Genomic DNA, 288,358 nt, shown 5'->3' with positions numbered 1-288,358 from the left:
AGACGGGATGCTTGGTGTTCGAGTCGGATCCCCCAACGGCAGGCACGACTGGAGCCGAGCGGTTCGGCTCGGTGCACTGCTAGACGTCCTGAAGATGTACAGCATCTCGGAACGTAGAGAAACTGGCAAAGGCAGATGGAACCTAAACCCTCAGCTCGACAGACTGCCGCTGTAATATTTCTCCACCGGCTTCCTCACAACTAATGGCGCAGTGGTGCGGCATAAGACACAGGCTGGCACAGTGCGCCAACTCGAATACTTGCCCGAGAAGCTCTGGCCCCCGACCGCTCGAATCTCTTCTGATACCAGCGTCCGACAGATGGCGTTACGACTAAGAGTGCAGGTTCACCAGGAAATGATCTAATAATCATGTTTCAGCCAATAAATAAATAAATAAATAAATAAATAAATAAATAAATAAATAAATAAATAAATAAATAAATAAATAAATAAATTCTCTACATCTGAGAACAGCAGCCACCACCTTTATTTGGTAGCGGTGTTAAAGCCCCGCTAATAGCGAATGCGCAGGAGTTGTCACGCTCCATCGGCGAAAGCTGTTCCTTTACACATTTTAGACAAACTGTACTGTAGCCATCACGCAACTACCGGACGCTTAGCGCTAGAGAATGCTTTTTCGCAATTCCGGTTTGTCTTCTGTGGTCAAGGTTACGAGGAAATGCTCTCAATCAGTAGAAAGAAGGCTAGAGGGCAATGGACAGAGCACACGCTTCTTTCGGTCCTTCCAGAGCGAGTTTACCTGGAACATTATAGTGTCCCATTCGTGCACCCCGATCACGATACGCTGCAACTAAACGTCATTCTTGCGTGCTTTTCTGTCGTGTGCAGAGCCGACTGGGTCTCTGGCGCAAAGCAAGGCGTCGTTTCGAGTTGAAGAGAGATGATATGGCACTTTGTGGTGCCTCGAGCGATAAAAGGATTCCCCGCAACTTGTCTTGTTGCGTCTTGAACGTGTATACCTTTTCACTTCACAATGGTGAGTCTGCATGGCCGCTGTACCCGTGAAATGAAAGATGCGTCTGTTCGCTCGACAGACAAACGTCGCTCCCGGGAACCTCGCATCAGTTTTCTTTATCGCTCGTAATAACTCTAAAAAGAAATGAAAAAAAAAAGAAGGTAGGAGGAAAACAAGATGGGGCATACCGTGTAGGACGCAGCTGTAAACGTACGCAGGACCTTACGCGCCTTTACGACTAAGTCGAACAAGTTTGTGCCCCCTAACCGCGTCTCGGCAGAGAAGATAAATAATAATAGGAAACAAAATCGCGGAGACGGCTGCACGGGAGCTTTGTGCCACCGCCACGCACGGTTCTTCTCATCCACTATCTTTACAAGCAACGGACACGAGAACAAGGCCGTTCCGGCACGCAAGGAGACATGAATTCGGGCTGCGTGTTCCGCGACCCGATGGGACGGCGACGACGACGACGCTCGGCGGCGCGGATCGGAGAGGAGGCCGCGAGTGCGACAAAACGACGACCGAGCCTCTCGAGCTTTGTGCGTGTAGCGCTGTGGCGGCCGGCAATCGTAAATAGCGGGAAAGGCAAATAAACCCCCCGCGCAACAAACGCCTCGACAGAGAAAGCGAGGAGGAGCAAGAGGAGTGGCGAGGTTGTGGTATAGCAAAAGAAAGGCGATGTCGCCCGAGCGTATACGTGTATGGGACGCGCCGTGTATTTTGTGAGCAGCGCGTCTCGGGCACGTATCGCAATACAGATGTAACAGCCCGGGTGTGCAGTACGTGTATAGCCGGCCGGGCTCTCGCAACATTCTTCGTCAAGCTAGCGGAGGTCGTGGAGGCCCGGTGGGGGTATGCATTCATACATACGCCATGCGCGGATGAATGGGAAACCCAGTTAGGGCACAGTTTACACCTCCTGTCTCGTGGCTCCTTTCTTTCTTCCCTTCCCTCTCGCCCACCCACCCGCCTGTTCCGGGCGTCTGCGGTGATGCCGACGTGCTGCTGTCGCTGCTGCTCCTGCTGCGCTGTTTATATAGTCCGCCGTCGGCAGCAACAACAGCCAACTGATCGGACAGGTTGGTTATGCGGTGAGAGCGGAGACACACTCTTCGTTCTTTATTAACCCGAGCGCTTTTTGTCCCCCTTTTAGGCCTGTCCCGCTGCGTTTCTTTTTTTTTTCCATCGGGTTTGCGGGGCTGCGTCGGTGCCCCGCCATAAATAGTCTATTATCAAGTTTGACGTCCCGGCCGTGTGTTTGGAGTTTACAGCGCTTGGGCTGCCGCCTTTTCCGCCATTCAGCTGCTACCGTTTGCACAGATTAGAAGGCGACGGGTTGCTCTAAACCGCATTCTACTGCTACATGGAAAGGTAAGGGAAGGATACATAGCACGGCTGCCTATACGAAGGTAGAAGTGAAAGACAAGTGCGAGTATTCAAGGGAGGTTCTGACTGGTATTACTAGTATATTGAGTATTCATTGGAACTGTCGCTGAATGGGGAAGCTAGTCGTAAAGGGATGTCTGTAACATACACTGCAAGCGTTTCTGAAACATCCCTAGTATAGAGTAGTATCCAAGGCGAGTCAGAAGGTGAGATAAAGCCTCAACAAATACACACACAGACACGCAGTTAGACAGCAAGCGTTCATTACCGGTTAAAACACGGTAGAAAAACTTAACAGAGAACTGGTAACCTTGCGTTAGCTAACAAGACTAGTGACTAATACTGAAACCAAATCTGCGGTTTTTACATTGAGTGACTCTAGCATTTCTCTAACATTCTAGCATTCACTTCTAATTGTAAATATTATTGCAACATTTGTTGCTGAAGAAAGCTACTCAGAAGCAGGCCTCCATGAACTGACAATACGATACTTTGTCTTTGCCCGTCTCTACTTAGGACTCGCCGCTCGGTAATTACAAGTGACGGCTATCGCGTGGTTCACGACGTCGCTGGGCTCATTCAGCCCAAATATTTAGCTAATATTTTCCTCCCAGATGTCAGGCATGGCGCTCCTCTTTGCGTATTTCGATCAATAAAATGAAACATGAACAGGCATTTCATGTCAATAAGCGTTTCAATTCACGCGCACCAAAGTTATTGGAACAGGCGTCCCTGCAGTGAATGACCCACCGGAAGCTTGCGATAAACCTGAAATGATTTCTTGTCGATGTCTGGCGCGTATTAAGCGGTGAGCAGCGCGCGGTACGCTGCTCGTCCCCACCAATGGATCGCCGCTGATCCGCAGTTTTAGCGCGCAGGAGTAACCGGGCAAATAAAGGACACCTCCACGGTAGTCGAGAGACGCGAAACTGTTGCTCTCGCGCAGGTAAACGTAGTATAGAGGACGCTGCAACACCGACGCGCTCGACGCTACACCTATACCTTGTACGCGGAGCCAGCGCGCGCGCGCGCTCTGGCGGTGGCGTCGGCGCGCGATTTACTGCCGTGTCGCAGCTGTGGTGCTCGTAACTCAGCCGCTGTCTTGTTAATTAGCCCGGTGTCAGCGTCTCAGCAGAGTCCGCGCCAAACGGGTTTGCTCGCGACCCAAATCGCGTTCCCCTCGCCCCCCCTTCCCCCCCGTTCCTCCCCAGCGCGTATACTCGGTCGAAGCAACAGCCGCGCGTATTGCTGCAGCCATCCGGGCATCCAGCATCCAGCCGGGCAGACGGGCCTGTTGTACGCACGTTGACGCGTCGCGACGCCGCGAGAAACCGAAACGATGCCTTTCTATCCGGCCAGATTTACGGTGTCCACACAAAAGGAGCAGGGTGTCTCTCCGCTCCCTCCCTTTTCTTTCCCGACTTTCTCCTCTTACTTCGCCTCCTCCTCCTCCTCCTCCTCGTATTCGCTCACCCATTCTGCCCGCCTCCGATCTCAGACTCGCGCGAGAGCTACTCTCCTTTTGTTGGCACGACGTTTCGCTATGGAAGTGTGTGTGTGTCTATGTGTGCGCGCGTACACGCGTGCCTGAGCCTGCTTAACTGCAAGCGATAACATTGATGCAGCAGAAGTTGTGACGTATGTGTATGCGTTTTTTCCCCTATATCTATTGTTACTCTTCTACAGGGATGGTTGGGGCACGCTTAAGAGAAGTTGAAGCGTCTGGCGGCCGCATGCCGCCAACTTTCCGTCAGGCGGGTGTCCGCACAAGCGTCTGGAGCTGCCGTAGTTAAAATTAAATTATGGGATTTTCCGTGCAAGAACCACGATCTAATTATGAGGCACGCCTTAAGGGGGAACTCTGGAAATTTGGGCCACCTGTGGTTGGTTAACGTTCAACTAAATCTAAGTACACGGGTGTATTCGCATTTCGCCTCTATCGAAATGCGGCCGCCGTCGCCGGGATTCGATCCCGTGACCTCGTGCTTAGCAGCCCAACACCATAGGCACTAAACAACCGCGGCGGGTGCTCCCATAGTTGCCGTACAACGGACCGGGAGCGCCGCTTGTACATATTTTACCGATAGGTACCCACTGGCAGCGCTCTTCTGCCTCTAATAGCAGCGGTGGATGCTCGACTATCTCACCGAAGCTACACATGGTGAGACGAAGGGCACCCCGACAACTTCTCAAATCTCTATAGGGCTCCCTTACGAGGTGAGAACACTCATGAGTAACCGAGCGTCGGGTCGTGGTACATCTCCATACCAATTAGAAAGACCGTTGGGTTTTTGGAAGCACTGCTTATCGCTGTCCAAAGCTGGCGGGCTGTAATAGTTCACAGCGCCAGGCGGCTAATTTTTGTTAACGTCAGTTATGTGAAGCCTTGTCACTTCGACGACGCTGCCAACTCCGTCATTTAGGCCACAGAGTTTCCTACAAAATTATCAGACAGAACTCTGTCGCGTGAGTTCGTTCACCTCCTACCGCGGGAATTATGATTATTACACATGGATTTGGCTGGTCTCCGTGCTTGTGATTTCAAACGATCTTGTGACTTTGTTCATTACGATTTGCCTTTCTAAATTTGCAAGCAGTCATAGATTTCTATATACAGAAAAACACAGGAAGACAATTACACACGACCCACTCACCTCATCATTGCGAATTGCAGCATTTATAACGCATGTTTAGTTGAAAATGATCGATATTCAAAGTCACAAATCCGTATGAAATCAAAAGGACAAAGTTTTGGACAACATGTGTACTGGCCATCATTCTCGTGCTCTCTGAACAGCCTTGCTTGCAGCTTCCGTAGACGCTGGCGCCAGAGTTTCCTCTGGTAATTCTTGTAACAAGCGTTGATTCAGAAAAATCAGTTTTTTGAAGCCCCCTTTGAGAGCGCTGCAAACGATCCGTGACTTTCATTTTGTTTTCTTTCGACGTGAAACGCATTTAAAATCGGTTAGAGTTAAAACCGCACGTTAATATATTTGCAACCGCACTGTATACCCACGCACATAACATTGGTATCATTGTGTAGAGGAAAGGATCCATTAATCGATCATGCATATGTCTCGTGTACAGATGGCACCATTGCCGGATAAGGCCTGACGCAACTGGAGCTAAATTTGGAGGGAAGCTTGAATTACAGCGAAGCGCAAAATGAAACAAGTGTTTTCAAAGCGGTGCCAAAACATCCTAGACCAATTATAGTCTTGGAATTTATTTTGCGATTTTTAGCAGGTTCGGTGGGTCACTTGAATTTTCTCGAACCAGCGGTAGATATTCTTATACTAAGCTAGTCCGGTCAGTGATGAGTGCACGGTATCTCGAGAATATAAAATTGCCAAGATTGTTTCCCACGTCTTAGAGAATAGATAGATAGATAGATAGATAGATAGATAGATAGATAGATAGATAGATAGATAGATAGATAGATAGATAGATAGATAGATAGATAGATAGATAGATAGATAGAGAGAGAGAGAGATAGAGAGAGAGATAGATAGATAGATAGATAGATAGATAGATAGATAGATAGATAGATAGATAGATAGATAGATAGATAGATAGATAGATAGATAGATAGATAGATAGATAGATAGATAGATAGATAGATAGATAGATAGATAGATAGATAGATAGATAGATAGATAGATAGATAGATAGATAGATAGATAGATAGATAGATAGATAGATAGATTTATGAGATAATATAGGAAACAACTGTAGAAATTGCCCTCTCCAGACATACCGATATGCCTACATAGTCTCGCACGAACGTCTCATTCTTCGGTCGTTATGGTCACGAGGAGGCGCAGCAAGCCTCCGCGTTTAAACGTTTCCGCATCGAGGATGGATTGATACGATGCCGCGCTCAATAGTGCGATGACCGTGCACCTCGGATGTACAATGTGGATGCATTATAAATAACGCTGCCCGCCCCCATGTTTTCATAGATTACGATAGAAGATCACCGGCTCTGAACACCGTCTTGGGGCACCACCCATCTCCTTTGTGAGGACCGCGTTTGAACGCGGAATCATGCGCCCAGCTGGAGAGAGAGAAAGAGACAGAGAGGTCAAAAGCTCTCACGTAGGCTATATGGTTAGCCTGGTGGAGTGGCAGCACCAGGATACGGCAGCCAAGTCGTTAACATACATGCTTTCGTGCCATAGCAAAGAATTGCTTTCAACCTACCTTATAATTATACATACATACGTACGAGTTTCCGTATCACGGACGATATATCCGGTAGTATCATATACTATTAATAAAATATAGGTTGTTTTTATGCGATACCACGCGATCATATATATGCGGTGTCACTGAGTGCAGAGCATCTGATACATCTGAATTTTTATTTTACTTTAACTTTTCAGCTATTTCAGTTATTCAAATTTCTGCTCCACCACGCCGCGTGAGATAGGTCGGTTACAGAGTTACAACGGGTTTTGAGGATGGTTATGGCAGTAATGTGATGGGAAGGCCTTTGCGGTCCTGGGAAGCTCGCCAGCAGACTGAAGCTGCAAAAGTTACCTGGCTGGTAAGTCGACGAGCGACTTGAAGGGGATGTCAATGCCTTAGTGGTATGTTCACAGACGGGCTCTGATTAAGTATAGGGTGGGCTGAATGGGTGAAAAAAAAATAACAGGTCGGCCAGCTTGATTTTGCTCATCGCTGCTCTTGGCACGCATTCATATTTCCAATTCGCGACATGAATCGCTTTAGTTTCTGTCAGGACGTCATAACGCAATCTGTTTTCTTAGCTCGTGGTTTTCTTGTTCTAGTGTGTTTTCTTTTTGAATGTTTGCCAGGCGCAGCAATTATAACTCGCGCCTTCAACATGACGATATCATAGAATTATTGCCACACTTAAAAAAAATGCGGTGCATTCATTCTTTAGGAGTGATTCGTGACCTTAATGCTGTTCGCCATCTATCTTATAGCTGGTGGATTGATGATGCGTGTTATCTAGTGATTATTTTGAAACGCGCCACATACCCAGTGGCACACATCCAGTGATCCATGTTTGCGTGAAAGAGTTTCACTGAAAAGGACCACGTACCCACTGCAGTTACACATACAGTGGCCCATAGTTGGACCGACAGTTGGCATTGAACATGGCTTTCTCAGCAACACAGCCCGATGCTCTACCCATTTGACCATGGACTACCCAGTGACTCAAGTCGGCGGTAATGAGGTTAGGCGCCGAAAAACATGCATAGAAAGATAAACAAATTGATACATAGGTATACAGAAACACAGATAGGTACTGCAAACGGGGTGAAGTTCTTAAAAAATGCTAATAGCGTTAAAATTGTATTGATCTGATAAGGGCGCTTGTTTGGGCTAGTTGGTTAGAATTCATGATCAATGTTGTTTGCACACCACTTGAAAGGAGGACTCATGTCTGTCGTTCCCCAGTCCTCGTTTCAAGTGGTGCGCAAATAACATTGATCGTGTATTGATGTGACGTCTGCGATGTATACACCCTAAGATGGTGAAGCACTCACAAGAGGAACGCGGAAAGCCAGATATACGTCACGTTGACTAATGTGTGCCGTGCACGAAAACGGAGTTGCCTGTGTTGCAGACGGCGATGTGTGATTTAACACTTCGATCACAAAGATGTGAGGGGAACGGCGGCATTAGCTAGATCGCAACCTTAAGAGTAACGTGTTACAAGGTAGTTAAACATGTAAACTGATAAGAGTACTTCGCGGACAAGTGTAATGGTAAGTAAACATCGCCTTGAGACTAGCTCACTTTCATGTTTAGTCGCTTCATTTTATTACGCGTATTTGTCATGTCATCGGCCTTCCGAAATGCATACATACATACATACATACATACATACATACATACATACATACATACATACATACATACATACATACATACATACATACATACATACATACATACATACATACATACATAGTACATACATACATACATACATACATACATACATACATACATACATACATACATACATACATACATACATACATACATACATACATACATACATACATACATACATACATACATACATACATACATACATACATACATATGCACGTAGGATCAGGGGAAGAAAAGTGCTCATTCTATATCGCGCCATGCTGTGCGAGATAATTCGTAAATTACACGAATGGATGCTGCGAATTGTACAACTATGTTTGCTAAAACACTACTGCCATTCCATTATGGGCTTGTAAACCTTTAGTGCCCCGAAGTTCAATATGGACTTCGAAATGACCTATTTCTCTCTTTCGTCTCAGCACTCAATCCTCTACTACGAAACGTAGTACGATGATTTGGATATCGCTTGTTACTATTTGGATCCCTTTCGTCTTGCTGAGCCCCACGCGCTCTTTGCGGCAATGCCGCCGGAGGTGGAAGCCGTGTTTGCGCTGCGGCGAACCGGTCAACCCGAGTATCATCTTTGCCCATCTGCACGTTTGATCGTGAGTTTGACTCCCCGCCGTCTAATAACGACCACATGCTTGACGTGTCCGCTTTAAAGAACAAACCGCGAGAGCTGTGACGGCGCTCGAGCCGGTTACCTGCTGTGCAAAGCAACGAGACTCCGCGGCACCGAACCTGCGCCGCTTACTGTACCTGCTATTATTTTAGACTTGAAATATTGCAATGTGCCAAAGTTCGCGCGAGGAGCACTATTATCTCTGAGACGAACTGCAACAAAGTGTTTACGGTGTAAGCAGCGCACCACGGTTCGAAACGCTGGGCGTTCGCGATTCCTGCTGTTCGACGATCATAGCGCAGATTCAGTCTCAGCAGTGTCGCGGAAAATTCGAGAAATATTTAGAGCGAAGCATTCATACCACCTGAGTATGAGTGAATGAGTGAAAGAACTTTATTAGGGGTGCGGCGAGGACGCGAACTCGTCGCGCACCCGGCTAGTCTCACGTCGGGACAGGCATGGTCTAGCCCACTGGCCCGGTAGCGGGCACGCCATACAGCCAGGATTTGCTTGCCTAGAGCGGGGCTACGCAGAAGCGAGTCCCACTACTCCTTGCTGAACTTGGTGTACCTCGACCCGCACTCCCAGAGCATGTGTGCTAGAGTGGATGTCTGCTCGCGGGACGGGCAGGCGTCTTCGCGATATACGTCGAGGTAAACGTCGTGTAGAACGGCCAGACACAGATATGTGATGGTCCGTAAGAATCTAAAAGAAACGGTTTGCACCCTATTAGACGCGAGGTGAGGTGGTGGAAAGACCCTTCTAGACATGTAGGAGAATTTCCAACCTCGTTGTGAGTAGCGGGAGCGTCCCCCTGACCGTAGGGGTGGAGGGGAGTCGGCGAATGGTGAAACATGCGGGTCGACGTCGAATGGATGATCGACGCGCAGCATCTTCTGCGCCGTTTCAAGTTCCTTGTATTACCACGGGGGCTGTTATGTTACCGGATAGTACGCACCTTAACTGCATTTGATAAGCGGTGCTCGGGCGAAGAAGCTGTCGGCAGTATTTGAAAGGCTAGGTTTGCCTGCAGTAAGTAACAGTCCTCCTCCTCCTCCCCCTTTGTGTCTTCTGTACCGACGCGACTTGAAGAAGCTAGCGTATTTAGCTTTACGCTGCGTTGCATTCAGGCAACATTATATATATAATCGTGAATGTGGGTGATTAGGTTCGACATCTTCGGTGGTTCGCACAGCCGCTCACACTTTACACACGCATTACGTGATACCACACGTGATACCACAAAACAAAACTATACTTGACCTTTTTGAAAGATTAAATGTAGATTAAGATAAGTTTTGCCTCATCGAGGGGGGTTGAAAACTACATCGGACGTCGATGCAGCCCTGAGACTTCAAAGGCAAACGGGTTAAGTGGGTGGACAAATTTCTAAACCTGTTCCTACTTCAGCGATACTGCTCTTTCAACACTCATTAGATTTGTTGGACTGTGTGCACTTTGCGTTAAAGTTGGATGGACGGTCACAGACTGCAGTGGTGACGTTCCTACTGTCTGTACTGAACATATGTGGAGGAATATCCGGACAGAATCATTCCCGCGACGACCGTGTTGGGAAGCCGTGATTTTCTCTCGTCGCCAGAATAGAGCGAACCACATGCCCACGTGTTTCATTTTTTTTTCTTTTCTCCATTCTTTCATTTTCTTTTTTCGGACAGCGTCGAAGACCAGCAAGGGTTTGGTCAAGCTTGCGGGAAATACGGCGGCCTAATAGCCGCTTCGTATGTGCGCCCGCATCAGCGGCAAGCAGGCAACGCAAGGGACTCACGTGTGCGCGCAGCGAGAAAAAAAAGAAAGAAAGAAAGAAACGAGGCAGGGCTGGCGCGCTCTGCTCACCGCCGCGCGGCGTTCCGAGGCTCAAAATCATGCCTGGGAGCAGCGTCAATAAATAATTTTCCTCATTAACACCTCCTACAAGGCTGCTGCGCCTTGCAGCCTTTTTGCCTGTTGCCTTGTTTCGGCGCTGCTCGCCTCCTTGCCTTGCCTGTTCGCTCGTCTCGTCGAGGGACCCCCCCCCCCCCCCCCCCTCTCTTGTCGAGCGGCGGCGTTCGTTGTTTTCACCTCCAAGCCGAGGGCGTCGGAGATCGCGCGCCCGCGCGCGCGAACGAGCGTTCGAAGGCTGCGCGCTTGCACGCGTGTGCGACGTCAGTGCGAAAGCTGCAGCAGACGGGAAGGCGGGTCTCGCTAATGCGTTGCGCAGACAGCGTGGTCCGCTTTCTTGTGCTGCCCAGCTCTCTCTCTCTCTTTGTGTTGCTATCTCTTCTGCTTCTTCCGTACTATCTCTATATCACCTACGCCCCCTCCCCCCCGGCTTTTTAGTTTGTTTGTTACCACCGGCATCTTTAGTGCATGCCCGCTGGATCTGGCGGCCGAGATCGCGCCTCCTCGCTCTCCTCCATGCCGGCGGCCTCCGAACGCGCGTACTATTCGACGCAGTGCTGCAGGCTGCCAGAAGGCCTTCCCGCCGCTGCGCGGACGCCGTTTCTCAACACATCGAACGGCACGAAGTGTACAGTTCGTTAAAAAAATGTAAGCATAAAAGAGAAAGAAGAAAACAAAAAAGCGACGATCTTTATCTGCCGCTAAAGGCTCTAATAAGATGAATAGCCTTGCGGCGGCGTCGATTCTCTTTTGTTCTTTTCCACAGCCTATACCCTTCTCTCTCTCTCTCTCTGCAAATGTACGGTTTGGTCACAGTGTTTAAGACTTTTGCGCCGTGCCCACCATGCAGTGTGCTTATAACTCATGCATCCAGAAAGAGTTGAACTGAGATTCGGGAGAAAAAAAAATTGACGTTTCTGGCGACTGACGCATAACTTGCGCCGCGGATGGGAGCCGAAAGCGAAGAGATATATAAGCTGTTGCTAAGAATCCCCAGGTGCAGCTCAACCCGGGCCGCCGTGCACGACTCACGGAACTTGCAAATGAAACACGAACGAAGATAACGCGCGCGCGAAATGGAAGAGGGGAACCCCGCGTGTTGATGATATCCTCGTCAGGCCCTTGAGATCGCCATTTTTTTTTCTTTCTCTTATCCGGCTAATTACTGTCGGCGCCGCTGTTGGCACGCGGTTCGCTTACCTAGCGCGTATATACACGACGTATCAGCCGAAGGCAGCCTCGGACGCTGTTAATTCGATGGTGTCGGCCCTCGAAGTGTTGAACTTCGCCGCGTATAGTTGATTGCGTCGTCATTAGCACTCATTTGTCGACGGGGGAATCGAGAGAAGCTTGCAACCTTAATTGCGTTTGCGCCCACCTTTCTTCTTTCTTTTAGCGTCCAGAGCCGATGTCGGCGCCTGCAGATTCCTTGAGCGGGATTCGCAACGAACGGTCACGCGCGAGCGTGGGATTTCGCGCCAATATCATTTAACGAATGTGTTTAGGTACCCACGGCTCGTTACCGCGCGGTCTCCAAAGACCTGTTACGCTCACGCATAGCGAATTAAATTGCTGCGCTCTTGTATAGAGGCTGTTGCGACTACGATACTGCGTGTGTTTTTGTGCGCGTGCATCAGCACCACTCGTGCCGAGAAATGTTTTCGTGAGTGCTATATATAGATATTGAGTCGAAGCATATATACGCATGTTGCGAACGCCAAATAAACAATTTAGCGACCTACGCCAGAAACTGATTAGTCCATCTGTTCCATCGCTGCCGGTGCTGTAGCTGAGATAGTCACAGCGCAAGCGACATGCAATGCCAACAGCGAAGTGCCCAACTAACGGCCTTTGTCGGGATTTCGAAACGACGAGGGAGGACTTGCTCACGTGATACCTACCGCCTGCGGCTGTACACGATCCACACCGCTACGGAAGCTGCTTGCTCGTTTCAGTATTTAGACCGACTCTTCACGACTGCCTCGTAGCTCTTCGCCAACGACCAGCAAATGTTTTCTATACGCTCCACTTCTCGAAAGGACCGAAAAATCTCTGTACAGATCTTCTTTTCCCTTTTCCCATTCGCACACAATTACTCACGCGCGCAAAGCCTCGCGCCGGTTCGTTAACGATCATGAATATACGACGGCGTGCTACGACGCTCGCGGAAACGGCATCACTTTAGCTCGCCGAGCGCGGCGCTCTCAACGCGCAACAGCGGCTGTTGCGGCGGCGGCGTTTTTTCATCGCGCGTATCCACCTTGCTCTCCTCGTTCCGGCGCGCTGCGTGAAGTCCACTTGCCCCGCCTAACTTCTCCAATGGCACACAGAACTCGGCGGTGCTGTTTCGGCCGTTCCCACAAGCGCATCCGAATGGACGCCTTCATTTCGCTGCCGGCACCGCGACTGTTGTGTGTGCGCGCGCGCACAAGCGCGTTATGTGCGCCCACTATGTACTACACACGCATGCTCTGTCGGTCCCCCGCAGCGAGCGTGCGGGCAGCCCCGTGCTCGGGGCCCGCATGACGCTAGGGGGGCGCCTCTGCTGCTCTTCGCGGGGCGCTAATAGCCCTCACACCTACGAGGAGCGTTCCTGACACCTCAAACTGAGTTATTACGTGCAGACTCGCGCTGCATGCGAATCTCGATTCTCTCCGTTCCCCCCGCCCGATTATTTGTTTCCTTTCTTTTCTTTTTTTTTTTCGCAGGTGCCGCTTCTGGCCTCCGCAGATGAAAACGTCGCTGCCATATAAGAGCTGGCGCGCGCGCTCGCACGCGCGCTTGCTTGTCACTTTTTTTGTTTTTTTATTGTTGCTCCTCCTTGGTTTCTGTGGCTGTATTAGGTGCGTTTACTGGCGCTGTGCTGCCGCTCCTCATAAACACGTTTTGCTGTTCTTTTCGCTTTTTTAAAATTTTCTTCGTTCTTATTTTTGCGCTGGTCGTTCATGCAGCTTCGGACTTCTTCTTCCTTTTGTGCTTCTTTTGGCGTTATTGTTGATGTTCTCTCTTTAAATCTTCATTCGAGCACGCTGTGTCCCATAGCAGCCCGCGCTCAAACCACAGCAGGCTGTTGCGCAAGGTCTGTGCGCACTTAGAGATGTGAAAGGTATACGACGGCCACGGAGTGGTCTTTGCAGATGGCGTAGCTGTGCTGCGGTAACGGTGTGGTTTGCCCAAACGGTGAAACTCCCTTAGGTGACTGTTTGGGATGTTCAACACGCGTTGTGAAAGTGCAAGCAGGCTGGCTTTATTTCTTCCTTCTCATTTTTTGTTTATTTCATCGCGGCGCTACTTGTACAATTACGTTTTAAACGTCAGGCCTACATATTTTTTTTCGTGCCTCTGTCTGCGTGCGAATGCCGCCGCATGTTAAAATGATGCGGCTCAAGGTCGCCGACCTTGCCAGCTGGTTTTGATCTGACCTTGATCTGGCTGACCTTTTCGTCGCACATATTTATGCTGGTGGTATTCATAATAAGAAGCTGTAATTACACTCATTGCAGATTTGTAGAGCGCTGCAGACGGTGTAATATGGTACAGTTCAGGATTTGGAAGCAATGGGGAGCAACGGTGCGAGCCGTTTTTGACTCTGACTATACTAGTGTAGCATCACCTGGAACATGGTAGTTGCGCGAAAAAATCCCACCGGACGTTGAAAATAAAAAGGATTATTGCGTACTTCTACCTGGCACTACCATATTCTTGTCGATAAAGAGAGCCTGCATTCCTGTGCGTCAAAGGAAAAATGACTCCCGCAGTGTCACTCACGGAGAAAGCCACCTCGCCACCTCCCGCCTCATCTGTAGCAGATCAATTCGTATTCGCTTGCGTCAGCAGCAACCAGAGGAAAAATTTTTAACAATTAGCGAAATTTTGTAAATGCGAATCATTCGAGCAGTAGTGCGGAACAACTTCTTGGGGCAATAGTAAGCAATAAAAATAGTAGCCCGGTTACAAAGCAAGGATTCCTGTAGGTCGATTTCTTTCTTTATCGTCCACCTGTCAAGGCCGCGACTGCTGCCAAGTGATACGTAGGCGGAGCGCCATCTCGGCCACTGACGAAACGCGAGAAGGAAAAAAAAAATAAACTGGGATAGACTGGGTAAATAATCTCGGCCAACGAGTCTCATTACGAATTGGGAAACATTATCGCAGCCTAATTCCCCGAGCTGTTCCGTAGAAGGGCGAACGCCCACTTTCTCACAACGTTAAGGCGAAGAGAGGAAAAAGGCAACGCCGCTCCCCCGCGACGATGACCGAGCAGTCATTAACTGAACGTTTAAAATTAATCCTTTACATGTTTTCCTTTTAACTTTGACTGTGAGAAATTAGAGGAGACAAGGTTCCAGTGTTGCCACAAATCAATGTCTGAAAGAGTGAGAAAGACCCGAGGTCTCCACTCGTTAGATCGTATACGCGCCAATAACGAGACACGGCCACGTCCACTCCGTGTTCGCAAATAGCTCGCACGTTCGACGCACCCAGTGACCAAGGCGGCCGTTCCGACTGCCGCCCTTTTAAATTGGATTTCCCATTTGCCGCCTTCCCTTTGGCGCTCACCGCCGCGCACCGAGCGCATTGCGCACGTCCGGTAGAGACACCGCCGGCTCTCGAGCGCACGCGGAGAAGGGGCCAGTGACAAATGAACATTTTTTTTGCCTCTCTTCTGGCTACGGGGTAGGGCACGCACGCACGTGTGAATGCCAATTTGGGAGAAGGAATTATGCCGTTCGGTTTTAGCGGCATAGGCGCATATGTGCGCGCGCGTTTCCTTCGTTTGAAGATTCGATCGGGCCGAGAGACGAAGTCATATACGCGTACCGCCCTGCCTGCCTCACGCAGGTGAGCCGCTCACACTGGGAGGCTATAACCTTGTGCGATGTCACGGGGACCAATGAATCACCCGAGCGTGGAATACCACATTGCGCGAGAGCGGAGGCTGGCAGCGCGGTGCGGCGGCGATTGCGTGCACGCGCGCGAAACCGCAAACGCGCATGCACGAGTCTCGCACCGACCCATTACGGCGTTGTCTTTTTTTCGCCTTCGATACGGCACCCCAATGTGGAACCGCAGGAGGCGACCTCGCGTGCGCACCTGGCAAACTTGGGGCGCGTATCTTGTCGAGTCCGCGGAAACCGCGAGCTAATTTACGCAACCGCGGCAGCTGTGTACAGCCAAGGGTTCCGGTTGGATCCCACGCGCGCCCTTCCGCGCTTGTGTCCGCGCGGTCAGCGCCGCTTCGTCGATACGTCCAGTCAGGAGAGGAAGTCCGATTCGCTGACAACGCATGCTGGTCGACGACGGCGCGTGATGTATACGCACGTCGATTGAAAGATTGCGCCCGCTGCTTCGCCCTGCATGTTGTGTAAAGTTCGCACCCGCGCGCCAGAGGCACAGGCTTTGTCGGCGCTGCCGTGCATAATGGTACCAGCATGGAACATCTGCCCGCTCGCAAGCCAATGGCTCGCGCGGAGTACCATTATACCTCCGCGATCCCAACACGCGACGAGGCGTCACGATGCGATCGGACAAGCTGCGCGATTCGAGGCGTCTGTGTAGACAAGTAACGAAGTGAGCCGTGCCGCCTCGATACCTCCGAGGCGCCGAGGCGGTGCGAAGCGCGGCGCCAACACGTCACGATGTCGCTCTCATTTGCGACTAATTGCCTGCTGCTCGAGAGAGAACGCACATGCGTATAATGCGAACATTCAAGGATAGCACGCCGCGCATCGATCGAGCTCAACTCGACCTTCGCGCGCCTTCGCTCGCTGTGTACCGCTTCGTGCCGTAATTCAGTTTCGATCATGGTGTGCGATGTGTCGCTTGTAAAACGAGAGTTATGCCGGCTCACGTTTAATGCAGTAGAAATATTTGCAACGGTGATAAGATGCCTTAGCATCCGTTTGTGTCCCGGATGCCGGAGATGAACAAAATATACTACGCGTAAACGTTTAAACATTCCTAGATGTGATGTGTGGCAAACACAACACACGTGAACATAGAAGAACCATCCACTGTACAGAATGTCCGAAAGAAACACTGGTAACTTTTTTATGCTTGAACTGTTTGTTTGGCCTTATGTACAGTCGTTTAACATGCTCAAATGCACAAATTTACATATGAAGCCTGTGCGCACCAACCGTAACTCAGCGCACTGGCAGTTGTAAAGTTTTCAGGGTTGACGTGTCTAAGCGCCAGGGTTCTTGTCGCAACGGAGCAGGGCTGTTCAATAAAGCAAGGTCTGCAACACGAGGAACCCGCACCAGTGACCAAGCTGCGCAAAACCAAGGTTCGGGATGAAGCACACCACGACATAGGGACGTCGTCGATTTGCCAGTCCCGAGTTGAGATTTCTCCTTCACACAATTCCGGAAGCACATTTTGCTTGCATGTTCAGGGGACCACGTTGTTGCTCAACACTAGAAGGCACGTACTCCTTATCGGCGACCGGCGATAGCATTGGCCAGCGTGCACCTCCATAGACTTGGTACTGCTTCCGTGAAAGATCCGGCACGGGCCCATAAACGAGGAATGGCCAAATTTTGATTCAAATACAACAAATGCCGTCGTTGCAGCCTAACAACGTCAACAATAAACAGCAACATGCATTAGAGGAGACCGTAAATGAAACAGAATGATGGAATAGATTCGCAAATAAGGCGTGGAATTTGCAAACCTGCGTACGATGATTACGGCGATGACGACGGTGACAATGGTAAAGCCTTTATTTAGTAATTATGGTGGTGGCTATCCCACCGCGATTTGTAAGCTTTGCATGTGTCAGCTTCAATTCTCCGACTGTCTCTGCGCCAAATTTTGTCTCTGTCAACTGTATATACAAATCAAATTGTGGGCTTGAAGAGGACGCTTTAGCTCAAGGTCAACTCCAATTTCCCTATTAGAAAATGGGTAAAATGCGAAAATGGTTTTATGAGATAAGCGATATACCAATTTGGATGAAGTTTGACACATTCGACACAGAAAGTTTTTGACTTGGGGGCCTGGAAGTATTTCACAAAAATTGCCCAAAATTGGTAAGTTAAAAAACAAAACAAAGAAACGAAGTACGCGAAGTTTACCGCTACGTTAGTCGGCACCGAAAAACAACATCGCAGTTGTGTAAACTGCGTCGGTTAGAGCATCTAGAGCGCACGAATTTGATATATCAATTTTCGGCTTACGTATACGTGAATTTGTTACAAGATTTAAAAGGTACTGAAAGAAAAAAAAGGTCTACTCACGTATTAGTGGCATAATTTAGAGCAGTGAACAATACATAAGTTTTGTCCACTTTGGGTGCATTATTAAGTGCAGTTTACAAAAACTGCGATATCGTTTTTCATTTTTTCATTTCAGCGTTACAGGGTAGTAAAACTCATTATTTAGTTTCTTGAAATGTTGCAATTGTCCAAAATTTTTGTAAGCAATGTACGTACGCGTAATATCTAAATAAAAAAAAGAAATCTGCTTGCTGTAGTCACCAAGTTGCAATCGCGTCTTTTCACTGCAGCAAACACAATGAAATATAGTGCAGGGGTTGCCGATATAAACGACTTCTCCATTTCCACATGTTTAGAGAGGAGCCGCCGAGCTAAAGCTTCGTCGCAACGTTCCGAAGCCACTCACGGGTTGTATGGAGGGACAGTTTGGGGATCCGGGTCAAGTGAAACCTACTGGCGTTTCTTCAATGCGCACCTAGGTATACGATCGTTCTTGCATTGCACCCCCATAGGAATACGGCCGGGCGCGGCCGGTAATGCATGGCGCGACCACGCACTCAGCAGAGCGTCATCTATTGAGCCACGATAGAGAGCATAATCTTATCCTCGTATCTCTCTGAGCCTACCCTCTTGTGCGATTTAAAGTTACATGGCAACGGGCCTCGACGGACTGTTTTTGTGCGGTTGGGTAAGCAGGAGGGACTTCCCGATTAAGCCTATCTAACGCGCCAGTAGGTTAATGCTGGTCTATATGTTCGTGGGATGCTTTCGCTGGTAAACTATATGCTGAACATTTGTAAGGATATTAAAGTAAAAGCTGAAAGAAAAAAAATGAAAATAATAATAGCGTATCCACCAAAACATTAGAAACAGGAAAATGAAAGAGACAGCAATCTTCCTTTTCGTCGTTTACTGATCGTGTCCGATTAATTGGTCACGGTCTCCTTTTTCCCAAGTCGTTTAAGCTTCTCCACCGCAGACTTGTACACGTTACACCAAAAACTGACTCATTACAATTACAATTACTTCAGTGAGAAATGTGATTGATTACAGTTGCCAATTATTGCCTCGCGAAAATAATTCAAGAATCACTAAAAGGTAGCCGGTTCCTTTTATTTTGCTTTCCTCCAAACATTTATTAACCTTTCACAGATACAATAAACGGAACAAGCTGCCCTGGTACTTTCGTTGGCCCTCGGGGGTCCTCCACGCATTGTTTATTTTCATTAACGATTGCTTTTCAAAATTTTCGTCGGTCATCTCCTGTCGTTTCCTTGTGAAGACATCAGGCAACGACATTGAAAATCTACTCGATAGAGTAGAGAGAAGGACGGTGTTGTAATGCACAAACACAACGCGCACAAGGTTGTGGCTACTGAATGCCGGAAATGCTCGTGTCTGGTTTCTTTGTGAATCACAGAGCTTCATTTTGCTGGAGCTCGAATAAGACGCTTCCCGGTAGTGCCAGTGAAAAGTTGAAAAAGTTATCCGCATTTAATGTCTGCAGTGGCCGTCGCTATTGAGGCATAGCAGCACATGTTAATTAGCCGGCCAACACCTGGTGGAGCGTTAAAAGGTGAGGAACCAAATACTGAGCGCGCGGGTTTGTGTGTCTGACCGTGCATAGCCGCGAGGGTACTGCGTGGCACGACTTCAGGCGTTCTACGGTAGCTCCCAACAAATTCGAATGCTCAAAGCTGCTTCGCCTGCTACAGCATGTCTTGCCAATAAAGTAACTGCTTACATGTAATTGGTCACTGAAAAAAAAAAGTAATTGGCTTACAGCGAGCGTTACCAAGTTAAAGAAACGCAATCGGTCAATTAAACAACTACCAAGAAAGTAGTAATTATTTAAAGTTAATAATTACATGTCATTTGTTACTTACAAGTCTGGTCCACAGTCAACCGAAAAGTTTGGCACGTGCCTGCTCCGTATTTTCGAGCAACGGCCAGACGGAGGGAAGGCGTGGGCAAACTTGCACATGGGTCTGCGCCTTTGCTAGTACGCGGGCTGCTAGTTAAACCGGTTAAACCTCGTAGAACAAAAATTACCTCGGCTGCACTCGGAATCACGGATCTCTTTTTTTTCAGAGTGGCCAGACGCTCATGGCCCAGGAGATAAAGAGGCAGCAATCCGTATTGTCAAAGTCAATTTCTCCGGAGCGCACCACCCTGGTCAAGGGAATTCAGCTGATGGTTCGCTGCATTTGGAATCATGTGCTCTGCCCCATTGGTCGCAATCCCAACAGGGTGTCCAGACTAGAGGCGCGATAACGTAAAACTATTCCAGACTTTTCTATTCCAGTTCTGCAATCAGCCCTCCGGGATTGGTCAAAAACTTTTTTGGACCACCCCCACTTCGCCTGGCTGTGAGGCGACGTCACGAAAACCGCGATAGCTCCCCATCTGATATGACGTGTACACGTTGAATATGCATGATTTGACCGAACAAAAGCAAAATTGTTATTTCTGATTCGACGCATTTTCGCCATTAGTCCTCGGTTATTGGTCAAAAGCTTTCGGGCTGCACTCACATCCCCTGCCTGTCACGAAATAGCTCATTTCGCATTGGAGTGGCCGACAACGCTCTACGCAATGCCTGTCTTTGCGAGGAGGGGCTGGAACACATGTTGTGCGACTGTCCTGAATACAATGTTCAGCGACAGTACCTCGCATCCGTTCTAGCGCCCCTTGACACTAGACCACTGTCCCTCGAAACGATTTTCGCATGCCGCCGACAGAAGATATCGCAGCTAAAGGCTATGAAGGGACTACTTCGGTTTTTGAAAGAGACGGGATCGGACAAGCGGCTGTGACAGTGATATCACGTACCACGCAAAAGTGATGGACTCGAACGGACGATGTGTTTACTGTGCTATGTGCTCTCTCTCTCCTTTCCCCATGTTTCATCCCCCATCCCACTCCCATGTGTGGGGTAGCAAACCGGTTAAGCTAAACTGGTTAACCTACCTGCCTTTCCTTCTCCACTTTTACCTTCCTTGCTTGTCACGCGACGTCACAAAACCGCAAGAACTCACTGCGTCAAAGTGACGTGTACGCGTTAAAGATGCATTAATATGCCGAACAAAACGGAGATTTCTTGTGAATAGACGCAGGCTGCCCCGTTCCGAAAGGAATAAAAGATGGCTGCCGCCGATCGCTCAGGCACTGGCTACTCATACCTATCGGAAAGCATGGGTTTATCTGCGCATAATAAACCTTTTTGCGCGACCCCGTAATGTTTTCGAGTACTTTCGGCACGTTTACGACCTCATGCTGCCAAGTTTTTTTTTTGCTTAGGATTCATTTTAGCGTCATTCTTAAGCTTCCGTTGCATGCCGCCGTGATTTTTCGACCAGCCACCGCAAGTTAAATAAGGGAAAGTGGACCAATCACAGACGCCGGCGCCACCTTCTTCATCCGGTTATCGATATTCAGTGCAGTGGCTCTGCCCCATTAAATCCCTCTCCACTTGAGCGTGCTCCTCGCCTTTTGTCAGCCAATGAGATAAGACAAGCCGCTCAGCGTAGGCAATGTTGTTCGTTTTTCAAGCAAAAAAAAAAGCGACCTCCTATTAACGACGACAGCGTTTCATTGGTCTGTTCAGACAACCCTGCGGGTGCCCGCCCGATGCTTACGCGTTGGTTACGCAAATTTGACGTCAGGAGAATGGAATAAAAACATATTGGAATAGTTTTACGTTATAGGGCACTATAGGTTTCCAAGGAGAGTGCTTCTGTGAGCAGCTATAGAGAAGCATAAGCAAACTGAAAGCTAAAACTGGAATAGAAACGTAATCTGCAAATCTTCGAGTGGCTGTAGTCGTGGTGGCAAAAGCATATCTCTTTCTTCAAGCGTGACCGTTCATCGAATAATAATAATACAGATTATGATAATAATATTAATAATTTTTATTGCCATCTTGACTCTGTCAAAGCCACAGAGAGGCCCGCGCGACAGGACCTCGCAACATTGGCAGCAACAAAAAGTTGTAAAAGAGATTGAACAAGTTTGAAATCACTCGTCACTGCCTGGTGAATGAGATAACAGAAACAAAAGCTACGTGATAATAAAGCAGAGAAATGAAGTATAGCAGTCGAAAATAAAAAAGACAGCCTTACACGAGTCCAAGATGATTTAACACATTCCGTAGGGTGCGCTTTAAAGTCGCAGTGAGTATATCGCCTAGTAATTCATTGAAAACTTGGGGAACACAAACACGCATTCTAGCTTTGCCATATCTTGTAGCGGAATGGGGAAAAATTAAACGAGAAACTTTGCGGAGTGATCGAGGCGCAGTGTAGGCATGACTGAAATCGGAGTTCCAAAAGGGGCGCAAGACAGTTGTTTGCACAAACAGCTGAACAGAAAAAAATGTAAACACGGTCAAACCGTACCGCAAGCTAGTGCATTATCGTTATCTTAACCGAGATCAGAAAAAAATATATTATATTAAATAATAAGCAAGCAGCACCTGAGTCTACTACATATGTAAGTTAAACGACTGTGTCAGGAGAGGTCGTTATCAGTAAATAATCGGAGATATTTTATCGGACCCACGTATACTCTATTGGAAAGTAGTTACATAAATGTTTGTTGTGTGAGTGCAAGAAAAGCTTAATGTAAAAGCGAAAATTAGACAGCAAGTGGGAGCAGCAAATTTTTCCATGTAATAATTTGTAGAGAGAAAGAACACCCGATTTGTTGCGTCTACAGGTGACGGCAGGTAATGCGAGGGTCTGTGTTAGGTCTATGGAGATGAAAAGCTTTTGGCAGAATCGATGCTTAAATATAGATTTGAAGTGCTTTTGCACATTTTCGAGAAGTTCACAATTTGATCTGCAAGTGCCGCCCCAAACGGCGGAGGCACACTCAAGAACTGGAAGACATACGCTCTTATATAAAGTTGCAAATGGCCCATGCAGGTTGGTTGAAGTCTCTCATGACCCGAAATACTGTCCCGAGCGTTCGAAATACACGCTGGCTCGTCTGTTGAGCATGGAGCGCGAAAATCGGAAAGCTATCGAAGTACACTCCAAGGTCCTTTGTTTCTCGAGTTCTTGGGAGGTGAACATATTTGACGCTATAGGGAAATAAGATCCTGTTAGTCTGTGAAGCTTACAACTTTTTAGTTTTTGATGCATGTATGACCAGCCTGTTTCCAGCGCTACATGACGCTAAATTCACAATGTCCTTCTAAAGAGCGGCGCAATCATGAACATTTGTTACCGCTTTGAATAATAATAATAATAATAATAATAATAATAATAATAATAATAATAATAATAATAATAATAATAATAATAATATTGGCGGTGCATTTATTCCGTGGAGATGATTTGCGATGGTTATGCGATTAGCATTCTTTCTTAAGATAGGTGTTCGATTAGTGATTATAGGTGATGAATTCTTGTGATGGTGAAGATAACGAGATAGAGGCACGATTGTATGACATGTTCAAGTGCAGAGTGTTTATTATTGCATGTTCAGGTTGCTTTAGATATGCGTATTTATTCGCAGTGATGTACACTTACCCATATACACATAAAATTCAGTTTCTATGCATGTATCCAATCTACGATGAAATATCCACCGGTTCGGCAAGGCTAGCGGATGACACTGCATCGCCTTGTCGTCTTTCGCAAATGGCGACGAGCAGGGGGAGATGGATGGAAAAGTATGATGTATACGTGAGAAACCCAAAGTGTCCGATACCGCGGACATAACCAGGGACCTAAATTTACTTCAAGGAGGCTCATTGAAGTGTGACACATACCTAGTTTCACATGCTCAGTGATCCAAATTCGGGTAACAGAGGTCCATTGACGAGCGACACGTAACTAGAGGCACATATTCGGTAGCACCAGTTGGCGTGAAACGGTGTAAACTGGTGAACGGCACATGAGCACTGTCTTATACCCGCGACCCAAGTTGGCCCGACAATTGGTTTCAAAGTCGGTTCCCTCATAACAGCAGCCCGATGCTGTAACCATTAGGCCATGGACTCCCCAGCGACCCAAGTTCGCGGGAAAACAGTTGGAAGTATCGACAGACAGACAGGCTGTCCCCAGAAAGTGCGTGAGGTATACTCTATTTAGTGTGGCTTTACTCAAAAGAAATGTGGCCCGATCCCCAGGTAGAACAGTCTAAAACGAAAGAAAGAAAAGGAAGTAACGGTTAATGAAATGGCTCTATGTTCGAGTAAGATTGTACTGAAAGCAGGGTAAAATGGCGTAGGTGAAGTAAGGCGATTCTGCAGCGGTCGACCTCGAAGAAAGACAAGGTCTTCGGGGGGTGCCTTTCTTCCCGAATAACAAACACTGAAAAACATGGAACAAACTACCTGGTACACTGATGTGCTGCGGAAGACATTGTCGTTCTTGGACGTCAACCGCTGTTCTGTTGTCTTTCATATATGTGTAATCGGCACATTATAGATAATTTTGGTGTCAATTACGAGTGCAGAGTCGAATAATGATATTTTAGGTATATATTATCTTGCGCTCGGAGATGTTTGCCTAAAGGATATAAAGCAAGCTTAAGGAATTTTATATATCCATCTTCATGTTCTGGTTCCACGAATGCTAATTAGAAATGCAGAGGAAATTGATTGCCTGATCATTGCAAGCAGAGAGGCTTTTCAAGATGAGATATTATTATTGCCTCCCCCGCGTTTAATTGGCTCCATCGAATGGCATTTCGAGTAGTGGCACTACCTCTAGTATAATGTGCTGACGAAAAAAACAATAAGTGACTATATATGAGTTATAATGTTGTCTGCAATTGTGGTAATTCTGTTTTGTCGATGTAACGTCCAAACGATTAAGAGCGCGTTAGTTGTAATTATGTTAAGGGATTCAATAAACTTCCCACTTGAACAGAGTGTCTGGGAACTATGATCCGAATGTGCCGTCGCACTTTGGAGCGGCGTTCTTTACAGATATAATTACGGCTGCTAGTTTCATGTCTATACCTTTTTCATTTATTGATTTCTTGTAGTTTTTTTTTCTCACCCTCTCGTAACTTATGTGCTGAGTAGACACTGCAGCGACTGTCGTGCCCTGCCCACAAGCGATTTACGCTTCCGCGAGCCCGAATACTACTTTGTATTCTATGGAATACAATGTGTGTGTGTGTATGTATGTATGTATGTATGTATGTATGTATGTATGTATGTATGTATGTATGTATGTATGTATGTATGTATGTATGTATGTATGTATGTATGTATGTATGTATGTATGTATGTATGTATGTATGTATGTATGTATGTATGTACGTACGTACGTACGTACGTACGTACGTACGTATGTATGTATGTATGTATGTATGTATGTATGTATGTATGTATGTATGTATGTATGTATGTATGTATGTATGTATGTATGTATGTATGTATGTATGTATGTATGTATGTATGTATGTATGTATGTATGTATGTATGTGGTGGTCGTGTAGTGAGCCTATACGTGTAACGCGAGAAAACGCCGTACAAAAGAGGTGCTGTTTTAGTGCTTTGCGTGTTAAGTGCTCTTTTAACGCAAACAGAAGGAAACCGTAAGCGGTCAAAACGCGTTCTGATGCTTAATAAATGGTTTAAACGCACCAACAGAGCCATAGTAAGCAACTGAAATTGCTTAGGGTGGCCCGGAGCTGCACTGGTTCCGGGGTTTGACTAGTGGGTGAGAGGCCCACCACTGGAAATGCAGGCGCGGTAATTATTTGACGTGCAAAGTTGGATAACATGATCCCACCTTGCTACGACGAAGGGAAGCGGACGGTTGGAATGAGTTTTATAACCGCGATTTCCTAGCATTTTACCCTTGGAACAGCGTTGTTTTTCGCTCACTTCACGTGCGCGCACGCCTACAGACTACACAAGCTGGAAAAGTGCGCTTGAAATTATCGGCGTCATGGTACTTTAGTGATCCGCGCCGCAGTGCCTTATGTACACAAAGGAGCAGGTCGGGTGCGAGCTTCCACTTCTACCCCAAAGATCAGAAACGGTGCTACGCATGGCTGATAAAGCTTGGAATGGGTAAAGAACTGCGCTCATATATGCACGTGTTTGCAGGAAGCACTTCCGCGAAAAAGACTTTGTGTACGGAGTGGGAGCGCAAGTGTTCGGTGAGTAGCAGACGACGTGAGACGATCGCTCACGTACGGCGAGCGTTCAGCGATAGAGTGATACGCAATAATTTGACCGCATGGCGACCGGTGCCTTTTGCGCCGCTGGTGGGCAGTCGGTGATCGACGAGGGGCCGAATGCAGTCACAATGCACCATAAAGACGCTCGCTTTCATGCGATACAGAAATCCATCATCCCGGTGTCCCCAGCATCCACCGGTGGCGCAAGAAGGGCCGGCAACCACGCGCTCCTATAGTGTCGCGTTTCAGTCACTGAGCACAGTTCGTTGACTGCAAACTGCCAGCTACACCTTGCAGCATGCTATAGTGAATTCAAATGCGCAAACTGATACTGCCGGGTGTCACAAGGTACATTTTCGATCGTGAGCGAGCCTCACCGGGCCCAAATTTCTCGATCGCGATTGGCCCCTTTGTGCATCTGCAGAAGGGAGTCAATCAGTGGCGTAGCTAGGTCGTCTGGCACCCGGGGCCCGTAGGTCTTCTGTCAACGCCCCCCCCCCCCCCCCCCCGGGGTGTAGCCGGCGGAAAGAGGGGTGTCTTCAGACGTATATGACCCCGCCCCCCCCACCCGCACTGGCCCCTTGCACCCGGAGCCCACGGCCCCCCGGCCCCCCCTGTTGCTACGCCACTGGAGTCAATCGACGAAAAAATTGATCCTGATCTGGCTTGATCGCGATCGAAAATGCACTGTGTGAAAACCGTGTAAGATTCGCAAAATAAGAAGCTACAGATCAATATTAATATAGTTCCGCAGATAAACATGTGCTCGTCGTCACACTGGAGAAAATGTAAAATGTTCTCTAGTTACAACGTCACAAAGGGAACCCCTGTAAGAAAAATAACAAAGCTAAATTCGCTGAATGACGCGCGCACGTGCATATAGCTCTCGTGTGTATGCCTCAAATGATGTGGGAAAGGTCGCGGCTGCATGCAGCTCAAAGCATGTTGAGTTGCTTCCCACAAAACGGAGAACTCGCTTGCGCCGTGCTTCAAACAAGAATATAAATTTGCGAATGGCATTTGTGTGCCGTGCCAACCGCGGTCCATTTCTGGATGCAAACCTACGATGAACGCAATTGTACGGTGGGCACGTGGCACGCCTTTCTTGCAGCAAAAGTATGTTTCTTTACCGCAAGCATACGATAAAGCCCATTTGATGCTTAGTTTTAGTTCCACACAGTGGTTTCTTCTCAATGACAATATCAGCGGACTCGACCTCCGTGGTTTCCATGTCGGTGGCCATAGCAGACGAGGCCTGCAGTTGGCGCGATGTGTAAGGTTTTATAAGGAAGTTAACTTTTTGGAGCAGTTATTTAGCATACCGTATAGTCAGTGATGAAGCCACAGCAGTATTTTACCGATTTCGTCGAAATGAAATACAATATTACAAAAAAAAAGAGAGAAAAGAACACGACGCGAAAACGCCTGCGGGTTGAGCTCGTGGAGCAATCCAACTTTGCAAGTCACATGGATGACTCCGCATGGAGGCGCCATGGTATGTCCTCGCCCCCGATGCTGCGGGTGGTTGTTCTCCATAGAATAAAGAACCAACTTGCTTCAGCGTGCGTTATGTAACCTGGACCACGCTCTGTTGTGCGAGTGTAGAGGGTGTAGGATGTAGGGTAGACAGCAGAAGAGAATAAAGCTAGAGCATTTGCTGGGCTTGCTACCCCACTCCAAGTAACTCATATGCCGTTAGCTGTCATTCTTAGCATGCCGATGACTGTAGAGCGTTGTATAAACATGCGTGAGCTTGCACGTAGTTGCTAAAACCTGCACTAGTTGCAGAGGATTCATTAACTGCGCCAATATACAAGTCGGTCTGAAGTATAGCGTGAATATGGTGTAGGTTTTATATTTCTTCGTAAATTGATGGCCGAAAACTCCAATCATCAAACTGAAATCGACCTTCCCTTTTATTACCAGCGAATCTTATTCAATTCAGTTCAGCTGTATGAGTGAATTTCTGCGTGTCTAGTGTATTTGAACTGAGATGGGCCAGCCCCAAACTTACCCCTTAATGTAACCATCCTAACCAGTACGAGCAGCCAAAACCATCGATAACGCGAGGGTTCTCGTGATAGTACATTGACAGGGAAACATTCTGCTCGGGCTACCGTGCACTTAAATGCGCTACATAAGATTGTCATTCGGGATACTCGATCTCTTACCACCACTCTGGGGCTTAAGCTTTCGTTGCTCTTAGGCAGCGGTCGGAAAGTCCGGTGGCTTCACCTGTCGTCCTAAACTGAACGCGAGTGAAACATTCGCGGGCTTGCGGCCGGGCAACGCTTGCGTAAACCAGCAGTCTGCGGAAGCACCGCCACCACCACAACAACCAAGCAGCCACGGCCTCCGCGCAAAAAAAGGCAACGCGCGCCAGCTTCAGGAACGGAAGGCCTTTCGCCTCGCGGGCTCGGCCTCGCTGGATCGCGGCGAAACGCTGGGTCCCGGAGAGCAGCCACGCGGTTCACGGTTCGCCCCTCAAAGAGCCAGAAAAGGCGGCGGCGGCAGCAGCCTCGGCGTTCATGCACGGTGCCCCCGCGCGAAACACCGACGGCAAACAGTGCAGCGAGAAATGGGTGCGCGCCCAGCTCCGCGCGACCGAGCTCATCATCGACGTGGCTTCGCCCTAAACTCGTTAATTACAGCTCAGCGGCCACCAAACGTGTTATTTGGGCCAATCAACCTGTCCGCCTTATCGCAACTTGTTGTAGGCTCCTTTCTCACTCTCCTTCTCTCTCTCTCTTGGAGTTGCTCGCCTGCCGGTCGCCCGCCTTCTCCGGCTGCTAACGCCGCGGCTAGGCTAGGCAACAGAACGGGGGAGCGAGGGATGGGGGGTAGTAGGCAGGCTTCGCGAGAAGCCTTCGTTGTTGTCTCTTCTTTTACCCCGCGCGCGCCTACATATATCGCCGGCTGGTTATTATGCGCGTGCCGTTTCGTGCGTAATCGATGATAAGCCGCTTCAACGCGTCCCGCGGGCCGCTTCGTATACTCGCGAAGTTCACCTACTGCAAACACCCCCACGACGCCTTTGCAACAACAATGAAACCGCGGCTTCGCATGTCTGCGCGCAAGGCTTCCTCTATTTTTTTTTTTTCGGCAGTCAAGCCGTGCGTGGAGAATAATAACGAGGCGTACGAGAGTAGGCAGATCCTTGGCAGCCATTTCTCCAGATTCACGGGGCGCTCCCGAAATCTCTGCGGCGCTTCTTGGCGCACCGGTAACGTCCCGAAGGCGCCGTATAAGACCGCGCGAAGGTGTGTCGGCTGACCCCGGAAAGGTCGAAGCCACGTCCCTGGCTCGCTGATGCCTCTTTTTGCTCTTCTACGTACGCGCTCGGTCAGCTGTCAGGGAACATTCTCGCCCACTGTTCGCCGCGCGCCTGCCACGGCAGCGCTCGCATTTTTCCCGCAATTAAAAGCGTCGGAACATTCTTCCATCACCATTTATTGGTAAAGAAGAGAGCGAAATCGTGGCGTGACGGGACGTGAAGACATGCAGGTGCAGAGCGACGAAAAACGTTGCGCATCGTACAAGCACGATCGAAGTACCAGTATATTACGATAGCTTATGGTACACTTTCAACTTTCAAGCTGCTTTCAACGGCTTTCCTGAAGTATTCCTCCTCCTCCTCCTCCTCCTCCTCCTCCTCCTCCTCCTCCTCCTCCTCCTCCTCCTCCTCCTCCTCAGTAATACCGTAATGTTATCGCAGAGCGATGACGCTGCGCAAACGGCGGCAATATAGTAGGATATAGAAGCCGTCGAATAAAACAGACTGGAATACCAATTCAAAAAATCGCAGTTCGACTAATGTCCTTCTAAATTCTAGCTTCATGGAGCAACAAGGTGGAGGAGTTAAAATTTAGCTCTCTCGCAAAAACCACGCAGTGTGCTACCAGTGCCCCTTCCGAACTTCAGCAACTTCGTTTGCTCCCATGTACGGCAATGGGCTTGTCGAAGCCTTGTGTCGCTGCTGAATATTGCGCCCGTTGTTTCGCTGCTGAGTTCCAATAGTTCGATGTTATTTATCGGTTCGCGGTGCCTTTCCCAAAAGCTGCTGTATACCCCCATGTACAGGCTAACTGCGCTTGTTTGGGTGTCTGCATTTGTTAAAAGGGCAAGTGGAAGGTGTAGGAATTCTGAGTGCGGACCTTGTTAGTGCCAGCCTACAAAAGGTAAACATGTTTTGATTGGCACGTTTGTCCATATTTCAGAAGCATGTCGTTCCGATGTTAACTATAGGGAACATTTCAGTAATGTCATGCATTTCCGCATACCTTGAGCTTGACCGCCGCGGTGGCTTTGTGCACAACTATGGCGCCCATCATGGTGACGACGATGTCTTTACAGGAAGTGGCGGACAGGTTGCAACGGAGGCGGTATGCGAAAGTGTCTGCTTATACTACGCATTCGATGCGAGTACACAATTTCCCAGCACTGGGTAGCCAGCCGGTAGTTGATGATGATGGCCTCATATCATAACTCATACCCGCACTGGGGGATAGGCCAATAATTGTGTGCTGAAACATTTACTTATTCTTTTGAAGTGTTACATATTCGACTAAAACAAGAAAAGAAAGCATATGAAAACAAACAAATAACGAACGAACATTAAAAAAGTTATTCGTTTAGTTTATTGTATATAACCGCAAACTGCATCAAACACGTCCCTGTGGCTGAAACCTATAACTGACGCACCGGAAGATAGTATTATTTCTGATGATGAGATTAACCTTAATTTAGTAAGAGGAATTTCTTGAAGTCTTTTTCTTCACAATAACATAACAGACATAACAAAAATAGTGATCTAGGGATTCGGTTTCTTGGAAGTATGGATACAGAGGCATTAACGTCAGACCAGTCCTGTGTAAACATAGGTTTAATGGAGGGACACGGCAGCGTAGTCTGGTGATCACTACTTCTGATTGTCTTGATGGACACCACTGAATTTCATACGGAAATCTTAGGTGCTCAAATTCTATGTTATTATTGATTCAATGACATCTCTATGAATTGAATAATTTCGATATCTAATTGCTAGTTATGCGCGCCACTACGGGAAGAACTGGAGTTATAGGTCCACTCAGGGATGCTCGCGCTAATGAGTCTGCCATTTCCTTTAAATGTAATCCACTGTTACCTGGTACCCATAATAGTCTTAGAAAATTCAACTGTGGAGGAACTAAAATTGCAAACGTCTATAGAGCCGGCGAATTGGATGAATCTGTAGCTGAAGTACAGACAAAAAGGGAATCTGTTATAATAACCACACTTTTAGCGTTAGAAGGGAGTTTCCGAAGCGCTGAAATCATTGCTGAAAGCTCGGCTTGAAAAGCGGGAGTGAATCTGGCAGTCTAAAAAAGAATGACCAGACAAGCGAAAGTGAGAAAATGCCTACGCCTGCGTTTTCGTTGTTCACTGAAGCGTGTGTTGCTATTACATTATTTGTTTGTACGCGTGCAAGGTAATCTTGCAACAAGTTATTTAGGAACATGACTAATTGAAACTTAAGGTCTCGGGGGAAAATGTCACCAAGTTCTGTCTTAAGATTCTGATTTGATTCATTTGATGGAATTACCTCTCTAATGTTCACATTTACACTTATACTGACTAACTTCCTTGTCTTCCTCTCATCCTTTTTTCTGCTGTTTACCCTGCTGACACGTAGATTTGAACCCCTGTTCCTAGCCCATGGATGGAATTTCTTCGTTTTCACATACCGAATGACAACACAGCAGCAAATAAGGGCGCACGGGCATGAATGCCTCATTGGTACACTTTGCTAGAGCGTGAAGAAACTGTAAACTAAGAATATGGAGCAGACCAATTCTTATCCTTCGTGGGCTGTTTCATGAGTGTTCCTAAGCCACTCAACCGAAAGGCCGTTATGTTTACACGACAAGCGGACTAATACAACCCATACCGCATGGTGTAGTGCTCGCTGTGAACAGCTGTTCACGCTCGGGCATTGAATTCAGAGAAAGATACTGATCACAGCCTTCGGAAATTTCCTCTCTGGTGTTGCTCTTCTAACACAACCGCTGCGAGAAAATGTGTCCCCCTTTTTTTCTCGTCTCTTCGTTGCTTGCCTATACCCGAAAAGCATCGAAACGAACGAGCGGAGCATGATATCCCCCGAGCTGACGATTGCGAAATTGTTTCAGCTAGGCCCATTTTGCCTGTTGGGGAGGTAAAGAACTGAGCTGTTTCAACTAGAATGAGCCTCGAAGGCAATTAAAATAACGCGTCCGAGGTAATCGAAACGTGGTATCGTGGTCATTTTCTCGTATACATTTCGCGAGGCCTTGCAGTTCTCTTCGGATGAGAAGTGAACCGCCCCTCTAACGAGGCTCGGCCACGTGTGTGTGCACAGAGGAATCAGCGCGCGTGCTCTCGGGTTAAACGCTGCGTGCGCTCGCCGCACGCCTCGCGCGCCGTCTCGACTGACGCCAAGTCCTATTACAGAGTTGTTGGCGTATACCGCGCGCGCACTCGCCACGTTCATCGCCATCGGCAATCTTGCCCAATTTTCCGGAGCTGCGTACGGTAATTGCAGATTAATTGCATTTTCCTCTCCGGCCGCGTACATCTGTGCGCGCCAGGTTTCCACGGCAGCGAGCCGAGATCGCCAACGATGCCCACACTTCGCGGACGGGAATGGAAAGGGCTCCAGCTCGCACCGGAGGAGCAGTCGCCTCATGTACGGTGAAATCAATTGACGTGCCATTTTCCGCGATTTCGTCCTGCGAACGAAACAAAGAGGTTAATACAAGATGAATGTAGAACGCGTCATATCCTTTTCTCTATTTCTAAACTCCTAAGCTGGCTTTCCGTCAAGGCGGCAGTCCAGCGTAAGCGTGGCGAAGCAGCGAACGCCGTTAATATGTTTTGTGGTGAGGGGGTTGTCGTTGTGGGCTGCGTGATTACTGGCGAATGGCATGTTTATTGGTGGGTTTGTTTTCCCTTTACTGATGGTAATAGAGCCCCTCCCCCCCTCCGGCACACACGCACACACACACACACACGCACAGACACACACGCGCACACGCACACACGCACACACGCACGCACACAAACAAAAGCAGACGCGCGCGCACATGTACACACACGCACACGCATATTCACACGCACACGCACACACAAACACATGCACGCACACGCACACGCACGCACACGCACACATTGTCCGCCCCTCGTCTTCGTTTGAGCCAGTGACCAGTCACCAAGTCTAGCAAAATCTGGAAGCCGTGCAGTGAACTTTTAAAAAATCCGAATTATGTTGAGTTAGGTAAAAAAAAAACAATATTGCTTGACAAGAACCCTTGTATCATGTAGTCTTACTCTGCACAAAGAAAAAGAACGACGTGTGATATTAACTGATTTAACTGACTTCTTCAACTGTGCCTTTCAAGCTCGAATCAGTGCGGGTCATAGGGACATAGAATTGTCACGGGGTACTGGGTTTATCACTGCACCCAGCGCAGCTTCAGACATACTCTTCCAGCTTCGACCGTGTATCTAAAAGATTGCTACGGTGATGTGGCTTTCTTTTCCGGCAGCCCTCTGGTGGTTGCATGTAAAGATCCCCATACGAAGTTCCAAAAACCTTGCCTGTCTCAGTGAGGATTATACGAGCTGCACTTATAAGTGGGACACACAGTAGCGATCTCGTGACTCCAGCGAGATATTCGAACACTCCGAAAATGTTTTCCTTCTTGTTCCTCCAGGTAAGGTCTTTAATAGAACGCGCATTGTAACGAAATATTTTGCCAAGATACTTCGCGTTCAGGCCTACACTCTTAGAAATATTTACACCCCTTGGGGCGTATCTTGTCCCACAACAATAATCGTCATCTGTCTTGCCCGCGTTTCCTTTCTTCAGCGCAGCTAGCCCGGTACTTCCCAGTCACGAACGGCATGCGCGTTATCAGTGTGACGCAGCTTCTTGAAAGGAAAGTAGCGAGCGGCGAGCTTTCAAGAAAGGAAACTCGGGCAAGACAGATGACGATTATTGTTGTGGGACAAGATAAGCCCCAAAGGGTGTAAATATTTCTAAGAGTGTACGCGTTAAAGATGTAAGAAAAATGTTCCTGCAATTCTCGGTCCGCGAAACATGTAGAGGCGTGGGCGCGACAAAGCAAAGTGTTGTCTCCTACGCAACCTCTCAATTAAATAACATGTTCGCGCGGTCGTTTCAGAAGCCCAGTCCCATTAAGATAATTGGATAGGTGGGCGTAGGAAAATGTGCTTACATAATGTGAAATAGGAATACGAATGCCACGATAAATAGGACCACAATATATATTAGGATTGCAGCGATAAAAATGCTCTCAGCGACTACGCTTTCTTGCCTTCGCTATCATGCATTGAGAACACGCAAAATAAAATATTGCCGCTGGGAGTGTTGGCATTATGACTCCCGATTATCGGCGCGCATGTATAAAAATGCGCAGTCTTGGCCCTGCTCTCAGTACAGCCATTTATAATTTCCCCACACTCTCCATGTTTCGTCATGAGAGTTTTGTGCGTAATGTTCTTGCTATTCTGGCGCGAACGCTCTTGACGGGTTACTTGATCTGCATTTTGAACGAGTTGTGTTCGATTATTGCTGGGCAAACGCAGCGGTACAATCGACCAACGCAGCAAGGCGGCCAATGTCGAGCCAGACAGCAAGTGATTGAAATTCCGCAAGAAGCTTTTAAATAGACACCCCTGCTTTATCCTGCGAACTTCATCGAAATCAATGAACACGGCAGCGCTAGCTGTAGTGTTGAGTCTACGTGACCGAAAGGTGGCACTAAAAATGGCCGACGGCGCAAAGAGTAAAAACGCGCCAAAAAAAGTGTTCGGATTGACGTCAAAGTTCTCAGGGAGGTTCCTGCAAACAAAGGAAATTAATGGCGCTTAAAGGGAAATTTTGTACATTGCTGTCTGGTTGACAATCGCAACAGGGCCTCCGCGGAGCGAGACGAGCAGGCTTCCTCTACGCCACTGCGGCTCCATGGTTCTGGCTAACTCAAGGTGTGGCCTAGTGCGTGCGTCACTGGGCACGTGACAGCGCAACCAATGGGGAGGAAGTGGCGCCACGTCACCAGTATATAAATTACCAGCGTTCACGATGTTTCGAGGTCTACAAACGTATAATGCTTTTGCATTCCGACACGTAAGCAATCTTTTGTGTCTCTGCCGGTCTTTAAAAAAACCTTGAGCCGAAACCACAGCGCCTGTATACGTTATTATGACATCGTGGATTTCGAGATATTTTCCCGCATTAGGACAGTTTTTGCCTATAAAAATTTCTCAAAATTTATTGAGTTGAGCCTTTGTGTACTTTAAGTGCAGTGTCACCTTTGTTTATTGATAAACGTTTAACCATAATCCCGTGCAGACGCTGTACAATTCTCGTGACGTCACGAGCAGCTACTGCGGGAACATTAAGCTCGTCTCTTTTGCGTATTTTTCTGGGTTACCAATATTCTGTTCAAGGTAAGTTTCACATACCAAAGAATTTTGAGACGTTGCCCCTTCGGCCATCTGTCGAGCTTCGCCGTTATGCACCAATGTTATTCAATGGGCAAGATTTTCAAAGAAATTATATTTCAAGAGACCAGGCGAACTTCAACAACTTTCGATTACCAACGTTGAGAGGGTACTGACTTCTAATAACATATGCATTTACCGGACTTCGTCGTAACTTCCCTGCGACGTAACGCCACAGGGTAAGTAAAAAAAAAGCAAATTTTTTTTTATGTGGGCCGATTTCGCTAGTGCAACGCGGCGAAGTTCGACAAAGGTCTAGAATTCCTAGACATGCTTTTCCGTTATTACTTGTACATTCATCATTAGTTTTTTTACCACCGAAGCAATTTTTCTCGAAGTCTACCACAGACTTCCGTTTCACGAAAATTTATGTCAGCGCACGACATGGCTCAATGCAGGACAGCCCACACATATATCGAGTTGGCGCATATAGCCATCGGTAATACCCCTGCAGGTTTTCCTGGTTCCTCCCTGTCCTTTCCTCTCTTTCATTTTCCTCCTGCATGTGTTTAGGTTGTGGGCTCTGTTCCCCATGGTAAGCTTTCGAAACAACATACACTGCCTAAATATCTTCACCGCAACGAATTAGGCCTGCAAGCGTCTCGTTCCTTTAATAAAAATAATGTATTTATTCTGGTCTTCCTGCAGTTTTAAAGCGAATAACTTCCTTCGTTTCTTCCACCCGTTTTTTTTTTTTTTTTGGTCTAAGGGGTGCGCTCGTCACGGAATGCACAGTCGCGTGATAACTTTGTGGAGTCTAGTGTTCAGCTGTTTGTGGTCGGTGATGTCGCAGTGTCATGTTTCTTCACCGAAAGATTTTCTTGCTTTCTGGATGCTTTCGAAATCTACTCTTCTTCCACCGGTCTTAGAAACTTTGGTGCCATATATTTAATTTTGCGACTACTTTCACTGTTCCTATGCGTGGCACTCTGCGGCAACCTAGCTTGGTTCAGAAATGAAATAGCACTCATTCTTATCCCCCTTTTTAAAAAATATATTATAACCAGCCCAGTTAATAAATAACACAGTACCATTGTGACACGCTGCGTCACAGGCTTATCACACGCGTCGCGTCGCAGAAGAGCAAATGACACCAGACGAAAGAGGTTGACGAAATCACGTAACACCGTGTACACTAACGCGAAACTAAATAAGGGATGGCACTACAGAGAAACTTAGCTAAAGCGGTGCACGCGTTTATTAGTCAGTCGTTTTTTTCCTAATTTGCTCCGTAACTATGGACCAGGATAACATCAGCACGTCCGACAGATGGTAGAATAAATATAAACTGAATTAATGACATCACGGCCAGTACACTGACGCTTTCACAGCAAACCCTTCAGTGACGGCATCGAAACAATAAGCGCTCCTTTATCGGAGCTCTCTATACAGAGTAGCGTCACGAATTATAGTATTTTAAGGCTCTGCGCTTCCATGGAGCAATCGTAAAAATGCCGTGACTTATCGAGAGCAAGAGCTTTCTCGCGCTTACAGTATAATTAGCATGATGATAGCGAAAAGTAAGGGAAGGTGGCTGGCGACCAGGAACCTTGTGTCGAGAAGACGACAACAACGACGACGACGACGACGACGACGACGACGACGACGACGACGACGACAACGACGACGACGACGACGACGACGACAACAACAACAACAACAACTACGACGACGACGACGGCGGACGCAGCAGCAGAAGCAGCAGCAGCTATATTATGTGGTGCAAATATCGAGCACCTTGATTCAGGGGTGGTCTTACAATATTTTTCGCTGTTATACCTGGGACGGTATTTGTTTGTGTGAAACAGCGAATGTGAACATGCGCGGACCAACAGCACTGCGAACACACAAGGGTCACTCCAGTCAGAGCCCTCGTAAACTTAGATTTGGGTGCACGTTAAAGAACCCCACGTCATCAAATTTAATCCAGAATCCCAGCACGGTATACCTCGCAATCGTATCGTAGTTTTGACACGTAGCTCCCCTTTTTTCACACAACAGTCTAGATTTATGCACATACAAATGTAAACGGTAGAGTCATGGTAGATACACTTGTGGGCTATCAAAGTGGGGTGCGCTGATGTCGCTTCGTACGGGAACTGACACGTTGAACGAGGTGGCGGCAGAGGATGTTAACGCAGTTGTGGAAGAACGCGTTGCAATGAAGTTTCGCAGCAACGAAGGCCTAAAACCAACTGAAATCCATGCTGGTCCGCGTGATGATGAGACGGCAAGTCGCTGTACATTTTAGGAGATGCAAAAGGTTTCGACGTGGCCTGACGTGAGTAAAAGACGATGCCGGACGAAGTGGCTCGTCGGCAGTGAAACTTGTGCTGACAATATTCTTTGTAGGGGGGGGAGGGGGGTGCGGCACGAATGCAGCATCATTTGTGTTGATTTCCTGCCCACCGTTGAGAACATCCACAGCGAATACAACTATGAGGTTCTCTAACGCCTTCACAGCGTATGCAAGAAGAAACGGCCTGGTTTAATTACCGCGGGCGTTCTCTGCGAACGGCCGCGGAGGAGAAGGGAAGAGAAGGGAAGAAGAAAAGGAAGGGAGGTTAACCAGACTGAGTCCAGTTTGCTACCCTACACGTGGAGAGGGGAACGACACGCACAGAACGCCCGTGGTACAATGCGGGCCAGAATATAACAATTCACGGTATCGTGGCAAATTTTACTTGCTAACCACACTTGAAATAAGCAAAGCGGAATGGTTCGTGATACACTATTCTTAAGAAAATTCATGAAAAGAGTCCACTGTTGGCGGTCCCATGGCGCTTAGGATAAATACCATGCAATCTATAGCTTTCGTCAGTCAATGGCGCTCGTTCTTACGAAGCGGTCTTAAGCACAGCTTTTGCTCTTCGTACATATAAGCACCGTCTGCCATCGGCCAGAACCTTTGATGGTTCATTTTATCTCTAGCCATCATAATTAGCGGACGCCTGTTCTCGCGAATCGTCCTTGGGGCTAACGACTTCGCGAATTAGGCCCGTGAATCTCAAGAAATTTCTCACGTGCGGTCGTCCATTAGTGGCCGGCATCTTGGCTATTGTGTCGCAATTACTTACTGTACGATATCAAAATTGACGGGCGGGAGGTCGTACTGCAGCCAATCACGACGCGCATGCCTAAAACGAGCGGTGGCAATTTGGCTTTGCTCCTTGATTCTTAACGCCGCTTTCGTTTCCTCTTTTTGCTTTAGCCCTGACGCAATAAATCAAGCCTGCGGTTAAGGCCGCCTCTCAGCACTTGTCATTAATATGCCGCAGTGTAACCCCGCTCCCCTTCCCTTTTCAACCTCCCTTCTTCGTTTTTGACTAAGTGGCGCCAGTGGCTAAAGTCAACTAGCACCGCGAAATCCTTTCGTCTCCTTTCGCATCGGTATATCGACTAACGAAGCAACAAGCGCGGATTATGCGGGAGGCCAGTCCTTGGACTTGCTCGCAGCCGGCGTGCGGCCTTTCTCTACGCCCTTTTTTCTCGGTCTCGCCTCCCCGCGGAGCAGGGAAGCGCGCATGCCTGTGCGTGCCTCCATGCGCGCGAGCCCGAACACACGCACGGACTCGAGAAACAGCGAGCGCCGCCATGCTCGGCTGGCCGCGCGCCGACAGCAGCCATAATGAAAAGAATCGCAGCAGGCAGCTACAAACAAAAGGGGCGGCCGGTCACGAAAGATCGTGACGGCGCACGCATTACAATAACGACGTGCTGAATCCTGTTTCACGGCCGTGTCTCGCAGCGATTCATTACGTAAACCCAATAAAGTAAAGAAACGCGCCTTGATTAGGGCCGATGAGCGCTCGGCGGCCTGTCACCGGAGTGCCACATTCTGTCGCCCCGTCGTCGGCGCTGCGGCGCCGCGCGAGCTTTCTGGCAGCTGCTGGCTGCCGCGCGAGGGTTGGGAGAGAAGGAGGAGGCGAAGGAAAGGGGGAAAGTAGGAACGGCGCGAGTTTAACGGCACGCCTGCGATTTCCGAGAGTGATGCGTGCACCGAGTTGGCTCATTTGCGCCGCTGCGCACGGAGCGAACGCGTGCACGATGCAAGAACTGGAAATAACGTTGAAACCGGAGGAGAAGCTCGCGCACACGCTGTAGCCCTTGTCCCGTATTTTCCCATGCGTAACGTAATCGATGGCAAACCATTATAGCTTCACGAAAAGACTAGAGTGGTTACAGCGCGCATTTGAGAGATCTCAGGCGAACTGTCCTTCCCCTATAGGTGTATTCGTATGTTCGTGTTGTAGAACGCCGGACACGTTCTTCACGTGCACTGTAAGATTTACTCGCATGGATTCTTGTAAACAAATTTTCTGTGGTCATAAAGAGAACACACGCACGCAGACAAAAAAGAAAGAAAAAGAACAAAAAACGAACACTCATGCTCTGCCCTTGTAGTCTTTGGGCGGTCACTTGTTCCTAGGTTAAAAAAAAAGGAAATAAAATGCGAGTCATAAAGAATTCTCTTGCGAATCTATTTGGAACGAAAAAGAAAAATAGCAATAGATTTTAGCGGAGGGTTAAAAATAAAGGCGCCGTATTCTGTACTCGACTTTGGTGCGGCCCTGTCTGACAGTTCCCGAAAAGGTTTGTATTGCTCAGGCAATTTTTGTGCGTCTTTCGGAAAAGAAACATTTCTGACGCAAGGCGAATGACACACTCACTTCGATTTCGTATGCTTACTCCTGCTTTGTTGTGTAGCTTGCACTCTTGAGGCCTGGCATATATTCAACTAGAATGAGCGATATAAAAAAGTATTGTCCTGGGTCGTACATTTCGTCAGAGCTTGTGCGCATGTTGCGTTAGGCCGTTAAAGCCTAAGGCATGTTGCGTTAGTCTTTGCAAAGACCTAGTGACCAGTGCGGCTGCTTCAGAACACTCCTAACTCCGAAGAAATAGTTCTCAACTCGGCATCTCATTTGAGAGAGCGGGCGAAATGCCTTTTTTCAATGGTTGCTTCTATTGTGAACGCTCCTGGCAAGGCAACCACTACGAGGCCGATTGACATCTCTGAAATAGATTTCATACTTTCTGCCGATCCCAGCATAGTGAGGGATGGAGAAGTGTTAGGTAAAGTGCAGTGATCATAAGTTGGTGAGGTCTAGGACTCACCTCGATTTGAAGAGAGAAGGAGTAAGAGTAAAAAGCAGACCAATTCAGGCTGCTACTTGCAAACTAATATGCAGCCTTAGAACAGAGAGATGAAGATGTCATAGAGGCGATGAATGAAACCGTAACTAGGCTGGCTTCAGAGGCAGCACTTGAAGTGGGAGGTAAGGCACCAAGGCAGCCATTAGGCAAGCTCTCCGAAGTAACAAAGGACCTAATAAAGAAACGACATCAAGAGATATGATAGAATTCGAGGAAGCTTCACAATTGATCAGCAAGAAGGAAATAAGGGATATTCGAAAATATAACGTGAGAAAGACTGAAGAAGGCGTAAAAAACTGGATGCAGCATGAAATCAGTGAAAAAGAAACTTGCCATAGTAAAAAACCAAGATGTATGCACTTAAAGATAAGCAGGGTAATATCATCAGTAATCTCGAAGATATAGTAAGAGTGGCGGAAGTATTCTATACTTACCTGTACAGTATATCCAAAGAAGCCACGATACCTCCATTGAAAGAAGTAATGAAGAGGTTACAGAGGCTCCTTCTATAACTAGCGATGAAGTTAGAAGGGCCTCAATTCCAAGACATGAAACGGGGGAAAGTGGCAGGAGAAGATGGAGTAACAGTCGGTTTAATCTGAGATGGAGCAGACATAATGCGTGAAAAACTGGCGGCTCTCTATACGAAGTGTCTATCGGCTTCAAGGGTCCCAGAGAACTAGAGGAATGCAAACATTGTACTAATCCACAACAAGGGAGACGTTAAAGAATTGAAAAATTATAGGCCCATTACATTACTCCCAGTATTATAGGAAATATTCACCAAGATAATTTTCAGTTGAATAAGGGCTACGTTGGACTTTAGTCAACCAAGGGAACAAGCTGGCTTCAGGAAGGGACATTCTAGAATGGATTACATTTATGTCATTATTCAGGCAATCAAGAAATCCGCAGAGTACAATGAGCCCTTCTATATGGCTTTCATAGATTACGAAAAGGCATTTGATTCAGTAGAGATACCAGCAGTCATAGAGGCATTACGTAATCAAGCAGTACAGGCCGCTTACGTAAATATCTTGGAAATATCTTGAGAGATTCCACAGCCACCTTAATTCTACACAAGAAAAGCAGGAAGATACCATAAAGAAAGGAGTCAACCAAGGAGGCACAATCTCTCCAATGCTATTCACTGCGTGCTTGGACGTATTCACGCTATTAAATGGGAAGGCTTAGTAGTAGGGATCAGCGGCCAATGTCTCGGCAACTTCCGTTGTGCAGATGACATTGTCCTCTTCAGCAACACCGGAGACGAGTTACAATAAATGATTGAGGACCTTAAAAGAGAGAATGTAAGAGTGTGGTTGAAGATTAATATGCAGAAGACAAAGATAATGATGACTAGCCGGGCAAAGAAACAGGAGTTCAAGATCGCCAGTCAGCCTTTAGAATCTGTGATACGTTTACCTAAGTCAATTACTCACAGGGAACCCTGATCATGAGAAGGAAATTCATAGAAGAATAAAAATGGCTTGGAACGCATGCGGCATACATTTTCAGCTGCCGACGGGAAGTTTACCATTATCATTGAAAAGGAAGGTGTACAATCAGTGCATTTTACAGGTGCTGATATAGGGGCAGAAACTTGGAGACTTCCCAAAAAGCGGGAGAACAAGTTAAGGACCGCGCAAAAAGCGATGGAACAAAGAATGCTAAGTATTAAGGCACAGAAAGAGAGTAGTTTGGATCAGGGAGCAAACGGGTATAGCCAATATTCTAATTGACAACAAGAGGGAAAAAAATGTAGCTGGGCAGATCATGGAATGCATAGGCTAGATAACCGGTGGACCATTAGGGTTACAGAGTGGGGCCAAGAGAAGGGAAGCGTGGTCGAGGACGGCAGAAGTCTAGGTGGGGTGATGAAATTAGGAAATTCGCGGGTGCTAGTTGGAATCGGTTGGCGCAGTAGAGGGATAATTGGAGATTGCAGGGAGAGGCCTTCGTCCTGAAGTGGACATAAACTATGATGATGATGATGATTCACTTATTTTTTTCATTTAGTAATTAGGCACCGACCTGGAACTGACGAAAGGAAGAAAAGGCTACCTGTCACGGAAACGCTTATTTTTGTAAGCTAGTTCGATGCCTAACACTTTTCTACGCTCTGCTTCCTTGCTTCGTGCAAATAAACAACTTCACATTTTTTGTGCACTGGTTTTGACTGAAAACGCCCGTTCATAAATGTTTATGCTTGAACGTGTGATCGCACTAAAAAAATAAAGTAATTACAAAATACAAATTGGATCTTCAGCCTATCAGGCTGAAGCAGAAGACAGATAAACCAAATGACGTGCTTGAGCTGCACTTCGTTTTCAGTGTTATGCGCCGTTATGCAGATTACCACCTTCAAGAAAATCAGGAGCCGAATTCAGAAAATTGCCATTCCTAATTGCTTTTTCGCCATTGGCTAGTCGCCTCCGCTAATAATATATCGAGCGTCGCGATTGGGTGGAATTTTCTCTTAGGAACAATTTTTGCACAATGGCTTTTTTGTGAATAAGGACCCAGAAGTTTTCTGTTCAACTAATTGATAAGTGCTTACCAGGTAAATTCACAATATTTTACTTACCTATGGGTAAGTAAAAAAGAAAACCTTGAGTGCTTAGATATTGTAAATAGCAGTATGAATGGCATAACATAAACTCGCTGTTCACGCATTGCTTTGCAGCTTTTTCACAAATCTGCAACAATGTCACTCTATGTAAGCAGTCCAAACGTCAGTTTAAAAACGCATACTTAATGCTCGCACCGGAGATACTTTGTCATAGTCAATATTTGCCTTCTCTAATGTTGACACATCAGTTCACTACACAATATATAGGGAGGTAATGTCTCTATGGTGCTTTCGGCCTTTGTAAATAATGTTAAAGACGGCAGTCAATGCTCTGGAAATTTGCAAGTAGAATTTAAGTGTGGTAAACAATCTGCAGCAAACATAAGAAAAAATAAAGAACAAAAAATTATGTTCCTTTTCATGCTTATGCATAAATTGTAATTTACCCAATTCTTTAGTATGTGAAAAACGAAAACCTATGTTTAAAAAAAACGCATCAACACAAAAATAAATGGCCTGCCGGGCCAGTATCAGAAAAAAATTTGCGGTGTGTTTCTGGCGTAACCAAAGGGACATGTCATGAATGATATCACTGCTCGATTATTATATAAGGTTTAAAACATCTAGCCAATGATCACATTGCTGGTGAGGCGCCGAGGGCCAATAGAAATATTTTCGCGAAAACGGTACCTGTTGTAAACGCTGTTGTAAAGGCTTTACTCTCTTGTGTTCGAGACCACTACCATAGTCTCGAACACAAGAGAGTAAAGCATAGAGGACCTATGTCAATACGCTATAAATTCGGAAAACGTAACCTTAACTTGCCAACTTTATGCCCGCATGCCTATTTTACAGTTCCTATATATGTGGGCCTGTGCTTACGGCTATGCCGCACTCGTCAGAAACCTTAAACAAACTCATTTCGGTTTTTTGGCGCGATTCGTGGGTGCTAGAGTGCCCCCTTTTCTGGCAATCTCTGAGGCAATGCTTTAGAGAATAACTTGTAGTCTTGGCTACAATGCCTGCTAAGTACATGGTTTGCAGAATTTGAATATATGTAATGGTTTTTCTATATTTTTTGTTCACTGTGTTCTATCCCTTCCTAAAATTAGACAAAAATAAATCTTGCATGTAAAGATATCCTCACGGTAACGTATTCTGCGCGTATACTACCTAAACACAATAAAAGAAGCTGTATTCAAGAGGTGCCTCCACTAAAGGATCCCTTTGTGCATCTGAACACAACGTGAAGCCTCCATCTTTACACGCCCCAATTCCTCCTATTACTTTCCTTGGCAGGCATTTTATGTCTCCTAGTCGTGAGTTGTTACACCAATAAATAAAACAGCAGAGAGCCTTGTTGCTCACTTCAAGAGAAACGAATGAATTTAGACAAGAGCGAGTGTTTTTGTAAAAGCGTGCGACAATGAAACCACGGCGCAGCGAATGCAAGTAGTTGCGTAACATAACGCCAAAAAATAAACAAACATATATAGTAATATAAAGAAAGTGAAATATGAAAAAATAAAAACCAGAGGGAACAGGGGAAGTAACTGGCTTCCTGTCAAAACAGGCGACCGACGATAAAAATAGCACTCCCAGTTAAGGTCGGTTAGTTAAATGAATGCCATACGGCTTCAAGGCTGTCATTCATGCACATTCAACGTGCGCTCAGAGTGTATGAATAAGCTTAAGTTTCCCTTGCTCTGTGCGCAAGGAAGACTAAGTGGTTCTTGGGTTACGTGCGATCTTGTAAAAAACGGTTGGGTAAAATTACTGCGTTACATTTCCTTGTCGCACAGTTACTAGGGCCGATTGTTCGGAGGTATGTTTAAATTATTTGGCTTGACATCGTTCGCATTCGAACTAGAGAAGGTACAGTTATGCCGCAGCTACGATCAGTTCTGTCCAACTTGCTTTGCCTTGTGTTGTGTTGGCTGGCTACCTTGACGGTCTCTCACTTAGAGGACACTGCAGCGTCACAGCCAGAACTAGTTCGAAGTATTCGAAGTTGAATCGAAAGGTGTGACGTAATCGTAAACATCGATGCATTTCGACGTTTTTTCATGCGAGTAGCATTCGTGGCATTGCCAGACCAATTTTTTTTTCCAGCTACCTAACCTAACCAAGAATACGGGCTGATCACAAAGATAGTGCAGTCCGTTCCAGTCTAAAAATGTGGGCCGATCGCGAGGGTCATTCAGTCTAAAAAATGTTCGCCGTTCCCGCGGTTGTGTTCCGTGGGTCTTTTCGAATGAACCTCATCCGATGCCAACTTGAGTATGTGCCACTCGAGTCACAACGTATGCGCAGACTTCCCGGCGGCGATGCTAGATGGCGCAGCGTGTCCAGAGAGAAGCGCGACAGAAGAACCTGGCTGCAGTACAAGCCTCATACATCACGCGCTTCGGATTTTTGCATACTTCCATAATCATCGCAGCTGATTGCTGCTCGTTTTTTTCTATATTGTAGATATGTCGCTATTTTGGCCTCTCTACTCGACGTCGCAAGTACGTGATAGTGCTTAAAGACTGGTTTGGAAATCACGGTCAATTTTACATCCCCTCCATATTTTAAAAGACAAAGTGGACTTCGCACTTCAGCTGACGCACTGCACCGACGCTGCTGTTAGTCTGGTTGGTTGATTTGTTGGCTTGCTTTTGTGATCACGATGATTCCTTATTTAATATCACAAATCCAATGTGGAAGTTAGGCCATGAACCAGGTGGTAATATGATAAAAAAGCAAAAGAGAGAAAAAAGCAATCAACGAGATGTGAAAGAAACCGATAACTAATGAAATAAAATTGCGTATAATAAGGTAGTCAGCCTTACAGAAACAGGCAGGGTAACAAGAACTTAATGCTGATACCTGAAGTAAAATATCGATGTAAAGAATAAGTAAGCTAAATTTTGAATAGTAATACTATCAATACTATTATTGTCAAATTGTATTTTTGCAAGCTGATTTTATCACTTTTTGATTTATTGAAGGAGAAAGCAATCAATCATGGAAAATAGAAACTATTAATAAGATAATCTTTTTTACCGCAGAGGTAAATATAAACGGCTCGGCAAAGGCTCCTATGGCTGTAGCTTAATACCGTTGCTCCAACTAAGAGTATACAGTACTGCATAGAGGCAGCCGTATATTACGAAGCGGAATTTCCAAACTTCGTTTTCATTGAGTTGAAGACCGCCGGTAGTTTAGAAAAAAGTTATCGATGGATTCCTGCTCATTGCAGAGGTATAGGGGAAAGGGGATACCGCCCGACCACATTTGTCCAATAAAAGTTAAGCTGTGGAATATGGCAAAACAGCCTTGTAAATGGCACTTGAAAACATCGGGTTGGTTACAAAAGTAATTTAGATGCAAAAAGTCCGTAGATTGTGTTAAAGAAAGGCTTTTTTGTGCCTTCGCTCAAAGAAAACTGCCTGTATCTAGCATCAGTGATATGTGCAGTTGCCGGCAGCACAGGGACCACCGGACCATTTAAAGAGGCTCCTGCTAGAGAATGAGCTAGTTAATTAAAATGGATGTCTCTGTGGCCTGGGATCCGTACTAAGTCTACTAAACTTAAGTGAGGTGGAGTTAATGCATAATGTGTGCTCAAAGCTGCCGAATTTCTAGAAGCTTGAAGTGCGCTGCATACAGAAAGAGAATCTGTAACAATAACTACTCTTGTAACATAAAGGGGCGACTTTCGCAAAGCAAGCACTAATAATTCAGCCTGAAAAAAAAATTGTGTAAAACATGACACGGGAAGTGAAAAATACTAGTCCAGGGATGGTGAGTAGATTCCCATGCCTGTATTCTCTTCACATGAGGAAGCATCAGTCTGCATGGGTCGTTGGTCGGTTGGTCTTCTTCTAAATATGACTCATGCGGTCTATGCGGAATTGACAAAGAAATTGATATTATTAGAAATATAACTAGTCAAGTCTGAAAAAAAAGAAGCCCTTCGAGCTTCTTTGTCGACATCGTCCTCCGGGAGCGCTACCTATATTATGTGGTGCGGGATAATTTGGGCACTGTTCATAGATCAGTGCTTCGGGCAAGTGTGAGCGTCAGTATCCATGCAGTTTTTCCCGTTCACGTTTCCGAGAGCCGCCTTCATTTTGTCTTGCGCTAATCCAGCCTGGCCTTCTCTTCCACGTCGACATTCCACGCCCGGTAGTATGACATTGATCTTTTAAAAGCGAAGTTTTTCTTCGTCAACACCACCGAGCTTCATGACCATGGCTGTGGCCTGGCTGTTCGCTTGATGAATTGGCCAACCAATCAAAGCAGAGAACGCGCGCCGAGCACACTGCTGGTTTTCTTGCACCACCACCACCAGACGGCGCTTGCGTCCGCGGAAGTGGCGGCGCAGGCCGTGCGGGGGAAGTAAAAGAAGAGAACCAGAATGTTCGCCTTCGCGCATCCGCTGCTGCACGGTAATGAGGACGTAAACTCTTCTTGCGCATGGAATGGATTCGAATTGCGTTGCCTCGTATGCGCGTGCTGCCTCTGCAACCACGATGCATTCAAGGCGTCCGTCGTACTCGCTTGCAGTCATCAACTGCGATTAATAAAAGGCTCGATATAGTTTGTGCGAGCCTGCGCGCGCGTGTGTGTGTGTAAGCGCATACGTTCAAGGAGCAGCCCACTTGATATATCCACGCCGAAAAAAAAAGGAAGAAAGATCGCCTTTAACGTTTGCTGTAAATGACGCAAGACTCGGTATGTTTAGAATCAGTGCGCGTCCTCGGCATGACCTCCGAGATAGACAGCATTAGCGGTGAGCTGATCCCCTGTGAGCTGATCAACGGCCATGATCTGGAACTTGCGGCATAAACCACCCGGTGCGCGCGTCGTCTGCTTAGTGTTTTTCAAAAGACGTTAATAAATGATTAGATAATTAACAGTCCTCTGCAGTTTCTCCAAGATTGCTTAGTAGCTTATACTACGACTTCCACTCTACCCAAAGTGAAATTCTGAATGGTGAAAAGGTCCCATTTTGGCATACTATACCAGCAAGGGGAAGTATAGGTGCTGTTATGCACGGGATAATATATATATATATATATATATATATATATATATATATATATATATATATATATATATATATATACAATTGAGGTAGGAAGCTTGCTTTAAAAGAATATATTTGTCTTTTGCAGTCAGTTTCAGTAGCACTTTCTTCAATCCTACAAAAACGAAGAAAACACTTAGTTACCAGCAAGAGTGCCGACGAAACATTTGTTCTTTCTCTCACGTGAATGTGCACGTCTCCTGAAAATAACATCCTGCGACTGTTTTTTACTGAACGTATGCCTTTGATAAAAGCGAGCCATACTTTCATCTTCTCTCATCTTCGCACTACGGCGGTCGCCGATAGAACCGCTCAAATACTGCGCCGTATGCTATATCGAGCGTATTTCGGGAGGTCGCAGTCCCGATGGGTGACACGACGTTTGCCACGTATGCGTGATCTTATTACGATCGGCATTGACTGGCCAAATAACGAGCCAGCTTGACACGCCCCGTGCACGGCGATGACGACAAAAAGACTAAACTAATGCTGACGGAAAAGGCGAGGGAGCACGTTTAGGACGACAGCGATGCAACATAGCAGAAGGCGATACGAGAAAGGAGAGAAGGGGGTGGATAGCCGTCTCCTCCTCTCCCATTTGTCGTCGTAAGCGCGGCAGGTGCCTTGTGGCTAAACGGCCCTGCTGGATGGCCGCTAACGAACCATTTACAAGAACACACGCCGAACAATAGCGCGTAACAAAGAGCGTCACGCGGCAGGAGTGGAAGCTCGTACAAGGAAATGGTCCGGGCAGCAGCGCGAAACCGTACGGTTCGCCATAAAATAGCCGCCCTTTGCGCCTCGGCCATTGTGCGCAAAATGCGCCCGATCGACGAGGGTGGGTGCTCTCGTAAAGAAAGTCATTTGCACACGTCGCTGGCTCGCCAAGCACGTGGCAGAAACCGGGCCTTCCGGTCGGGGCTGCTGTCACTCGGAGTAGCACGTTTCTTTCGCATAGGCGCGCGGCGATGAGGGTCCTGTAATTACGACGAGTCGCTGGCAGCGACTGCGCGAATACAATTTATTTGCGGCACGGGCACAAAGCACGCGAAGCTTCCACACGCTCGGCTTTCTCCACTATTTCACTGTGTCTCGGCGATCAGGCTTTCGCCGCGGGCGAGGCTATACGATGCCGTCGTTCCTGCTTTTGTGTGCGCCTTGCTTCATCAACTCGTTTTCCTCGAAAAAAAAAAAGAAAGTTGTCGATGAAAATCGAAGAAGAATGTGGTTTGGAAAACGACGCGCTGTGCGATCGTGTACTCAGTGTGGAAGGTTTAATAATACAGAGTGTGCGCGAGCTGTGTGGTGTATGGGGTCGATTCTATTGCTACATCCCTTAAAAAAGACAGTTGGTGCTCCTCTACAAATGGTGTACTCGAATTGGAGAGACGGGCTGATGGTGCATTTTTCATGCAACTTCGAGGGACAAGTCAAGTTTATTGCAACAGTCATGTTGGAGTTACATGGGAGTAATATTACAGCAGGACGTCCCAGAGTTTTGGAAAAACTCCCAGTTGGACCTCCTATGATTACATATATAGGGTTATTGTACAAAAACAGCAAAGAAGTATGGTCGTGTGAACAATAAGACTAATAATTAGGCAAGTGAATTATCTTTAACAGGAAATCGGATACATAAGTTAATGGCAATGTTAATTATCTAAAAAAACTTGAAAAAATAATCGGAAGCGTGTGAAGAAGCAGAATAACGACAAATATTAACGAAAATAATCAACCCGACATGAGAGAGCAAACTCGTTTCATTATCAATAATATTAACTGCTTATACAAAAACAAAATGTATACAGCAAGATGACATATATATATATATATTGATAGTTAATTAAGAAGTTAAGATGAGTAGATTAATTCCTGAATAAAATATTTCTTGGTGCGCGCGAGTAATGTATGAAGGTTGTGCGATGATGCTATTTCGAAAGGTCATGAATTCCATGTTGCTATGCCAGAGAAGAGGGCTGTGAACATGCCGTAATTCGTCCTTATGACAGGCAAAAGAAGATTATTGCGCAGGCAAAACCGGGTACTGTTGTTGTTAATAATGTGTTCAGCATAAATACACTCAATGAAGATGTCGTGTGTACTTAGCCTACATATATGTCGTTATGGATATGTGCAATTACAACATAATGCAATGTGCAATTATATTATGCAATTATGCAAATATGCAATTCTGACGGAATAATTGTAACGGGAGAATGTTAAGTTTAGGAAACAGTGACCTGCAGGACGAATCAAATGGGCTGAAAGTTATCAGTCTCATAGCTTGGTTCTGAAGTCGCTGCAGACGTTCAATAAGCGTAGAATATGTATTGGCCCACGACAATACACAATACGCAAGATGGCTTTGAATATAAGCAAAATACAAGGATCGCACGATGTGAGGCCGAAAATAAGTTCTTGTCTTGACGGTAATGTGGATGCCAAATGCAATCTTTTTCACAAGTGATCGGGCGTGTCCACGAAATTTTATTCAGTATCTAAGATGGCACTGGGGAACCGCGCTTCGTTCGAAACCTGTATGACGTAATCACCAATGTGAACAGAAAGTGGGACGTCGATTGAATTTCGTTGGGAATGGAGTAGCATAAATATGGTTTTAGTGGGATTAATGTGCAGATGATTATTTTGGTACTATAAGGTAATATTGTTTAGGTCAGTGTTAAGGTTGGACTGGAGTGTGGCAATTGATTTACTAAAGATGGTCGTGTAATCAGCCTAAAGTATGTACTTGATTTTAGCAAGAATAGTGGGTAAGTCATTAATAAACATCGAAAATAAAAGTGAGCCTAAAATTGTTCCCTGTAAGACACCTACGTTAATTATCTTGGATGATGAGAGATGGCCGTTAACCTGTACCATTTGAGACCGGTTACTCAAGTAGCCTCTAATAAAGTTTAGTGGATGACCAGATATACCAAATGATTCGAGTTTACCAAGTATTATGCGATGGTTTAGCGTGTCGAATGCCTTCGTCAGATCGATTAATACAGAACCCACAATTAGACCTCTGTCGATAGCGTGCTTGATTTCATCAGTTAAAGTAATAAGTGCCACTTCGTTTGAATATCGTTGGCGAAATCTGAATTGCTGAGGAAGCCAAAGGTTAAATTTCTTTAAGCAGCGCATTAATCGACTGTGGGAAAGCTTTTCAATCACTTTACCAGAAAATAATGATAAAGGAAGAGCACAAATTGCCCTGTATTTCCTTATTGAAGTCCAATCACCTTTCTTGAAAACAGCAACTATTATACCAGCTTTAAGACAGTTCGGAAACACCCCTGCAGAGAACAGTTTTTTAATGATTAGTGCCAAAACTGACAATATTTCATGCGAAATTACTTTTACTTTCAAGGATCAGTGTGGTCTAAGCCAGCGCGTGTAGTCTTCAATGGTGTGATGACCTGGTGAACTTCATCTGCAGTCGTCGAATGCAGATAAAAGGAATGAGTACTTCGAGGACGCGCCGGCTGCTGCGTATCCGTAGATGCGCAGAAATGCTCACTGCATGGGCTAGTATCAGAATCAGAATCGCTTTTTATTGAGATGATTAGAAAGGTTACAAGATGTTAACATACGGAAGGAGGCCCCGAAGTGAAATACTGCAATAGGACCTCCTTTACAAAGTAAACGTAATAAAACACAAATTACAAAATTACAGCAGTTTCAACAAATCGTTAACATGGAAGTATTACAGGTTTTAGTACGAGTAGCATGACTGAAGAATTAGATGTGCATAAATGTCATGAAAAAAGAAATCTCAGTGCTCTTCAACTCTGGGAAGAAGGATTACCAGTGAAGCTGCGTATGTGGGCCTCTCCTTAATGGCGAACTACACCTCCACCGCGGGTCAGCCCGGAATTACACTATATTCAGTATCGGCCAAAGTAAGGGTAGTGCTTAACGCCTGTTTCAACTCCACCGCGGGTCGGCCCGGTATATCACTATCTTCGGGATCGGCCAAAATAAAGGGAGTGCTTAACACCTTCTTCACCTCAGCCCCCGGTCGGCCCGGCATTGCAGTATGTTCGGGATCGGCCCAAGTAAGGGGAGTGCTTAACGCCTGCTTCACCTCCGCCGCGGGTCGGCCCGGCATTGCACTACCGTCGGGATCGGCACACGCATGGGGAGTGCTTAACGCCTGCTTCACCTCCACCGCGGATCGGGATGGTATTGCACTATCTTCGGGAATGGCCCACGTATGGGGAGTGCTTAACACCTGCTTCACCTCCACCGCGGGTCAGCCCGGCATAGCAGAATATTCGGGATCGGCCCAAGTGAGGGGCGTGCTTAACGCCTGCTTCCCCTCCGCCGCGGGTCGGCCCGGTATTGCACTAACTTCGGGATCGGCCAAAGTAAGGGGAGTGCTTAACACCTTCTTCACGTGCGCCGTGGGTCGGGCCGGTACTGCACTATCTTCGGGATCGGTCCACGAATGGGGAGTGCTTAACGCCCGCTTCACCTCCACCGCGGGTCGGGCCGGTACTGCACTATGTTCGGGATGGGCCCACGTATCGGGATTTTTCGCTTACGACACGAAAATTTCCTTGGAAGTAGAGGTATACAGCTTAGCTGTAAGAAGCCCTGTAACATAATTTAGGTGGCAACTAATAAAGTAACTGTGTAAGTGACGTGACGGACACAATATATATTTGCTAACTCGAATGTATATGTAAGGCAAGGACATGAAACAGAAACCTAATGCAATGACAATGAAAATCAATTGAAGGCACCCTGAAAGAATGGTTGTAACTATGAACTAGGCATGAGTATTCGGCAGAAGGTAATATTTTAGTCGTTTCTTGAATTCGTGAATTGTAAGTGTTTTTATAAGGGTAGTTTGTTCCAGAATGCGACAGATGAAAATTGGACGCTCTGCTTGCCATAATTAGTATGTATTTTGGGTAAAATGAAGTTCCTATTTAATGCAAACCTGGTAATATTAGTATTTATTAGAGAAAGTTGTTTTTATTAAGCTATCGCATCGTGTGTAATTTATTTGATGGAACAATAAGGTACTAAGTTCTACTGAACGGTTTGTGTGACTGAAAGAACGGCATTAGTTCGTAAATGATATGAGGCGTTGTGGTTATATGGGCTAAATGGTAAATATCCTAATGGCCTGATTCTGTAGGATTTTCAGTGAGTTTAAGTGGGTTACGTAAGTGTTTCCCCAGCAAGTAACGCAGTAGTTAATGTGGGAATGAATAAATGAAAAGTATAACGATAGTAATATTTGATGGTTAAATATGTTTCGTGCTTTTAGAGGTACCCTCATCGTCTAGGTAATCTTCTGTTTCACTTTGGTTATTTGTTCAATAAATTTAGGGTTTCTGTCTACTTCTATACCAAGATAATTACATGGAAAACTTGCAGAGATAAGACTGGCGCCAATAAAAATTGCAAGATGACCAGTGTACATTTTGTCGTCTTGCTTTATCTTAATTGTAGTCTCTGAGCAATCACTTTTGTTCGGAAACTCTTAAATAATTTCGCAGCAGCGCGTCGTGTTGCTTGTGTTTTTTACAATAAGATCCTGGCGATAATTGCGCTTAGCGCGCCTTAAGCAGATAACATCGCAGAATATTCCTGAAAGCGGTATCTTAATGTAAGGTTAAAAGGCTGTGACTAATATCTTATGAAGGTTATTGTTTTTATTAATGGACTTTAACAGTGAGTCAGTAATCCATGGATTTCTGGGTGCACGAATCCACTTCGTCACAGTAGTGTAAGTGGTGCAGTTTCCTATGCACGCAGCTGTTGTTTCCGGGAACGAAACAAAAGCTATTTCCACGCAATTCTCCTTAATCACCGATGTCCAGTCTACTGCACGAATAAACTGCACAAATTTGACGCAGTCAAATCGCCGCTTTGTCAATGTATTATTACTTTGCATATTTTTAAAGCCTAGGGTGAAAAATAGAGGATTATGGTGTGTAGGGCAATCATCCAGCGCTCCTGCAAAGTGATCAGATGAAAGGTTGGAGATAATATGATCTATTAGTGTACTGGAGCTCAGTACACCATTCCTAGTTGGAGCTGAAATATGCGAAGAAAAGCCAAGGCTCTATAAACAGTGCATGTACTCTAAACATGATGCACTATCGGGATTGATGATGTTGATCTTGATATCATCAGATAAAAGAATGTTCTTATTTTCTATTACCAAGTTATCAAAAATATTGCTTAACTGAATGCAAAATTCTGGATAAGAAGATGAAGGTGATCGATAAATGGAAGCTACGATGGTATTAGCACTGTTAATTGGTATAACACTACGGTTAAATTCAAGCCGAACAGATTCACAGGGAATATTTTTAAATCTGATATCAAAACGACGCGTGTATGTTAAGGACGAGTTTACAAGTATGGCACTTCCACCACCACGACACAATTCGCGATTACAATATTTACAATGGTAACCTGGTAATCCATACAGGTTGCCTTCATTGGCAGATAACCATGCTTCAGACAAACATGATACAGAATGAATGATAAAATAAAGAAAGGGACGCAACAAGATCATCATGGTGTTTTCTGAGACTGCGGATGTTTAGCTGTAGAAGTGGTAATGCTGATGACATTTCGCGTCTGTCATTTGTTGGCACGTGTAGATAGCCACGGTGATTTAAGGTCGGTGTAAAATCATAAACAACAGCTTATCTGGCGGAAGATACCAAGGTCTCCTGCACATGGAATTCGAGACAAAGGTTTCTAGCTTAATGCAGAAGGATACGCCTGCGATCAGAGGGTGGATTTGAAAAGGTGTCACACTGTAGCATGTCGCCGACACGCCTTGCAGCTGAGGAAAACTTGTGGGGTCTTCGGGTCTCACAGGAGTACCGACCACCGCGGGTTCGAGCTTAGCGAGCCACAGGGCCGCGTCAGCCGTCAGCCTCTAGCGCCGCTGCGCGCGAGCTCAGGCCACAAGGGGCTACCGAGCGACGCACGCAAAAACACAGTATTGCCCTAAAATGAAGGAAACCGTTTATTGTTTCCAACGGCACCCAACACTGCACAAACGCCCGGTCCCGGGACGGCGGGGAACCAAAGGGGTCCCGCACCAAGGGCGAAAAATACAGCTAGGGGCGCCTGTAGCACGTCGCTGCGAGAGCACAGGCTCAAGCTGGGACGTGCCGCTAGGAAAAGTCCCGGCGGCTATGCTACTTGCTCTGGCGATAACCAATGGGCCAACTCGCGAGAGCTCGGGCAATCTCCTTCGGCTTGGGCCTTCGATGAGTGCGGCTCGGCGTGGTACGACCTCGCGCGAGCACTAGGCACCCGTTCTTAGGCTTAGCGTCGGGATAGGAAACAACACGAGGTACGCGCTCCCCGCACGGGCAAAGGCGCCGTGCGTGAGCTCAATCCTAGTCACAAAGGTGTCGGCGGATGAGAGAGAGCATCGTACGTACAGGGTGCTGTCCCAAGGAGCAAGAGAGCCCGTACCGTCACGGCAGTAGCCACCAGGGGCCACTCCCGTGACGTCACTAGCTCCGCCCTCACCCACGAACCATGGCGAGTGGAGCGCCACCGCTAAAACTGGTTCGGAGCAAGAACGGCATGGCTTTTTGGATTGCAGACATGGGTGAAATGGCGCAATGGCGCGTCGAATCCCCCAAATCCCCACATCCTCCTCTCCTTAATTGCCCCCCTACCAGTCTGGCGAAGAAGCTGGTAGGGGCTAATACACCAAAGACAACTGAGCCTTTCATGCACTAGCTAATTGCCACCTCAGCCCAGCAAGCACTATGCGTACAAAAAAACATACATACAATGATAATGGAAAAATAAAAAAATAATACACTCTAAAATACAAGAAAATGACGCCGCGAAGGGGGAAAGAAATATTAACAAAAAAATGGCTGTGGCTTAGGTAAGGTTAAGCCCAGGATGCGAAGCATACTAGCCTTTATTTTAGTTGTTGAACCATTGTTTAGCCTGGTGAACTGCTGTTGCTTGGCTATATTTGGTTCGGCTAGACGAAGAAACAACTCATGCATTACTGCTTCGCCTTCAAGAGTGGAACGCGACAGCGTTCCCGTCGACCCGCCAAGGGGTGTAAGACAATGGGCTACAGGGCAGCGACTACGCGCCCCGCATTGGACGCGGTGAGCGTCGAGCAAAGCAGCGTTCGGCGCGGCAACGAAATGTGCGCCTGAGCAAGAGACGCACGCCTTAGAAACAGCTCGTTTCTAAGGCAACACCGCATTCACTAGAGGCGCTTTTGTACCGCTTTGAAGCATCGTACTCGTGGCTCAGTGGTAGCGTCTCCGTCCCACACTCCGGAGACCCTGGTTCGATTCCCACCCAGCCCGTCTTGCAAGAGTTGAGCCAAAGCCACTTCTCCTCTGTCGTGACGTCACGGTGTCACGTGGTTTCAAGGCGACACCGCCGCGCCTGAGGAGCTGGGTTGAGCTCTCGTAATATGCTTCGCATAAAAAAAGTCTGCTGCTAGCGCGGGACAATGTCCGGAGGTGCGAAGAGAACGCGGCGCGTATAGTTCTGTGGCTAGGGCGGTGGCCGAAGTCGCGGGAGTTGCGAGCATAGGCTTGACTGCAGGCCAGGTAACGCAGGAACGGGCTCACCGTTGTTCCGTCGGAGTTGCCGGCGAGACCCGAACGAGTGTCGCTTTCGTGGTGGTGGTGGTCCCGAACTCCAGGTGGACGGGGCAGGACACTGCCAGGTCAGCTGGCCACGCCGCCGTACGCAGGATGGATGGGCAGCCACAGCGGCGGCTGCAGGGCGTTCGCACGGCGTCGGCGACTGCAGAGCCGAGCTCCTGGCGTGATGTCATAGGGTCCCGTCCACCAACGGTATCCGCGGCGATCCGATGGAGTTGGCGCGGCTGCTTCAGCTTGCTTCAACGAGCAACAGCCCCCACGCACGCACGCACACACACACGCGCACACTCCTCGTGGCACCGCGCTCCTCGCCGTCCGCCATGCCGCCCGTCGGCCACAACGTGCCGCGCCGATCCAGGCGCGAAGCGTCCCTCTCTCCCGCACCAACCAGTCAAGGGGACCACTGTCACCCCCCGCGCTGCACGACACGCCAGTCACCAACCCCCCTCTTGGCAAAAAAAAAGCAAGGCAAAAAGAACGAAAACGAGAAGAAAAAAACACTCAAAGAAGAAAACAAGAACGGTCAAAATCTATGTACAAGTAACAAAAAAATGAACTATACAACTGTACACTTAAAACATTAAAACAATAATTACACTCAACATGCGTACGCAAAAATAAAAAAAAAATGCACATTGCTACTACACACTGCTAACAACTGTAGCAGAAAGCTGGGCTGGGGCCAGCTTCTTTTCGTGCACTGGCCGCAAAGAAGCTAACCCACTGAGGCTAAGCAATATTACTGAGGGCCTTCGGTGGCGGAAAGAGTCCGCCGTGAGGCGCGATATCACACAGGTGACCGTCTCCTCAGGTTGTACCGGTGCGTGGTCCGAATGCGGTCCTTCACCCCGGGTGTGCCCTGTTGCTTGCGTGTGGTGCCACTGGGCACCGGCGCGAGCTCGTCGGACCGCGACGCAAAGGCTTTCAGGTCGGCGATATGGGCACGGCTGAGTTTTCCCGAAGGGGAATCCTTCAGCAAGTACGCGAGCGGAGACCAAGCTTTCTCTACTCGGTACGGACCAAGCCACTTAGGAGCGAGCGAGGCTGAGAAGCCCTTGCTCGCGTCGCTAAGAGCGTGGTTGCGCTTCAGGACTAAATCACCTACCTTAAATGAAAGATAGCGATGTTTCCGGTCGTATTGAGCCTTCTGCTGGGCCCTGGCCGAAGTCAAACTCTGCCTTGCTCTACAGAGAGCCCGACAAAGTCTGTCCCGAAGTGCTGAAGCGTACGCAGAACAGTCTGCCGGCGCCTCCTCATCCCCGAGCTGACATTGAATGACACTGGTCACCGGATTTGCCAGCTCCCTTCCAAAATTGAGGAAAGCGGGAGAGAAACCAGTCGAGCGATTCTCGGCGGTTCGGATTGCGAACGCGAGCTCACTCAAGTGGTCTGCCCAATCCTTTTGACTCACGGCAAAGGCCGCCAACATTGGTTTGAGGGTTCTATTGACCCTCTCCGTCAAATTGGACTGGGGATGGTAGGGTGACGTGGTGGAGTGATTAATTCCCAGGGAACGGCACGTAGCACCAAACACCCGAGCGGTGAAATAAGACGCGTTGTCCGTAATTAGTCTTTTCGGAAAGCCGAACCGACAAAAAACTTCCTGTAGCCTCTCCATCACCGCTCGCGCGGTCACTTTTCGAAGCGGAAACAACTCCACCAACTTCGAAAAATGATCGACGACTACCATCAGGTGTGTGAACCCCTGCTTACTCCTGGGGAAAGGCCCCATAAGATCGCAGGTGGCCACTTGCCACGGACGCTCACTGTCAATTGGTTTCATCAATCCGGGCGGCTTGCCACCCCTTGATTTCACCGTTTGACAGACATGGCAGGAACGGCAATAGCGAAAAATGTCACGCTTTATGCCAGGCCAGGTCACAGTTTGGCTTAGTTTTGCAAAAACTTTGGAGCCACTCAAATGACCGGCCAAGGGTTCGTCATGAGATGATCGCAACAGTGCGCTTCTCAGACTCTTGGGGATAACCACCTTAAACGGGTCCACAGCCTCGTCATCGGTAGCTATGTATTTCAGCAGGAGCCCATCGTGATCCAGCAAATATGAATCCGCGGGGGACCCAGCGACACACGCCGGTTCCGGCCCCCCTGCGCCCGCCGCACTACCAGCAGCGTCTCGGCGCTCCGTCTCCCTGAGACCGTCGCTCACTCCGCGACAAAACGAATCAATTTGCTGGGCCTTCAGTAACTCTTGCCTGCTGAATGCGATTCCAATTCTCCCAAAGGGGAGTCTGGCCTCGTCCCCACTCAGGACTGCAGCCAACGGCGTCGTGGGTTCGCTTTCGAGAAGCTCCCCCGCTCGCTCGTTTTGCGGCGCGCTGCTTGCCTGGAGAGCGGAATGACAGGTTTGCCCGCTTGCGGACTCGCCTCTCTCTGCGCTCGTTTCGCCCCCGACGCTTGCTGGCGCAAAGGCACCGGCAGTGGCTGTAACACCTGGAGGAATGCTCTTGGTGCACAATGGGGCACGGGATAGCGCGTCAGCTACCACGTTGGTGCAACCGGGTGTGCGCACAGCTCGAGGGCTTGCCCCCGAACTCTGCGCACGACGCGGTTCATGCCGTGCCTCTCGTTCCCAAAGGGGAGTCGTAGCAGGCGAGCGCACAGCTCGAGGGCTTGCCCCCGAACTCGGCGCGCGGCACGTTTCCGACGCCCCATCTGCACAGGCAAGATCGGACGCCGGCGGGCTGATGAACGGCTTTAGCAACGTGAACGGTCCGTCGCGATAGCCGCCATTCGCAATGTCCACAACGATTCCTGTTTTAAGGAGAAAGTCCCTTCCGAGGATCACAGGAACACTGAGCCTGGGGAGATGAACGAAACGCGTGCGTCTTATTCGCTCTCCCCACCTGACAGTCAGCCTTGCGGCGCCCGCCGAATGGGCCACGCCTTTCGCAAGATTGAATGTCGTTCGGCAATCCCGCAAGCGCACTGAGTGCTTCTGCAAGTGGGATAACACCTGTTCGCCGAACAACGAAGCGCTTGCGCCCGTGTCCAGCAGCGCAGGAAATTCGCGGCCGACAATGGTGACCGGAATGAAGGGCGCGTGCGCCCCAGCAACACAACCTGCTCGATACGCCGAGGGGACAAGCAAGGTTTCGGTCACTCGTGCCTTCACGCGCGACCCGCGCTCCCGTTTCCCGACCTCGCAGGAGGCCTGGGCGCGGTGCAGTCCTTTGCTATGTGCCCTCGTTGTTGGCAGCGAAAACAGAGCACTCCTTCTCGGTACCTTTCCCGAGGCGGAGTGGCCTCAGCTCCCTGCCGGGGTCGACTCGCTGCATGACCAAAGGGCCTGCTGTGACGAGCGTCCGCCTCTGCGATGCGTTGGGTCGAAGTGCGTCCCTGCGCATGCATTTCGGGCGGTGGTGCAGCACAGGCTGCCCGCCTCCCGTACGTGTAGGGATCTAGAGCGCGCGCGCTCAGCTCCCAAACACACCCGCTTGTAGCCGCAAAGGCAGCTTGGCCGGGTTGTTGCCGTTGGGGGAGGGGCACAGGCCCTCCCCACGCGCAGCGTGGCTCAAGGGCCTCGCTGGCGGGCGGCGGTGGGCGATAGGCTCGCGCGGCGAGAATGTCGCCTTGAATGCGCTTTGCCTCGGCGGCCAATTCTTCTAAATCTCGGAAGCGGCCGCCGCGCAGGTACGCCGAAAAGGTCGGATGTGCCTGCCTGATCACCCGTTCGACGCGTTCCTCGTTCGAAGCATTGGGCTCGGCGATTAAGAAAAGGTCTTGCATCGCGCGTACGTACTCCTGAAGCGACTCGTCAGGAGCTTGTGTACGTAGCTCAAGCTCTCGCCGCATCCTACTCTGCTAGTCAGCGGGTAGGAATTCGCGCAGGAATGCCACGCGGAACTCCTCGAGGGTTGTTGCACGGTATCCGGAAAGCCGGTACCACCTAGCCGCCGTGTCAGTAAGTGCTACGGGAACGACGCGTTCCAGCACCTCTTGATCCTCCAAACGATTTGCCATCTGGTAGCGTACCAGGGAGTCACAATAATCCCTGGCACTGAGCAAGTCACCGTATCCGCTGTAAGTCGGGACTGCCAACCGTACAGCGGGGTGCGCGCATTTCGGGACAGCCGAAAGCGCCTTAACTGCCCCCGAGAGTGACTGAATCATTTCAGCGGCGTTTTGCAACAGCGTCTGTGCGCCTGCTCCAAAGGGAACCGTTGGCGCGTTAGCGGCGTGGTCGAGCAAGGGTGAACAGTCCTCCAGCTCGATCAGCGGCGCGGTTTCCACAGGGATACCGGCCGCGGTGCCACCAGCCCCAGAGCAAAACGGGCTCCTAGCGGGGTGCGCCTGCTGTCGTTCACAGCCGCCACTTGAGGCAGCTACACGTGAATTGCTTAGGCCGCTTGCAGCCAGCGTCGACAAAACAGGTGCGCGCTCGAAGGTTGCGCCACTGGGCACAACCGAATGTACTCCAAAGGGAGACGAATGAGCGAAATTCGTGGCTGCAGCATTGTAATCCCCACAGGGGGCCGTGGCAGACCACTGGTTTTGGCTGCTCATTTGAGTAGCAGCCATCGGGCAAACGTCGGAGAGGGCTAAGGCCCCGTTTCCGTGCCGCGCTCCGCAAACTCCACAGGGAGCCGATCGAGAGCGCTGCGACATCGCACTGCCTTGCATTCCGAAGGGAGTCCTGGCAGACGAATGCGCTGGTGTGCACTGTTCGGGGAGGGCTCTGGCCCCGTTCCCAAACAACGCTACTGCTCCACTGGGAGCTGGTACGTAGCGCCTCGTGTTGTCGTCCCCACAGGGGGCTGCGACAGGTGAGGGTGCATAAGTTCGCTGCTCAAGGGGAGCACTGGCCCCGTTATCGAGCAACGCGGCGTCTGCTCGCGGTAACAAAGGGCAAATGTCCCCTAACAAATGACAAAGGTCACTCGGCCTAGCAGACATAACGCGGCAAGTATAATATGCAAAGGCGTACTAACTCGGCTAAGCACAGACAAAGGCTTAATGAGCCTTTGAATCCGCGTTGGGCGCCAGTGTGGGGTCTTCGGGTCTCACAGGAGTACCGACCACCACGGGTTCGAGCTTAGCGAGCCACAGGGCCGCGTCAGCCGTCAGCCTCTAGCGCCGCTGCGCGCGAGCTCAGGCCACAAGGGGCTACCGAGCGACGCACGCAAAAACACAGTATTGCCCTAAAATGAAGGAAACCGTTTATTGTTTCCAACGGCACCCAACACTGCACAAACGCCCGGTCCCGGGACGGCGGGGAACCAAAGGGGTCCCGCACCAAGGGCGAAAAATACAGCTAGGGGCGCCTGTAGCACGTCGCTGCGAGAGCACAGGCTCAAGCTGGGACGCGCCGCTAGGAAAAGTCCCGGCGGCTATGCTACTTGCTCTGGCGATAACCAATGGGCCAACTCGCGAGAGCTCGGGCAATCTCCTTCGGCTTGGGCCTTCGATGAGTGCGGCTCGGCGTGGTACGACCTCGCGCGAGCACTAGGCACCCGTTCTTAGGCTTAGTGTCGGGATAGGAAACAACACGAGGTACGCGCTCCCCGCACGGGCAAAGGCGCCGTGCGTGAGCTCAATCCTAGTCACAAAGGTGTCGGCGGATGAGAGAGAGCATCGTACGTACAGGGTGCTGTCCCAAGGAGCAAGAGAGCCCGTACCGTCACGGCAGTAGCCACCAGGGGCCACTCCCGTGACGTCACTAGCTCCGCCCTCACCCACGAACCATGGCGAGTGGAGCGCCACCGCTAAAACTGGTTCGGAGCAAGAACGGCATGGCTTTTTGGATTGCAGACATGGGTGAAATGGCGCAATGGCGCGTCGAATCCCCCAAATCCCCACAAACTGTATCGTGTGAATTCGGACTGTCAACCCCGTAAATGCAGCTGTAAGATGGGTTAAAAAAACAAGCCCGTATACGATGCGTGTATTTTGGACCATTGAACCTTGTCCCGCTCCTTCAGCTCATGATGGCTTCGCGCAAAATGAGACTACATTATCAAACTTGGCAGCGCACAGTTCCAACCACATGAACCTAACAGAGAATGAAACGGGGGAACGCGTAAGGAAATGCATTTTTTTATTGAAATGTAAAAGTAATAAGGAAAACGAAAATGAGAGTGATCAAAACGACAACTTGCCACAGGGTAGAGCCAAGTCAAACCAGCATGTCCCGCATGACGCGCGCGATGCTGCATACCATCGACAGACCGCAGCAGTCGTCCTCCCGTCCACTTAATTGGATATTCATGTGTGTGTTTTATAACGGGTGCTTTTCTTTTAACATAAAAGTATTTTTTTTAAAAATCGCCTGTGGCACTTAGCACAAATTTACTCATTAAGCTGGTTTACTCGAAGAGATTGCTTGGAATGGAAATCAAAATGCATAATTGACGAATTAATAAAATTTCGCTAATCAGGTTGTTAAGAGGAAGCTTTAGCTCGGGTGCCTTATATAAATACATGTAAAAGGAGAATTCATTTTTCTCGGCAACCACTGCACCAAATTTGACGAGGTTTGTCGCATTTAAAAGAAAAACTTAAAATCTAGTGACTGTTGGTTTCTAATTTTTGATTTAGGTTGTCAAGATGTTATAAAAATTGACAAAAGTAAAAAAATTTCAGAAAACGAAACTATCAAGTTTACAACTTGATAGTTTACAACGAAACGCGAGAGTAAAAATTCAAATAAAAGCACAGATATATAAAGGTTGCGGTTGAGGGAAGGAGAGGTATGCAGGTAAACCGAATCGCGCCCTTATGTGAAATCAACGAAGAAAATTACTGCATTTATTTTCATCACATTTTGGACTACTCCGCTGACGTTTCTCTTGTCGACGATAGTACTGCTGGGAACACCAGTGGTACGTGGTGTTCCCAGCAGTACTTGGTACTGGCTCAGTACTAACTTCCTATTCTTATTATTATTTCTATTAACATTATTATGTCTGAAAACATATATGGAAGTAAAAGAGAGAGAGAGAAAGAAAGCGAGGAAGCAGACTGGCAACTGCTACATTTGTTCCCATCTTCCATTTCTTGTTTCTGTCCCGTCCTTCCTGAAGGGTACGCAGGCTGATTTCACACGTTCTGCAAAACCACATGCAATTGACTGCCGCTGCCGGTACGGCGGTCTGATGGGGACCACGTGATTTGCGCGGCACAGTCAACCTTCCCGTGCCGATGGAGAGTGATGGCGGATGTCGGTCACTCTGCGGGAGCATCCATCACGCGGACGGCCGGTCGACCCGCACAGACCGCGAATCGTTTCCGTTGCAGCCGGCTCACGTGGGACCACCGCGGCACCTGCACGGAGGCATGCCCCCTGCCGTCTCCCACCGCAACATCTCACCGTGATCGCCCTGCACCAGTCGTCAGACGCAATTACACGGCTAACAAATGATGCATGCGACGGTCGGTTCACGCAGCACGCCGACGGGTCCCCATCCTGCGCCGTCCTTGATCTTGCATAGATCAAGTGGGCAGCTGCCGTTTCATCTTTCATCGTAGCATGCCTGTCAGCATGCGTGTGCCCCGAATGGCTCGGTGGTTCGTGCTGAAACAAGAAACGCCAGCGTGCGAGGACAGAAACGGAAGAGCATTACTTAAGAACTTGCAGCAGATGACATAGAAAATCACAGAATAAACCTGATTTCTCCTTCATTTGCTGCAGTGCAAGAGAAGGGACACATGTAGGATAAAAAGCTACTGAAGGCAGCTCGAAGACAACCTTACGTGAGATCGTCAACGTCGTTATCCGAAAATGAAACTTGCGGCGCACATATTGTTTGCATTAAAAGACACGTTGCATCTAAAACAGAGGAGAGGACTGCTAGAGACAGTATAGCATAGTATATAGTATAGTATAGTATAGTATAGTATAGTATAGTATAGTATAGTATAGTATAGTATAGTATAGTATAGTATAGTATAGTAAATCATGTATAGCGTACCTGATTAGCTCAAGCAGGCTAGATAACTATTTGTCAGCGCATCGTTTCAAAGAAGTGGCCAATAAATCATTATTATTGTCTTCATAGTTCTTACGCGTCCCGTCACCTTTCTTATGCACAGAAAACAAGATGTATTTACCACATAACAAGAAAAAAATTTGGGCCACATTGTGGTATACTCAGCAACAGAGAAAACACAGTCGTACACTATTCAATTAATTGAAGCAAAAAAATAAGAAATAAGAAAGAACACGCATGCTGACGAAAGGAACGTAAAGACCTTGTGTATTCCTTTGGTTAACAGGGCGAAAGATGGGACAAGGCGGGTGGCTGTTTGATTTTGACACTCGCCTCGTTCCATCTTTCGCGTGTTTCCGTTCAAGGATATTGCCTTGCCAACTAGCTCGGACTCAGCCCTTAGTGATATACACAAAGACCGCACAATAAAATCTGTACATTGGTAGCGATGGTGACGTACCGCATACTCATTCAGGTAATACCACTGCGTCTTGGTGGCGCCGTGAGTACAGTTTATGTCCATCGCTCCCAATTTAGCGTTCTGTCCAATGTCTTTTAAGCATTACTACTTTGGATGCTTAATCATAAGTCGCTATTTCTTCCTCTTGGAAAGAGGTTTATGCGTAGGTGACCTTGTGTAAGGATACCTGCTTTCGCCGCAGTCATCTGCGAGGAAACTACCCTCTTTTTGTCTCATATTTTGGTACCAAGGTACGCGCGCAGCGCTCAAACTTTCAGCGAGTTCCTCTGATAGAAGACTTGCAGCGAATGGGGCTCAAAAGAGGCCCGAATTTCCGCCGCGAGATCTCCGCTCGAGGGACGCTTACACGAAGTGGAGCTACGCAGCATTCGAGCACCAGGGGAGGCCGTGCCATCAACCGGGCAGCCGTGAACCGGGCGATTAAACTGTCGACAAGGTTCGTCGGAGGTGCAGACATGCACGCACACCGGATTGAAGCGATCGCGCCATCGAGGAGCGGTTGTGAAGAGAGGGGTGGCGAGCTGGGGTTAACTTGAAGGAGCGTTCGTCCGCCTTCGACGCGGAAAATCCAATTGGGCGTCAGGGAGGCGTCGAAAAAGAAAAAGCCTCAAAACTTGCGCCTCACAGGCCACCGTTACCGGCGGGACCCGAAAGCAATAAACTGGACATCAATAAATGGACAGATAACGAAGTAAAAGCCGTACATCTCGTGGGATGGCCCCATACTTTACGGCGGCATCTTAACGAACCGATGAAACAATGCAAAGCGCCCGACGTGGCTGTTTAAAGAAACAAAGCAAACAAACTATAAAGAAACGATGCAGGAATTGTTCTAGAGGTCGGCTACGCGCGGATGTAGCCGAGAGCGAGGATGGGAGAAGAAATAATAATAAAAAAGTGCATTAACGAGCGAAGAAAAGCCGGCGGGTGGTTGTGACGCCCAGTTTGCGATACACGTGGAAGCGAAAGAGGGGCGGGCTACGCCACGAGGTGGCGCGCGGCGGTGATGGCGATGGCGATAGGCGATCCGAAGGCGGGACCAAGGCTCGTTATTCCCCTCCGCCGCGGGGCCGCGATGAAAATGGGCGATGCGAAAGACGGCGCGTCGAAAAGCTCACCTTTTTAATTGACCTTTCGCGCAGAGGAAAACGTGCTAAATAATTGCCGCCATTTCTAAACGTTACTCGCCGGGTCAGGGGCCAGCGACGAAAGCCGGCTGGTTCCGTTCTTGTTCTTCAGCGGCCGCAGGAGGTTGGCGAGGGAAGAAAAAAAAAAGAAATCAGCCTTTTCCCCTCGAGCCAAGCTCATTTGAGCTCGACCAACGCTATTTGTATTGGAAGTTGTTCGTTCTTATGGGCTTTCATCGACTATGTTTAGACAAGGCTTGTGCGCGTTTGCGCAGAACACCGCGGGAATTGAAGTTAATTGAGGATAGCCGCCGCATTATCGCTGCATGACAATGAATGTACTCTACTTGGTATCAATTTTTCTTTGGTGGGTGCAAACTGGCAGATTAAGGAAAGTAGAAACCTGGCGAATGATAGCTCTTGATCAGATACATAAATGTAACCCCGCGTTTAAGGAAACGCCGGGCTCCGTACCCCTGTCTGCTTCATTTGCATGTTTATGGCGTGGAACAGTTTATTGGCGCGAAAACAAGCTTTCTGGCAGTCACCTCGAGTAAATGGTGTCTTATTTGCTGTGCTCATAAACTTGCGAAATGTGTAGTAAACGGGAAAAATGTTGGAATATAAAGTGAAATATAAAAAGTACGACCCACCAAATGCAGGGCGCTTCCTTGACCGACATAAAGCATTAAAAAACAAACAAACAAAGAACAGTGCTATCCAATCTTGTGTCAGTCAAGGCAGGCCAAAAAATTCTTACTCTAGCTATGCCTCAAGGAAGTCGACCTAACTATTCCGATGTGAGAAAGAAAGATACATAAATAAATAAATAAATAAATATATATATATATATATATATATATATATATATATATATATATATATATATATATATATATATATATATATATATATATATATATATATATATATATATCCGAGGAATCAGACACGGCTAACTGGGCTCCTGCGCACGTTGACAGTTATTACATACACGTACGTTGTGCGGTGCATTCAAGGTCGATCTAGATAGGTCGCGAAGCTTCGGGCGAAAAGCGGTACAGAACAAATTGTCACCGACATCAGCAAGGGTGGTTATGGGAGCAGCGATTGAAGCGCGACTACGTTTGGAGGGAACAAACGTCGGGCTAAGAAAAAAGCGTTTTTTAATTAAAGCGAGACACAGTTAGATTCATTCAACGAAAATAAAATTTCTAATCAATTTTATATATGCTTGACGAGTAAAGAAAAGACAACTCTATTTTATTTCATCATTATCAATAAATACCCTTTTCAGCGCCCATCGTAAGAGGGGGCGTTGTCGCCCTTATCACTTGCAATGCAATGCAGCTCTTAAAGTTTGTAAACAGGCGCGCTCGTAAAGTTCGCCTGTTATCAACGCCCCTTACACGTTATCCTGTTTTCCTTGTTGACGTTTGTCTGAATTTTGTGACGCGGGTAGCTTCATCGTTTCTTAATGTGTACAGTAAAAAGTTGTGAGTTACGACCGCAAGATAATTGCTTAGTGCTTTTCGTGTGACTGCGCTGGCCGACGGGTTTGGCGTCCGTCGATAGGACCAGCACTCTACACCGAAAGCTTTCGTCGGCCTGTAAAGAAAGTATGTTCTGTTCAGGGGTGCGATTTCGGCCCCCGTACGGCTGACCTTTTCTTGCATCGCTTTTCACCCTGAAAGTTCGAAACGCCCATCAAGTCGAATGGCGGGGCATTTGAACATACAGCTCTAATGGCAGGCCACCAAAACAAATTTCGCGCCTTTGAGAACAAAATGACGTCGCTTCTGTTTTTAACGGATATGGCGTCACATTGTTTGTTCTTCCACCGGAAGTGCCCCATGAACCGTCGATGAATCGCCACGTTTTGAACGAATGGGCTTCTATGGAAACTTCGCTACCAGGTATATTCACCTTGGTGCGTGCGTCAGTGCCGGATCGAACTATATATTACAGCGTGTGGCACCTTTATGGCTTGTTTTGCAGCTTTCTAGTGCATAAGTGTAATAATACCGATTGCTTAAGATGGCGAGAAAGTGAGGCTTCGATCATAATCAAGGAGGCGTACACAGCACACAAGTAATATTTGCATTTCTTCTGCGCCATTACCCCAATCCTTCCACGCGATCCTTACTAAAGCCACATCATTGGCACGAAACTCACCGCTCATTATCGCAGGTGCCTTCAACGCCACCCACCCGTCGTGGTGTTACCACACAATCAAGCCTAGCGGCAACAAGCTCTCGCGCGCGAAAGACGACTTGTCCCTCACCCTGGTGACGGACCACAGTTTCCCCACAAGATTGGGTACGTCGACGAGAAGTGATACTACGCCGGACCTCACGTTACTCCGAAATGTTGCAAACTACACATGGGCGAACACGCAAGAAAACCTGGGCAGCGATCACTTCGTCATATGCACAGAAATACCAAGCACGACGGCCCCACCCCGATCTTTCACCCTCGCAGACTGGGATACCTTCCGTAAGTTACGGAAGGAAGATACGAACACGTTTGACTCCTTCGCGGAACTCCTCTCTGCGATAAAGGGCGACGTAACCAGAGCCACGAAAACCATACAAACGGAACTGGAGATCCCAAAGGTTGACCCTCACCTCGCACACTTACTCGATACCAAGGCTTCGATACTTGCGTGATGGAGAAATCAACATCTCAACGGACGCCAGCGCAAACGCATCGCGATCCTCAACCGAAACATAGACCAATACTGTACGGAGCTCACAAGACTCCAATGGCACGAACTCTATTCGGCAGTCGATGGCCGCATGCGGACAGGAGGTAAGTGGAACCTCCTGAAACGCATGTTAGACGACAGCCAAACGAGGGATAATCAAAGCCACGTGCTAGACCGACTTCTACACTCACATAAAAAGAAAGGGAAACGGAAGTGTCCTTCTTGGACGAAATTGCCAAACGATACCTTCCGCTAGGTGACGCTCACCCCAACAATTACCCAAGCATAAAGTGCGAAACCACTCCCGAACTAGACTCTGCCTTCACAGAAGCAGACGTCCGAGAGGCGCTACACCCCCTAAACAGCAGGTCGGCTTCAGGACCCGACGGGGTAACCAACCGACTGTTACGTAACTTAGACGACTAAGCCATTACATAGCTCCCGAAAGACATCAACCACGTGTGGGAAACAGGAGAGGTACCAACGCAATGGTGCACTGCCACGGTGGTCCTCATTCAAACACCTGGCAAACCACTTAACCTCGACAATTTACTCTCCACCTCCATTACTTCATGCGTGGTTAGAGTAGCCGAGCATGTTATTCAAAACCGAGTGTCACGCTACATTGAGGAACGCGAACTTCTCCCACACAACATGGTAGGGTTTCGAGCCCACCTATCCGCCCAAGATGTCATGTTACTCCTAAAGAGACAGATCTTCGGCGTTAAAACAAGAGAAGTTCGAGGCATCCTCGGCCTGGATCTCTCGAAAGCATTCGACACCGTCTCGCACCGCTTCGTACTGGAGTCTGTGGCAGGCCTCGTCCTCGGCCAGAGATTTCAGGAGTACGTACGCTCCTTCCTAAAAGACAGAGAAGCCCGACTTGCGAGTGTCACAGCTTAAGTCCGACCCCTACACGCTGGGCTCCGTCAGAACACCGCAAGGCTCAGTCATCTCTCCATTGCTATATAATTTAGTGATGAAGGGAATCGCAGACAAACTACGAAACATCCAAAACGTAAACTGCGCTCTATACGCAGATGACATTACCATCTGGAGTCGGGAAGGCTCCATGGCAGATATTAGCAGGCATTAGTCTGCCCTAGACGCCACGGAAGAGTGCCTACTAGACACAGGAATGAAGCTATCCTCCAAGAAATCGGAACTCTTACTATTTCGCAAGTCTTGCCAAGGAGTACGCTACCTAACTTCCGATCACACTACACACAAGAGAGGGACAACGGATTCCGCGAGTCAACCACATACGCATTCTTGGGCTCCTAATCGAAGCCACTGGATGCCACGATCAAATAATTAACCCCCAAAACCGAAAACATGATCAGACTCATCCACAGAGTCTCGGGGCGCAGGAAGGGTCTCTGCGAAGATAACCTTTTGCGCGTATACCACGCATTCCTTATGAGCCACATTAATTACGTCGCCTCTGCCCACAACTGGACGAAAATAGAAAAGACGAAACTAAACACACTCATGCGCAAGAGCATCAAACAGGTCTTGGGCATTCCACAAAGAGCAAGTACAGCAAAGGTTGATCAGCTAGGCATGCACAACATCGACGAAGTGATCGAGGCTCAGACTATGGCCCAAATACTTCGCCTATCCTCGTCCAATACCGGTAGATTAATCCTAAACGAAGCCAATGTCTCCCCTTCTCCCTATCTCGAGCACGCGGTTACCCTACCGAGCGAAATTAGAGACAACTACAGTATCACCGTTTCCCAGAAACGTCCACCCACAACAACGTGGGTAGGCGCAGGGCCCGCGCCTGCGTGATTCTCGACCGCATCTACGCGGATCGTGAAGCCACCGCATTTGTGGACGCGGCCCAGTACGGCAACACATCCACTTTCGTGATAGCAGTCGTTGACGGCAACGGAATGCTACCATCATCCGCATCGGTTAAAACGAGCACCAGCGCTAAAACAGAACAAATAGGCGTAGCCATCTCCATGGCAGACCCTACATTTACTCATGTCTTCACGGACTCGCGTGCCGCAATTCGGGACTACGAATGCGGCAACGTATCTGAAGAAGTAGCGCATATACTACTAGCGAGCTCAAAAGAGAGCAAACGGTGCCTCTCCTGGTTCCCCGATCACATGGGGAAAGACATTCACCCGCAAAAAGCTAACCTCAATGAAACGGCCCACGACCGTGTGCGAGAACTTGCTCGCCGCGACGGTCCCACGACCTCCGAGGGGCTGGACATTGTTTAATGACCCGGTACTCACATACCCAGAAATCTCCTCACACTATCGAAAAGGCAGAACCAAATACCCGCTCCCACACGCCAAACTCAAACGCGCGCAGGCGGCCGCGTTTCGAATGCTAGAAACGGACTCGTGTCCGTCACGAGGCCTACTAAGTCACTACAACTCGGACATTGCGGCAGATTGCCCAGACTGCGCAGAACTTTATTGCTCACTGTCGCACATGCTAAGGCGATGTACCGCGTTACCAAAGGGCCCTCTCTCCAGTGAGGCCGAATGGGAAGAAGCCCTCAAAAGCCCGGACCTCAAACTCCAACTCAAGGCCGTCCAGAGGGCCCAAGAACTGGCGGAGTGTCACCACGTTCCCGTCCTGACTTGGGCGTCGCCTATGGTTTCGACCAGAGTAGTTCCCCGCGTGGTATCTCCAGCGGCTTGATACTCCTCAGGACCTCAGTAAAGTTCCCGACCGATGGACCGACCGACCGACCGACCGACCGACCGACCGACCGACCGACCGACCGACCGACCGACCGACCGACCGACCGTGCTATTACCGCGATAGGCTTTATTCCTGTATGAATAAAGGAGCTCGCGGTACGCCCGTTACTCGTGAGGTATATTTCTGCGCTGCTGGCTACGTCCGTGTTTCGGGGTAATATGGCGCAATACACCAATATCCTTGCTTTCCCAGTCTTCTTCCCTCCCTTAGAAGACTTCTGTTATGCCTGTTCTTAAGGCTTTCTGCTACCATTAGTGTGGTATCGTTTCAGAAGCCGCTGCGCTTGATAACTTTGGCTGTCAGGATCGAGATACACAAGCACCCCGATGTGCACGTTGATTTCTTTCCGAACTAACGAGGTGAGAAAAGCGGGTAATATGGTGCATGACGCATATTAAATAACACGGTGTCATTCATACCCCACTCCTCCCTCCTAAAAAAAAAAATCATGTTTCACTTTCTCACAGACCACAGCCTAGAGACTGTCCGCTAGAAAGAGAAGCAGTCGCCAAACCATTTTCTTTGCTCACTCCACTCAGTAGAGAGAGCATTTATGCGTGGGGTTGAGAATCGCGTCCTTGTCAACGTCAGTGTGGTTACACCGGAACGCTTTACCAAACTCTGGCATGTTCATGACGGCACCGTTGCAGCGTTTAAGCGCACTCTCTGGGAGCATCAGCTTTCCTTCAAAGTCGACACTGGCGCACATTACGTGGCAGTAAGTGATGAAGAAAAGCTGTTCATCACTCAGCCCGATGCCCCCTATGGTGAGGCGAGTCTTACGGCCAGCCATGGCGTAAAGTAGGGCGTCCAGCGCTACGCGTGCGCCAAGGTAGTCGGCCAGGAAGTCAGCTTCCTCCCCCAAAGGAGCGTTAGGATTGGCTTGCTGGGCGAAACACATGGCCCTCTTTTTGTACTCTTGGTACACACCTCCAGTCCACCAGTGGGCGGTCGAGCCAAGAACGTCTTTCTTTACACTCTTTCCGGTGAACAGCAGGGCCAACAACCGACCAGTAGCACTTCCTAAACCACCGTACTTGATCGCGAGTGGGACTTCGGCGGAGTAAAATGGTAAGCGTCGCAGTCCTGCGTAAACGTGAACCATGTTCGTGATTGGGTTGGCATCTCCGCCGGCCAGGGCAACATTGCGCTCTCCCAAGGATCGTTTGATGCCGCGTACGTTGTACTGCGCGTTGTTGGCGCGTATCTTAAGCTGGTTGCCGTAGTAGTCTGTTGGGGAAAGTGCGTCCAAATTGGCGTACCTCTCTGAAAGGTTGAAAGTTTTGAGATACGAACCAATCTCTGGTGCAACAACTTTTGTCCTTTTCAGTTTTTCCAGCGTTCTGGATTTTGACAGCTCGTCCATCCATAGCGAGCTGCGTATTCTACGAGTCATGGAGCTCTTTATGGAGTCAACGAGTTGGCGCACGTCTTTTGAGGACTCTCTGTTCGTGCTCGCCACTGAGAGAACGTACAGGTTCCAAGATTCCATGAAATGGGTGAAGATAAAAGACACGCACGTTTCAATTTGAACTGGACTGTGCGCTACAGGATGGTTGAAACTGAAGTACTTGTCCATAACCTTTCGAAGCTCCTCTTGATGTCCTGCCATTTGTGTGAGTATTGAGAAGCCAAAGAATCTCATCGCACTTTCAGGAGGCAAGTCCTTTATCAGACTTCTAACAGCTTCTCCCACGTAGTACAACTTGGCTTGGAAGCGCGTCGTTGATGTTATGGCTCCCATAGGCTCCAGGGCCTCGCTCCAGTCTTTTTCAGACAAGCCCATGTCTCTCGTGACGGCAGCAATTTCTTGGAGCGTGTGCGACTTTTGCACGCCTTGCATGGCTTTGGAGGCACGACAAATGCTGAGATGAATGCCAGCTAGTTCTTGAGCAGCGGCATCGTCATAGTAGGAAAACAGTGCAAATACTTCTTTGACATACTCTTCATAGTAATTTTCGAGGCTCTTGTTCGAGTCAGGCGAAAAGGGGCATGCAAAGGGAGTCGCTCGGATGGACAGTCGACGTCGCAATGTGCCTTCGCCGAACAAGGCGTTTTCGAAGACAAACACAACCTTCATTCCCCACTTCATGTCCAGACGGATGAGCTCCCGGAAGACGTCGTATGACTCGGAGTCCGATAAGGTGAAGTGTGGCCAGTTACCGAGGTGAAACTTTTCGAAAACTGGCTTGATTTCGGTGGCTAGAGCTCCTGTTACCGACAGAAGGCAGGATCGGTAGGTGATAAGTACCATGTCGAGGACAGTCTGGTAGGTGTTGTTGGGCTCACGCTTCTTCATGTCCGCTTGCAAGTCGTCGACGTACTTCTGGCTGCCCAGCCAGGAGACGTTGACGCCCTTGATGTTTGCGGAAGCCCAGGGGCTGCACACGTACGAGTAGAAGTCCCGACACGGCAGGTCGCCGCTCACTGGTCCTAGGTGCATCATCTTTTTGACGTACTCGCAGTCTGCAGCCTCGCAGCGCCTGTGCTTCTCGGACTTGCGAATGGACATCTGGATATGCTCTCCATAGATAAGGAGGAATATGAGGACTCCTATTAACACTAAGCCCAAGACCACTATGAGGTAGCTGCCGATGCTGCTGCCGCTTTGCATCTCGGTCTTGACGGCTGGTGATGGGGCGTCGCCGCCGGCCATGTTCCCGCTCTGTTCTGCCAGGAAAAACAGCAGCACAAAAGTTATTTTAATAGTGTATGCTACCGATATACTAGTAGCACTAACGTCACAGCACAAAGATAGCGTGATGGCATAGCAGATGGTATAATAAATGAACGACAGAAGGAACTCTATATATAGTGCAGGAATCACCCTTCTCTTCGCGGCATGTGTTGGCCCGTGAGTTGCTAGAAGCATAATTCATTAAAAATAATAATAAGATGGCCCCTGCATTGTGTTTCTCTTCACAAGAGTGAGTTTCGTTTTGTGGATACTGTACTTTGATAGCTCGTCTGTGCATGCCGTCGTTGCTCAGTGGCCATGGTGTTGGGCTACTAAGCACGAGATCGCAGGATCGAATCCCGGCCATGGCGGCCGCAGTTCGATGCGGGCGAAATTCAACAACACCTGTGTACTTAGATTTAGGTGCTCGTTAATTATTCAGGAGCCCCCTCTATAGTGTGCCTCATAACCGGATTGTGGTTATGGCAGGTAAAACCTCATAACAAGTATTTAGCTTGTGTGTACGTCCCGCACTTTTATTTTGATTCTTCGCATCTTCACTGAGCTCATATATTGGTCGTTGCCTCCTCAAATAAATTTAGTTCCAAGTTGGGCGCTCTTTCTGTCTCCTTCTTTTTCCTTGTGTTCATTACTCTACACCGCAGTACGTTAGGTTAGCTATACAGTAAATCGCCCAGCATAGTACTCTGATAACCTAGATAACAACTGCGAGCCGAGTGAGTGAGGCGTCCACTAGGCGGCGCCTTACAACCGGCTCGTGTAGAGCTCCTCTATATGCTCACTGTATATGATTCCGTCGAGGGATTCATATACAGCAACTTTAGGCTGGTGTTACGGAGCGTTCATATGCACACATGCTCAAAAGCGTAGATGTGCGTTGAAGGATCGCTATAGGCTGGCAAGTCTACGCTTCGCAATGCCAAAATGTGCGAATAATTGTTTCCGCCTTTCCCGGGTGCCCAATATTGCTTTTCTCAGACCACTACGTGACAAACCTGTTCGCTAGTTGACACGCATCTAAATGGCCGCGTTTCATTTTGAGGTGAAAGTAAACAAGTTAGTCATGCTCAGTTATCTCGCTTCCAAGTAGCGCGCTTATGCTACCAGTATGGCTCAGTTTATTGCAGTTATTACCCGCAGTTTCCCGCTATATCTCCAACGCTCTGAGCGTTGATGATTGTATGCTACGCTATCCGACTTGTTTCTGCTTGTTATGTTCCACCTGCAGCAACGGCTGCAGCATGGGACTAAGTACACCTCGTCAGCCTTGCCGTCGCTGTGTCCGCAAGAAGCATAATGTTAACTTTCGAGCGTAAATGATCTTGGGTTACTTAAAAGGGTCGGGCACTATAGTGTAGCTTTCGTTGTGCAACCGAAATCAAGTACCTGGTCATCAAAAGGCACATGACAATATAAGACGACGCCTGCGCTTCTTGAGGACTTCAATTGCTTTGCGATTCTTGCGATACGAGCCATTGAATAAACAAAATACATGCGGATAGAATTACCGTGCAAGGCACAACGCGCATGTGCTCGTATATGACGCGAGAATGTGGTGAACCGAATGAACGAATTCTATAAAAAATTTCATCTTCTGCAACGCTTTGTGCAGCACAACGATTACGTACCTGCCTGGGGAAGACAGCGAGTCGCATAAGCCCTCACAAAGGGGCCACGGGATGGAGGTGACCAGGGGATCGAGGCGACCCTATTATCCGCGGTACTACGGATTGTACTGTCTAAGGCATAGAGCTTCCTTTTAAAATCACTAGAGAGAACTGCGACGTTGCGATCCCTCAGCTACGACGGGAACGATAGTCAGTACATATATTTGTCTCGTATTCGTGTTTGTGGCTTCAAGCATTCTTGTGGCTTTCTTCGTATACAGCGCTTTATCTGCCTTTGTTGCCATGCATTTCGAGGCTAACATATTTCTTTAAGCGCAGAAGGCAACTAAACTCTGCTCACACGCATAATTAGTGCGAATAGTGGCATCTATAACGTTGTAAATTATCACATTGACAAGTCACAAAGCTGTTTTAAGCCGAAAGGATGACGTGTGCAGGCAAATTTATGGCTGTCATTTCCGCGCTGGCTGAACTGCATGGCATGCAGGTATTGCATACACACTATAACGCTCGAGCTCCTTTTAGTAATTTTTGTACAAAACCAGGCTCTCCGGAGTCTCGTTTTCAACACGCCATCTCCGGAGTGAGCCTGCAGTCTACTATAGCGTTACCAACAGGACCGGTCAACCTTACTCGCCAAGAAGTCGATCGAGATTAGTTGCTAAACCCAGAGGACAAATAGCGTAGAAAGCTTTGCTTTAATAAAGGAATTGTGCGATCGAATGAAAATAGGAGTTGCACAGAAAATATTTAAGTTCCGCTTGTTGTTTCACTGCGTAATTACACCAAGAACAGAGCCGACACATCTGCAGGTGTAGCACAGACTGAGCTACATATAAGCCGATTCTTTATACTACGAATAGTGCAGTCCTGTGTACGAGCTATTCCTAAAGACAGCAGAATGCATCAGCAATGCAAACCACAATCAGCAAAGCCGGGGAGGGTTCCCCTAGAAAGCGTCGCTTGAAAAGGTCGATTTTAACCAGCCATGCGTGATGCCCGAACAATGTAATAGGTGCTCACAAAAACTTGGTGATACGCCACAGTTTAACACAATGCGTGGTATCTGCTCAATAACGCGTTTGAATATACGACACACGCGCGAGTGCCGAAGCAAGCGATAAGACAAAGGGCCTTCTGGCGACTGCCAGTGCAGGGAACCAGCTGCCAAGGTGCGAGTAACGGAAAGTTGATGCACCGCAACCCAACCACAGGTTCGCCGCGCTGTTGCAGATTGTGGACGAATGCACAAGAGGGCATTCGGGCACCAGGTGGTCTGACGTACGCTTGTCGCTCTGCGCTTTGCTGTACCGCCACCGTATTGCATGCAATAAAATAGCTGCTTTTTTTTACCTACTTGGGTGGCGTTTCCTGAAGCTGGTCTTTCTCCCCGGGAGTGTTCTTCTTCCTCTTCTGCTATCCTGTAAGCGAGCCTGCGTTTTCACGAGCAGGCATGATGCAACAGCGATGATGGCAGGAAAAATAAAGGGAGCATTGATCTCTCAAGCGAGTGCTATATGTCCGTTTTTACTGTAGTAACATTATGTCATATTATTTCGAAAATTAACAAACTTTTTCTGTATTTGGAGTCGTTGAAGCCCATTGAAGAAGTTGAGGTAGAGCGCGATGGCGTTTAGTCGAGTTATACATAGCGCAATTAAATTCCTTCCTGAGGTCGCTCTGGTCTGCTGTATCATTGAACTTGCGCGTGTTAAAACGAAGACGACTCTCGATGACTTAAAGCTAGATAGTTAATTAAAAAGTCTTGAGGGACTAGTTGGGTTCATTGTAATGAGTCAAATAACATAAAGTGAGCAATCAGGCAATGCTATATACTGTTACGATTTGGATTGGACAAACTTAAATAAAGGTCTTGCACGACGCACGTTAGCGCGCAGTGGGCATCTCCCAAGCAGGGACCGACAGGGAGTTACGATCCCCCTTTTCAAGAAATGACCACAAATACCATCTCAGGTTTTATTGGAAAATAAAAAAGAAAGAAAAGCAAAAAAAAATAAACAAGGGGGGTGCTTTTAGGCTGCCATCTAAAATTTAATGCAGCAGTGTCATTCTTATGCATCGGCTTAAGATAGGAGTGGCGTTCAGGCATGGTTACGGGCTGTGCATGCTTGTATGCACTGCATCTCTGTACTCTGAGCTGTGCCATTTGCAAAACTTTATACATACTGCACTGTGCGATTGCCCGCAATACATGGAAGGTCAGCAGAGGTTAGCCGCTGCTCTTGTCCGTCTCGAACGCGAACCGTTGTCAGAGAACTCCCTATCGGGACTTTGGTGTGCCTATAACGCTTGTTCTCAAGCCATTCAAACCGTACTTCATAAGGTAAATGTACCGCTTCGGACTCTATAGGCTATGTGTAGGCCGTTATGTGTTTTGCCTCTTGTGCCCGCCGCGATCGTCACTCATTTTTGACCATCTTCCCTTTCCTGCTCCACTAAACCAGCACCGAGTAGCTGGATGGGAGAATGTGCAGCAGGCCGCTTGACCTCTCTGCGTAGCTTATAATTATTTTTGTTTCTTTTTATGTATTCGCGCGAAGGTACGAAAGCGAATTATTTTCTACCTCACGTATACTGTAACTGGTTTCCGTGGCTAATAAATGCAATGTGTTGCAATAAAAGGCTGCGATGACTCCACCGGAGCGCCACCATATGCTGTAGGGTGATCTAGTCTCCCACCTACAACGCACGAGCCCCGCAGCAAGCAGCCCTTCGGACTTTAATTGTACCGCGTCCCAGCCAACACGCACTGTAGAGATTAAGAAAGACATGCAAATTAACAAGGGTAAATTCAGCTTGCCCACGCTGTCTGGGAGAAAGGGATTGCAGTATCTCCACAGAAAAGGAGATGAAGGCGGCCTATACCTACGGGAGCGGAACGTGTAAGAAAAAAATGCGAAAAAAGCGCATGGGGCAGCCCGGCCACCCGTTCAAACAAGCCCGCGACCACGCAGAACACAGCGTAGATGCATCCCTGGAAGTCCTCGATGAAAGAAAGTTCACTAAGTATTATGCCCAGTGCGGACAGCTCGTGCACCTTAAGTTGACAGTGCGGCAAGCGAGTGAAATTTATAACGCGGCCAGTAGAGCAGACCGCGCTCTGTTGGGGCGGACGACGCGACCGAGGAGGCCTGCAGTTAATCACGCTCAGACTTGAGATTGCAATCATTTTCGCTGATTGACTCGTAAACGCGGCGGTACGAGGACCGAAACGGACGGAAACAGGGCTCAGGGAGAGATGTCCCGGCAGCGGGCAGGTCATTGAGCAATGGGTGTGCGTGCCCTTCGGCTGAATGAGACTTCGGCGCAGTCACCCTGTCGTGCGCACAAGGTGCACTCGCACCAACGGAGTGGCAGTGTGACCGTTTTGTTTTTTCTCGTTGTTGCTTTCGCAAGCAGACCATGGTCTCAACGGAACCACAATAGCCTGACAAATTTGAAGAGACGTGTACCTTAACGTCTACGGTTACACGCAAATGGGCTAAGATAGGTGCGGTCAATGACGAACATAGAAGTATTGTTGCTCGGTGACAGCTCATCTTAATGCGAGTGTTACGTTGTATTACCGAGGGCGACAAAAAAAAAAATAAGAGCGCTTGAAGAACAATGTGCCAAGAAAGAAAAATAATGGAGGAGTTGAGATTGTAGTCATAATATCGCTCAGGAATTGTCTCTTTGTATGTCTTAGTCTTGAACCGCAGTTAATGACTTGTTAGAGAAAGGAGCAGGGTGTCTGCTCACCAAACTCGTAGTAAAATTAAGCATTGGCCGAGGTTACAGTGGAAAGTTCTTGACTCGCAAAGCAACTTGCAGTGCAGACCACTTTGGTGCCAAGTGCTTCGTGGGTTCAAAATTCTGCGTCGGAGAAATAATAACCTGAGGTTGCTAACAGAATGCATAAAATTTCAGCATACAATAAAATAAAGAAAATAAAGAAAGTATGCAGATCCCACTTACTGAGGGGGGGGGGGGGGGCGGGGAATCGAAATTATGCGAAGCATTTTGCAGGTATAGCTGGCTATATGGCATCGAGCCTGCGGCGACGCTCCTAGACCGGCTGTTTGACTCTCTCTCGATGATTTCGAGCAGGCGCTCATTGTGGAGTTCGGCCATGCTGAGGGTCAGAATAGAAAGAAAAGAAAAGACAACACGCGGGCTTACCTATAAGTGGTCAATCATTGCGAACACGTTTCCCTTCCTCTGCGCCAAGTAGCACCCCAGTAGTACGCCATCCTCGAGATGCTCAAGCGAACCTCTGAGGAACGCGATGTCCGAGTTGACGCATTGCTCGACGAAGCTGCGCTCTTCCAATAGCTTTTTGTCGTGAGCGTCAGGAACCGGTGTGTGTGTGCACGTGGTGGGAAACTTGCTTTTCAATCGCTGTTCGTGTTCGTGTGGAGGTAAGCACCACCTGGTGTTCGGTAGCCGACATACCCAGATCTTCTTGTGCGCGCCATCTGGCTCGGCGCAGACAGGCGAGAATCAGAGTTGAGGGTAGGATGACAGAGCGCGAATGATGACGATGCTGAGACCACGCCGGCAGCGCGAACATGAGCATAGCAAGTTCGTATCGAATTCGCAGGGCACCGCGATCCCCGACGGTGTAGGGGTCTATAGCTAGACAGACACACTTAAAACGCCTGAAGTTCGCAAAGAATGCTGCGCATTAAAATAATTAAAAAACACACATAATAAAGGAAAACAAACGGCGGCATACTCGAAGAAGAGGAGGTCCAGTTTCCTTTCATAATCTCGCAGAAAGGTTATGATTTCTGGCACGCCCTGTATTTTATGCCTGTGAGCGTGTACTGTGCATGTTTAATACCCCTTGAAATGCGGAGAAAATATCGTGATTGCTTGTTCTTGTATAAACTAATTTACAACCGATTCTCTTATACGCGGTTTTACTGCCGGCTGTAACTTTCTGCTTGCCTCGCCATAACTTGCGTAATCCCATCATTTTCTACTTGAAGTCAACCGACACCTCTAACGCTGTACCATGTTTTGGGACCCAACAAAATGCTTTGGGTTATGATCTCGATATTTTCAGCTCGTACATTTGCTTTTTATCTGACTTCTAACTTTGACTTAATCCATTTCTTTTTCATATTGTACCGCTGTTCTTTCAGGTTTTCTATTTTGTTTTCTGATTTCCGTTCTTTGTGTAACAAGTGCATCAATACCAACGGGTAGAGCTGTTCTTGGGCATCATAAGAAATAAATGAAATGAAATGAAATATAACAACAAACGCTATTCAGCTAGGTTAACTTGAGGCTCACAAACGTATTTAATGTTGACAAGAATCGAAACCCCAACCTCGGTATTTCTTTCATTTCTAATATTCTGCAGGCGACTACATGAAGTTGTTTCTCTCTCTCTCTCTCTCTCATTTCTAATATGCACCACTACAAATGAGATGAGTCCATAACCGGCTCTCGCAGAGATAAGAGTGCAGTCACTTGCAAGTGCGAAGGCGTTAGTTCAATTCGAGTTGAGGTTCTCCAGCACTGACCTAACTTCCGTGCGAGCACGTTTAGGATATGAAAGCAATGTCTCGAACTATTCTGAGCATTTAGGACCACTTTCCTCAGCACTTTCAGTGATACGCTGAATGCGTGCTATAGGGAATATACGTTTTTGTCTTCTTTTATATGTGTGCGTGTGTATGGAGTTGACCGGCTCCATGGTTCCTCCGTGCGTGTTAATCCGCTCGGCTTACGCGGATGGGATTCCGGATGTTGCTTATCAGGGTCCGCAAGCGTTGCTGGGTAAAACAACTCAATCTTCTCCGTCTTAAACTTGTCACGCACAGAGCGCATCACAACGTTCTTTGCGTCCGATTGCAGGAGTTCGCCGAGCATTTGTTATCGTGTCGAAAAAAAGAGAGGAAGGAAATAAGGGATGTTAGCTAGCTAACGTGCATACCGACCGGCGGAGCTGTGCCGATCTAACGCAATAAAGGGGATAGAGATTGATAGAAGATACAAACGAATTTCTTTTTTCAATTTTTTTGTTTATTTATTTATTTATTTTTTTTTTGTGAGGATGACATATCACAGTGTTCACGCTGTTTTTCGTCTGGTGGCAACTGCTATACATAGTAGTGCAATAACGCCGTGCCGCCGCTCCATTCAGTCGGCGCAAAAGTGTACTACACGCTCGCACACGTACTCGCAGTACACGCGAGTGCGTGCGCATACCGCGGGGGTCCACCGCCGGTACCACGCAGAGCGACTCGGCGGCGGCGGCGTGCGCGCTCCTTCCTCGTCGACGACGTCTGCGGTGCCCGCGCGCGGACGTCCCGTGGCGGCGGGGGGTGCACGCCTGCGCCGCTGGAGCGAGCGGTGGCCGGGCGAGCCGTAGGTATATAAATGGCCCCGCTAAGGTGGGACGAGTCCGCCGGCTGCGGCGGCCGCACCAGCATCGAGACAGCCCCCCCCCCCCCCCCCCCCCCCGCCCTGAGTAATGGAGAGGGAGCGCGGCCCGGGGAAATGGACGGCGTCCGCGGCAAATGGAATGGGCCCCGACAACGACCACCCACTTTCTAAGAGCATCGTTTGCGGACCTCTTAGGCCTAACGTCCCGACTCGCAACGACGGTCGGCCGTTTTAATTTGGCAGCGACTCCGAGAAAGTCGCCTCTCGCCCCCACCCCTCCCTGTATGCCACCCTTGCACACGCGCTCCCTGGCTCATCCGTAAAGGAATAGAGCGAAGAAGAAAACTCTGAGCATCGGTCGAGGGGCGAGGAGGAGGAGCAGTAGACCGCCGTCCGCGGTGTCTTGGTCTCTCTCTTTTGTTTTCTTTCACCATTTCTCTACCGTGCTCGATGCTGCCTTGGCAGTCCAGGGACGCCCGGGCGCTCGCGCGCGTGCGTATAGTTTGTTAATTGCGTTACTTCAATGGGGGGGGGGGGGGGCGACCTTTTACGATTACTGCCCCTCCCCCCCTCCTCCGGAGAGTTGTTTCAGCTCGTCCGTCGTTTTTATTCCAGTTTATTTTGCTCATCTGCGGCCTCCGCCCTTACGAAGCCGAGCACCTCCTCCCCTTCGTGCGGCATGAACCAGCACGTATACTATACGCACGCTTGGAACGTATTCGCGAGGTCGCTCCTTCGCTCGAGGATTGTGTGAAGGCTTTGCGAGCGGGCGGCGAGGATCTCATTCTGTTTCTGCGCTCGGAATTAACCGCCTTGCCCGCGCTTGACCGAGTTAAGCGCGGGGTCTGATTTAAGACACGCTATAGTCACCGCCAAGTAGACTTTGCGTGGTGCTTGAGCCGGTTGTTTGTCCAACCGTTGGCCTAGAAATCTTACAAATTAGGCAGGCAAACAAGGAAAGCCGGAAATTTCCTTGTATATTCCTGTTCTTACTACGGCGGATGGCACCTCTGTTCTGTCCCTCTTTTGTCCTTCTTCCAGAAAGTTCCAGGATCGGCACGGGGCATAGTCAAGGCGCGGTGCGCTCTTTCGATTTCTCAAGGCGTATGTACAGTTTGCACGTGGGCTTTCGCAGCATGCGTGCGGCACAGCTATAACAGAGGGCGTGGGGCCGGCAACGCCTACGTGGGAGAAGCGTGGAAACAGGTGCTCATGCAGGAGGGAAAAAATGAAGTGGACAGCGTCCTCCGAGGCTGTAACCGCCTTACAATAGCGTGTGTTACAACAAATAAGAACTTCAAATTGCCCAGCCGCCATAGGAAAGGAAGAAAACAAGTTGAAAAAAAAAGAAGAGAGAGAGAGAGAGAGAGAGAGAGAGCTCTAAGAGAGTATTAGTTACCAAAACGAAACAAAAAAAATATGCGAGTGTATAGTCTCCGACGGAGATTTTAGTTTAACGGCACCGTTTATTCCTAAGCAGGTATATACACTGTGCGATATAGTCAAGAGCCGACGGTTTACCTCGATTTGGTATCGTTCTAGCACGAAGTTGAGGGATCGCTGTTTACATTCATTGTTTTCCACTATAACCGCGTTTGAAGCGTGTATTCACTAAATCGAAGACCTGCACGATACTCTGAAGTTGTTATGTGTTGCGCAGAGCGTACTCTCTGCTTCTTTTCCTATGTTCCATACCACCTTTTCTCTACCCCCAGTGCAGGATAGCAAACTAGACGCTGGTATGGTTGACATCCCTGCCTTTCCTATCCTTGCTTTCTAGCTCTCAACAGCACAGCCCTTTCATTTGCGAAATACATAATTAGCATCTATAGCTTTATCATACAGTCGAAGCTCCCGAATGGAAACTGCCAGGAGGACGTCCTAACATAGATGAAGTGGTCGTATAAGAAGCAAACCGGGATAACACTAGCTGAATACCTCGCATTATAGTAAAGGAAGTAAATCAGTATTGATACAATACCAGCGTGAAAATTTAAAGACGCGAAAGGAAAAGAAAATGTAAAGAATAGCAGTATCTAGGTAGTAGCAACCCGTTATAATATTAATTACTGCTTTTTTCTTTTACCCTACATTGACTGAAATTTGTGTAGTATGTCTAATATGAAAGGTTTTCCAAAATGATTTGTCAGCAAAATTAATGAGTTAGTGAATTTCTCATTGCTATTCAGGCTTTAGGAAGGAGCTGATTGAGGCGTTCTGAGAGTCTTTTGTAATGAATACTAAAGTAGCTATTACGTCCTGATTCATAGCAGTTGCAGAAGTTTGAGTTTGTGCAAGATTTCCCAATAAAATCATTTATTAAAAAAGTTCTTGCTAACTGAATATCCACAGCGTGCGTATTGCAACCGCTGCACAGAATCCAGTTGATGCTCAACACGTGTTTATTTAGTAGGAATTCTGATATCATTAGCTTGGAGATATTTTTACCCAAAATCAGTAGCTAGTGTTCCATCCTGCTGCACTAAAGGTACTCGCAACAAATTTTCATGGCACCCGTTTTTATGCGAAGCATATACGAGGGCTCAACCCAGCTCCTCAGGCGCGGCGGTGACCATGAAATCACGTGACACCGTGACGTCACGACAGAGGAGAAGTGGCTTTGGCTCAACTCTTGCAAGACGGGCTGGGTGGGAATCGAACCAGGGTCTCCGGAGTGTGGGACGGAGACGCTACCACTGAGCCACGAGTACAACGCTTCAAAGCGGTACAAAAGCGCCTCTAGTGAATGCGGTGTTGCCTTAGAAACGCGCTGTTTCTAAGGCGTGCGTCTCTTGCTCAGGCGCACATTTCGTTGCCGCGCCGAACGCTGCTTTGCTCGACGCTCACCGCGTCCAATGCGGGGCGCGTAGTCGCTGCCCTGTAGCCCATTGTCTTACACCCCTTGGCGGGTCGACGGGAACGCTGTCGCGTTCCACTCTTGAAGGCGAAGAAGTAATGCATGAGTTGTTTCTTCGTCTAGCCGAACCAAATATAGCCAAGCAACAGCAGTTCACCAGGCTAAACAGTGGTTCAACAACTAAAATAAAGGCTAGTATGCTTCGCATCCTGGGCTTAACCTTACCTAAGCCACAGCCATTTTTTTTTAGTACAATGGAAAGCTTACCGGTCAGAGTGCCTAATTATGAAGTGGTAACGCGGAAAACGCCGTGGAACATTATTTTATCCCAATTTTTCGATCTGCAGTGAGGATGTAGTCGCTCACTGGAAGCATGATGAGAATGGTGATGGGCGAGTGCGATAGCGTTTACTCGCCAGCATTATAGTGGGAGGCTGCCCACAACTGCAGCTGTAGTGTGAGCAAGAATTATATTGTTGATCAAGTCTATGTTCCTGCGATTCATGTTTTCCGTAGTGTTAAAGTATTTCTGCGATAATAGAAATGTTTTCCTGGCTTCCTGTTCAACTACTTTGGCATTCAAACACTCGAAAATGAAATCAATTGGATCGAAAACGAAATGACGTTTTTACACGTGATGCGCCGTTCGGCGTGCTGTCGTGGCAATGCATGCGCTTTTCACTTCTGAAGCGTAATGTTAACTGTAACTTTAACTGTAACTTAACTGTAACTTAACTGCAATGTTAAGCAACAATTATGCTGTACTTAATAAAAGTGGACTTACGCACAGTAATCTCATAGACTACATCCAAAGTACCAAGATTTCACCGCCAGGACTCACCAATTACTGATTTTTGAAACTTTCTTTAGCAATTTAAAATTATAATTGCTACTTGAATCGCGAACAGCGCGCTGGATTCTAACACAACCAAACATAATCATTTCACTTCCATCAACGTCTCACAACACATTCTGGCCAGTCGTCAGTCCCTTTAATTTGTGACCATCCCGTACAGCTATGCACCTGTCCCCGTGTTAGCCGAAGCGCGGTTTCGAGTGAACTAAGAATGAAAGGCAAACAAAAATTTACACGATACGGGCAAACAATTCCGATGCACTCTGCTGCAACTTCAGAGTAGAATATTTCGCAGCAATGGAATGATGACACCAGTCGGGCAGGTGAAATGGGAATGGAATGAGGTCCCGAGATTCTGAAATGAAGTTGGAATTCAATGGGCACGTAGTCCTGGAGCACTAGGCGTTCATTTTAAACGAGACTACAAAGGTGCTGTATTTGCCGGTTGCTCTAAACTAGACTAGACCAATTTTTCGTACATTTCTCTTTTTTTTCTGAATACCGGCTCTCTCAGTATCTACCTATAGGTGACTGCCTCGGCCGCGATAATCACAAACAAAATGGTATTCTAAATATTCTACGCTTATGAATACGCGGAATCTTGCCGGTGCTACACGGCTTAATTGTATTTAAAAGCAGTAACATTTAGTAGCTAAGAAATATTCAATTTAACAAGAGCATGCATTGTTTACGACACAAGGATGGAAGTGAAAACAATGTCGCAAACGGCTGCATCTTGCGCTTAGTCTGCTTAGTACCCGGATGGCGCGATAACAGGTTGTCACAGAGGTGTGCCTGAAAAAAATCATGCCTATTAAAATATGCCAGCAAATACGAAGCAAAATATCCTCTTGTAAAACATACGTATGCGTTTCGCTTATTAATGTGACTGAATAATAATAAGCACCGGAAAGAATAGTAGTATGTAACATTTATTTCTAACATCGTTAATGATTCAAAGTTTTTGTTACGAGGCATGCATGCGCAAGTAGTAAACAATTATACAGAAAGCGTTTTAATTACTAGGACTAGAGGAACGGAATTAATGAGCTGAGTCACAGCTGGAGAGCCAGCCAAAGTCTCACCATTCGGAGGAGTTCAAAGGAGTGTAATTAATGAGAGCTTCCACTCTCTGGAATGGAATGTGAATGGAATGGGAGGGCCCGCTCCTCAACTCTGCTCATAATATGGCAACAATATACGTACATGGCCTAAAAAATTGCCTTCCGTTCCACAACTTCAGAATTGCATCAAACTGCTTAGAAAGGTATTAGTTAATTGTATAAAATAAGAATTTAACATTACAAAAACTATTATTGCAAGGGCTAAAATGATATCACAATAAGAGCTTTATCGCAATGGCCGTTGCGTACTTTCTGGTATTGGCCGGATGAAATACTATGCTATAAAAATTACCTTTCATGTCTAGGCACACATATCACAAAATTATTAGGTGAAACATACGATATGCAATGTTATATGCAGGTGCACGGCATCAACGTACCACATTGCACTATGCAGGGGAAGTCGGAGAAAACGCGACGCTTCTCTCGCTAGCACCAGCTGCATCTCCGCAATTATAAAAGCGAAATTCTCCAAACCAAATCAATACAATTAACCCTATGTGTGCTGCCTACGTGAACTAAAGGTGATTGCGATCGGTCCAGTCATACTGAAGAAATAAAGTTTCGCTGCCTCTTGCAAAATAGAAGGGAGCTAAAAATAAAACGTTAAATTTCGCGCCATACATCGCTCGGAATTGCACAGTACGAAGATCGCAGGTGCTTCAATCTTTGTTCGCCATCATCAGGTTACTCGGCGGCCCATGTAGAGATTTCGGAAGACTACCTTATCTCGTTTACCCAAGAGAACGATATTATGATATGACAGCGCAGTCATAACATAATATCGTTTTCTTGGGTAAATGAGATAAGGCAGCCTTTCGAAATCTCTACATGGGCCACAATCTTTCGTTAGCTCACCGAACTCGGATCCGCAAGGTGTAAAGCGATTAACTGCGTTTGTACTTAGTCAAGGTCCTGTGCCACTATATCAGACCTTCATGAACTGAAACTTCTTATGACTGTTAAAAACACTTTGTGCGAGGTTGAAGAAGGCTGAAAAAGGCTCTGACATTCGCTGAAAACATATCGTTTGGAATGTTCCGGCATGTTTATAAACTATTCAGTCACTGGGGCATACACGAGAATTTTTTCGAAATTCACATTGATGATTGCAGGTGTCGTTCCGGGCCAGATTGAAAACAACTATGTTCGGCAAAGCGTCACACTTTGCTCGAGGCTCCATCTCTCCTCGTCCTTGTTCAATTGCGCACTGGAACTATGTTTCACAATGCTAATCATAACCAGCTAGCCCAGCTGTCCATACTTAGCTCCATCTCGCGCGGGCCCCACGAGAGAAGAGCGACATTTGTGACTTTAATCTTTAACATCTCTTCATAGTTCGGCTTCATGCAGGTATACTTCGGGCTTTGCATGCTGTAAGTGGCAAGGATGGCAAAGAACACTTCTATAGTATGTTTGCTTAATTAGGCAGCCATATATCGGCGTTAATTTGCAAATATGTGTTGTCCTTTGCTTCACATTTCCCTTATTGCCTTGTTACACAAAAACCCGTAAATGCACAGTCACGCTAGGAGAGCACGACACCGACGCGGTGCCAACAATCGCTATACGGTCGGAGGATTCGTCGGCAGAGAGCGTTCGCAAACGTTTGGCAAGATCAGACCAACAGTGACGCAACACTACAGACGACTCGATGTTTTTGAGACAGTGGCAGTGTGCGGACGACAAGTACCCTAAAAATCGGCTGCTGATGGTTAAAGCATATATACTGTAATTTTAAGTAGCGCTAAAAGGACACGGACAGACATGACAGCGCACGGCACTGTGGCTTAATTTTCATGTTTGCCCTTGTCTTCTGAACGCTGTCTACGGTATACCATTATGACAGTCCAAGCAGGGCGAATCAACACATGTATACGTATCACATTTATACATCTATAGCACATCTGCGCAGGTATTGGTAGGTTATTCATCGCAAACGAGTGATAGCGTTTGAATTTTTCATTTATTCTTATATTATATTTCCTTTTTTTTTTCGGGAGGATGTAAGCATGGCCAAACAGCACCAATCACCGAGCTCAAGACGCTGGCTTCCTCCACGAAGTGACAGTGTTCAATGCTTCGGGGCAGGCTGGCCAGCTCGGGCAAAATATCCAACACAAAAAAACGTTTTCGAGGACGGTAAGAGGTTGATTAGTGAGGTGCTAAACTGCCCGGAGGTTAGCGAAGTGGTCCGCTGACGCACTGTATCCAGGAAGAAAAAACGCGACGTATTAGGTCAACAATTAAGAAACCGCGGGTGCACCGCGTGTACCTTCTCTCGTGACAGTCGATCGGTGGAAAGCGGCTCGCCGGAGAAAGGAGACCTCCGAGAAAAGCAGCCATACCCAAACCCACATGCGTCGGCGGCGTCGGCGGGAAGTCACGGCCGCGAACGGACCTTTTTTTTTCCGACGCCGGGATAACCAGGTGGCCTCGATCGGCCCTCGCGGTGCGCGCAGACAACGCGTATATACGCTCACAATCGGCGGTTGTCCAAGGTCCGCATTACCGGCGTCGTGTTTCGGCCGAGCCGAGGTTATTAAGACGCTATCCCGGGCGATCTGGGAGAAGGCGGGCGTCGGCTCTGCCGGGCCCGGCCGACCTTGCTGCGGTAGAAAAGAAGCTCGGGCAATTACGGCCCGATGATCCATCTTTGCCACCGCACGAGGCCCGGTCAAAGCTCCGAGAAACGCAAGTCCCCTATGCGCGCGCGCGTTGCTGCCGCCGCTGTCCCAGGAACGCCGCGCGGTTGCACGGAGCGCCACTGGACCGGAAGTCGCGCGACCTGCGGATAGATGTGTGCGATGCCGGTGTGGCTAGTCCTGCAAACTTCAGTTTAGCGTGCACTGTTCTTTTATTTCTTTTTATTTCTGCTTGAGACACTGTCAATGGGGAGGCACAGAACGTAGATCCTTAGCCGCAGTATCATTAAACGGTGACAGTATACGAGTACAGCAGGTTAGGAACATTTTCGTAGCAAGAATTGTTCTTTGAAGTAACCGGAAGTTACGGTTAATGCTCAGAAGAGAATGTATAATGGTTCGCTCCAATTTATGCCACCACATGTGCGTCGGCGTTTGCCACGAAGCCGCAGAGCCTCTGAATTAAATTCCGAGACTTCAAGTTGCCAATATTCGTTCCTTTAAGAGAACAAGAATCGCGACAGATGAATGGAATTAATGGCAAGGTCAATGTCGCGATAAGGAGCAGGTTACAAAGATGCATGGGCACGACACTGATAAAACAGGTAGATTTTCTATAACCGCCGAATTAATTTTACGCGGATATCGTTTCACGCTGTGTAGTTGTGCAGTGCCGCCCTTGAAAATGCTGATGGGCTCGAATATTACGTCGTGCTAGAAGTTACAGGAAATTACGGCTGTGCAGTTTTGCCCCTTGTAAGGGACATTATGCCCTTCATGAGATATTGCACTAAAAAAAAAAAAACCCGCACTTTTCGCTGTCGTTCGGAATGTCTCGATGGGGGCCGTGAAAACCGGTGCACTTCCGCTCCGCTTCACCTGCAGGCACATCGCGCCTCGGCCCGGGTGCCCACTCGAGCGCACTGATACGCGGATTCGCGTGCTCGTATGCCTAATAGGTCCGCTTGTGAGGCCGCGCATACCCGCGCTCCACCAAGTAGGCTTCTAACTAGATTAAAACGTATCCCACCAAGACCGCGCCACGATGTCCCTTGTCTGACCTCTAGAAGCGCTGGCAATTACGAGACGCTGGGGCATGCCAGGTGGTGCGCCTTATTCGCGGAAGGCTGCCTACTCGAACACGATGAGCGACGAGCCACGCTGGCCAAGTAAAGAAAACGACAGCGGCAACGAGTTTTAAGAAACAGCGCGGGCTCGAAATCCTGGTTTGTCACCTAATATATATATATATACACATACACACCAAACCATGCACATGCTTCCGGCACTTAGATGAATGTTTTCGCTGCAAGAGGAGAGGTGGTGAGAGGTAAGTGGCGTTGCTCAAGGCTTTTCACTTTCGTGAAACGTGGGGCGTGTATGACCATAGAGGTTCCTTAAGATTGGAGGACACACACACGCACACACACGCACACGCACGCACACGCACACGCACACATACACACACGCACACACACACCACACACACACACACACACACACACACACACACACACACACACACACACACACACACACACACACACACACACACACACACACACACACACACACAACACACACACACGCAAAAAACACGCGCGCGCGCTAAGAAACAAAAAGAAAAATAAGCTTGCTTTATTCAGAAGCCATGAATGGAATAACTTATCTTTCTGAATAAGCATGTCGCACTTATCTTACCCAACTATTTTAACTGCACTAAATGGTTGTGTTTCTTTCTCTTTTTTCTGGCAGGTAGTTTTGGTCATAAAATATGTTAAAAGTGCTAGTCGTGCCAGCAACGATAAGTAGCTAATGAATTGCTCAACTGAATAAAGCTGTGGCATTTATGTAGCTAAGTGTGAGATTACGCAATGAACTAGGATAAATGTGATTTGATAAATATAAGGAAGTAATGTTCGAAAAACTAAGCAAAGCGAAAATAATTGCCCGTTCGGTCCAAATTTGTTTGCAAGATTATCTCTAAATTCAAAAATATTGCATCAGTGTCTTTTGTCTTAGTTGAGTGTGCGAAGTTCCATTTCAATATATTCGTTCAGAAACAAATTATCAAAGTTTGCGTAACATAACGCGGACCAAAGTCTTGTTTTGATAAAAACGTAAGCATACGTTTCAAACCACGTGAAAGATGGCAAAAACAACACATCATCATCATCATCACCACCATCATCATCATCATCATCATCATCATCATCATCATCATCATAATCATCAGCCTAGTTACGCCCACTGCAGGGCAAAGGCCTCTCCCATACTTCTCCAACTACCCCGGTCATGTACAAAACAACACACAGAGGCCTAAATTGCACCAGGTTCACTGCTGGGGCCCCCATTAGGTGCACTAGAGTCTCCTTTTGTTCGTGCGGCTGCGCGTCGACAGCACAAAATAAAAAAAGGTATTTTGAATAATATTCATGTAAAGGAAATAGTGCTTATTTTCGGAACCAATTGATGTAACTTGGTTTCGGTTACGCAATACGAGGGTGTGGGTTGGAAAACTCGCTGTAAATCCCAAACTAATGACCACAGGAAAATAATTTCTTTTGCAACGTGTCTCTGAATGTTTGGGCATACATAAAATGTAACAAAAAGGACAAGAACAGAAAATCTTGAGCTATAAAATTTGCTCTTGATTACGATCTCTCACTTTAAATTACCCATGCAAAAAGACCGAGTCCTGCATTAACAAAGCCTACGCCATAAACATGAAAACTAGTCCCCATTGGCGGTCTTGTCGGCGGTCTTGTCGGCGGTCTTGTCGGCGGTCTCTCATTCATGATTACCATCGGCTTGATAGCGAGTGCCTCGTAAGGTGGTTTGTGAGAGCTGGCAGCACATATATAAGGGAAATAACATCCGTGAATATCAACCGCTATCATTCTCAGGTCGTTTGCAAGCAAGCGCTCAGCGTGCTTACACAATTAAACGCTCCCACATACCCCACACTGTAAGAATGTTTGCACACTTAAGGGTGTTTTCCTGTCGCACATGTGTGGCAAGAAAACACCCTTAAACAGCCTTGTGCGCAAAAAACTATCCGACAGGAGAGTTTTATACCTCGCCCTGTCAAATTCACTTGTCGGATATTTCTGCGCGCACGAGGTTGTCAGAATGTTTACGTAGTTTTCAAATACGTTTTTTTGCCATCGCACGTGTAGTTACAGCTACGTTGTCCTCCTCTACAAATTTTTGTAAGGCCCTAGCGTTAAGGGTGTTACCACTGGGACAAGAAAACATCCCTAGGGGCGTAAATATTCTTATATTGCATAGGTGACCGCGGATGAGTTCGGTCAAGATCACGTCGCAGCTTATGATTCGAGGCATCGCTTTTGGTGTAGGTACTGCGAACCCATGGTCCTTCACTTTCTTCTCGAGAAAGCCAGTGCATACTTTCTGACCAAAGTGGCACAGAGTATGCCCTCGCCCATACTATGCTCAAGTATTCCTTTAAGCGCAGCCCTCCGTATAGGTGCTTGCGTGTGTGCTTGTTTTTGTGTATGTGCGTGGCATGCATGCATGCGCCTTGACACGAAGATATTCATTTCTAATATCACTGCCCTGTTAGAGCAAACTTCAACGCGACGTCTTCAGCGATTCCGTATTGTACATGACACCCAAGTAACGGAAATTGTGAAATTATACCATGCCCTTAATGGAGACTATAAATACGAAATCGGAACAAGAATGCCTTATCCGCGTATAATCCGCGAGCAACGCTGTTGCATTGTTCTGCACTTGACTCAATACTCTACGTTCAGAAAAACCAGACAATCTCGTCATTTACTTACTTGCCTGCCTTTCTGTTAAACATAACGTTTTTTTTCTTCATAGGTGCTATTTTCTATTTAGTTTTCATGCAGCCGCAGTCACTATATGCGCCCCCCCCCCCCCCCCCCCATGGGTTTAGTAAAACGAGCCAAACCCAGGCTATTAGTAATAAGATATATTGGCTTCGATCACACAAAAGAAAAAAATATTTAAGCATTTTTATTAATTTGAGTGTGTATACGACCGCTTCAGAGAGAGAGAAGAAAAATAAACAAAGAGAAAATTTACCCGGCAAGAATATTAATTCACACATTCTGATCAGTTCGGCATCCTTTTTCACCTGCTTCCTCGTTCACATTCAGGAGGCTTGAAACCAAGGTACTCCCACAAGGGTCCGCATCAAGACGTCCCGTCTCCCTCAAGAACACGCCCGGATGAGGCTGCAGATTTAATCTCCAAGGCTTGGGTCGGCGCAGCGTGGGGCCTGCACGCACTCCCGCGGACAACAAAAGCGGCTCAAATGACGGACAAGGACGCGCCAATTAATCAAGCCGAGCGAGCGGAGCATTTTCACCGCATTGGGCAATGCGCCTGCGAGAGGCCGTCCACGCACTGTGAGGCACCAGTAGTGAAAGGGCGCAGGAGAGCCTCGTTCGGTTTGGCATGCCTCCAGTAGAACGCGCACGACCGCAGGTGGTTTCCTCTTGTTGCCCCGATGCGAGGAATGGTATCGCTTTCTCTCGATGGCAACCGATGATGAACGACGGAAATGTTTTTTGCTTCGGGAATGCGTCTCCGCACCGGGGAAATTAAATTCCGCAGGAGTTGCATTGCCGGTCATTCTCTAGCCCCATTATATACCGGAGAAAGGAAAACTTGCGCAGCTATAGCTGGAAGACAAAGACAGAGACAATGGAAGGGGCTGAACTCGATTAGACGACCGAGTCATTATTCACTGTCTCCAACAAACCAATTACCTTTCTTACTGTCTTCTTCATGCGTGGTGACGGTTCGCGACTGGGTAGATCGATGAAAAGCGAATTACCATAGCTATTGCAACATTTCTAGCCTCCCCCGCCAGAAACCAATATCGACGACAATGTTATGCATAGACAAAAAATTGGAATGTGATGGACAGAGATCTAAAGACGTAGATTGAAAATCGGCAAGGGTATCGCAAAAGCAACACTCTAGTTAATTCCTCAGAGCATCTTTCCAGCAGCACAGCGAGACACGATAATCTCGCTTCAAGTTATGTGAAGGCACGCCGTTTGCATTGTTGTAAGATGACAAAGAAGCGTTTGAAGGGCACGCCCAAAACGTTACTTCAGAGAGGGCTCTTCGCACGCGTACGCCACTGAACTCTAGCGCTGCTCCAATCGTGCTGTCGCCAGTATCACTCGATGCGACGGTGAGTGCGAACAAATGAATCAAACGAAAACCAGCGCTATTGTTGGCATGCGATCGCTCAGTCCTGAAGAACGGATCAGAGGGTGTTATACAGGGAGGCCTAAAGCGGTGCCCAGTTTTAGGGAACGCCACACTTTACTTCTTTCCAGTAGCTTAGCGGTGACATATGGGAGTGCATACTGCAAGGCAGCGGCATTTTTTTCTTTAATGAGACTCCACATTCTGCGACTGCAAGAGCGTCGGCGGGAAGACGCCAATCGTGTGATTATTTCTACTTCATATTAACCAAGGGAGAGAAGTGCTATGTTTACCGACCACTTGCTACGAGAGCCCGATTAGCTATAGAGGTGTCACGTTGCGCCAGATCAACTTAATAATTCGGTGCACCTGACGCGATGCTGTTGCAAGTGACGATGCCCCGTATCCACAAAAAGTCATCTTACGTGGCTCCTGCCGCTTATGACAGCTGTCGACGTCAGAACTGGACGATGGCAGCAAATGATGGCCGATCACGGATGACAAAAATTAGTTTAGTGAACGAGGACCCAGAATTAGAGCTCTACTGACCATGTGCAAAACTTCAACCCGAACCCTCTATTCACTTGTCTATGGTAGTTTTTACAGCGAAGCTGTATATGGTTCAGATCCGGGGTTTCGTGGCGTCTGCGAGCAGAAATTATCATCATCAGCGACGGCTCGAGCATCGTCGCCTTCTTCGTTGGCGCCCTTCGGCGCAAGCACGTGAACGCGCTCGTGCCACTGCTCGCGCGTTCGTCGTAGCGTTCTTCTTCCACAGTTGGCTCCATTGTGCAAAACTATCATCATCCCGAATAGCTCTTTCGAGTGCGGCTGACGTCACGGCTCTGTATAGGGGAACGACGTTATTGATCTCAGTTTCGTTCCGTCGGTGCAACGGGTAGTCCGTGCTTCGTCAGGACTGCTGAAGAACAGTGCGCGCATGAACGGCGACGAAGGGAGCACGGACGTGAGTGTGACCGTCGACGGCGTACGGACGCCAATGGGGCGGTCGACGAGCGTGCCCACGAGACGGCACGTAAGCGACTAGCGAGAAGCGACGAAGCAAACAGTGAGTCAGTGAAGGGCGCGAAGCACCTTCACCTTTCTCTATGTCTTCGCCGTCAAGGAGTCAGCGTGGATGAGTTGAACGATGCGAATGCGAGGTTCCAAAGAGACTTCCTTGATCTTCATTTCGGCTCCACCTGCAACGTCTGCGACAGGCTATGGTTCGATAACGACCGTCGTCGTAATGGGGAGGCCGCGTTTACGGGGGTATGAGCCATTCGTTGTCTTACGTGACGGACACATTTAATAGGTGATACGCGAATGTGTGTGCGTACAGTATATATCGTCACGATGGCCACAGATTAGGAAAATTAATATGTTTGTACCTTTGTTCAAAATTCTGTGTCACCTCTGTGTCGTGCGCTAAACAGCTTCGCTGGTCGTACACCTTCACAAAGCGAAATCTTTTGAACGAGGCACGTGGGCGCCATCACTCGACAAAAGAGAAAGAAGAGCGAACTGGGCTCGCGCAGTGAATCTAACCGGTCAGCGCTGCAACCGCTTTTGTAAATAACCTGTAAATAGTTGCTCGTCTTACTGACTCGTCCTTCACGTAACAATATCCTGCAAATTTATGGCCTGGCTGTAGCCCGTATCAGGGACAGCAGCAGTCTCTCGGTAGCTTCCCGGGCTTGCTGGACGGCTCAAAGTTGGTCCTGAAGATCTGAGCTAGTCAGTGCGGCTCTCCACCGCGCCTCTAGTTCATCGAGGGGGACTGCAATTCTTCTCTTAACTATTTCACAATCCCAGAGTATATCCTCTAGGGTGGCTCCTTCATCATTACATATTTTACATTTTGGATCAGGGTAACATTCCTGAAACATGCAGTTAAGATGTGCCGGGTTCGTGTAAGTTCTGGTTTGTAAGCGCCTCCAATCAACCTCCTGAGACCTGTCCAGTTTTGCTCTAGGAGGTGGATATATACACCTAGACTTTCTATAGAATCTGGTAATGTCACTGAATGAGAAAAGTCTATCCCTATCCTTCCTCGGTGTCAAAAAGCAAGCAAAAAAAAACAGGGCAGGGGGGAAAAAGAAAAAAAAGGATTACATTATTATACAAACATGGCACGCAATCTAATTGATGAAATCGTGAATATGTCGTTATTTGTTTCCATAAAAATGTGATTTAGAACCATCGACAATGAATATCTTAACATTTGTTTCCCGCAGTTTGTTCAGCATTTGGTGACGTACCAGGGTTCCAAATAACGTACGTTATAGGTGGTGGTGTTTTTCTGCAATCGGGCAAGGTTAGTTAATGCATCATTATTTTTTAATATTCCTAGTTGATAAAGGTGGCACAGTTTATAATTTTACAATGATGTAATAGGAACGGTACTGTGTGTTTTTTTTAATAGGTCTGGAGTATGGGAATGATACGGGACGTTACAGACCAGGCGTAAGACCTTTTTCTGCAATATTAACAGTTTGATAATGTATGCAGCCGTTGTTGTGGGCCATACTAAAAAGGCGTAGTTTAGTGTTAGAAGAAAATAAAGAATTATATAAAAGTAAATTGACTGAGGTAGAGAAATAACAGTGGCGGCGAATGATGCCAGTAGTCCTTGATAACTTGTTAACCATATACTTCACGTGTTCATCCCATGTCACATCTTCTGAAAAGTATATACCTAGTGATTTAAAGTTAGTTACTATTTCGATATTGGTGCTGTTTAACACAATGTGCGGCATTTGGGTTTGTCTGTGGTGGGGGTGAAATAGGACGGCTTTTGTTTTGTGATGGTCTAGTGCTAAACAACTACGGTGCACGTTAAAGATGCCCAGGTGGTCGAAATTTCCGGAGTCCTCCACTACGGCGTGCCTCATTATCAGAAAGTGGTTTTGGCACGTAAAACCCCATAATTAAATTTTTTTTGCTAGACAACTACTTTGAACCCATGTATTCATTTTAGACAACGCACTATTGGCTTCACTAGCTAAATTTTTGTATGAATTGTCTGAAAAAAATAAAAATAAACTGGTCTCATCCGCATAGACTATATAGTGGGCAATTTCATCAAGGTGTATACACCTTGATAATACTGCCCACTATATAATCTGTGCGGATCGATGCGTTTATGTTTACCCTGTATGTAAATGAAGTAGTATACTATTTCATTTACATACAGGGTAAACAGAAACGGACCCAGAATACTACCCAGTGGTGCAACTGTTTTTATTGATCTTACTGAAGAATTTTGTCTTTCAATTACTACAAACTGAGATCAATGGTGTGAATAGGATGTGATTAATTCTTGTGCTGTCCCCCTAATGCCGTGATGTTAAAGTATTTTAATGAGAATTATGTGATTTATAAGTTAAATAGCTTCTGGAAAGTTCAAAAATGTCCAAGCTCCATAATTTTGCGATCGAAATTCTACAGAATAAATTCTTTTTGAGCCAAAAGTGCCAGCTCTGTCGACTTGTTCCTTGGAAACCCATATTGGGATGAACGTGTAAGGTTATGACGGTCAGTAAGTGAAGATAGGCGCTTTAGAATTATTTTCTCCAGACCTTTCGAAAGACAGGTAGAAACAATATAGGACGATAATTTGACTTATCGTTCCTATCAACTTTCTTAATTATAACTCTGCCCTTTGCTGTTTGCATGAACGCAAACAGCTGCCGCATGAAAGATATCAGGATGCATCTACGCGTTCAAATACGTTATGTAGCATGTACGCTCAAGGATAACTTAGGACTGAGTGTCCAATACGCCATCGATATGTGGTATTGACTCAATAGCCGGCGCTGTTATTGCTTTTAACTTGCAGTATTCAGTCGATAGGGCCAGATGCGGCCTTCCTATTTATCTTCAGATAGAATTACAAGTACAACGTGGGGTGACGAAGAGGGTCTTGCGCCACTTTGATTAAAAAATACATTGTGGCTAAACCGTGTAAGGAAACACGCACACGGGGTGTTTTCTTTTCTCGACAGCGACTTGTCTTGCCCTCTTTTCTTCGTCTATGTGTTCCCTTGCGCTTTCTAGACTCAATAAATCCATGCCGACTAGCTCTACTTTAAAAGCATCTTAAAGGGACGCTGAAAGGATCTTGACGATATTGTACAAACGTACTGATTTCTTAGGGTAGGTCCTTCTGATCATTAAGTTACACATGAAAGCGCTCCACGTAAAGCGTGTAATTTATTATAAGGATTTGAATATGTGCATCACTACCGATCGCGGCGGCTCCGCTCACCTGAGTTTCCAGAGTTTCCAGCCACCCAGTCGCCATCTACGAAGCGTGCGTGCGTGACGTGTCACGTGAGTCGGGCGAGCTGTCCGACTGCTTACCCACGTTGCGTCACCGGCAGCTTTTACAACTTTATGGTGAAGAAATGTTCTTCGTAATAGTGTGAATGCACAACGATAAGTTATGACTATACATTGGAGTATTTCCGGCACACAGCGAATGTCCTCTGCATGGTTGGAGTTACAACCGGCTTCGGTATTGACTCGAGCTGCGCGGTCAGTGTTAGCCTCGAAGTTTCTTTTCACGAGGACCATGAATCACTCGTGTTGTATTGTAGGCTGCATATGTAGCGATTGGCGACATGTAAAGCTGCGAAGTCGCGTCCATCCGCAAGGCAACAGGCGAGCGGAGTGGCTGCCGCGCATCAGGCGGTCGCAGTATCCGGTCGGCGCCAGCATCTACGTGTTTTCAGCCGTTCTTTCACGCCGTATACAGTTACTTCCAGAATACCGCGTGTCGAACAGAGAAGGTCATTTTCCGTATTTACGCTTACCGGTGATCGTTGTCGTCGCCAGGGGAATGCGGTAAGTCTGGCGGTGCCGAATCGCTGCTTCTGTCGTGAGCGTAGAGCTCAGGATTGCGAAAAAGCATATCGCTATATGCATCAAAACCCATCTCTTCGGTCAACCGGCACAACCACTTATCAAGCTCTGGGTTCATTACGCGAACGACGATTGAAACTGGAATCGAAACAAAACGCTCGCAACGTACGCTGCTCGGATAGCTCTCACTGGGAATCGATGGCTAGGTGGTTAGCGGAGAGGTCGCAGAGGGTTCGTTCGCTGGATCCATGACACCGGTAGTCGACAAGACGTCACATCATCACGCAGAGCCAGGGAAGGTGGAGATTAGCCCCGATTGCTCGGCGAACGAGTCGAGGAGAAATATCAAGGGTAAGGAGGAGGGTAACTTTTAATCGCATGTAGCTCTCTTATAATGAGAACCTTCACGTCTACGCTCCCGGCCAGCATCACACATGGGACGGCTGTGTGGCCTCTATAAGGAGGTCACAGGGGATACGCCTGCAAACGCTGTACAGCCTCGCCCACCACATCGACCACCAATCCGTATCTCGACGGAGCTGCCAGGTGTCACGAAGTACCATTCCCCAACATGTGCCCTACAGCAGACGGCAGCCTCTCTCCTCCAAGAGAGACTTGAGGGCCACCTTCACATCTTCGTCGATGGATCCGTGATACAGGAGACGGGCTCATCCACAGCAGCCTGCGTTGCACCGGCCCTACAAAAGAGCAAACTGTGCCGTCTCCCGGAACATGCAAGCTCTACCGCATCAGAGCTAGCAGGACTCCGCCTTACCTACTGGCAGAGGAGCTACCAGCGACCCCCGCAGCCATCTTCTGCGACTCCAAGGCGGCGCTGCTCTGCCTGCAGAGCCCTGACAGGGCTAGCCTTGGGATTGCGCTGCTCTCTTCAAGACTGACGGCCCTTCAGGACGCAGGATGCTCACTATCCCTGCATTGGCTACCGGCACATGTGGCGGAATGAAGAGGCGGACACTCTTGCAAAGAGTGCCCACCACTCAAACGTCCCCCTCAGCCCTGCTGTAACGGCCGCAGGCTTCTCGAGACACAGGCTGCGCCGGCACATCATCGCCTGCCACCCGGACAAACGGGTATCCCTGGGCCGACCTCCACGGCCTTTTCCACAGCTCAGCCTCCCACGAAGGGATGCCTCGTTGCTGCTCCGAGTGCGAGTTGGCTGCTACTGGGCGGCAGCCCGCCGGCACCGCCTTGGGGAAGCCACGTCGCCAGCCTGTGCCTCCTGCGGTGAACCAGAGACTCTGGAGCACCTCCTGCTGGCCTGACCTGCTCACCTGCAGCACCGCGGCCGACTTCTGCAGGAGTTCCACCGCTTGGGGCTCGCATGTTCACGACAGGAAGATATCCTCTTCCCCTGTCGTAATCAGCTAACAGCCTTCCTAAGTGTCGTCGAGTACCTCGACTCGTCGGGGCTCTCGGCGAGACTATAGGAAATTTCTACGAAGCCTAACGGCTATCCCACCACCTCGGGTTTCCTGATCCGTCACTACTTCGTTTCTGCTGGGCCACCTCCTATACAGTCTACCTCCAGCCTACTCCTCCGGTCGAACCCACTGGGCCCTCCCGGCCGGGCTGCTCTGTTGCTGCTAGGACGACCCTCTACCTTTTTCCCGCCTACCCTCTCTCTCCTTTGCTCCCATCTCCTCCACCCTGCTGGCGCTGAGCCTTGCTCCCGCATGGGTTGCAGAAGATAGTGCTAGTCTTTCCTCCTTTCCCTACAAGAACCACTTCTCTTTCTCTCACGTAAATTGTGGTGCGAATGCTTTACTGTAGCATTACCTTACGCACGTACAAAATTTGTCCAAACCATTTCATGGACTTCTCAAGAAGGGTATTTATTGACTTGCCTGTCGTTTTCATTCTTGTCAGCTTGCAAACACCTGTATACGGCACCCGATGGACTGGAACATTACTGGTGATGGGGTGTAATGAGGCTATTCTCGCTGGCTGTGCTACCAATGTCTCTTGTGATCTGAGAAAATGAGGTTGCACTAAGTGTAGCTTGTCGATGTAGCAACAAATTATCAGTGCCGATAGCCCTAACTCCGCACGAGCGCTGTTCGTCCAATGAGCTTTGTTGCAGAGCAATGACCCTCCTCTTTTAAAAAAGAATTTTGGGCTTCAATTCAAGAAAAATACTTATTTGTGGTAAGTTATTCAGGTGAAGGAGTAACTGAGTTTTCATGCCTAAGTGAACATAAACATCTACTTAATTGTTAATCTTGGCCATCTGAATCTGTAGAAGCATGCTACACAATGTTCTTGCAGCTGGCATGAATTGACGAACCCAGTTCCACGAAACCTTGATTAACCAAAATTTGGCGCTTTTCCAGACCTCATCACTGCTGCAGGTCATAGTTTGTCCTCTATTAAGAGCTGTAATTAACCTCCAGTAGGTAAATGCGTGGGTCTGTGTCACTTAGTCTTCAGGTGCCTCTCTCAGTTTTCAAAATTGTTGGAAAGCACACATGCAAGAAGTGGTATACCATTACTCGTTGCAGCACAGTGGAAACTTCTCAAACGCGTTTCTTCTGGCCAGAAACATCCGGTCGGAAGACATCTGTGCGCGTGCGTGAGAGGTCGATGAAATTCTTCTCACCCGTTCCAGTGACGGCGCTTTGTGCTGCGGGCAAGCATTTCGAAGCACTGGCGAATGACAAAGCAGAGAGGAAGAACTGGAGCGGAGGCGAAACACAGTGATTAAGCTCATATATGATTTGGGGCTCCTTCAGGCTGGTCAGGCTTCCGAGTCACCGCTTCTCATAGTAGTAGCCCCTGATGGATTGCTGTTTCTTGACTCGGCAGTACATGAAGAGGCGAGAGAAATCGTTCTAGCGGCAAAGAAGATTTCTGCTATTTTAATGCTTTGGCATACATTAATTGTGTGAACTATTTTATTTATATACCATGGGAATGCATGTCCGCTAACGTACTCATTACGTACGTGCTTGATTCAAGCCGATTCAGCCTCTCTACCCCTTCAAAGAGACAAGGCCACTTCTTGGATGGGACGTCATCGGATGACTCCGCGCACTTGTTTGCTCCGAGATGTTTTTTCGACTTGCCCATACACTTAGAAATTGAGGCAATCCTGCTGATCTGTGTGATGAACGGAAAGACGCGCCGACTAAATTATAATAAAGATGGTGACGACATCAGAGCTAATGGCACTTACTATTTAAGGGAATCGGACAAGAGTCTGGCGGCTTTCATGAATATATAAGAGAGATTAACCGTTTATTATTACTATAATAATAAAAAATGAACACTACCTTTTAACTAATGGCCACCTCATATGGAAATATCGCGTTGCGTTTCCGCTAGACCCCATTCATTTTCTAAAATCAGTGCCCCCGTTAGACTTTCATAGACATCCGTTTTACGGGACTTCTCCCAAAAACCCGCTTTCCCCCAAAACGCTGTCGATTTATATGACGGAGCAAAGAAGAGGCTCACGTCTCCAGTCAAGATTTTCACGAGGATTGTTTTTCACACGCATTTCGAAGCGCAGACGACACTTCACTGCGGTAGACTACTGCTATCGCACTCTAATCACCTTGGCGTCGTTAAGCGGCAGAAAGCTAGCGACAAGCAGCTAACGATAACTGGATAGAGGCGATCACGTCGAGGCAGCCTTGTCAATCCTACGCTGCGACTGTATTCAGCTCCGCGACATCACTACAATCTTTGCTACTGGGCTAACACATTGTCGAAGTTTCTTCTTTGTATTCCTTGCCCACGTTCTACATCGCAGTCACTGCTAGTTGCGCAGACGACACAACAACTCCGTAAGCGCGTAGTCGAGAACCCGAAGTCAATTTTGTTTCTTTTATTATGCCGGCGCAAATGCGAGGCGACAACTCAAGCGAAACTTGACAGCCTTCTTTCAGACGCCTCACTCTCTACGCGCCGCGCTTTCTTTTGTTTGCTCCTCCTTTTTCTCGCGTGACAAAAATGCCTTCCGAATTCGCGGGCGTACGCACGCGCCGAGCGACAAAGGGGGATAAGCCGGACAAAGGCTCGCACGCCCGGCCTTTTGTGTAGCCACGCGCGCAAGTGCACCTGCGCCTCGAAACAGACTTTACGCGGAGCGAAGATGATCCGCGCCGAAGTGATCCGTCAAGTGAAATGACGGCGCCAGTCGTCTTCGTTTAATGCTTCCCTTCGAATGTCTTCGAGGCGAGGCGAGCGGCAGCGAGCGCGGCTAATGAAATTCAATCAAAATGGCTCGCGACCATCATTGAAGGTGCCAAGCCGCATTATGGATAGGGACCCCCACGAAGAGCCCCATTTAAGAGGGCCGACTGACAAGAGCGTCTCGCAGGGAGGGGTGGGATTAGGGAATTCCGATCGAGTTTTGCCGCTTGACCGACCACAGAAGGACAAACGCGGCACAGATTCTTCTTCTTCTTTCTTTCTTTTTTGTGTCTGAAGAGGCTGTCTGCCACGTTGCTTTGTGCTGCTGCCTTAGCACAGCTCTTTGTGAGCCAGTTTCGAAAGGCTCGCTTTGCGTGCTATGCGCAGAAGCAACCGATGCGCGTCAGATATATGCCGAAAGCAACGCTTGTGAGCGCTCTTACACCCGTTCAAGTTTCCCATAACAATATGCGGCTCAACACGATCTCGTGATTCGTACACTCTGCTGTAAGCTAAAACGGCACAAGCGCGGTATTTTCGCAAGAGCAGCAAATTTGCGTGCAGTGAACGAAGTTTCGGAAGGGTGGTTTAGTGAGTTGGCAACGCATCTTGACGTGGGCAGCGCGAAAAATAAAATAAAAACAGAGACGAAAGGAAAGGAAACACAGTACAGAATATCAACCGAGGATTTTACTGAAAAACGGACAGATATAGAAGCCCTGAAAAATTCGTGGTCCCCAAAACTAAAACGCTGGAAAGAAACATTTAAGTCCAAACGTTACTGAATGGCGCGCTTCCAAGTAATTAACCAACTCTGCTGCATACAGGGTAACGGATGGCTTCGCGACGTATGTTTCACCTGATTTACTCATTAAAAATAATTCCCCTTCGATTTCTTGTGCCATCTTGTCTTTGTATCTCGAAATTACCCTGGTTTCAGAAAACATTGGTTAGCAATTATAATTTCATTATTTTTTATTATGATCTATTCCTTAGTTTATCCCTATGTGAACAGGAGTAGCCGGCACCACTTCAAGGCGAAAACTTCTTTTAACATATAATAATTATCAAAATATTGGTGAGCAGCCGCATTTATTTATTTATTTAATTAAAAAAGCAAAGATACGTTCGAACACGGCTATCCCCTCAAAGAAGCTCTGTGGTCCATTGGTACGTTATTCAGACAACGCCTGTTTGTCTGACATAACACTCCCTGCAAAATAACGTACCGTGATATACAACGCCTGTGCCGCACTCGACCAATATTTCGCGATGCTTGAGCGTGAACCCATGAATGGTTTGCCCTTCACCTTCTCGCTTCTTGTCCACAACCTTACATAGCTTGCCAAGCTTGTTTGCACCGCGTTGCACCCGTACTTGGCCCCCATCCTTTTAACAAGTTGAGTGCGGTAAACACCGCTATAGTTTCGACACAACATCACGTCCCGTATTCACAAAAACCGTTTACGCTAGAATTGTTCGCAAGAAAAATTCCCAGCTGATCGCATAGCGAAGCTGACTGGTTAAAGGCGAAGAACACTTAAGAAAGAACTTTGTGAATCCAGCCCCATAAAACGGCATAACAAAGACTTCTTAGCGCCATGCTCTTAGTTTCTAGCCCTTTTATTTCTTTTCCTCACATTTCTACTTTACACATATACGTCCCATCTCGTCTATCACTTAGGCCTAGTAGCTTCACCCGCGTCTGTTCTTTCTTCCGAGGCTCGTCGTCTGCCTACTTCAACTTTATATTCCTTGAGTTCATTTCACTTGTGCCGATTCCCTTCTTTTATTGTTTTTTTTTTCTTGCGCATGTTTCCTTTTACTTATTCGCCGCGCCCGCCCCGTTAGGTTCGTTGAATACTTCGTCATGGCGCATCTTAGCAAGACCTCCGGTGAGTCAGGAGCCAAGCACTTTTCGCTAAGTGCGGCCGCACGAAGACCGGGGCGCATAGGAGAGAGCGCTGAAATTTAATCAACGCTTTCTTCAAGAGGCGTCGCTTCGTTTTCACGATAATGCGACCTTCCCTTTGACCAAGATCAGAGATTGTGTTAGGTTCGTCGTCGTAATGCTACTCATAATTTAGGCTATAGCAGCTACCTCCATTGATGCCACGAAAGAAACACACGTTGAGCGCCCGCCCTCTTGCCACGAGTCACCATTCGAGGGTGAGGGTACGGACTCCGAAGAAATACGAGACGTTGTTCCTGGCCGTGTCTATGGACACGTAGCGCGGTGGCTTCATCTTTTTTTTTTTTTTTTGCCGTGTTCCACAGCGGGAATAGCGAAAGCAACGTGGGTCAGCCGTCGGATTGATGGGATCAGATCCGCCCGAATCGCGCGATTCAATCCCCATCAAATTCCGTCTTCTCTTTTTATCGCGCGTACAAGCGGGATAAATCGAGGTCCGGCGTGCCGACAAGCGCGAACAGGCCGCGTACGGAGGAAGACCGCCCTTTGTGTACCGAGCATGACGCTTTCGCCTTCGCTTACCCCAAGTTCGTGATTGCGCCCTTGGGCGGCGTACACACGCAATCCTGATCTGATCACTTTATTTATTGTATTTGTATACACGGCGCTCCTTTCGCAAGGCTACCGAGTGCTGTGCCCATAACCAACTACACTCTACCGCAGCGTATAAATGAAAGTCTGGTCAGCTATGTGGTTCCAGTTTCCACCACAGAGGCCGCTGGTCGACATTAGTGCTTAGGAAGCTTATACATGCGCAAGTAAAACTCTTGCTTGGGCTAGTTGGTTCATGCTTGAATGTGTGAAGAGCAGGATGCAAAGATCAGGACAGAAGAAGAACATAGGCGCCGGTCCTGTCGTTTGTGTTCTTGCTCTTGTGTTCTTGTGATTGCGCCTTGCTCTTCACACTTTACATGCAAGCGCTGTCTTTGCGTGTCGGCACCCTATCAGTGCCTTCCTGCATGAGTATCACGACGAAGAGAGGGATTTAATCACTCAGTAGTGCAGAGTGTAGTCTTTTTATGTGCATTAGTTTCACTTCGTTCCCAGCCTGTGTTTTTTTCTTTCCCTCTTGTTATCTGATTACAAGCGTTAAGCATACTCTATGGCGCTTTATAATTGTACCTTTCCCTTCCCGCATCAGGCAATAGACGAGTATTGTGCGTCAAAACAAACAAACAAACAAACAAATAAATAAACCTCTCAAAGTATTTTGCCTCAAAATCCGATTCTCGACGGCATTGTGCCCATACGCAGGCAAATTCTCTTGCGGCCCAAATGCCCCCGAAACCTCTCCCTGCGTGTTAAATTCTGAGCATTCGTTGACACCACGTAACAGTGCGACTATACCGACCACTTGCTGGAAGTTTTCTTTTCTTTCAAAATGCAGGCAATGAGACTGACTGTATACCAGGACGATGTAAAGTTGTTGCTTATTTTGTGGAAAATATGTTCTTTTTTTCCCTTTTTTTGGTGGAGCTCTTACATACTCAACCGATCGACGTTTCTCCCACAAGTATTCAATTCCTACCATCGGATATTTTGTTTTCATAAGCCATAATATGGCCAGTTTATCTTTATCTGTACATTTAATTTCCGGTGGCAGTTACACGATATGCCGTCCTGTATCAGACGGAGTTCATGATTGGTTGATCACTGCGCAAAAAACTTTCGTTTTTTTTAGGGGCGCGCTTTCGGCAATTGAAAAGCGGCTAGCTAAACATACGGAAGGTAAATTACAGTTTCTGTGTCGTTACACTAAAAGAGGGCGCACGGGACGCCGGGTAACGTTCGTGCCAAATTTGCACAGTCACATGAACAAAGAGGAGGAAAGAAAGAGTGAAGGGAGGGACGACTATTTTCGAATATAAGAGAAAGAAAATTCTGGCGTATGACGTGCCAAAACCAACATATGATCACGAGGCACGCCGTAGTGGGGGGCTCCGTTTGAATTTCTACTACCTAGGGTTGCTTAACGCTCGCCTAAATCTAAGTACACACGAGCGTCCTTGCACCTCGACAGCATCGAAATGACCTCAGCAACGGAACGCCATACATCCAGCATAGCTGCCGCGGCGGGCGAATGCGAACCAGAGACACACCACAAGCGCTAATTGAAATTTTCGGTCGTTTCTTGTTTCCTGCATGGCCATGTATTGCTTTCTTGGCTTTGAATTTGTCGCGCTGCAACAGCGAATCCCAGAATCTGTCGTGGTGTAACTTACACGAGCCCCACAAGCTACCAAAAAGAGATAGTTAGGCGCTTTGTGTTTTAAAAGCGTTGCTATCGATTGCCGCGCATGTCAAGATTACGTGCTTCGTTGCCTAATTCCTACAAAATCGCTTACTTACACGGAGGAAGGAAAACGCAGCAGAGCCCCCGGCCAGCACGGACGTGTTGGAGAAAGTGTGGCGGAAGTCATGTGCTGTTTTTCGCAAAGGAGCACTCGGACTGGTACCCAAAACGTCAACGTTGCCATAGCAACTGCGCTCCTGAAGTTCTCGCTACCACTCTAGGCCTCTGAAAAGTGAGATTTGTCCCGGCCCATGTCTTTCTAGCAGCACATTCTGTTCGCGAGACAAGCTGATTTTGTAGCAGGGTGTGTGAGCTTGATAGCTGTGTTTTGGGTCTGTGAGTGCGAGTGTCAGTCAGCAACAGCCACTCTCAAGTAATCACGACGCGTTGTCTTCGTCGTGTTCTTCAACGTGCCACAGAAAAGCACACGAGCGCGTCTTCTTCACTAAAACGGTTACAAAGGTTTCGTAGGCTTTGCTCTGACGCGCGTCAGCAGCACACACTTATGGCGTCTCGTAGCAATGCAAATTCAAAGCTCGCGCCTATCAACAAAGCTCGCGCACACCAACATGACTGTCCTTTCGGCTTCAAAAATGTGACGTCATTGCCTCTCTTATTTTGTTTCCTTCCTCCATGCGGACTTATGAAAACCACACTGTAGGGTGTAGCGTGGCATATTTTTTTTTTTCGCTCCAACATGCGATATTATGGAAGACTGGCATTGCAAGTAAACTGCCTGCCGACGTTATTTTCATTTCTTCCGCACATCTCTCTAATCGACTTCAACAAAGAAGAAACAACTGAAAACTTCGCCATCACTTTGCGATAAAACAAGGCGAGTATCCAACTGAAAACACGGGTTGATGCTGCTATATACAACCACTTTTTAGAACAGGAATCGGTTACGAACACCGCAGCCTCGACATCTGCCAATATCTATGCTTCCCCCCCCCCCAAAAAAAAAGAAAGAAGGAAAAAACATCCTCACTTTAACGGAACAAGCAAACAAGCGTCACGTCACAACGTTCGTGTACGGCGTATACGCCGCGCAAACTGATATATGGGCGCCCATTGAATGGCCCAGGAGCGTGCATTCTTCCGTTGAGTATAAAGCATGTGCGGTGAGAACGGTAACCGGCTCAAACCGGGGTAATTCTCCGGCGGCGATAATGGGCACGCATGCAAGAAATGCGCTCGCGTCAATTGTCTGCTACGCTTGTCACGCAGGGGACGCATCTTCTCGGGAAAACACGCTCCGCGTCCCGAAATCGCCTGCGCCCCCCTCCCCCCCACAGTTCTCTCCACGTATGCATGCCAGTTAGCGCATCTACTTCCACTCCAACTTCGGCGTGTATACTAACGGAGCGCGTGTCGCGCGAGAATGTCTTCATCGTCCGTGCCCCTCTCTTCTGTATATACGGCACACCTTTCGTGTAATTGTAATCGCGCGTTCCAGATACGTGCGCTTCATTGTACAAATGACATGAACACTCCCGTTCTATGCCATTCACTCGGGCTTTTTCTTTCACTCTTCCTTTTTTATTTCTTGTTATTGTTGTTCTTCTTCAAGCCTTAATTTACACGCATCCATAGCGTCAGTCGTGATTGAAACTTTCCTTCCGAGGTGTCGCGCGCCATTATCCACAATTTATTCCCGGATAAAAAAGAAGCGTCACGCGTTTGTCGATGTGCTTTGGAGTGTCAGCCTGAATCTCGCACTCATTAGTTGTTTTTTTTTCCTCGTCTCCGAACATTCATAATTTTTTTTTTTTTTTTTGTGCCGGGGGCATGGTGTGTAAGCGCTGTGGTCGGGACGTCAATTCGTCGCTGCACCGAGAACCTCTCTCTCTCTCCGGTGTGCCATATGTTCCGGATTGTACGCCGTAGGGGCAAATTCTGGTTTAAAATAAAGAATAAAAAAAGATCAGCGCCCCTTCCAGTCCGTGAACATGGTCGAACAGCGAAGCTGTGTTAGCTACACCAAGTGTTACACTATGCAAGTCAAACTTCACAACCAGTCTATATTGTAAATCTTTTGTTTCACCCTTTTTTCGCGTCGTTTTCGCTTTTGCGGTAGGCAGCTTCTTCCTCAGGAGTACGCACTACTCGTGGTCTTCCCGTAGTTGTAGCTGGGATGGAATGTGCGGAACCACGTATCCAAAACTCCGTATATTGGGCGCAGGGCCCACCACTGCAGACGCGGGTGATGCAATCGTTTTGACGATTGTTTGTATTGGTTTGATGAGTGACGCGGCTGCCGGCAGCCACGCGCACCTACTATCGCGTTTATATCGCTGGGCACTGTTCGTTGGCCGCAAAGTGCCAGCATAAGATTTGTGTCCTTTGCAGCAGGGTGGAATCAATCATCGATAAATTGGATGCCGATCTGGCTCGATCGGCGAAAATTCGCCGTGTGATTTGCGTATAAGATCGCATTCTCACAGGGGGAAAGGGGTCACTACTACCCCTTCCCCCTGTTGAACTCCTCCTCTCCCACTAGGTCGCATGGCTCTTCTTCAGAGAAGTCCGACAACGACGGCACAAAGTCCGCATAAACAGCTTCACTGTAAAGAAGTTTTCCGTGGTAATCCGCACACACTGCATAGTTCGCCTGGTACAAATTTCGGCTGCAGAGTACTCTTCGCTATGTTGGCATCGATGTGACTGTGTGGTTTTAGCCTAGCGAAAGGTTGCGCGCGCATTCAAGCCTATAGCCTTCTTCTTCTTTATTTTTTTTTACGTTTTCAGGCATCCCTATATAACATCCAAAAGTAGATCATATATTATAGCAAGAATCCATCGACATTTCACATCATGTGAAACTTCAACTTTTGAGCATGTACAGTCGCGGACAGAATATTACGGACCATGAAATCTAAGAAAAAGCTGAATATCTCCGCAACCTCACAACGCAATCTGGTATTTGCATTTTGGACCTGGACTAGAATATGCTAACAACGTTGTCGTGGGCAGTTTTACTGGTTACTGCTACAGGCTGCTCGGGAATTGAACGTTTTCGGAGATGCCGTGGTCCATTTTATTCTGTCCGCGACTGTACATATTCGAAATTCCAGCAGAATACATTTCACGATTAACGCCGACGACAAAGCGATTACCATAGCAGCAATATTGTGACACGTTGTACTGCCAATGACGAAACGCGCAATGGATGAAACGCGTATGCAGCCGGGCTCCTCCGTCGGGCTTCCTACGGGTATGCTGCGCTGCCTAATAGCGCCGCCGTGTGGCTGCATTGCTTCACTGCATATCGCATTAAGGTTGACATGAGTCGTTAGAACGTCCCTCGCGGATTTTCTTTAAATGCTTAAGATTAACTTACAATATAATTTATTGACACAAAAGACAGAGAGGTCGACCTGAGCTGGTGCGCTCTAGTCTGCTACTTTGCACTGGGGAAGAGGGAAGGGGAGTGAAAGTACTGGGATGGGTGATGATGATGAGAGAAGTGGTGAGTGCTTATGTATATGATACGGTTGCCTTGCTAGAGCCGCTCGTCGATCTTGGTGTCCTGCAGAAACTTCAACAACACTTTAGTTGCACGCATTGAAGTTGCAGTGTTAGGTCATGGGCCAAATGCGTAACCATTTCTATGCCTACCCCAACGAAGAAACCTTTCCGTCCGTCACGTAAGACGATTGCTTTCAAGCTAGGGCCCGCAGCAGCGAGCGAATTCACCTCCATGCTGTCTCTCACTTCAATGCGAACTGAGCGGCGAGAACACGGCGCACAAGAAGTTATCAGCACTCGGCGCACACTGTCTCCATCGCAGATCGCTTACAAGATAGGGCCAGCGCGTCTCCCTTCAACGAGAACTAAGCGGCGAACGCAGCCGCCGCTGGAGTACGGGTAATCACGGCACATAATGGTTCTAGGCGGATGGATAAGGTGCTAAAGAGCGATAACGGCTTATAATAATCGGAACGTCATCGGCACACCTGGCGCCGCCACATGCAGTTGTTTTATCGCGTCGTCAATTCACCTTGCGCCGCCATCCGCAACAGATCGCTTCACTGCAGTACTGTCGTTTACACTGGTGGGATCGGGTTTCACAACACTGACAATGACACCGGGTTGCGTGGAAATGAGCAAGTGGCACAATGCTCCCGCATACCCAAACAACTCCCAGAGGAGTTGCTGCCTGAATTTTCTTTTTGTCTTTCTTGCATTTCCCCTCCATCCAAATGCGGCCGTGTTGGTCAGGAATCCAACCGACGACATTACCCCTTTCGGTATATCGCGCTACTGAGCACGAAGTAGGGGGTGCGGTCCCGGCCGGTACACCGGCATTCCCGTTGGAGCGAAATGCAAAAACGCTGGTGTACCGTGGTTTTTGTGCACGTTAAGGAACACGAGGGGCCACAAATTAATCCGCCACCTGCGGCTACAGCTTCCCTCGTAACCCACTGTGCAGCTAAGCGCCACAGTTTCAATCCGCCACCTCGTGCTCGCCAGCAGAATAACATGGCAATGCTGAGACATCACGGCGTAGTCCGCATTCTATAGTCCTAAAAATACGGTACATGTGCAGCGCTCGTCCGATTCACGTCGCCGCACGCAAGCCATGCAGAGAGCGAGCGCATCCTTTTTCAGATTGTGTTCGATGGCGAGCACCTGTATTGGCCGCGTCTTGTTCGCGGAAAAACGCGGGCAGGCTCTCGCGCCTGCGAATGCGCGCAGTTGCTCGCGGTAGAGAGATATATCACGGGCGCCCCTTTCAATGGCTCGCAATTCGAGCGACGTTATTGGTTTCACTTCATTTGAGCGCTGCTGCGCTACTGACGTGCCTCCGTGTTTAATAAACGGCCCTAAGTGTGCGAAATGTACCGCGTGTGTACTTCGAATTGCTCTAAGCGTACGCCGGCACTTATAGTTAGTATTAGCTCTTGCTTCGCCTCGTTAGCAATATGTACATTGAGCTAGGTGGAATTAATGTCGCGATATTAGGTAGAAGATAAGTAAGTGAAATATCGCGATATGTCATGAATATCACGAATATTACGATGGATATGAAATGGAAAAAATTGGCATCCACATTGTCTCGCGAGATCGCAAAGGAAACCCATACAGTTTTCTCAGAAAGAGAGCTTCGCATTTGAAGAAAAGTTCGTCCTGCTCCGGGACACAGTTCGGGTGGATGCCAATTTTTCCTTTCATGTACTTTCCTCGACCTCGCGGGCTTTCTCAGAGCTCATTTCCCATCACATAGATATTTACGATATGTAAGTATCTCGCACAAGGTAGGTGTCTATCTGTTGCCATTTCGATTCACAGGGGGATGCCATTTGCGATCGTCACCATCTGCCGTCGACGGCTCTGGTGTTCCGGTTTTGCGTAAACTATATAACACCTTCTAATCTAACATGATAACGTGGTCAACCTTCGCTACATACGCAATGCGCTTTTCAGGTTAAAGCAACGCTAAGTCTCAGGTTAGCAATAACATTACGGCACATCACTCGCGCGTGCAAACCGGTGCGGGCGTGCACCGAACAAAGTTGCGAGTGACGATCGGGCGCAAAGAGAGCAGGACGCAGCGGGGGCATCCCCCCCTCCCCCCCCCCCCCCCCGCATGCCCCCTTGTCCACTTAATTTGACGCGACCCGGCGACCCGGCGCTGTCTACAAGTTGTTTACGTCCGCAGGACGACAGGCCGGTCGCCGATGTGTCACCGGGGGGTCCCTACGTGAACTGGAAAGCTGCCCCGGTGGTTGTAGTATGGAAGAGAGCGTGCTGGCTCGTCTCTCTCTCTTCGTTCCTCGCAAGCAGCTAGTGCGGCTTCGTGGTTTCTGTGTCGAGGCAGGCCGCGTTGTATTTCCGCGCAGCATTCGATTTCCTGCAACCTCGACGCTTACATCTGTCTCTCTGGCGTAGTTAAAGGTCTCAAACGGACGCTTTACCGTCGGCCTGGCGGGTAAAACATGAAAACATACGGCTAAAACTGCGTAGCTGAAGATTTCGCTATGGATAACAACTTTTCCACATGTAGGAACCCGCCAGATTCACCTGTAATAAGTACAGCCACCTGCAATAACTTCCCAAGCGAAGAATGAGAGGCTCCCGCAGCAACGTTGTACTGTAGCTTCCGGGCACGAGAGAGAGCTACGGTGTCTAATAACTGGATAGGTCGGCCACCCAGCCGCATTATTGGCGTATTGCTGTAACATTGTCAAGTGAAATGTTAAATTTAGATAAAAAAAACTCAAGAAAAGAAAGAACAGAAACAGGAGGCCACGCACTTTGAGATAGAGAGAGGGCGTGGGGGGGGGGGAGGAGACCAAACTCTGCTCAGAAAGATACACAGTCAAACAAATGCACACTTACAGCTGAACTCAAGGCAACTTGCAGGACTCCGTAGGAGGCCTTTGTCGCTGGTATGGTTCCGAATTTCTTGTTCTTACATTCCTGGTATGAGAATCTCAGGTGATTTATAATATGAGAGCTTGCCTTCGACATATTTTATTGCTTTCTTCTAGTCGTCCGCTTACAAGTGGGAAATATGGGAGGGCTTTCCAGGTTTCTCCTGTCTCATTAGAAACATTTGCCATCAGTATCTAGTACACCTAATCAGGAGATGTGTGCTTACACCGTTTGCGTAATCATCATCATCCTACCTTTATGTGTACTGCAGGACGAAGGCCTCTCACAGTAATCTCCAATTACCTCTGTCTTGCGCTAGCTGATTCCAACTTGCGCCTGCAGATTTCCTAATTTCATCACCCACCTAATTTTATGCCGTCCTCGACTGCGCTTCCATTCCCTTGGCACCCATTCTGTAGCTCTAATGGTCGCATATCTGACATTTTAGTTCAACTTTTAAGCGATCTACCTGCGGCTTGACCAGAGCAGACGCTGTACTTGAAATACTGCGTATTATGTTACTCGACGTAGCTATGTAGACAGGAGTTGTGGTGCGTCTGCGCCTATGTCATTGGGTTGCTGAGCCCGATGTCTCCTGTGAAATCACCAACTCATGGTAGTCGCATTCCCACGGACACGGGATGCAACAACGCCAGTGTGCCGAGAAGGAGGTGCACATTCGAGGGCACCAGGTGGTCAGAATTACTGCGCAGCCCAGCCCACTACGGCGTCTGCGTAATTGCCCGGGAGTATTCTTGGGGCGTTAAACCTAGCCAACCAATCTAACACATATACAGACAAGTGATTCGTGCCCTAATGCCGTCTACGCAACTAAATCACTGTCTCTGACAACCACTTCTCTTAATCGGACGGAATGCGTGACGCCTAATTCTAGACTGGGACATTCTGGCAAGGCTTGGCAGGCAGGGCTTTGATACATAGTCGAAGCGCCTTCTCTGGACATGGCTGCGACAGCCACAGCTTTCAGTGATGCTGCACGCAACTAACTTCGGCAAGAACCACTGCCCGCGACGACCACCGGGCTTCTTTTAATTATGCCTGTTACGCCGGCCGCTGGGTAGAAGTGCTCCGGCGCGCATCGTGGAGCCGCCGTCCCGACTGGAGCTGTTGCTTTGATTGATCCCGCGAGTTCAATGGCCGGCTCAAAACGGCCTCTTCTCGGTTCGCAGAACGTGAAACTGTGCCGCCGCAGCGCAGTATGCGCGCGCGGAGAGAAGAGGGCAGCCATGCTGGCGTACCAAGCGCCTGTCTGATTCCTGGACAACGTGCCCCTGCAGAGACACGGAATTATCGTGCATCTCTTTTGTCGTGGCTGCTTTCACTTGTAATTTTCGTTTCGTTCTAGCTGGCCCATTTGATATTTTTCCCACCGAAGACTACCAGACAACAAATGACGCAAATTCTCCGGGACATCTTTATTATAGCTACCCTCCAGAACACCTCAGTTCCTTATAAAACACGAAAGAGTGAAAGCCATTCCAAAAGTAGCATTTTCGTGAACTAAGGCTTGTCATAGTACGGTCGATTTCAGTTGCATTACACGTCCCCAGCATGAGGCGAACAGTATCCATAGCACCGTCTGACGTCGGTGTCAGCTTGAAGTCATGCCTCCCGACACGATCCTACTTTGTTCCATCCTATCTTAAGCTCGAGCCACGGGAAATGCTTGTGGCTTTCGACCATAGCTAGGTACAGGCGTTCGGACCATACCTGGCTTTAAAAGAGAGAAAAAAAAAGAAAAACAATAGCCAACTCACAGCGCTATGCACGGCTTCAGCCTTATATACTCCGAACAGCATTTGCAGAGTGATGGTGTTAACTTTCTTCCTACCTGCTATCTTCTCCAAGAAACGTTGCCAGCCGACATAGTATTGAGGTTTTTGTCAACCTTCTCAAAATTGGACAGATGTACTGGCAAGGAATTCGCTGCTACACACATCGACCTAATTTTGCTAACGTAGAGGAAGTAACGAACGACACGAGACATAATTTTATTTTCACTCAGAATAGGTGCGACGTCAAGAAGTGGCCGGCATTTCACTTCATCCGGGGGTTGTGTCGACAAACCGCGAATTCAGCTAGAAAGCGGAAAACTGGAAGGACAATCAATGTTCTAAAAAACACAGAACAATGGATGGCTATAGACAGCATATATACAGAGCATTGTGTGCGTGCGCAGCTCTTTGTGTCTCATCTTTGGGTGCGCTGTGCGGAACGTCGTACATCGCCAACTCACCCAAGTTACCGCACAAGCAAGCTTGCATGGTGGTTCCATCAACTCCTTCCGGCAGCTGCCGCGTTTCCAGCGCTAGCGTCAACGCAACCGTCCTTATACAGTATCTTCACGGAACCCAGTAGTGTGCGTTTGTCCCTACAGGTATCTGCTGTCCTCTTTGTCCGTAGCTTCACCGAAGGGGCTTTCGACATTTTGTTGTGTTTGGTTAACCTTTGGCTAAAATTGTCCAATTATATTACTTGTTACGCATATTTCGTGCTCGACGCATCATCTGTCTTTCTTTCTTTTTAATTTTTTTTTGAGCGGGGATTAGAACTCTTTCTTTAAAAAATGTTGTCAATACTTCACACGAGGGCTGCACTCTTTCATGAAGGGAACTAGCTTCAGCAACCTGCATGCAAGCAAAACCGTGTTTTCATGCAGGATCGATCCCTACAACAACCAGCTTTGTGTCACACTTAGGCGTTTGCTCAACTTGCCTAATTCGTTTCCGTGTACTGTACTGTACTGTACGTTTCCGTGTAATTCGTTTCCGCGAAGCTGTCTATGGCTAGGGTCCCGGGATTTCTTCGTGACGTAACGTCGATAGAAAACCATCATCATCAATGACTCATACCCCCAAATGCAATGGTTCGTACTCCCGTAAGGCCGAGGCTACAAGCACTCAGCAAAGTGAAGCGAACAGTGCATACATTCTTTCGAATCGCGCACACAACGGATAGAACAGTATATGTTTCAACAAATAACAAGCTCAAAACAAGCATCCGAACCACATAATTGATGATAAAGCACTCCTGCGCCTACATGCTATGCGAAGAACGTAGAGCTCCTCTCATGCGCTTCCCGGTAACTATTACTGTTACGCAAGCTGCCACGGTTACAGTAGCTTGACTGTAGCATACGAAGCAGGGAGTGACGAAACTACATTTTGGTACGTAAAAGAAGAACCGCCTATAGCAAGTGATTTGTGTTGTGGCAGTGATATGGTAAGGCCACGTATAGTGAGGACTCCTGAAGAGCAGCGCGCATACAAGGCTCGGCGAATTTCTCTTCTCTCTGGTCCAATCTTTGTAGGTGCACGAAGTAGCGGCGCAAGCCAAGTGGCAGGCCGTCGAAACGTCTTACGCTATTTATTAGATAAAGTGCGCGTGAATGTCACCACGTGCATAATTTCAACCTACATTGTAATAAGTAATCGTTCTAGTTGTCGTTTACAGCTTCGCTGTCCAACGACCTTCACAGCGTGGATTGGAGACACTTTTTTTTTTCTCCCTTATTCTAAGAATTTATTCCCGTATATAGCTGCCGACTAAAGCAGCAGCCCAGTCTTGTGCCTGGGTGATTGGTTTGGTTTAGTTTTCCTTTACTGAATGGGGGGGGAGGGGGGCGTCACACGTATACTATGCAGTATTAGCCAAAAGTAGGACATGACTCCTGCTGCTGCTGTTGTTAGTGTTGCCTCATTTCCCTTCCACTATGGAGTGAACGTCTTATTCTACTGTTAAGTTGTTAAGTGCCAGCCTCAGATAGTACATTGGCTAAGAAAATCCCTTTTCACGTTGCGTGGCGTTCAGTTTACAATCGCAACTAACCCGCCGGGGTGGCTTAGTGGCTTTGGCGTTGCGCTTCTAAACCCGAGGGCACGGGATTGAATGCCGGCCGCGGTGGCCGCATATCGATCGGGTGAAATGCAAGAACGCCCGTGTATCTCGCATTGCGTGCTCAGTAAAGAAACGCAGGTGGTCAAAATTATTCCCGAGTTCCCCGTAGGAGACCGACTCCATAGGAGACCGTCATAACCTGCTTGAAGATGGTAACTGGATGTTCGTACATTGTGAGGAGGCGCCATAACGTGTACCGGAGCGTAAACCCAAGTATAGAGACTACGCGGCGCACATGTCACATCCCTTGACACGTGTCACGATACGATACAACTGCTACATCTCGTGACACCCGGTGGAATAGAATGCAACTACAGTGCAAAGTTTGTCGGCATCGACGCTGCGTTGTGTGAATCTTACATCGCGTGGCTACTCGCGTGCTAGGGCGCCTGAGTACCATATCTTTCCGCAGCAGCTAGCAAGCGCTGGCGTGGCGCAGTGGTGTAGAGTAGCTGACGATCCCGGCGGGAACTGGATATTTTTTCTCATTCCTAGCGATAGCTGCGACGGACAGCGGCGGCGCCAACCGAAACGGCTTTTGGATTGAGCCCGTAACAGCTTACGCTGTAAAAAAAAGTTTAAACATAGGCATTATTCTGTTACGCTCACTGAGGACGAGGAAAAAGAGCCGAGATCTGCAATTAATACTGAAACTGCGATTTCCTTTAAAATTATGCTTGCTAAGACTCCGTCTTTATAGAAGTATGGAAAACAGTCTTGAATAATAAAGCTCACGAACTCACAGCGTTATTACAGTATGTTGCACTTTATTCACACTTCTTACTTTTTTTCTGTGACTGTGTGGGAGGGGGGAATGCATGCCGTCGTGTTTTTCACAAGGCGTGGTGCAATCATGTGGCGCCTGTGAACACCTGGGATCGAGAGAGTTGCATTTGTAGCAGCGGCAAATGAGCGGAACAAGATTCTCATAATGATTCTGAGAAATCAAAGATGCATGGCGTACGAGCAACATCACTGCAGTCTTGCAACCGAAATAGAGAAAACAAGAGAGAGAGAGAGGGCACAGCAAAAGAACAATTCTCACCGTGCTTGCATGACCTGCTTGCTCTCTTCGAACAAAAAGTGGAGAGGGCAGGAAGTCGGAGAACGCGAGTAGTGGAGAGAAGGAACGGGGAGGAAAGAGCAATTACGGCCTCGTGTCAATCGGCTTGTCATACGGCCTTTGTGCTCGCCGTTCAGGCATTAACAGCTGTTATTCGTTGCCGTGGCTTATTTCCCCGAGACAAAGACTGGCGAACGCATTCGTTCCGTCTTCCGGCCGTCGCAAGGGGTTCGGCGTATTGCGAAGGCATGCGTGACAGCTTCGAAAGCGTTCTACAAGGCCCACAGATTTCACCCGGAAGCCGAGGGGTGTGAACGCACACCATGCACGTACTAGTGAATACATATATATATATATTTATATATACTTGCATGGCAGCACTTACGTGCGTGCGGCAACGATTGTGAGCTGCCAATTCTTGGTAAAGTGGATTCGCGTGGCTAATGACTTCCTGGTATACGCACTGCGTCAACATTAACTAGAAGCGCTTAATCGTAAAGTCGAATTGCATTCACTCGCGTTGCCTTCGGTGGGCGCAATGGGCGTAGCATTGTTTTTGGTAATCATTAGTCGAGAAATCGTAGTGTATATACCCCTCATGAATACGGCCTTTAGCAGTTCAACCATATAGCTGCGTGCAGTTTACTTTTGAAAAGTTAGTATATAAAATGCGTCGTGCTTTCTTTTTTATTCCGCATTCAATCAGAACAGCTTAGGCTTAAATGGACCGACACTGCAGGAACTAAACAGAGCGGAAGATGCATCCACTTACAGCGAGAAAAATAAAGAATGAACGACGATCAATATCACTTAAGAGATAGCATTTTTCAAAAACAGCATCATTAGGCTTCATTCGTGCATCGAAGCGTATCTTGAACGCTTGTCACGTGGACGCTTTCGAATGAAAGTGGAGATAAGTACGTGAAATAAATAAATAAATAAATAAACATCCTTTCGTCGCTTCCTTTCAATGTTCTCTGTCATAGCAACGCTCGAAGAGTGGCTTTTCTCCTGCGCTTCGAAGCAACTGTTCTTTCAGATGTTTTGTGAAAATGATAGCTAGGTCAAACACTTACGATGCCACTGACGCTAGCCTCGGTATTGTATCGTGAAAGGCAATAAGGCACTTATCGCAATCAGAAGTAACCGACAGCGTCATCAACGGCAAGTAGAATTCTATTTGCAGAGAAAGCACTATGAGAGTAACTCTTACGGATTTTGTAGTGTGCGTCACAGAGATCATTGCGCTTGTCCTCATCACGCTTCCATGACATGATTACAACCAGTTGCATCATGCCAAAACAACTATAAGAATAGTATTCGGAAAATAAGGCTGTTCGAGCTGACCTATAGGAGTCGACGTCGAGACCTCCTCGCAACGCGTGAGCCATCGTGCCGTCGTCGCCATTTTATGGCGATAGCAATGACAAGGACTCTCGAAGCACGTCTGTTGTCGCGTTCCTCCTGAAATGTTGATATCAATCAAATGTTGTCCCCGGCGCGACGACCAGCTAGCCGTGTGCGTGGCCGGGTGTTGCAGGTCATGTGATACGCTGCGACTGCCAGGGCGAGCATACGGTGGTGAAAGAAGGCCAATGGTGCTTGATCAGCGCCCCCTAGATAGCAGGTCTGTACATACAGTTTTATGACGTCATGCTACTTGGACCGAACTTTTTATTGCCAAGCGTGGCGTGACGAAAGCGGTGACGTCAAAATCACCGCGGCTTACTCGGGAGCGTCCCCATTAGATTCTATGGCAGTCGGGAAAGGTAGCGTGACGTCACAGATAGGAATGCACCGGCCTTGTGCTATCAAGGGGGCATTGACATGATGCGCGCTGCCTTAACATGCGTGCAGCACGGCGCCCCCACCCCCCTTCTTTCTTTTGGGGGGGGGGGGGGGTTCACGAGATCTGCCGAATTTTGGAGGCACGGCACAGCAGAACTCGTGAAAGGAGAGGCGGCACGGAACGTTCGCTTTGGGACAAGCACGCGCGTTCCCCGCTCCTAGCGCTCCTCAACTCGTCGGCTTTGCGACTGCGAGTGTACTCGCTGTCATCAAGTGAACTCCATTCGTATATTCTTGGGACCAGTGGCACGAGACGTCTTTAGTTAGTACGTGAATGTTTTAAGCTATTCATACTGCCCATAAAAATAAGGGCATTACTTTGAGTAATAGTCTAATAATTTGTTGTCGACACTGCAATGCGCCTTTTGAGCAAAACGAGGAGTCTTTATTTTTTTGGCGCTTTAGCACTAGTCGTGCTGTCGTTGTGCCCTCGGCATTGGACGGGGTATTGTCATATCGAGTGCCATTTAGAGCTTTCATTTCAAAGGCCCTCTACAATTAATCTCATCGCTGCAGATGGTTCATAAATGCTGATGACATCGTTTGCAGTCTTTGCAGGTTCGACAAGTATGCTCGAGGGAATCTTACATGATTTCGTTGATGTCTTGTGCCACTTGTTGAGACTGAGATTCACGCAGAGTTCACACCAGCGTCTACAGCGACCTCAACTCTCCTGACTCCTAAATGCCACTTCGTTCACAATGCTTGCCCACCGCACCGCCGAAAATGTCGATATTGCAAAACAAAGCAATAGTTTGCGATAGTTTACTACTAAAGCTATCTGATGAGTTCTGGCTATCCGGATGTCCCTGCATGCACGCCCTACGCTTAGCGTGCTATCTTTTCTATCTTTTTTACACGTCAATCACGAAGATATGCCTTGAGGAAGAGTAAGTGATAATCCTGGGTCTCCTGCCAAGCATGTTTGTATCTATGCATCGAAAGTAGTTGAGGCATTTGCTGAAGAAGAGGCGACGTCAGCGGTGGGTAGTGGGTAAGGCCCACTCTACAAAACTTCTGACTAGCGTTCTTATTGTTCCGCAGCGAGAGATTCTGGTGGCAGCGGCGAATAAAATCGCACGATTAGAGTAGACAGTTATGATAGTTGGTGCTTACAGACTTGAGACATCATTAACTAGCACGAAAAAGACATCAGACGACTGTGCTTATCGCTGTCGTCCGATGTCCTTTTCGCGCTGGTTAATGATGTCTCAAGTCTGGACTAAAATCGGTTTGGAACCGATCGGCCTGGAGAGGGCGTTTTATCGCCTCCACCGAACCGGATTCCGTGTCGCTCCAGACGTCGGATGCCTGAGTGTGAACGTGCCCGTAGGCATGCAGCGTACACATCTGCCAAGGCTATAAAGGCGGCAGTCATTCTTGTTCCAGGCGAATTACTTTTTTTTTCAGAGGGCGTTTGTACAACGAGCAAAAACGCTGGGCGGGCAAGCTCGTGTCGCGCGAACACCGATTCGTCGGACGACGTGTCCGAACAGGTTCCTATAGCTCGGGTTATCGAAATGTTAAAAAAAAAGAATATCATTATGACTTACTGCATAAATAACTCGGTCTAATCTTTTAAAGTTTCAACCACCAACATGGCAAGCTTGATCGCAGTAACCTTATGCGCTGTCTGTTAAACCCTGTACTTTCGTTATATCTTTCACAAGCGCACAAAGCAAATGTATATACATCTGACTCAGCGTGCTATATAACGTGCTTACATACGCATCTTGCCTCAGTTTTGCCTTCCTTCAATATGGAGCGGCAAGCCCAAACTATAGCAAGCAGGCTAATGACGCCATCTTTATCATTAGTAGATTACATTCTATGCATCTCATGGTCAATTTCAGTGGTTACCTCTCTATAGCAGGATTTTCGCCCACTAATACAGACATATATGGTAATAGTAGAGCACGCTCACATTCTATACCGGCTTCCGCTACAACAGCGGATGACGCACGGCGTAAATGAATATAGGAGAGTACAGAAAAACTAAATGCGTTTCAAGAGGTGCCGCGGGCACGTGGTACGTGGATGGCCAGGTAATCCCTTTAAGGGGACGATACCGCCGCGCACGCAAAACCAGCCGTATAATCCAGGATCCACTCCCAAACGTGGCCCAGAGGACACGGCTCCCATCTACGCACATAAATTGCGCACTCATAAAAGGCAAAGAAAGCCGGTTCATTTTAAGTGTTTAGCATGTTCGCCCAGCGCCCATCGTGTCTTGGCGGCAGCTCACGGCTGGAGCGAGAGTGCAACGTGAGGGAGAGACAGAGAAAGGAGAGAGGGGAGGCCACGCTCAACTGCAGGGGAAAAAAATCGTGCGGACAGACATTAACCCTGGGCTCGTAAAAAAAAAAGAAAAAAAAAGAAGAAGATACGCTGCGAAGCAAATCCGCACCTTTGACCCCGGAGACACGGAATCGAAGAAGGGCAGCGTGCATTTTTGATGCACGCGAAGCGTGCCTCGATCGCCGAAAGAAAATGGGCAACGCGCGCACGGTCACGTGAGCCGCACAGCATGAGAGCTTGCACGACGTGTCCGCGGAAGGCGCGTGTTTCACTTCGGGCAGGCTGCTGCATTGGCCGCACTCTCCCTCGCTGTGTTATAGTTGCGTGCACGGATGTCAGGGCCAGTGACGGCGCCAGTCTAATTAGCAGGCAGAAGCACCGCGCGCTCCTTGCGTGTTCTATAGCCGTCTTTCGCTCATTAGTTTGCGTCTGTTAACAGTGTAACATTCCTGAAGCTAGCGCCAGGGCTTGCACGAGCAGACGCTACGACGACATGCAAATCGCAAGGGGGTGAGTTGTTGCTGAAAGGCCAGAAAAGAGACGCGAGACGCGTACCGTTATATAGACACGTAGCGTGCGTATATCGCTCATTCGTGCACCTGAGGCCGCTGGTTTGCTTGAGCGGCTTTAACTCAAGTACTGTCCGTACAAGTATTTACACCTTCTCTCTTCCTTCTCTCTCTTCCCCTTCTCCCATCCCCCAGCGTAGGGTAGCCCACCAGACTACTGACTGGTTAACATCCCTGCCTTCCTTTATTCCTCTCTCTCTCTCTCTCTGAGGCCGCTGGAAGAATAACGGAGGAATAAATGCCGTTAAATATCAGCTAACCGACAATGTTGACGAACTAAGAGTTGGAAACGTTCGAAGGAAAACACTGCCGACGTGTGTGTCAGTTTGTAGTGGCATAGCTTCTCGGTTGTCTCAGATACGCGTGCTGCAACCGGCCATAAAAGGGCATTTTAAAGGACTTTGCGGGATGACAAAGGTAAAGGCTACTTTTCATACAGGTGGCTTGACGAGGTGTTGTAGTTAACCGTATACATTACTTACTGCTCTACTGGATTCAGCACTTGCGCGCCATTTCTAGTCTTCAGCATTTCTAGCACTGCCTGGAAGTTCTGGGACATGGTAGGAGCAGAGACAGTCGTATTTTCGCAGGCAGTTGTTACTGCAGCTGAACGTTCGCCACGGAAAGGCTACACTATCCGTTCCCCTCCATGGCCCTCTCCCTCCTCCGCTCTGCCCCTCTCCCCCCTCATTCCATCGCTCAATTTAAGCAGAGACTCAACAACCAACGGACACGCGCGCAAGCATGCAATGTGCGGCGCTGTGCAGTTAAATGAACAGAGAAAAAGCGAAATCGGTGATACTGCTGCTGCCCGGAACTCTAGGGCACGGTTCGTGACCAGTTACTTAGTCGAGCGAGGGAAACGAGGCTGCTAATTGGACTTTAATTTATCGAGCCAGACCTTAGGAACGACATTCGCGTGTGTTCCTCTGCAGCGGAGGCCCCTGTTTCGCTTTGCGGTCTTGGTGATTGATCGATCGATCTCGAATGAGTACGTACCCGCCAAACTTCCGCTCCTTCTATCCCTTTTCGCTTATTTTTATTTTTTTTATTTACGTGTAATATTTACCTTGAAGCTTCAAGGCACACAGACACACACGCACGCGCGCGCGCAGAGAAAGAATGCAAGGGTGAGAGGGTCTGACGTGTTGCTTTTCTTCGGTGATCAAGGCCCTGCAGGCGTGGATGCGAGCAAGGATAAATGACCTTGCAAATGACACACTGCATTTGTTACGACTGAAGAAAGTCGAAGGGGACCCACCACGGTGGTATTTTCTTTTTTCGCTTTTTGTCGTTGTGTGCTTCAAATGAGGTGAACTGAGGCCCTGTTTATAGCGTCTATCTTTTCAAAGCATTAAAACTTTGTACACAACATCTAAACAGAATAGTGATTAGCACACGCGGAAAACTTTTAGCCCTCACCCCGGAGGAACAGTATTGTCGGCGTTGTATATTTGTCGGAACGAGATAAATATAGAAACCTTATTGTCTTCACTGGTTTGCAAATTCGCACTTTCAGGAATACTTCTATTTCGAGTGATGTTAACAAGCGTGACCAGTGTATTCGCATTTTTTTATAGATGTTCTTCGCGTGCATTCGTTAAAATAAAACAAAGCAGTTAGCTTATTATGGTACTGGTTTTCTGTCCCGCACTGCGGTAATTGGGTAAGAGGAAATTAACTACGGAAGGAGTAGCGCGGGGAGGTGAAGCAAAGGCACGAGAAAAATAAATAGATGAGGTGAGCAACGTCCGTGGAAGCTATAGTATCTCTAATAAGCCACTCGAACGCAAAAACTTCAAGAGTGTTTTGACCAACTTGTAGTGTGACAACGATGGCATAGGCCGGTGTTCAAGTAATGTCTGCTCCGAAAGCGGCCGTTGGTCAAGATGGGCCAGCGCGGTCGCCAGTGGCTGCCTGTGTGCGCTGTATCGGGGACAATGGCAAACATAGTTACCTCGCTGTCGAAGTGGTCCCACGCAGCATTGTATTCCCTTTTGATGCGGATAGCAAGTGATCTTGTGAAGGCGACGCCAAGCTACAGTCGGCAATGTATACTGTTGCCTCGGGTCGGGATAATTCAGGTGCAACACGAAGTCGAAGACAGGGTAAGTAAGCACAAAAGTGCTTTCGCTATCTTGTGGACCGAAGAGTGATTGGGACTGGTTCTCCAGTACTACGTACAAGGACAGTAGTGGATCATCCAGTCATCGCAGTGCATTGCCAGTCTGGTGATGATGGTTGGTCGCCGTTTGTCGTTAGAGTATTGTTCACACCAATACTCTAACAATGGACGCCGTCTTATTCCGACCTTAATCCCTCTTTTCCTTCCGTTATTATAGCCAACTTCTTTGTCAGAGAGCTGGGCTAGTTGGAATTTACACATTTCCTTTCAGGGCCAGCGTGCTCCTTGTCCTGTTGTCGTTTCTTCTCTCGGTTTTCCTGTTTCCCTTTAAGCGCTGGAAGTGCATGCAACTTCTTTGTCACCGTATAAGTTGAGATTAAGCGCAAGAGAGCACGTGTAGGACAACCGAAGGGGACGAAGTTGTCGTCCCCTTCCGATGTCCTACGTGCTCTCTTGCGCTTAACCTCAAGTTATGCGGTGCCAACTCGCCCACCATGCAGTCTGTTCTTTTGCTTACCGTCTTCACTACAATTACTCCAACCAACGAAAAAAAGAAATGGGTGTACACGCTGTATCACTGAGATTTCGCACCTACAAGCGGGTCGCATATGCTAGACGTATTCTGAAGTTGTCATGACGGGCTCGACGACGTATAGTTCAAAGGTGATGTGGGCTCGGCGATGCGGTAAGACTAGTCATTCCTGTGAAATAGTTTCGGAAAGAGGCAGATACCAATCGACCTATTGCGCACCTACTGTGTGCCGGGAAAGAAAGTGTGCGTGCAATAATAAGTCTTGCCAACACGGGTGTTTAGGCACTCCTGGTCGGTTGATGTTAAGACGCCGTGGCATGTCTCATGGCATGCCTAACGGCAGCCCAAGCTATAACTGTTGCATACTCGAATGCATTCGCGTGTTAGGGGAGGATGATGTCGATAGTATGCGACTGACGGAGCCATGCAGCAATAAAAAATTTTTCGAAATACCGCGTTGCTCTGAGTAACGGTTTTAATTATCGCTTAGCTGATAAAAAGCAATAAGAAATAAAGCTTTGCGGAATCAGGTGCGACCTACGGTGTATAGTCTGAGAAAATTAAGAATTTAATGGAGGACATTGACAACGACGTGTTTTAAATGCTATAGACTTGCTAAGATCCCGCACACCATGGTAGAAATTACGATCAAGTACGGATACCGTTTGGCAGAACGAGGCATGTGGTCTCACCACAGGTAGAAAGATGCTAGATGGTGGCAAGCAGTCCGTGCATGGTGCCTTACGTGCACTCTCTGTGGTTCAACAGTGATGTGGGTCTTGATGAGGTGGTTTCTGACGATTGCAATAGTTGCCACTATTGACGCGTGAGGCTGCGTCGACTTGCTTCGCACCTGCCGCGTGACCTTCAAATCCTTCATGGTGCCTCGTTCAGTCGAAGATCAACCTCACGATACCTGGCGTCAGGGGAAAAAAACAGATATGTCTTCGCCGGCTCTTATACAGCTTGCCTTACTCCCATTATATGAGAAGTACCGGAATTACACCCATATATACACCGACGGTTCCGTCCTCCCGAACAGCTCTACCACAGCTGTTGTCATTTTAGCAAAAGTCACCCCTATCAGGTTAAAAACGTCCCACGGGACAACGTAGGCAGCCGCAGAACTCGCAACGCTTCGAGTCGCACTGCATAGACTTTATCAATGACGAACCTACACAGAATGGGTTGATCTGCGACTCGAACACGGCACTAGTGCTTATTGTCAGGCTTACGGCGCAGTCCGCATGAAACAGTTGGCATTTGAAATCACAGAAGCCATACACCACTTGACTGATAAAGGACATCAAATAATTTTCTGTGGCTACCAAGTCACTGTGGTGTCCTCGGCAATGAACGTGCCAATAAATCTGCACGTTCAGCTCATGCAGAAGACGTCAGCCTATCGATCCCGCTGTCTAGGAAAGATGCTGCGAGGATGCACTGCATGCTTGCACGCCAGTGCACTACATCAGAGTGGAATGAACCACATTTTATGCACGCCCGTTTATACGCCCCGAATCCAACGTTATTTCTTCGACTTCCACCGAGACTTCCCCGAAAAGGCTGACCCTTTTGTTTAGGCTGTGGTTGGGCTTCGTCTTCCTTAATGCCTACGCGTTGCGCATGTATGGATGGCCAACACCGCAGCATGTGACGACTGCGGAGACGCGGAAACAACTCGTCGTGTTCTTTGCCAGCGCCCGCACTACAGTGTGCAGAGACAATCCCTTTGCGTCGTGCAGAACTAGTTGGACGACCAGCCTCTGTCCAAAGAAAGAATTTTGCAACATCGAGGCGACTTAATACCGCATCAGAAGGCCGTGCAAGCGCTACTGCGCTTCTTGAGATCGACCGGCCTGTGTGAACGCATGTCAATGGAACGCCTTCTCTGTTACCTGTTTCCGATAGTCTTTCTTTTCTTTTCCTCTTTTTTTCTCTTTTTTTCTTCTCTTTCCAACCCCCATATTTCCCACCCCAGTGCATGGTAGGAAACCGGAAACTTGCCTCTAGTTAACCACCCTGCCTTCCCCACCCCTCTCTTCTTCTTTCTCTACAATCAAGCATCAAAGCTTTTAAGTTTTGCACTCTTTTTCGCACAAGGAAAACCTCGTGGGTTGTAATTAAATGAACGTGCACCTTCAATAATCTTGAAGGTGCACGTTAAAGAACCCCAGGTGGTCGAAATTTCCGGAGTGCTCCACTACGGCGTGCCTCATAAACAGAAAGTGGTTTTGACACGTAAAACCCCCTAATTTAATTTTTAATTTTTCCACAGTGCCCGTCCCCACGTCGCTGATGTGGTTAATACAAAACTGGCAAAGTTCAAGTGGGAAACGCTGCAACATACGCCATACAGCTAAGATCTGTCGCCTTGCGACTTCCACCTTTTGGGGCAAATGCAAAAAACAACTTAAGGGAAACAGATTCGCGTCGGACGATGACGTGAAAGAGTCAGTTGCAGATTTGTTGAATCAGCAACCTAAGGAGTTTTATGAGATGGGAATCACCCGACTCGTTATTCAATGGGATAAATGTCTAAATGCTCATGAAGACTACTTTTAAATTAAGTACCCCGTTTGTCATATATTTGCATTGGCTCACTTTCATTTGACTCGCCCTCGTATATTTTGCAGAACGGCTTTATATAAGTGCTCTCTTCTCTGTTGGGACAATAATTTCGGTGCAATTACTCACGATACACTACCGGTGAATGCTGCTCCTGCGTAATACATTGGAATAAATGACAGCGTCATTGAGATCTTTCACTGGCCGTTGCATATGTACAAAAATGTAAACAAGGCTGTTGAATGACAAAGTTTAATTAATATATTTGTCCTCTGCTTGTTAATTTCATGGCCTTTGCACTTTTCATATCAGTGTCATGAACTGCTTTGCCTATTTCGAACTAATATAGTTCTAAGTTTCGTGTGATGTTTTTTTACTTATAAAATAGACAAAAAACATGGAAGCATTGAGATCTGTTATCTTGAGCACAATTTCGGGCACATACGAGTATATCTTTTTATTTTAAAAATACATATATTACTTGTTTTGAAATTGCGTAGCGTTCAAGAATTCGTTTGAAGCATCTTTGGCAATGGCAATGCAGTTTTTATTCATGTATTTGATCTCTCGACAAATTGTTTAAGAGGAAGCTTTAGCTCGGGCCCAACTCCGACGCGGTCTATTCAAATAAGTGTAAAACGCAGAAACGCTTTTCTCAGATAACCCCTGGATCACTTTTAATGAACTTTGTTGAATTTGAAAGAGTTAACTTCTAGTATCTGTTGGAAGCGGAAATTCGATTTAGGGCCTGAATTTTGTTTAAAATATTTTTTAAAATTTGAAAGTGAAAAAATAGACGCACTTCGTTTACAAACTAAAAGCTCTTCATCAAAAACAGATATCGCGGTTCTTCAAATGGCATCTATCATAAGAGTCAAAGCGGACAAATTCGGCATGTCCATTTGTATCTTACCTGAATTAGTTACGTGGTGCACAAAGGTTATGCGAAAGCCGTATTTCGATAATGCTAAATTGTTTGAGATTCATTTGTAACATATCAATTTTGTCCGCTGTAGATGTACTATTAGATGCGATTCACAGAATTGTGATATTATATTTCATTTTTGAGTTACAGAGTTTTAAACATGATAGTTTAGTTTCCTGAAAATTTGAGATTTGTGCCAATTTTTAATAAAAAGTTGACAACCTAAATAAAAAAAATTCGAAACCAGAAGACAGTAGAACATAAGTTTTTCTTTTAAATGCAACGAACCTGATCCAATGTTGTGCAGTGGTTGCCGAGAAAAACTAATTCATCTTCTACATGTATTTAGATAGGAGCATCCGAGATAAAGCTTCCTCTTGAGGAGGAGGCCAAGCTGCAACGTGAGCCCCCCCCGAACAAAATTTATGGCTACGCCACTGTAAACGGCATGCCATTCAAACATTCTACTGGTCACGATGGAATATCCGCAGTGGCCTTAAAGCATTGTATTGATATACTGTGCAAGCCATTAGAAAACATATTCAATCTCTCGTTCTACACTGCTACCTATCGAGACTTACTAAAGATAGCAAAGGTTATTCCAATTTACAAAAATGGGAATTTACAATTTACAAAATTTACAAATTTACATATTTTTGTTAGAAAACTACCGTCTTATAGTTGTCTTAAGTTGCTTAAACACCGTCTTTGAAAAACTTATCACCCAACGAATAATTTCATTACCTAAACGTGAATCCATTTTGTCTTATTGCCAGCATGGTTTTCAAGCTAAAAGATCAACAAACACAGCAGTATTAGCTTTCTCTGACTATACATAAATTCCCACTCGAACAACAACAAAAGTGTCCTAGGCATATTTCTAGATGCGCGAAAAGCGTTTCACATTGTAGATCATGACATACTGCTAAATAAGCTAGAATGCTATGGTTTTCGAGGTGTAACTCTTCAATTTTTCCGCAGCTATCTCAATAACAGAAAACAACTAGTTGCCATTGCAGATACCAAATTCGACGTTTCTGACGTTGTTACAGGGTCCAACAAGGCTCAGTACTGGGGCCAATAGTTTTTTATTTATTTGTAAACGATCTTCCTGATGCCTTAGAACACTTCTCTGCTGTGATGTATTCAGACGACACTGTTTTACTTTGTGCGCTAGACTCCTTGGACAAAACATTTCAAGTGGCTAATAATGAACTTCGAAGTGTTAACCAGTGGTCCGCGTCAAATAAGCTAACTCTAAATACCAAGAAGACTAAATATATTCTCTTTACTTCTTCATTGAAAGCATCTCTAAGAGAATGTCATTCGCTTTCTCTAAACCATAATATACTTGAGCGGGTGAGTTCAATTCAATACTTGGGTGTCACAATAATGAGCGTCTTCATTGGAAGCCTCACATTGCATTGTTGTGTAAAACGTTAACCAAGGCTTGTTTTATGCAGTACAAATGCTGTTATTACTTCGACACCGCCACTCTGGGAGTAATTTACTTTAGCATATTCCATAGCCATCTATCCTACTGTATTGCATCTTGGGGAAACACGTACGTTTCATACGTAGAACCTATTGTACTTCTTCAGAAAAGGTCGTTGCGATTGATGACTTTTTCGGATTACAATGCCAAATGAATGCCCCTGTTTCAAAATTTAAATACACTGCCTTTTATTTTTATTGCTAAATTTTAAAACAACATTGCATACTCATAATAGCATAACCACTAACTGCCCTTTGAGTTTATCAAATATTTTACATTCGAAAGCAATACACGCAGTGCACATAAGGAAAATTTTCTCATGCCAAAATTCATAATGTATATGGAAAGAGATGGTTAAAAAGCACTGGAGCACTCTTATGGAACAGCTTGCCATCGGAAGTAAAACAAGGAAAATTTTTTTCAATATCAGTGAAATCCAATTCTCACTCACTACTATTATCTGCATAGGGTTTTCATCTCGCTGGTGTACATATCTGTTTACTTTTTCACTTGCACTGTATAGATACTACATACAAATTCCTTTCTGTAGGTTTCTCGTGGCTATTACACGTACCCTGCCTTGTGTTTATGAATTAATATTTATGCGTATATGATTTATTTATACTTTGTCGTATTGCCGTTATGACTGAATAATAACTAGGATGGATCCCAACTAGCCTTGAGCTAGGGATTCAGATGTCCTTTACAATATTTCCTGCGTACTTTTCCTATTTTGAATAAGGTTCAACAGGTTCAACATCACATGTCGCCGCACACAGTTTCCCCTGGTGAAGGCAAGCGCAATAACGATTCATAAGTCTCAGGGTGGCAGATATGTACTAGCGTTGTTTACGAATACAACAAACGTCACCCCCAGAGGCACTGAGTCGAACCACTTCACTTGATGGCCTTTACATCACGAACGCGGCCGCAAACTCAGATCGAGCACTGCGTGACGAAGTCCATAGATTGAAACAACATCGCCATGACACAATCACGCAACGTTGCTTTGCACTGCTCGATCGCCAATTTGCCATCTGCTCACTTAACATACGTTCTCTGCCGGCGCACAGGCTTGACGCCATGCACGGCTACATCTTAATTAATGCGAGTGTCCCTGCTAGGTTTCTCCGAGACCTTGGGTCGCCCACATGACATCACCGGCTACAGATTGTCGTGTCAGCAAATAGAACTGCGCACCGGGCCTCGGGTGTGGCCATATACGAACGAGGAAATGAGTGCGTGCCATTCAAACTCGTAGGAGCACCGGACGTAGACTCTGCCGACGTGTACGCAGTGCGTAACTCCGAGGGTATTTTGACTGCCTCAGTGTATGTTTCGCCAGGTGCTCAACATGGGAAGACTGCGGACTTCTTGACAAATACCTTCGTTCCGCAACACGATGTGCCCCTAATTTGTACGGGTGACTTGGACGCAAACGCGAAGGATCCCTACAACACCTCCTCTGGACACTGTGTGCAAGAAGACCTCGGCGTGGAATTCGTGTCAAATACACAATGCAGCTCTTCGCGTGCCTGTTCTTGCTTGAAATTTGTATTTACAAACATCAAAGTGCCATTATTGACCCGCTGCATGTCCTTCTCGACATACATTTCTGTCCATAAAGAACACCTGAGTGTGTTTCAATAAATGTATATATGTGAAAACGAAAACACGACTTTCAATGTACTTTTTACTTGCAGTTACCGTGTTCAATCAGTTTACGACAGTCCCCGATGGAGACTCTCCTCCAGGTTACGCTGTGACGGTGCTGCGTGTGCCGCGCAGGCCTGTGACTTTTTCATTAATGTGTTTTGTCTAATTACATGGAACAATGTGCCGTTATGCTGTCATTCGAAATCAGCGTTCGTTTATACATTTATTCACAAAATAACACAATGAATATACAACGCCAGAAATGTCACACAGTTTGTGTGTTTTTCTTAACCTGCTTTGTGTAAGTATAGGAACAATGTGTCCTTATGCGGTCATTCGATATCAGCGTTCATTTGTACATTTATTCGCAAGACAACGAATGTGCACAACCCAGAAATAAGTGTTGTTTTGTTCCGTGTAACATTCGGAGCACATATGACTTCTATGAAAGGTCGACCTTATCTCGCATGTCGTTAATGACACGAAACAAGCGTCAGAAATACAACGACCATGCATGGCAGCAGCCACACATGAAATACTGGACGGCAATATATAAATCACCGAGCATCTGCATGTGTTATACCTGACATCAAAGCATTGTGCATGTCGATCGATGTGTTGCTGTGCGATAATTTAATTGCGTTGACATCGCCATATTGTGAACGTTTTTCTTTTCTTCTTACACAATAAAAGCAGACATAACTTCGATTATTAAATAAACATTCTCATAAAGCTTGGCGTATAAAAATTGCTTGTTAGAGCTCAGCACAATTTATTTTAAATGCAGTAGCAGCGTAAATATTCACTTAAGGAATAGAAATGGCGTACTGCATGCAGCCTGCACGAAGTGAAACTGAAGCTTCAAACGATCCAACGTCTTATCTTACCTCTGGATTGTTCGCAGTATTCCGTCGCCTTTGCAGCGTGGCCGCAAAGTGTGTTTCGCGTGCGTTCTCGCAAAGCAATGAAAGCACGAGTAAATGACGCCTGTCACTGTCCTGCTTCAAACGACTATGAAAAAGGGGGCGTGCATACGCACATGGCGAGAACACAGCCAACCGGCTCGTCTGTGGACTATAGGCTTATTTCTATTCGCGATAGCCGCTTTGTGGAGCTCCATATTCGCGAAGTATAAAGCGCTAATTATTGGTTCTTTTCATTTCGCATTTGGTTTATTGCAGTTGGTTTACTGCGCATAGGCAGCAGCCTGAAATTTTTACGAAAGCAGCACTTTTGGCTGTCAGCGTGAAGGGCAATTTACGACTGTGGCACCGCTACTGGCGAGCACACGAAACTGGCCCTAGTGACCGGGGCCTGCCAGTGGGCCTGCTTCCACCCCCTTCCTCCTGCATAGGGTAGCAAACCGGACGCGCGTAAGGTTCACCTCCCCACCGTTCTCCCCCCCTCCCCCTCCACTAGGATTGGGCATTCCAGTCAAGCGTTATTATTATTATTATTACATGTTTTTGCAAGTTTGGTTCTAAATGCCCAAGTCATCCTTACGTGCGAGTACTTGACCAGAGTAAATGCTCTGCTTCAAAATTCCCAGAAAACAATATCCATACAGGTCCCCAGTTATTTCCCGCAAGTTAGCTTCAGATACGGCGTGACACCAAATTACTAAAGAAATGGTTTTGCAAGGTTGAAACTTTCACCGAATTTCACCAAATACACAATTTGAGCGTTACGCAATGCGTTGTTCTTTTTCTACCTTTCGACGTCATATCTGCCATACAATTCTCGAAAAGTAATATAACCAACGGTTACACAAAAGAACTCTGAAATATAAACAAATCCCAATTTCTCTTCTATTGTTCAAAACTGCATGCAATATCTCATAGCAAGTGTTCACGAGCTGGATGAGGTTTGTAGTTTATGAAAGAGACGATTAATGCAGCTCAGAATGTATCTTATGTTTAAGAGCAAGACACTAAGAAATTGCATAACACATGTGTCAGACAGCTGCATTTTAAATCGAGATTGAGCCCGATCGGGAGCAAATTTTTTAGCCGTGATTGCCTTTCTTCAGCAATTTACGCAAATGCGCCAATCGAGATCGAGAAATTCGATCCCTTCAAGCACTCTCCTACGGTTTGTAGCTGCTATGTAACGCCTCCTTGTAGTCATTCTAGGTTCTAATCGGTAGTACATAAAAGAAAGCCTTGTGGGTACCGATACGTAGACCCAAATCACGAGAACAATGTACCACGACCACACTTACTCTTTGCGCACCTAGCGCCATCTATCGAATACTCTTCAAGATATTAAAGAATTTTGTATCTCGGAGGCTCATGGTGCAATATCAATCTATTGCGGCCGATTGCTTTGATATTGTGAATGGTGAGCTGGGGCTCTTTATAGGACGCTTGTTGTAGGGACATTGTGCTGGAAAGCACATCACTCCAACTGCGTTGGCGATCCTTTCGGAAGAACGCATTTTCACGCCACGACAGCCGTCTTGACTAAAAGAGCGGTCTGCGCGGAGATCTCGGGGGTCATGCTTTGGAAGCATTGTACCAGGGTGGGATCTGATGGTATACTTCTTTCCTGCGCCGGCAGATGGCAAGCATTCTTGGAGGCAAATTTGAAACGCTCAATTTGAATGATGAAAAATAACAAATATAGTCACAAGAGTCGAGGAAGAGCGCGGCAAGTAATGAGTGGGAATATATTGAGCTTTTAAGTGTAATAACGACAGAAATACGGAAAGAGAAACAACATGTTTGTTGGAAAAGAAAAAAAGAAACCGAAAAGCTGGTGGAACAGGGAAATAAGAGAAGCGATCGCCGAACGACGGAAAACATCCCGAGAGCACAGACAGGCGAGAAAAGCGTATTTGCCGCAGGATGACGTAGCCAGTAAATGGGAAATATACCGGGAAAAAAAGAATCTATGGTTCAAATACTGCTGCAAGCGAAGATAAAAGGTGAAAGTGAACGTTGGTTGTCAGAAATATGTGAGAAAAAGAATGCCGCACCTGGAGTGTTTTGGAACCACATAAAAATATTCGGCAGATAGTCAACAACAATACAACAACATATCCTAGACGAAGATGGAAACAAACTGGCAGGGGAAGCGGCATTAAATTACATCCGAAAAATAACAGCCGAATCTTAACAGTAACAATAACAGTAAAGGGGAAGAGAAACGCAGCCATAATGAAGCACAGGGCGCAATCGGGATACAATAGGTACGAGGTGCTCCGGGGTATGTGGAAAGGTGCAATGGTTCCAGGGGTTACTTTTTGAAATGCGGTTGTTTGCTTGAAATGAGGGGTACAATCAGGACTCGATGGCAACCAAATGTCAGTGGGACGCCTCGCATTGGGCGCTCACGGGAAGGCTACAAATGAAGTTGTGCAGGGGGATATGGGCTGGACAAGTTTTGAAGTGAGGAAGGCTCACAGCAAAATGATTATGAAGAACGACTGAGGAATATGGAAGTAAATGAGCTGGGAGAGTGTTGAGGTATTTGTACAGGAAAACATTGATTGACAGTAGAGGAAAAGAACTAGGAAATTTACTAGCAAGTATGCGGCCTGTTGGGTGAGCAACACAGCAACAAAGAACGTCAAGCGGAAAGTCAGAGAGGCTGAAATAATCTCATGGGTGGCGGCAATGGAAAAGAAACCTGCCATGAGTAACTACTTAAAAGGAAAAAAAAAACGAAATCAGGAAAGAAAAACAATTTATGATAACTCAAAAGGATTACTTTTCGAAGCGAGATGAGGATGCCTTAGAACACACATCTATAAAGCGAGAGATATATAAGAAGGAAGAAGAAGCATGTGCTTGCTGCGGTAAAGCTAGGGAAACGATTGAGCATGTTTTATTAGAATTTGCAGATATCTGCCCAGCGGTCAATTTCGGCACCAGTGATCTCCTTGAAGCCCTTGGGTTCGGCGAGAGCCGGGGAATGTAAACAAGTCCGGAATAAAGATTAGTAAGAGGCGATTGGAAGATTGGTGGAAGAAAAGTAGGGAAACGGCAAAAAAGGAGACGTATAAAAGGAAAGTTCACAATAGGGTGTCAGAAAACTTGGTTATGGGCATTCATCATGCTTTTTTTTTAATGTTTAACCTAGGTAGGATATTAGGCAGTATAATAGCAAGAGCTTGCTGGCGCAACCCACATCCATCCATCCATCCATCCGTCCGTCCGTCCGTCCGTCCGTCCGTCCGTCCGTCCATCCATCCATCCATCCATCCATCCATCCATCCATCCATCCATCCATCCATCCATCCATCAATCCATCCATCCATCCATCCATCCATCCATCCATCCATCCATCCATCCATCCATCCATCCATCCATCCATCCATCCATCCATCCATCCATCCATCCATCGAAAATAGGGTGTCTCAATAATAGCCGAGCTTGATATCGAGGCGTCCGACAGCTAAAGATAAAGCATCTCCATCCACGCGCCACCGGCGCTTTTCAAAACGTGTATGAGGGGCTATTAGCCCCGAGAACGAACACGAGGGGCGCTGCGAGCGCCGCTCGCGTGACGTCAGGGCACGGACTCGCACCTGTCGTCTGCTACAGTTCGGGCGTTGTCCGGGCGCTTTCTGCGGTGTTTTCGTTTGTTCGCCCTCGTTCTCTCTGCTTGTATACTTATGGTGGTCGTCTCAAATATATTTTTACGACGTCTCCCTTTGCGAACATTTATTCAAAGAGCTAATTTCTTAGACAACAATGCAGCTCTCGAAGGCAACGCTACAGTGCCAGATTCTGCACGCCTCACTTGCTTCTTTACCTGCCTGTAAACATTAGGCGGTTCTTCACGTGTTTATTTTTTTTAAGCGGCGGAAACTTGAAGTAAAGTTAATGAAGGCTTACAGCTATTTACAGAGTACAAATAGGAATGTACCAATATATATTCCCTTTTCCGTGCTACACGTTCAACTCACTTCTTTAGAGCACGTTTGCTAATGATTAATAATGTATGTTATGTTCCTCTTTTTTTGTCTATGTTACCTATTGTACATAATTTATTTATTTCAATGCCACAGTGTGTTTTGCATTGTTATTGTGGAAATATTTTACTGTTCTTTCATATATTGTATAACTGCACTGTTTTATGGCCACTATATAAATGTAATTTATATGGCGCTTGATGTGTTACCCATGCAGCCATATTGTACCTAAGGGGGTGAGGTTACCTCAAGCCGCGTCTGTGCGGCTTTTTTTCCCTCATCCACCTGCATTTACTACTCCTCTGTACATGTGTGTGTGTAAATGGAAATTAATAAATCAAATCAAATCAAACTCATTTGAGAAATTTACTGGTGCTTGTTGCTTGAGGAATATACATGACGAATCTGTTTGGCGAACTGATACAGGCTGCTCGGCCCAATTTTTTTAATGAAGCATGCCTGCTGGACCGCATAGCTGCAGCCAGAAAGACGTCGAAGCGTCAATGACTAGTAGTATGGGACATATTCAAGATATCGAAATTCCCCCGGTGGAGGGTCAGAAATCAAGTGAAAGTATATGCAAGGCTTGTGGTGCTTTCTTTATGAATGTTTGCGATTGGATTGGAGCAAACTTAATTTAGCCTTAATTTATGTACCGACGAAGCGAATTGTTATCCGTTTGTATAATTAAATAATGCTGGATCGAGACATCGTGAGACAGAAAGTGCTTGAATTTTCCTTTTGTAGGCAATCTAAGCTGCGGTGTAGTAGCTCGAGAATACTTTAGCCATTCCAGTTGGCGCTGTAAAAAATTGCTTTATGGTTTTAATTCGAAGTTGTAGTGAACTGATGGGTTTCGCGAACATAGCGTGCCTCGCCATACGGACAGTCGATTGCTACCGTTACGTGATCAGGGGTGTGCCATATTGTCGATAAAGGCTACTGAGGGCCACTATGAAACATTTCATCACTTTCAATTGAGTGGCTCTCGATCTTAACAACGAAACTTTTCTCTCAGGTGATTGCTACTATGGTGTTTGTGAATTAACTATGTAAATACTCTACATGACGCGCCGTCGTGTTAGCAGCCATGAGCAATTCGTTTTTTGGAGGCCTGTTTCAGAGGGGGATGAAAGTAGCAGCAAACTTTTTCATAAGAAATGCGCGCCTAACTATTTTTTTACGCAACAATGAATGGCCATATTTGAATAGAACAACACACCATAGTAATAGGAATCGTGATGACAGCTTCGCTGGGCAGTGTCTTTCTAACATCGGATAACATGTTGACGCCAATTACCAAATTTTTCTTCCACGTAAAATGCAATGCCTCTCATAGCTAAATACTAAAGGAATGTTAAGTGTTTAGCGAAGCATCATACACAACTTCGCGCGTTGAATTTGCAGATATTCTTTTTTTAGTCAAAATTTACCGATAGACACGGCGCATATATGCATTGCAAAACCTAGTAGACCCCTTTAACGCTACTTAGCTTGCGATATCCAAGCCGCAAAGTTTCTCGACTCACACGCCTTTGAAGAGGAAACTGTGGTTAAGGTATGGCAGCTGAAAGAAGCCGACGTATTCTTCAATGCGTACGGCTCGAGCCACCCATACCCCAAGCATACACGAAGGGAACGAGCGCGCGCGGCAGCCGAGCGAGCCGGAGCGAGCGGCGTCCTGGCCGTGACGTCACTCGCGAGAGGGCGCCACTCCTAATTCTCGCCGCTAATAGGTAAAGCTACTTTCGTTTTGATGCATTTGGAGAGAACCAGAAAAGTCCAGTTGTTGACTTCTGAAGAAAAAATATCGTATACAGATATTTCACACCACCAAATAGGACAACCAAACATTTGTGACTTTGCAGTTTGCTAAGAAGTGCAAACGGCAGAGATGTAAAAATGAAAATAAACAAACTAAATAAGTTAGCTCAAATTCGGATCTCCTCCTAGCCACTGACGAATACTAGTGAAACAACGTACAAGCTCTGCTTATATATAAAAAAAGATTGCTGCCCAAGAGGGAGTCTGCGCAAACAGTTTGTGTTCTCCTCCTTCCGTATTAAATGATGAGAAAAATTCAGGTAGAAACCGACCGTCGATAACTTTCAATGTATGCGAGATGAGGACTTTTCTGAAGACTCCTTAGAACTTATGTACACATATACAGGTTTATTCCATCTTGAGCCGTTTATACGACTACGCCAATTCGCCGACGATTATAGATATAGCAGGCGATGATGTATGGTAAAGTACGAAACGTACTTACAAATGATGAAATTCTGAAGGCCCCTTCCAAAGAAGGCGTCAGTGACATCACCTGACCTTGCTGTGGATAGAAAATCTGAGCTCTGGGTACATAGTGCCTAATTCATGATTTCCGGGAACTAATTCATGGCAGCCTTACCTATGTCACTCTTTAAGTCGCCGGTCACTATAATTTCCATCACAACTCATGGTATTAGGCATGGGAATCTACGTATGCTGTTGGATTCTACGTGTCGTCTTCTTCATACCGTCGTTGCCTACGTCATCACGCCGCAGTAATCGTTGTCGTCATGATAATTTGTCATCCCTATCATCGTCACACTTGTAGAGCCGTCGCAATGTAGTTGTTACCGTCATTTAAACGTGTCGTTCTCATCTTGCTGTCGTTGTCGACTTCAGCATGCCGTTGACGTCGCCCCGTCATCCTCACCATCCATCCGTCGTCGTCATGTTATCGTCATCGTGTCACCCTCATCGTGACCATCTCGATCTACGTGTCGTCATGCGGTGACGTTGCTTTGTTACATGCAATGTGCCTACATCAGACACTACTTTGGCGCCATCAATGGGGCTTTAACGTCACATGGAAGCCAGGAACCCAGATTCAGCAAAGTCGGTAGTAGCATTCTGCCCTTGAAAAAGTTCGTATTTTGCAGATAAAGCAGTCACGTGGTTCACATGTCAACTCTTTCGTCGACCAAAAAAGTATTGCCCCTGACTATTTGCATTGGGCAAAGATGAGTCATAAAGATGTGCCTTACTTTACACAGTGCCGTCAATCCTAAACGAACTTCACTCTGAAAATGTCGAAGACTCCTGCAACTCAAACTCTCAAATTAGGCTGTATTGACAACAGGAGTTGACGTATGTACGGGTTCGAATATAAATGTGAACATGCACATATTAGAGCGAAGCTGTTTGTGGCTAGGGTTCCGGGGATTTTTCGTGGCCTTCAACAAATCTGCCGGTGAAAAAATTCAGCTCCCGTATTTGATGCAAAATCGCTTCATTCTATGCAAAAGCCTATAAATCTCATCACTTGGATATCTATTTTCAGTAGATTAGTTATCAATAGGTCTCATTTTGAAGATCAGTACACTCTCAGGTAGATAATGTTGTCACGTGGTAGTGACCGTCAAGAACACAGAAGCAAAATTGCGAATGACGAAATTAACTTTTATTTGGCGCACTTGTGCCCACAAAACTAGCTAGGTTTTGATAGAAACGAACATAGTCGGCGATCATCGGAATCTGATTTGCGGGTCAAGCGCATCGACTTTTATACATGAGTCATCGATGCTTGTAAATGGGCCCAAATAAAATGAAATGAAATTAAAGGTTCCAGGGGCCGAATCTTATAACGGTTCGGTTGGGGAACCGTTTCTTTGGCCTCACCTGATTGGCCAAAATTTTTATTACGTCACAGGTCGTCAGAGGCAGCGGGGCGGTATCGCAATTTTCGAATACGTCACGCATCTGTCAATCATCTTCAAAGCGAACCGGTCGTAGGAACCGGCGAAGGGGTAGTCCGCTTTGGGTTCCGTTGCTGTGGCTTGGCTTTGGCTTGTGACCCTGGCCGCGCGCGCCGGTCGCGCGACCCCGGAGACACGCGGGCGTCGCGCGCGCGTGCGTTGGTTGCTTCGGAGGCTATTACTTGCCTTCGTCGTCTGCTTGGCGTTCCTCTTTCTGTGTCGACCACGGCTGGAAGCGCGATACGCGTTCGAAGAAGTGACGGATAATGAGTTGCACCGCCCTTGCTGGCTTTCTAAGTAAACCTTTTGCAGGCTACACTATCAAATGTAGGGGACTCAGGTGCAAACGTACGAGTGGCCATTCCACGCGGAGGAAGGAATATTGCGCGCTGCGGTTCATCGCCACTGGCCTGCAGCTCCCAGAGGTCGGTCGGACGTGAAGCATTCATCGGAATGACCTAGATCTCTGCTGCCGACACCGTCCACAAAGTTGCTCTCGCAATTACTGTGTTGGCCGGTTGAAGGGCTGGGTCAGCTTTCCCGTGACCTCAGCTTTAAAGCCAATGCCAATTAAGGAGATATTTGCATGGTGAGATCGAATTCTCAGTGCTATCGCCAGCGTGAATATAGCTTGCAGATCGCCGTTCAGCAGTCAGAAGGGTTCAACCTAGACTGGTTCAGCACTTCCATCGTTCGGCTGATAAAACTATACAGACAGGACGGGAAGATATTGTGGAGATCTCTTATTTGCCTGCCTTTTTTTCTCTGGTTCGGGAGTGCCGCACTTTGTTACTCAATTTTACGGCACAGCGCGCACCGTCAGCACCACACTATTCGATTTGACTTCGCGCAGGCAATGCAGGGCCCGTGTATCGTAATGTTCGATTTCAAGTTCCATTGCTTTTATCACGCGACGCGCCGTGGGGCTTATCGCAGGGACAGCGGCAGCGCGGCGGCGAGCGAGTCATGTCTGAGCCGATGACGTAGGGCGAAAAAAGATGGAAAATTGATATAGTCTGCTAGTAAAAGTGTCCCTAAGAACCAGTTCGCGGTTTTGTCGCGCTCGCTACTTGAGAAGTGCCGGCAGTGCGTTCCTGTTGCGTGCATCCTGCGAGCTCCTGGTACCAGACGACATAGCGCTGCGCTCTGCCGACTCATTTACGCTTGCGATACCGCCTGTCGGCTGAGAATAAAAAAGAATGACATTAATAAATTACTTCTGCATTGCGTAAACGCCCGGCACCACACGTTTATACTTCAGAACTTGGCGTATAATATTAAATTTATATTTTACATTTATTTAGCAAGCGGAAACATTCTGCAATTCCTCGATTAACTCGTCATATAATGACGTACACTTCAGAGGTGGCACCCTCTCATCTATTGGTCGCGTCCTCCCCTTCTTCCACCGCCGGCTTGGGAGTGGCACATCTAGTGACGTAAGCGGCGAAGCGGACGGTTCGTATTCCGAACCGTTATAAGATTCGGCCCCAGAGTAACCACTGGTGTCCGAGGGCCTTCCAGAAAGCACTACAGAACAGAAGCACTACACTACAGCACTACAGATTACAGAAGGTTCGGTGTGAGCGTTCACAACAGATCAACGATAACGTGAGAGTAAATTCGGGATCATGCAGGCACGTCCTGCGCTGAATGACAACGTTTAACATTTGTTAGCCGGTGAACCGCGGTCACCGGAGAAAGATAAAGAAGCACACTTACGTGTCAATATTTTTTTCTTGCTTACGGGTGCATGAGCCATTGCTTAACAAGGTATGAGCCATTCATTGTCTTACGTAACGGACAAATTACTCGTTGGATAGGCACAGAAACGCTTATGCATTTAAAGGGGTCCTGAAACAATTTTGACGATTTTGTAAACTTACTGAGTCGTCACGGTAGGTCCTTCTGATCATTAATTGACGCACTTATGTGCTTGTGTCAAGTGTGTTTTTCTTATGGGTCTTTAAAAATGTACATCGCTACCGATCGCAGCATGCCACACGGCTGAGCTTTCAGCCGGCTTTGACGAGGTGACCACACCCTAAGAAAAGTTTACACCCTTTGAGTCGTATCTTGCCACACAACAATAAACGTCATCTGTCTTGTCCGCATTTCTTTTCTTTAACGCTGCGAACGGCATGCACGTTATCAGCATGACATAGCATTACCGACAGCAAAGTAACTGGCGCGGCGTTTTCAAGAAAGGAAACGCAAGCAAGGCAGATGACGATTATCGTTGTGAGGCAGATATACACATTAATAGGCGTGAACTTCTTTAGAGTGCCTATAACTCCAGTAGGGCGAGCTATCCGAGTGGCTACACAAGGCGCGCCATCAACAACTTTTTGCCAACATTAAGGCGAACAAATGTTGTTCGTAATAGTTAAAATGTTAGTCAATTTGTTTCTATAAAAATGAAAGTAACAGAAACAGAATCCACAAGGACGATTATCACTACACTCAAGACTTCCGGCACACAGCGAGTGTCGTCTGGTTGTGTTACAACGTGTTCCGTGTCAACGAGAGCTCTGCGGTCAGTGTTGGTCTCGATCGTTTTGTGAGCACCATGGTTCGCCCTTGTGGGTTGCAAACGATGACGCTGCCTCCACTCGATGCGAACCATTGTCAACCGTGCTCTGCGGACGGCTCCGTATGGCGTGGCAGCGCAGGCCTTATCTTGAATGCGATTTGCGATGGGGACAGAGTTCGCCGAGTGCTGATAGCTTCTTGTGCACTGTGTTCTCGTCGCTTAGTTCGCGTTGAAGCGAGAGGCAGCACGAAGGTCTATTCGATCGCTGCTGAAGGGGCTGTCTTGGGAGCGATCGTATTACGTGACGGACGGACAGGTTTCCTCGTTGGGTAGGCAGTGAAATACTAACGCATTTAAATGTAGCGAAGAAATGTGGCGTACGGCTCTGGGTGTCGCATTGAAAACTCGAGAAACACACTCGAACGGCTATCATGTGCACTTTGTGCAATGATACTCAGCGTACATTTGTTATCGAAATGGACACGGCGAAATAGTCGCTGAGCCATGTGAGCATTCTTTTTGGCCGACGTCTTAAGTTATCACTTGTACCGACGTGATGACAGCATGAAGCGTTACCGAAACGTCGTGACGTCCGTACTTTCATATCGGGCTGCTTAGTCGCTGCTGGTGTTGCCTTGTTTCTTCAACGATGTTGTTCAAGTACAATTTAGAATGCTATAAATGCTGCTCGACATTCTTGTAAATCCGCTAAAAAGCACAACGAAAATTTTCTTCGACAAACAACATCCAGTATAGGCAGGTGTTTCGAACCCTTTAATGACAAATTATTGTCGCAGTGTCGCTGCGGATACAAGAAAGGGAGTGCCTGGTACACCTATTGATGTACGTTAAGGCGCTCGTTTGCAACCTTGCGAGAAAAAAAATTCTGTTTTAAAATGCACAACGTACCGGAAGTAGTGGAGGGTTAGTCATACACTGCATTTGCAAGAATATAGGGCGATTTCCTTCCTTTTTCAAAGTTTTCGGATAGAATACACCTCGCGTTATGTCACGTTTGTGACACGAATTTAACGCGTTAACCCGGGCAGTAAACAAACCACAATGAACATGTCCTTAAAAATTTCCTGAAATATGATAACATCTGTACTTATGGGAAGTTGTTGTCACTCACCTGACCACCAGGCCTGACATGAGAGTCTGTGTCACGAGTCTGGGCCCGATTTGCAATGAGCTCTTTAAAATTGTTCGTCACAGAAACTTTCGCCCAATTCGGATGCTGGATATATTATTAGCGAACGCGTCAGGCCAATGACAAAGCGCACTTAAGAAAAGAAAGTTTTGTGAATTCGCTCACTGCTTATTTCTCTCTCTCTTTGCTAACCCCTTTTTCATGAATGAGAGCGGCCCTGCAAGTGCTCCCCGTCCGAACGAGGATAAGCAGAGCTCACACAGAAGCGATGAACGCTGAAGGTCCGTAAGAGATGAGAAATAACTTACCGCAGGAAAGCAAACAGGCAGATTGGCAGCGAGACCCGAAAAGAAAAAAAAAAGAAATTCGGTCAGGTAAGCAACCCGGCCGACGCACCTCCTTTCCTTTGACGAAAACGATCCTGGAAATTTACCACCACCGGCTGCCTCGTATTAAGTGCCCCTACACATACGGCGACTCCAGATTCCTGCGGCTCTGAAAGGGCTTCTTATCACGCATCGCCGCCCGTTCTTGCGGTATATTTGCAGGCGGGCTGGAAACCAAAGGCAGGCGGTCCCTGCGGCCGAGAATGGCTCACCGAAATTGAAGCTCATTCGGTGGACACGTTCCTCTCCGGTGACGCGGCGTGCCCGTTAGCGTTGGCGCGGAGGTGAAACGCGTCATTCCCGAGGAAGGCCCGGCGCCTCGCCAGGTGCCGTCGTCCTCTACGTGATCTCATGAAAAATGGAGGCGCACGGACTGTTGCCTGCGCACCGGGACGAAGCGCGCGCACAATGCACGAGCCCGGGAGCATCGGGACGCGCCCGATAACCGCCTCCAGCGGAGCGCTGCGACCAGCGCGCCTAGCACGGATGCGAGAGTTGATCCGCGACGGTTGAGCCCTACAGACCTGGCCTTGCGTTACGCGGTTCTTGCATCTGCCTCGGCGAGGAACACACGCGGCTGCGCCGGCATCCAGAATCGTCGAGTGTCCCCATACCGAGAGGGTGGGCGCTGTTTCTCAATGGCGCGACCTCGTGGCGGAGCCGTGTTGTGGCTGGCGGTGCTCCTGGAAGCGACGGCTGTCCGTGCCATGGTCATGCCGGGACTTTGCCCGACGCTAAAGGAGAAGGACGAGTTTGACCTTCACAGGGTAGGGGACGGATTGCACTCTTACTCTGCATGGCGAATTCAGTCGATATTGTTCCGAGGTATTGGATGAACAGATGTATTGGCAGAGCAGCTTTAATTGGCGAAGTTGTGTGCGTTTTCAACCCATGAATGACAGATCATTTCATTCGCCAACGAAAATAAGGGAAGACAGTAGACAAAGGAAATTGAATTCGCAACTGCCATACATTAGCAATCAAATTTCGATCATTTATTTCGATTAGCATTCGAGAAAGTTGAGTTCGCTTGCTTCAACGTACTGTACTTTGTAACTGCTGCATGTCTAACCTTATCGTAGATAAATCAATATGATGGCAACTGTGAGATAGAATCTATAAATCACTTAAGATAAACAAAATTTCTTTGGCACTGCCATTTCGGGCATATCCCACACATATCAGGTAAGCACAATGACTATATGTAAGTTCAGTATTTTAGACAAGAATAAATGTCGCAAATGATTCACAATATTACGTTGGATATTCCGGTTGTTGCAGATATGGTGCATAATATAGTTGACTCTTGGGCAGTAACTGCGAGACCATCTTGCATTTTATAGTGAGTGGGTTCATTTTAAGAGCTTCGCACAACTTAAACGAGTCGTGCCATTTTTTCAGTACCTCAGTGTTCAGTAGCACTTAATTTCAAATGAGTTCAACATGCATATGTGCTTTTACCCGCTGTGTATTAAACGGAGGGTTACGTTGCTGCAGTTTATGGGCACATGGTTCGAAGTTCTCAGGACGCCGTTCATCATCGAATACATGGTTAAATGTGTGAGATTTCATTGCTTGGACAAAGGCGAAGAAAACAGCGTGGGTCTCAAAGTGCTCGGCGAGAGGACGCCGTGAGTTATTGAAATTTCTTGTCCTTTATTTGCCAGAGCAGAGAAAGTGATTTAGCCGAGGGGAGAGTCTGATACACGTGGCCCGTGTTTTTTTTTGTTTTGTTACAGTGTTGCCGCAGTATTTACCAGCGGTGACAGGTAAGATAGAAAACGTTCTTCAGCATATTTTCAGCGCATCTAATTATAATACTCTCAAAAAATGTCACAAGAAAATATTTTGCATTGTATTAACGTCGTTTTAAAAATCTACTTCCACGTCAAATTCTGCTAATACAGAAGGAAAGAACACAAAGAGAAGCGGTAGGGGTGGTACGCAATAAGTGAATGAATGAATGAATGAATAATATATTGATGAGTTACATTAATTTTTCCTTTTCTCTTGAGCTGATTTCTCTTTCTCTTCAATATCACGCATAAAATTTCAGCTCTGCTTTTCAACTGAGACTTGCGCGATTTTATGAAATACAACTTACTAGCAATACTAGCTTGTAACGGATAGCGTCGGCGCTTATGAAAGATTTTCCGAAATATCGAGAAGTTATGCTTGACCAACTTTTAAAAGAAACATTCGTGGTCTTTTCCTAGCCTGCCTGAAAACACTCAATAGTCACAATAAAACGAAATGCTACATGTATGTTGGGAGTTGCCTGGCAAGCAAGCGGGAACAGTCTGCATGCGCACGACTTCTAGCGCCTCTTTATATTCGAAGCGGTTCGGTGTCTATAATGGTTGCCACGACGAAATTTCCTCAATGATGTAAATTTTTTGCACGAAGTATTGCGCCCAAAGCTCAGTGCCTCAACATATCGCTCAATCGAACTGACTCTTTATCCTCTTTTCGTGTGCATAGAGGGGACAGCCTGTCCATTGATGGAGAAATACTTACGAGAGACGCCAACAGCCCATACGGAATAAGGCTGAAAGGAGGTGAGCATACCAGGAAATAAGAGCTTTCACGAAAATGTGACCAAATGCATTTGACCTCTTGTGCATACACACGGGACATGTATCGGCAGGAATAAGTTGGAAACCTAAGTCTAACGGGGTAATCAAACAATGTCTTGAGCCTGCTGTGGATCCTTTTACAGAATGTTAGTGCACAGTTGTGGATATCCGCCAGCACTCGCCCCCCCCCCCCTCCCTCCCGAAGGTTATCTGATTAAAGAAAAAAACATTTACTGCTACTTATTAAAGTGCCACTTCGAGGTTTCCATCTTATGCTATGATTTGTGGTCATAAGTTTTCTATAAGGCTACAGCAGCACAAAGCGATGGCTGGTATGAAAGATGTGTTCATGATTCCAGAGGAAGCGAAGTAAAATAATCACTTCTGATTTCTCACGCAGCCTCCTTCCAGTATGCTTCTCCCATGATAGTCTTGGACACAGACTACGACAGTTACGCCGTACTGTGGGCATGCGAGAACAACATCATCAGCGGCATTGTTCGCAGAGGTACCCATACCATGCCCATGCTTTTTGCCAACTCCCGTGAAAAAATCCCATGAAGAATCCCACGAAAAATCCCATGAAAATAGTTAATTTGGGTTTGCGCCATTAAACCCGAATTAACTAACTAACATCACGTTACATCACACCAACCGTTACATCCGTGGCTCTCACATCACGCGGTTAGCATGTCTCATTTTGACTTTTGAAGATATCATCGCTGCTAATTTGATATATAAGTCACACAAAACCCTTCAGTAAAAAATGGTCAATTATATAGGCATGATAGCATGGACAATTAGGCGCTCTCTTGACTATTTAAGGTTTACAGTGTTTGTCGCTTTAACGATGAGAAAACTGATCCGATGAAGATGTCCTAATGACGCTGAAGTGGCCTGCTGTTGCTATTATTAATCTAGTGAGCTTGTACCTGATCAGTGAAAGAAGCTTCCCTTCATGTTGTCTGGCCACCGTTCAGTGACTCCTGAAGGTAAAGTGTGCTACGACGCATGACATTGTAACAAAATTTAGAACTGTCTTTGAAAGTTACTAGTACCACATAATGCACGTTTCTGACAGAAATAACCTCACTAAAGCGAAGTAGTATGGTGTGATGATGGCGTGTGGATTATTGCTTAACCACGTGAACGAACGAAGACAGCAGCCTCTGTCTTGACCTGCAAGCGATCGCTAATTGCCAATCGCTTCTGATTTTGATTCATGTAAATATTAATCCTGGCCACGATGGAGCAGCATTGATAGAGCACTGAGCAAAAGGGATGCAGTGTATAATCTGAAAAACCTGAGATAAACGCTGTTTCACTTCAGTCGCATATCTTTATGTCTGCATTCTTCCCTTTCAGAAAATATTTGGGTTCTCTCAAGGGCACCGACGTTAAATACAACGATGCAAAACTTGATTATGGACCACTTGAAGAAGCAGACCTACAGTACCTACTTTCTCATGCCGACAGAACAAAAGACATGCAAGGGCCATCCTGTACAAAAAGATGCTGCTGCAAAAGGCTCAAGCGGAGAATAAAACACGGTTCTTATAAAAGTTACAGGTGGATATTATTCAAGCTCATGCACTTCCTCAAACGTGTGCATAAAACTCAGTTATGAAGAACACTTAAATGAACAGGGGACTTTGAAGTAATGTTAGGCGTCCTGCGCTCAAGGCACATTTGGTGGACATATTTGGCGTATGAGCACAAAACCGGACAACCACAAAGAACACAAAATAGTGCATGCACAGACACGCCACACACGAAAGCGCAAAGCGTATGACGTACGCGTCCAACACATCGTACATACAAGTGACACAAAACGGATGAACTTTATTTTTCAGTGTGAGCTTAATGAACAGATGAGAACTTAGGAGCTACACATCACAAATACATCAGAGTCGATGGCTGCGCCCGGAAAACGCAAGGAAGTGCAAGGACAAACAATAAAAGCAGAAATTGACTAGCACACCATACCTATAGACACGAACCTCACGGTAAGGTTCCGTCATATTTAACGTTACTGATTTGCTACACATCAGTCAGAGAAGTGGAGTCATGTTATGTAAGTATTTACATTTCAACAAAGTGGCCATGCTCACTGATGACGAAGAAAATAAGCGAAGAACACATGATTTAATTAAAGTAAGGACTGAGCCCTGACTAGTGCTGCCTCGGAGGTGAACGGAAATTGAGCGCGCTCGTAGAATGGCTTCGAGGAACTCTGGGTTCGAGTTGTGGCGTGTTTATTCAAATTCATTTCAAATATACTTTCTTGTTTAATAACTAAGCCATGCTTATGCTGACAAAAGTGACAAAAGGAAAACAAATAGATCCTCTAAAACATTTAATCGCACTTTCGTGCGTAGAATGCTTACGTAGGTAGGACAATGACTGAAGGTAGGCTAGAACTCAAGAAAATGTCATCTTATGATTAAGCCTTGGATGAAAAAAAATGTGTGGCAGAAGTTCGCCTGTAAACAGCAGCCTATGCGTTATGAGGGGCTGGAATTCAGTGTGAAGCTTATCTGGAACCCGCTGAATTTGGTCCTGAAGAATACCGCAGGAAAGAGGTAGAGAAAACATCTTTGTTTTGATTTCCTCTTTGCCAATAGCTATCGGCATAAGGGGGCAATCAAGCTGTCTTAGCCTACCAGGTGTTCCTGCCGCTTGACCTATTACATAGTGCTCCTCACGCACGGAGGACATTTGTGCGTTTCTGGCATACAAATTATCAGTCGCACGCCCCCCCACTACTTAGCCCGCACGCACGCCCTTCAATGGTCTCTGTTCGCCGGTGCTGGTTCTTATTGCCAGAAAAAAAGAATGTTTTTTTTCTTCTCTTTATTTTATTGATCGGTATATAATTATGGCGGAAAGCGAGGAAAGGAACATTCTTGTTGGACCTCGGTACACTGGTCAGTTTCTTTGGATTTGTCTTTCCTAGTATGCTGGCAGTGAATTAAAATGAACCTTGTCAGAACATGCACCAGCGTTGCATCAGCAAATATCTGAGAAAGACAGTACTCACGCGAAATTTGTAGTCCAGAGCACGCTGACTGCAAAACCATGATCGAAGCAAATAAAACAACTTGATTTCATTTGATATAAGCCGGTATCGACTAATTATGTTTTAGGAACGTAGTGAAGAGTAACGCTTGCTTAAGCTACCTGGTCCCACACCCTGAATATGCATCGAGGTTACTGTTCTTGCACTCGCTGGCCACATTACCAGTTTGCTTTGTCACGCAAAGTAGGTATTTTTGCGGTTGCTCACCATCCCTCAAAAGAAAACGTACTGCAGACTCTGAGCCAACATCACACACATCGGAGTAGGACGGGTTCTATTGCTCGATTTGACGAAAGGAAGTTTCTGCATTGTAACACAGCAATGGCGCAGTGCACGCGCCTCTGAGTGTGTTTCAAATATGTTTTGTAGTATTTAGGCTCATTTTGCCCGTTCAAATTTTTTTAAATCCTAAAACGCGAGCACTCAGGAAGTTTTCGGTCACACATTTTATTGTAGAATGCACCGGGAGGAAATTTGAGTGAAATTCAGCAAGGCTGACCCGGTAGTGCCGTAAAAATTAAGACGATGCTACGAACAAATCAACGAGCCAGGTCATGATAGCATATAAAACTTCGTTTCGGTTATTGTGAACAAATTTGTTATTGTAACCTTTAGCGTCTCTATGCACCACTGTCCTTATTAAAATTAAGGTATTCAAGATTTCTTAGTTGCGTAAGCACTGAATTTTCCGCTGACTATGGAACTTACCATGCGATATACAGATTCACCCTTTGATTCACAAAAATACGTTTCAGGCCAGTTACATGAACATTCAAAGATTTGTACGTGAACGATTAATCACACATAGGGCCGCTTGTTATTTCCTATATGTACAGAAAACATGTAGGGCTTCTAAGATATTATGCCAAGTCCGACAGCTGTTATGATGACCAGAACGTTGCGCTCATACGAAGATTGCGCATTGTTCAAAATTTTGCACAAAATGTTGATGTTCAACCTTGTAGTTAGGAGGGTATCATGACGTGTAAAAACAAATGGACAAATGAAACACCAAAGTGTTTTTGTGGTCATTTGCGCCGACATATAACACAGTGAGCATCGCGGTAATGACTCTGTTGGTTTCCTTTTTGCAATGTGTGACAGTCTGTTTATACAACGGGTGCTGCAATATAATAAAGGGACAGTCAAATTAGAAACATAAGGTATATGTAACAAACCGCGGCTTACAGCCGCAATTCTTGACTTAATGTTTTGCTTCCTAAAGAAGCATTGAGTAGTGGTAACCTAACTACGGTAACCTAACTACGGTTAGGTAACCTACGGTAACCTAACTGTAGTAAATGATGCAAGTGAATCGAACGGCTAGCTAAAGGTCCACAAAATAAGGCTTTACAAAACAATAATTTTTAGACGCACTTCTTTTCCCGTGCTCACGTTGAGAGATAGGTGGTTTATATGCACTTCAAGGTGTGAATAATTGCTCCTTCCACCTACACAGTCAATGACAGAAATTATTAGCAAAAAGGAATGCCCTACTTTACCTGCCCTACTTTATGTGCATGATGTTGGCTGAATACCCGTCGGGTGACATAATATTATAAAGTACCAAGAAAATGTTGCCAGGAAACGGGAGCTCTGATATGCGCGAGTCTTGCACCACACTTGAACTCAGTTATGTGTTCATCTGGGCCCAAAAATTAAAATGTTTTAATTCGTGATTTTCACGTTCATAAAGATTTTATCCTTTTACACAAACAGGGATATTAGCAACCAAACACGATGCTTTGAGATAGCTCGAACAATATTCCTTTTTACGAGTTTATCTATTGGATTAAGCGGAAGATATTTGGCGCCAAATGACATGATCAATGGCTGCTTAGTGCCCTGACATCTTTGCAGTCATCGTAGCTATCCGCCTTCTGCAAAGCTGTTTGTTAGGGCCGACTTACGTTCCATCCGCATGGCCTTCCACCCACACTGTGCAAACCGAAACGGGTGGATGTGCAGCTTTTCGGACGTCCGCCCGCGTGCGGAAGGCCGTGCGAAGACTGCTCTTAACGGCGTCCGACCAGATCTTCTTTTCGGCCAAATATTCACGCCCATTTAGGACTCTTTCTCGAACTTGTTGATAGCTTGATTCGTCAAGGGCATGTCGTGCACATACTCACACTACTATTTGCACTTCTTACAATAAGTAAACTGCAATTTTAGTCCACGACAAGCCGACGAGTAGACAAAGCAGTGCAATATATTGTTGCGTTACAGCGCTATAGAGCTAGCCGCACATTGGTTGCATAATCAATACGCTAACATACTTTTGAATTACGTGACAACTTAGCATACGTGCTTAGGGTGAAAGAATTAACGTTCATGATGAACCCCGATATGTTCATGCCGAAGCTTTGCAGCGAACACTGCATTCGGAAACACTGTGATGCAAGATTCGCGCAACCTTTCCGCGAAATTCCGTATGTAAGCAAAATGTGTCACATAAAGGTTGCAGCCGCTATGCCAGTCAGCGCCGCAGGAACAGGTGCCTCAGGTGCGTGCGGGTTTCGCGCGGTGTCCGTCACACAACGATGCTTCTGGCCAATCGGAACTTGGCGAGGGCAGGCTGGCCGCGTTGGTCCCCTCCGTCGAAGCGGACTCTGCTTCGCAGCGGCCTGGCGCCAGGCTCATTCAGCCGCAGGTTGTACCTGAAGCGGGTTCCGGGCAACCACTGGAGGGGCGTCCACGACGTAGCTTCAGTGTTGAACGACTGCGAGGGTTGTTCGGCATCGTTTGATGGGAAGTCCTTAGAGGAGGACGAGGAGTGGGAAGTAGAGTTCGATGATAAGGAGATTGGGTACCAAGTGGTCTTGGTAGACGAGGATCCAGAACCTGATGGCCGCGACGACATCTGCAGAATGACACGAAAGCCACCACGCAGTTAGAACTCTACGAACGCGAGCCACCAATAATCGCATGCGCCGTCCACCGTACCCAGAAATCGAAGCTTCGTCTTACGTGTTTGTGTAGGCCGTTGTCCGCTGCATGCGTGGGAGAATTGTGCGCTTTCTGAGTGCATAACGAATATATACACATCACGGGCAAGTACCCATAAAATACTGGGTCTCGATGGTTTCCATGATAAATGTCCCCAAATTACGGACAGCTAAGAGTGACTCAGGCTACAGCAAGATGTCTACAAATATAGCCTGCGAAATGCAGACCAACCCAGCAGCAGCCACGCTTTACGCTCATGGCGGGCGTGAGACATACAAAGCTCAGCTTTAAAAGGGAAGTGTATTAGTACTCAGTGACCTTTTTCACAGAAACTGATGAAGTCTGCGGGTACCTAATGGCATAAATCAGGCAACAGCTCTAGCCCAAATGAAAAAAAAAAGCTTTTCACATGTAGTAGCTGATAGTTACAGGTCGGCCCGTACGCCACTAGTTCGTTAGCTCAATGATAAGCTGCCGCCTGTTCTTGAAAGCATTTTTACTTACAGCGCCTTTGAGGCTATGGATCTCCAACTTTCCCATGTGAAGTCTGCAGCACTGATGCGTTTTCGCCGCACGAACGAAAAGAATCACGTATCAAGGTAGGAACAGCAAGCTATGCCATGTAGGCAGACTGCCACCAAACAAAGTTTCTTATTGCACAGGCTGCACATAGCCTCGCTTCTTCATAGATTAAATGCTGACGGAAGTGAGAGCATTGGTTACCTGCTATTGATGACCGGCTTTACCATATAACATATATAAGTTTGCCAGTTTGACGTGGTTAGACACAGAACAATGAACGCTCACTTAAAGTTATAAAAACCAATTTCATGAACGCATCTCAATCTTCATTTCAAAGACTGCGTACGGGACAAAGGTTAGTGCTGCCTCATTATGATCACATTCTTGCGTACCGAGGGAATCGCTCTTCATTCCCTTCTTTTGTAATCTTATAACACGGCTATGGAGTCCATATCAATGCTTGCAACAAGCATGCATATTTAACGAAACTAGCCGACAGCTCAGAAAAGTGGGGGTGATCAATACTTTACAGGTGTTTTAGTGTTAATGACCTTATCCTTTGCTGCGCAAGTCCTGAAATGGAGAGTCAATAAATTGATTTTACGGCTCATTCGCTATTTCCAACACATAAAACAACGCAAGCTGAGGCAAATACTATGCTTGTAAGGCGATATTGTGTGCGCTGGAAGAAGCGAATGGGTACTTATTCAAGTACTTTGATACCCTGGACCTTCTAATGGGGCAGTTTGACCAGAGCTTAACATTACATCGTAATTTGCAGACATTTTGAGGCTCAACTACCAGTATAATGTAGGGCATGAATAAAAAATTATTTGGCAATCAGTGCGCATTTCATAATCAGTTTCAATATGTTCATCATAACAGCAGTCGTTAACAGAAAGCACAGAGAGCGTTTGTGTAGTTGAAGATGCTATATGATAGTGCTTACCGATCCTTTCACCAGGCTTCCCGTGGAAACAAGACTCCTGAATATAGCTTCTCTTGTTTTCTTGCTCAAGACGACGTGGCAAATAAATATTCCCAGTCCCTGTAAATGAATTGTTTCCATGTGTAATTCGTCACGCAGGTTGTTACAAGGCAATGCTCAGTATGTAGCAAGCACGCAAGGTGATGAAATGTTATATTACCGAAAGAAAATTTCGCTACTACTTTAGTTCACTCCCCCATGGAAAAAGTGCCAGCACAAAGAAACTAAAAGTCCGTATTAAAAAAAAAAACATCAAATCCGACGAGTTGTAATCTACATACAGCGGAGCTTTGTGAAAGTGCTTAAACAATTGAAACGCGAGTTTGTGCGCTCTCATTGTTTAGAGCGGAAAGCACGTTCACATCTCTTGGCAATCAGCGCCCCCACCGATAAAGCAGACGGCGCAGGCAGACAGCCCATTGAGCAGGCCGTCAAACGCGAGATGCGCGCTCCATGCCGACCGCGGGGGGTCCTGGCGTTTTACAGCGCAGCCGCATATGACCGGGAACCCGGGATTTGTTCATCTCAGCCCCAGAAAACTCAAGCAATCACAGCAGGAGGCGCGTGTCGCGTGCGCCACTGGGTTACTCGCAGCACCTCCAGATGGCGCTCACCTGCGCTCCTCCGCGGCAGCGGCAGCGCCGGCCCTTTAGATAAAGGAAAAACCGCAGAAAGCTCGCCTTCGCGCAAATCATTCACCGCAAGCATTTCTCGGTAAAGATTACGGTTGCATAAGATGAAGTTACGGGGAAGCGGCAAATGTAGCATACGAAGCAGGAAGTGACGTAACTACACTTTAAGATCTAAGAGAAGATCCCGCCTAGCCACTGATTTCATTTGCGTTCTGCTAACGCCACGGAAAGGCCACGCATAGTTAGGACTCCCGAAGAGCAGCGTGAACATGATGAGCGGAGACTGGAACAACAACGTCAATATGCACAACGGCGTCGTCCTGAGGCTAGGCTGGACTCATTTGAAGGCTACGTCACATTGGCTTATTGGATCAGGTGATACCACAGCTTCGCTGGCCAACCACTTTCACATCGTGAATTGGAGCCCTTTTTTCTTTCTGGTTCATTTCTTTCTTTCCCCACACGGCCGCCGCCGACGCGGATGGTCTGATAGATGGGCGCTATGAGCGTGAATTTTTTGCCCGTTAGTTAGCTATTTCTCTCCGCTGTTTCTTTTCATCCTTCGTTTCCCTTTACCCTTCGCTCAGTGCAGGGTAGCAAACCTTAATCTCATCCGGTTAACCTCCCTGACTTTCCCATACCGTTTATCTCTCTCTCCCTGAGCGTACTTTTTGAAACAGGGTGGTGGTTTTTGCCACAAAGGTCTTGTTCTTATTTTGCCTAATATCCTACCTATCTTTAAACACACATACACACACGCACGCACAGACAGAATTCCCAGCATTCAACTTTCTGAGCCACCACCAGAAACTTTGTTTTTGCACGGCTCCGTTGTTTGTGGTCCCCCTAATTTTCTGCCGCCATACTTCCAATCACCTCTTACTAATTTATATTGCGGACATGTTTACTTTCCCCGTGCTATCCCTGAATACAATGGCTTCAAGGAGGCCACATGAGTCTAAACCGACAGCTAGGTAGATATCTTCACATTCTAACAAAACATGCTCCATCGTTTCCATAGCTGCACCACAGAAAGCACATGCTTCTTCCTTGGTGTACCTCGCTTCGTAACTACGCGTTCTAAAGCATTCTGACCTCGCTTCGGAAGCTAAGGAGCTTAATTCCCTTTCGAGTTTTCATAAATTGTTCCTTTCCTGATTTCGATTTAACTCTTAGGTAGTTATTCGTAGCAGGTTTCTTCTCCATTGCCGCCACCCATAAGATTGTCTCAGCCTCTCTGACTTTGCATTTGACCTTTGTTACCATGCTGCTTACCATACCAGCCACATATTGGCTGGTAAGCTTCGTAGTTCTTTTCCTCCCCTGTGAGTCAAAGTTATTCCTGTAGAAATACCTGGACACTCTCGCAACCCATTTAATTTCTTTCGTATTCCTCAGCCGTTCTTCAAAATCAGTTTTATTCTGATCTTCCCTCACTTCAAAGCTTGTCCTGCCCATATCATCCTGCACAGCTTCATTCGTAGTCTTCCCGTGCGCGCACCATGCCAGACGTCCCGCTGACTTCTGGCTCCCATCGAGTCCGGATTGCTACCCTGACTTGAAGCAAACAACCACACTTCCAAATGTAACTCCTAGAACCATTGTACCTATTGTATCAACATAGCACTCCGCGTTTCAATGTGGCCGCATTTATCTTCCCCTTTGCTATTATTGTTTTTTACTGTGCTTCCATATTTCTATTGCCTACGTTTATCAATATACCAAGGTATTTATATTATTTTACCCGAGTTATTTCTTGACCCGGTATTGACACTTCCTGTTCACTGTTTTCATTGAATACCATAAAACTAGACTTATAACGCTAAATTTTAATCTTAATTTCTCACACTCCTGTCCACAGACATTAGCCAGACGTTACATATAACTTTCCTGTTAGCAAGTAACACAATGTCGTCCGCATAAAACAAACGTCGAAGCTGCTGAAGTTGATTCATTCTAGCTTCCTTTCCATGTCATGTACATCATAAACAGCAGTGGGGATAAAGGGTACCCCTCTACGGGTCCCTTGGTGATATCAACTTTTTAATTTCTCCTCATTGCTTCCCATTCAACGCAAACGGAATTTTCTAGGTAAATCTCCCTTAAAACTTGCATAAGTCGTTGCCTAAGCCTTTCCCTTCCAGGAAATCCCACAACACGCTGAGGTCTATGTTGTCACACGCGTTGGTAACGTCTAAAACAGCTGCTCTGCTATTGCAGTTGCTGCTCTGCTATTGTGCCCGCCTGGTTGTATGAGAGATTAATCCCGATATTGATTCATTCTAGCGTCCTTTCCATCCTTGTCATGTACATCATAAACAGCAGTGGGGATAAAGGGTACCCCTCTACGGGTGCCTTGGTGATATCAACTTTTTAATTTCTCCTCATTGCTTCCCATTCAACGCAAACGGAATTTTCTCGGTAAATCTCCCTTAAAACTTGCATAAGTCGTTGCCTAAGCCTTCCCCTTCCAGGAAATCCCACAACATGCTGAGGTCTATGTTGTCATACGCGTTGGTAACGTCTAAAACAGCCATATGCAACGGTCTCCTTCTTTCGGATATTTCAATACACTGAGTAAGAACAAATATGCTAGCATCCAAACATCTACCGATTCATATGCCATTCTGAAGTTCTCCCAATATGGCATTATGTTCTGCCCATGCTTGCAGTTTTAATTTAATCGCCTGCATTGCGAACCTCTATATTACCGACGTAATGGTCAACGGTCTACATGAGTGAATTCTATCTTTTCCCCTAGCCTTTATAAATTATGTTCATTCTGCTTTGTCGCCAGCTGTTTAGTGTTCGCTTAGCTCGTAAGCTTTTTTCTGCTGCTTTCGACAGAGCTTCCTTGCTTTTTAGTTCTAGTTCATTAATCAGCCTAATGGGAAGGAACATCGTCTAATCCTGTGGCTTAGCATTTTTTGTCTTCAGCTTTCTTTCAGTGGAAATTTCTCATCGCCAGCTCCTTTTCCATCTGGCTAGCGTTCAGGCTGCTTTAGTAGCACGGGCATCGAGTGACACTCTTGTTTCTCGTGCAGCACTTCCGGTTTACATGCTGGCGAGGCGACCGGGGAGGACATTCAAAATAATTAAGAAAAAATAAACACACAACAAAACAGAAAAAAATATACTACAGTACAAGACTCATGAGTTTCATTATAGATATGATATCGCAGCATAAGTTTAGTTACAAGTTCAGTTACGGAAGTGTCTGAAATAATTAGAATTAATTACAAATAACTGATTAGCGCTCACCAAAACACAGACTTGTAGACTTTAGGGACCCGCCACGTCAGCGTGACTTTGCAATATTACGGGAAATCCGAATGTGGATAGCGTAAGTAATGACGTCACTAATGACGTTACACACAAGAAGGTAGCATGATAGTGAACCAGCTAATTATTGGGAAACAGTCGCCTCCGAGTTCGGTTTGTGCGTTGCGTTCGCCTGAAGTTAACCTAAAGAACACTAATGCCAAGGTACGAGCGCCAATAAGAGATACCTAAGTCAAAAATTAGGGTCGCCTATCATTTTTTTCCTCATAAATAACCCCGCCATTGCCTTGAAATGAGCCGGCTGTTAATTTTCGGATGTCATTTAATCCCGCGGATGCGCGGAAGCGAGCGCCATCTGGTGGTGGTGCAAGGAACCCAGTGGCAGTGATGTCAGGCGCGCACGTTCTTCGCTGTGATTGGTTGGCCTAGTCGGCTAGAGAACGGTCGCGCCGCAGCACCCAGGTTTACGAAAACCCACCGAGGTTCGCAAAAAGCAAGGTCGTTTTTAAAATACCATACGGAGAGCTCATTTTTAAGTCACACATGCGAAGCGCACACACGAAGCTAACCACAAAAGGCGCCACTTTATGCTTACGCTGTTTCAGGTAGCATATTCTGTGTTCGTCCTTTTCTAATCCCATCGACTGCCCCGTATACCAAGACAACATTACAAATTATGCTTACCTGCAGAGTGATAATAACTGCACATGTCATTTTTCTACATTGAAGTAGAATATCCAAGTTCTATTATGAATGAATAATGAATTGTCCTGAGTAGTCTTTCGGTGTAAATAAAATCACACAACTTCATTTAGCACATTCAGCTTTACAGAGATATTAACTAACAATGCAGAAACCATAGCAATGCGGAAGCCACAAGGAAAAATACCGATCTACTGCGTCATATCAGCCATGGTTTAAGAAAAAGACACCAGATTTCAGGGATTCCTTCGGCTTGTTTCTTCAAATATTTATACTGCCCCATGTACCTCGTTTTTCGATCTTATGCATGTTATAGCACTGTAAAATACTTATCAAATATTTCTTAATTTTTGTAAGTTCTTTGTTATGACGAACAGTGTTCGTGCATGTACTTGCACGGTCATAGTGCTGCAGACGTAGACGTAGCTGACATCGTATAAAAAATTGTTGTTATCATTTATATATTTTCGATATCTGTGGTAGTATTTCACCGCACGAGAAAGCGACAGAGTAAGGACTCTATTTTCTGCTTGAATATTGGCTCGTGACAAGTAGGTTCTATTGCCGCCCAATCAACCTGAACTTAATCGTGTTGAAAAAAAAAGGCTTATCAATTCAAAGAAAGGCAAAGGGCGAAATATTACCCTGTAAGCTGATACGTATGTAGGAGAATTCTGAACGCTCCACTAAAGGGACCTACAGCGAAAAAAACGATAACATGCATGACTGAGGAAAACGAGGTAAATAGAGCAAAACATGGATAAAGAAACGTGTTTTTTAGCTACATGCCCAGAAGAGAGAAAACTATGAATGACGAAAACAACAAAAGTAGTTAAGAACATCAAGGCCATTCACCTGAAGGGAATTGAAGATTGTGAATAAATATGCTCCAACCGTATGGAGCTTATTATCTCCAAGCATGAGGAAACCGAAGAGCCAGGTCATGCCCAGTATGGGCAGCATGATGAAGGTTCCTCTCACCCAGTTCCTAAATAAAGGGGACAAAGGAAACGAAAGTTCTCTGCGTAAAAACGCCTTGCGTGTTCGAAAAAAAAATAACAACAAAGGAGTCACACTCACTGAACTTTTTCTGCCGTCGTCCTCTCCACTACGCAGCGCACGTGAGACATTTTCCAAAGCACCAGTACAAGTGCGCCCAAATTGAGCTGCGCGAGAAAGGCATAACTTATTTTATGAAAAGTAGAGTAGTTGGCCTGGGGTGATAGTCCCGTAGCCTACTACTCTGCTCAGATGGAAGAACAGAAACAGAGAGGCATGAGGAACGATGACGAGGATAGGCAGCATAGGATGCGACTAAAAGCAGGTTCGTGTTGAAGGGACCCATATGCAGCTTTGAGTTTCAAAGAGAACCTCGATGGTTCGCTTTGTTGATACGGTCGGGTAAAGGCCAAGTAGCACTTTTTCAGTGAACTGCCTGTTGCCAATCGGCAACGGGCCATTTATCTATGCCGTTGCTGTTGGTGCTAATGAAGAGGTCAGTGCCTACCATTCGCGGTCATATTGGGAAAACGCAACAAGAACGCGCTCCACCGTCTCAGGCACTTTGTACAAATCACAGTCTGGCAAGTCCATGTGCTGGACACCTTGTATCTATCGTCTCGTAAGGGCAACAACTCGGCTGAGGCTATTTAGGAGGCTTTCATGGGTACACGTAGGATGCCACACGACATCCGAAATTTCTTAAGAGGATCGAGTCCGTTAAAGGGCTCCTCACCAAGTCTGGCCATATTGAGTTGACAATCGCCGAGCACACAATCCGCGACAACTATCGTGTCTGCAAAGTAATACATCTACACGCGCCGCGGAAAGGTCTAAAATTTTAAACCGAACGCCGTTTTTCCTTCTCCTCGCGGCCGCCATGCTCCAAGCCGCAGGATGACGCACACGTGCTAGTGCGCTTACGTACACGTTTGTGTTGTGACGTCGCTCGTGCTGACACGTGACTTCGAGAATTATTCAAAGCAACATCTGTTATTTCTGTAATAGGTTGTTCGAATAGAGGAATTAAAGCTTAGAGAACTAACAAAACACAAAAACCGAATGTCTGCATGCTTTTGCGTTACTTCGCAACGCAGCAAGAGAGATGTATTTTCGTTTCGTCTGCTTGTTACCACGTGATGCAGTCACACGCACAGAAAACGAAACTATGTCATTTTCTACCGTGTTCCAGTGCGGGATCACGCTCTCTGATCCGCTTGTGTCTTCCTCAGTATTTGTGTAGCACTGATTTATACCGCTAGTTAGGTGTCCTCGTGCACAGCGCGCAAAATCGTGCGCTGCGGGAGAAGAGACAATGACAACAGCTCGCGCGCAACGCCGTCAGCGGAAGTGCGCCGCGCCGCGAGAAAGCGAGCTGAAAAAAAAAAAAGTGAAGGCGGGGTCAGTGACGTATGCGTCACGCGATCCTCGAGATCCGGTAAGGGAGAACATAGGGAAGGAACTTCGTTTGCGGAGGCTAGACGGAGCAAGTCGAGAGAGTGTCTCGCTTTGCAGTGGAGCTCGCCTTCCGGAATCATGGGTTCAGGGCACTGAAATATTTTCATCTCAGCTATTTATGAGCCGATATGAAAAAAAATTGCGGAAGAATGCTCCCTAGGGGACACGTAACAACTTCCAGCGTATAACCGAAATTTGCTATGGGGCCTGGTGAGGGGCCCTTCAAAGGGACCGACAACCAATTTTGATGGTACCCATTAAAAAGCCTACCCAATGCAATGCTAACCCAATTGAAAACTTACCGGTCATATTGTGTAATGATGAAGCGGTAACGCGGAAAACGCCATAGAACATTCTTTATCAGCATTTTTTGAACTGCAGTGGTGATGTAGTCGTTCACTAGAAGCATGCTGAAAACAGTGATAGCGTGATAGCGATTATACGCCGGTATTTGTGGAAGGCAGACGACAAGTGCAGCCATAGCTGCAAGAAAGTATTATTTTGTTTATCGAGCTGATGTTCCTGCGATTCCTGTTTTCCGAAGTGTTAATTTCCACACTAATACCTGCGTGTTTTCGTGGTTTCCAGTCCAACTGCTTCCGACATTGCCCAGTCAAGAGGGTTAATTAGCCAAGCCAAGTTCACGAAAGCGGCACGATGCTTTTACACGTCATATGCAGTTGAGCATATTGACATAACCGCGCGGCTGCTATTATTGTAGTGCTCACCCGTATTTACGGTACAAATAGTCGACGGTATTAAGCCACTAATTCCGGGGACTTACTCCCAAACTCGCATTGAAGTGCAAAATTGCTGGAACGCCAATGTAATTCATCGCACACATCGGTTATGAATATCTTGAAGCTTGGTTATCCTGAGAATTGGTTCCAGCTGGATACGCCTTACGAACTCAGTGGCTACGATTTATAAATTGCTTTAGTTCGCCACAATGTATTGCGTAGTGGAACGGGGTGGGGAATACATGGCATAGCAAATAACACAGCACAAAAAAATGCTAGTAAATAAAAAAAAATTAAACAGGGATTGCGCAAGAATCGCACACGACACAATAAATAAACAGCGGAAAAAAAAAAGAATTTTACCAGTTTCTACACTATTAGAGGGAAAATAAGAAAATATTACCACCACTTACGGTAGCAGCATCTTGTGGTAGTCGGTTCCGTTACCATAATGTTTTTAAAAGAGAGAATTGTCATAATGTCTGTTTTGTATGGGTAGTGCAATATTTTTCGTGTGTAGTCTCGACGAAACAAGTACAACGATTCTAAAATGTGCTTATCGGGACTAAGGACAGTAAGATTGTAAATTGCGATGTGTGCTGTAAAGTGATTAGTTAATAAATTATTAATGAAAGTTCTCCCATTACTGAAATTTTGAAATTTAATTGAAACTAGTTAAATTTAGTTTCCTCACCACGCTGTGGTGTAAGCAACCGCTCTAGGCATCTACTAGTCTACAATGCGTGCAGTTCCCCTGAACGCGCCGGACTAAAAGCTACCAACACCAAAAGCTACCTAGCGTATGCAGCGGTGGAAAAGAACTAAGCCGCTTCTTGCACATGCATATATAAATAGCGTTCTTTAATTGCCTCAGGAATTCAGAAATCTTATTGGAGCGGTTCTCTTTTCTTCGTTTCGTTAACGCGCTGGTGCCAGAACGCGCGTAGCCGAAAATTTAATGCTTTATTCCGGTTGTTCATTCTGGAATGAGGACGCCTCTCCAAAGCTGCATTCACCCAATAAAAATGTTCATTCTTTCTCTCTCGAAACGCGCACGTGGACTAACCCAGACACTTCATTACCGATCACTGAAGAATCGTACGGAACTTATTCAGCGAAGAAGTTGACTGAGAGGAACCAAACTGTTAAATACTTGTGTTGAAAACGAGTTCCCAGGATACCTAGCAAATCGAGACAGCGCAGCTTTGAAGCGGTTCGGTTCGGTGTAAGCCAATCTTCACGCTGGCTAGTACATTACTCCCACAGTCAGAGACACGTCGCCATGAAGAGACGTACAGCGGCTAGTCATTTTAGCAAGGCCACTTCATTTCTCGCTCTCTGCTGCTTCCGAATTTGCGATAGTATTCATAGCCCAGTCGCGAAGGTAAGCAAGGTCGCGTGGTACCCTTTATTTCAGTAGAAAAAGTTGCCGCAGATATAAACACGTACAGTGCTAGCTTTCCATCGATAGCGACATTGTCTGTGGTTTACACAATCATGTCCACTTAGAACATTGCCACATGTGTGTAACATGTTTTAGAACATTCTGTGCAGCTCAAATATACTTACAAGTACAACTGCTGCCACGGGGCCGATAAAACTGTACCGTACGCCTTTTTCTTCAGGAAGCCAACAGCTGCAAAGGTAAAAACGAGGGTAGCGTATACGCGGGATTATGAAAAATGCGATAAGCAATCGCGAATGCCAGCCTTATTAGCGCCAATTGCAATCACTTGAAAGACTTACAACTGATCGGTTGGGTTTCTCTTAACGTACAGCTCGTATCGACAACCAAGAGTGATGCCTGCGATCAAAAGGGGAATTCCTGTAATTGAAAAAAAAAGTTGAGGTACATATCTCACATCGTTACGCAATAAACTACAACAAAGCAATGAAACGCAGCTTCGGCTAAACAAAACGAGTACTGTATCTGTTTCGGCTCATCATCGTCTTTATGAAAGGTTAATCATAAAGGTAGCGTTCTGCTAATTAGGGTTCACGATAATGTTTTACTTTCGTGAATACTCGGTCGACTTTTGCTGATTTTTGCAGAAATCATTTGATTTTTGCTATCGTCTCCAACTCTGCTGGTAGCAGGTGAGGACTATAATGCGGATGATATTCATACGTACGCTACACTTTAACACGGAGAATGCGACGCGTGCACGTTGTATTGTTAAAAAGGCATGCCACTTAGCATATTTAGGTCAGTGGGGTGCGAGTTGTCCTGACCTTTCATTTCTATATGTCCTTTTGCGCATGGGACTGTATGCTTTAAATTTTTTGAGCCTATGACGTTGATTTTACTTATCTTACCACTTCTTCTTCTTCTTCTTCTTCTTCTTCTTCTTCTTCTTCTTATTATTATTATTATTATTATTATCACTCTCTTATTATTATTTCTTACTCTCTCATTATCATTTATTATGATTATTATTACAATGGCTCGGCTACTCCTTTGTGAAAAGGAGTAGCCGTCGCCATTATAAGGCGACCACATCTGTTTTTTTTTACTTTCATTTCAATAAACAAAACTCACGTGTTCCACCTCTTGTACGTCAGAAACATCACACAATAATGAATCTCGAGCTAATCCATCAATTGAGAAGTTCATCGGGCCGCCAAGCAACAGCAATCACATGTATACAATCCATATTCAAATGCTCCCTTCAAAGACGCTACAGTGACATGGCAGCACCTGATTGCAGCTACTGAACCGCTTCTACACAGAGAGTACGCCAACCTATAGCTTCCATGTGCGCTCACCGTATCCGGCGAAGTAGTACCTCTCGTAGTACGTGCGCTTCTGGTTGAACACTTTCCAGAGGAGCACGATGATGTGGCAGCCTTCCAATGCCATCCACCCGAAGACCGACAAGAAGAGGAAGTGAAGGAAGAAGGCCACGATGGCGCAGGATACATCCGGCTGGCGAAAAATACGTCTGTCAATCTAATATCAGCATAAATCCGCGTGAGAGCGAAGTACTTGAAAGCAACTCGCATGCGTTGTAGCATGTAATGTTTGCCTTAGTTTAATAGATCAACTCGATTCCGGCTCCGAAACGCACCTCCAGAATTGCTGAATTCTTACAAACCGATTGCGCATTGACCGGCCGTTGCGCTGGATTGTAATTTACGCATGACAGCTGTCCTGATTAGTTATTTCCAGTTCGCGCTACACTTAGAGCTGATGGCGCCTGTGGCGCTACGTGTTACATAGACCGAGTGTCTTAACACAGTAATTTGCCTAGAAGTAAACCTTAGGCATGGGTTATATCAGGTATTGTGTTGACTGAGAACATCCGAGTTACATGCACCATTGAAACTCCGCGTGAAGCACGCAAACTTTTACGACTATGTACGTCGCACCATTTCAGTTCATCTGCAGTTTTATTGCGATGACAATTATATGGACTCTCGAAGAAATTTCGCGCCGTCGACGTCGGCGTCGCCATTGCCGTGATGTTCCGTATAAAGTGCGAGTGCGATAACATCACACCTCGGGCAGCATGTGCTGTGGGTACGAACGAAAGCGGGCCCGACGAGCCGACAAGGATGGTGACTCGATCTCTCGCACGCAGTGCAGGAAGGTGGGCAGGAAGCGGACTGTCTTCTACCGCACGCAAGTCAGCAGGGTGGGGCGTTCTACTCCGGCGTTGGAGGCGTATGGCGCGGCTGAAGACGGTATCACGGGTCCCATCTTGAAAGCGATTTGCGGCGGGCATTGAGTCTATAGGCGCGCCGAGGGCCGAGTATAGCAGCATGAGGGCAATTCCCTCGATGCTGTTGGCACTATTCCTAACGCAACGCTTCGATAGCGAGTGTCCACGGTATCCAAGTCAGATGTCTTCATGTTTGTCTGTGCGCACGTGACAACGTATGCTTGTGTTTTAGTCATTAAGTGACTGTTCAAAAGTTTATACGGACGATAAGACTGCTATCCTTACTTAGTACAGCAGTGTAATAATTTGATATCGCGATCGATGCTTCGCCTTCCGGGTGAAACTGCGACACTCTTTGCTATGAGACATTTTTATGAGGTAGAAAGCAAACAGGAAGGCTATCGAGAGCTCCGTACAAATTCGTTAATTGCAAGGACCCAGATATGAACTCCTAAATTGCCGTTTCCATTGTTCCATCGAACAAGTTCACTTACAAGGAAGGCATCTGCGCGCTACCTGAGGCTTTTGTGCCGAGCGACAGTGAGTGAAAGGAAACACACAAGAATTAACGTGCTGGCCTTAGACAAATTAGGCCCGCACTGCATTCGCTGCAGATTCTGGTGATGTCTGTCGACAGCAGTGACAACAATTGGAAGCGCTTTCGGTCTTGGCAGGTCTTATCGAGTCGAGGCTGCCTTCAAGGGTGAGTGCGTGTCGTCGCGTGCTAACGTGGACACTTTCGACGTGGCGCACGACCTTATAAGTCTTATGCAGCCTGGCAGAACGGCTGGAGCTGGTCCACATGAGTGACATTTGCAGACAATCTAGAGCCTGTGTGTGCTGCGCAGGCAAACACACGGCAGACTTCTCGAAATGTGAAAAATCTCACAGTGATTGAGCGAAGGACTGTCCGTCAGTGGATAACGAGTGGAATGACGTAACCGTCACAAGGAATGACCCATCACAAGAAAGCCATCGCTGTGGTTCGATGACGACGACAGATTCATAGAAGTACTTGAAGAAATAAAGTTCACCGACGATTACGATGCTTGATACTCCCTAATGCGAAGTTTGAGTGCAGCTGTATATATGTTTTCATTTCACGATATATTCGCTGGCACCGACAATCTGTCTCGTGTGGCACGTCGAAAACAAAACGGAATGTGGCGCGACTGTCTCGCTAATAGGGAGATCGCAGGAGGCGGCAAGTGGATGACGCGTGGGCGCAATTCGCAGCAGCAGCCGCTGACACACCTCCGTTCATGCAGAGTCTTGTTTCCACAGAGATGACGCGAGCTACTCTGGCGCCATCTCGTATAGCCATCGTCACCGGAAAGCCCGTCTTGCGTGGCACTACGCTTTTCTTCTGACGCTTTCAAAATACACTCCTCCGTTTTCCTCCTCATGCTTCTGCTGCAACCTCCTCCTCCGCTTTTCTCCTCGCGATCTCTTCGCTATCGCCGTCTTTCACCTACCCCTCCCCCCTCATTGCGCTCCGAGTTCACTTTCATCCTTCGATGTGTTCGTTCACTCGGTTACGAGGGACAACGCCGAGGCTCGCCGCAGGAACGGGCGCCAAAGAGCTGCGCTCTAAAAAAGTTACGCCTTTGGGCTTTCAACCACGATATACCCACGTCATCACTTTGTCCTTTACGTGCCATCAAAAGTGACACCAGCCACGATGCGTCAACTTTTCCAAGAGGGCTTATGAAATGCATCTGGCCATGCGCCAGGTTAGAGGTGACCAAATATTTAGCTTCAGCATTCGTCAGTGCCAAATATTTCCTTCACGATCGATAAACAATTGTGCCAAGATCAGCAAGTCACCATTGTGCGGATATAATGTACTAACATAAATATCACACGTCCAAGCGTTCTGCCTGCACCACTATCCGGAAGCGCTCTGGCGCTCAAGACACCTTAGATCCACTGCTAGCTTATATTCTACCACCGCTTCCGTTCACCAGGAAGCAAATTTAGTGTGTTTACATTTTGATGTGGCGTGGGCGCATACTAAGCATGTGAGGTTCTCGGCACATAATTTTCGTGAGCCTGTTCTGTATACGTGTCATATGTATGCATGGACGTCATTATCGAACATTGGCTGTATGCATGTGAATCTTTTTTTTCAGCATTACACAGAGAACGCGGCCCAAATGCGTCTTATATTTCCTCAAAAATCCTCACTTATATTCATCCGGCTGTATAATCTTGTAACCAAAATCATTACGTTTACCTTCGTGTTGAGAGGACGTAAGTTACCCTCATTGTAGCATGTGCTTGCTCCTCAAATGAATTTGACCGAGACAGGCGGAACGACGTAATTATGGCAGCGGTTTTTGAACCATCATCGGTGAGTTCAACTCTGATCAGCAGCATGGAAAAACACCAGTATTGATAACGAACACTGTTGCCTAAGCTAAACAGCTACAAGGCTCGAAAATGAATCGTATACCAGTGCTGCTACAGGGTTTCATGCACTGTAGTTATATATGCATATCAATTTGGTTTCAATGGTTTTTTGTTTCAATGTTTATTTCTTTTGACGATATCTAAATCTACAAGGGCGACCATTCCTGGACCTGTTCGAGCAGGTCTAAACACGTTTTCTACTCCAGCGGTTTCGCCAAGAAAAGGCTGATGATTATATCGACTATTCACATACAGCGATAGTCTTTCTCACTCTTCGGAGACGCCATCGAGGATTTGATGCAACCTTATAAACGCCTTTTTAAGGTTCCACCACTGTACTAGGAGTACTATGGCAAAGTTGAAGGTACTGGGACAACCATCCGCAGCTCGAAAAAACCACATATGTGAAAAAAAAGAGCTTGATTCTCGAGCTCAAGGTAGTAAACGCAAGCAAACGAAACACAAGTTTGACGTAAGCAAGCTTCAAGAACGCACGACGGAAGACGTACCAGTAAAAGAGTTTTGTTCAGAACGACCGGGCCCTACATGACGCTACTGTCATTCGAGATCAGAGAAACAATTTTCCTTCCTATGAAGGAATCTGAAGCGGTTCTAGCTAAATAAATAGGAAGCAATAAGAGGCGCTCCTGTAGAAGTGCACTCACAGAGTGGCTCGGGGAATAATTCACAACAATAAAATAAGAAGCGTGAGAGAAGCAATCGACCTCGTGTCGCGGCACTGCCGGAGACTGGACCGGTTTCATCCAATTACCTCTCATCGCAGTCTGAGTGCGCTCCCAGACCTGGCTACAGGTGTAGAGCACATGCGAGCGGCACACGAAACGTGAAATTAAAAGGATAGCTACACACACATACTTACTACCATTCCCAACCACCACAACTGACAATACGTGAAACACTGCGACATTTACTACACTTGATATTGCGCCAGCTGCTGCTTTCAACACGTTTTCTCTCGTTCGGCTTGGTGATATCTCTGCAAAAGGTCTTCGTTTGTTCTCAACAAAGAGCCTACAGTTCGAATATGGCACCTGCCATGCAGTATCTCACAGAAGTATTTCCAGCCTTGCTCGTTGTATTCTGCTACATATCGGACATTTTCATTGAATACCAAGGACGGATCACTTTACACTTAACGTTGGCATCCGGTCATCAAGCGTTTGAAGGCTTCAGAGACAGACAAAATCGAGGAAACTGGCATACTCAGTTGAAGGTTCCCAAACAGCCTGGGTGTCTCGATAAAAAAGCCGGCATCAATTGCATTTAAACTCTAACCTATGACCTTCTATGCCGTTTCATTCAGTAGTCAAGTGGTCGCCTGTAGAAAGACTCACCAAGTTTTCGCTGTCATTGTTCATTTGGACCTTTCCTGAAGCCGACAAGTCGCTCATCATAGATTCCGATCTACATTCATTGGAATGGAACTCAGTTCCATTGTGCGCCTGTTAATGTCCACCGCCCAAAAAGAAAGACATCGCAATTATCAGTGAGTTCGAAGTTGCAGTTAAATCGCTCTTTGAGGTTCTGTTCAGTACATAGTTTGTTGTGCATCGTAATATTTTCGCAAGCCCCGAACATCACCCATCACAAAGCGACACCTTAAGACACGGGGAAGTAAATGGAATGAAACTGCGCCACCAGTCCTGTTAGGAATTTAACCAACAGTCTTTTGGTTGTTAGGTGGATGATCTATCGTCAAGGCTGCGGACTCATTAGCCATAGTATATTCTCGGACATTCTGCTGCTTGCCAGCATGCAGATCACATTTTCAGAAACAGAAGTCGGGGGAAAAACGCTACAATTCACACTGAAAAAGGCAAGCCATGTAGTGAGCCGAAGAAGCAGTCAAGGATGGCGATGCGCATGCTCGTGTCATACGGGAATATATAAGAGCAGGAATGGAAGGTGAAAAAAAAAGTTATGTTCTACATCCCAAAGCCACGATCAGGCTATGAAAACTGCCATAACGGGGATTACAGAATAACCTTGGCGACCTGGGTTCTTTAACGTTCACTCGAAGCTCAGTACAAGAGCTATTGTCCTTTACACGCCCATAAAGAATGGAATGGCGTATGTGGGGTGGGGGGGGGGGGGGGATAGGAATGCTGCAGCCAAAAATGAAACCTGTGGCCTCATGCTCAGCAGCACAACGGCACGGCCACTAAAACACATGAGTAGGTTCAGTACCAAAAAGCAAGTAAGCTGCAAAGGCAAATGCACTGGCGAATGCCCTTGCAAAGGAAGTGGCCGAACCACTAAGGGTCAAAGCCTTGAGGGCGTAGAAATCGGAAGCTGAGCCACGGAAGGTCGAGCAAAGCCAATTGAAGGGCGACAGTTAGGTGGGTACGTTAGAAGAGAGCTATGAATATGGGCTTCCCAGTTCCCGCATGTACCTTGACATCGAATAACCGTAATATGCGTCAAGACAATTCGTCCTTAATTTACAGTTTCCGTCGCAGGATAGTTTTTGGCATTGGTATTCTCATCACGTCTTTTTTCTTTCCTTGTGCCTCATAGCTCAGAGCTTCTCGGGAACGAACCTCGCTAATCTGTTTGTCTCGCCATTTTCCTATTTTCTCTGCGTACAGATAAATAACGAATCCTTGACAGAATGAGTGACCTTCAGATGCAGAAACACTTGGTAGTTTTTCGAAACCATGTACCAGCCCCAATAAAAGTATGTGCAGTATCCTGTGTTTGAATGCTGGCAATAAACAAGCAGCGTCTTATTCGTTCCGCGATACAAAAATGTGAACCAATTAAACTACAGCTACCTTGTTCGGGGATTAGCATTGAGAAATGCCATTGAAAGCATAACAGATCCCTTCATGCCAATTATCACCTTTTTATTTGAAAGATAGTGGTCATGACAACAGCTTCACAGAAGTGCTGCCACGTTTTGTTGTATTTGATAGCTCTGTTTCATACGTGTGGCGCGCTGCTTGGGCACGCAAAGGGAAAAAGAGCGCACAAGCAAGCACAAAAGCAGAAAACGACACAGCGCTGACTCTCAACAGATTTTGCTAAGAAAATGAGTCTAGAGCACTATGTCGTCGTTGTTTATCCCTTTGACCTTATTTGATCACGTTGTTTTACGCGCTCTCAACGAAGCTTAACCAATTGCCCGCATCGTTATTTGTGATGTAAAATATTCAGTATTTGGAGGAGACTACCTACATGTTGCGAAAAAAAAAACTCGGTATTTGTTATTTGTTTGAATAGTGACTGCAGCTGTTGCTCACTAAGTAATCGCCCCAAAATATTGCCTATAGTAGGGAACAATTTAAGTGCACATTCGCGGATAATTTACTCTATATTTCGAAATGAGAAGGTGCTTCGAAAATTCAGGTTCAGATATACACCCGAGTTACTTACTTGCATACTTAATAGATAACTGGATTACTGAAATCCTGCATGCACAATTATTCGACCGTTATGTACAGACGAGCTTACTTCAAGTCGGAACAAGTATTAGACCCATCAATAATCTTCACTTTAGACAAATAAGTGCGGCATGAGCTGAGAAAGTGTTGTAACGTGAGCACGAGAACCTATTTAAAGTTCTCACCATGTTGCACACAAAAAGAAAGAAGCGTTAAATTTAGGCAACACAACGAATTGTTACATCGGCTTCAGCATTTCTAATTCTACCACGACGTCAAAATGATGTTAGAGAGTTTTAGAGTAGGGGACGCAAGCTGCTTGCGTATGCAAGAACTAGGGGCCACGGTATTGAGCATTCTCAGCCCCAGACGTAGGGGTATGCGCATGCGCAGTACCGTGGCCCCTACTTCTCGCGTACGCAAGCACCTTCCGTCCCCTAATCTACATCTCTATATTGTGAGCACAGTAGTATCTCAACGCTACAAGGGTATGAAACTAGTTAGCTACGAAAAAAAGGTTGGCCTAGAACCTCAAAAATACTTTGTTCATACTTAATGTTGCGGAGTGATCCACTAAACAGGGAACCTAATTAGCATAATAATGTAGGCGTCTAAATTTTACACGGCAGTCTAAAACTTGTCTTGGCGCGTCTCCGAAAACTAATTGAGTTGTTGAAAGCCAGAAAGCAAACTCTCATGCTCCGAAAATTTGAACTACACTGTGCTCAAAATGCGATGTACCCAAAGGCATTTGTATGCACGAGTAGGCCCAATATGAAATACAGACTAGCATTGAATTGAGAGAAAACTCCGAATAAAACTTCAATTTCCAACTTCTACTCAGGATTATAAATATACAGTTTGAACTTAAGCTCTTTGGAGTGTTGTCGACCCAAAAGCAAGCACTTATTGCCCGTCCGTGCTTATTTGCAGTGTTTAGTAGAAAAGTCGGTACAAACCACTTCGAATACACACCATGCATAACTATTTCGAACACTGGCCTTGGAGATTATTGCTATAATTGTTAATGCTGTTATAGTCACACAATGAATATTGTTTGGCAGTGATCTGTACGTAATAAAGCCAGAGTGCGCCTTGCTAAAAATATCCGGACACAAACTTCTTTTCGAGCAACTAAAGATAAGCACCGGATCCTTGCACATTATCATGTTACATTGCTCCTTGTATCTCACAGGCTTGCGTAGATGATGTACTGTATATTTACGATGTCCGTGAAACTCTGTGTCTCCGTGAAATATTCTATGCCCCGCAAAACCATGTGCATTATCCTATAGCAATTCCAGGTCTAGTAATTAGTGTGACACTTCCAATAGAGTAAAGCAACACTTGCCAAAGTCGGAACGCCGGCATTACAGATATCGAGGAGGATCACTTCGTGCCGCAGTTATGTTTATAAAGCTTTAGTTGCGCTCAAGCAAACAAAGCATGCAGTAACGAGTCATGCGCTGGTTAAAGCCTTGGGTAATACTAAGAAATCGTAGTCCTTTCTAAATAGTGACACAGAAATTTTCGAAATCTAGTCGCAGGCAATGAAATACAAAAATGTGAAAACTTACAGGTTGTTTCTCCATGCTTCGCTCCATTCCAGCCAAGAGAAGGATTTCAGCGAACAAAAGCGATAAGCATAAGTTTCGATGGATGGTATTCCTGATACCCTTTAGTTGCCTGAAACAGAAAAATAAAACTTCCTTCAATGCATCAGTGAGAACCATATCTTACTTATGTAATAATGCACAGCGTATTTTCAAACGACAACCGACAAACCAAGACAGCAGTCATCAATCCCGTGCAATGCTCATGATTAGATTGAATGTTCCATGTGGTAACGGAAAACACCATAACGTCTTGCAATACTTCTAAGCTGCAAGAAATGAATGAAGGTGTGCGAAGCAAATAGCATCAGAGCAGGCGTTGGCTGATGGCTTCTTCATTGCACTATTCTATATATCTTAAACCTTTGTCACCAAGGTTCCAGTACTTAATTGTTTATCTTTATTGTATGACAATTAAACTGAAGAAAAAGGTTTATAGAGTCCCTTTGTATTAGATCAGTGTAGACATAGCCTTACAGTGGCTTCCTAGTAAACTCGCAAGGCGACAGAGCTGTGTTTAGCAACCTACTGATTGGCTTGTTGACGCATTTAATTTGCCGTTACACTGGTGATGCGATCGACAAAATTCCCGAGCAGAGAGTTAGCATTTGGTTCTGCGTTACGGTGAGGAGAAGCCCAATTAGGATATGCAACCTGATTTAGCAACTTAATGATGACGAAGCATTATCGAGAAGCCGCGTCTGTTAATGGCACACTCTCAAACTGAATGCCACAATCGACCAGGGCTAATTAGATATTCATGAAACCTATGGTTGCAGAAAAGGTGCCGGAGGTGTGGTCCCAACTAAACACTTTATAAGCTCATACAAGATTATCTTGTGTCGATATTTTATGAAAAATTTTCGCGACCTCTGAGAGCCGGAACATTGACGACACTATGCACCTGCGTAGTCGATAGCGGTTAGATTATCTCCATAATGCGGGAAGATCCTAAAATAGCTGCGCTTCAAAGGCACACCGTAGTGGACATTTCCAGGCCATGATTACCATCCAACATCTACGAACATGAACCAGGACTTGCTGTTAAAACTGCTGTAGAGCAAAGCGGTGTACCAAATAAAACGGCATGCTTCACCTGTACACGGTGAATACAATAATGCAGGTAACGAGGCAAACAATAGAGATGCCACATCCGATCTTTGTGATCCATTTTAGTGCGTCGATGTCGGTGCAGCTGAAGTTGTCTGCAGGATTCATGAGAACGGCGAATACGGTCAGATGATTGCATGAGCATACAATTTTCTCATTTGTGATGGCTGCCACTTCGCAACCACCTGTGCTCCATTTGCTCCTACCGCCAGCACTGCAAGAAAGTCAGAAGAAACTATAAGTACATTGCTAGAGAAAATTATCCGTTACACCACGATTGTTGTACGTCACTCCAGGACATGCGTGTGACCGTTATTGTGTCACCAGCCTCCAAGCGCTATGAGCGAAGAAAATTCTATTCTGATCACCTAATCACGGTGCTATGAAGGTAACAGAAAAATAAGAACAGTCCGATAAAAATTATGCAGACCCCACTTAATGTGGGAAAATGTTAGGCGACGCGTTTTGCAGGTGTTGAGAAGCCTGCCGTCTTGAAATATAGCGCAACGGGACGGCACAAGAGAAAGGAAAACGAACACAGGCGTATGTTCGCCTTCCTTCCTGTTGTGCTGTCCTGTTCCGCTGTATTGTCACGTAGTAGTTACGGTGAAGAAAGCAGCAAAACTGAGAATGACGAAACTAACGTCTTATTGGGCAAACTTGTGCCCTCAAAAGCAGGCTGCAATCAAAGAACGGCGACAGCGGCGAATACAGTCAGCGATCGTCGAAAATCTGGTGGTGGTGGTGGTGGTGGTGGTGAATTGTAGCAACAGGCGGGTTTAGCCTGGCGAACAAGGCCGGCAATTCCTCCGCCTGAGCGTCTCGCACAATACCGCTGAAGGGTTTCACCATATGTCCATCAAACCGGTCTCTCTTAAGAAATCGATGAGGAGACGTGAAGTTTCTTTGCGGACTATAACTGATCCCTCGGGAAATATAAGGTCTTGCAGGCGCGCATGCGGAAGGTCCTTGTTTTGCAGATTTTTCAGGAGAGTGTCTCTTTCATCTTGGAATTGCTGGCAGGACCACAAAAAGTGCTCAATGTCTCCTGTCTCGTTGCATGCCGTACAGTTCGGAGAATTGATTCGCCCCGTTTTAAATAACCAGGCCGGTGTATTAGCAGATCCTGTCCTTATTCTATATAGAAGTGTGGCTTCCTCTTGGTGCAATCTCTTGGTTACGCAGGGCATATGCGGTGGAACCCAAAGCGACGCAAAGTGATTTCGAATGTCAAATTTTTGCACTTGATTACTCTTTGGAGCCTTGATTTTGGGAGGATGATAGAGTGCTGCGTATGCAAGCGCATCAGCTTTTTCGTTTCCTGAGATGCCAATGTGAGAAGGAATCCACTGAAACTTTACGGTGAAGCCTTTGTTGTTGAGTTCTTTCACGATGGCTAGTGATTTGCGTGGGAACTTGAGCGATGGCAAACCACGGTATATTTGTTGTAATGCGGCCTTTGAGTCTGTAAGGACAACCACATTCTGTGGAGGCAAAGTCTTTAGTTTGCGCAGAGCAGGGGCCCTATAACGTAAAACTATTCCAATATGTTTCTATTCCAATCTCCTGACGTCAAATTTGCGTAACCACCGACGCAAGCCCCAGGCGGTCGCCTACAGGGTTGTTTGCACAGACCAATCAAACACTCTCCTCGTTCATAGGAGGTCACTTTTGTTTGCTTGAACAACGAATAACATAGCCTACACTGAGCGGCTTGTCGTATCTAATTGGCTGACAAGAGGCGAGGAGAACGCTCAAGTGGAGAGGGATCCACTGGGGCAGAGCCAGTGCACTGAAAATGGATAATTGGATGAAGAGGGTAGTGCCGGCGTCTGCGATTGGTCGGCTTTCCATTACTTAGCTTGTAGTGGCTGGTAAAAAGTCGCGGCGGCATGCAACGGAAGCTTAAGAATAACGCTAAAACCTACCCTGATCAAAGAAGAGTTGGCAGAATGAGGTGGTAAACATGCCGAAAGTGCTCGAGAACGTTACACGGCCACGCAAGAAGTTTTATTACACACAAATACACCCGTGCTCTCTGGCAGGTGCGAGTAGCCAGCGTCTCAGCGATCGGCGGCAGCCATCTTTTATTCCTTTCGGAACGGGCCAGCCTGCGGCTATTCCGAAGAAAATTCAGTTTTGTTCGGCATATTAATGCATCTTTATCGCGTACACGTCACTTTGACGCGGTGAGTTTGTGCGGTTTTGTGACGTGGCGTGACAGGCAGGTGAAGTGGGTGCAGCCCGAAAGCTTTTTGCCAATAGCCGAGGGCTAATGGCGAAAAGGGGTCGAATCAGAAATAACTGTTTTTCTTTGTTCTGCCAAATCATGCATAATCAGAATGTAGACATCATATCAGATGGGGAGCTATCGCGGTTTCTGTGACGTCGGATGACAGACAGGTGAAGTGGGGGGGGGGGGGCGAAAAAAGTTTTTGACCAATCGTGAAGGACTGATGGCAGAATTGGAATAGAAAAGTTTGGAATAGTTTTACGTTATAGCGCCCCAGAAGCTATTGCTTTGCCTTCCACAACTGTCGACGAGGCTATACAGTCCAGACGGCCAGACCACGTATATCTTAGAGAGGGAATATCGAATGCAGCTGCACAGCGATCTTCGTCTGCCTTGACAGAGCCATCTGTGTATACTTGTAGGTTATTCGGGTAAATCGTGTTCAGGTGTTCCAGGACTAATGACTTGGCTTCTGCAGATGGAATGCAGCTCTTTGATTGCAATCGTGGTACACTTAAGTTGCATGTGATGTCCTCGAATGTCCAGGGTGGTTCTATGCTTTCCCTCTGTCTCGAGCAGCGCAATCCCAATACGCGAAGCGTGTTCAATGCTGCATAAAAATGTGAGCGCGGCCTGTTACCTATACGTCTTAAGAGGGCTCTACCGGGCGTAGACTCACTCAATCGTAGGAGCTGGATCATCAGAGCCTGGGAAGCCTGAAGTCGTAGAGGGCGTGACTCAGCTTCATAGAGCACTTTCCTGTTTGACGCTGGCTGAGGGACTCCAAGGCAAAGTCGGATACCTTTTCTGTGGATGGCTTCTAAGCGCTCGTATTGGCTGTCTGAAGGTGACATCAGAGGTAGCTGATACAGGATTCGACTGGTAACCAACGCTCTATGTAGTCGTAGCATCGACGTCGGGTGGTTGCCCCAGCGTATGCCGGCGACTCGCTTGAGCACATGTAGCCTGGGTGAGGATGACGCCACAACGTGGTCAACACCGCGGTGCCAGAGTAGCCTGTGGTCTAAGGTAACGCCCAGAAATCGGACGTTGGTGACTTGTCGAATCTGGTATCCGTCCAAATTCAGCGTCAAGCGTGTAGATTTTCTTTTCACTCCAGGAAACAGTACGAATGATGATTTCTCTGCTCATAGTGATAATCCAATCGTTCCCAAGTGGCCCTGAATGGCTTTTACTGCTCCCTGGGCTATTCGTGCAAGGCGGCGATGCTGGTATCCGGAGACCCATATGCAGATATCATCGGCATATATAGATATCTTCACTGGTGTTCGATGGTTCAGTACTCTTGGGAGGCTACTCATGGCAATGTTAAATAATAAGGGAGATAAAACACTCCCCTATGGCACACCGCGAAGTATACGTATTTCATCGCTCAAAGTGTCACCAAGACGAACTCTGATGCGACGATCATCGAGGAACGTATGTATGAAGTGCAAGAGATGACCCGTGACGCCTATAACTTGCAACTGGCTGATGATGGCTCTTTGAGACACGCAGTCGTAAGCCTTAGAAACATCCATGAAAACAGCAAGTGTCGACAGGCCATCCGCACTGTAATGTTCTATTTGGCTTAGCAGGTCCAGCACATTGTCTTGAGCGCTTAGACGCTGCCGAAACCCAGTCATGCACGATGGTAGTTTTCGACCCTGCTCGACATACCAAGTGAGTCTTGTGCATGCCATCTTGTCCATTAGCTTCGCTGCACACGAGGTCAGTGATACCGGTCTGTATGAGTCCAGAGCTGCAGGATTCTTTCCAGGCTTCAGAACCAGTACCACCCATGCTACCTCCCATAAATGTGGGATAGCCCCACTGGCCCCGACTTGGTTAAAAAATGCTAGCAAATCCCGCCGCCTCTCAACCGGTAGGTTAGTCAGCATCTGATTACTGATGAGGTCAGGTCCCACCGCACAGCGACGTCGTAGGCTGCTCATAGCTAGTTCCAGCTCTCTGAGTGTGAAAGGAGCATCCATTAGAGACGACGATAGCACCGGGGGCGGGTTGGTTGTTCCGGCTGACCTTCCGGAAGAGTATATTTCAGCGAAGGCATTCGCAAGACAAGCGAGTGTCTTGCCTAACTTCAACGCTAGGGCTTCAAATGGCTTGTTTGGTCGAAAGTTGCCAGCAAGGTTATTAACGACCCAACATATCGGTGGAACTGGCGTGAAGACCGATAGGCTTGCACAAAATGATGCCCATTGATCTCTTCTTAGTTTCCTTGTATAACGTCGAATTACTGCATTAATCCTGTTATATATAGTCTTCATTGGTGGGTCGCCCTTCGTCCTCATCAGCCTCCGTTCCGCTCTTCTACGGGCAGCGCATAGATTTTTGAGCTTTAGATCAGGAGCGGGGAAGTGGTCGGGTAGCTTCAGCTCAGCGGTAGCCAATCTCTTGCTACGTAACATGTCCGCGAACAGGTCTCCAGGTGATTCGCTTAGGCCGTCCCTGTACGTATCCGAATGCGTCACAGGACAGGATCTTCGGCCGTTGGTTCTATATCCAGCAATGTTAACGAAGACAGGAAAATGATCACTGCCCATTCTATCTTTACTAGTCGTTGACGATGCGAGGATGTCCGTTGAGTGTAACGTCAAGTCAATGACACTGTAAGAGGCCGGTGGTCGAAAAAACGTTGGCTGTTTGTCATTTGCCACGCAGAGTCCCTCGGTGTTTAAAGCACTAACAATTTGCTTTCCACGTGCATCAATCGCCTTGTCGCCCCAGAGAGTATGGTGCGCGTTGAAGTCGCCACATATAATCCTAGGAGCTGGGCAGCGGCTGCAGAGGTCTCTTATAATTTCTCGCATCGAGAATCTGATCAGCGGGCGAAGCGCGTCGGCTTTTATACATCAGTAATCGAAGGTACCAGAGTAATCACTGGTGCCCGTGTGTCTTCCAGAAAGTTCTACACCATTCGCGTCGCGCACACATGAAATCAGATTACACAAAGCTCGGTGACAACCTACAGCGAACAGAACCATCGATAACATTAGAGAAACTACCGATACATGCAGGCGCGTCCTGCGCTGTGCGATAACATTTGTTAGGTGGTGAAACGTGGTCACCCGATAAAGATACACAAGTACACGCGTCCATATTTCAATATGATTCTCATGTCAAAATATGAACTAGCGCAACATTCATCTCTTTTAAAATGCCTGCCCTCGTTTACTGCTGTGCAAAATGTTACCACATGGCTCAACATGTCCGTGTAAGGCGGGAAATTATGTGTTCTGCGCAAGGACGTGTATGGTGACGAAAGTAACGCGACGGTGATGAGGATGACTTGACGACAAAGGCGACGACAGTGTAATGACAGCGACGACGATGGTGTACTTTGCAAAGTGCGCGAGTGTTGCAAGGGAAGTCTGTTAGGCATGCGAAGACGACGACGATGACGTGCGCTTGCACGAGTACTCTAAGAAAATTTGCCGACGAGAAAACAGGTTTTCGAAAGGAAGACGAAAAAAGTTGCAGTTTTACCATAAAGGCGAATCACCGATGGCGATAGCATATCAGTATATAGCTACACGAAGTAATGGTGGTAATTTTATCGGCCGTATAAACTTATAAACATCCGCTAACAAAGTTAACAGTGATAGAATGTGTAAGCGCGACTGAACAAGGAGGACGTAGAAAGAAACAGACACTCTGAGACAGCGCTCTCTCTGTGTGTATGTTTCTCCACCTCTCCCCCGGTGCCTTGCGCGCGGCGGAAGACGGCGCGCTACTTCCCCGCTTTCCTGCCTTGCACGCGCGAGATTGAGCCAACATTGTCGGCTAACCGTCGCACGCTTTCGCTCGCACATACAGCATACGGCGCTCCGTGACGATATCATCGCCTTGGGCTTTATAGGCAACATCACGGCGGCGCCGCCGACGACGATGACGGCGGAAATACGCCTGGAGTGGCCGCGGCAAGCGTATAGTTCAAAATATTAGGGCTGTAGTAAGCAGTCACAAATGCAACTAGCCTGCTCTCGGGCACGTAGGTGCATTTTTTTATTTTTATGCGAAGCATATTACGAGAGCTCAACCCAGCTCCTCAGGCGCGGCGGTGTCGCCTTCAATACCACGTGACACCGTGACGTCACGACAGAGGAGAAACGGGGCTCCAACTCGCGCCGTCGCTCGCGGCGTCGCGGCGGTATATAAGCAGCTGCGCTTGCCTCTGCTAGACACTCACGAGGTGAGATGCCTCCTGGAGACAGAGCTGCTCGTTGGAATGAGAAGCGAAGGTTGCGGCGTGCTACAGAGACTGATTTTCTAGGTGGCTTTGGCTCAACTCTTGCAAGATGGGCTGGGTGGAAATCGAACCAGGGTCTCCGGAGTGTGAGACGGAGACGCTACCACTGAGCCACGAGTACGATGCTTCAAAGCGGTACAAAAGTGCCTCTAGTGAATGCGGTGTTGCCTTAGAAACGAGCTATTTCTAAGGCTCAGGCGTGCGTCGCTTGCTCAGGCGCACAACATTTCGTTGCCGCGCCGAACGCTGCGTTGCTCGACGCTCACGGCGTCCAATGCGGGGCGCGTAGTCGCTGCGCCGTAGCCCATTGTCTTACATCCCTTGGCGGGTCGACGGGAACGCTGTCGCGGTCCACTCTTGAAGGCGAAGCAGAGTAACGCATGAGTTGTTTCTTCGTCTAGCCGAACCAAATATAGCCAAGCAACAGCAGTTCACCAGGCTGAACAGTGGTTCAAGAACTCAAATAAAGGCTAGTATGCTTCGCATCCTGGGCTTAACCTTAGCTAAGCCACAGCCATTTTTTTTTTGCATTGAATCACGAGGCTACAAACACATAAACTGCACAAAATAAGTTCCACGGAAAGCCTCAGTTTGTTTTTATGATTTCACGTACTGCGTGTAAAAAAGGTCGCCCAACAAAAAAGTCTGTGAATGAGCGAATTTGTGCGCGAGTGAACGAGAGAAGGACGGAGCGAAGAAATGATAAATATGAACTATTCCATGAGCGGCCACACATGTTCAAGAACAACAATACTCACTCAGGTTCAATAAATGAGCACTTTGGCGTCAGGTCTTTTCCAATACTTTCGAGCATGAAGGAAAGCATCACGTTGCCGTTTATACGCGAAGTCCGCTTGCCGTCCATCACCACAGAAGCAGTGACGAAAGACGTTGCCAGGATTGGAGAGTCGGCTGACCTGCATAGAGAACGTATATTACGACTGTTGCAGTCGGAGAAGACAGAGCGCTGCAGAGCATCTCAGAGGGCACGAGAGGTACACAACTTCCAATCAGCATGGGTCAGTTAAATCAGCAATAATGGCGCTGAACGTTCAACTTCGCAGAAGTCGGATGTCATCAAGACACGGAATCGAGAACCACTGCAGTCTCGACAAAAATTTGACATTCGGGTGTGCGAGGCAACATCAATGTTGTGAACGTCTACAATAAGTTTCACTGGCCACACATACGTTTTATACAATAGCTTACAATGGCGGAACGTAATTCTTTCTCTACTTACAGACGCTATGTCTACAATCAGTTTACGACCTAGATACTCTGTTGCAGAACATGAACTTCCTATATTCACTTGTTTGCGTTTTCCGTTGCTCGCATGTTAGCTGCCTATAGCAAAACACTTAACCTATATCTACGAGCACTCCACGAATCGTTTACTGACTCGAAATGCCTGTGCAACTAGTCAGAAATACTCATGAGCAATCATTGGCAATACAGGCATGCTCTGTCGAATCGCTTGCTGAATGAGATATTGCACACAACACACGGATTCAAGTTCGCAGGAACCAGTGTATTGCGCAAATGACAGAGCGTCGAAAAATGCTACAAATAGGTTCTCAAAATCCAGCTTTAAGCAAAAGATGACAAAAAGCATAGACGGCTCGGCGTTTCTTGGCAAGTTTCGCTCGAAACGTAAGACAAATTCTGAACCTAAGCATATGCCAAGATTTTCTTAGTAGAAGAGATTCGTAATATTTATCTTGATTTCGCGTGTTCAACGCACAGAGTATTCGTTTATTTGCATTGTGGGATAGGGTAAACACGTTTATTGAGGTGTCAGAGCAAGCAGTTATAGAAGCATTATCGCTTGTTCCTTCCTTCTGGCCAAAGTAGTGTGCCGAGCTTGCAGATATTTTTACATGCTACTGACGATCTTATAAACATGCTTTTAAGATGTTAAATGCACTGTCGTAAAAAATTAAGAAGGGTGAGGAATGGGGAGTAGCACAAGCGCGGCCCAACACAACGGATGAAAGGACAGGATGGGGTACGAACCGGAGTTAATTTGAAAAGCCATGCAAGAATATTACCGTGGGAAGGAATAATGCCGTAATTAATCGAGTTTGATAATGCAGTGTAACCCTGATAATGTACAATTTAAATTGCTCTCAGGAGTAGGGTAACACATATACTGAAACAAGATCTGACATTAATAGAATCTATGTACTGAACATAAATTTTGATAGGTTTAAAAGTCAAGGGAATATTTACCATATAAGCAGAATTATTTTTTAATGACTTAATTCAAAGCCCAGGAAAGTACGGTGGCTCAGCTATACCCCTAAGGAGCTCATATGCACGCGCAGCCTTGAATGTAAGCAGCTCTTCTTAACCATGCCATGTTACGCCTTGAGTGGCATGTGAACAGGTACTTGACAGCTCCGTGTAACTTCATAAGGACGTCTGAAGACGAGCCAGGTTCTTCTCATCGAACAAAGCCAATGTTCATTGGTGGTTGTACACCATAACGGGTCCACTTTGACCTAAAGATGTCTTAGATGAGGTAAATGGCTTAAAGATGCTAAACGCGTCCAAGCGGGTCTCTAGTTCTTTTATAAAGGCCCACCTGTAGAAGAAATGTGGCTCCAATGATCCCTAACACAAATTATCTCTCGTGTGAACTTCAGGTCCACTGTGCTTAGAGTGTAGTGCCCGTCGTGGTGACTTTTCCTTTTTTATGCGTCTCCTAGTTTGCGCTAGTAGGCATTCTTCACGCGTGAATAGACTTACCCAGTGATAAGTCTTATTGAGCAATCAAACGATAACAAGTGTATTATTGTGTCTGAATTCTTTTTTTTACCTTGTTTTCGTTCAATGTAAGGAAACCACTGAGCCACACGCGGTGACGTTGCGGTTTTAGTCGTCGAAACACAGGTTGTGCGACAAGGAACGCATGGCAAAATTAAGCAAGATGGAGAATGGTGTTGTGCAAGTCGATTCATCGGTGTGTTGAGTACTTACCCGTTTGCCGATGTGCTGCCAAACATATTTTTCACGAGAGTGTTTTCAGAAAATATGATGTTAGCATTTTTTGTTCCTGTTGTCAAGAAGCCAGGAAACAACTGTACAGTCGCCCCAGTGGGGGCGCTAAGATTGGTGCCGGCTTCCAAGACGTGGTCGGTCACCGGCTTTACCTTGATAGCTGGCATAGAAATGAAAGAAAAAGTACAATGCAAGTAAGACCAGCAAAGAAGATTAAGCCGCAGACCGTAAAGCAGATCCCTCTTTACCACTTTCAAGATTCCAAAAAACCAATAGCTGTCAGTAAAACGACACTTTACGAGATAAGCCACTCTAGATAATCCTTTTAGTATATTAGTCTCATGCAGCCTTCGCGCAAATGAGGTGCCTTTCTAGCCTTCTCTAAGCCTTAAAGGTGCTAGGTGATTTGTGTACGGGACAATATTTTGTAAGCAATAAATAATAGCACAAAAGCCTATTCAGCATAAATATATACGCCGCTCTGTTTTCTGCTCTATACGGCCTGTCACGGAGCAGCTTGTTTTAGTCTAAATCCCGTACAATCAGGATAACAATTCTCACAAGTATCTTCAATGTCTGTGGTAGCGAAAACATTGAAAATTATTGCCCTTAATATCTTGAATTGTTTCTTGTTTGTCTTTACTCACTGCAGAACGCACAAAAGCTTTTCCCCAGAGGCTATCTGGATCTTGTGCACTGAAAATGTACCCTCCTCAAAAGTCCCTAAAATGTGTTGTGCCATACATAACTATTTCGACACGGATAGAATTTCGCAAGGTAATCTATCCCACAAAAACAACATATTTGATTGCTACGTCAAAAGCGCTACATTAGATTAAAGATGACTGTACTCCCAAGCCGCCGCATCCTCCGTCAACCCGCATTCGACGCCAAATATAGGCGCCCATTCATCGTGATCTTGCAAAGCCAGCCCCGTCTACTTTTTGTCAGGTTGAACAAGTATGCTGCCGAAAATTCTTTTAATGTTGGCTTTCTTGAGGCTTGTTTTTTGTTTTTTTGCCCGTCTTCATTCTGCGGATAGTGGCCTCAGGGTGAATGCTAAGTTCAGTGCTTACATCTTTTACACCGTGTACTGAGCATGCAGAATGCTCGTAGCCCAAATTTTAAAGCGTCATCACTGCCGTGAACCTTGAACTTTACAAAACCTTGGTCACACACGAAGTTGAGGTCGCCTGCTCAATTTAGGATTCTGACCAGGTGGCATTTACAAACCTTTTAGAATCCGTCCTGCACCACAGCACCAGGTTCTTTAACTATGGTCGTTATTCTAATATTTCCTGAATGAAACTAACGTTTGACTTACAAGAACTCACTTTTCTGTTTTGTTTTCATCTTCCTCCTTCGGATAACGAGCTCATTAGTCGCCCAACTTCCTATTTTGTGAGAGTTAATAAATATAAACTGTGTGTCTCCCTTGATACGGAAACGTCGCTACAACTTTTTATTACGAAAGACATGAAATATAAGATAAGTTTACCCTTGCTAACTATTCCGGAGCCCTACTGTGGGGTAGGGATCTTAATCAAACTCCATGAACTATACTGAAGCTTGCATTATAGCACATTTTGTGCGAACATTTATTATGAGCCTGTGCGGGTGTTATTTCTTCTCTGCAATCTGCAGTCGTAGTGTACTACGCCTGCAGTCTAGGCTTGTAGCAGGCTGAACATTCTCTTGTTACCGTTAAACCTTTTCTTGCTCGCCCTGCACCTCAATGTCGTTCATTTAGTCTAAGCTACGATACCAGCAATCGTAATGACAACCTTTTTCAAGCATCTGACGAGGCAGCTATTTTCCCTTGGATATCAAAGCTGCCACCTCGAGTCAACTCTGAGGTGGACCTATTAAAACGCCACACGTTGCCTCATTAACGCCTGCTTCGGGAACAGATTTCCTTTCGTGATTCTGTTTATTGTTGGATTACTGTTGTTATTAGTTAGCCTTAACATTTGCCATTTACCTTAACTCACTATCACCAGAAATAAAGAAAGAAACCGTAAATTAAAAGTGCTCTGACGTCTTGCTTTACAGATCTACAAATTGCTAAGAACTTACTGATATTTCCGCTTCCGATTGTTGTTTCATCTAAGAGTGGAGCATTGAATCCGATCATCTTGATGACAATATCTTCAACTCTGTTGATAAGGCTGGCCGCCGTGTCAAGCCGCTCCTCCTGAAGTGCAAAGGTTCCATCATACTTTTGTTGATAGGAGCCCCGTAATGTACGACAGAAAGAGCACGAGCAGAAGGCTTACCTTCGATATATTGCCCCAAACATGTTTGTTTTGCATGGCATGGCTGGCAAGATCAACAACAGTTGTGGCCAGCTGCCGTGTCTCAGTGACCCGTTCACTCTCGCTTAAGTTCACCAGGTAACTGTCGAAACTTTCTAGAACTGTTTCGAAACAGGAAGATATGGCTTTGATGTCTCCAGGATTTGTGACCTTTCCGTTTAGCTCCTGAAAAATCTGGGTCACTTCGGTGATGTTCGCGCTGTTCTGCGTAAAGAAGTTAAAAAAAAACAAAAAAGCAAAATGATGTTTATCGTACTCCCTGATTACATGTATAACATAATACGGTGAGATGTGTGTTTCTAGAAATGGCCGTGTCTGGATCTGAAAATTATGAACAAACATTATCCATATATTCCCGCACACTCAGAACTTTTACCTATCTTGGTTTTCATGTACAAGATTTGCCAGGGAACACCAACCATGTCTTAAAAATATTCATATGATCAACGCGAAATATGAACAGCACAGTTTATCTTCAGCCACTTTGCGGAACTCATAATATTACTGTTATGTCTAATTAATTTATTGGACAGTTATAATCACATAATTTAACCAGCATCATATTCTTGAGTATCTGTTTTTATCCGAATGTGTTGAAATGACCAAGTTCTACATCAGTGTAGAAAACACCAAATAAAGTTTTTTTTTGCATCATGCCTTTCCATTCCACGTGGCCAGAAAGCGTGTCAAAGCAAACGCATTAAATAAACGTTCTACGGTGCCCGCATTGAACACTGCGGCATTGGGGTGCTTAGCGCTCTGCAAATGAATGACCCACCCCCAATTTTGGGTGGCCGTTTTCCCTGATGGTAACCCCTTGGTGGTAGTCCGAAATTTCTGTGATAACGAGCATGATATGCAGTTATTAACATGCGGGCCATTGACAGGCATAGCACAAAGTATCTCAAGTGCTGATTTAGTTTTCTGGTTATTTCTACCGCTGGGCAGAATAAAACAATGACTTTTACGATGTTATCCCACTGTTGTATAGCATGAGAAAATGGCAAGCCCAAACCAATTAAAACACTGATTACGTCGACCAGCGAACCAAAGCCAGTTTTGCAGAACGGCTGCTTTTGTGACCTCGCATATTGTGGCTACAGAGCTGCGGAGTAACTGCTTGGCCGTTGGTGCTATCGCCCAGCGTGACGAAACGCAGCCAGCGTAGCCTCGCCACGCCTGCTCACTCAGCTATCGCTTAAGAAACCCACTCCTACAAAGCGCAAACAGCACGAGCCATACGCAATCTGTTTAGTTGTGACGTCATACACGTAGGATGAACAGCAATGCAAACAGAGCCCCGTTATGCTATGTTTGCATTGGTATATCGTCAGTTTGCGCACATGCCTGGAGCTACATACACTCTTAGAGAGAAATCTGGCACCGCAGCTGTTTAACCATCGCGGAAATTATGTGTAGCTCTTTTATTCTTTCAACGACTTAGCATGGCGTCGTTCAGAAAGCACAATCCTACCTTTCTTTGTTTGGGGGTCGGGGGGGGGGGGGGTTCAGCTATGTTCTGTGCTACATCAGCACAACGCTTCCTCCTTTTGGCCGCTAAGCGTTTTACGATTTCAACAAATTCATTTCGTCCGATAATTTTCAGTGCCTACTACTACACTTCCGAGTATACGTGTTGCAAAATTTAGGGCAGTGACACGCACTATGCGTGCTGACCTTTTTAAATATTTCCAGACAACTCCTCTTATCTTACATATTCTGTCAAATACGATGTGAAGGATAGGCTAAATGAAGGTAACAATTGCCATAAAAGAAATTTGCAATAACAGATCAAGTTACGTTAAGAAACCGGAAGGTTGCGCGAAGCCAAAAGGGCGAGGTTATAGATAAATGCCAATTCTACCCATCGCTCCGCATGCTATCATAGATGAAGCTAGCTGCTCACACAGCCTCTATAGCGCCAGACCCCCCCCCCCCCCCCCCCCCCCCCTTAGTATAAAGCTCTGCGCCTACACGCGCAGTCAACCACAGAATTTCGCAGAACACGAGATCGCAGAAAAAGTTGGATGTCTGCGCACCCTCATAACGCAGCCTATTAGTGTTCGCATTTACAGCCTCCACAAGTATATGTGAACAACATTATGATGCTCAGTTTTACTGACTTCTGTAACAGGCTGCTGGGAAATTGAACGTTTTCTGAAATCCTGTGGTGAGTAAATTTTTGTGGTTGACTGTACGTGACACCAGAACTGGAGCGTCGGCTTTCAGCTACCCATAGACGCCTGTTAGGAAGCGCTGAAACGCACACATTTAGCATGAAACACAATACTGGAACACTGTGTTCAAGGTTCTGCAACTATGAACGTAAAGCAAGAACAATAGTATACGCGCGTCCACCGGGACTCCGCATAGTGCACCATGCAACCTTTCATCGCCTCTGCCTCACGTTCCATTGCCTAGGACTATATGTGAGCGTTATTTACTGTCTTACCTAACTCCGCTCTAAGTTTCCTGGATATTTGATGATACTTTCTATTTTACAAATTTAGTCTTATGGTTATTGCTATCCATTGATAAGGAGTGGCCGTCAACACCGCGTGTGACTAACTCTCTCACTTTTATTTTGCAACAATAAAAAGAACAAGACATACGCGCAGCGGTGTGGGTTGGTCCTGTTCTTCCCAATGCATCTGTGTACTAGTTGCACTACCCTGACGGCCTTCATGATGATACAGCAACAATCCCCACTCACAAACCTCATAGAATTTCCGCCGGTGGCATGTAAGACATCTCACGTACTCTTTGTTACTTTGAGCGTCAAAATGTGACATTACACATGTAACATGGCACGTGTAAGAATTTCCCGCCTCTAACGTTGCGATACAGAAGCTGATTTTTTGGGCATAAAAATGTAGGGTCTCCCAAACGGCTGAAAATAGCTCACATACATTGAGTTTCGTGGCTGCTCCTTCAACTTCCTTTGACACGCAGCTAGTTTTGTTTACGTACTCCGACCATTGGCCATTTTCTTCACACTTTCTCGTGATATCTGAAAATATAATAAAAATTTAGTTACTATCCCGCGATACCAAGCTACTACCGAGAAGCACACGCATTGACCAATAGGATAGTGCATGACACGAAATAAAACTAAACTTTTCTATTTGAGTTCAGTGGCTGAGTGAGCCGAGTATTTCGTGAACAGAGTATTTTTAGTAAACCGAGTATTAGTGAACCGAGGCCGAGTATTTTATCGAATGACATGCCCCCAAATTTCTCACTTTATTTTTAACCTCCTCTCGCGAAGTAAAACTAGCGGTTGCGATGATCAAATAGTATTTATTCGTATAGAGGTTATCGAATCGTGTTTAATACAACAAACATTTTGTACGCAGATAACTTTGGTACACGAAAGCTTCCACTATATGGAACAGAAACTAAAATGAGTATTAATGGCAGATATTTACATTGCTCTGCAGTCGATTAACACGTTTATGTAGATCGTCCTTGAATGGTTTAAGTACATTGACACATAGCTAAATCGGCCGTAGTGGATGAATACACAGATTGTGAATTTGATTCAGCAACATTCTCTAATATTTTGTACGCTCCAAAATTTGGAACATTCTCAGGGCCATAGAGTAAGGCACATGCGAAGACTAGGAGACTGGTTTTCCAGTAAGTTTGTTCGCCTTCTGCTAGAAGCGTTTCCATGGCGGACACGCTCAAAGCGACGCTCTAATTGACCTAGCTGCCATACCAGCGCTCTTTTCATGGCCCTTGAAAACCAGCGGGCTTTTTTTTTAATGAGTATTTCCACTATTCACGACTTACACTCCCATTTTTATTCCCATTTCCAGTTTCCTGTACCAAAGAGAGAGAGAGAGAGAGAGAGCAGAAAGAAAACTGAGAATGAAGGTCTAAGGGCGCGCAGCTAAAACTTAAGAGGACCCTAACCGAATACAATATGCGCTGTAAATAACAACAGCGACTTCCTGACATACCTTGTAATCCGGGATGCTGACTGTTATGACACAAAGCGACACTGAAGAAATTGTGAATTTCGGTAGTGATATTGATCGTTTTTAGCACATTTTTGTGTCTACTACAGGATGGATGCCTGTTCCAGGGATCTTTAATCACGCCTTCTTTGCATCAGGTGACCACGCTTCTGTGCCTGTAAATTTCCAAATCTCATTACACCACCTAGGCCTCTGCGCCCTCGACTGCGTTTACTTTTCCTTGTAACCCATTGTGTTACTATATAGAGCATCGACTACCTCTGCTACTCCTTACATGACCGATTACACTTCATTTCTTCCGCTTAATATTAACTAGAATATCGACTACCCACGTTTATTCTCCAATCTACACGGCTGTTTTCCTGCCACCTTAGCATGGCGCCTACCATTTTTCATTCCGCCACTTCGTTGCGCGGTCCTTAGCTTCTTCTCAGGCTTCACTGTTCATCTCCCAAGTTTCTGCCCCATATGTTAATACCTGGAGAACGCGAAGAGTCTAAACTTCACTTTTCAAAGACAGCGGTAAGCTCCCGCTCACGACTTGATAATGTCAGCCGTATGCGCTCGAATTCATTTTTATTTCTCTTCAGATTTTCTTCTCATGATCCGGGTCCGCTGTGATTAACGGGTCCAAATAATCTTACTCGTGCACACCTTCCTCAGACTGACTGCGAACCAAGAATTCTCGTGCTCCTGCCAAGCTACTGAGCTTTGGCTTAGTCTTCCGCATACAAATCCTGGAATCAACCCTCAGGCCTGATACACAGCCGTCATCCGCTAAATCCCGTCACCGTCACACCACCAGCGCCCGTCCGCTGAGAGTGTTTCCAGGCTGTTTTGGCCTCAAAAACGGTACGCTGGCTACTTTTTGAGTACCGTTGGCTACTTTTTGAGCACCGGTCAACGTCTTCACGGTCTCCTATGCTTGAGGGAAAACTTGCGAGGAAACGTTTTCTCTTCACGGACGCAGGTGCCGTGACAGAGATGGGAAGAATGACGGCTGTGTGATTAGGCCTAAGTCACATCCAGCTTTCCTGATCAGAACAATGTCATGGTGCAAATCGCAGGTGGCTAAGATGTTATCGTTGATCCGCGCATCTGGTCCTTCCCAGTTCAAAAGGGTGAATACTTTCCAAGCATCAAGTCAGTAGCATTGGGGAAATTTTCTCACCTTCCCTGACACTTTCTTCGTCGATATAATCTCTCCGATTTTCTTGTCGAGAATTGTGGTAGCTGTGGAATATATTTGCTAAGATATTCACATATACCTCGTTTTCGTCCTGACTACGCCTTGCCTTAATTATCCCTGGTGTCGCTATGGAATTGAACGCCTTTTAGTGATATGTAAATACTATATAGAGACTTCTCAATACGTGATTTACGACATCAATGCAATCCATAATGGAATATACTATCTAAAGCGAGTTTATCCTCTGTGCCAACGAGATCAAGTGTCCCGCTGATCTTATTGGGATGCACGGAAAAAACGTAATTATGCAAGCACAAGCAAATGGTACGCTGGATATTATATCTTAAATTAGCATAGCGAATGCCTTGCACATCCAAGAGCTGTTTTATTCTAAGCATTCCGTTCAACTGAAAGACGATGTCGCAACTGGAATGACGTGAGCGTGCTTTTTCGACGAAAATTAAAATTTGAGAACATTTATGCGAAGACGTGGTTTGCATTCAAGTGGAGATCAATGAACTGTCCTGAACTCATTCAAGACGTGTTATTTCAGTAACTAGAGTACAGAGACGAGTACGCTCTTTATTATATATTTGAGATGATTTCCTTCCTTGTAGTTTCATATAGTATCCCGTAATTTCATACTGCATCAAGTGCAATGCCACCTGATGCAGTGTGAAAAATTCCGAAAGGCGGCCACTTCGCAAAATGGAAGGCGCATTAAGTTGATAGAACAAGCTCAGCCTCGAGGCTGAGCTTGTTCAAGTGATACGAGCGATTAATAACAGATGCGGAACAATGTTAGCTATCCCTGCGTCCGTGTTTCTGCATACAACTGCGTTACAGGTGGAAATATTCTGTTCAGTGTTCGCAATGACAAATTATAGTTGTAAATGATCAATATTGCGAATAAATAGATCGACCGAGCTGTAAGACGTTTGTTACTTTCGGTATTGCGCTTTAGCACTAAACGGGAAATGGAAGCGTGGAGGCAGCCTCTTAAGACATGCATTTTGCAGATGTGTAGTTGCGCAGCGTATAATGTACTATTCACACGTCACCTCTTAAGCAGTCTGCACAGCAAGGCTTACGGGCCGTTGATCCTCTCTCGGTGGATGGCCAATCATCTATTGATGGACAGTCAGTTCTGGGTCCAGGAACAGGAGAACGGCTACTAATAGGTTTGCTAGTGGCAGGAGAAGTGGCAGTAGCTTCGGCAATAGACGTAGTTTCGACAATCGGCGGGAGTGTTATAATGTTGGCAACTGGAAGACAATGAGTTATTCTTTGTTACACAAAGCTTACTCTACAAGGAAAAAAAAGAAAGATTACCGCGGCTTTGTCAAGCCAAGGAATTCAGGACGTCGCCTCCTCCAACTGTCTGTCCAACTTCACCGCAATTCATCAGTGTAACTCAATGGGCAGCATTTAAAAGAAAAAAGATATTTCAGTATGCCGCCCGAACTTCAAGAACCTTTGGTGTAGCAACAACGCGAAAGTACGCACTTTATTTTAACGTGTGCATTCACGGCACACAGTCGTAACGTCTTTGCTTAGTGCTAGCAAAATTTTGGTTAGGATTAAAACACTGATGTGACGCAGCAGGAAAGTTACGAACAAGTACCGCATGTATAAATGTTATTAAAAAGGAGCGCACGCTAGATGTCTATAAGTTAAAGGTTGTTGAATTATCCTTTATAAAAATGCTGCCTATTAGGAAATTCGACGTAAGAGCACATAGACAATGTTAATTAAGTTACGAGGTTTTACGCCCAAGAAATTCGATAAAATTATGAGGAACGCTGTAGTGGGAGACTCCGTATTAATTTTGTTCAGCTGGGGCTATTTATCATGCACCTAATGCACAGTACACGATCGTTTTTGAATATAGCGCTCATCGAAATGCGGCCACCGCGGCCGGGATTTGATTGCGTGCCCTCTGGCTTAGCCGCTCAACGCCAAGACCACCACGCCACCGTGGCGGGTAGGAAAGATGTAAAAAAAAACCTCGGTATGTATTATTTTAATAGAATACGCGTTCACGCACGTTTCACTTATATATACAAAAATAAATATTCACCTTTATTTAGTGAAATGCTGGCTACAGCGACGGTGAGGCAGCCAATGAATAGTTATGAGATAGAGCGCAGGTTGCTAGCCTGCTCGATGACTGAAATTCCCGAGTGTCGTGGAAATAGTTTTACTTTTGTGCGTGTACAGAAAGAAGCTGCAGATTTTTCAAGTTCTCGCTGAACATCTATGACAAATGAAAACAAAAATAGGAAGGGAAACATGCGCTTAACGCATGTGCTACTGACTTATCACTGTAGCTCCAGTATTTTATTATGATGAAGGCACAACCCTAACAATACTTTAATACTTTGATTTACCCTTCCCTTCCATCACTCTAAGTTTCCGCTCGTTAACTAGCACTAATTAAGTGCGACATGTACAGTCGACCAAAAAAGTTTACGGACCAAGAGACCTGACAAAAAGCGGAATATCTCCGCAGCCTCCAAATGCAGCCGGGTGTTCCCATTTCCAGCCTTTACTGGTATATGCGAACAACATTGTGATGTACGGTTTTACTGGCTACTTTTAAAGGCTGCTCGCATATTTAGCATTTTCTGAGACCCCGTGGTCCGTAAACTTTTTTGGTTGACTGTACATTAGTGAGGTGACTTTACTTGCACGCATATAAAATATGATTAAAATCCTCATCTGCGTCCGTCTTGATAGATAATCGTTATCGTTAGAACCCTGTATATTTAACTGGCTCATCTTTCACGACATATTTCGTGGTGCCTTTGCACTTTGTTCCGGCAGGATAATTTTTTTATTTTTTTTTTTATACGAGATACTGGACTCAGTGACCTGGAAAGGGAAGACAGATAACTGTGCAGGTGCAGGCCTTTGCGACTGGTTTTTATATGATATCGGTTCAGCAAAACAAAAAGTGTTGGAAAATCAATCGAAGATTATAAGTGACAATGAATAATCCTCATTCAAAGTGAGCGTCTTGACGGCAATGACATAGCCACCAGTTTCTTTTTGGGGGGAGGGGGCCCTAATGGCGCACCCCCCTCTTGTTTGGGGTCGGGGAGCAAGGGGAGTGGCTGGGTAGGCCGCATACTGACACAGATATTTCGGGCAGGGGAGAGGGGGAGGGGGCAGTGGCCCCTGGTTACGCTACTGCTCCACAGCCGTGCGTCGTTCAGCACTCTTTAAAGCACGGGGGTGAATAGGAAGCTACAATATCTTTAGGTGCTGCTGTTGGCATTACCACTACACTTCATCGCGTGGTAGGTTCAAGTGGGACATGAGTCAAGTGCGTTTTTGAGAACACGTTACTCTGCAAATATAGAAACTATTGGAGCAGTTGCCGCCAATTGTAAAGTAATAGCTCTGTAAAAATAAACGAAAAATATCTTCACAGTGTCTTTATGTTTAAACACAATGTTAATGCGATATTTGGGGCAAAATTGCGTTATTCTCTCAAAGCCACGAGAAATACTCACAGACACAGAGTGAACGTAGCTTCGTGGAACAGTTTATTCCATCGAGTATAAAGTCGGTATAGTTGTGAACGAGTGCCATGCAGTGGTTGCTGTCACTGAGGAAAAAATGAGAAGATATGAAAAATGCATGGCAGCGGTGGTGAAGGAAATATGTTTCGCCGGTATAAGAATACTCTGAAACACCAGATATTATAAGAAAGGATCTCTTTAAAACAGTGGAAACAGGAATAATCAATAAATAACTTCTAGCTCTTCAGCCCTGTATAAGTGAAATGAAGTAGCCGGAGACACGGCCTTCCCACCTCTCTAATTGATACCCAGCTCGCTCGCTCGCTCACTCACTCACTCACTCACTCACTCACTCACTCACTCACTCACTCACTCACTCACTCACTCACTCACTCACTCACTCACTCACTCACTCACTCACTCACTCACTCACTCACTCACTCACTCAATCAATCAATCAATCAATCAATCAATCAATCAATCAATCAATCAATCAATCAATCAATCAATCAATCAATCAATCGATCAATCAATCTGAAGTTAACTGTTCCCATTTAACTTTAGTGGTGTGCTGACGTGGTACTGCCTATTGAGGCTGCTTTCCCTCCCTTTTGGCGCTATGTCGAGAGCCACTACAAAAGAGAGGAAACATGCTGTCATCAATAGTCACAAATAATACTTAGTAGAAATTGGTACTTTTTTACGTACACATACCAATGCAAAATGCGGTAAGTTTTGTAAAAGCGTCGTTTTTTAATTACGCAAATTTTTTGGCAATCGGGCTGGATACATCAAACACTTTCCTTTGATTTCAGGTTATTTGTTTTTTGTCATCTCTAGCATTTGTTGCGTATATATCACTCAGTCACCGATGTACATACGTCTCAAAAATCCATTACGTGAATCGACGTTGACTCATGTTTTGTTACCGTCCTATTACGAAGCAAGAGTCACTAAAGAAGTTTCACCTCTTACAAGGCGTCACGTCCGACGGAAACGACCCTAGCACGGTGGCTGAATGTGCTAGCTGGTAATCCATAATAAGTGTGTACAGCTAGAGAGGCAACACGGGGATGAAAATGAGAGGGGACAAGCGCTCACTTCCAAATGACGATGTATTGGTAGGTACGCAGTATTAATACAGGCGTACCAAAGATTAGACGAAAACGTTTACATGAAAATACAACTTGAAAACCCCAGATCGATCACTGTTGTCCGCTGCGCATGCTTCTTCCTTCCAAGAATCTTATTTCCTTATTGAATACCGCTACCGATGGCTTCCCAAGACGTGCGCAGTGGTCTCTAGTCAGTTGTGCTTCTTCGCAAATCACACGTTTTCTCCTCTCTAAACGTGCCACCCACTTCGGTCCACTTGAAGTGCGGGGTACAGCCCCACGTGCTGGAATGCAAAACGAGAAAACCTTCCATTCCGTTGCGCACATAATTTGCGTGCTTGCGCAGGCGCTCATTAGGGCGTCTGCCCATCTGCTCTACATAAGACGAGCCGCAAGACATGGCAATCATGTATATGGTATATTGTACACAGTCCATGAACCAAGTTCTGTCATTTACGTTGCGTTGACTCCTGTGTTCCCCTTACAAGGCAGTTTCTGTGCGCCAACTGAAATAACTTGCGCAAAGCACCACGCATTTCGAGCGGACCGAAATGAGCTGCAAGTTTAGGGAAGAGCAAACACGCGTGAGTTTCGAAGCAGGACGAATGGATGGACACCACGGCGCATGTGTCAGTAAGCTTTCGGTAGCTCTACCTGATAAGGAAATAAGATTCTTGGAAGAAGGAAGCATGCGCAGCGGGCGACAGTGATTGATAAGAGGTTTTTAGTTGTCTTAATCTTCATATAAAATTGTTCGTCTAATGTCTTCTAAGCCATGGATACATACTACATGCACACCAATAAATCGTCAGCTGGAATTCAGCGCTTCTATCATCTGGTTTCCTTCCCCTTTCGCCTCTCGCACTGTACAGGCTCATTATGAAGAGTACCCCTTGTGTCTAATGCAGATAACATTTCAAGATTCTATGTTGTTCTTCACTGCCTTAGCGACACATCATTGGAGAGGATTAGAGAGACAGCAGACTTGTGCGACGTTGCAGAATCAGAGCACAACTTCTAGTGAAGCTGTTTCTTTCGTGAAGTTGCATTAAACCTTTCGGGTGCTTGCAATTAAACCACACAGTGTAATACGTTGCCCCCTTGACTCACCTGTTTGCAGCATTGCCTGCATGTAACGGTTCTGGTACCTCTTTTTTCATCTTTTAGCATACACCATACTTGACCACCCCCGCACCTAACTTGACATGCCCATTAGCTATAGTGTTTCCCTATCTTTCCCGAATTTGATCTCAGTGAAAGTTATATTTCTCCAAAGACGGCAGGCTAATTGTTCGCAGCTCCTTAAGCACACTCCGGAACATTTACATAGATAAGTCACTGCAAAGGCATCTACTGACCCACATACTTCTAAATTTGCCAACACATGACGCATGACCTTCCATTTATCTTCACTAAACACAAAGAAATTGACTTACTTAGTTCTCCGAGTTTATCGGAAGACCTGCTACGCGCATAGTCCCGAAAGCAGGAAAATAGGCTCAAAACAAAACTTAAGAGTTTCGCCACGCATTACAGTTAACCTGCACCCCATTTTCATCAAATGCAAACTCGCTATGATGTGTTTCCTAGTGTCCGATGGCGGGACGCAAGAAAAAAATAGCTTATCAGGGCCATGTAACGCTTTGAAGTGCTTGCCTAAAGAATTTTCGACGAAAGTTATGAATAGCTAATTCATTTGAAACTTTGCTCACGAATTACGTGTAATATAGGGCTTATTTCTTCAAAATAAGCACTACTTGGTACACTCAGTTCTTTCTTTACATTGGGTAAACATCTAGAGCGGTTTGTAAAATACGCTTTCAAAGCCGCGGAAAATTTGCATCATTAATTCTTTTAGAAATATTGTAATTGCCTGCATGGCTCAAACTTCTTGTGTATTTCAGATATAACGTGGTCCCTATTCTACACAAATACACAAATGATATGGTGTTTGATTCTCTGACGACAGTGTAAAAAGTACAATACCATTGTGAATGTGACATTGGTATCACTTCACCAATATGAAAAAAGAAATTCTCTGGAAATTCAGAATCGATTATCACTGTATCGACACGTACGTCTTGCCACGATATCATTAGTCCTTTAGTCTTGTGTATTGAGTGTTTCAGCGGTGACTGCCTCTAATTGTTGAACTTGACTGCTTCAAGAAAACGCGACAATTCTTTCTAAGTGAAATTTGTAGCAGTGGCTTACTTACAGTACAGTATTAAAGAATTTGTGCTTTGTAAGAATTTTTACACTAGCACCAGTTTTGAGATACGCATCCACAATATCAGTAGTGAAACAGGTTTCTGTTCAACAGAGAATAACTTCACAGCGCTTACAGAATGCTTTGTGGCAAAGTGATATGTGAAACAGCAGTGTATGGTCCCCCAAGTTAGCGGTCAAATATTTCAAGGCTGCCAGTCTGAGGATTCTTACGAACCAACCATACATTCAGCACCTACCAGTTTCAATAACACAATGTCAACATGTCTGCTGATATTATTAAAGCTTCAACTAGAGTATTCTTGTTTAAGAGCACATCGACAGTTATCACTCAGATTCTAACATTCTCACTGTTGTGAGTATTGTCCAACTATCCTTTTGTCAGTCTACTTTTTTTGGTAATGGAGATATATGTTGCAGAGAGAGCTAGTACATTGCATTAATTAACAAAGATAACAGACATTCGTGGATTGCTTTGTCTTCAGCATTTGTTCTGCCTAATTGGCGCTTTCTCTTGAAATCTAAAACTATGTGCTCAGCCCCTTACATTAGTAATCTACAGTTAAATCTGGCAGTGTGTATGTATCAAATACAGCTAACAGACCTTACAATCAGGCTATTTGGTAACCTTAAATTACAAAGAGCATTGTGCGAAACAAAGACTAGGAAACAGGATTGATGCTAACTCACAACTTCACGCAGCTGTAACGCACAATGTGCATGTGCTCATGAAAAGCTGAAAGCCACAAACAAAAAGGATCAATCGTCCAAGGCTTCTCTTCTTGTAAAAGCACATTGTAAAGACATTGTAAAGGCACATTGTAAAGACATTGTCGTCTTGTAAAGGAACATTGTGCATCGGTTGTAATTCATACTCAATAACTACATAAATAAGTTGCGCGAGTTGCCAGATTTGTATGTTGCACGTATCATATTCTCGCGATTTTGCCTGTTCTTTTTTCTTTTATAGGCATGAGTGATTTACTTGCCTCGGTGCGTATTGAGAAAAAACACAGTTTCTATATCATTGAGAGTCAGAGGAAGTTGACTGATACATAGTTGTCCCCGCATCTTAATATCCTAAGCTTCGAGTTTAATTCTTTTAGCGTTGAAATCAAGTTTATCTATCAGGTAGTTCTGTCGTATAGTGATACACATCCACCCAATGTAGCGTGCAACCAACTATCAATATCTGGGCCCCTATCGATGAAACGTTCTTACGCTAAAAGCGGTCGTGCCAGCCAATAGTAATGTAGGATATACTATTCGCGAAGGCAATCAGCCAATGACAAACAGACCTTACAAATGAGAAGCGAGAAGCCCTTGTTTTTTATTTATATCATCCTGTGGTGTTCTCTTCGCCTATCATAGTCGCAATGGCCCATCTGCCAAATTTATGCGTTCCCACACGACAGAACAACTGAAAAGTCACTTTGGTGGCGCATGAAATACAACAGGTTTTGTGCGTAACTTTACGCTGCAGTTTCTATCCTACCTTTCTGCTTTGTTGTGTATTCTGGATGAGACGCTACCCAGTTTATTTGGTGCTGAAAACACACCTCCCATACGGCAGCGGGAATGTCACTGTTTTTTTTCTTTCCAAATTGCTATAAAACCTGTGGATATGTGGGATCATGGTGAAATTAGGTTTCCGTTCTGTTTCTTTATCCTCTCGCCCACCTTTTGCTTTGCACACTTTGCTACCTTTCCGCGTGTGCTCATTAATGCAAACTTTGGGTAGCTGGCATTTTTTAATCGCTGCTCACAAAACAAAAAAACAGACACAAGGTAAATTATGAGAATTTTTTCCTTGCGACAAACAAATATGGCACCTGACCAAACTAATTTATGTAATTTTTCAGGATAGATTACGGCTCGCACATAATATGATCGTACACGGTGACTTGTGACGAGTAGAAGAAGCCTTCCTCACAAGCTTTCTTTTAATGTATGAGCACACTTTGGTGAGTACCCCAGAAAAATCTGTCCATCAGACGAAAAGTATCTGCACAAAAACGCGTAATTTGCAACGTTCAGACATTTAGCCATTGCTACAGTGTAAACGTAGATGATTGATGGCTTTATATAAGTGATTGAAACAAAAAACTTTATCAGAGAGAATACCCATACGATCACATTTATGCATACCCATAGGGATACATAGGGCTCCATAGAAAATGCATGGGGGAGCCTACGGTAGGGGTGGCCCAACTTGAAATTTGGAGGTGGACCAAGTTGAATTATGGGGGTGGGCCAACTTGAAATTTGCGAGTGGGCCAACTGAAATTTTGAGGTATGCTCACGTATAATTAAACAACTTCAGTGTCCTGATTTTTTTTCGTTCAGCAGTCGTTTTTCTTTTGTGCCTTAAGTTTCAGTTCACCATGCACTATGCGAATTGTATTGTATTACATCTGCGTGATTGCAGCTGGGCACAGTCGAGATAGTGCCCATCCTGCTTCCTTCTTTGTGCTCATCGCTGATGCGCGATCATTTTCATAACAAAATGCAGCCACGTGTGATATTTTAATTATATCGACCAGAGTTCTTGCTTTATTGCAAACTTTGTTGCAGGGCTCCCTGCAGTCTCTATGAAAAGTGTGATCTAGTATACATTGTCTTCAAATATGTCAATGTGGAGTGAAATATCACCTACATATTGCTGTAATTTTCGAGATATTATCCGTTCTTCATTTTTATGGACTATTGTATGAAGGAACAAAATGGATGCGCAACTTCATAAATGTTTTAATGTTTTTGAGATCAATACTCAGCTCAAGTTCAGAAACAAGCATGAGTTGCGTGGAGGAAGTGCCTACAAGAATACTATGACCCAAGGCAGCCAATTTTAATGTGCAATTGGATTATCGAATACCAACTAGTTGCCGTCAGGAGGCGTTTTGTAATGCACAGATTATGTAATCTAAATAAGAATCGTGTTCTTAACCTGCCTTATTATCCATGCCTTCTTTCTGCATAAATCAAGCCCTATGTCATAATTAATGAGTACCTTATTTATTTAGAAGGGTAAATGTTAGGTTCCAAAAAGAAAAGTTCAGAGAAAACTGTAAAATATGTTTAGCGTAATAATCTGTCAACCAATTGTAGAAGACAACTGTGTTTTCTGAACTGCGCTTTTTGCATAGGTGACATATTATTTAAGGATGGCATTATAGTTGAGGGTGGCATCATGGTGCCATGCATATGTAGTCACATAGTGCATACTGAATACTTCTTTAGAATGTTTGGCTTGGTTGACCATTGATTCCACTTAATTGGTCCGGTGTTCATGGCAATATTCTGATGCCTAGTACATTTGGCATTCGAGAAGACAACAACAATGAGTGACGGCATATTCACTTTTTGTCCCTGAGGTGCCTTGCCTATATATTGCACACAATAGTCGTCTTGATTATTTTGGGAATTCACTTGACACTGTCTGCAATGGTAATTTGACTCATTTTGAAAAGTGACCTGACACTTCCAGCAAGAATCCCATAGCTTAGTTACTTTACTCTTTTTGCAAGAATCATGCAACCCGCACTAAAGATAGCTTGACAGTCTCTGCTAGAGTCATTTGACTCAGCTAAAATAATTACATGACTTCCTCAGCAGTGGTCATGCGGCACTTCAATCGAGTATCCCTGGGGCCTTCTTAAGAGAGTCCAGGCAACTACTACAACAGAGCCTGCGTGACTATTGTGTAAGGAGTTATGCAAACACCTTTTATATAGCCCGGATAGTCCCAGGATACTTTGCCAAAAGGGCGTTCGCGTGTCTCCCTCAAACTGCGTCTTATATGTGATGAGTGGAGACACATCGAAAGGGGTACTAGGTACTACTTTTTTTCTCAGTGACATCAGGCAAGAAACTAAAGTCAAGCAGTTGTTGTTTATCGACTAAATAACTCACACATTAGAAAATTTTCCTGCACACCAACGCAATCATAGTCCGAATTCTCACTTAAAATAAAATACATCAATGAAGCAGTTGGTCCGGGACTTTGTGAAGATACGCCTATAAGCACCTTGCACTGACCAGGAGGCGCTACGATGCTTTCATTTACACCCTCCCCTCTCCCCGCTTGGGATACAATGAAAAGGAAACGACGGCATTACAAACTACACCAACCCATGCTTCGCTGCTCCTCTGAGCATTAGGTAAACCGAGCTTTGCTGAGTTCATGTTCGGGAGAGAGCGCTCTTCTGACATACATCGCAAGCATTTCCTCATGTGCGGGGCATGCACACTGAGATATTTCGAGATGTCCGAAACTCTTGCCTCATGATGACTGTGAATCAGAGGTAGCATGAGAAATCTACATCGAGCCCCTCCCGTTTTTCATCTACGGCTCGATCTCTAGGTGTTGCGTTCTAACGCCACTGTCCTTGTGGAAAGCTTCAGCACAACGTGCCTATAATGCTTCCAGCTCTTGGCACAAACAGCTTCGTATAAAAAAAAAGAAATGTTGTGCTTACCTTTTCGCAGAACTAAGCCAGTACACAGCTGCCTCAGAGTGGAGCCTGCTATTTCCGTAGGCCATCAGTAGGTTTTCGTAAGTGTTTATGTCCAAACCCTCTGGCAGCAGGTTCATACCAACTGCGCTGCACGCCTTGACGCTTTCTTCGTAGGGCAATTTAGAATGATTTTCGCACGTTGGAGGCCGGGTCGTTTGAATCCTGCTCACATTTTCTGTTGTCACGCAAGTAAGAAAATGTGAAAAATATTACGCTTACCATCGATGCCGCAAATTTTTGCAGGTAAAACAGAGTCATTCGAAAATTTAGCTGGAGTACTTGCCGCAGTTGAAGCGATGAGTCTCCGGCGGCTTCGACCGCCTACCTGTAACCGGGAAATGCCGCTATATGTAGCTTTAGGCTTGCATCGCAAACAATTCTGATCTTATAAAAACTATGGTCTTGTCTTGTCATTGTTCGCATTTTTCAATGCATCCTGCAGAACTTCTCGGCCTTTAACATGCACACCTTAAAGAAAGCTTGAGCTGAGGTGTCTTTATCTAAATACACGGAACCCCTGGTGCCAAGCTTGATGAGGTTTCTCGCATATGAGGGGGAAAAAATAATGGAGGGACTATTAGAATCAGATTATTAATTCAGGTTGTCAGTTGTTTTTACAAAAACGTTCATATATTAAAAAAAAGTGACGAAAGCACCAGCATCAAGATTGTAACTCTCTAATAAGAAATAAGAAGCGACTCTTCTGTAAACTGCACCTAATAGACCTAAAAAAGGCAAAATCATTTTAATATGCAACGCTCTTAAATATGCCACCAATTCCTCAGTAAGACTTTTGCGAACTCCCCTTACGCAATTTTACAACGTCACGTAAGCAGCAAATTCATATATAAGCTTCGTGCGCTTGATATCTAATGTTGTTACAGAGTTGGGGTTTTGTAAGCTTCCCGCTCCAATGTTTGTGATACATATCGATTTCTGGCAAATTTTATAAAAAGTTTCATGCCTTAATTGAAAATTCTGCTTCCTAGAGCAACCGCAATTTAACTTTCTCTTTCAAACACAAGAAATGTCATTCAAATCGGTCCAGAAGGGTTCTCATAAAATCACTTCTGCTTTGAAAGCGCTCAAAATCATCAACGACAGAATTCAACCTGTCTTTCAGACATCGGCAGGCCATGAATGTCGCAACATGTCGTCTTTATAAATTTTGGAGCGAAATTAGGCGAGTAATAAAGGTCTCTTGCGACCTCTTTGGACCTCTGCAGGGCTCTTGGAGCGCTCAGAAATGATATATCTAAGATACCTTTAATTCCTAGATAGTTTCACTGGACTTAGCTGAAATCTAGCTTGCCCTATGGTAGCACAAAATATAAGCAGAAAAAAGGAGCGTGAAAGGCCCTGACGCCTGCTGTATAAAGGAACTTGCTTGTTGCAAATTTGATCAAAACCAACAATATTTTTCATGCACGTCGCTATAATTTTCGCTGAGAAATTGTGAACGCTGTGTGAACCCTATCCTTAGCTCTAAAGTAGCAGAGGCGCGAACGTTTTTCAACGCACCTCAGCAGCAAAAAACATTTCCTGGCTCTTCAATGAGAAAGCGTTCATGCTATCAAAACCATGTTGTCGTGGTACCTGTAAGGCAGACGCAAATGGTAGTCATCGGTGCTGTTAGAATCGCGTCATGTATGGGCAGTGCTCATGTATGACTAGGCCAGCTGCTGTATACTGCAAGCGTTGAGATCGCCCAATGTAACAGCGCACGAGCTATTTAATGTCCACTGACAGTTGAATTAGAGTGCGAACTGCTAACTGAACCTGCTAGCTTCACAGTTGGCATTGCAAGGTGTTGGTTTCTCTGTGCTGGGTGAGAGGGAAGATAACGATGTTGACACACACACACAAAGATGCGCTCACGTGAATTGGCATCTGCAGGAATATATTACACTAAAATGGTAAAAACAACAACCACAACAACAAAATATTTATTTTCGAATACTTGCGGTGTTTCTACATCTTTCAAACGAAAGGACCGAGAGGCTGCAGATAATTCCATCATGAAAACACGGAGGGGCTGCTTGCAGTTTATGTGAAACAAAAGAAACGAGTGTCCCACTGAGTTCTGTGTACGCGCACGTTTAAGGACTTATTAAGCATGCCTATTTACAATAAACTGCACCTGCCCAAGTTTGTGGCAAATTCATGATCTCGGGCAAGTTTACAGGCGCTCTGCTGAGGAATGGCATTCAATGAAGCGGGTAGCTCACCACAAGTGAGTGCTTATGTGCACACCTGAATGCACAGGTGGTGCTTTTATCTGCACGTGGGCAGCTTCACCAAGTACGAGCCTTGGCAATTATGTATTCGCATAGGCCCGCATGTTATAATAAAGATGTTTTCGAAAAAAAAAGACTATTTTGTATAGCTTTAAATGAACCGAAACGTGCTGATTATGCTCTTGGTGCGTTCATGTCTTAGGAACGCGCGTGAAAGTGTGATTTACTGTAAAGGAACGGTGCTATCAGGTGACCCCTTCTTAGTATATGGAGACGACCGGTTTATTGGCCTATAAATTTATTCGACTATTTTAGGGGACAAAACCAACACCCTTCAAGGCTTCTGTACCTAACGAGAAAAGGGTGTATTGAGAAATATGTGAACGCGACTATTACAGTGTGCGCAACCCATCAGGCGTAGCATCGGGCATTACAGCTAGAGAGCATGATTGTGCTGCCCGATTTTTATTTGTCATATATTCGACCGTTTTCCCGAGCTGTGATAACATGGAGTATCCTGTGTTTAAACAAATTCGAACTTCCCCTTCTTTTACAACACGTACTCAGTTCTGTTTGCTGAGTACTGTCAAAACAGGTAAACGTGCAAATATTTACTGTCTACCATCCATCGCTTCCATCTTAGGGTGCCAAAAGTTCCCTTATTGTTAGTGAGAACGCCACGTATAGACAAATTAGCGCTGCTTTCATTGACAGAAAGGCAACGTTGGGGCTTTTTGATGTTTAAATACGGAATAATACTATGCGGTAAATGGCAGAATGTGGGCAATACGGTTGACAATACAGCCCGAGGAATTTATAAATTCTTGCATCAACTTACAGATATATCCCAATTTTTCCTGGCAGCTTCGTACAGGTCTTGTAATTGGAGATGCTAAAAAGCTGACAGGACGGCATGTAGTACGCCTAAAAAAGAAGAAAAAAAACTGCACTTTGAGCAAAGGGGAACTATTTAACGTGAAAGACAACGTATTAAAAGTCACTGATACTGAAAAATGAGCACCGTAGTTTTGCCGCTAAGATAAAATCTGATCTCTTTGTCTTCACAGGTGGCATGCATAGCCGTATCGATCTTTTCTAAAGACCAGCTCTTGTAACCCCGAAGTTACCAAGTTATACAGCAGACACATAGTTAGCGCCACTTTGTTGCAGTGGAGTCTCTAGGGCATGGGAATGACTCGCTTAATTCTGGGCTTGAGGCTCATTTGGTTTTACTCACTGTTGGTAGCCAGCAATGCAATAACATTTCGCCAAGTAAAAGAATATCAAGATGCCGTGAGTACGATCGTACTTACAGTAAACATTATTGCCAATAAATACTCGTTTTTTTGTTTTTTAGTGGTGCACATAACGACCCGCCAGTATTTCTGGTCTCCCGAAGTCCGTACATTAAAAAAAGAAATCTTACTCCAAATTATTCTGCACTTCAATTCTGAAATAAATTACGAGTTCGAATTCGGTAACACCGGCCCTACTTCGGTGGAAGCAGCTACGCCCCATGGTGTGCGGCATCATACAGCTGCACACGCTCACAAATTCTGACGATCACACATGATCAATCATCGTAAAGATGTATACTTTGCCGTAAGGAAAAAGAAAAGCTTCTTGCCCTATGAACACGCTGCCTGCTTCCCATATGAGGAACTTGTCAAGCGCATCCCTAGGCTGGTTGTCAATGCGTGTGTAGACGAAAAAGAGTTCGTGCAGCGTTCTTCCTTTCAACAAATGCATGGAGTGGTTACTGCAGAACCGGGAGCCAGCGGCCATGTTAAAGGTACGGCCTTCCGGAACACAGTAGTCAAACATCCAGGACTGTGACCTGTGGTAAACTACAAATGAAAAGAAAAACAGAAATCCAGAAGAAATTACAACGCTTGTGCTGCGTAGCTCGATGGGAGAAGATGCGTGAAAGTTGACCAATAATCACCGTGAACTGCGTTGCCTTGAAACGAGCAGCAAGAAGTACTCGGCTAACACTTTTTACGTGAGTATTCAGCATGGTGTTAGTTTCCTGCCAGGCGTAAAGACAAAACGCATTTTCGAAATTTCTCCATCAGGTTATAGAACAAGATGTATATCCCCTGAAAAGCTTTATGATAAACGGTGCAACGCGTACGGCGTGTCAGGTGTTTATCTATGTGCCCGCGTTTGTGTTCTTGTGCCTGTGTATGTGTGTGTGTTTGGGTGTACATACAGATTAATCATTTTTCCATCCCACTAGTGTTTCCTTCCCAGAACAACTGTAACCTTAATTAAGAGGGATATGTAAGCCGGCATTTATTGTTGCTCAAAGCCTGCATAGAAACATTTAACTAGTGCAGCGTACTCAGGCGGCGCGAAAAACCCTGCAATCATGCCTTATAGAGCATACTGCGGCGTGCAAAATCAGTGATGACGATGAGCTAAAATAAACAGGAACATATTTCTACTGGACAGAAGGCCCTAGCTGACGGTCATTCCTCGGCGGATGAATATCATGGCCCTCGCGCGGGCCGCACGTGATCTGAGCCAGGCGCCCGCTTCGCTTCCTAGCAATGGCCTGTCCCTAGCCAGCCGCCGTTCTCATATTTCTCGTCGCCGATGCTGCTACAATACTAATGCAACTTTGGTCATCGTATGGCATGCGATATTCTCTTGCACTCACCTAAATATCAGCCAAATTGCTGTTGGACTGGTTTATTGCATCACAGCGAATTGCACTTATGAGTTGGGAATGGAACCAATCATGCTCGTTAACTGTTCGATCGCGTACGCTTTGGGTCAAGCACGGCACGAGTGGAATACAAGATATATATATATATATATATATATATATATATATATATATATATATATATATATATATATATATATATATATATATATATATATATATATATATATATATATATATATATATATGTCTTACAAAGTCTGCCTTAATATCTTAAAAATAATTCAGGACATAAGGACTGCATTCTTTTTAATGTCCACTATTAAGATATTCAAATTCAAATTCAAATTCTTTATTTTTCCATGAAAATACAATAAAAGTGTGTCCAGTACTGTTTGGACCCGTAGCCGTAGGCTAGTTATGGGTCCGAGAAATGAAATTATATAATGCAGACACTTATGCAGTACTGCTCTAGTAGTCCTCAGAGATATATCTTCACTGGCTGATTGTGCTGATAGTTAGAAAAGCTTCAACGCATCCAAAACCGCGCTGCAAGATGATTTTCTGGTAACTATAACTTCCGTAGCAGTATTACATGAAAGAGGACCTTGGTTGGAAAACACTAGCACACCGCCGAATAACTGCAAATTTAGAACTTTTTTTCCGAATTTACACTGATCTCACAGGAATAGATAAGAACTTGTACATTCTCCCTCCCCACTTCATCTCTAAACGATGTGATCACGAGCTGAAAGTTCTAGAAATGCGCTGTCGTACTGATGTCTACTGTAATTCATTTTTTTTCGCATGCTTCCGCACACTGGAATAGGCTTCCAAAGATCATCGGTGAAATTAAAGCGTGTTCAGAGTTTCTGTCTTTATTGTCACGCAGTCTGCCGTAGTATAATATCATCTTGTTTACTTTATATAATTTGGCTGGTATTGTGCTTCATGCCATAGTGTACCCTTTCCATTTCTGTGTTGCAATTTTGCACCACAGTTCACTGAAGACCATTTTGCCGCCGAGATGACTCATCGATGTTACGTATTGTGTTTTTTTAACCCCCTGTGCTTAGCAGTTTTAAGTTCTTGTCACATGTTCATTGTCCTCCAATTGCTCCCCCCCCCCTCTGCAATAATGCCCTTGTGGTGCTGCAGGTACTTGTACAAATAAAAATAAACAAGTGGTAAAAAGAAAGAGAGAAATGTCATTCGAATATTTCATGACGATGTAATACAAGCACTTAGATTTAATGGAACAAGTATTGGCACAACGCCACGAAAACGCGATTAGAACCAAATGCGCAAAAGAGGTTTGTCGGAATGTCGGAGGTGTGCTAAGATGTGATATACAAGTAGATAGCCGCATTCCCTCCCCCCCCCTTCCCCCCTCCCTTTTCGTTGTCTAAGTACGCCGAATGTGTCATGCTTACTTTTTTTTACTCTGTTTTGACAGAAATGCAGTTACTGCTGATTGAACACCGACCTCACCTCTCGTCAGCCAACGAGGCAGCGAAGGTACTATTGCATGCATTTTTGAGGACGACCAGCCGGTGCCTACGACTATGACTGTGTGGTGCTGTGTGTGCAGGCGGTAACCTCTGAGGCATACTGGCATGGGTTTGTAAGTTGTAAAAAGGACAAAAAGAAAGGATGTACTTACTACAATCATTAGCCGAGCCACCTTTTCTTAGACCTGAAATAGACGTACGGACGGCGTAGTATAAAGTTATTCAACATGTATTATCGATATTTAAATCTGCTCTAATGCTGTGAAGGGCTTACTCCAAGTTTTGGTGCTGTCTTCACATACCACTGGGTATAACTCGTCACAGTTTCGCTTGAAGAACCACGGTACGTCACGGCCAAACCACACTGTGAAGCATGACGAGCCCCAGTCGATGCTGTCAGCGTTGAAAGCAACCACGCCGCTCAACTCTCTGCAGTAGGAAAGAAAATCGTGCGTAAGTAGTCATTACTACAGACATTGAATTATGGTATTAAAAATGAAAGAAAATATGATTGATCCCTCTTTCATAGAAATCGACAGAACACGAAAGTGAAACGTGCCTTCCCAGAAGAAGTTGCACGTTTATTGTACGTGAAGCTTGCGACACGCACAGCTTCAGGAATGGCAGAGTTCACAGCGTGCGCCCCGAATGCGTACTGCTTCATGCTGGCGTGTCTCCCGAAGGACCAAAGCGAGATTCACGCGTTGACGTCACTGCGTTTATGCGTCGCTTAGCGCAGCAGTTTTCTTAGTTGGCGAAGATCAGCGCGATGCGCTACGAATGCGCTGCTGTGGTACTTAAAAGACACGGGACTTTCTTACACATTGTGACTGTACACTGCGTGACGTAGGATTCGACGGTGACACTGCGTAACACTAGGAACGCATCGCAGACTACCTGACAGTGCCCATACACATAAACAGTTCGTATGTATCACGTGTATGTGTGTGTGTATGTTTGGATTGTTTTTCTTTCCTTTTCTCTCTCACTTATCGCATACCTTTGCCCCTCCCCGAGTACAAGGTAACCAACCGGAGATAATGTCTGGTTAACCTCCCTGTCTTTCCTTTGCCTTTGTATTTTCTCTCTCCATCGCAAGCTAAGCAGTAGACGGCGTGTAAACAGTAATGAAGCTGAACTCCGCAGGGGACGCGGCGTAACATGCTTAATCGACGCGAAGGGCAAATCACGTGCGGAAACTGCGTCGCCATCTCAGCACAACGCCTGCACCTCCTACACCAGGCTACGCCGCGCTGGAGCCTCCGCTGCGCTGAGACTACCGAAGCGCTCACTGTCGGTGATCATTAGTGTCGTGATGCACTATATAGTGTACGCGCATTGCTCGATCTCGTCTCTCTTTCTCTTTACTTCCCCTTTCCGCTTTCTTTCCCTTTTTATCCCCCTTAACCTTTCCCCCGTGAAGGGGAGCCAACCGCAACTACCTCTGGTTAACTTCCCTGCCTTTCTATGCATCCTTTTCTCTCCCTCTCTCTCTCGATTCACCGCTTCAAGCTGGCGGCGCAACCCCTGTCAAGAGAGCATATTTTACGCGTTCGCGCCGACGTCACGTCCGTTAGAGGAAGTTGATCGTGGACCCCAGCATAAAACGCTTTTTGCGTTAAAAAACAAACAGAAATGCGCGCCAAGGAAGTGCTCTTTATTATTGTCTACCTTATCAGGCGTTGTGTTCTTTTGCGAAGGGGAATACACCAATCTGAGAGCAATATTCTCGCTGAACTTTCGAAGCCATGGTTTGCTTAGCCAGACCCATCTTCGCACTTGTAGAAATGTTTCAAAGGCCCTCTAATTGAGACATAGTGGTCAGTGCCTTCATTTTTTTTCGGAGCTTTGGGCGTGCTGCAGTAGCCCTGCAAAAGGGCATTGGAGACGCATCTCGAAATTCGCCGAGCGTGTCGAAAGCTTTTGACAAAGTCTCTGAACCGCATGAGGTAAACAACTTATTGGTGCGCATCGGTAGCTGCCCAATAAGAAAGAAAGCGTGAAATGACACATGCGGAGTTAGGCGTGGGAGCACGTACCTCACGTCTTCCTCTTTCAGGTCAACCCAGAACTCCAAGTCGGTGCGCATTACACGCCTTACGTAGTCCAGCTGTGGCTCGTTCAGCAGCCGCACATTCATAAGCATCGACTGCGGTGACTGCGACAGGCAGCTCTTGCGACTCTCCTCAACGGTTGCCTTCTCGTCGTAATAGCAATATTCCATGTCATCATTGCCTTGTTCTACGACGACTGCAGATGAAAAGGTAGGGAAAAGAAGTACGCTTGTAATACCATGTGCACGTTGACCACTGTAGAAAGACTGTTCTACACAGAATATTGTACTGTATTGTTCTGCTCTTTGTGCGCAACAATTCAAGGAATGCAGCACTTTATGAGCGACACCGCTATATCGAGCTCGAACACAGCGTTTTAGTACAAATGTAGGCTATAATATAAAACAAACTGCGAGTTTTTGCTGGAGATATTCACTGCTGTAACAAGATGACGCGAAGTAGACGTAAAAAAGATAGCCAGACAACATCTGGACACACCTAATAAACTAGGAAAGAGTAGATGAACGAAAAAGCAATGCGAATACGACTGATAAAAATTGCTACTACTTGTGGCATTACGACACAGCTGACAAAAGAAGAAGAGTGCAGGTTTTGTGCACGAGTGAGTGAGTGAGTGAAAAACATTATTAGCTCTAGATTCGCTGGTCTTCTGCGGTCTTCAGATGGAATCGTCCATCTTCCAGCACAACGGTCGGTTGCTCTTAGTCCAGGGCTCCGCTGGATGCTGGATGTGCACGAAGAACTATTCTCAAATTTAGGTCGGGTATAAACAGAACCATGACGATGAAGCAAAGGGCTGCGACGTAGACTGGTTAATTACCCAAGTTTTCCCCACATATGGCTCAAAAAACACAATGCAGAAAGAAATGTGAGACGCAGTGCAGTGTGTCTTAAAAGGTTGACAGTTTAATTCGAAGAAAGTACGACACATACGTGGCCACGCACAATAAAAAATAACGCCTCCGTGCTCTTGCCCACAATTCAACAAACGACACTGGCATCTTAACATATAAAGTGTCCCTGCTAACCTTAGCCAAGCTGTTCAAAGAAGAAAAAGAAAGGATTTAAAAAAGCATGGTGCAAAATGATTTTGAGAACTACTGTGTTCGGTCATAAGGGGTCTGACAACAGGACACCGCAAGGTCTTAGAATCGTGTCTTATCATATAGGTCTTATGTATATGTATATGTATGTATGTATGCACCTTAAACCATGTTGTCTATATCTTTTTCGTTAAACAGCTTGGCTAACGTTAGCTGGTACACATGGTTTATACCATGTGTACAGGTGCAGGTTGCAGGTAGGAAGTAACCTTTAAATAATAGTGTTAGTTTAGTTTTATTGCAATAGGGCAATCATGGGGCCACGCGAAGGGCGTTCGCGCTGTCCCAGTTGGCGTTGGCGTTGTTGCGCCTTCCCTATTGACGGCGCATGCGCGGCACGTGCGCGCAGGGCTGAATGCACAGAGTGCTGGAGGCTCTCCAGAGACGCGAACAACATTTGGCTGCATAAACCACGAAGTGAAGACGACGCACCGTCAACGCTAAGCTTTTCCTCGGTGGCGGAGCAGGGCAACGTTCTCCTACCGCTGGCATGAGCGTTGTGTGCTCTCACGCTATGCCATGTACGTACTATGCAGACGCTTCCTCAAGTACACTAACAGGGGAGGCTTAAACATCTCACTTCTCCTCACATGCTTAAGGACCTCGCCCTCAGCCGATCCCAGAAAATATTCACAAAGTACTTGCCAACACAGCACTACCCCTGACATAATTCCCAAATTGCACACGTTGGCTGACCAAAAGAAGGGCACTAACGCCTCTGCCCCCCGAATATGCACCTTCTGCCACTCCGTATGCGAAGCCAATTTGCAGTGTCTAATTTTACACTGTCCCACGTTCAATAATTATTGAGACGACAGCAATATTTTTCTACATTGCAAGAGCGCGGACGAACCGCAACCCTCGCTAGCAACAAATTTATAGCCATAGCCCATGACGAGATTGATGATACACAGACTGAACATGTAATAACAGAGGTTATACCTAAGAAGAAAAGGAAAGCCAGGAGCACCTTCATAGTAAACCTGCTAGAAAACCTTGGCAGTGACCATGACATTATAAGAATAAGCACCGTAGCAGAAAATGTCAAGAGGAAGATCGGCACAGCTCACCTCACGTATTGGGACGCCTTTAGACACCACTGCCGGCAGCTGGAGAGAAACACCACTTCGATAGGGGAGTGGTGCCAACAACTTAAAACAAATACAGGAAATTTCGATCTACCAAGTTCGATACCTCGGTTCGATCTACCAAGGAGGTAGATCGAACCGAGGAAACACCAGAGGTAGACAAGCGGCTACTCCAGCTATGGGAGGCAAGACGCGGTCTCACCTAGAAAGTGGAAAAGGCAGAAATTTAATGTTAAGTTACAGAAGAAAATAGCTGCGGTAACACTCCAACCAGAAGAGTACGCAACACACCTAGCCAGGCAAGGGTGGCAACAGTTCAGCACCTCGCTGAATGGGACACTTATCACGGCTAAAACATGGCGTATTTTTAAGGCTCTAATGGACCCTACCAAGACTAAAGCAGAAAGCGGCAAAGCAATTCAAAGTCTAGTGCACCAATATCAGGGAACAGACGAGCAGCTCCTCGATGAAGTCAGAACCAAATGCTACGGTACTGACGAGCCCAAGGGATATGAAGGAGATTGTCTCGCAGAAGAAAACTCGGATATGGACTAGCCTATCACCAGAGAGGAAGTCACCGCGGCAATGAGAGCCATCACGAAAAACACAGCGGCAGGAACAGATCGAATTAGAAACTCTCTCATAGGGAACCTAAGCGATCAGACAGTGGACCACCTGATGGCCTACCTCAACAAGCTTTGGGAAGAAGGAAAGATACCAGCCGAGTGGAAGCATGCTGTGGTAGTCAGGATTCCCAAACCAGGCAAGAAGCTGCAGATCGAGAATCTCAGACCAATGTCCCTCACTTCTTGCCTGGGAAAGCTATACGAGAGGATTGTCACGAAACGCATCCAGCAGCATCTAGAAAACAAAAGGCTCTACCCAGACACCAGGTTCGGCTTCGGGGTGAAACTCTCGACGCAGGACGTGCTTCTGCAACTTAAAGAAGAGGTCCTGGAGACAATGCCCAAGAATGGGGAAAACGCAGTCATGGCACTTCATATAAAAGGAGCCTTTGACAACGTCAACCACGCCGCTATAATGCAGGGGCTAAATAACACCAACTGCGGGAGAAGAATCCATGACTATTTCAAAGACTCCCTGACCAACAGAACGGTCACAGTGGGACTAGGGGAGTTGAAGAGTGATGTCTTCACCACTCCAAGCAAAGGCACACCCCAAGGCTCGGTCATCTCGCCCATACTCTTTAATGTGGTGATGATCGGCCTAGCAGAAAGACTCAGCAGAATCCAGGGCATCCAGCACGCGATGTACGCAGATGACATGACGGTCTGGGTGAACCATGTATCCCTGGGAGAGAAACAGGAGAAGCTACAACAAGTAGCAAGCTGCATAGAAAGATACGTGAATGAGAGAGGACTAGCCTGCTCTACAAAGAAGTCTGAGCTACTGAGGGTAAGAAGTCACCCCACTGATGCACCACTCGAGGTGAAACTGGAGGGGCAAAACATCCCGGAGGGGAACATGATAAGAGCCCTGGGAATGTGGCTGCAAGCAAGCAGGAAATGCAGCCACACACTCAGCCTGCTCAGCAAGTCGGCTGAAGAGGTAGGCAGAATGATAACCAGAGTCTCCCACCGAAGGCATGGGATGAAAGAAGACGACACGCTAAAACTCGTCAGAAGCCTCATAGTCAGCAGGGTAATCTACTCGCTGCCATACGACCCCATAATCAAGAGCGAAACAGAACAAGCAGAGACAATCCTGCGGAAGGCCTACAAGACGGCACTCCACCTACCAAGGAACACACCGAACGACAAGCTGCTACAGCTAGGGATTAGCAACACCTTCACCTTACTGGCAGAAGCACAGCTTGGAGCACAGTTTCACCGACTCAGAGACACGGCTACGGGAAGAGAGCTCCTGACAAGGTTAGGTCGCGACCAAAGGAGGCATTTCGATCGATCCGCCGATACACCCGACGAGAAAGACCCTGTAGGTCAATCCCATTCCGAAAAACATGGATCCAAACCTCCACGCGGCCAGAAGAAGGCACGGGCAGATGATGTGGTAAGGCATTTAGCCAAACTAGAAAACACGGTTTTCACGGATGCAACGCTGTATCCATAGAATAGACATACAAATTACATTAAGGCAGCTTCGGTAGTGGTTGAGAACGCAAGCAAGCTAATCACCTGCGCAACTACACGTAGCGCCAGGATAGTGGAAGCGGAGGAGGTTGCTGTTGGGCTGGCGGCGGCTGAGGGCTATCGAAAAGACAAATCAATGGTCATTTTAACGGTTTCAAAAGAGACATGCAGGAACTACACAAAGAGTAGAATCTGCAGGGCTGCCTTAGCTATCCTCCACAAGGCAGAATACCTCAGACACACCACAATCCACAAACTAATCTGCATTCCGGCACACATGGGGATAGAAGGAAATGAAAGCTCAGACAGCTTGGCTCGCGAGATCACGTACCGAGTCGAGCGGTCACACGCCCTGGGGCAGCACTTCACCGTGGAGATCGGCTATTCAGAGTTACTGAACTACCACAGAGGCAAAGGAATTAGATACTCCCCGCCACACAAAGCCTTAACACAGCAAGAAGCAGCTAGTTGGCGGAGACTGCTCACGGGAACCTTCTCTAACTTACATATACTAAGCAAGATGTATCCTACACAATTTAGGAACACATGCCCGTGGTGAGGGACAACCCCCACGCTTTACCATATAACCTGGGAGTGTAAACGTAACTACACATTCCACAACACAAAACCCCGTGTGCGGAGCTGTGGGAGAGCCGGCTCACCAGCTGCGAGCTCGCCGCCCAAAGGGCAATGGTGCAGCACGCAAGCGAAGCAGCGCGGCTGAGTGGAGCCCTGGACTAGGGGCCCAATCCTGCTAAGAAGGTCAAGCGTCTGCAGCGATGAAGACGAAGACCGAACGCTAAGCCCTTAATGGACCAAACAAAGTTTTCTCTCTCTCTGCATTGCCATATTGAAGCTTTACAGAACGACATTCTCGAAAACCCCGATCATCTAGTAGCGTTAGCCCACTTTGGCGTTGCTAGAGGCCTGGCTTGCGCAAATTAGTGGGTGTTTACCTCTCCTTCCTATGCCCCTACTCCTGCACCAGCAATCTTCGGTCCTCCCTTAATAAAGAATTCATTCATTCTCACCCTGCGAACGCGCTAGCGTGTGTATGCACTGATCTGAGCCGTAAACGACAAGCTAACGTTCTCTAACAGTTCACTGGGCGCTGACTAACGCCGACAGTTTCCCATAGGTCCAACCTCCTTGGTCTCATCTCGTGCACCATCGAGCTGCGACGTCTGCAACACGACTGGCAATGTTCATTATTGAGCCAGCATTCTGAGACGCCTGGTACCTGCCAGGGCCCTGTTCCTCCTACCCACCAGGAGTTGAAGCAGACACTGCGATGAGACCCTACGATAAGTTCCAGCAGAAAGACCTATCATTGTCAATGCATCGCTCTTCAGGCGAAACTACCAAATCTTTTCTTCCTGGGCTCAAAAAAAAAAAACATATCCCTTATTTGCTTGAAGACCATCTGTTACACCTTTGCATCGACTTACCGCAATTTGATCCACTCTCATGGTAGAACCCAGCTGTAATAGAAGCGTAACGTAGTTTAGTGTCTCAATACGGATACGATTGTACATGGTTCAAACAATGTGACAGAAAACTAATGAAAGTCGGTTGCTGAACAACAAAGCACCTTATTTTCGGTTTGGTATGCGGTTGCAGGATAGATTTTTGCTTAAAAAGTAAACTACAATTACCACCTACACGCGCTTGTGCAAATAATATAAAATAAATTGTACCTGGCTTCGTGAATGTTTCCATACGATTCAAAGCGAAGTAATAGTAGCCAACGTGCTTAGTTCTATTATGATCAATATTTGGCAAGCACAGGCACCGTTTCTTATTCATTGCCGTTGTTGGTAGATGGTTGCATGGAAACACTATTCATTGATTGCTTGTTTGCCTGATTTTACATGGTTTAACGTGCCAGAAATGTAGGGTCCATGCGAGACGTAGAAGTGGAGACGCTTGTGTACCATGCATTGGATGCACGTTAATGGACCCCATGTGCTGAAAATTAATCCCGAACTTTGTACAACGGCGTCTATCGTAATCCATTGTGCAGTTTTGGGAGGGAAGTTACAGCCCACACACTATATATATATATATATATATAAATATATATATATATATATATATATATATATATATATATATATATATATATATATATATATATATATATATATATAACCCGCCGTGGTTGCTCAGTGGCTATGGTGTTGGGCTGCTGAGCACGAGGTCGCGGGATCGAATCCCGGCCACGGCGGCCGCATTTCGATGGGGGCGAAATGCGAAAACACCCATGTGCTTAGATTTAGGTGCACGTTAAAGAACCCCAGGTGGTCAAAATTTCCGGAGTCCTCCACTACGGCGTGCCTCATAATCAGAAAGTGGTTTTGGCACGTTAAACCCCAAATATTATATATATATATATATATATATATATATATATATATATATATATATATATATATATATATATATATATATATATATATATATATATATATATATATGATAAACGAGAAGAAAGGGGCTTAACCTAGGGGCGCGATTTTTATTAGTCAAATCATTAGAAGCCAGCAAACACTGACACCAAGGACAAAATAGGGGAAACTAATTGTGCTTAATAAATTAAAAAAGAAACGATAAATCAATGGAAATGAAAGTGGATGAAAAAAACAACTTGCCGCAGGTGGGGAACGATCCCACCACCTTCGCATTGCGGAGAAATGCCTTGGCGTTCCATTTAGTTTTGGGCTTCAATGCATAAAACAACGCTTTCTTAAGAAAGTAAGTGGAACGACAGTGAATTTTTACCGCAAGTTTAACGGCGCATATCTCATAAATGGTTTTCTTAAGAAAGTAAGTGGAACGACAGTGAATTTTTACCGCAAGTTTAACGGCGCATATCTCATAAATGGTTTCATCCACACATTTTCATGTGGACATGCCTTGCAGTCTCACCCGCTAAAATGTGCAAATAGCAATATGTGCCATAAGTTAATTAGTTAAAAACGTAAATAGTGAATATTTGTTAATTAGTCGATTATGCATTTAAATTTTACGTGCAAGTAATGTCCGCCTCTTCGAGTAGACTTGGCTCTGCCACAGGCAATTGTGCTAGCTGCCACAGGCAATTAAAACAATTTTTTAAGAGTTCGGTGAAACACAATGTATATGAATGGCCGGGAACCACGCGTGTGCGTGCGTGCGTGTGTGCGCGCAAAAGCGTCTAGACAAAATGATACCTAAATAAATCCACAGGGTAGAATCAGATAAAAAGTCGCTGCCTATCTGCCGATTTACTTATGACGCATTTGGCCAGTCGACTCAGTGTTCACATTTGGCAGTTACTACGCACTTTCTCTAAGAAATGCTAGACTACTGGTTTGGTTTTGCTGGTAAAGCGACTAACATACCGTGACTAATTTTTCTTGAGCAGCAAAGCTTTCACTACAAAGAACTCACGCTAACTTCCTTCATAACATTACATTATTATCCGGTAGGTCAAATTGGTAAAATATACTCCTGTGAGTGTACGCATGCGCGCATACGTATGGCAGGTATGCGAAGCCATCATTACTTAAATTTAGGCGTCAACACTCGTTCAACGTGCTCAAAATACAAATCCCGATTTTCGCACACATTTTCTCAACAGCTTTTTCATCGGTTCAAGTGCCTTAGTTTTATACATGAAGTAGGACTTACCATCGCAAACGACTGCTATGTTGCAGATGGTGCAATTCGAAGGTGCCTTTGTTACATTTGCGGCTAGCACTTCAATGTTGCACTCATCCCATGTTAGAGGTCCAGACTGGTTCAATCTGCAAAGTAAGGCACAAGAAAAAGTAAAAAAGAATGCACCGGTATGCGCTGCATACGCGTAGCAACATCAATCAAGCAGGGATCAAAACAGCCATAAAAATTATTAGATATAGTTATTATTAGTAATATAGTTATCATATAAATTATTAGCTTTTGAAAATTAGATTCTGGGGTTTATCGTGCAAAAACCACATTCTGATTATGAGGCAAGCAACAGTGAAAGACTTCGGAAATTTCGACGACCTGAGGTTCTTTAAGGTGCACTTAAATCTAAGTACACCGGTGTTTTCGCATTTCGCCTCCATCGAAATGCAGCCACCGCGGCCGAGATTCGATACCGCGATCTCTAGCTCAGCCCAACACCATAACCACTGAGCAGCCACGCCGGGTCTTTTTTTTTAAGTTTTTGAACTCGATCCCCTGGGAGCTTGTTGCGTACCTTGTTGTGCACATTTTCAAACTAGGACCAGTTTCTTTCACATGCCACAGAAGAAGGGGGAATCTCTACATTTCGCGACAGGCGAGAGGGCTCAAAGGTTAGTTGAAACAAAGACCTTGCCCCTTCTTTGATGGATCCAGGTGCTTCGGAGACACGCAAACTCCTTCTTTCCACTAAACTTTTAGATACGTTGAAAGGAGCTCCATCGCCACAAAATAATTCTGCGGGAAAGCTCTGTTTTTTGTGTGTTTTTTTCCTATTTTATCCTCTCTGAAGAAAAAGAAAAAAAAACAAAATTTTCCGAAATTTTTAATGTTTGTTTTCAACCACTTACATCTCTAGCTGAGTAGTGAAACGCTATAGCCACTGAAGAACTATATAGTAGAAAGATAGCTTATTATAATATTTGCCTTAAATGAGGCGGCGCCATCTTTACTACTTCACCACCGACAGACTTGCCCCTCGCTGTTGGGATCGCAACGTTTTTCTTGTATTTCGCAGCAATAAAAAAATTGTTAACTGAAGCGATTGTGACAACATGCCCATGTTTATTACCGCGTCACTGTTGGCATAACATCTGTACTTCACCATTCTAAGATGCAATAACTTCAGGGCTGGCTAACAAGGTCATCTGGTGCCTTATTGCACGTGTGACCAACAGCATCATGGACCAACAGCATCAACAGAAAACACGCAGACAGCCAATAAGATGTACACGTGACAATAAAGGGAGAGAGGGCAGTGTAATGTTTCGAAAAGAACTGCTCGTAGTTCACAGCAACACATTATGGATATTCAAAAATACTTAACGGCAGAAAAGAAATAGTGGAAGAGCCGAGTGGAACTGGCAAATGACTAAGGGATACATGTATATTAAAGTGGAGTCCCGTGCTTTCCTTGTCGCTGAATGGTTGAGGGAACCGTCTCGGGGCAATACAGTTAGCCTGTCCATCGCATGGAATTAGACTCACAGAATCTCTAACAATTTGCCATACATACGACATTCACTATTCACAATTTTTGACATTTTCTCGCCACAGTGTGTCGCCTACCTCTTTCGGTGAATCTTCCCATGCTCATTCGAAGCCAAACTACACGGCCTTTGTAAAATAAGCTCATGCGAGGCATCCATCAACTACCACGGAGCGCGAGGAGTCGTCTTCTCGTCCACAGCATCATTCATTGTTTTAATGCGATAGCAATATAGGCGGACTTCACCCACTGTGTAAGTGTCCTTCTGACAAAAAAAAAAAACCGAGGACGTCTACGTACTTCTTATCAGTTGAGAATGCGAAAGCATTAATGCCCTATTGAGCGCCGCCGAGCGGTCCTTCGATTTGTTCTCTGGAGTGGTATGGTGCATACCCACATGTGGGGTCAGAGTGTTGCGCAGCGCGTAATGCACCATAGCGGTACGTACTGCCCGAGCCGGCAAGCAGCAGCAGCCTACGGTGCCAACGCCGCACGCCACCGACGCGGCGATGGCCAGCGGGCGGCGCGTCGCGGCGATGCCCTCTCCCCTCAAGCAACACCTGGCGCGCTACTGCAGAAGCAGACCTCCCCTTTCGCCCACTCTGCTCCGTCGAGGCGCGCTCATGCCATCGGCTCGGCCGCCAGTGGCACTCTAGATGTAGTTTCGCTGCTGCTTCAGAGACCGCCGACTTTTTAACTTAATGGGCCACTCGACGCTCTCCCATAAAAAATATGGACCTCCCCGAAAGCGATGCAGTCTAACACAGCGTCTCAACGCGCCAGCTGTAACGAGGGCAGGGGGCGATAAACGCACTGGCCACACGTTTCAAAGAGTGACTTAGGCACGAGAGAAGCGTGCACACGATCCTGGTCCGATGCTCAGAACGTGACGCTGCTGTGCTGGAAAACAGAGGTGAAATCCGCCTATCCGACTTTGGAGGTATGCACCAGAAAACTCGAGATGTGTTGAGCGTACGCAAGCGCGTCACAGCGTGCGCCAAATCGCAGGTTTGTAAGACGTACCGTATATATATATATAAACGTCACTTTAATAATTGAGAGTGTGCATGGCAGTGCCTGTCGCACGAACACGCTGCTGTTGAGAGGTCACAATCATTACACTCAAGATATGTCATCGCATACTTAGACAGTTAGCGGTGCTAAGTTCTAGTCTAGTTTTGATTATTTGTCGCAATCTCAGAAGCGTGGCAGCAACCGCAAGGAGCCGCACAAAGACGCCTTAGTTTACAGGAAATGCCCCCGACAATGTTAGCATTTTTCGGTCTCCTGCTACTAATATTCGGACGTGCCGATCAGTGCAACTGGGGCGTCTGACATACGCAGGGGAGGGCACGCGTGTCTATTCTACATGATGCTCCGAAAAAGAAAGCAGTTGCGTGGGTGCGTGACACCCACAAATACGCTGCAGCATGAACGTCAAAGAAATATCAAGAGTGACTTCTTGTCAAAATCCCATTTTATTAACTTGTGGCAGTCTTTCTGCCCGTTTCGCCAGGGACAGTACGTATGAATAACTGCTGTGCTGTACGGAATCAGAATAGCTGCGAAGCTCATGCTTCTGTGATTGCAAAGTCCCAATCCCTGTTATACGAACTGCGATTCCGGGCTCTGAGAGCAGCGTCAGTAGCGATGTGTCCAGCTGTGACGCAAGAAGAAAAATCGTGCGCAAGTATTACATTTACTTCCCTGCACCCGACAGTGCGTTCCTCCTTGTTAAACGAACGACTGACCTTTGTGGGTACGTGCTGGTCACAAACGCTGCTAAGAAATTGCATATGCGTATAGATTAATTAACTTGAAAACATAAATGATTCTGCACGATTTCATGAATGTTTACAGGTATACTTCATCGTACTGGCGCCTCGCAGCTTTCCAGAACAGTCTTAGAGAAATAATGAGGAGGGAAAGAACTGACACAGCAACGAGACCAGCCTTGAATGAAGTAGTGACGTAAGTGCAGACCACACAATATTACTATCACTCTCCTAACAGAAGACATTACACAATGCCTGTGTTTCACTAACCACACTATAAACATCGCAAGGAAGCGTCTCCGTAAGAAACATAGGCCTAAAGAACGGCGTCTGGCCATGCAGAAAAGCACATTTCTTACTTATTTAGGATAATTGAGGTACGATATGTCTCGGAACGTGGGCTCACGGAACTGGTACATAGCACAAATGTACGTTGTCCTAAGGAATCGGAAATTTCACCCCATCAGTGACTTAGAAAAACATTGCAAGTCCATATACTACTACTACTACTACTACTACTACTACTACTACTACTACTACTACTAATAATAATAATAATAATGTTAATAATAATGTTAATAATAATAATAATAATAATAATAAAGAAACGTTATCTAGGCTGTGATGACGTACTCTGCGGAAAAGCTAGGTTCATTTAATGTAAAATGTGCGGTTTGGCAACGTGCCCTAACGGGTGAGCTCTGCCGCGAGCTTCTCCCGGCCTGAAAAAAAAAAAAGAAATGAAAATCTGCACGCTGCAAAAGTTCCATTGCGTGCTGCGCATTTTCTCGCTCACATTTCGGGGCTTCGCATTGTACTTACACGTCGGCTAGCCAGAGTTTGCGCTCCTCGAGACCGAAGAGCTTCATCAGAGTGCAGAGCCGGTGCATGGGCGTGGTATTCATGCTGATGATGTCCATGGATATGGCCCGGCATTCGTTCTGGGCCGCTTGCGCCGTGACGACGCCCGTCAGGCCCAGGACGTGGCAGTAGGTACGGACCGGCCGCGTCTTGAAGTAGTCTGCGCAAATGCGGCCCACGAACAGCAATGATTCTGGCGACACCCATGTTTGTTTTGTTTTTTGAATGGGTGCGGAACGTTGTGCCTGCCTGTTGGCCTGAAAGTGCACACCCCACGAATACCACTAAGGAGGGCATTCCCTACTGGTGGAGATGACATTAGGCACCTACGCATGTGCTGCGAAACGAGAGGTTTTAGTCAAGGCAGAATGAGCCGGCCAACCTAAACGCACTGACAAAATATTGGCGACACTAGACGTGTACCGCTGCAATAATACTCTTTCAGTATGGTACATTTCTGGGCAACAAATGAGCGTCACTTTATTGTGCGCCAACTTCCTAACCCTCCTCCCCCCCTCCTTCCCCCGCTTTCTGAAGAAGCACACGACAGGGACAGCAATGACTGCATGTACCGCACCACATATATCCTGGACTGAGACGTGATACTGAAGACTGCAACCGCTGATGTTCATTGGTAGCATGTACATTTCCTTGGGGCGAATGAATTACCATACACACCTTACTTTCTAGTTCGTGATAGACTTCACTTTTCCATGATGTGACCCATGGCTCGTTCAAAGAAACTGATAAAGCTTTCACCTGGTCTGAAGATACTCTCAACAGTGAAATGTGCAAAATTTTACTGAACCTTGATATTCCGACATTTACCAATTCACTGCCAACTATATCAGAACCTCAAGCCTATTCGTTGTTCTTGAAGTGGATATGCCGCTGCCAGCGAGGCCCGTCAGGCAAAAATGAAAAAAAAAGAAAAGCTGTTGCGTAATATTGTCAAAGAACAATGAAATGGCATAAACAACGGAAAAGTGGGAGGATTGGCCCGAACCATCGCTCATAGGTATTGCTCATTGAGACATTGCTGAAAATTGCAGCGAGGTGATGACGTTATGTGTTCTATAAAGTAGCCGATGACATTATAGCAATAAGCCACTGAATTTTATGAACAACCGTGTTTAGTCTGTGAGCCTTGCGAAACGCTTTGGTCGAGAACAGTTTGTGTTCGCAAGCGAATTTCTTTAAAGGGTCCCTAAAACGGTTTGAACAAATTTTGTAGACGCGTAGGGTACAACTACAATAAAACATTAGCGCCGAAATTTAAATGAAGCATCCAAAGTTAAGAAATTTGCGGACGATTACAAGTTACCCTCCTCCATATCTATGTTTTTCCTCCTCAACGCGTTCGCCGAGTGATCGGGGTTAAGCTTCGCCTTCACTGGTTCTGCGTCATGACGTCACGTCGTGTAGTCTACTACCAGTTGTCCACGGAGCCAGCGCGAAGCCTCTCCAACCTCTCCTCTAGGTTAAAACACGCTGGCGGGCTAGTTGGTTAGAATCCATGGTAGAGTGTATAAGCGCGACTTGCACGAGGACTGTGTATCTGTGTATCTGTTTCTTTCTTCGTCCTCGTCCAAGTCGCGCTTATACACTCTACCTCTCCTCTAGGCGTCTGGCCGTCGATCCCCCGTGACAGCTATCCAAGCAGCATGCGTTTCGAGCTTTTTGTCGCAGCGCCGATCATGCGGGGTAATCCGGTAACCCTAGGCGAGCATGGCGTTTTGGCGGAGGCATAAATGCCCTCCATACTATCGCTGCTGTGATGAAGGGGCTTTAGCGTAAACGGGAGCGGCCTGAACGGCCTGCACGGTGTAGCCACCTGGTGGCGCAGAGCTTAACCAGTTAAACACATAGCTAGCTACTATTTCTGTAACCGAGTGTAAAACATTTTAAACATCTAAAAGACAACATATTCGCGACTGCGCTCCTGCCGAAAATTTACACCAGCAGCAAAGTAGAATAGCGTCTGTTGTATGGTTGAGACACCGTACAGGCCCTTCACATCTGCGCCTCCACTCATACGGTAAAGCACCCAGTCCGCTTGCGCTTGCGTTTATCCGAATAGAGAGTTTTAGTTTGAGCGTTTTTACGGCCAGCGGGGCGGAGCGGGCGAGCGGATACACCAGCGGAGAGGCGCGCGAGGAAATTGTTGTATACTGATATTGCGTGTCACACTACATTTTCATGATAATCGCTTATCGGCCACGCAAGCAGCAGTCGGCAGATCACATGTTCATCACCCTATAAAAAGGGCATGGCATCAATAAACGTTGTCTGTTCCACCCTGGCGTCCGGCTGATACGCTACAGAAATAGTTTTAGCCGGGCGGATCGCCCGTCTTCTCGAGCGGAGTAGAGTCACTTGCTCTGCTGCTCCACCTATTGGTCACAATTCGAGTTAGAGTGAGAAGAATATCAATTAAACCTGCTAATAATGCGCTGAAACTGTTTAATAAAGGTAGGTTCTGTGTTTTTAGTTAGTTATTTGGTAAAACTTCTAAACGGGCCTGAGCAGCGGTCGCCGTCGACAACGCAGCAGCGCCGGCGCTTGTGTTGACGGCTGCCATCTTGAATACCCATACACGCCCGCGCGCTTTTACGCACGCTCGCGCGCTGCCTATCGCTCCGCTGGAGAGGGCTTCCCAGCGGGCGTAAGCTGCGCTCCGTAAAGACGCTGGCCGGCCCAGCGACGTGCGCATGCGCAGTGGCGTCTGCGCTCGTCCGCTCCGCTCCGCTGGCCGTAAAAACGCTCAAGCTAAAACTCTCTAATACCGGACACGTTTAAACGCTCTATTGGAGTAGTAATCAACTGGTGTGGAGTGATGGCCGCAAACACGTAGAGCCTGGCACCGATCGGATACCGACAGTTCGATGCGCTGCAGCCACTCTGCTCATCTGTCGCCTTGCAGAGGGCCACGATGCCGCAGCTTGACACATCGTTGATTGCTACGTTGCAAGCCTACAACGCAACAAAGGTGAACCATGATGTTCGCGAAAAGAAAGCTCGAGACCAACAGTGACCACGCAGGTCGCGTCAACACAGAGCACGTTTCATACAAGCAGGTGACACTTCCTGTGTATCGGAAGTGGTTGAGCGCAGTGGCGAATTTGTCGTTGTCTATTCTCGTTCTGTTACATTTTTTATAGAAACAAATTGACTAACACTCCAACTGTTACGAAAAACATTTGTTCACCATAAAGCTGGAAAAGTTATCGATCACGCGACCTAGGTAGCCAGTCGGATAGCTCGCCCAATTGACCGTCAGTTGGGCCAAACGCGTCAATTGCGGTGGGGCGGCTGAAATCTTACGAGAGTGGCACAGCTGCGATCAGTAGTGATGCACATGTTTAAAACTTTATAACAAATTACACGCTTTGTAGCCGGCATGTAATTATAACACGTGTAATTATAATAATCACACGCCTTGGAGAAGACAAGTTTACTTGTCGAAACGTTGGCTCTTGCTTTCACCTTGTTCTCGTTTTGCTAATCGTCTTGACTTTCCATCTCCCGCATTCCCCGTGTTTTTCACGCTTTACACGGAGCACTTAAATGTGTCACGTAAGTATTAGAATGACCTGCCACTACAGCTCAGTACGTCTGTACAATATCATCAAAATCGTTTTGGGGTTCCTTTAACAAGAAACTTGCCCCAATCATTGTTCGCGTGAGAGTACAAATGGCGCTGTCACATTTTATTATAGCATCCACTTTATTTTTAGGCACCGCATACGCGCTTCAACTCCTACAGGTGGAGCACTCATGCAAATAAGCTCGGCGGCGTGCAGCCAGATTGAGCTGAAAACCGGTATTCTAGCTGCGAAACGATAACTTTCCTATTCACGTTCTCATTGCGCACGAATAATTTATACTGATCATGGAGTATGAAGTGCCAAGCAAAGTATAATAGGAAGAGGACAGACAGCAGCACTACACGCGACTGAAATACTTTATAAAACGCGCACAAATCAATAGCTCCGATAGTCACATGTTTGCAGGAAAACCCGGAGAAGAGATGAAGGAGCTGACAACAGCGCTAATCATGTGACACTTTTTTTTCATTTTTTGCTACATGTTATCGAGGAGATGTTGGCGCCTTTAGGAGGTGCTGGATACTCCTTTTCACATAAAACAAATCTGCACCAAAATTATGTGACAAGCTGGAACGTAACTAAATAAAGCTAACAGGAACTTTAAAAAGTCTACAGCTTTAGTGGACAGCGCAAATCTATGAATATTTCGTTCTATGTATGCTATATGTCCTGTCATGCTACGCTATATGACATGCAGTATACGCGAGTTATATTGCCACACCACTCTATCATTAAAGTTGCGCATCCCATGTCTTACATTGCTGGGAGAACTATTCCTCAGAAATTTGGGAATGGCAGCCCACAAACAAATGTTATTAAGCAAAACACCGACAGCGCATGCCTTCTTTCTTAAATCTTCTCAGACTTAAATATTAAAAGTGCGAAACAATAACAGAGGCCCTATAACGTAAAGCTGTTCCAATCTGTTTTGATTCTAATCTCTCGACGTTAAACTCACGTAACCACCGACGCAAGCAACGGGCTCTAACGCGAAGCGGTATTTGAAAAGCCCAATCAAACGCGCTTCTAGTTTGTAGAATATCACTTCCTTTTGCTTTCAAAGCGTTGCATTGCCTACATTGAGCAATTTTGCTTATCTAACTGGCTGAGGACAGGCGAGGAGCGCGCTCAAGTGGAGAGAGTTTCGATGGGGTCGAGCCAGCACAGTAAAAGTAGATAACCGGATAAGGAGGGCGGTGCCGCGTCTGCGATTTGTCCGCTTCCGCTTACGTAGCTTGCTCTGGCTGGTGCAAAATCGCGGCGGCGTGCAACGGAAGTTTAAAAATGCCGCTAAAACGGATTCTCAGCAAAGAGTGGACAGAGTGATGTAGTATACGTGACGAAAGGGCTCGATTACGTTATACTGCCACTCAAAATTTTGGATTGTGCACCAATAAATCCATGCACCCCGGCAGCTCCAAGTAGTTAGTGCCACAGCGATCGGCGGACAGCCATCTTCTATTCCTTTGGGAACGGGGCAGTCTCCGTTTATTCAGAAAATATTTCAGTTTTGTTCGGCACATTAGTAGGCCTTTAATGCGTACACGTTGGCGTAGAGGTAGAACACCCGCCTCGCGTGCAAGAGGTCCGTGGTTCGAATCCCGGTGCCGGCAATTTTCCACCGAATTAAAAAAAAAATCCGCGTGTCGATAAAATTGCATAAATAGGCCTGGAGTGTGGCCTGATCCCGGTGACCAGAACCGGTAACGCACTCCCTCACCAGAGCAGGATTGGCCACCCTGGTGCAGTACTTGGCCACAACCTCCTATATGAACAACACAATCAAACCCCGGCCCTCAGTCCCCAGCAGCTGCGAAGCAACTGACCACGGCGGCGGTCAGACCTGCGACGCTGCAGAGGGTGCTAAGAATCACTGGCTCCGGACAGGCCGCCATTGGAATATGAACCTGGCAACGTTTAACGCTAGAACGTTATCTAGTGAGGCGAGTCTAGCAGTGCTATTGGAGGAATTAGAGGGCAGTAAATGGGATATAATAGGGCTCAGTGAAGTTAGGAGACCAAAAGAAGCATATACAGTGCTAAAAAGCGGGCACGTCCTGTGCTACCGGGGCTTAGCAGAGAGAAGGGAACTAGGCGTCGGATTCCTGATTAATAAGAATATAGCTGGTAACATACAGGAATTCTATAGCATTAACGAGAGGGTGGCAGGTCTTGTTGTGAAACTCAATAAAAGGTACAAAATGAAAATTGTACAGGTCTACGCCCCTACATCCAGTCATGATGACCAGGAAGTCGAAAGCTTCTATGAAGACGTGGAATCGGCGATGGGTAGAGTGAAAACTAAATACACTATACTAATGGGTGACTTTAATGCCAAGGTAGGCAAAAAGCAGGCTGGAGACAAGGCAGTTGGGGAATATGGCATAGGCACTAGGAATATCAGGGGGGAGTTATTAGTAGAGTTTGAGGAACAGAACAATATGAGGATAATGAATACCTTCTTCCGCAAGCGGGATAGCCGAAAGTGGACGTGGAGGGGCCCGAACGGCGAGACTAGAAATGAAATAGACTTCATACTCTGCGCTAACCCTGGCATCATACAAAATGTGGACGTGCTCGGCAAGGTGCGCTGCAGTGACCACAGGATGGTAAGAACTCGAATTAGCCTAGACCTGAGAAGGGAACGGAAGAAACTGGTACATAAGAAGCCGATCAATGAGTTAGCGGTAAGAGGGAAAATAGAGGAATTCCAGATCAAGCTTCAGAACAGGTATTCGGCTTTAACTCAAGAAGAGGACCTTAGTGTTGAAGCAATGAACGACAATCTTGGGGACATCATTAAGGAGTGTGCAATGGAAGTCGGTGGTAACTCCGTTAGGCAGGATACCAGTAAACTATCGCAGGAGACGAAAAATCTCATCAAGAAACGCCAATGTATGAAAGCCTCTAACCCTACAGCTAGAACAGAACTGGCAGAACTTTCGAAGTTAATCAACAAGCGTAAGACAGCTGACATAAGGAAGTATAATATGGATAGAATTGAACATGCTCTCAGGAACGGAGGAAGCCTAAAAACAGTGAAGAAGAAACTAGGAATTGGCAAGAATCAGATGTATGCGTTAAGAGACAAAGCCGGCAATATCATTACTAATATGGATGAGATAGTACAAGTGGCTGAGGAGTTCTATAGAGATTTATACAGTACCAGTGCCACCCACGACAATAATGAAAGAGAAAATAGTCTAGAGGAATTCGAAATCCCACAGGTAACGCCGGAAGAAATAAAGAAAGCCTTGGGAGATATGCAAAGGGGGAAGGCAGCTGGGGAGGATCAGGTAACAGCAGATTTACTGAAGGATGGTGGGCAGATTGTTCTAGAGAAACTGGCCACTCTGTATACGCAATGCCTCATAACGTCGAGCGTACCGGAATCTTGGAAAAACGCTAACATAATCCTAATCCATAAGAAAGGGGACGCCAAAGACTTGAAAAATTATAGACCGACCAGCTTACTGTCCGTTGCCTACAAACTATTTACTAAGGTAATCGCAAATAGAATCAGGAACACCTTAGACTTCTGTCAAGCAAAGGACCAGGCAGGATTCCGTAAAGGCTACTCAACAATAGATCATATTCACACTATCAATCAGGTGATAGAGAAATGTGCGGAATACAACCAACACTTATATATAGCTTTCATTGATTACGAGAAAGCATTTGATTCTGTCGAAATCTCAGCAGTCATGGAGGCATTACGGAATCAGGGTGTAGACGAACCATATGTAAAAATACTGAAAAATATCTATAGCGGCTCCACAGCCACCATAGTCCTCCATAAAGAAAGCAACAAAATCCCAATAAAGAAAGGCGTCAGGCAGGGAGATACGATCTCTCCAATGCTATTCACAGCGTGTTTACAGGAGGTATTCAGAGACCTGGATTGGGAAGAAATGGGGATAAAAGTTAATGGAGAATACCTTAGTAACTTGCGATTCGCTGATGATATTGCCTTGCTTAGTAACTCAGGGGACCAACTGCAATGCATGCTCACTGACCTGGAGAGGCAAAGCAGCAGAGTGGGTCTAAAAATTAATCTGCAGAAAACTAAAGTAATGTTTAACAGTCTCGGAAGAGAACAGCAGTTTACAATAGGCAGCGAGGCACTGGAAGTCGTAAGGGAATACATCTACTTAGGGCAGGTAGTGACTGCGCATCCGGATCATGAGACGGAAATAATCAGAAGAATAAGAACGGGCTGGGGTGCGTTTGGCAGGCATTCTCAGATCATGAACAGCAGGTTGCCATTATCCCTCAAAAGAAAAGTGTACAATAGCTGTGTCTTACCAGTACTCACCTACGGGGCAGAAACCTGGAGGCTTACGAAAAGGGTTCTACTCAAATTGAGGACGACGCAACGAGCTATGGAAAGAAGAATGATAGGTGTAACGTTAAGGGATAAGAAAAGAGCAGATTGGGTGAGGGAACAAACGCGAGTTAATGACATCTTAGTTGAAATCAAGAAAAAGAAATGGGCATGGGCAGGACATGTAATGAGGAGGGAAGATAACCGATGGTCATTAAGGGTTACGGACTGGATTCCAAGGGAAGGGAAGCGTAGCAGGGGACGGCAGAAAGTTAGGTGGGCGGATGAGATTAAGAAATTTGCAGGGACGGCATGGCCACAATTAGTACATGACCGGGGTTGTTGGAGAAATATGGGAGAGGCCTTTGTCCTGCAGTGGGCGTAACCAGGCTGATGATGAATGCGTACACGCCATTTTGACGGGGTTGAGTTTTCGCGGTTTTGTGACGTCGCGCGACATACAGACTAGCGAAGGGGGCGCAGCCCGAAAACGGTTGACCAATACGAATCGTTCAAACTATGTATTTATCGCTAATGGCCAAAAAGGCGTCGGATCAGGAATTATTTTTGTTATTTCGTCCGGTCTAAGTACGCATAATCAGTGTGAACATTTCATATCAGATGGGGCGTTTATACGGTTGTCGTGACGTCGTGTGACAGACAGGCGCAGGGGAGATGGGTGTAAAATGTTTTGACCAATCGTGGAGGGCTGATTGCAGAATTGGAATGGAAAAGTTTGGAATAGTTTTACGTTATAGCGCCCCAGAGCTCAAACCTGGAAATGATGTAATTTTATTGGCGCGGCATTGTACTATACCTCCGGGATCGGCTCAGGAAAGAGGTTTGAAACATACCAGATGCGGAAAACTACTAGTAAGCTCGCTAAGAAAGGTGTTGAACTGAATTAACAAACATAAAAAAATTGTCCGATGAACAGATTCAAACGGAGGACTACTGGCACATAACAGATCGTTCCTAGTCAGCTTACGTTTACTTCAATTCATACATGTTGCTATCGCATTTATTGCTTCGCCCTTACGGCGAAACTATGATTTTTGATGTGTAATTGAAGTTCTGCAATTTTTTTTCGTTTGCGAAGAAGTGCCTGCTCCTCACAATATGAACGCACATTGTACTTAGTAATTTTTTCTACTGCGAAAATATGCATCCTTCCATCGAGCTAATGTACAAGACAACTAACAAAAATATGCATGCAAAGCCCTACTCCACATTTTTTTCCTGATGCTCGTGTGACATCGTAATCTGGTTATCTTCAATGTTCGAGAACAGAATTCATGATAAATACACCCACACATTACACGCGATATATAAACAAACATAAGTAATGATCACTGACGCTTCTTATGAATGAATCTTATTTATATTAAAAAAATTCACAGTAACGAAGACCAGAACTGGAAGACATTTCTAAGCGGTGTCGTATGGCAGCACCATTAATTACAGATTAGTTGAATTCTGGGGTTTTACGTGCCGAAACAAGGTTATGATTACGGGACACGCCGTAGTGGGCGATTCCATACTAATTTTGACCACCTGGGGTTTATTCAAGTGCACCCAATGCATGGTACATGGACGTTTTTGCATTTCGGCATCATCGAAATGCGGCTGCCGTGGCTTTGGTCAAATCCCCCGCCCTCGTACATAGGAGCGCTACGCCAGAACCATTGAACTACCGCAATGGGTGGCACAGCCAAAAGCTTAAGCATGATGTTCCAATACAAGCTCAAATTCAACACACACCTTTTATAGTCATTTACTTCAATTTTTTGTCCTAATGATGATGTGGCTTGTACATAGTATAGAGTGGAGCAGGGCTACAGAAGTCAAGCTTATCCCTCGGAAACTCAGCCGGCACGCACACTCGATCCTTTGATTTGTCCGCACCACTGTTCTCTCATGCCATCATCAAAGATATCACTCATTTATACGAGATGACATTTAAGTCATTACCGCATTACACAGGGCGCAATACTCTGGGTGAACATCTCTAAAAATTAAAGGAATGTGAGATAGCATCATGGAGATGTCACCCTTGTTCGTGTTTATTGACAAAGAAACCACAAAACGAGAGCTTAGGATGCAAGTCTATTGGCTCACGTCTTTGGAACAGAGCATTTGCACGAGCGCTTACCAAATTGCATTAAATAAACTATTGAAACACTTTGCTTATTTCGCGCACAGGTTAGCATTCCACTGCAAACGCTCAGACGACAGTTTCAGTCTTCAAATCATTACGTAAGTGGAGAGAGAGCACACAGCTTTTTCATAAAACGCCACACTAGGGAAAAATAGAGCCAGGAAGTGTAATACTCACAGCATCTGACCCTTTTTGGCTGGGGATTCGAGAGGCTTGACTCAATCGGAGTGTATGGCGAGTTGGTGGTAAGCAGGAACACTGGAAGAAGTAGCACAAAGATCAGGAGTAACATCTCAGAGGCACTGTCTGCCGAGTAGGCAAATACGTGACGACTCGCGAGCGTGTTTCTGTTTCACAGAGCCAAGCGATCACAAACAGCTGCCAGTAGTCGCCCCGAAGCCTTTTGAACGCGTCAGAACCTAATGAAAGGCAAAAAAGTTCGAGGGCGCTCGAGCACTGAACCGCACGTCGCGGTGCGGGAAACACTGTGCCACACGATTCTGTTCACTCAGCGCGTCAGCACCGGCGAATCCAGCGGCCCTGCTGTCTCTCTGGCGCTTTTGCGCACGTCATGCGAAAAATGCACACACGGGCACCGCTACGCAGCCTCCGCTTCAGCACGCGGCTCGTCGCGTAAACTTTGGTCCGCGCCGTGACGGCCTGCGGTGGGCCCTGCCCTGGCTGACGCACTTCCGAGTGGAAGCTTACAACAAGCAGCGGTGTAGTGTTCTCCGCGCGCTCAGTTTGATCAACAGCGGTGTTAGGTTTCCAGGCCTGCACCCCGTAACTTGCGCACTATACAGGAAAGGATGTGGCCACGCACTGTCTGAAATATGGTGCTTGCAAACTGCAATAGGCGGCGTACTCTATTCTTGCGTCAGCCAACTCGTCCTCAACAGTGCACACTTGAATCGCTGCCGTGGATTCTAAATGCAGCGCGATTTGTTGCCGGGGCACACTAGCCAAAGTGTGCTTAAAAGAGGCCTGAAGGGCGACGCGTAACAAAGAGGCTCTCTAGCTTCCGCTGCGTCGATATCGGAGAAGGAATTTGCAATGGCAGGCTGCAATAGTTTATAGCAATCGTGTTTGGGACGAAGTGAACTTCCTACTGGCAGTTTCATGCACGGAAACAAGGTACAGTGATGACACCTCATGTTGTGCAACAGCATATTTTTGTCCCCGACACGAGCGAGCAATATTACTGTGACATGCTGAGTCTTCGCCAGCCTTCCTAGACACCGGAATTCGCCGTTAAGGAGTAGAGTGGGAAGAAGGCAAATCATTTATATAAAGTGAACAAAAATTCAAAGGTGAACATTTACCGAAAGTGAGCAGCAACCGACATATGCTTCGTAAAATGTTTGCTATAAGCCTGTGTTTACATGTCGCTGGCTCACGCCTCCCTGGAGGGCAAGGAACTCGCCCACTCCAAGGCCCGAGAACTCATCGACCAGGCTTTGGAGGACACAGAAGAGCTCACTAGACTGACAACATACCAATAAATCACTCAAAACTACAGATTCAACCGCAGAACACTCCCACCACCGCATCCACAACTCACGAAGACGCAAGAGACAACATTCAGGTTGTTGCAAACCAAGACCTTCCCGCACCCGAGGAGGCTCCATCTCATGTTCCCTACTCATTATGACGAACAGTGTAAATACTGCGAAGAGCTGAGAACATTCCGGCACATTGTTATGGATTGCAATCAAATTCCAGTCTTGCTTCCTCTACTCTCTACCCACCCCCCAAGAGCATTCGGAGACGCTGCTGTCTAGCTCCCGCTTCTCGGACCAGATCATGTTGGTAGAGAAGGCGGTCGCAGCCAACACCGCGCATGTATTTCAGCGAATAGGGAACCACTTCTGCAAATCAAGCCATGTTTAGGCTCATTAAAGATGTTTTCTTTCTCTCTTCAATCGCGGGAAACATGGCCCATCAAAAATAAAGGCCCACTTCCGTCCGTGCAAGTTCCCCTACAGAGCACGGAAGATCCTTGATAGAGTGTTCCTTTTTATTCCTTTTCCGGTTTGCATGATCTTTAGATGTATATATTCAAACTGAGATTTTCCCAGAAATGGGGTTGCTGATATCTCGTGGATAAGCGATGGCTAAGGATATTACGGTACTTTAGCGTCAATGTTAACGTACAACAAACGATGCATGATACGCCAATGATTGTAGTCAAGCCATTATGGTAAGGAGTTAAAATACACGACAAGGAGACCCATCTGTATATAGTGTCGAATATTAAATGCGTAAGCATTTCTATGCCTACCCAACGAGGAAACAAATCCATCCATCCGTCCGTCCGTCCGTCACGTAAAACGATCGTCTTCAAGATAGGGCCCGCAGCAGTGAGCGAATTGATCTTCGTGCTGCCTCTCGTTTCAACGCGAACTAAGCGGCGAGAACACAGCCCACACAAAGCTATCAGCACTCGGCGCACGCTGTCCCCATCGCAGATTGCCTTCAAGAGAGGGCCCGCGCGTCTGCTCCGTACGCAGCCATCGCCGGAGTATGGTTGATCACAAATCATAATGGTTCGATGCGGATGGATAAAGCACTAAAGAGCGACAACGGCTTATAATGATTCGAATGTCATCAGTGCACCAGATGCCGCCACCTGCAGAAGTTTGCTTGCGTCATCAATTCACCTTGTGCCGTCGTCCGCAGCAGTTTGCTTCGCCGCAGTACTGTCGTTTATACTGGTCTGATCAGGTTTCATAACATTGATAATGACAACGGGCTGCGTGGAAAGGAGCAAGTGGCACAGTGCTTATGCTTACTTAGACAACTCCAAGAGGGGATTCTGCGTAAATGTTTTAGTCATGTTTTGACAACATATAGGCCAGCCTCATTTAAACGTGGTGGCCACGTAGTCATTGTAGTTGTCCAGGCCGTGTCACGCTTCTGTCATAAAAGTGAGCAACTCAACTGCTTCCGTGATCTAATCTCATGACAGGGTTGCTTAGTAATGCACGCTGCACGAATTACGGCACGTTTCAGGGATCGCGTTTCGTTTGACCGACTCTACCTGTTAGCTAAACCTATCTCATCCACATATCTCCTTCGCCTATGTTCGTTCCCTTTCATTAAATACATCTTTAACTGCACTCGATTTCAGTGCAGCTTCTATTCTCTTACTCTATCAATGTATAATTTATTACATTGTTGCTTGGACCCCCATGACCACAGCTTTTTAAAACGTAAATCAATAAGCTTTAACTTTTTACCCAGTGCTGCAATAGCTCAACGTGTTGACCAAAGACATGACGTCACGTTTCAGTGGTTGCCAAGCAACTGTGGCGTAACGGGCAAGGGGGATGCCGATAAAGCTGCTCGATCAGCTCATGAAAAGGGCGTGCATGAACAGACCTTGTTGTCAAAAACAGATGCAGCAGCAGAACTTCGCTTGCTTGCGAGTGGTGCCATACAGTCCTTATGGAGCCATAACAAAAACAACAGTGTTTTGCTAGCTGTGGCTTGGCACAGATTTTACAAAGCCCTTTGGTTTCCGCATGACGGATGTGCTGCTTGTGTCGACAACAGAAGCGAGAAAGCTATGGAATATATTCATTGCCGTTGTCCTCGCAACAGCACACGCAGGCGGTCACTCGCGACTTCATGGGCTCCTCACTATGTCCGGCTACTTTCGGAGTAGGCATGGTTGCCAGCCTACGGTCGTCACAACAGAAATGGGTCAAACGTTGTCGAAGTTTTTACGTCCAAGTTGCCTATTAGCGCGACTTTCATAATCGCTGGCGTGCTCCACCCCCTCTCTTTTTTCCGTATTTGGTTTATTTCTACGCTATCCTTTCAGTTTTTTTTTCGCTTCTTACCTTCCCTCAATGCAAGGTACCAGACCAGGGGCTAACGTGTTAACGTCCCTAAATTTTCCATCTCAGTTTCCCCGCCCCCTTTCTCTCTCTACTGCAATAGCCCTATCTGGGCTCCAGCAGGGTCAAGTAAGCATTTTATTGTTGACATTTTTTTTAGGCATGTCGGCTCTGGCGACGTTGACACCACGCACAAAGTGGGCAAACTCCGTGCGAGCCGTTCCCTCGACTGCCATGTTTTGCGGTGACTGCCTGCGAGTGACGTACGACTCATTTGAGTTTTTCTGAACGTATATATTATCAATGTACGGTGACCGTGTGCATAGCTCCATTTCCAAGAAGGCCTTAATACGTTGGCTTACTACCGATTCCTACCTTACCGAGGACTTCACCTTGCCCACTATACCATAAATTGGGAATAGAGGGAAGTGAGGCATATAAAACGAGCAATACCGACAACAGGCGGCGATACATGCGGGCATGCACAGACATGAGTGCTCGTCCCCGCCAGACGAAGGAATCACTAAAGCCGGTCGACATGCGTGTCAGTATGAGGGGCAGTGCTTTCGTGACTGTGTTGAAGTACGAGGCCACGGTCCCGAAATGCTGCTCCCCGGCAACGACTTTTCGTGTCAGCAGCGGTGGGCTTCGCGAAGGGCAAGACCTCAATCGTTAAAGGAAGGACAGTCACATAAACGGAGCTTTACGGTTTCCTCGCAGCCGCAAGACCATTGCGACAAGCGCTGTCCACCATTCCGATGGCAAAGGCACAGGCGACGGAAAAGGCGACGCAATGCCGCACAGCTGCACGATAAGGTTGCCTCGAATCACGGTAATCGTCGCAGCTGCGTGGCTGGGACGACTGAGCGCAAATAGTGGTACGTAATATGAATGGAATCCCGTTGTTGGAATGCGGTGTCCCAAGCAACAGTCCTAAAGATTTGCATCGCGTCTGCTCTAGGCAATGGCACGTCGAAGCACACTGCGTACTTTTGTGGGTTACGCAGGCAACGTAGTGGGCAACGATGACGCCGCATATGCGCATACCCTACTAAAATACGAAGATGCGGCTTCCTTAAACTACATGGTGATAGTTTTCTTCACTTTCTAGCCCCGATAGATGTCATTCCAATGAATCCTTATCCGGCTCGTAATGTGGGCGAAGGTGGCGCATACGCAGCGAGCAACGTGTTGGCAAGGAAAAGCGAAAACTTCGAGCAAAGAACCTCGAGTGAAAGTAAAAAAAAAAAAACAAAAAAACACAGACGTTTACAAGCATTAACGGAGCCTCACGCTACTATACTCGCGGCGCAGTGTTGACTTCGGGCTTGCATAGGTGGGGTTTAGGTTAAGTAGCTGTTGATATGTCTAATTCATTACGTGCCTCAATGGTTAGCTCAGTCAAGAACACCTCCGAATGCGGTAACTATAGCAAAATCGATTCCTTAATCGGCACACTTATTTTGTACTTTATTGGTACTCATCTTGACGAAAGCATCGTCGCTGCTGTAGGCTTACTTGTAGATCTTGCACTTTCAGATCTTAGCGGAAGAGCCATGTGACCTATCCGGGCCACAATACGAAGTGTGACGCTTTGAAAGAGGGCGGAATTACTTGTGTGGAAAGTCAATCTTCTGCTGTAGGGGCACTTTTTTTCAGAGAAACTCAAAGATGAGAGCAGTTGTGAACTCATGAATTTCCAAGTCACATACTCCCATTCGATTAACTCGGTATAAGTGGGGCATATGCAGATGAAAAGAATGATAAGGCCCACTTGAGAAACTGTGCCTACGTCGAATACGGGAAGTGAAGCGATGCTGAAATATCAGCATAAGTTTCACATGTATTCTTAAACAATCGCTTTTTGCGTTGAAACCGAGATCAGGCACGTCCAATGCGTTCACTTCGGACTTTGATCAGATAGCCGCGATCTTTCCTGTTCTTCCTTCGTTACGAGGATGATGTGGAGTTGGCAACCGCATATGAGTGGCTAACGCTTCTTGGTAGCACGAATACCTTCGACAAAGACGGATGCAGAAATGCGCAATATGGTGGCTTCGTTTCATGATAGGGGACATGGTGAGCAGCCAAGTTCTTGATATGGTTATTTTGTTAGTTATTTCTTCCGTGTGCCTTCGTCTTGGACTCACGCCAAGCACTTTTAGCCGCGCTACACTATTTCAGCAGCAGTAAGATGAGTGGTCATTCAGATTCAGGAGAAGTCTATAAATAAACAGACCCCCCTCCCTCATCTCTTGAGCGAAGGATAGAAACATGGGGTGCAATGTGTTGAAACTAGTTCAGTTAAAAGAGAGACGACAAGAACTCGGGCCATTTTTAGCAACGCAATAAATCATACAAGAAAACGCCTCACTGACGCACCGGATGTCTTTTTATGTTGTCGAGCGTCAACGAATCGCGAAGGACTGTCTGAATTTTGTGCCGGCGACTGACATCAAGTACTGCGGTATTGTGGCGTCGCAAATCCTTTTGGATTCCAACGACAGTGGCGGATACCTGGACGGAAACACTCTTAGTCATTCAGCGCTTGGATCTTGCGCGAAAGCGAAACAGAAACGAACAAAAGAGAGTAAATCCAAACCTCCGGCTCGCAAGCCATCAATTAAGAATGCATGTCTCATCGCGCGACGCCGCGTATAGAAACTCGTTTAATCTTTCCTATATCCCGTCTAGCGACGAGGATGTCAGTTCCTGCTATGGATGCGCCACGTAGGAGTCTTTGTCTACATTAGCCTGAAGTGGGCCGTAAATACTACGCTTAGCGAGTGTCTTTGCCAACCGCGCGGCGTTAGTCACCGCGAGGGAAAGAGAGCATGCGCGCTTCGCGCAGCGGCCAGCGCTTACGTCATCGCCTTGAGGAAAGTGTGTCAGAGGTCGTAGGAAGGCACGCGAGGCGGGAAAGTATTCAGGCCGTTACCTAGCTCAAGAATCCGCACTTTCAATGTCACTTTGCAGGCTGTTAGTGGCCTGGAGAAGGAACTGAAGCGCAATAGGCCGCATTACGACATCTTCAGACGGAAGAAGAAAAGAAAGAAGGGAAGGAGAGATTGGCTGCAGAGGCGAAGAAGACAATGAGTCCGGCTTGTTGGACGGTGTTCGTCCTGATGAAAGAGGCGGCGGAGGTGAGACTGGTAGGAAAGTTGCGAGTGAATTTAGCTTTGCAGAGCGTCTGTTTGAGGGCACCGTAGCTGGGGCGAAGGCTAGCCCCTTTGTAGAAGCGTTGCCTCTAGCCTAAGGCTTCTGTACTTTGCCCAATGCTGATAAATTTTAGGTGTATCATTTCACCACAGTGTTGATGCGGGCACTTTCGTAGGATAACGTCCACTGCTGTACTCTTTGCCAAGCCTTTCTGACATAGCAGACTACGTAGAGGAAGTCCGTCGATGTTTTTGACGAGCACTTCGTCTGTATATTTTTGTCGTTAGCTTGGTACACTGTTTCTTCCATGACGTGATGCATTTAGGGGCAGTGACGCCGGCGCACGATCGCCCAGTCGACTCCGGACACAAATTACATGACCGGTTTGGTACAATCACACAAAGGTGTTTAGTTTTGTCAAATTTCCACACACGCCGGAAACAGAGTAGTTGCAGGGAGTGGCGAAATAACTTTCGTAACAACGTAGTAAAGGACACCGAATGGCATTTGCATTAAATAATTTGCAAGCTCAATTGAAATCGCGTTCTACAAAACACTGTTAAAGATCAAGCTTACGCAGGTTGATAACATCTACAGACATTTCAAGGCTAAAACATTACGCTGAAAACAACACGAAGAAATGAATTATAAGTTTACGCGCTGCCCACTGTAGGGCCCGTTCGCGCTCACCTGTGTGCTAAGTGGATTGTAAGCGTGCGTGGCATACTTATCGTGCTTACTTTCTGTGTGTCGTACCAGCACTTTTTATTATCATCCGGCGCAGCCACCACTGAGTTTAGAATGGCTCCCTTTGACGAACGAGACAGTAGTCTACATGGTGACCTTGTGGTAGCCAGCAAATGATTGGAAACGTGACTTGTTGCAAAACCCATAGCCGTAAATACGCCACGCGGAAACTTGCGCATTATAAAAGAAAAATGACCGTATCCTTTTAGGCTCCGTACGATTGATGTGCAAGATGCGTGGTCTCGAATAAAATGTTTTTCCTTGTGTTGTTAAGGTCCTCCTTAGAAAAGTACAGTAGATCTACGCAAAGAAGCATATCTTTGCTCCATAATGACGAAAAAAGCTAAATAAAGTTAGGACGTTTACCTTAACGCCGCAAAGCAACCCAAGGGCCATTATAGAAACTGTTGTTGTTATCGTCGTCGTCGTAAAGGGTGAGGAGGAGAGCTACGGATTGATTTCTACATGGTGGACTTCTTTAACACGTACTCAAGTCTGACTACACGGGCGTTTTTCATATCACCCACATGGAAATGCGGCTGCCGCGGCCGGCATTCGAACCCTACGACCTTGTGTTCAATAGCAGGACACCATATGATCCGCGATGATGGCAGCTTTATTTGGTCGGAAAAAGTTTCATAAGCTAACAAAATATTCAATTACATCAAGCATTGCTTTAAGGAATTTTAGCTTACTCTTATATCCGCAGAAAACAGCCTACTGTACCTGAAAGAGCGAAAATATCACGTGTACTTAGGGCATTGGTATGCTATAGCTCTGCTATATTTGTACGTATGATGTGAAATCATTTTGAAAGTGTCTGTCATATTTCAGACGCAAACAATTGAAGTACACAGGTGACAGCAGTGTATATGTATACTACTAATGAGCATCAGTATTTGAGTGTCTGGCCGACCACTGTAGATGTATTTGCGACGCTTAAGACAGGTATATAGATGCGTTTGCCGACATCATGATCAAAAACCATGTCGTGTGGCATACGTTTATAGCAAAACTCAGATATATTTCCATGTTTCACCCTATCAGCCTTCGTCGCTTGAGCGTCCCTGCCGCGATGCACCAAAGTAATATCACCCGGATTTAAGGCTTGGCAAGTTGTACACAACGGTATTACGCAGTTTAGGAATTAGGGATGGGTGATGCATAAACGCTCGCACGCATCTACGAGCCTGCCTCAATAGGCTGTGAGAAAAAATAATAAATGGAACCAAGTGGCTCCATTTTTTTTATACATTACGGCCATAGGAAGCCCACAGACAATTAAAGCTAGAAAAACACGAAAGAAAAATTAACTCTTCTTTTAATTAAAATATAGAAAAGTAAGAAAAATGTAAATGCAAGAGGAGAAAAAGACAATTTGCCGCCGGTGGGAACCGAACCTACGCCTTCTGCATTACGCGTGCGATGCTCTACTAATTGACATGCGGCAAAGGCTATCTCCCCATCCACTTTCTTGTATATTTGTGCGCTAGCGCTAACCCTGGCCAATGCCAGCGCATCCCACGGCCCTGGCAGTGAGTGGAATGTAAAACATATTTTCAGTCTCAGGCTGAAACAAGCTAAACTGGCTAGTAACATAAGACTTCACTTTATTCGACGTAACGCACACATTGCGATTTTAGTTGTGTTGCGAGAGTTTTTAAACAAAACAAATAAAGTTCCGTTGTGGAATCTAATGCGCCAACATTGAACAACGTGGTACGTTTGAAAATGAAGTAAGCGATCACCATCTGCCACAAGCAATTACCTTTCCTACTCTGTCTAGCAAGCGATTGTGGCCGATAGCCTTCCTGCATCATCGGGTGGCACGAATACGGATGTGCATAATCACTCGGGTATGGTGGGCCTGCGTGTCAACATCTGCACCAATGCAGACCACGTGCGACTTGTGCCAACCGTTTCCGAATGTCGCATCTATTTGGCCTATAGAGCATCTATAGGCCAAATAAAGTATAACTCCAACGAAAAGTAGCCCGTATCGCACAGCGAATCTCCAAATACATGTGCGATGGGCAGAATAGTTGCTTTTGCGAATTACTTAACAGCACAAATATCAAAACGGGTGCTTTTCGGTGAGGCACCGCATTTGCAGCTAGCTCGCGAACCTCTGTGACGCAGTTCATGGGGCGTGGAGGTCCGCGTGACTATGACAATCAATCGCAAATCGGTTCAGATGATATAATTAAATTCGTGTGTTTATTGGGTTTGACGACCCGAATCTGCACAGTGGGATACAAGGGATCGATGCCGTGGCGGAGGGACTTAGCTTAATTTCGGCTGCCTCGGGCGCTTTAAAGGGCGCACGCAAAACACGCCACGCGAGCGTTTTTTCTTTCACGAGTGTTTTCGTGCGAAGCTTTCATTTCCTCTTTCCCCTACTTGCGGATGCTGTCTTACCGAGTAGACAAAACTTAGGGCACTTATTAATTGGTACGTGTCACTCGGTGTGCGCCCAATCTTGGGCACTGACCAAAAATGGGCATGGCGTCACCGCAGGTGCGATGTGCCCGTATGGACAAACACATAAGGCAAGAAGTTGAGTAGTCCATAACAGAAGAAGCTTAATGGGCAGTAAAGAAAAAAAATAAAGTGAACAATGTGGGTCCAGCCCATGCATTGAGTAAGGAGCGTTGAGCTGCAGAAAAGTGAAGTCGGCAACAGAAAATTGAGGTATAGTCGGCTGAAGAGAAGTGCGTATATAATCACATTCAAATCGCGTGTGCTTTTGTACAAACGTTCCCGTAACTTTAAGTTTGCGTAACAATTGAACTATCATGTGCACGAAGGTTAAAGAAAGCTTTGCTTAACAACACTGTCAGGATTGAAAGAGAGAGAGAGAGAGAGAGAAGAAACTTTATTAATGAATGGCCGGCAATTTCGTTGTGGTGGCCTCAGGTGGCGGCTCCAAGTCCTTGGACTCGGGCGGCATCTTTGGCTTGCCGGACGGCCCAGAGTTGGTCTGCCAACTCTGAACTTTTGAGAGCCGCCTCCCAGCGGCGGCGGCGCCGATGGAGAAGGTCTCCGGCGGGACCCGCAGCTGGGGCGGCGTCGGGGAGAAGCGAGCTCGAGGCTTCCCGTACTGTGGTAACGGCCGCGATTACGGACGCGTCGCGAACGGATGTGGTCCCATTACCGTGGTTGCCGGCACATTCCCATAGCATATGTCGCAGCGTTGCTCGCTGTCCGCAAGCTTTACAGGCATCTGTGGGATATAAACCTGGGTAGAAGTGATGTAGGACCGCGGGACTAGGGTAGCTGTGCGTCTGGAGCAAGCGTAAGGTTACGGCCTCGTTCCTGTTTAACTTGTCGTGTGGTGGCGGGAATGTGCGTCTTTGGAGTCTGTAGTGTTGGGTGAGATCGCTGAACGTGGTCAGGCGATCACCCCACGCCCATTGTGATTCTTGTTGCTGTGTTTCTGTTGTAGTGTCCCGATCCGGCATATCCGATGCCCCGCTCTCGGGGGCGGAGGCGGCCACATAATCAGCGGCGGCTCGGCGTGTGAGTCCTCGAGCCGTGGCGTGGGCCGCCTCGTTTCCCGCGAGCGGGACATCGGTGTGTGCCGGGGTCCAGAGGAGGAAGACTGTAGAATTTTGGGGTTGCGAGGGCGATGACGAGCCGCCGTCGTCACAAATTTGGAGTATGCGGACCGCTTCCCGCGAGACGCGACCGCGCGCGAAGCCGCGGATTGCCGCCTGCGAGTCGCTGATCACGATCGCAGCGCTAGGCACCGTGGCCAGTGCTAGGGCTATTGCGGCTTCTTCGGCCGCCTCCGTGTGTCCTGTGGTCACTGTAGCGCTCGCGAGGCACTTACCCGTGCGGTCTACAACCGCGATCGCGTGTGCACTTTTCTCTCCTTCATATCGCGCAGCGTCTACGTACACCGCCTCGTTGTTGTTGCCAAACTTCTTCTGAAGGTCTCTGGCTCGTTTGTTGCGCCTCGCGGCGTGGTGCGTCGGGTGCATGTTTTTGGGAAGCGGCGGGATGATCAGGCGGTCGCGGACCGAGGCCTGAACCGCCATCTTTACTCCATGCTGAGTGGGGTACACTCTAAGAAAAAAGAGAGTAAAAAGTGAGTCACGGCAACTTGACTCTCTTTTTTCTTCCGAAGACCCACTTTTGCGCGAGTAGAGTCAGAAAGAAGAGTCAACATTCCCGCATGGGTCGTTTGACTCTCAATAGCACGCTAAGAGTCATGGAAGATCGCCATTCCTCTGATATTCGAGATGAGTCTGGCGAGAGAAAGATTTTAATGCAGGAGAAGAAATACCAGATAAACTCTTCTGTTTTAGGCAGGCCCTCGGGTTCCTGTCCTGGTTGTAATGCCGTGTATCATTCTTTCATCCTTGTCATGTTCTGCAATTACTTCGAACTCTATATATTGATTTTCCTTGACCATGTTTGTTGATACCTCACACGCTTAAGCGATAGCTGGATTCCCATGATAAGGAAAACTTGGATTTGTCACACTGGATTCTGACCATAAGTAAATCTAAAAAAAAGTATTGGCTACTAAAGAGAGCACAGCAAAGAGATAAGTTCAGTAGGTGCAGTCAACAGTGTCGATTGTAAATGTAATTCCGCGACTTAAACTAAATTTTGAAGATTTAAGTTCCAAAATCAATATCTTGTTATGAGGCGCACGGTAATGGAAAGCTGCAGATTTATTTTTAGCAGCTCGGGTTATTTAACGTGTACGGAATGCACGGTTACGCGCGTTTTCGCATTCTGCCCCCGTTGGAATGTGACTGCCGCGGTTGTGGTTGTACCCGTCGCGTCGAGCTCAGGAGCGCAACACCAAAGCCACTGGGCTACCGCAGTGCGTTGCATTCCGCGGCCAGAAACAAATATTAGCGTACGCAACACTGCTTTGTAACCCCCTAGAAATATAAAAACAAAAATACAGCAGTTTCGCCCCAATGCTGCATGAACCACTGCACGAACTATTGCCCGAACCAAGGTTCGTTGTTTCATCGGCTGAATAAACTGCAGTAAACATTCGCTTACTCCTTAAATTAGGAAGCACTGGCTCACGCGCGTACGTGCAAACAACAGATCTCACTCAATGACGGCGAACACTCGCTGTCACAGCGTTGGCGTGACGAAGGGCGCGAACAGAGCGGACCGAACGCTTCTGCTGCCTCTTCCGTCAAAGCGTCTCCGCAAAATTGCGTTATCTGAGCGCCCCCCCCCCCTCCCCCCAGCTTTGCGTCCATCGGAAATTATCACCAAAACAGAGCGAGGGTGGCGCAAGACCGGGCTAGAGAAACGGCTAGAGGAGGAGAAGCGTGCTAAACCAGCGCATCCCTCTCCCGGCTTGCGCGCGTTTTATCACGTGACCTCCTATAGATACTTGGGGCGCCCATCGAGCCCGGCTCAGCCTCAAAAACTTCCTTTAACGCGCACAGCCAACGGCGCGGGATAGGATCTTATCGCACTTGACTTTATACGAAAGCTCACGGTAACACCGACAGATATATTTCGACGGTTGTGTCCATATAATTGCTATCGCAAAATTCGCAATAAATAGAAATTTTCACTAAAGACCAACCACGCTGCTTCTCCATGCCGTGAGAGAGCGGTGAACGATAGTTCTAGAAAATGTGTTGCTAAATCTCCGCCAAATGACTACGCTCGCATTTGGTGGCAACGGCACACAGTCGCAAGAACTTGTGGAGGAAATACCGGAGTTCTGGCAGCTTCAGGTGCACTAGATCATTCAGTAACATGGGCGGCTTTGTAGTTCTACCTCACATCAGAGCAAACTGCACTCGACAGAAATAAAGGGCAGCCGCACCGTTATAGCTAAGCAAATTAAGGACAATTACGCCGCGTCTTCACACTTCGAGCATGCTCCGACAGCCAAAAAAAATTCAAACAGCGCATAAACGACGGGACCAGAATGAGGAGGAAACAAACACGGCGCTGATTCTGGTCCCGTCGTTTATGCGCTGTTTGAATTTTTATTGTCACCATGCAACACCAACTCGCCCAATCCGCTGCCCTCCGACAGCCCCCCGATAGATATTTCAAACGTAACCACGCTCGGACGGGCAAATTTTGCTTCTGCCAAGTGAACGTAGCGGGCATTTCAATACGCGTGTTAAATTCATGGCTGTTTCATTCGTGAACATTACTTAAGTGACGTAAAATTATCAGTGAGCAAAACAGTTTTTATTTCAACGCGAGGAAACAAAACCGAAACTAGCGCAACTGTTTTGCTCAGTTGTGCAGATACAAAATGATCCAAAGCCGAAGCCGTCAATAGCATGACGCCATTTTAAAGTTGCGCTGTATCACGCGCGAGTGCGTTGTCGTTGAGTGGTTCTGAAATCGCTGCGCTAGGGGCGACTGCAACCAAGCGTTGCGGCAAGTTACGGTGGGAGCTTCTGTCCGTGCTGTGTGATTGCGACGAGGGGACCGCCGCCAGCAGCAGCGCATCGCCGATTTCGTCTTTCGGTTTGCACTGCATCTTTCATTGTGATATGGGAGATCGCAACGAACAGAGACGACCAGATGCATACGAACCACTACCAGCGGGGACCTGTGACCTTTGCCATATTTCTCTTAACGTCTCAGGTAAGCATATCAGCTTTTGTTCCGAGTTTACAAACGGCGCGGACTCGGCCCTTCCGGTATGGCTACATTTTGCGCCACGTTTCTCTTGGCAGTTCACAGACGTTTCTTGGGCATGCGTGCGCGTATGTATGCGAAAATACTACTGGCAGACGGAAGCCTCAGGAGAGCATCTGAAATTATTGCAAAGCTGTACTGGCAGGAGAAACACCGTTCTTAACGACTCCGGTGACGAGTGGCCTGTCGCATCGAAAAATCCGTATAATATCAAGTACTGCGTAACTTGAAGTGTAGATACAATACTAGCACCAGTGTGACTTTCGCTGGCGAAGACAGGTAGTCGAAAAGACAGCTTGTGTATTCTGAAGATTTACTAGCGCTTTAGGTATATTACCGCGAATAATAAAAGCGCTACAACGCTGTATGGCAGTGTCAGGCGATGTGGCAGCACAGATATCTTAAGAGCGGTAAAGCGGCTGCATGCACAAGCGAACAGACACAGCGCTTTAAAAGCGCTGAAACAGAAAAAAATTTATGTGCATTTGGCTGTAAGTAGAAAACACAAAACACGTTAGCTGACAATCTAAGCCGATGTATAATGTTATTATTTTTTATGTAATCTTTATTTTCATGGTGGTAAATATTTAAAAGCATGAATTTGCTGCAACCTTTATATAGTAAAACCTACAAGGCGTACAAAACCTGGCTGTGTTATGCACAGAAGTTGTGGTATTCCTACTGGATTTTTTATTTCGAGTTCGGTGTTTTATGAAAAAGAGGGTCTTTTTATTTGTAGTCTTATGTTAGTGCAGATATTTGGCAAGCAGAAATGAATTGATTGCAAAGTGGTACCTCCTGGTGATCTGCATATAAACCCAAGTTTATCCTGTCTTGGCTATTGTAATGTGCATATAACAATTTTAAGTATATACTGCTGTAGTTGGCTTAGTCACTGTCGCGTATTTTGTAAAAGTAGAAGGCTATGATTATTTTACTGTTTTCATGCAGAAATACCTTTCTTTCTTGTACCAAGAAACGCTCACAGCATTGAATGAAATGAAGTGTGGTGTATTATTCTACTAATTTAATAAAGGAAATTTCGTCTGCACTGCATCAGAGATTAGTTTACTTTCTTTTACTAAACAATGCGTTATCTCCTCTGCTACTGCTGTTCTGTGTATTTTTGTAATTTTGAAATGTACTTTATTTTAGGTATTCAAGAAATGCCAACATCCAGAAGACGCCATCTTATTCAGCACGTTATGGGTGAGACAGATCGTAGCAGGCACTTTCGCATATCTCATTAGCATATGATGCTATTTGTTGTAATTTTTGTGTCCACTTTCCTGGCCTTTATTCATTTCAGCATTATTGTGCAAAGGGTAATACTTTTACATCGAGATAGAGTAATCTTCCAAAGAAGAAACATGGCTGGAGGTGACGGCACACATAAGCCTCCTTTGTTCGTATCTCTATGTTGCGCAGTTACTCTGTCATTGTCTACCAACAAGCCCAAGTTCTTCATCAGCTACATTTACTAATTCTCCGTTATTACAATTTCATTGATACAACATTGAAAGTACAGAGGTGCACAGGAAGACAGAGACTTGAAATGATGAAGAGGCGTAGAACAAGGAGCATCGCTGGAGCCAATGTTTCGACAAAGAGAAGGAGATAAGTTTTCTTGTCAAAACATTAGCTCCAGTAAAATTTCTTGTTCTATCACTATTTATGATTAAAAGACAGCATTATTGCTCTTGCTGAAGTATTATGCATTATGGAATAAAAATTAGCAGGGTTAAATGTCAGGAATGTGAAATTTCTTGTGTATTTTAATGCTACAGCGAAAGCCAGAAAAACAAGATGTAGAGAACCACATTGTTATTTGTCACTACCCAGTTTGGCCAGCTTCATCAGAGCATGCACTTTGTTGCATTATCGACCACTGGAATTCATTAATTGAATTGCTTCGTGATTACTTATATTTAGAGATGCTGAACTTGTTTTAATGCAGCTTAACATAGTGCGTGTAAAAAATATACAATGACATTTTAAAAGGCTTGCAGTTGACTAGCAGATCATTTGATGGTATGAGCTCGGGTTTCCACTGAGCTTCCATGCACAAATCGGATGCACATTCTTTTTTTTTTCATTGCTTGGATTTTCATAAGCTTAAGTACCATTTCTTCTTTGTCGATGTTCTAGTTGTGTTATAGGACCTAACTGTTTACATTTATTTGTATTGGTATCCATGTTACACAGACAGCTGAATTTTTCTTGTAAATTGTGACATGTTAGGACTAAGAGCATTTGTGCAAATTTGCTGCAGGTACACTCTGGTGGCTCCCGCCCTTGCATCCTACCACCGTGTCCTGACTACGTCCACTAGAGAGTTCGAAGCCTTTGGCAGCTCCTGCTGTCCTGCCACCACCGTGTCCTGACTACGTCCACTAGGGAGTTGGCAGCCTTCGTGATGATGCCAAGCAGGCTGGAAGCCGACAGAAAGATTAAGGTAAATACATGTGATTAAGTGGCAACTTTTTGAGTGAAGTGGCTTGTAGCCACTCGGCAATGAAAGAGTTAACTTCAAAGCAGTTTAGACTCCCTGCTATCTGTGCAGGGATGCTCAAGTCCACGCAGTTTGCCTTAGCCGCCAAAAGGCTATGTGGATTACACGAAATGCGCTGCAAATTTTGAAACCAGTAGGAGACCACTTGTACAATTTTTTTTCTTGCTTAACAAAAAACTGCTCTGATAAAGCTTTAGCAATCTAAAAACAATACAGTGTACACTCATACATGGTAGTGGGCATAAATTTACTAGGACTGCCTCAATAGTAAGTATGCCGATAAACACACCAAAACTGACTTTTTTTGCTAGTTCATCCTCATCTCTGTGCACTGCTGCATAATTTATGTTCCTGAAACCAGTTTTTGCATGCAGCACAACTCCTAAATATGTGGATTACATAAATTTGCAGCTTTTGCTGTAAGCCAGATTCATGAAAATAAAGTTAATAGGCCATTTTGTCCATTTTTAATGACCCATAATAAACTGAGCAGTGGCTAATAAGCAGTTCAATTTTTGGTGTAAGGCCTCTCTTTATTGTCCTGAAAAATTTGTCCCCCTTAATGAAGGAACCAATTTTTCTGCTATGCCTTTTATGATGCATAGATTGGTGCATTACACAAAATCTCACTTAGTGCTTGCGCCAGTAAAAAAACTTTTTAAGTTAAGTATTTCTTGAAATTAACATTTGCGCTATATTGAAGGGCCTCCAGTTTTTCAAAAAAATTTCAAGTGGTCGTGTGCCAGGTTGGTACAGCTCGCATGGAATAGCCTACTTACACAAATAGGGAGGGCCATGCCCTCCGTGGTTGCTCAGTGGCTATGTTGGGCTGCTGAGCACGAGGTGGTGTGATCGAACCCCGGCCACGGCGGCCGCATTTCGATAGGGTTGAAATGCGAAAACACCCGTGTACTTAGATTTAGGTGCACATTAAAGAACCCCAGGCGGTCGAACTTTCCGGAGTCCTCCACTACGGCGTGCCTCATGATCAGAAAGTGGTTTTAGCAAGTAAAACCCCATAATTTTAAGTTTTTTTAGGGAGGGCAAAGTAAACTTGACTTTATGTTAAGATACTATTATTGATCTACAAAAGACAAAATGAAACATTCCATCCTATAAGCAGCTCTTCACACTCATTTACACTTTTGCACATTTTTATACCTGAAGTCTGGTGGCTTGTGTCTGTTTTCATGATCTGCTATGTGCCGATGGTAAACTTCAGGTTTGCCCTATGGTGAAGAATATTGTGGTGCTTATAGATATCGATCTATGTTTTTCAGGTTGCCTCGAAATTTTACCAAAGCCGTACCACACACTTGGGCAAGGCCTTTTTGCAAATGGCGTATAACCAGGCTCAACGCATGAGTGTCGAGTGAGTCTGGAGATCAAGGCAACCTGCTGTGCAACCAGCATGCAACCTTTGGTGGCCCCTCTACATGTTCCACCTATTTCACAGCTGCACCTCCGCCGCAACTTATCCAAACAGCATCACCAACTGTGGTCACTCATCGAACCATGGATGAATGTTGGGGTGGAGTGATTTGAAGAGACATTCTATTTGTCTCTTCAAATTCTTAGCAAATACTTGTGTTATTATAATTAATATGTGTCTTTAGTGCCGAGTTTTTAATGGTTCCTTTGTATTAGAATTCTCACCATCGATTCCTGGTATTATAATGTATGTCTTTATGCCCAGTTTTTTGTAGTTGTTTCGTACTTGTGTGTGTAATTGATAGGTTCATACTTGTTATACAGAAGGCTAAAATGCAAACTTACAGCATTTTTTTTCTTTCTTTTGATAATCTACAGCACTGCAAAGGGTTCAAGAAATGTAACCTAACGTGGGCTCTTGTGCAGGAAAAATTTAAGAGCAATATAGAGTACTTATTTCAAACACCCATTATTCTTGGAAAAGTCAAGAATATAGGAGCACAAAAAAGAAAATATTAAACTAGAGAAACATGAGTTCCCCTCATAAGTCTGATAATAATGCGACTTCCTTTCACTGCAAAGATACCAGTAATGTACTCGCATACAAGGTTTCAAACAAGAAAGCTATGATGCCCTTGGCATTTCTCAGTGCCTATTTGCCACACTGACGAATGTCAAAGGCATCGTAGGTTTCATGCACACATTGGTTGTGTTACACTTTTGAGTATTGCATTTCTCAAACACAAAGGTTTACAGCAGTGCTTTAAATAGCAAGTGCATTTCCTAATTTATTAGTACAAGAGTAACAGTACAGATCATGCAAAAATTATTTTACAGACTATATGTCCATGGATGCACGCTTCTGATGACATAGCAGTGACGTGTTCGTGGGATGTATGTCTTTATTTCAGATTTAAATATTGGCTTCCAGGTCTGGGTTAGTCTCCTACACTGAGTAGTCTAAGTCAGAGCCCATTTACTAGAGAAAGTGAATTAAACTAGGAATTATAAACATGAAAAGATCTTGTTTAGGACACCAATAAGACAATCAGCAAGATTCTTTGGTTATTCATTTCCAAATTTGTGAGGATATATTTTATGACTGGTTTCAATATTGTGAAAACAAATATTTGTTTATTGTCACACTAGAGTTGGCTGCCCCCATTTGTATACAACCCCTTTACAGGCGAAAAATTCAGTGTGTTACCCTATTTACTCGCATAATGATCGCACTTTTTTGTAAAAAAAATTTACTCAAATTCAGGGGTGCGATCATTACGCTGGTTAAATTTCCCGCAAAAAGAAAAAAAATATATTATCTGGCATTTACTACGGGATGACAACAGGTCAACAAATAGGCGGCTGCTGCTGTATGTAGTGCAGGACACGAAAAAAAATGGTGGCCGGCAGAGCAAGCCGAACGCCCTGATTGCGTTTTTCTTCTCGTGAGTACATTACAGTGCATTCAAACAGTTTCTTCCATATTAGTAATGAATAACATCGGCGAGTTTGCGGCAATAGCATAGCCATGCCCACTTTGAGGGGACAGAGATGGGCGCGCTTAGCTCTGCCAGTGACATAGGAACACATGGTGGGCATGCTGCGGAAACTGCGGCATTTGTCTTCACCACTATCCTAATGTGGCACGTTTCCGCTAAGGGTGGGCGAATATCTTAGCTGCGTTACAAACGTCGGTGAATGAATAGGGTACACTTCTAACGTATCAGTGTAAACGTGGCTGCTATCATTGCCGCTCGCGATTTGTTGCGTGCCCACAAGTGCAGATGAGAAGAATCGAAAGACGCCTTTTTTGTTGTTTTTGTTGACCACAACCATTATAAAGCCTACACATAATAAAGGAAAGTTTGGTTGTAGCTTTTTTTTGTCGTAGAAGTGCAGAAAGTGATGAAAGGAATGAAATGGGGCATCTGCTTAAGAAAGTTTTTTGCATGCAGTCTGCTTGGTTTGTCTTGAAGAGTCGTTCGCATAGCAGTCGACAGATGGTAAGCGCGATCATTATTAGCTAGATTTGGCACATGACACATCACTACGGCAAGTTCGGGGTGAAATCGTTACATGGGAAATTTAAAAAATCGAATTTTGACGACAAAATTTAGGAGTGCGATCATTACGCGAGTGCAATCATTATGCGAGTAAATACGGTAATAGGCTGTTTTTGGTTTCGTGCACTCTATGTTAAGGGATGCAAATGGTGACATACAACAGAATGCAAAAATGACTAATGAATTCAAGCAGGGCATGGGGCTTTTTAGGCAGATGCGTGCGTGTGCTATTTATAAAGCTCCCCATGGTATGCCTGAAGGCATTTTCTAACACTTTGGTAGAATACACTGACACCCCCTTATTAACTCTTCGAAACAACTTCTATATATTTGTACTAGAGATTTGAATATACTGTCATTCATAAAGTGTTTTATTAGATTTGAATTGTCATTTATTTTTGTGTAGCTGCTGTTTTTCAGTTATGTCCTACACAGTGGCAAAATATTTTTGTGGGCACTTTCCTGTGTATAAAATTTTCAGAAATAGCTTCATGCTGTATCTTATTGAGCTACTCGTATGGTGCAAAGTGGTGATACCTATCCAAATGGCTTGTACAATTACTGGAACTATGCAAAAATATATTAGGCCACATTAAATAATTTTACAGATTGCAATTTCAATTAGACATCAGCATTCTGCATATCTTGAAGAGTACGTATGCCAAATTTCGAAGTATAGGACAACTATAAGTGCATAAGGTTATTCTCATGCTATTGTGAGAAAATGTTTTTGAAGTATATTCAATAGTTTTTTTTCACAATAGCATGAGAAGTATGCAAGATTAGTAGGCAGGCCTCTCTGCCTGCCTACTAATTTTGCATACTTCTAGTAACTTTACATGCTCTTTGAATAGATATCGGCACTTTGCAGTCTACAAAGAGCTGAGGTAGCTACAGCACACTGCTTTTTGTGAAAATTTACACAAGAAAGTGCCCGCAAAGATCAGTGTATTTTCCCATTATGTAGGACATAACTCAAGAAGCAGCTAAAGAAATACTGACATATATGACATCTGCATGAAGAACTCTACAATTTGCTCTCTTTTCAAGCCTCTAGCACGAATAATAAGACTGTTTCGAGTAATATTCAATCAGCAAAACATGCCCCTTGCTATAGTGACCTACAACCTAGAAACGCAAATTGAACGCAAGTCTTTTTGTTGAAGCGACTCTGGGCTGTCTTCCCAAGGGCTTCTGTTAAACACTGAAATTTCCTGCATTTACCAGAATTGCAATACTCAAATGTTTGTGTATGTGCAATTGGTATTGGCAAACTAACAGAAAAAAAGACAGGTGTGTGAAATGAAGAATTGACTATAACTTTGTTCGACATTTACATTTTGACTCCATATCTTTGTTTTGTGCTTTGTACTGAGTGTTTCAGCAGTGACTGCCGCTAAAAATTGAACATAACTGCTTCATGACAATGCGACAATTTTCGCTAACAGAAATTTATAGCACTGGCAGGCATTATAATTACCGTACTCTATAACGTCTAGTTTGTAAGAACTCAGACTAGCACCAGTTCCGAGATACACAACCCAAAAAGACATGATCAGAAAGGTTTATCTTCCACACAGAATTGTCCCATAAAGCTTACAAAATGTTTTGTGGCTAAGTAATATCTGCAACAGCAAAGCATGTTCCACCAAGTATGGCGATAAATATTTCAGAGCTGTCAGTCTGAGGACTCCTACAAACTAACAATACCTTCAGCACTGACTAGCCTCAATAATAGGAGGTCAGCCATTTTGCTGAAATTAATAAAACTTCAATTATTGTGATCTTGTTTACGAAAACATTTGCAATTGTAATTCAGTTCTAGTATCTGTCACTTTTGTAAATATTTTCCAATTAGTTTTTCAGACTACAATTTTTGGTAATAGAGGTATTCATTGCAGAAAGATCTAGTACATGGCACTTAATAATAAAGGTACTGGTCATCGTAGACTTTCTGTTGCACAGCTGTTTCTTGAAATCTGAAAGGATGTACCCGCCTCCTTATGTTAGCTAGAAACGGAAATCTGTCAGTATGTTTTGTTTAAAATACAGCTGATCAACCCGATAGTTAGGCTGCTTGCCAAATATAAATTATAACGATAATAGTGAAGGACCATAATAACAGAGTGATGCTGACTCATAACTATGCCCAGCTACATCCACGCAGCTGTGCCATACAATGTGCATGTGTTCAGAAGAGCCAAATGCCCCAGACAGAAAGCAACAGTAACTCATTGTTTGTCATCTTGTTCAAGCAGATTATGCGCTAGCTGTAATTTATGCTCAGTAAATACATAAATCAGTCATGTCAGGTGTCTTACTTAAGGTTGCAAGTTCGAAGTTCTTGTAATCTTGCTTGTTTTTATTTTGTTTTCTTTGTGAGAATGAGTCACTTGGTTGCCTTCGCACATATTCTCAAAACTGTTTCATCACTGGGAATCAGGAAATTTAATTTGCATATGAAATTCCCAGTTACTAATTTGGTAGGCTTTGAGCTTAATTCTCTTATCTTTTATATGTTTATCTACCAAGTAGTCTTATCGTTCATTGAAACATATCCATGTAATGCAGAGAAGGCACCCAAATTATAAATATCTCTTCTTGCTTTCTACCCTGCTCTGGTGTTTTCAAAACCTAGCACTGGTGCAATGGCCTGTCTGCAGAAAAGTAGTAAAGTGGCTAAATTTAAAGGTCAACAACATAATTAAGATACAAAGCAAAAATAAAAGTTCGCAATTGTCCCCCATAACGAGAGTTCTGCTTAGAATTTAAAAAAAATTGACATCCTGCTGTGGTGTGAGAATTGCTTTGGGTTCCAAGGAGACTACGTAGCACCTGTACTAGTGTATACAAAGCAAAAAAAAAGATCACTCCAGATGGGAGCGGCAGTGGGAAGTCAAGCACAGATGCTTTATTTCACGCACCATTAATGTGGTTTATCATCTGCTCCTGTCGTATGGGAATGCATACATTGGGAAGACAATCCTTTGCGCCATTGTTACCTTAGCGGGACGCCAGAGAAAGGTAGAATTCGAGAACAGGTATTCACACTTGGTTGCCCACAGTGTGTTATTTGGATGTGTTTCACTCTACAAAAGACTACTGTGGTAGGTAATCATAATGACAAAGACAAAAGAATTAAAAGAGGTATGTGTCTGTCATCCGTCCGTGACCTCCAGTGTTTATAGAAACACTTCTTTGTGTATATGTGCCAAGCCGTAGGGAGGCTTTACGTAACTCAGTCATGCTTGCTAAGCTAAAGATTGGAATAAGGAAAATCACAAGAACATTGTATGAGTGATTTATAAATGTGGCACCTAAAGTAACTTATTCATGTATGTCCTGAGGATAGATTACAGCCAGTGCATAAAGTGCTCTTACAGGATGACTTGTGATGAGTAGAAGAAGCCTTCCTCACATCTTCCTCTTTGTTTCTTTTGGATCTTTGTGCACTATGTGTATTGTTACAGCTGCGTGCATGCAGCTGGGTATAGTTTGTTTATGTGTTCTGCTTCCCCTCTTGTACTCGTCATTCATGCGCTATCTTTGCCGTAACAAAATACAGCTGCCTGTGCTACTTATTTTGTCAACGTGTTTGGATTATGGAAAGTTTTGTATTAGCGGTTATTTCTACCTGTGAAATTGTCTGTGTCAGCTATTTTACTTAGTCTTGCAAAAGTATGCTTCTCAACATAAATAAATGATCAGTGTAAGTGTTGCTGTATTTATTTTTGTAATTTTTGTCAGTTATGAGGTTTTTATACACTGTTGCATGTTGTATGACAGAATAAAATTGATGCACAACTTTTTAATGTGGTGTTTTTCAGATCAATTTTCATCACGCTAACATGCACAAATTGTGTGGGAAAAAGTGCCAACAAGAGTACCATAAGGTAAGACAGCTGTTTTTACTATTAGACTGGATTATCAATTGCCAACCAGTTGTTTTCAGCAAGCATAGCGTAATGCATAGATAATGTAATCTAAGTTGGAATATTGTTTTTATTGCACTTCATTATATGGGTTTCCTTTGTACATAAGTGCAGCCTCTCTTATTTGTTATGTGTAGCTTACTTGCTTAGAATGTTAAGTCGTAAGTTAAGTCTTTTAGAACAGGGAAATAGGTTGAACTTATGAATATTTTGACATATTATAAGAGACTTGTGCGGTGGTGAATTAACCTTCAACATGAGTTACATAATATTTTGGGGTCTCATTATGGTTCTGAGTGGCATTGCAGTGTCATGCATATGCAGCTGCAGGCTACATATTGGATATTTATTTAAGACTGTTTTGCTTAGTTGGCTATTGATTCCAGTTTAATGGTAAAGAGAACTGTCTTGCTTTCATAGTGATTCTGTGCTGACTTATACATTTGAATTTTCCAGAAGACAGTAACAAAGATTGATGAAATATTAACTTTTTCTTGCTAACCTGCCATGTGCTTTTTGTCAAGTTTACTGTGGATTCTTTGTTATCTTATGTTGTCTTTTCATAGTAGTCTTCTTGAGAACTAGCCGTAGTCGTGTGTACTTACAGCAAGAGTTGTTGACACATTTTGAAAAGCGGCTCGACACTGCCATCCAAGAGTGAAACGACTTGCCAGAGGCCGCATTTGCCGCTAGCATTTGCAAGAGGCCGGCACCACGCACTAAGGGTAACTTGACACACATGGTGGAGTCATCGGACTCGTCTAGAATAGTTACCTGAATCATTCTTGCAGTGTTCACGAGACACTTTATCTTGAGTCGTTCGACTCATTTAGAATTGTTAACGGACTCCCTCAGCACTAGTCTTGTAACCCTTTTGAGATGGTATAGGCGACTATTACAACAGAGTATGCATGACTATTGTGTGCAGAGTCACGCGAACACCTTGTATTGAGCACAGATAGTCTCGGGACTCTCTGCCAAAAGAGAGTTCGGGTGTCTCCCACAAAGTGAGTCGTATACGTGACGAGTCCAGACTCTTCGAAAAGAGGAAGGGATACTCTTTTTTTTCTTAGTGTGTACGCGATGCCGAGTGTCTCGAGGATGCATCGACCTGTCTTTGAATTAGATAATCGTTCGTACTGCGCAATGTCGTGCGCCTCGATTAACTCGTCAAGTGAGTTGTGAAGCCCGAGCTCCAGAAACTTGTCGGTGCTCGCGTTGAGTGGAACGCCGACCGCCCTCTTAAAAGCCTTTCGTATCATGCATTCGACCTTGTTTTTTTCGCACCCTATCCACTTAAGGTAGGGGGCAACATACGTTATGCGGCTTATCGCGTACGCCTGCACGAGACGGATCGCGCAGTCTTCACGCATACCATTGCGTCTATTCGTGATGCGACGCAAGAGTCGGATCGTGTCATCTACCGAACGACGGTCTTCGCACCGTCTCTCCGTTATGGCCATTTGCCTGCAGGTGTAACCCCAGGATTCTAATTTTGTCTACGTGCGGTACGGGAGTACCATCTGCCAATATAATACGTATTTTGGAGTATTCCCGTTCTTCGTCGCGCAGGGTTTTACGACCTCTCCTTGTGGGTTTGTAGATTAACAGTTCGGACTTGGTAGCCGAGCACTCGAGGCCCGTTCCACGCAAGTAATTCTGGACCGCATCTACTCCTGCCTGTAGCGTTCGCTCGACGTGACCGTCACATCCTCCCCCGGGAACCCAGAGGGTGATGTCATCCGCGTATAGACTATGATGCAATCCTTCAACTTCTGTTAATTTCTCGGGTAGACCGAGTAGAACTAAATTAAAGAGTAATGGTGATATGACGGATCCTTGCGGCGTGCCGTACGGACCCGTCTCAAATTCCGGCGATTCCTCGTCGCCAACGACGATGCATGCACGCCTGCACGCGAGGAAATCTCTAACGTAATTATACGTTCTTTGGCCAAGTCCTAACGTTCTAATTGTTTTTAAGATTGCTTCGTGTTTAACGTTATCGAAGGCCTTTTTAATATCCAGGCCGAGGATTGCCTTAGTGGAGCTGGAAGTGTCGTCTACGATCTGGTGTTTAAGCTGAAGCAATACGTCCTGTGAGGAGAGGTTGCGGCGGAATCCTAGCATGGTGTGCGGGAACTCGTCACGATCCTCGAGAAAGTCGGTCACGCGGGTGAGAACTGCGTGTTCCATGACTTTGCCAACGCAAGACGTAAGCGAAATCGGTCTTAGGTTATCGAGGGTAACTTGCTTGCCGGGTTTTGGAATCATGATAACGCGGGCCCGTTTCCACGCTTCGGGAAGGGAGCCCCCTCGCCAGCACTCGTTGACGTAGGTCGCGAGGCGGGAGATCGACTCATCGTCTAGGTTACGGAGAGTCTTGTTGGTAACCCGGTCCGGGCCGGGCGCCGATCGGGTGTTTAGTTCGAACAGGACTATCCGAATTTCTGCTTCGCTAAATTCCGCGTCCAATTTCTCGTTTGCGACGCCGTCGTATTCGGCATATTGGATGCTTTCGGCCTTCTTAAAGTAACGATCACGTATTGCGTCGAAGAAGTTATCACCTTTGTAATCTCTTACTAGTCTACGAGTCTTGTGGCCTTGAGCGGCCCTAGTTTCCTCCGGATCTAATAGGTGCCGAAAAAGGCGCCAAGCGCTCGCCCCGGCCATCTGCCTCTCGAGGCCGTTGCACGTGTCTTCCCACTGTGCCCTGGATACCTGGAGTGCGTGTTCTTCGATCTCTCTGTCTAATTGTGCTATGCGTTTGCGCAAAGCCTTATTGTGTCTTTGACATTTCCATCTCTTTAGAAGTGCTCGCTTTGCTTCCCACATGTGTAGCAGCCTGCTGTCAATTATCTCAAGGTTCGCCTCGGGCGGAACTTCGCTCGTTGCCGCGTCTACATCCTTTCTGAGCGTCGCAGTCCACTTGTCTATGTCCGTAATCGGCTCATCGCCTCGCCCCGCTTCTTCTCGTTTCTTGCGGAACGCGTCCCACTTCACAAGCTTGAGTTTACGGCCTTTGCTTACAGGGTTAGACCCACGACCGCTCGGGCCCGTGCCTATCGTCATCTCGATCAGCATGTGGTCACTTCCTAAATCTTCTTGCGTGTTTTGCCAGTGCGCTGTGGTTACGTTCGAAACGAACGCGAGGTCGGGTAGCGTGTCGACACTCACGCTGTTCCCTCGGCGTGTGGGATCGGCGGGATTCGCGATCAGTTCAAGCCCATGGTCTTGCGAGTCTTCCCAAAGGTGTTTGCCTTTGGGTGTTTCTCGGGCGTAGCCCCAGGCTCCGTGGGGCGCATTAAAGTCGCCCGCAACAACTAGAGGCTCGCCGCCAGAAGCCGCGCGCGCGCCCCGGAGCAGGTCCGCGAAGCGGTGCTGCAGCGTGGGTTTACTGTACACGTTAAGGACGAAGAGTCCGCGGCCACACTTAGGAATTAATTCTACGAATACGTGAGGTATCTTTACGGAGGGAAGTTCGCGCTGCGCTACAGTGACGTTACGCCGAACGAGCACGGCGGCGACCGGCAACGGGCGGGGCGGGGGCGACGGCCGGCGCGCCACCACCGCCCCGCGCCATCTGCCACGTGGGGTGTAGACCGTTTCCTTCTTTGCCTGTTGTCCGTCGCGGTCGCATCTATGGCCTTGTAGCCAGCTAGTTTTACCGGATGGTTTGTCTCCTGTAAAAGGATTACGTCCGGTTTCGTCTCGCGGCTGCGTATGAATTGCTGGAGATTAGCGCGCTTCCTCCTGTAGCCCCGGCAGTTCCACTGCCAGATGGTGTATTGTTGTTGTTTCCCAGTGTTAGTGTGGTTCGTTGCGTGTGTAGCCATGATGATGCCTGTGTTTAATTTAACCCGTCGCCATCGAGGCGACTTGGTTGCTGCTGCGGTTGTGTCTCTACGTCTGTGAGCGTGCTTTGCTGCGGCTGATTGTGTTGTTGTTGTCTAGAGTAGGGCTTGCTCATCGTTCTTATTGGTCTACCCGCAGCTGGCGGCAGCCTCGCTTCTATGTCGTCTATACGCGCCAAGTGCGCGGCGAGCATTTGTGTTATTTGCTCAGAGAGCTTAGCCACCGCGTTATTAAACATTTCGTTCATATGTGCCGTCTGTTTTGCAAAACGTTCCTCGAGGCTCTTCTCGATGCCGTCTATTCGTTTCTCTAATTTCTCGTAACGGCCGCATGGCTGTTTGGTGTCGGGTCTTGCGGGATCTAGTGCGATCCTTTTCGCGGTAACTGGACGATTATCCCGTTCATCCGCCGTCTCCATCGAGCTACCCTCGTCATCCGTGTCCAACCCGGCCGGCTCAGGCCGAGATGGAGTCGGTGATCGAGGCACCGAGGATGGCGGCATCATCGTGTGACGTTGTTGTGGTTGCTGCGATTGTGGAGGCTCGCCTTTCAATTTCAAATTTTCCTCTCTAAGGAGCGCGTTTTCGCGTTTAAGCTCGGCAATCATCGATTCTAATGGTTCTAGGCGTTGTCGTAGTACTCGCTCTATCGCTCGCTCGAGCTCGTTCCCACCGCCGCCTCCGACGGCGGGCCCGCCAGGGCGTCCCACCGGAGCGCCTCCGCCGCCGGGAGAAGCGGCGACAGCCGCCCAGCTCACCTGTTGCCCAGTGCTCCTGTGACCTTGTTGCTGCTGCCACGGCTGCTGCTGCTGACTTTGTTGACTGATGTGGCCGACAGCTGCGATGCCCGGACCGGCACCACCGCGCGCCATCGACGTGCTTCTCGGCCGCTGTGGCCGGTGGCGAGAGCGAGATCGGGATCGGGATTTTCCCACGGCGCCCTTCCCGCCGCGGCTAGCCGAGCTTCCTCTTCGGTTGTCGGTGACTAAATGACGGTCTATCTCTGGGTAATTCAGGTAGTAGCATCCGTTGCCATTACAGTCGCTGCTACTGTTATAACAGCTGCCGTACTCTGCGGCCGCTTCTTCCTCTTCTTGTCTTTTCCGCTCTAGCTGGCGGCGCTTGACTATGTACGGGGTCTTGTATCGCGCCTTGCACCTGCGGTCTCCCGTGAAGTGTCCCTTGCCACATAGTCGACAACGCGGCTCGCATTGGTGGTCAGGCTTTTGGTCAGATTTTTTTTTTTTTTGCAAGCCGTACTCATCGCAATGCAGCAGCCACGGCTGGGAATTGAATCCCCGACTTCGAGAACAGCAGCGCAACGGCGCAGATGCCAGAGCACGGCTAGGGAAATCGTCGCGAGACGTACAGTAGCGGACAGAATATTATGGACCATGAAATCTAAGAAAAAGCTGAATATCTCCGTAACCTCACAATGCAATCTGGTATTTGCATTTTGGACCTCGACTAGAATATGCTAACAACGTTGTCGTGGGCAGTTTTACTGGTTACTGCTACAGGCTGCTCGGGAATTGAACGTTTTCGGAGATGCCGTGGTCCATTTTATTCTGTCCGCGACTGTACATCGCGTTCTTTAATATACCCAATGCAAGATGGAAAGATAACACGGGAAAGAGAACAATATGTAGTAACTATAGACCATGTGCGAACTCGTTGAGCAGCAAGCAACACACACTGCTGTCTCGATGCACTCCTCTGTCTCTAAGCCTTTGTCGAAATCGGATTCAGTGATACTAATCGAAGAATCAAGGTGTCATGAGTAGAGTTTTGTAAAACCGGAAGGTTAGTAAAACATTCACTTCCTTCCGTCGATACCTATAAAGACGATCTTACGTTAAGCTTGTACAAAGTTATTCCATAGCTTATGCGTTATGTTTGTTTTCTAATCACGTTTGCAAATTAAAGTTATATGGTCATTGCGTTCTAATTGGTGTGGTACGGCAGTTTAACGCGATTGTGATGAAAACCACGACGATGTTCCCTCGCAATTCCATTTCGTTTCTGTTGTATTGGATGCACGCGCACTGTGTTGGGGATCAATGCAATTTTCGTGTTCTGCGCTGCGCTTTTATGCCGTATTTCTAGCGTTAGTAATGACCTCGAGCGCCTGCGGAGCGCGAAAACTGGTTACTCTTTGTTAACGCTTCCGATGAATTCCGCCTGCAAAATACAATATTGCACCCCGAAATTTCAAACTGGATATTTAGAAAGATCTTGGTGGAATCAAAAGGAATCTTTGTCGGGCAATCGGTAGCTTAGTCAAAAAAATCTGGGCGCAACATTTTCTTTTTCCATTTTTCCCTAACCAACTGTCAACATGGTTTACCTAAGCAAAATGATAGGCTTGTAAGTTGTAAGTGAACATTTTCATTTGGATTTTCAACCATTCTGCTTGTATTCTTAATCGTTTTTAGCCTGCCAGACGTATGCTGGTTTGGGTTTCATTAGGAAGGGATCATTTCATTAGGAAGGGATCAGTCAAATACGATTTATTTACTGGATGACTCTTGCTTTCATAACATTTGTGCTTCCTATTTGCAATTTGTTTTCATGGAATCTTCTGTATTCGCTATTTACGATACTAAGCGCCTCATACTGTCTTTTTGCTATGTTTATTACTGCTGTTTACCGTATTTTCGCATTTATTACTTTGACATGGAACTGAGCCCCCCTTTATGTAACGGGCCTTTAAGGAGAAAATAGACGAAATGAAATTACTCCCCCGATTCAAGAGGCAAATATTTTACACCACTGGTTCGGCTAGTCGTGTAACGTGCTCGGCAGTTAGTGGCTCTTTCCAACCAATCGCAAGCATAGACGAGGCCATTACGTCATGAAGATAGCTGCCTACCTTTGCTTATACCACGAGTCTTTTGATGCTGTTCGTACTGAGCCTTTATCGTCATGCTGAAAAAAAAAAACCTATGCGATTGCCTACGTAGAGCGCTGGCAATGCAGCGCTTAATTAAATCTAGCTAATATGGCAGGATCTCTGCTTCACTTCCACTTGCAGCACTTTCCATGCTGACTTCTGTGGCTGCATGAAGTTCAAAAAGGCTCTGCGATATACGCGCACGGTGGGGCGACATAAAGCAGCCACTAAAAGGAGGAGTGCAACAGTCAAGCTACGCCAACTCAGTGTTTATGACACTTTACTGTTGACCACTTGCATGGTCACGGGTAGATTTTCAGATGCAGAGGCTGCGTATCGATGGGGGTGGAATTTAAGCATAGAGAGATAAATACGAAATGAGCTCAAGCTATTCGACTTCTACGTGAACCAAACTGAGTGATCGCTGAGGCTCTGCGTGCTACATGAACACCGCAACTATAGCGGTAGAGCGATGTCCAAGTAAGAATTAAGCGATAGGAGACAGCCCCAGTCTATGGGACTACACATCCGCAGCGCTAGTTGGTTGTTTCGAAGGCCCTTGGAGACTGTCCGCTTGACGCTTCTTATGGTGCGAGTTAGCTCATTCGCTCTGTTGAACTGTTTGCGGTCTATGAAATGTTTCCTGCGAGTCCTACCGTGTTGCCGGGAAGCAATGCTAAGGCTCGACTAGGGAGAACTCGCGTGATTTACCAGTCATTACACTGGACGCAGTTTCTTGCGGAAGGAGCCATTCCGGATTGTCACGTACCGTCGAACTATGCGAAAGATCTTGAAGGGGCAGCGCAAGTCGACCAAGACAAAACGCAGAAAAGACACAGAACAGCGCTTTTTGTCTAAGTTGTCTGGCGCTGCCCATTCATGACGTTCCACCAGTACCAACTTGCCCAAATGTCGATTCTTCTACGTGAAAGACACGTATCCCTCACAAGTGCTTTCCTGTTTTTCATGCTTCCTCCGGATGGAGCCACGCCAAGATGCTACGCCGCCGAACCAGAGGCTGAAGTTCAGCGCCACGAAGTGCTCACGTGGTTTCTCCACGAAGCGTGTGCTGCCGTCAAGAAAAAAGAGAGAAGGATGTGGTCATTTGACAGTTGAAGCGTAGAGTTTTGTTTATCCCTTTCGCCAGTTTTCGTGTTTGGCGGTAGGTAGTTGGATGTCGGACTCTCACCGCCGATACGAAGGCGCCGATTCAAAGGGCGTGTGCTCTTGCGAAACCAAGTTTCGGGGCGCATTTTTCGCTGAACGACAACTACTATAGCTCTTTGAGGTGCAGGTAAATGAAGGACACAGCCCTGCTCATCTCACGCCACGTTCTTACCCAATGGAGGCAACGGGAGAGGAATCTGGCGAGAGACCAGGAGGGCAGTCGCTTCCCACGCCGGTACATGTTTGAGCTTTTCGAGACAATACACATGGAAAATCGGCTAATGTGTATAGCCATCCATCTCTACTATCGCCACATGTGCGCGGTGTAACGGCTCTGTTGTCTACGGAAGTACGCAATGAAACACAAAGCGCTAGCTAAGTAGCCTTACTGCAACAAATATACTCGTTCAAGCGCATCATTCCTTTAATAAAGTGAATAGCTTTATAAAAGGTTTCTGCTATTCACTCATATTGGCACAGTCAATTTGAGTGATAAATTATAAAATGTATAAAGTATAAATTATAAAGCAACGCGTAGGCTCACAGTCTGGCTAGAGATCTCGCGCGCCGAGCCTCGTCCGCGGATTCGGACGGCGTGAATGAGGAGGAGAGACGCAAGGAACCCTGCGAGACTTATTATGAAATAGCCCATCGGTATCGCTTGAGGCGTCGCGCGCTCCCACCACCGGCCAAGCAACTCGACAAAACGCAAGCGGTCGCATTTCGGCGACTTCAGACAAACACATACCCACACCCAAAATACATTAACAAAATCACAGGGGGCAGGGAAAGCGACAAATGTAGGCTCTGTTCAGAAACAGGAACACTCACACACATAATGTGGGAATGCACCTCGCTCCCGTTCTCTCATCCCCCCGTCAGCAGCGAGTCTGACTGGACAGCCTGGCTCAGTTCCGGGGACCTCGACCGACAACTTGAACTGGTGGACTGGGCGGAAAAGGCCAAGCAGGCCCAGGGCCTTACTTGAGCCCTAACCCTCAGCCACGTCCCTCTTTACCCTTCCCCCTTTCAATAAAGTTTATCACCACCACCACCACCACTCAAATGGGCAAGCACGGTCGATGGTATCACCGCATTTTTTTAGCAAGTGCTGTCCTACTAACAAGAAATCAAGGGTGTCTCGAGGCACCCCATAGAAATCTGAAATCGAACTAAACTTTAAGGTTCTTCCGGCGCTCTAGACGACCAGGGCGGATCGCCAAGGGTGCACAAGCGTTTGATCGCGCTCGAGTGTTTGTGCGCATCAGGGAGGGGTTCAACCATGTAGGAAATTGACAAACAAACGATGAAACCCAGCCGTCGAAGACGTGTACACAAGAAGAGAGAAAAAGACAGCCACACACACGCTGGGACTAGCAGCAGAGCTTAAGGAAACACTTGGGTCAAAAAGAAAAGAAAATCAACTCACGCATGGGCCGTACAAAACCAAGGCAGTCATTAAAAACATGAAAATCAGGCTTTGATGGGGCATGCGCGTGTTGATTTTCTTTTCTTTTCGACCCAAATGTTTCCTTAAAGTCTGTTGCTAGTCCTGGCATGAGTTGTTGTCTTTTTCTCTATTGTTGTGTACGCGTCTTCGAAGGCTGGGTTTCGTCGTTTGTTTGTCAAGCTATGTACAGTCGCCCAAATCTTTAACTGGTGTGCGGGAGCGGCGACTTTTCCGGGCGTCAGCGCCGTATGACGCGGCGAGGCTGGAAACAGCCTAGTAGACGATGGGCCCAGCTGAGCGCGCTTTGTCCGCATGCGCTTAGCCTCAGACTGTTTCCAGCCTCGCCCCGTCAAACGACGCTGACGCACGGAAAAGTCGCCGCTCCCGCACACCAGTTAAAGATTTGGGCGCCTGTACATACCAACAGGCCCAGCACCAGACTATTCTATGTAGTAAATGTACAAACCAGGACGCAGCGTCACGTGATAAAACTGTAGGCCGCCAACGTTCGTCCAGCACGTCACATTGTCACGGTGGGTGCTTGTGTCTCGCACCGCGCCCGGCGCTTTGCGTGCACTCTTTGAACAGGCGGCAGGAAGCCGCAGCCATATCGCACTTTGCAACAAAGATAACTGCGGACGTTGCAAGAAACGAGCGAGGTTGCGCAAGCATATTGGGAGAAGGGCGCACAGAGCGGTTCGCAGAGCAACCGAACACGTGCGCATCGATCAAAACCTTTACCAGGAACCAAACGTACTGTGCCGAGTGCAGCCGACACTTAGATGTAATGTGATGGGCCAACATTTGGAAACAAAGTGGAGAGAAAAGGCGAAGGGACCGGCTTTACGGAGAATGGGCTTGCGCAGGCCAGCAGCGTGGCGTTATACTTCCTCCTAGTTGTTTTACTTCCTCCACGGTTTCAGTCGTTTCAAGGTGCGACCTGTCGTGAGTGAGGAGAGCGTATGCTGGTATATGGCCCTTGAGGTCACTTCAATCCAAGCCGCTGGCATGGCGAACCATCTTTGTGTTACCAAGCGATGGGTCTGCGTTAGTGGCTAAGCCTCCATCCCTCGAGATCGAGAGCAAGCCAAGCCTCTTGGAGACCGGTGAAATAATGTCAGAACATTGCTATCAAGATAAGATGAAGCGAAAGCCTATACATTATTTACTTCAAGATGGAAAGCAAGTCAAGATAAAAAAACGCGGTAGGCACAGCATGGGCCTAGCCATGAGGGGGTAGGCTGGGACATGCCAGATCATTCAGGACCATGACGCTGTTTCCGTTGCGTACCAATAACCGAAAGTCTGTGGAACACTAAGTCACAAACCACTGCTTCTGCGGTAAAGAGCTCGCGTATTCGGCTTTAGGTGCACCTTGAATACTCCAGACGATCAAAATGACTTCACAGTCACAACTTTTGCGTCTCGCATGGTCCATGAGTTGGTTTGGGACGTTGAACTAGACTATTTAATTTTAATACAACAACTGTTTCTTGCAACAGGAACCCACGACTCACGACTGATTGCCGATTGGCTCATGATATTACAGTTGCACCCTGTTATATGCTCTCTTGAAAAGATAGTGTTTGTGAAATTCAGTCACACTTGTTATCATCATTATCTTCTGTCATTATTCTTTTAACTCCGTTCCTTTTGTCTCCTGTGCAGAATGGCAGGCCAGAGTGTGCGTAGGCCGACCTCTCTGGCTTTCCACTAAAAATTATCTCTGTCTCAGACATACTCTTCTGTGATAATAACTTCATTTATGGCAAGTGCAAGCAATTGTACTCTTTTTCATGGAATTATATGTTGTTACAAATAAAACTTCCATTTGTGATACCTTGCGGAAGCGTTCATGAGGGGCCAAATCATTGAGTCACCCGTATGAGGACACGGGCCTAGTTCCGCTTACACCTGATCGACTGACGCACTGATATGCAGTGGAAAGCAGCCATGGCATTTTGTAATGGTTGCATAGCTTTTTGTTGTTTATTTAGATTGGTCCTTGCACTCTTTGAGGCCGCAGTGGCTGGAAGACTCGGTTCATATGCAGTCCCTCTCTCTCTCTCTGTTTCAGTTGCGCACGCCGGCCGCACTAGTGCACGATAAAGTGCCCAGAGTGATCAAGGGTCAATCGTGTGCACTTGAGATCATTATATCTGAGTTACAGGAGCAAGCGCATTCACTTGCCCAGAACATCGGCGACGACAGGTGCGCTATAAGTGCGCCTGCGGAGCAGATTAAGCGGTGCGGCCGACAGCAAGAAGTGGTGACAAGTTTCGGGGTCCCCGTCATTGTCGCGACCGTGGCTGTGCTGTCAGGCGATTCGAGGGAGGCGAACACAAGTGCTTGATACGAGTCTCAGATGACGAAATTCATCGCATGGACTCAACTCAGGCTTAATAGCGCGACATGTCAACGCAAGGCTGATAAGGCCGGTTCCCGGGAGTGACTGAAGGCGCAGCACAACGCGAAGACCCGAGTAGCGGCGCGAGGCTTCAGAGTATGCTGGACAAGAGCGACATAGCAAGCGCCGAACGCGAGGTCAAGCGTATGCGTTGCGCCAGAGGGCCGCTGAGTGCTTTCAAGCGGTAAAGGTCATTTAACAACCACAGCGCGAGGCCTACAAGTGAGCAAACACCACCGAGAGTTACAATGTGAGCACTCATTAGTCGTTGATCGAATTTAACAATATTTCTTGGATAGTAAGCATACTCATAGTTATTCGGTGATCAGTCATAACTCTTCCTTAGTAAATTAATACTTGTTCTTGTAAGCAATGTTCTTATAATCATGGAGCAAATATGTGCGTGGTTGACCTATAGCTATTTTCTGTATTGGACAAGGTACTGTAGTACCTTGTCCAATAGCTACATAGGCGATTGGTCTAAGTATTAATACGTTAGCATTAGGAATATTGAAGTGGAAAAAAAGTGCATGTGCGCGATGTGTCGGAAGCGGAACCCTCCTTGAAGAAGGTCGGTCCATGACCGAAATTCTGGGGAAATAAAACACACACACACACACACACACACACACACACACACACACACACACACACACACACACACACACACACACACACACACACACACACACACACACACACACACACACGTGCGCGCACACGCACACGCACACACACGCGCACACGCACACACACACACACACACACACACACACACACACACACACACACACACGTGCGCGCACACGCACACGCACACACACGCGCACACGCACACACACGCGCGCGCGCGCACGCACGCACGCACGCACAGAGAGAGAGAGAGAACGTGTGTCGGGTGAACTCCTGAACAAACAACACTTCGCAATGTGGTGAACGCGGTTTAAATCATGGATTCATGAGCTCAAAGATGACACGTAATGCTATCGCACATCTCTCGCATTTACCGCTAAATCCCCACAGAATATTTTCGCGATAATTTCCTGAATTGTTTAAATAAAGTCAATTTTGAATTAACCAATTTAAAAAGAAGTCAATGGCAATTTAGCAGAAAATGCGAGAGAAATAGCTTAGCATTGCGTCGCACCTCTTTGAGGTTCCGGAACTATGAATTAAACCGTGCTCACCACATTGCAAAGTGTTGTTCAGCAGCTCACTAGGCATAAAATCCTGCCTTTTCGAGGTACTATGTGCCCCGGATGGTGATCCGGAGCAGACACAAACACTTTTCTTCACACTTTCGACACTCAATAAAAATGATGCATTGGTTCATCGCAGTTAACGTTCCGATGCAAGACTGGGGCATGAGAGACGCCGTACTGGAGGGCTACAGATTAATTTTAACGTCCTAGATTTTTTTTTAACGTGCTCCTCACCCTAAGCCCCAACTAAACGAGCGTTTCTGCATCCCGCTTCAGAACGAGGCCAGCACTGCCGGTAATCCAACTTGCGGCCGTGTGCCCAGCTGGAAACCACCCTAGCCATGAGTTACCACGGCTTGTTACTGTGGTCATTACATATAAAACCCCTGATACCACGTGTAGCAGACTACGCTATACGTGTGCTAGAAGAGATAGCTGAAAACCGAACTTGGGGTTCGTTGACGACCTCTGACAGCCGGCGAGTTGCCGGCGGAGTTTTCGTGCAGCCTGTAGTGAGTGTTTGTCGGACACAGAAGCAGTCCATGTCGCAGAAACTGCTCGAGGTTGCCCTGGGACGATACCTTTGTCGCCACAAAGGATAATCTTCCTTCTCCCGAATCTTTGCAAATCCGTGCCCTTCACACAAGCAAAGCTGCTCCTTTAAAGTGGGCGTAGGGTGCGCCTTGATCAGAAATCGAGTCATCAATCTGCTCGAGTAGCTGAACATTGTTAAAAGCGCTGTTGAAATCCCCGCTCCAGCTACGGTTGCCTCTGAATAACGAAAAGCGATCTCGAAACTATGCCTTTGCGACCTGCATGCGCCAGAAGTGATAACGGAGCCGGAAATACATCACTGCTGTCAGGTTTTAGACATAATCGTGTCTTACTCTGTTGCTGACATGACCTCCGCTATAAACACGAGCCTGAAGCACGATTTGTGCATAGAAGAAAAATTGCTGTATTGCTATAAAACTTGGGCAGGAGCCATCTATGCTATAATCAAATTCGCCATTCCAAGCGGGCCCATTTTAACGCGACAGCGTTAAGGAGCTCGTGTCGCAGAAAACCCGGTGTCGTCGGCGTCGGTGTCGGCGTCCGCGGCGTCGGCCATGAGCGATAAATCCCAGAAGGCACTTCATAAATAAAGAACATCTTGCAAGATGGGCTGGTGGGAATCGAACCACGGTCTCCGGAGTGTGAGACGGAGACGCTACTACTCAGCCACGAGTTCGTTCCTTCAAAACGGGACAAAATCGCCTCTAGTGAATGCGGCGTTGCCTTAGAAACGTGCAGTAGAAAGTTATACTGCGGTGTATATCGGTAATTATGACCATGTAACTTACAGAAGTCACAGTTTCACGAGTAGCGAAGTACGTTTCCGCTAAATTTCTTCTGCGCTCTGCGCACACGCAGAGCCATCTTGCGGCAAAAACAGAAGACCCCCTCCTCGCAATGTACGGCGCTGCCCCGACACGTGGCGCGCCACACGCCCCATGATCGCTTCCGCCTTCATGGCGCGTCGGGGCCCGGCTATCTGTGCCGATCGCGACGTTTGGCTGGCGTAGCGCGTTTGAGTAGGCGGTGCGAATGGGGTGCGATAACGCTATCGCGTTCCACTCTTGAAGGCGAAGCTTAAGCGTCCTCCAATTTTTTTAGCCTTTATGTGTAATAGCTTTTATTCATTTCGGTGCTAACATCGCGATTCATCATAATTCGGCGGTAATTGATTCCAGAAGAATTCAAGTGCAAGCCGATGAAATTTGGTCCGGCTACTTTGAGGGACTATAGTACTTCTGGCAGAAATAATTATGGTGTCGCTGATTTGACGCATCGCCTATTCATTAGCCCACAGGATGGGCTGTGGAACATTCACTGTATATTGCCTTGTCCAGTGCTTCATCTCAATTTTCAATGTATCCGCTGAAAGTTTCGAAGCGCACTGCGCGTTTATTTGAAGCGACTGTTGTACTATATAGTTAAAGTTAACTGCGCCCTTCCTGCCTCCTTATTTTTCTTTTTTTTCGGCCATGAAGTGTTTTCTTTTTCTACAAGCGCTGGAAATGTCACAAGTGGGTTGACTATAGCTTTTCTGCTGCGAGGCTGGAAATGTCACAAATGGGTTGACTCTGCTGCGAGGACGCCGTCTAGGTAGGTTCGTCGGAGTCTGTGAGCGGTCACGTACGCTGTGACTGTGGGATTCTTCGTTAAGATTTTGTCGATAAGCCTATAAGTACTGTGGAAACACTGCGTGGGGTCTCGGATCCGGTTACGGCTATTCTAGCGTAGCCTGAAATAATGTGAACCCAGCATTTGAGCGTTCTCACCAACAAAACGGTGCATCACAGTGGGCAGTCGTATATAAGAGCCGACTATTTAATGGCCTTACCGTGCGTTTGTTCTAAAGTGATTGCGCAAAAAAAGGAGAGAATAATAATAATAATAATAATAATAATAATAATAATAATAATAATGCTAAATTCCCTGATATACTAAAAAAGCACAAGATGGGAGTATGCTGCCAGTGGTACACCCTATTGGTTCTCACGGCAAAACAACCGATGTCACTCAGGCTTCAATTACACGCAAATACGAGTCGCCTGGTGTCAGGCAAAATGAAGCTGCGCTGTAGCTCAATCTTTTCTAATATACATATTACTATAGACTCCTCACCGCTACAGGCTTACTACCTTTGATATGTTCACGTCAAGAACAAAAGCAAAAGCAAACCAAACTAGACATTACGACTGCTTTGGATGCCTGCAGCGCAGCGAGCGATGATAACATAGAAGTGCATCCTCTTTTCTTGCCTCATGTCCCGCTCATGGCAGCGTATTTCTCACTGGTAAGAAGTGTAATCGGTGGCTGAAACTCCTTTTGCAAACACTTTATGAATGGAACTGAAAAGGAGTAGCAAATGAATTCCTATTAATTATTGACATAGTCCCATAAATTTGCGGTTTATAACAGACCTGTGCCTAACATCTGCAGAGCTATGTAGGCGCCCAGTACTAATTAAGGCAGTATCCTTCATATGTAGAGGAGGCCATGTACGAATAGTAGGCGTGACGCTATCTTGCCGATGCAATGTAGACGTAGCAGCGCCTGCTATGCGACTACACTGGAACAGGCTAACACATGCAATACAAGGAAGTTATTTCGCACACAGAATCAGCGTTGAGGAAGGCTGTAAAAGTGAAAGCTGCAAAAGCCTCTCGCATTCCGTGTACACTACAAGGAAATACGAAGCTCTTCTGCTCTTCATTCAACTTGTTCCAGCAACTTTCAATGGTGTTCTCACAAGGATCAGCGTATTTTCTAGCGAATACAGGCCCCCGAAAAAGTGTACAGCCTGTGGTAACGCTGAACACTTCTACATGATTCCTTACTGCTACTCATAGGCATTTACCCACGATACGTTTCTTGCCAGACTGCGGTTAACGTTCCTCCAAGGCACGGTAATTTTACAGCCACTCACAAGGTTAAGTAGATTCGCTGTACAATACAGTGAAGAGAGAGAGAGAGAAAATAATGCAGAGAAAGGCAGGGAGGTTAACCAGAGGTAGTTCCGGTTGGCTACCCTGCGCAGGGGGAATGGTTAAGAGGGATAAAAAGAGAAACAGAGTAGAAAGGGGAGATAAAAAGAAAGGGAGACAAGCACGAACAAAGCGCGTACCGCGCTTTGTTACAATGTTAGTAATGTGATGAATGGTCGCCTTACAATGAATGTAAGGCAACCAGTTGTAAGGAATAGCGCATGCCTCGCAGTACAAGGATGAAAGAATATGTTCGGACACTTTCCCGACTCGAGACGCGCGAGAACCCGGCCAAAGGCATGTGGCCGTCATCGAGTGCGAGACGGTCAATTAAGCGGGTAACGAACTGCAGCTTCGCCAAGTTCAAGGCTCGGCGGTCGCACTATCCACGCGGTCAATTCGTGATAGCAACATTCAGCGGTACAGTTCCCGGGCGCCGTGTGACTCAATAAATTGCATTAGGCTGCGATGGACGCGCTAGCAGAAAAAGACAGGCACCCTACGTACGTGCCTAAATTAGAGAATAGGCTTCGAGGCTTTAAAACTCTCCTCACACGCACCTTGTCCGAGTGCTTCGGAAAACTATTGGCTGTACGCAACACCATTTGGAGCGAACGCCACATAGTTTATTCGCCATAGTCAACAAATACTTGGACGCTGTTTAAATTGGACATTGCAAAGGAAGAAATAGTGCAAGACAGTATGACAAAATGTTCAAGAGGTGAAATCTTCACGTGATGAAAAAAAGACCGCACCTATAGAGAGACACAGATAAGCGTTCTAGAAACATTTTCTAGCGCTCAAATAGGACGATTACTGTTCATCAACAATGTTGTTTGCCACTTAGATCCCTGGCTACTATTATACGAACTATTAGGTTCTTGTACTTCGTAGTATTGGTGTACTTGCGTTCCTGGAATTCAATGCGAGAGATGGCGACTCGCTCCCCACTTTAATATCCAGCCTGCCCGTGACTAACGGGATGTCGAGTCTACATTAATATGCAACCTTGAAGTTATATTTAGGTGTACCAAAAGAGCAGCTGCTCCAGGCGATGGCTCGAAAGTGTGCAGGAATGCAGTACGGCACTCTGCCATCTTACTTCTCGCGCTTGTGCATTTATACAACCTGCCGTCCCGCTAAGGCTAGCTGTGAACCGGTTTTACAATGCCCTTGTACAAGCAGATAACTAGATAACTAGGCGGTGCACGCCCTAATGTTGTTCATCACTTGCCTCAAACTACGACTTCAGGGCCTGCGGTTATCAAAGCAAACAACTGATTTCAGCTGACGTACCACAGTACTGAGGCGCGCGGCATCTGACTCAACACTTCCGAAGCCAACAGAAACCACGAAGCATGGTGTCAGCAGTTTTCGAGCGAGTGATGGCCACCTCTCTAAACCTCAGCCGCCTGGCTTAGGCTGCAGCTCGCCGAGTGTCGTGCAGGAGCAAACGATACTGGCATTTTTATGGGCGATGGTGGTAAACCGCCCAAGGCTTACACAGCGGCGCGTGGCAGTGAGACATGAGCGCGCATCAGAGATAACCGCAGCATACGAGATGCTCAGCAACTACCTACCTTCTCTTTCGTCAAAAACTTGCCTCCGAACGTGTGTCCTGGGCACTGCACTAGCCGCGGCCGGCTCCAACGCGCACAGCAACACTACCGCGCACAGCGTGACAGCCAAGGCGAGCACCGAACCACGGCGTCCGATTCGCACAGGCAGGCACAACGAAAGCTGTCGAACGGAGCCGCCGGGCTCACCTAGCGCACACATGTCGTCCTTGCGCTCGAACGTCGATTTCACCACCCACACGAATCACCGTTCACAAAATAAAAAAAACGAAGTCCTAGCTCTCTCGCGCGCGCTTTCGTCCTGCGGGTGGCCCACGGCTTGTTCCTCTTCAGGTGAGACACGACGGTTCTCACTTCCCACTCGACGCTCTCTTCGCGATCCGCGTTCACGTCATCGGCCACAGCCGCGTCGCGACGACGACCAGGCTGTGCTCGGCAGTTCTCGCTGGCAGGCGTCTTACGGCATGGCACATGGGCAAACCGGTGTGCCCGGCGGAGCGGTGACGACGACTGAGAAGCGCGGGCGAGTGAGCATTCTGCGGTCGCCGGCGGGGGTTCTTCCTTTCTCGAGAGCAAGCGGACGAGAGAACGCTCTAGGCGTGTGTGTGTGCGCGCGCGAGGGCAACCGTTGCCACACGCCCTCGCCCTCTCCGCGACCCTCTGCGTCACGGCGACTCCCCCACCTTGAGCACATCGCGCTCTTGTGCTGTTGGCTCACGCTCAGGCGCCTAGATAAGTTATCGGCGCTTGCAGGTACGTGCGAGCGCAACCTCGCGTGTTCCCTCTTTCGTTGAACGGCTTGCTTCGCGATCCGTACGTACGGCAGCATGGTCGTGTGTTTAAACGAAGTTTCCGAATTCCCCCCCCCCCCCTCGCAGATGCCATGTACTTCTTGTTTTACCAAAAATGTTATTATGCTTGCTCGATTACCCGGTGGAGCCTTGATGTTTGAGGCCCTCTAGCATACGGATACGTTATCACGGAAGGGCCACATTGAACTGAGGTGCATCAGTGACATTTAATATTGAGGAATTATCATTGTTAAAAGCATTTTGTTTGAGCTTTGCCTGTCAGGTGTTAGGTAGGGGAAAAAAAGAAAGAAAAGCGAGAAGAGTTAGACGCAGTGGGGTCCTTCCTCCGGAACGCTCGCGGAAAATTTGGCTCGCCTCCTTAACCTGGTGCAAACTGATGCAGCGCATTATCTATTCCCATATCTACAGACCTCTGGGCCGTCGGCCCACAAAGCTATGAAGACACTTTTGTGTTTCTTGAGGGCGACTGGCCTACGTGAACGCCTTTGACTCGCTCAAGCCCTCCGCGTGCGTGCGCGAGCTCCCCGCGGCTTCCCTTCCCCTCCCCTCCCCTCTCTCTGTTTATCTTATATTTCCGTTCCCTCTTTCTTCTCCCCTAGAGTAAGGTAGCCAACCAGACGCATTTCTGGTTGACATCCCTGCCTTCTCTCTTTATTTCCTCGTCCACCTCCTCCTACAGACCTCTGGAACTCAGTAGTTTTTTTTTCTTACTAAGCACAGTCTCAAAAAAAAAAAAACGTTTCTCGGTGACAAACAACTGGTGAAATTCTCAACGGAACCACCACACGTATAAGAACAACGATCCGCATACTGACTGAATTTTACTGGACTTCTTAGGATCATTGAGCCGTGTCGCTAGCTCTGCCCTTAAAATAGATTCTATAATACAAGTTATCGTACATCCGCAACTTTTTATCATTTTGCACACAGTTCACCCTCGTGAACAGCTTTTTGTAACTCCATTATGACGTCGCAGGTGGCGTGCTTCAGAGCAGTGACCTTAAGTCCTTTATTCCTTTTCATCCGTGTAAACCACCTGTCAACTAATATTCCATTCCATAAGTTCCTTTTTCTTTTTAATTGCGTCATTTGCCGTGACGAAATGGGTATACTGAGGAGCTATAGCTTTACAAAATGACGAAAATTTCAAAATTGGTGCGATTCCTGAAAGACCACTATGAACTTATCGAAATGCGAAGTGATATTATCACTTCCTTAAATTGATAACGTTCTTTCTTGTTACATTAACAACACAGAAGTCAGCAGCACCACAGGCTATACTACCTTGGTATCCAGCTCACAGTCACCTTATCAAGGTTATTTGAGTATTTAGGCTGAAACACCATACTTTTAAATATAGAGAATATTTATTAATCATGATCTGTTCAAAATACCGATACATATATACACCGAGGCATCGGAATTATTTTGGATACATACACTCGACCTCCGACAATGCGCATTTACATCCGCAGAATAACGCGCTTATGTTCGTTCACATCTTGAGTTTATTTCAGCGAAGTCATCACCTTACCAAATGTTCTTGTCAAGCAAGACCAAATCAAATAAAGATAGAGCGGATCATTTGTTCTCAAGCACAGAAATACGAGTATTTGTAACCACCATACCAAGAACACCTTAACCGGGTATAGGTGCCGGGCATGGCATCCGGTGATTTCGTCTTACCTGCATGATTGCACTGTTGTTACCTTTTTTCTTACTCTTCATGAAAAGTGAAATAATGTTGCAAGATCGCTTATTTTTTAAATATATACTTTTTCTCACATTTCTGCACAAACTGTGCGGACACGCGCATTAAAAATCCCTTGAAGGTTCAGTATTGTCCCTTTCTGTATGCTACGCTTGCATACATTCAAAGCCTCCTAACATTTGGTGTATTTGCTGCAGCAAGCTCGATTGTGCTTGCAAGTAGCAAAATAAAGCGCAAAAGTCGAACAGACCTATGTGGATTTTTTTCTGAGTAAGCTCACGCTATCACGCACAGAAATATATCTAAGCTAGTAGGTACGTCGTCCCCTCTCCCGCCGGAAACAATGAAGTACTCGTTAAAGCCGGTTCCACACTTACTCCACTCTGAAGCGCCTATTCAGTAACGCTTATGCTTTCAGTTAGACTATGTTACCCTGCGCTATATCATTCTGAAATGACCGCTCTAACACTATCGCCTTCACTGAGTATCGCGACGCATTTCATCGCCATGTCGATCAAGTTCAACGCCTGGATGAGCCGTCTCTATCCATCGGCTCCTAGCCATCAGATCAAGTTTGTCTTCATGCCTGACCATTATTTGCCCATAGTGTCGTGAATTGTATACAGACTGTATGCAGTGAAACGCGGAATGGCCCCACTGAAAAGCGTGACACTTTGCTCCTGCGAGGACACTGCGTACTTTCCAGGGAGGTGTTCTGATTCTTCTAGAATTCCTACGCGATACAGAGGTGGAGTGTGAATAATCAGTTGTGTGTTCGGGCTAGTGGGGCGAGGTGAGATTAATGCACACAGCATGGTGTGCTCGCCGTTGAAATCTGTCGCCGCCACCGCTGGCGCTCCTTGTGTGTACATGACGTGTTGAGATTGTGCCACATTTGATAAGCAGAGCTTGGGCGGAGCGATTGCCGGTAGCTTTTGCAAGGCTAGGTCTTCCAGCAGGAAGCGGTACTCCTCCTCCTCCTCCTCCTCCTCCTCCTCCTCCTGCTATCTTCATGTGCTCCAATTTACAGCTTGCTTCCTTCTTCTTGCTCTCGTCGTCATTGACGAATCATGTTTTTTTTCTCCTTCTAGAAAGAGGCGTGTGTACTACGTTTACATTTATAAGTGTTTAATATATTGAACTAATTTTTTTCCTGTTTGTTGAACTAACAGTACACTGCTATTGCCTTAGTTTTGTATAACACCTGGTAGTCGAGAGAAATTCTCATCCTCTATTGCATAATGCTTGTAACACCTCTCAGACCCCTCTCCACCTCTTTCATTCACCGCTGTTTGTAGCCCAGGAGGCAATACCAACCGAGGAATAAGAAAGACCCACTCGGTGCCCGCTCAAGCAGCCCCGTGCATTTCTGGGTGCGCAGCTTTCAAAAAGGGCTCAATTCATCAGTGGCCTTGATTCGGTTATTGCACGAACGGCCCAGCGTTCCGTATTTTCTATCCATCTTGCTTAAGTGCGACCGCTTACTTTCTTGTCTCATTGAGGAGTTAAGCCTGTTTCTTGAACGCAAAGAGCAAGGCATCCTCTATTGAAACCTCTAACACTATTTCAGCGTCAGAGATAGGGGCTGCGTCGTGCCGGATTGGGCAAGGAATAGTGCGGGTGCCACAAGGCTTAGTTGTTATTGTTTCTCCTTTAACTTCGCTGCTCAATGGTTATACCATACGAATGCCACTGCCGGGCCGCGCTGCAGAGGACTAAGAACAATTCTTCCCACCTTGCCCTGCCGACCATCGGCCGAGAAGGTGCGACCTTACGCCCAATTTTAGCGTCATGTGTCGAGGGCTCCCCACCGATTATGTGCTGAAGAAAAACAATACACGCAACCACCAGCGTCAGTGCACCAAATTAGAAAGTCCTGTATTCAGTACGATAAAAAATGTAAAACTTACACGGGCTGTTGCCATGCTATGTGCTCTTCCGCACTTAATTTGCGGAAGTGACCACTCTGTTTTTCAAAGCACAGACAAAAATGTTTTGAACAGAAGACGTATTCCAGCCGGTGGGCTCTTTTAATTTCGCACATAATCTAAATTGTTCGCGTTCTATATTGTACTTATTCCAAACTAAAACGTCATGACACACGAAATCTATGCAGATTTAGGCAAGTCATCACTCAGCTGAGTGAGCTGAGTGAGCTGAGTGAGCAGGTGTCCCTCAGAATGGTCACCACGGCCTTAAGTAGATGCATATATTTAGCGCCTTTTGAGTTGGTGGCTCATACCCGCTCTGGGAGATAGGCCAAGAACCAGGCGTTTCAATATAAAGTAATACATGTAAAATAATGAAGCGCAACTTCTCCTCTATCTTGCACAAAGGGTCGTCTTCGTCCAACACTGGTTTGGCTAACCGAACATATGCGCAGACGCCACCAATCTCAGAGTCATCGTGACAGCACAGTATTTCGGCAGCGCAATATTTCCGCGATAGCTCAGCGGTGAACGCGCCAGGCTCCAAACTGCACATTGTCACATAGCCATAGTGCTGTTTTTGCACGCCACGCAATGGTGGTGAAGCTGAAGGTGAGCAGCAGTGGTCTGGTTAGACGGACATACGTACGATGACGGCGGCTTTACAATGACGGCCAAACGTATGAGGATGGCACACAGCAAACCCAGTTTCGAGCTCTCGACTGCCCTCGCTGTAAAACAAAGAAATTGAAAAATCGTTCCCACATTATTGATTGTTTACAGTAAAAGGGCGTGGTTTCAGGGCCGTGGTTCTGCTGAGCCAGACGGCCAGACGACGTTCCCACTCCAGGCAGACAAACAGAAAACAACCCATTTACTGCGGCGCGTCCAAACTACTACTACTACTACTACTACTACTACTACTACTACTACTACTACTACTACTACTACTACTACTACTACTACTACTACTACTACTACTACTACTACTACTACTACTACTACTACTAGAACTGCTACTGCTGCCTGCGCAGTTCCTCTGGCAGGCCCTCCCATGTGTCACGGGCGCGTGACCGGGAGCACCATGACAATATCAGCGTGCCCAACACGGCCCCTCGTCAACACCCCAGTCAAACCGTAGAGTTTTGCGGAAGAAAATTAACCACGGCAGGCCACTTAACATTGGGCATTTGCATCCTATACCATCTTTCCACCGCTACCTGTCGCCGATGGTCGCACTGTAGGAAAACCGGGCCAGTCGAGCTTTTCAGCTCTTATCCTGGTTTCCGTGTATAGTGTATATGTATTACATATACAAAAAAAGTATTGTACATTCTGAGATATATGTTGGGAATTGGGGTTGTGTTTACACAGTACATCGCAAGGCTGCTCGACGGAAAATAGTGGTGCAAGGCTGCTTTCGGTAATCTTGCCGCTCACCCTACATTAACTGTCGCTATAGTGACCCTAATCTTTGCTTCCGTTGAGGAGTTGCAGTTAGAAAGCAGCAGCAATGTATTTTGCGTACTTATGCCCTTCAATGCGTCCTTCCCGATCAGAATACCTGCCGGAAACAAAGATTGGCAACAATAGCCACCGACTGATAAGTAATCGGGTCGACACAATGTGAACGGGTGCAAAAATAGAAGGACATCGTGTCGATTGTCACTCATACTCCTCTTCCACGTCGCACTGATTTTCGGCGAACGTACATTCCTATTCCCAGAGAACTAGTGCACTTGGCGCAAAGTTTCAGGCGGCCAAAAGCCACTTAGAAGTGCTTTCGTACTCGAAACAAGCAGCTGCTTCTCTGAAGGTGCTGCACTGGCGTTGCCTCGGAGCCATGAAATCAATTTAATGCCTCAGTCTAGAGATAGCGTTTAAAAAGAAGAATACTTGCCCGAGGTAGATTCCAGTTTTATTGCGGTTATCACAACGGTTCGCCTTCAGTTGTGAAGTGCAGGGGAGAAAGAGCGAGTCCAATAAGAACGCTATGCCTTTTGCAATAATTTACGATCGACACAAACAGCAACAAACGAGAAAACTGTGCCGGTAACTGCCGGTGCCTCTTTGTAGTTTTTTTTGTTTTTCAGTCTACGCAGAGAAAAAAAAAGAAATTAAGAAGAAAAGAGGATAATAAGTGGTGCGCTCGCACACAAAACAGCATTCACTGTGCAATCAGAACCGATCGCAGAGCTTCCAAAGATGCAGAATACTGATCGGAACAGCGAGTAAAGCTGAATGTCTAATCGCTATTCCTGCGGAGGAAAGAGCAGGAAAATTACCGTGCCAAAATTTGGGTTAATAGCGAATCGTGTTAAGTAATGTTTCCTTGGGTTAAAATGGTTTCGTTAGGTTGCGACTTTTCTTCTATTAAGAAAATTCAGAGGGAGGAAGCATGGCGCTTCCAGTCTCTTTAGTTATATATATTGTAGTTATTCGGACTAGCGTGAGTGTATCCTCCCGACTACAATGATTACATCATCATCATCAGCCTGGTTACGCCCACTGCAGGGCAAAGGCCTCTGCCATATTTCTCCAACAACCCCGGTCATGTACTAATTGTGGCCATGCCGTCCCTGCAAATTTCTTAATCTCATCCACCCACCTAACTTTCTGCCGTCCCCTGCTACGCTTCCCTTCCCTTGGAATCCAGTCCGTAACCCTTAATGACCATCGGTTATCTTCCCTCCTCATTACATGTCCTGCCCATGCCCATGCCCATTTCTTTTTCTTGATTTCAACTAAGATGTCATTAACTCGCGTTTGTTCCCTCACCCAATCTGCTCTTTTCTTATCCCTTAACGTTACACCTATCATTCTTCTTTCCATAGCTCGTTGCGTCGTCCTCAATTTGAGTAGAACCCTTTTCGTAAGCCTCCAGGTTTCTGCCCCGTAGGTGAGTACTGGTAAGACACAGCTATTAAACACTTTTCTTTTGAGGGATAATGGCAACCTGCTGTTCATGATCTGAGAATGCCTGCCAAACGCACCCCAGCCCATTCTTATTCTTCTGATTATTTCTGTCTCATGATCCGGATCCGCAGTCACTACCTGCCCTAAGTAGATGTATTCCCTTACGACTTCCAGTGCTTCGCTGCCTATTGTAAACGGGTGTTCTCTTCCGAGACTGTTAAACATTACTTTAGTTTTCTGCAGATTAATTTTTAGACCCACTCTTCTGCTTTGCCTCTCTAGGTCAGTGAGCATGTATTGCAGTTGGTCCCCTGAGTTACTAAGCAAGGCAATATCATCAGCGAATCGCAAGTTGCTAAGGTATTCTCCATTAACTTTTATCCCCATTTCATCCCAATCCAGGTATCTGAATACCTCCTGTAAACACGCTGTGGATAGCATTGGAGAGATGGTATCTCCCTGCCTGACGCCTTTCTTTATTGGGATTTTGTTGCTTTCTTTATGGAGGACTACGGTGGCTGTGGAGCCGCTATAGATATTTTTCAGTATTTTTACATATGGCTCGTCTACACCCTGATTCCGTAATGCCTCCATGACTGCTGAGGTTTCGACAGAATCAAATGCTTTCTCGTAATCAATGAAAGCTATATATAAGGGTTGGTTGTATTCCGCACATTTCTCTATCACCTGATTGATAGTGTGAATATGATCTATTGTTGAGTAGCCTTTACGGAATCCTGCCTGGTCCTTTGCTTGACAGAAGTCTAAGGTGTTCCTGATTCTATTTGCGATTACCTTAGTAAATAGTTTGTAGGCAACGGACAGTAAGCTGATCGGTCTATAATTTTTCAAGTCTTTGGCGTCCCCTTTCTTATGGATTAGGATTATGTTAGCGTTTTTCCAAGATTCCGGTACGCTCGACGTTATGAGGCATTGCGTATACAGGGTGGCCAGTTTCTCTAGAACAATCTGCTCACCATCCTTCAGTTAATCTGCTGTTACCTGATCCTCCCCAGCTGCCTTCCCCCTTTGCATATCTCCCAAGGCTTTCTTTACTTCTTCCGGCGTTACCTGTGGGATTTCGAATTCCTCTAGACTATTTTCTCTTTCATTATTGTCGTGGGTCGCACTGGTACTGTATAAATCTCTATAGAACTCCTCAGCCACTTGTACTATCTCATCCATATTAGTAATGATATTGCCGGCTTTGTCTCTTAACGCATACATCTGATTCTTGCCAATTCCTAGTTTCTTCTTCACTGTTTTTAGGCTTCCTCCGTTCCTGAGAGCATGTTCAATTCTATCCATATTATACTTCCTTATGTCAGCTGTCTTACGCTTGTTGATTAACTTCGAAAGTTCTGCCAGTTCTATTCTAGCTGTAGGGTTAGAGGCTTTCATACATTGGCGTTTCTTGATCAGATCTTTCGTCTCCTGCGATAGTTTACTGGTATCCTGCCTAACGGAGTTACCACCGACTTCCATTGCACACAATGATTACAGCACCGAACTAAAGCTGTGGAGTGGTGCCACACTTGGTCGTGTCTTGACGAAGTAAGCTACAACAAGGCGCCAGCGAGAAAAAAAACGCAAGCTGGCGGCTACCTAAGCACAACTTGAAAAGAAGGACAAGAGCACCTCCCGCATTCAGCTCGAGCAGTATCGATTTTTCGCCGCACCCCCATACAATATAACTCTTTGTTCTCGTGCCTGACACTTGCAGGCATTGGAAGGTAAACTACTGGCGCGTGTTCAAGATGTGGCAGTTGCTTGAGTAACCGAATTGTGATGGTAACAGCTATGGGGAGTCAAAATGCTCAAAATTGTCCTCTTGGAAACTAAGGAGAATGCTTCGGCTTTCGGAATGGAGAGGGGCGAGGGATCTCAGACACTTCAGCTAATGGTCACTGGATGACGGCGCCTCCTACTTCTTTAATTAAGGCATTACGTATCTGCTGACCATATTTAGGTATTTGGCTTCGCAAAAATAAATATGAGTATTAGCAAAGGCAAGATGACGAAACTCGAGCGTTTGGTTTAGATCGCCGATGCACACGCAGCAACAGTGCGAACATCAAGTATAAAGACGCATTTCCTGAATTTGTGTCGTGTGTCTTTTAGGCGCTACAGTTTTTGAATAATAAAGCTTTCATTGTGTCTGGGGTTCTTCTTCCGCAAATTAGGCCACAGCCAAAAAGCCTTGTGCTCGCATAAATCACATGAGTCAAACCCTTCTTTATGTACAATACTTCTTTATTTGATTATTATTACAATTATATTGTTTTCCCTTCGGGCAAGTAATCGTTACCGTGGTTGCTGCGATTAGAGACGATTAGTGTATTGGCGGTAAAAAAAAACGCAGAGAAGATATTGATGGAATCGAAGCCATTGCAAACATAGATTATGCTACAATATAGTGATAGAGGCTTT

General features: G+C 46.3%; 3 protein-coding genes and 1 long non-coding RNA gene across 7 annotated transcripts; 2 read left to right on the top strand and 2 right to left on the bottom strand.

Annotated features, from left to right (window-relative positions):
• Positions 1-72,538: 72,538 nt before the first annotated feature.
• Positions 72,539-135,133, bottom strand: LOC135918167 (membrane metallo-endopeptidase-like 1). Its single transcript, XM_065451821.2, has 3 exons — positions 135,080-135,133; positions 77,787-77,866; positions 72,539-74,777 (listed from the first exon to the last, which is right to left on the bottom strand). The coding sequence occupies exon 3, from the start codon at positions 74,761-74,763 to the stop codon at positions 72,643-72,645; it is 2,121 nt and encodes a 706-aa protein (XP_065307893.1). The 5' UTR covers positions 74,764-74,777; positions 77,787-77,866; positions 135,080-135,133; the 3' UTR covers positions 72,539-72,642.
• Positions 96,340-153,397, top strand: LOC135918182 (lopap-like). The gene is made up of 7 exons (XM_065451854.2): positions 96,340-96,600; positions 147,082-147,686; positions 148,417-148,550; positions 148,659-148,688; positions 149,401-149,477; positions 149,896-150,003; positions 150,861-153,397. The coding sequence occupies exons 2-7, from the start codon at positions 147,558-147,560 to the stop codon at positions 151,037-151,039; spliced, it is 657 nt and encodes a 218-aa protein (XP_065307926.1). The 5' UTR covers positions 96,340-96,600; positions 147,082-147,557; the 3' UTR covers positions 151,040-153,397.
• LOC135918181 (adhesion G protein-coupled receptor L3-like) lies at positions 151,318-279,204 on the bottom strand. Of its 4 annotated transcripts, XM_070532192.1 has the most exons (30): positions 278,565-279,202; positions 236,322-236,402; positions 226,016-226,214; positions 221,891-222,006; positions 219,667-219,699; positions 213,881-214,091; positions 212,116-212,270; positions 211,994-212,026; positions 209,287-209,506; positions 208,498-208,583; positions 205,706-205,747; positions 205,384-205,597; positions 197,553-197,647; positions 195,096-195,299; positions 191,772-191,872; positions 188,824-189,066; positions 188,624-188,741; positions 186,527-186,707; positions 184,306-184,464; positions 177,031-177,258; positions 175,899-176,007; positions 172,273-172,380; positions 167,610-167,769; positions 166,590-166,668; positions 166,413-166,479; positions 162,727-162,812; positions 162,502-162,634; positions 156,992-157,090; positions 155,385-155,434; positions 151,318-155,293 (listed from the first exon to the last, which is right to left on the bottom strand). In XM_070532192.1, exons 1-30 carry the CDS (start codon positions 278,761-278,763, stop codon positions 155,215-155,217), a joined length of 3,888 nt encoding a protein of 1,295 aa, XP_070388293.1. In that variant the 5' UTR covers positions 278,764-279,202; the 3' UTR covers positions 151,318-155,214. The 4 variants fall into 4 exon arrangements, with proteins under 4 accessions (XP_070388293.1, XP_070388291.1, XP_070388294.1 ...); XM_070532190.1 differs by having other exon boundaries at positions 151,318-155,434; XM_070532193.1 differs by lacking the exon at positions 195,096-195,299 and having other exon boundaries at positions 151,318-155,434; positions 278,565-279,204.
• Positions 250,208-260,357, top strand: LOC139054716 (uncharacterized). Its single transcript, XR_011511448.1, has 4 exons — positions 250,208-250,489; positions 251,699-251,752; positions 252,816-252,998; positions 254,336-260,357. It is a non-coding gene; the product is annotated as an uncharacterized lncRNA (long non-coding RNA).
• Positions 279,205-288,358: the final 9,154 nt, after the last annotated feature.

This window comes from Dermacentor albipictus, chromosome 1 (genome assembly GCF_038994185.2).
Source record: "Dermacentor albipictus isolate Rhodes 1998 colony chromosome 1, USDA_Dalb.pri_finalv2, whole genome shotgun sequence".
In the NCBI taxonomy this organism is placed as follows: Eukaryota; Metazoa; Arthropoda; class Arachnida; order Ixodida; family Ixodidae; genus Dermacentor; species Dermacentor albipictus.
The sequence above is the reverse complement of the archived record's forward strand: the minus strand, read 5'-3'. Positions and strand labels throughout refer to the sequence as shown.

Bases quoted from the DNA above. Each gene is read 5' to 3' on its own strand.
- LOC135918167 (XM_065451821.2), bottom strand. From the start codon at position 74,763: ATGGCCGGCGGCGACGCCCCATCACCAGCCGTCAAGACCGAGATGCAA.
- LOC135918181 (XM_070532190.1), bottom strand. From the start codon at position 278,763: ATGTGTGCGCTAGGTGAGCCCGGCGGCTCCGTTCGACAGCTTTCGTTG. The intron at 167,770-172,272 runs GTGAGTCTTTCT...ATTTTTCGCCAG, and splicing joins ACAATGACAGCGAAAACTTG to CCGGATGTATCCTGCGCCAT. The intron at 155,435-156,991 runs GTAAGCACTATC...GTCATTCTGCAG, and splicing joins GAAGCCTGGTGAAAGGATCG to ATGTCGTCGCGGCCATCAGG.
- LOC135918182 (XM_065451854.2), top strand. From the start codon at position 147,558: ATGGCGCGACCTCGTGGCGGAGCCGTGTTGTGGCTGGCGGTGCTCCTG. The intron at 148,551-148,658 runs GTGAGTTATTGA...GTTTTGTTACAG, and splicing joins GTGCTCGGCGAGAGGACGCC to TGTTGCCGCAGTATTTACCA. The intron at 149,478-149,895 runs GTGAGCATACCA...TTTCTCACGCAG, and splicing joins CGGAATAAGGCTGAAAGGAG to CCTCCTTCCAGTATGCTTCT.